The sequence below is a fragment of the Lipophrys pholis genome (assembly GCF_963383615.2).
Source record: "Lipophrys pholis genome assembly, chromosome: 1".
NCBI lineage: Eukaryota > Metazoa > Chordata > Actinopteri > Blenniiformes > Blenniidae > Lipophrys > Lipophrys pholis.
Window position 1 is genome coordinate 47058612 of NC_137635.1, and position 210493 is coordinate 47269104.

At 43.5% G+C, this 210493-nt stretch overlaps 23 protein-coding genes across 50 annotated transcripts; 10 read left to right on the forward strand and 13 right to left on the reverse strand.

The window, feature by feature from the left end:
• Positions 1 to 3910: 3910 nt before the first annotated feature.
• Positions 3911 to 7394, forward strand: mplkip (M-phase specific PLK1 interacting protein). The gene is made up of 2 exons (XM_080492950.1): positions 3911 to 4441; positions 5327 to 7394. Exons 1-2 carry the CDS (start codon positions 4010 to 4012, stop codon positions 5441 to 5443), a joined length of 549 nt encoding a protein of 182 aa, XP_080349076.1. The 5' UTR covers positions 3911 to 4009; the 3' UTR covers positions 5444 to 7394.
• A 12370-nt stretch (positions 7395 to 19764) lies between these two features.
• Positions 19765 to 32870, forward strand: LOC308125954 (cadherin-7-like). Its single transcript, XM_080490002.1, has 12 exons — positions 19765 to 19919; positions 20471 to 21246; positions 24616 to 24910; positions 25528 to 25647; positions 26936 to 27103; positions 27548 to 27735; positions 29128 to 29381; positions 29472 to 29608; positions 29688 to 29809; positions 30914 to 31031; positions 31116 to 31367; positions 31592 to 32870. Exons 2-12 carry the CDS (start codon positions 21004 to 21006, stop codon positions 32170 to 32172), a joined length of 2478 nt encoding a protein of 825 aa, XP_080346128.1. The 5' UTR covers positions 19765 to 19919; positions 20471 to 21003; the 3' UTR covers positions 32173 to 32870.
• Positions 32871 to 35396: 2526 nt separating this feature from the next.
• Positions 35397 to 40169, forward strand: dnajc1 (DnaJ (Hsp40) homolog, subfamily C, member 1). Its single transcript, XM_080491187.1, has 12 exons — positions 35397 to 35691; positions 36351 to 36452; positions 36531 to 36577; positions 36647 to 36812; positions 36900 to 36997; positions 37096 to 37189; positions 37497 to 37581; positions 37667 to 37836; positions 37918 to 38037; positions 38204 to 38252; positions 39114 to 39505; positions 39586 to 40169. The coding sequence occupies exons 1-12, from the start codon at positions 35533 to 35535 to the stop codon at positions 39652 to 39654; spliced, it is 1551 nt and encodes a 516-aa protein (XP_080347313.1). The 5' UTR covers positions 35397 to 35532; the 3' UTR covers positions 39655 to 40169.
• On the forward strand, positions 39586 to 43570 carry cUnh7orf25 (chromosome Un C7orf25 homolog; the record flags this gene model as incomplete). 5 transcript variants are annotated; one of them, XM_080491435.1, is made up of 3 exons in its annotated part: positions 39586 to 39709; positions 40278 to 40357; positions 42174 to 43563. In XM_080491435.1, the coding sequence occupies 2 exons, from the start codon at positions 40287 to 40289 to the stop codon at positions 43477 to 43479; spliced, it is 1377 nt and encodes a 458-aa protein (XP_080347561.1). In that variant the 3' UTR covers positions 43480 to 43563. The 5 variants fall into 5 exon arrangements, with proteins under 5 accessions (XP_080347561.1, XP_080347563.1, XP_080347560.1 ...); XM_080491437.1 differs by lacking the exons at positions 39586 to 39709; positions 40278 to 40357 and adding exons at positions 40715 to 41124; positions 41217 to 41326 and having other exon boundaries at positions 42174 to 43569; XM_080491434.1 differs by lacking the exons at positions 39586 to 39709; positions 40278 to 40357 and adding an exon at positions 40721 to 40836 and having other exon boundaries at positions 42174 to 43570.
• An 888-nt stretch (positions 43571 to 44458) lies between these two features.
• On the forward strand, positions 44459 to 53591 carry LOC308126035 (E3 ubiquitin-protein ligase RNF31). 7 transcript variants are annotated; one of them, XM_080490128.1, is made up of 19 exons: positions 44459 to 44599; positions 44787 to 44877; positions 45179 to 45244; positions 45723 to 45889; positions 46358 to 46551; positions 46635 to 46729; positions 46812 to 46967; positions 47381 to 47574; positions 48549 to 48731; positions 48827 to 49009; positions 49085 to 49183; positions 49835 to 49924; positions 49996 to 50098; positions 51029 to 51147; positions 51487 to 51600; positions 51670 to 51736; positions 51817 to 51910; positions 52858 to 53026; positions 53111 to 53591. In XM_080490128.1, exons 1-19 carry the CDS (start codon positions 44555 to 44557, stop codon positions 53237 to 53239), a joined length of 2358 nt encoding a protein of 785 aa, XP_080346254.1. In that variant the 5' UTR covers positions 44459 to 44554; the 3' UTR covers positions 53240 to 53591. The 7 variants fall into 7 exon arrangements, 6 of the variants coding, with proteins under 6 accessions (XP_080346254.1, XP_080346253.1, XP_080346257.1 ...); XM_080490127.1 differs by having other exon boundaries at positions 44463 to 44599; positions 47378 to 47574; XR_013936413.1 differs by having other exon boundaries at positions 44481 to 44599; positions 51817 to 51928; positions 53111 to 53282.
• Positions 53592 to 53809: 218 nt separating this feature from the next.
• On the reverse strand, positions 53810 to 58551 carry LOC308127599 (inositol monophosphatase 1-like). 2 transcript variants are annotated; one of them, XM_080492731.1, is made up of 9 exons: positions 58442 to 58551; positions 57129 to 57253; positions 55915 to 56048; positions 55725 to 55829; positions 55513 to 55558; positions 54557 to 54665; positions 54372 to 54480; positions 54147 to 54298; positions 53810 to 53999 (listed from the first exon to the last, which is right to left on the reverse strand). In XM_080492731.1, the coding sequence occupies exons 2-9, from the start codon at positions 57189 to 57191 to the stop codon at positions 53875 to 53877; spliced, it is 843 nt and encodes a 280-aa protein (XP_080348857.1). In that variant the 5' UTR covers positions 57192 to 57253; positions 58442 to 58551; the 3' UTR covers positions 53810 to 53874. The 2 variants fall into 2 exon arrangements, with proteins under 2 accessions (XP_080348857.1, XP_080348858.1); XM_080492732.1 differs by having other exon boundaries at positions 57129 to 57250; positions 58442 to 58539.
• Positions 58552 to 59762: 1211 nt separating this feature from the next.
• Positions 59763 to 66203, reverse strand: LOC308127355 (inositol monophosphatase 1-like). 4 transcript variants are annotated; one of them, XM_080492362.1, is made up of 9 exons: positions 66086 to 66203; positions 65195 to 65264; positions 64645 to 64778; positions 63202 to 63306; positions 62541 to 62586; positions 62360 to 62468; positions 62148 to 62256; positions 60030 to 60181; positions 59763 to 59934 (listed from the first exon to the last, which is right to left on the reverse strand). In XM_080492362.1, exons 2-9 carry the CDS (start codon positions 65252 to 65254, stop codon positions 59795 to 59797), a joined length of 855 nt encoding a protein of 284 aa, XP_080348488.1. In that variant the 5' UTR covers positions 65255 to 65264; positions 66086 to 66203; the 3' UTR covers positions 59763 to 59794. The 4 variants fall into 4 exon arrangements, with proteins under 4 accessions (XP_080348488.1, XP_080348487.1, XP_080348486.1 ...); XM_080492361.1 differs by having other exon boundaries at positions 59763 to 59940; positions 66006 to 66179; XM_080492360.1 differs by having other exon boundaries at positions 59764 to 59940; positions 66086 to 66173.
• A 1703-nt stretch (positions 66204 to 67906) lies between these two features.
• Positions 67907 to 74826, reverse strand: riok1 (RIO kinase 1 (yeast)). Its single transcript, XM_080490850.1, has 17 exons — positions 74653 to 74826; positions 73570 to 73750; positions 72660 to 72750; positions 71796 to 71865; positions 71678 to 71720; positions 71517 to 71609; positions 71137 to 71249; positions 70974 to 71054; positions 70531 to 70617; positions 70305 to 70442; positions 70130 to 70233; positions 69946 to 70052; positions 69054 to 69119; positions 68859 to 68975; positions 68345 to 68398; positions 68137 to 68271; positions 67907 to 68057 (listed from the first exon to the last, which is right to left on the reverse strand). Exons 1-17 carry the CDS (start codon positions 74703 to 74705, stop codon positions 67947 to 67949), a joined length of 1644 nt encoding a protein of 547 aa, XP_080346976.1. The 5' UTR covers positions 74706 to 74826; the 3' UTR covers positions 67907 to 67946.
• Positions 74581 to 78887, forward strand: rpp40 (ribonuclease P/MRP 40 subunit). Of its 2 annotated transcripts, none has more exons than XM_080492148.1 (8): positions 74581 to 75220; positions 75462 to 75606; positions 75694 to 75762; positions 76191 to 76286; positions 76594 to 76716; positions 76803 to 76968; positions 77050 to 77184; positions 78294 to 78887. In XM_080492148.1, exons 1-8 carry the CDS (start codon positions 75104 to 75106, stop codon positions 78490 to 78492), a joined length of 1050 nt encoding a protein of 349 aa, XP_080348274.1. In that variant the 5' UTR covers positions 74581 to 75103; the 3' UTR covers positions 78493 to 78887. The 2 variants fall into 2 exon arrangements, with proteins under 2 accessions (XP_080348274.1, XP_080348273.1); XM_080492147.1 differs by having other exon boundaries at positions 74820 to 75220; positions 76800 to 76968; positions 78294 to 78877.
• A 1049-nt stretch (positions 78888 to 79936) lies between these two features.
• On the reverse strand, positions 79937 to 86628 carry cdyl (chromodomain protein, Y-like). Its single transcript, XM_080490725.1, has 7 exons — positions 86434 to 86628; positions 85012 to 85738; positions 84338 to 84591; positions 84039 to 84211; positions 83076 to 83286; positions 82855 to 82998; positions 79937 to 81552 (listed from the first exon to the last, which is right to left on the reverse strand). Exons 1-7 carry the CDS (start codon positions 86455 to 86457, stop codon positions 81394 to 81396), a joined length of 1692 nt encoding a protein of 563 aa, XP_080346851.1. The 5' UTR covers positions 86458 to 86628; the 3' UTR covers positions 79937 to 81393.
• A 1193-nt stretch (positions 86629 to 87821) lies between these two features.
• Positions 87822 to 95280, reverse strand: LOC308127104 (protein disulfide-isomerase TMX3-like). Its single transcript, XM_080491887.1, has 16 exons — positions 92701 to 95280; positions 91984 to 92041; positions 91854 to 91896; positions 91507 to 91630; positions 91345 to 91390; positions 90173 to 90253; positions 89962 to 90061; positions 89678 to 89755; positions 89325 to 89391; positions 89146 to 89244; positions 88929 to 88983; positions 88778 to 88831; positions 88649 to 88705; positions 88436 to 88565; positions 88296 to 88364; positions 87822 to 88212 (listed from the first exon to the last, which is right to left on the reverse strand). Exons 1-16 carry the CDS (start codon positions 92732 to 92734, stop codon positions 88048 to 88050), a joined length of 1260 nt encoding a protein of 419 aa, XP_080348013.1. The 5' UTR covers positions 92735 to 95280; the 3' UTR covers positions 87822 to 88047.
• Positions 92832 to 95272, reverse strand: opn4.1 (opsin 4.1). Its single transcript, XM_080491310.1, has one exon. It carries the CDS (start codon positions 94950 to 94952, stop codon positions 93528 to 93530), a length of 1425 nt encoding a protein of 474 aa, XP_080347436.1. The 5' UTR covers positions 94953 to 95272; the 3' UTR covers positions 92832 to 93527.
• Positions 95281 to 95654: 374 nt separating the features above from the next.
• Positions 95655 to 99766, reverse strand: LOC308123337 (PX domain-containing protein 1-like). 2 transcript variants are annotated; one of them, XM_080485767.1, is made up of 5 exons: positions 99416 to 99766; positions 98070 to 98170; positions 97178 to 97457; positions 96859 to 96967; positions 95655 to 96744 (listed from the first exon to the last, which is right to left on the reverse strand). In XM_080485767.1, the coding sequence occupies exons 1-5, from the start codon at positions 99612 to 99614 to the stop codon at positions 96606 to 96608; spliced, it is 828 nt and encodes a 275-aa protein (XP_080341893.1). In that variant the 5' UTR covers positions 99615 to 99766; the 3' UTR covers positions 95655 to 96605. The 2 variants fall into 2 exon arrangements, with proteins under 2 accessions (XP_080341893.1, XP_080341894.1); XM_080485768.1 differs by having other exon boundaries at positions 95656 to 96667; positions 99416 to 99705.
• A 1739-nt stretch (positions 99767 to 101505) lies between these two features.
• Positions 101506 to 106635, reverse strand: LOC308115261 (uncharacterized protein). The gene is made up of 9 exons (XM_080472686.1): positions 106508 to 106635; positions 105483 to 105567; positions 104562 to 105109; positions 103892 to 104468; positions 102977 to 103037; positions 102582 to 102722; positions 102369 to 102502; positions 101896 to 102019; positions 101506 to 101759 (listed from the first exon to the last, which is right to left on the reverse strand). The coding sequence occupies exons 3-9, from the start codon at positions 105012 to 105014 to the stop codon at positions 101606 to 101608; spliced, it is 1644 nt and encodes a 547-aa protein (XP_080328812.1). The 5' UTR covers positions 105015 to 105109; positions 105483 to 105567; positions 106508 to 106635; the 3' UTR covers positions 101506 to 101605.
• A 4389-nt stretch (positions 106636 to 111024) lies between these two features.
• Positions 111025 to 114140, forward strand: ccr9a (chemokine (C-C motif) receptor 9a). Its single transcript, XM_080472699.1, has 3 exons — positions 111025 to 111087; positions 112068 to 112139; positions 112302 to 114140. The coding sequence occupies exons 2-3, from the start codon at positions 112089 to 112091 to the stop codon at positions 113364 to 113366; spliced, it is 1116 nt and encodes a 371-aa protein (XP_080328825.1). The 5' UTR covers positions 111025 to 111087; positions 112068 to 112088; the 3' UTR covers positions 113367 to 114140.
• Positions 114141 to 117370: 3230 nt separating this feature from the next.
• On the forward strand, positions 117371 to 124975 carry bfsp2 (beaded filament structural protein 2, phakinin). The gene is made up of 7 exons (XM_080481609.1): positions 117371 to 117927; positions 118729 to 118811; positions 120941 to 121097; positions 121195 to 121356; positions 121432 to 121560; positions 121632 to 121873; positions 124697 to 124975. Exons 1-7 carry the CDS (start codon positions 117484 to 117486, stop codon positions 124791 to 124793), a joined length of 1314 nt encoding a protein of 437 aa, XP_080337735.1. The 5' UTR covers positions 117371 to 117483; the 3' UTR covers positions 124794 to 124975.
• Positions 124976 to 125679: 704 nt separating this feature from the next.
• Positions 125680 to 133183, reverse strand: klhl18 (kelch-like family member 18). The gene is made up of 10 exons (XM_080479891.1): positions 133043 to 133183; positions 132444 to 132574; positions 132130 to 132270; positions 130976 to 131174; positions 130506 to 130666; positions 130285 to 130421; positions 129986 to 130208; positions 129432 to 129536; positions 128621 to 128732; positions 125680 to 128540 (listed from the first exon to the last, which is right to left on the reverse strand). The coding sequence occupies exons 1-10, from the start codon at positions 133169 to 133171 to the stop codon at positions 128154 to 128156; spliced, it is 1725 nt and encodes a 574-aa protein (XP_080336017.1). The 5' UTR covers positions 133172 to 133183; the 3' UTR covers positions 125680 to 128153.
• Positions 133184 to 134083: 900 nt separating this feature from the next.
• On the reverse strand, positions 134084 to 140930 carry puf60a (poly-U binding splicing factor a). 2 transcript variants are annotated; one of them, XM_080478335.1, is made up of 12 exons: positions 140759 to 140915; positions 140181 to 140276; positions 139893 to 140007; positions 138573 to 138674; positions 138444 to 138494; positions 138206 to 138367; positions 137863 to 137955; positions 137571 to 137784; positions 137285 to 137475; positions 137056 to 137170; positions 136173 to 136411; positions 134085 to 135252 (listed from the first exon to the last, which is right to left on the reverse strand). In XM_080478335.1, exons 4-12 carry the CDS (start codon positions 138657 to 138659, stop codon positions 134953 to 134955), a joined length of 1452 nt encoding a protein of 483 aa, XP_080334461.1. In that variant the 5' UTR covers positions 138660 to 138674; positions 139893 to 140007; positions 140181 to 140276; positions 140759 to 140915; the 3' UTR covers positions 134085 to 134952. The 2 variants fall into 2 exon arrangements, with proteins under 2 accessions (XP_080334460.1, XP_080334461.1); XM_080478334.1 differs by lacking the exon at positions 139893 to 140007 and having other exon boundaries at positions 134084 to 135252; positions 140759 to 140930.
• Positions 140931 to 141958: 1028 nt separating this feature from the next.
• LOC308122609 (mitochondrial inner membrane m-AAA protease component AFG3L2-like) lies at positions 141959 to 153310 on the reverse strand. The gene is made up of 17 exons (XM_080484541.1): positions 153099 to 153310; positions 150307 to 150406; positions 150153 to 150221; positions 149778 to 149944; positions 149513 to 149665; positions 149257 to 149331; positions 149051 to 149175; positions 148705 to 148978; positions 147387 to 147524; positions 147144 to 147297; positions 146956 to 147063; positions 146760 to 146885; positions 146472 to 146582; positions 145630 to 145745; positions 144712 to 144912; positions 144420 to 144614; positions 141959 to 143314 (listed from the first exon to the last, which is right to left on the reverse strand). The coding sequence occupies exons 1-17, from the start codon at positions 153180 to 153182 to the stop codon at positions 143075 to 143077; spliced, it is 2436 nt and encodes an 811-aa protein (XP_080340667.1). The 5' UTR covers positions 153183 to 153310; the 3' UTR covers positions 141959 to 143074.
• Positions 153311 to 154377: 1067 nt separating this feature from the next.
• fastk (Fas-activated serine/threonine kinase) lies at positions 154378 to 163645 on the forward strand. Its single transcript, XM_080469259.1, has 11 exons — positions 154378 to 154490; positions 158943 to 159822; positions 159895 to 160240; positions 160325 to 160512; positions 160596 to 160744; positions 160820 to 161036; positions 161114 to 161273; positions 161392 to 161483; positions 161555 to 162257; positions 162335 to 162449; positions 163286 to 163645. The coding sequence occupies exons 2-11, from the start codon at positions 158985 to 158987 to the stop codon at positions 163370 to 163372; spliced, it is 2895 nt and encodes a 964-aa protein (XP_080325385.1). The 5' UTR covers positions 154378 to 154490; positions 158943 to 158984; the 3' UTR covers positions 163373 to 163645.
• A 2470-nt stretch (positions 163646 to 166115) lies between these two features.
• Positions 166116 to 175100, reverse strand: ubtfl (upstream binding transcription factor, like). Of its 4 annotated transcripts, XM_080469271.1 has the most exons (21): positions 174945 to 175100; positions 172771 to 172867; positions 172506 to 172681; positions 172303 to 172386; positions 172073 to 172228; positions 171872 to 171936; positions 171667 to 171787; positions 170980 to 171090; positions 170733 to 170860; positions 170255 to 170396; positions 170140 to 170181; positions 169941 to 170054; positions 169448 to 169606; positions 169264 to 169374; positions 169048 to 169127; positions 168777 to 168966; positions 168135 to 168182; positions 167873 to 168007; positions 167595 to 167693; positions 167020 to 167099; positions 166256 to 166719 (listed from the first exon to the last, which is right to left on the reverse strand). In XM_080469271.1, the coding sequence occupies exons 2-21, from the start codon at positions 172826 to 172828 to the stop codon at positions 166692 to 166694; spliced, it is 2127 nt and encodes a 708-aa protein (XP_080325397.1). In that variant the 5' UTR covers positions 172829 to 172867; positions 174945 to 175100; the 3' UTR covers positions 166256 to 166691. The 4 variants fall into 4 exon arrangements, with proteins under 4 accessions (XP_080325400.1, XP_080325397.1, XP_080325399.1 ...); XM_080469274.1 differs by lacking the exon at positions 167020 to 167099 and having other exon boundaries at positions 166116 to 166728; positions 167590 to 167693; positions 174945 to 175095; XM_080469273.1 differs by lacking the exon at positions 166256 to 166719 and having other exon boundaries at positions 166881 to 167099; positions 167595 to 167690; positions 174945 to 175095.
• A 5299-nt stretch (positions 175101 to 180399) lies between these two features.
• Positions 180400 to 195479, reverse strand: LOC308114590 (arf-GAP with SH3 domain, ANK repeat and PH domain-containing protein 1-like; the record flags this gene model as incomplete). The annotated part of the gene is made up of 28 exons (XM_080471610.1): positions 180400 to 180913; positions 181006 to 181128; positions 181213 to 181694; positions 182616 to 182680; positions 183220 to 183295; positions 183375 to 183515; positions 185698 to 185935; positions 186024 to 186131; positions 186304 to 186371; positions 187389 to 187504; positions 188230 to 188315; positions 188395 to 188581; positions 188666 to 188757; positions 189111 to 189244; positions 189391 to 189557; positions 190547 to 190595; positions 190852 to 190939; positions 191403 to 191472; positions 191559 to 191659; positions 192261 to 192347; positions 192449 to 192524; positions 192599 to 192684; positions 192762 to 192891; positions 192994 to 193043; positions 193567 to 193641; positions 193776 to 193906; positions 194014 to 194086; positions 195354 to 195479. The coding sequence occupies 28 exons, from the start codon at positions 195477 to 195479 to the stop codon at positions 180839 to 180841; spliced, it is 3300 nt and encodes a 1099-aa protein (XP_080327736.1). The 3' UTR covers positions 180400 to 180838.
• A 3803-nt stretch (positions 195480 to 199282) lies between these two features.
• On the forward strand, positions 199283 to 205479 carry tmub1 (transmembrane and ubiquitin-like domain containing 1). Of its 8 annotated transcripts, none has more exons than XM_080459143.1 (4): positions 199303 to 199403; positions 199932 to 200455; positions 201144 to 201655; positions 203136 to 204781. In XM_080459143.1, the coding sequence occupies exons 3-4, from the start codon at positions 201186 to 201188 to the stop codon at positions 203485 to 203487; spliced, it is 822 nt and encodes a 273-aa protein (XP_080315269.1). In that variant the 5' UTR covers positions 199303 to 199403; positions 199932 to 200455; positions 201144 to 201185; the 3' UTR covers positions 203488 to 204781. The 8 variants fall into 8 exon arrangements, with proteins under 8 accessions (XP_080315267.1, XP_080315269.1, XP_080315268.1 ...); XM_080459142.1 differs by having other exon boundaries at positions 199932 to 200036; XM_080459145.1 differs by having other exon boundaries at positions 199932 to 199975.
• The last annotated feature ends 5014 nt before the right edge of the window (positions 205480 to 210493 follow it).

A 210493-nucleotide genomic window follows, 5' to 3' on the forward strand; every position in this document is an offset into this window, starting at 1 on the left:
ACTCACGATCGTCAGGAGGAGAAGGAGCACTTCGCCACGTGGACGTCTTCAGACGGTACAGAACGCTCCTTTAATCAACCGTCGGCTGGGGCGGAGCACGACGTCCGGTTAAACGCACAGAGAGGGTCACGAAAACATGGAGAGAAACACAGTGAAGAAGCAGAGCAGCTGACAGGCCGTCTGCACGTGTGCCGGAGATTCAGGTCGCTGAGTTCTGTTGGAAAAGAAAAAAAAAAAAAACTGCTCAATGTTCTCAACATTGTCACTGTGATCACATTTAATTAGAGAGAGAGAGAGAGAGAGAGAGAGAGAGAGAGAGAGAGAGAGAGAGAGAGAGAGAGAGAGAGAGAGAGAGAGAGAGAGAGAACAATGTGTCTGGTCACTTTCTCACAGTCCCTCAAGCTATTTGAGGGTTCAAAGGTACAAATACACAAAACTAATTGCTCCCAATATTGAGAGTCATTGACATTTCTCTGCCTGCTCTGAATATCACTAATAGATTAATTAAGCTCAGTTTTTGTTTAAAAAAACAAAAAAAAAAAACATCATTTTGCAAAAACAAGTCATCTCGGGACACTAGGCACACCAGGTCAAAATATTTGCAAAACTTCCCAACAGCTCCACATTTCCCACGTGAGAAGAGGTTCACAGTGGGGGTTGTTGAGCAGCAGAAAGAGGAGAGAACAGGCCCGAGAGCCACAAACAGTAAACAACATTACAGGAAGCGGCGGACAGGCCTGGAATGCCACTGACACAGATCAAAGAAATCAAAGGATTTTGTTGCACGTTGGGAGGATGGGTGAGTTAAGAAGTTTGCACAACTTTTTTCTGTTTGCTTTAAACCCACAGTGTTTCCATGGCCACAAATAATAAGCCTCTTTTACTTGTAAAAGATTCCCCATACGACCCGGCGAGTATTACGAGACGTCATCCGTCAGCAGCTTCAGCAGCATGTAGACGAGGCGGGACGAGCGATTGGACTTAGGAGATTCTTTGATATTAATTAGAACGATAAACGTAAGGCAAACTGTAAATGATCTTCTGCCAAAATATCAAGATACATAAGAATAAACATAAGCAACTTAATCAGCAGAGACCTTTGGACCAGCAGAGGTAGCCCCATATCACTCATTGGTTTACTTGTTCACTGGATCAGGAAGATTTTGCCGTGCTACATGCCACATGCTTCACATGATTAAGGGCTGACTGATACACTCATTAACAGCGAGCTGCAGCATGTGTGTGTGGTATTCAGCAAGCATGGTTGTAGGTAGACATCCCACACTGCCCTATGTGAACCGTAGACACATGGGTGTATTGATGAGGTGCGCGTAGCATCAACGCTGAGGGGATAGTTCACGGCAACACATCGCCCTTTGTATCGTTTGTGTATGGCGTGCGTATTAGGCTTCATGGCATTTAATAAGTACTCGTAGCTGTACTCGGTATCAGCAAGTAGCTAAAGGTTAGTATTCGTTCATAAAAAAAAGTGGTACACGCTAAGTACGCAATCATTTTGATCATTCTCCATATTTGTGTTCATAACATGTGTAACATGTGAAGCTTCAAGCCTTTTCCAGATAAACGACGGTGGCAAAGCAGAACCGGTCGAGAGATGCACTCGTCTTTTTCCTGAACAAGGAGAACGTGTCTTTGTTTCAAAAGAAACTCAACTAGACCGAGTAGTCAAGCTGAAAAATATCATTTTTCTATATTTCTGTGTGAAACTGGATGTGGGATCATGTGTGTAAATCACAATCCACCAACAAGAGACAAAGCCTTCAAAGATTCTGAATCTGATTCGAGTGATCTGCACGGTAATCTGATTACTTTATTTAGTCTTTACATAGACGTGAAAATGTGAAAGAATTCACTCAGATTGACAAAAGATGGAGGGTGTAGACACAGAGTGAGAAGGATATTATTTATTGTTAATGCATCACAAAGGATTCTTTTTCAATTATGTAATTTTAAACTACAGTGCCTACTTTATAACAGTGTGTGTGTGTGTGTGTGTGTGTGTGTGTGTGTGTGTGTGTGTGTGTGTGTGTGTGTGTGTGTGTGTGTGTGTGTGTGTGTGTGTGTGTGTGTGTGTGTGTGTGTGTGTGTGTGTGTGTGTGTGTGTACCTGGTAATCGATCAGGTCCTTGGCACCTTCAGTCCTCTAATCTCTTGTAGCAGCGCCACCTACAGGACAAACACCCTCATTACAAGCGGAAATTAAAACCTGCAGTCAGTTCACCAACACTCTTTATTTATCTATCTATCGATCTTTTTTTCTTTTCATTTCTCTTTATCTCATTCCCTCTTGAAATAATGGCTGTATGTACAATGGATACAGGGACAGTAGATAAATGGACAATGGATAAATGGATAATGGACACATGGTTAATGATGGAAGATCAAAGTCCATGGGCAGACCCTTAACATTTATACATGTATGCCTGTTCAACTGTAAATGTCTGAAATGTTGATTAAGCTCTCCCACTGCACTTGATAAATGGAAATAAAATAAGATTAAAAAAAAAATGAATTGCAAAAAAAAACATGACTGTGCAAGAGGGGAAAGATATATTTGAAATACTCCTGATCAATAAACAATATTGTAATGACGATATTAAAAAAAGAAAAGATATGGAACAACAAGCAGAGAAAACTAACAAAAGAGTTAATAAAAACAGTCACAACCTATCAACTCAGAATCAGCGAGATATCACTTGGACGGAAGATAGTTAGATAAACTAGCTTTGAAAGGGGCCAAAAATGAAAGTCAAACGATTTGTCCGTAGGGTTCCAGAGTTTGTCGTTTCTTTCGTGTTCTCCGTTGAGTCGGACTGAATGGCCGAAGTTCAGATTAAAGCTTATCAGACCAGAAATCAGACAGCTGTACTATAATGAAACAAGCTGCTCTTACCTGTCTGAGAACGCTGTGTGCTCACCAGGAAGTACTCACGGGGTGATTGTGGTGGTAATTCTAACCGACTGAGAGAAAAACAACCACTTTTAAAATGTTCAGCGAGTTAGATAGTTGCAGGGCAGACGTATAAACAACGACGCTGGCCACATACTGTGTTCGGTCCGATTAGTGACCTTTGACCTGCTGTCACACCACACCAGAGTGTATGTCCACATGTTGCCGCACTAGTTTTTGACAGCAGTCACACCACTTTCTTCTCAACAAGCCACAGAAAAATCATTCCACCTTCAGATTATGTTGATTCTTATATTTGATTGGTCCTTCTTTGTGATTGTATTTTATTCATGTGAATGACTAACTTAGAAATTAGTAATAATAAAAGAAGATTTTAGATTTCGAGCAAGTTTGGACTTCTGGTGCAATTTACATCAAAAAGAAAATGTACAATATGCTGCAGATTTGAAATAATATTTAAGTTTCCATGCACTGTGCATTCAATCAATGTACACAAACACATTTGGCCAATTAAATAGAGCCTTATCAGACTTGATTGACTTTGGGTTGCTTTAATAGAACTTCATGCTTTTGACTTCACAGGCCGGGACTCAAAAGCATAAAAATTAAGAAAAACTGCAGCTCTTCTTCTTCTTCACTTGGCATCTGTGAATGTTGCACTACTGCCATCTGCTGGTTCCAGCTCGTCCATACCATTCCCACCGTTCAGTAAAATAACAAAAACAAAGAGATTTCAACTGATGGAGCACGTGATGTGATTCTAACCCCAAAAAACAAAAATCTAGTCAGCAGCAAGAGGCAGGCACAGAAAATTTCCCCTGGAATTTCCTATTTTATAATCCAGTTTCTTACAAGAAGCAGCGTGTCTGGTGAAAGGAGGAGCAGTGTTCCTGTTGACCGCAAGGGTCAGGTTAAATTAATTGCAATGCTCCTGGCGGCCGCTGAGGGCGCTGTATCAGCATGCAGGACCGGATGTGGCGCTCCTGATCCGGTCTGTACACGGTGGTAACTCTTCGCGTTCAGCTGTTATTGTTTAACAGATTTTCGAGCAGCTGCGTCCTGTTTCTTCTCTCCAGACATGTTCCGATCTCCACACAGACCTCAGCGGAGTCCCGAAGCCCCGCAGCCGGCAGGAAGGCACCCTTCCCCGAACGCGGGTTGGGGTTTCCCCGGCGCTCGCCCTCCGTATAGCGGACACCACGAGCGGTCCCCGCGGGGAGCCTCCGCGTACTCCCCCCGCGCTCAGTCTTTCCCTCCGGGCTCAGGTCGAGGATACAGAAACGGTTCTCCGGGCGCGTTCGGCAGTGGGTCCCGGGGCTTCAGGGAGTCGCCCGCCGGGTTCCGAGGTCGTCCCCGAAGCTTCGGGGATTCTCCGGCCGGGTTCAGAGGCGGACACCGTAGTTTCGGGGACTCCCCGGGGGGCTCGCAGGGATTCGGAGGTCACAAGCGCGGCAGGGGGGACGGACACTGGCGGCCACACTCTTTCAGCCCCTCAACTCCCAACTACAAGGTAAATAACTACTAAGTGGTAAAATCATCGGCTATTAAGCGTCTGAAATGTTGCAATAACCTATAAAGTGGCAGAGAAAACGCAGTGCAGAGGTAACCGGTATTGTTGACTAGACCACTTAACGAGACCAAGACCACAAAACTGAGGGTATCATCCCAGATAGACGTTATATATGTGTATATATATATATATATATATATATATATATATATATATATATGTGTGTGTGTGTATATATATATAAAGTTATTTTATCTCCTGTACTTTTTGTGTGTTTTATCGTTGACCCTGCATCGAAATGTTGTTCTGCAGTGCATCTCTGATGTAATTGTCACAATGACAATAAAGTTATCTATATTGGACGAACAACTGACAGTTGGCCATAATCAGACTGACCATTTGATTTAGTAGTGTGCAACCAGGTGCTGGACAGTGGCTAGGAGTTCATCTGCTGATGTGTGTACTGAGTACCTAGTCTATCCAGACACTGGTCCATGTGGAGGTCACAGTGGCGACGTGGAGGTGAAGCAGCACCAAGCCTGTTTGAGTCACTTTATTCAGAAGGAAGGTGTCTTCTGATGTGTACTTAGGTTTTTAAACTAGTGAGTTACTTTTTTCAAAGGAACTGTGTCTCCTTGTGTGAAAATAGATTATTTATCCTAAGGCGCTGAAATTTTACAAATAATTAACCTATTATAATAAGGCGTCTGTCTGGGATGAAACCAGACTGAGATGGCGTCAAGACCGAGACTTCAAGGTGCCAAGACCACGTTAAAACCAAGACCTTAAAATGTGGCCTGGGGAGCAGTCTTGGTGTCGTACAACAACACTAGCGATGACCTGTTTTTCTACATCGTTTCTCATCTTGCATGTTTGTGTTTTCAGGCTGGATGTTCAGACGTGTCGGTGGAAAGGTTCTTCAGCCAGTCCATGCTGCAGGATCCCTGGAGAAACCTGCAGCCTGTCACACATGCAGAGGCCACCGCCAGGAGAGCCAACTGACCAAGCAGACATAATCAGAGCAGCTAGAAAAACTGGACGCTGATAACAAACAGGAAACACCCCCCCCCTCGTCCGAGCCGGGGCACCAGCAGCAGTGTGTGTTTCTCTATGGACTCAGGGATCAATCACTCTGATCGGACTGCGACACAGATGTGTCGTGCTTTTAATGAAAAGTTTTATTATCTTTTAAGTTCTTTCGATATTTTATGATATTGTTTGTATAAAAAAAGTTAAAGACTACGTTTGTATTTATTTTTTTAAATAAAAAGCAAACTCCTTTTTGTTGTGAAATGTTTTTCCTCTTTAATCAATCAGGACGTGTGATTTCATTTTTAAGTTTAGTCCTCATTCAAACACGATGGTGTGTGTGAAATATGATTAAAACAGGATGTGGTGATTTATACATCCCAAAGTAATATTCACAGACCAACAAGTGAGATGCTTCAAGCAAAGCAGGGAATTAAAGTTATCAAACAATGATGATCAGGAGAATTCTGAGCTGAAGCTCAGTGCTGGATGGTCGGGATATTTGTGCGCAGACAGAACTCCGTACTGGATGTGACTGGAAGTCTCAGAAACACTTCCTAAAAGAAGAAGAATGACAAAGACTGCTGAGTTCTCTGAACTAAAGCGCACTAACTGAACCCAAACTAAAGGGTGTATCCTCCCCCGGCTCCACACGCTTGAGTTTTTATTTGAATTCTCAGATTTTCTCTCAAAGCTAAAATCTGGATAAAATATCAAAATTGTACCCAGGACACTTCATGAATGCAACCTTAGTTTTCTTTCCTAATTTCAGTTACTTAGCATGTTTTGTGGCGCCAGACAAATTTTATTTGGTGGAAAAACCCTGAAAGCAGCTCTTTGTGAAGTTTTTGTTGGGTTGCAAATTCAAAGAACTGGATATTATCATAACCCAGTGCACCTTTGGTCTGTTCAATTATTTAAAACAGGTCAGAACAGTTCTAAGTTAATTAACTGTAGTTTCATAGGTGTTAAACTGTTTAGTTGTTCACATTCAGGAGAGGTTGTATGTTAATGTTGAGGGCCGAAGGAGCGGTCTTCATTGTAAAAGCAGTATCAGTACGATTCATATGCAGAATCAGCAGTTTCTCTGGCCCAGTTATGTTGATGCTTGTGAAACCTTTCAAGGGCGACTCTATTGTTCGAATGAGAGGTGAAGCTGCCCCCACTGCCTCAGTTTCGAGATACCTTATCCTGTTAGATGGGTTTACCCCCCCCCTCTTTTTTTTTTTTTTTGAAACGCTGTAAAGTGAATCTTCAAAGATTTTAAACATAAAAGACCATGGATCGAAAGACATTTACAAACAATAATATTGCTCACAGTGACTATCGTGAAGTGTGAAGAACAGATCATGGAAAAAATTGATTCTTAGATCATAAAGCATGATGTCAATAAATTGTACAAAGATTGATGTAGTACCACATGTGTGCTCTGGGTGGCAGCAGTGAGTCGCTGTTCTTCAGCAATGTTCCTATTAGCCTCTTCTTAATGTTCAACTCTTAGACTGAATGTATAACGGGATAAAGAACGACTCACATTTTTCACGTTATGGAGGTTCATAAATGCAAACGAAGATGTATATATGCTTTATGAGCCTCATTTTAAAGGTGAAGTTTTTTTACAATGCCAGTCAATTTGTTTTGGGTGTAAATTAACAAAACTGCTCTTTCGGCCATAAAGTTGCAGACCTTTTATCTAAGATCACAAACCCTTATACGTGACCTCCTGCCACGTCCTTTGTGGACAAAATCTGTATAATTTCATGCTGAGGAACAGTTTGCTGAAGGAGTGACCTAGTTTTTCTGAATATGAGTTTATCTCTGCCAATGTTAACCTCTGAGAGACTTGCCCTGCATAAAATGTAACTGAACTTTTGCCACTCAATCAAACTGGCTTAAAGAAATAAATAAATTGGTTACTGCAGTTCATTTTTAATTCCATCTCTTTTTTTAATTGCTTCCCCTTGGTAATTCACTATCCACTCTCCTCTCAGTAGAAGGAGACGTCGTCACAACAGCATTTGATGTTACCACCAAGTTTCTGTTGTGTGTCACGATCTGTTCAGAAATATGTTGGGGGTTTTTAAATTCTACATAAATAGACACATGATAATAAACATGTCATCTCTGCAAAAGTTTTCACCATGATGATATGTCAATGTTAATGCGTCACTTTAGAAATTAAGATTTAAAATCTTATTTTAAGACAAGCTAGATAATTTCACTTGTTTTTAAAGTTATTTAGCTATTTTTAATCCCTGATCTTACAGTATAATCTTAAATCTAGACGTATATAGCTTATTTCAAGATTTCCTTGCTGCGTTGACAGATGACTTCACTAGTTTTAAGTAATGTTCTTCTCAAAAATAGTGTTTATATTTTATGTGGGCCTCTCTTTTCGCAGTGCGTTTACACGGAAGTGGAAGAAATGCTGGAAATGATGTAGTTAGCATACCAGGCCATGGGTTGGCGCTGTTGGTCGTTTTTGTAATGAAACCGCACAAACATGGGCGCAGAGAACAGTACGCCATAAACATTAACAATGGGAGTACACAGACGTTCGCAAGGAAGTCATGACAAGGCCGCCATTGTTGTTCAGAATCAGAATCACTTTATTAATCCCTGGGGGAAATCCATCATTGTCCACCTACGCACGCATGTGCAGAAGGGCCAAATTACGACTGTGGTGCGCATGTGCAGAAGCAGCGTGTTCAAAAAGTTGTGTTTTCAGAGGCCCGGAGCACCGTTCACTCAATACACGGTGAAAGTTTTGTGTTTTAACTTGAATACACCCTCGTTGTAATCAGGGCCAATTAAGTCACAAACCTGAGAAAGAAAGAAACATACACATGTAAGAAACGAGGCACAGCTGAATACAATCAAGGGTAATCAGGGGAGAGATGAGCCGGAGCAAAAAGGAACTGATGGCATTCACTTAAAACCTGAACACAATGATATCATCAGGAAACACGGGAGGATGAAACACACGAGAACAAGACAAAGCTCCAAACACAAAACTGCTCCATGACAATATTTTCACGATTTTCTACCAAATGAAATTTTTGTCTGGAGTTGCAAAACATGTTGACTATCTGAAATGAAGAAAAAGCAAAAAGAAAGAAGAAGAAGAAAGTTTTCTTTCTTCACTACGTTTCTCTTTTCAGTGTTTTTCCGTGTTTTCTTTCTTTTCCTGTTTCTCTTTTCTTTATTTTTTATTTTCTCCATTATTTTTTGCTTTCCATTGTTTTCCTTTCTCTTAAATTTTTTCTTTATACATTTTTTCCACTTTATTTTTTTCCTGAAAAAACTATACTAAAAAATTGTATCCTTTATATAGTTTAACCTTTTTTGTTTTAGCAAATTTCTCTTTTTTTTTAATCACTTAAATCTCTCCTGGCACTTTCAGCTATTTTACTGTATTTTGCTGGTTTTATCCTGGAGATTAGACTGTGTTTGAAAATCAGTGTGAAATCCAAATAAAAATAAAAATGGTTCTAGGCCAGGTTTCACAGCTTATTTTGAATTTAATTTGGGGACAGAACAGTATAATGACAACATAATGATCCGCATTTCAACGTATTTCTCATTTTTGGTGCAAAAAAGTCCAAGTAGAGCTTGTAAATGTTCACAGTAATGCTGAACTACATGTGAACAAACAACAATGCAATCGACTCATATTCAAAACTAAATCCCCACTGTACATTTTTGATGCTAATGCTCGTCCGCTTGCAACGAGGCTCTCTCGCCCTCTCCTACTCACTTCTGAAAGGCAATTTTTTTTACGAAAACGAGGTGCAGGTTAGGTGGACCAATTAAGAAGATCTGTTTAAAGTCTAACTAGTAATTTTTACACATAGGACCAGATTGAACCCTCTCGCCGGCCGGTCTCGGCCCACGGGCTTCAGGTTTGAAAACGCTGGCCGAGACTGTTTATTAATACACATCTGATGTTGTGTTGTTCAAAAACTTGATGAGAGCAAAACATCAGATGATTCACTTCAGTCTGCAGCTGTGAAATAGAGCAGAAACAACTGGCTTACACACACACACACACACACACACACACACACGCACACACACACACACACACACACACACACACACACACACACACACACATACACACATACACACGCACACACTATAACAAACATAGGCGTGAACCACTTCCACATAAATCACAATAAAGTCCATTTAACCCTGAAAACATATTTTAATTCCTGACAACACATCTGTGTTTATGTCCGCCTGCAGCAGAGTGTGTGTTACTGTGTGTGGGCATTTGTGTGTGTGTGTGTGTGTGTGCGTGTGTTTGTGTGTGTGTGTGTGTGTGTGTGTGTCTCATGGGAATGCACCTGAGTGTGTTCCTGAAGACACAAAAATCACATGTTGTCGAGCAGGAAACACACATGCGTGTTGTTGAAGAGGTTTCCCACTCAATCTGGGATTAACGCTGAAGTCTGGAGGAGCCCACATTGAGCTGATCCCAGTCAGGACACACACACACACACACACACACACACACACACACACACAGATCAATATGTACTTATTGGCCGCATCAGAGCACAACACCGCAGCCTGTCTTAAGAATCAGACTAAGCCCAAATGTGGAGTGACTCATGAAAGCAGATTAATGCTTCATCTTCACCCCGTCACCCCCTGTCAGCGGGTGGCACGGTGATGTGTACGTGTGTGTGTGAGAGAGTGTGTATGAGACACCCCCCCCCCCCCCCCCCCCCCCCATACACACCTTCAGGCTCAACCAGGAGACTTTTAAAATGCCAAACCTCTATAGCTGTCACCTTACATTAGACAGACTGCGGTAGTTGGTGTGTGTGTGTGTGTGTGTGTGTGTGTGTGTGTGTGTGTGTGTGTGTGTGTGTGTGTGTGTGTGTGTGTCACACACATCGGCGTTGACTTGTTGTTTCATCCAAAAAGGCTTCAGCCTCTCCTCGATGAGACACACGGCCATACTCTCTGATCTGCTGCACATATTCTGAACAAGCTGGACGTTGGTGTGAAGCAGGAGCTCTCAAAGTGTTCTCTCATAATTAAGAAATATTTGAGAGAATAAATGGCCAGTCAGATCACGAGGCAATGCAAAGTTGCCATGATGGTTGAATGTGAAATACCTGGACTATAAGTCACACTTCTTTTTTAAATAGTTTGGTCGGTCATGTCGCTTACATTAAGAATCAATATTTATATAGACGTATAGCAGTAGCTACCATCTGGGACAAGAGAAAGCTGCTACAGTACCACAGAAAAAAACAAAAGTATTTGACCAATATAAAGCACAACGGTGCCATAAGGTAAAAGTTGCACAGCAGATTTTAATCTTGCGTATCGGAAAGAGTTCAGAGTGACTGAGAAACTACTAAAGGACTGGAAAAAAAGCAGGGAATCCGCTACCGTAATGACAATAAAGAATCATGGGCTAAGAGCAACGCAGCGAGCGCAAAGGAACAAATGTGTTTCTCTCATACAGGCAAAGAGCACTTTTTCTATCACACATGAAATCAGGATCGAAATATACAAGATACTTTATCTGCGCCTGGGGACCTGGATACTTATTGTTACTCGTTAAACTCAGGTGGACGGTTCCTCGGATCTTTAGCTTTAAAAAAAAAAACAAAGTTTCCATAATTCCTTGAAGTAATTTCAGATTTTGCTTCATCAGACCACTTTAGCACTTTTACCTCAAGGCTTTAAATAGTAGCAAACAGCAGCATTTCTTGTTTATACCTATTTTTCAGTTTTGCATGTGTTTATGGAAGCAGTGTGAAACGTGTTCACTGACAACGGTTTTCAGTCTGTGCAATGATTTCCCACGCAGTCACGTCATCTGTGTTTATGCTGCCCGAGGAGGAGGGCGCGTTCACACTTTTATAATTCTGCTTTTTAGTTTTAACTAAGATGTAAACATTTTATGAATTTTATCGAAAACTATTTAAATACTTGATCTTTTGTGCATGCAGATGAATGATCATACATTACTGAACCTCCCCTGGCTTCTGCCATAGACACGGTTTCAGATGTTGTTTTCATACCCGATAAAGTTCCATTAAGTGTTTTTGTTTTTTGAACTCTTATGAAACATACAGCTCCGATCACGGTTTTTGCCTTCAAGCTTTCGACTCAGACCTTGTATGAAGGACACGCCTTCCTCCCTTCAGGACAGGGTAGGATAAGTCATACCTAATTTGATTTGATTATGCACTGGGAGTTATAATATGCACTGATGGCCCTGTTTGGAGCCGACTTATTCTAGTTTATTTTACCATTCGATTGAGTCGCTGCTGCTGCTGTTGTTTCAGAACACTGCATCATGTCTCCATCTTGGATTTTTAAATGTTTTTGTATGTGTGTATACATCTCAAATTCATTGTATATACTATTTCTGATAGAGATAACATTCCATGTAGCATTTTCATCTTGATTATACTAGTTTCAGGCTTCAGAAGTTTTGTATTTGCATTATGTGTTTTCATTTTATTCAAGAAACAAAGATTACACAGCAGTGGAGGCGATTAGCACTTTACAGCAATGAGATGTGCACAAATTTAATTCCGGGGTGGGATTGTTCTTTGTGGAGTTTGAATGTTTGAGCTCTCTAACAGTGCCATAATTCAAATAGTGAAGTCATATTGCCCATCGGCGTGAATGTGTCTGTACACGGCGTTCTTCATCTAAAAATAGACCAGAAAGAGGCATGTAAATTAATAGAGCCTAATAATGAGCCTTGTGGTGCTCCACAGGTGAGGTTGTAGAACCAGCGCTAAGGGGCTGATCTGCCTCTGGTCATGACGTGGTTTCTCGAGTCGCAGTAAATAAAACATGTATATTGCTTCACTGTAATAAACTAGAAATGAAAATCACGCAGGAGTCTCCAAACTCCCTTGAAAAATTCATAGGATTTCACTTCATCATTTTTGTGAATCGCAGGACCTGTCAAACAAAGTATTGAAAGTATATAACAATTGTACATGAATTTTCCTCATCGGTGACTCAGATGTCTCAAACCCGGCGTGATTCTGACTCAATTTGCATTCTGCAAATTAGAAAATGCAAGAAGAGAAAGAAGCTTTCAACTTGTCAGTCTGGTCTCCATCCAGCAAGATTCTGCACTTCTTTTATGAAACTCTGTTCTTCATCAAGTCTGATGACAAAATGGTTGCTGGATTGGAGAGAGACTCTACATCACTGGTGTCAAACATAAGGCCTTTGCAAGAGGCTCCAATCCAAAACCACCAAGCAAGCTGTAAAAAATTCAAAGAAAACATTTGATTTTTGAAACTAATTTATTACTAAAAGCAGAGACAACACAACACTGACACCCAAGCTGAGAAATGGGTGATGCTGCCAGGAAATCTAACAAACGAGCATCCGCCTAATGCCTTGCTGCCAGGGTGGGTTTGTAATAACATTAAAAATGCAACAGCTATAGAAGTTTTTTGGATATTTTTTTTACATTTCTCTATATTTTACACCAGAAGGTTTCGCTAAAATAGGCTTTATGTTGAGATTGTAGTCATTTTCGATAGTAGTTGTTTGGATTTTGTGAAAAGATAGACATTTTAATCACATATACTCTGCACCACAACAAAGAAAAAGCTGAAAGTTTAAATTCAAAGGTTATTATGGCACTATTTTACCGGTCCGGTCCAATAGAGATGAAATTGGGCTGTATGTGGCCCCTGAAATAAATTGTGTTTGATACCCCTGGTCTGTAGTGTTATTAGTTCCCCCTGATGGGAATCTGGTGTGCTGCCTCACCTCTCTGCCCATAAAAGAGGAACCGCCCGGACACACAGTGACAGGCGGGAGACACAGAGTGAAAAGTCTGTGTCTGTGAGTTTTGGTTTCGTTTTAATTTAATAAAGTATGGTGAACTGCAAGTCTGACTCCGTGCCTCTGTGGGTGAACCCGACGGTGGCGTGCATAACTGCCACAGATACGTTTTTACTACTCGGGATAAATCTCAAGTGAGAGTCATTTAACATGCAAACTCCAGGTGAATTCTGTCATGAGTTTGTGCGACACTGTTGCGGCACTCTTATGAAATATGAATTTAACATGATTCCAAGAGAATGTTGTTAGAAATGTGATATTTTTCTCGCATTGTTGTGTCTCTAAGCCCTCCGGGGTTGTTACGGGCCGGTGAGTTAGGACTCGGGGTTGCTGAGAGTGATGGTTTGTGTGTCTGCTTCACTGCTCCCCGAAGCCTGCTGGTTCAGCTCTGGAGTGTCCACATGCTGAAGCAGCTGCAGGTCAGAAAAGCAGCAGTCTCACAGGTCGGACCCTATTTTCTCTGTTTCACTGCAGGACTCCGGTGTGAGCATCTTCATCCATCTCTGTTGGGAATTTTTGGGTCGGCACAGAAACAATCAGCCAGTTGTCTGCTCCACTACACACACACACACACACACACACACACACACACACACACACACACAGACACACACACACACACACACACACAGACACCTTTAACACTAATATAAGCAACCTCTCCCACCATCCATGCTTTCTGTACAGATACATGATTTTTCTCTTCTGTGTGTTTCTATATTGTACTTGGTTTATGTACAACCCAGTTTCATGAGATGAGATGAGATGCGATATCCCTTTATTGGTTCAACGATGTGGAAAATTTGCATTGTTACAACAGCAAGTGGATAGTAAATGGAAAAAAACAGGAATACAAACAACTAATAATTATGCAAAAACAATAATAGTAAAAATATATATTCAAGACATTGAGATAATAAAACAAACCCAACATAAACGAACAAGAAAATCACCCAAGTCCTACATTCAAATAGAGTACACAGTTCGAAAAAATCAGTTATATGTTGTTGACTGTCATACATTTTTATACATTAGAAAAATAAATAATAACAATGCTGTGTGTGTGTGTGTGTGTGTGTGTGTGTGTGTGTGTGTGTGTGTGTGTGTGTGTGTGTGTGTGTGTGTGTGTGTGTGTGTGTGTGTGTGTGTGTGTGTGCGTCTCGCCCTGCAGGGGGACTTGATTCCCTTCCTTTGCACACCTGAGCTCAGAGGGGCTGCAGGCAGTCACAGATGAGAACACCTGAGACCTTCAGTCTGAAGCTCCGCCCCCTCCAACCACCTGCATGCCCTCCGTGGAGAGACCGTGGTGCAACGGATGGAAAGAAATTATCATCTCACACACACACTTCATCTGAGCTATGAAAATTGCTGTTTCTCTCACAAAATTAAACCCGCTCATGATGAAAAGTTATTTTGAGATAATGACCAAATAGAATCTTTAATGGCCAGCTGACATTACAATTCACCATGGCAACAAAATCACGGATGGATGGATGGATGGATGGATGGATGGATGGATGGATGGATGGATGGATGGATGGATGGATGGATCTTTCCAGGTTGTTGGTGTCCCTCTGGGACATTAATTGTGTCTCCGGATTACTCTGGATTACTCTTTCCACTCTGAATTATCAGTCATCTAATTTAAATATTTGTTGTCCCTCTAAATGGTCTCTCACCTCTCTGGATTTCTACCTCATCTCTGTTGTCTTCCCATGGTTTTGTCAACCTTCTTTCTGTTCTCAACTAGTTTGTTCCTCTCTGTCTCTTTCATGTCTTTTTCTCTCTCATTTTTCTCTCATGTCCCAACCCCAACTAATCATTGCTAAAATCCTATATGTCCTATGTGTTGGTTTCTTACATTTCTCTCTGGATTATTTGATGCTTCTGTGAACTTTCTGACATCTCTCCATGCTGTTGGTTTTAGTCTGGATTGACTGCCGCAACCCGTCATTGTCATCTGTCTCAATTGTCTCTTGTTTCTCTGGACTGTCTGTTGCCTCTTTCAATCTTTAACCTTCTGGATCACAGATTATGTGATGTACTATACATTGTCTTGCCTCTGTCAGGATAATCTGTTGTTGGATTGGTTCATTAAGCCATTATTGACTCTCTAGATCATCTGATGTCTTCAAATTATATTAAAAATTGTCTTTTGTCTGTCTGTCTTGTCTGTTTCCTCTCTGATGTGTTGTCTTTAGTATGGTCGGCTCAGATTGTGTTTAATTTCTCCGGATTGCCTGTTGTTGAATTCCTGCATTAACTCTATAGAGAATTGTTCTCTCTCTAGATCGTTGACTCTCTAAAGTCGAGACCATCCAACGCCTCTTTAAATTGTTTTTAATCTGTCAATATCATCCGCTGTCTTGCTGGATTGTGTGTCATTTCTAAGGATTGTCTGTTGTTGGATTCTATTTTTAAGTTATGTATCTAGATTAATGTATTTTTCTCTTTCGATAATGTCTATCATCTCTTTGAATTGTCTGTTTTTTGCCCTGGATTATCCGTCCTCTCTAGATGCTCTGCCACCTCTTTGGTGTATCTGTGGAAGAACAAACACTTTTGCATCTGCAGTTTGCATTCTCTAATCAATGCGGCCACTCTTCAGGTGGAGTTCATTAAATAATGGAAGAAAACGAAGTTTTGGAGCCTGCGGCCTCTTTGATCCGCGCGTCTCTAACAAACAGCATGAAATGAAGTGTTGTCTCTGAGGCAGGCTGATCGATGCAAACCTGATTAAAGTGAGGGTCGTTGAAACTCTGCTGGTTCACCTGAAGCTGCAAAAGTTTAAAGACTTTCAACAGTTCATACTCTCCCATTAGAAACCAAAAATAGTCAACATGTCAAAGTCAATAATGTGATGTTTGTTTCTTTTCATTCTCAACCTTTTCCCTGTCAACAATTTGCTGAATATCTAAAACAGTTTAGGAGTGTAGATGTTAGCATTACAACTGTATTTAAATCATGCATCATATCAAAATGAATACTTACATCAGCTACTGCAGCCAATCAGAATCCCAGTTTTAACTTTTCTACCTGTTTCTGTCTAATGTGTTGGATTGATGACACACCAACACATCCCTTTTTGTTCTAAGCTCCAACACAAATAACAATTGATAACGGAGCTTGATGATGATGACAGAGAAAACAAGATGAACATTTTTCAAAGAGCGTATGCATTCCACGACCCCCCCCAGCAATGAGGATAAAAGTAAACTCTGGAGGTTTTCCCTCCTGGAGCTCATTTGGTATTTGTTCATCTTTCCTGCTGTCTGATGTAAAGGTCAAGACTCTGCTTCACATGGGGCTCTTCAGGAGCCCATCATCTATTACTAAAGATCTGAGGCTACAGAGCTGAGGGTTTGAGACTGCAGACCCGAGTCTGAAGGAGTTAGGGTGGAGGCGGACAGTAAGGCCCCGTTTAAACGGCAATGATTCCAAGAGAAACCACAACACTTTCATTGCATTTTGGATGTCCATTTAGACAATGAAGCTCGGAGCCCATGAAAACACAACTACTACCAAGGTGGAACTCGTCGAAATGGCTGTCATTCCGTCTCCTTGTAAACAGCGGAAGCACTGCTATGTACTGGGCATGTGAATCATGGCTGTAGTAAATAGTTTTTCCTGCACATGAACAAATAGATGGACCATAAGAACAATGTTTCTTCCAGAGTGTCACGACTCTCAGTCCATATTCTCCTGGGACTGGTGGTTTTATAGTTAACAGTCAATGGAATAGCAATCCAACTTTGTTGCCTGTCTGTGTATTCGCCATTGTAAATGTTTATAGCGTATGTTTATGCTCTGTGGGCATGTGTGTGTAATTTCCACCTGGAAGTCTTAACATGCAGTTGTGAAAGGTGTCTTGTAGATACAAATCCATATATTGTGTGCAGTTCTGGTAAGGCAGCACTCCCGACTGTGAGCTCATTCAACGCCAATGCATCAGACTGCCGACTGACATGAATACATGATTTGAGGATGTTGTTTCCTCCTCTGTCACTCTTTGTCATTTTGGCTCCTTCTCTTCCCCGTGAAACATTTTTGATGAGTTTTTTCTTGATGAGCTGCCTTGATGAATGACGGGGTGAATTGCAATGAACAGATAACATGTTCAGACGTGGCTTTCTTTCGAACCACACAACCTCATCCCTCTGATATCCGCCACACTCTGATTAATGAAGTTCCAATGTGAAATCAATAATGCCTCCTGATGCTGCACAGTTCTTAAATTACTCTGTAAAGATTTCTGATCTACAATGAATACAGCAACCTGCAGGCTATGAAATGTGAGCTCAGTTTTTTAATGTCGATCACTGAGCAGTGATGCTTTTTATCCTTTACACGTCTGACCTCTGAGTTTTACCTTTACTTTGATCACATTCTAGTTCTGGCATTTATTTTTAGAGTTCGAGTTCGCCCAAGTCCCATGAATCCATTTTTGTTCTGCACGTCCTTCGCGGGCTTCATTCTGGAAGGGAATACAATACAATACAATACAACCTACCAGGAAAGCAGGGGGGCTCAGAGTTTTCCTCACTTAGATTAAAAGCAGGAGGATACAGGAACTCCTGCAGGGAACCAAGTGCATGACACCAGCACCTGGAAAAGGTCAGTGACATGTGCATCAGACCTTTTGTCACTTGATCACTGCACAGCAGGATTATCACACCACATGGGACTTTAACGACTGATTTCACAGGATTTATGATGCTAAAAGAAAAGCACCTCAAGCAAAACAGAGATTGATCATATTGTGGACTGTGGACTGTGTACAGCCGGGACAAATAAAAAGATTACCTGTAAAAATCCTGTGAAGGTATCCCTCTTCCTGCAGACAAGAACGAGTGATGTCTAGTTTGTTGTAACAGTGATGGCAGTGGATGTTCCTGGAAATGTGTGATTGATTACAGATTCACATAATCGAACGCACTCTCGCATTATAGTTACGAGTCACTTATTTAAAAAGTAACTATTGTATTAGCATTCTCCAGTTAACGTGTCTTAATATTGTGTGCATTGTTGTATTATTGATATTACACATCAGCTGAACTGTCAGCAATGCATTGGGCAATCTAAATAGAAGGAGGAAGATGCTCTTTAATCTGGATCAAGGGTGTCAAACACATATATAACAATATAGAGAGATGAAACAATATTGACAAGAGACAATAGAAACAGATGAATGACAATTTAAAGATGCTCAAGACCAGGGGTGTCGAACACATTTTAATTAAGGGGCCACAAGCAGTTAATTTTCATCTCGAGTGAACTGGTTCGGTAAAACACTGCCATAATAACCTTTGAGTTTAAACTTTCTACTTCTTTTATTGTGTGACGTAGAGTATACATGTAGTAAAAAGTCTATATTTTTTCAAAAACAAACAATTCTATTCTCTCAAATGACTACAATCTCAACATGAAGCCAATTTTAATGAAACCATCCGATGTAAAATACAGTGAAATGACCAGAAAACTTCTCCTATTGCTGTTGCATTATGGGTGTTTTTACAAACTCACCTCGAGGCTAATGCTAGTTTGCTGGCTTTCATGGCAACATCACCGATATCTCAGTTCAGGTCTCAGTGTTATGTTGTGTTTGCCACTCTTGACTAACATGTTTTTCAAAAAAAATCAATGTTCTCTGTGAATATTTTTATAATTTGCCTGGTGGTTTGATGGGCCAGATTGGAGATGCGTGCTGGTTTTGGCCCACGATCCTTATGTTTGACAACCCTGACCTGGGAGTGAATGCTTCTTGAACAAAATAGATTTATAAAATAGTTACATGAGGTGAGATAGCAACATTGATCCTCTTCACTTGACATGGCGAATGCCAGTGAAAACCCTCCCATCTTCAACAATCTAATCCAGAGAAAATATTTGGACCAAATCTTTACGTGTGAGCGAGAAAGGCATGTTTTTTGTGGTTTTCCGTCATCGCCGTGGCTCTGACTGGATGATCTTACTGCTCCTGCCTGGGTCAGATAACAACAGTTGACTGTACTAAGACCTGTGAAGTGAAAACATGAAAACCTAAGCAGACTAGCCCATATCGTTGAGGTAATGTAATTATTGAGGTCATCAAAGGAAGAAGACTTGTTGAAGGCTATACAAAAGTAACAAAGTTCAACTTCAGCATCACATTAGCTGATTCCTTCAGCCATTTCCATTCAGGATTCAAACAACTGACATGCTCTTTATTGAAGGTTACTGAACAGAAGCTGTGGGCGTCGTACGCATTACCCCAGGCTGATTTTCTGAGGGTGTGAATGCTAAGGTGAAATTACTTTTGATCATGTCTGATTTGATCCAGTCCTCACCTGAGCAAAATGAGGAGTTGCTGAGAAAAGAAAAAAAAAAAGCCTCCCCCCCTCCTTGTTTAGAGTGAGGGGAGGAGCTGAACTGCCCCCTCCTCACCATGCACTGAATGGGGATTCAGTGACAGCAGGATGCTGAGCGAGATCGAGTCATTCTGCTGGGGTGCAGCTGTTGATTTCATCCTTTCATCACTTATCTGTCTTATCACTGGGTAACCAACAGGAAACCCTCAGATCAGCAAAACGACTCACTCGTCAAAGGAAGACTCTGGACGGTAGGACTGTCTCTTTCTGTCTTCTGTCAAAGTCCATGAGGAAAAGGTTCCCATTGGAGTCGAACTAAAGAGCAGAGTTATAGAAACAGCTTAGTGTTTCTGTGGTCACATCCAACCTCCACTTCCCGCAGTGATTCACACGTTTCAGCAGTTTACTGGGGCAGATTTAACAGGATAAACAGCTTCATAATCTGATTAACACCAACGCAAACTAAAAATCCTTTAAATGTTGAATATGAAACACATTAACATACATGACACATAAGGTATCTGTGAATATGTATCAGTGTATCAACTCCTGGATCTGCTGGACATCCTGAATGAAACTCTTTGTTTGCACAGACTTCAGGTGACTTGAAGACTTTTGTTTGTTCCATGAAAAACAATTTTCTCCATGAATATATGTAGGTTCCTATGGCTGAGGTTTCTAAAAGTACACAGGTCTTTAATGTATTGATTTTTATTGTACTGATGTTGGCTAAGTCTCTGTGCTCAGTCTGACTGAACTGTGGACATACAACTAATGATAAAATCTTTCTTTTGTCTCAAAGGATCGGACTGAACACCTCATCTGCCTGGAAGTTTTTACCTCCTCCTCACCGGACAGACCTTAGTATTTTAAAATAACGGACTTCTTTTCAATGGACCTTTTGTTGTCTGTTTATTGAGTGGTTTAGGCAGTTCACCACTGACAAATATCCATTAAGACTTTTTTACTGAGCGGTTCAGTGTGTTTTGGACAATTTGACATCTTTTCCTGGAATGCATAAATTGGACAGTTGAGGACATTTCATCAGACATTTCACTTCTTTACATTTGAAGTTTTGACATATTGCGCAGTTCAACATCTTTTTTTGTACAGTCTCACACCCTTTCGTTGGGAAGTTCAACATTGTGGTTGCACAGTAGAGCATCTTCTTATTGGACAGTTTAAAGTCTTTTCATTGGACAGTTTGACATTATGTCATTAGACTTTGGTCCATCTTGTCATTGACCAGTCTGACATTGCGTCATTAGACTTTGAGACCATCTTCCATTGGTCAGTTTGACGTCTCTTTGCTGGACAGTGTCTGTCTGCTCAGAGATGAATTGCCTGGGTGCAGTGAGCATGCTCAGCGTGCTAATATTGTCCCTGTGGGAAGAGTTCGGCTGTGGAGCGATGACACTGAACTCTGTCGTCCTTCGTCAAGTGTCTGCAAAGGGAGGAGGGGGAGAAAAGAAAGGGGCGGCGGTCCACTATCCACTGAGAAGGAGAAGGAGCTGGGTGTGGAACCAGTTCTTCGTCTTGGAGGAGTACACCGGAGATGAACCACTCTATGTAGGGAAGGTAAAAGCAGTGGATTTTCTTTCTTACTGATGAATATTTATTGAGTTAAGAATAAATGAGTAATGTAGCCCAGAACCAGGTCCAGGTCTTGGTTCAACTTCTATCGGTTGGTTTTCATGTCTAATTAGTTGGTGAACAGCTGGCCGAATAAACCCACTGAGGACCCTCTTCCAACTCGTCCAGCTGGGGACCATTACATGCTTCCCATGCTTATGAGATATTGAGCTTCCTCTTAATTAACCTCAGTTGACTCCTCTCGGGCCGGAGTGTGTTCGTCTGCAGCTGCTGAGCCTAGAGGTGACCCTATTAAACCCTCCTGGTTTAAAGGGGACGGTCCAGGTAGTCATGGGGATCCTCTGTGGTAAAGAAACAGTACAGTTTAGATAGGGGACGCTCAGAAACCTGAAACGTCGTCAAACACACTGCAAGTGTCTTTATTGAAATGTACTTGTGAGAGTTTTGACCCCATTCAATAATCATATTTGGTAACTTTCTAATTTCTTCTAAACCAATGATACAAAGTTAATAACAATCATTAAACACATTATTAAACAGCTTTGCTATAGATTGAGATTCATTCAACTTGGAAATGATTTCGCAAATTTATTAAAAATTATGACAATTTGTGTTTCAAAAGAGTTTAGCCACGTTGCTGAGACTGAAATGTCTCCTATTGACGACAAAATATGGGAAAATGTTATATAAGGTCGTTGTACACAACTATGGTCAGATGAACTGTGATACTATAAATGTAGGAAGTCATAAAACAGATAATGCATGTTTGACTTAAGTACTCAATAACTTTTCACAAAAATCCAACAATAACTTTTATTTCTTAAAAAGAAATTCAGAGCCTGTTACTTTTTTTGTTTTCGTAAGCATTTTTGGTGCATTACTAAACTGTATTGTAGATTTATAAATAGGTTGAAACTACTAAGATGAGGTTTGAATTCATTGCATCTGCATTTTAAGGGCTTAGATTATAGTTTTGCTGCATTGACTGATGGCATCTTGTGTATATATATTTCAAGCAAAATGTTGTCAGCACTCAAATAATTTTGTTTGGTTTCTTTTGACATTCTCCCCTAATCATTCATCTTCTATGCCACTTCACCCCAGCTATGGGCAAGAGCAAGATATGCCTGGACAAGTCTCCAGTCCATCACAGGACAACCACACACACTCACATGCAGGGGCAATTTAGGGTCACAAATTAACCTCACATGCAATTTTGGGGGAATGTGGGAGGAACCAAAGTACTCAAAGGAAACCCACGCACACATTTGGAGAACATGCAAACTCCACACAGACAGGACCAGCCAGTATTCACAAGATAACTTATAGTCTCAATTGACTCCAACAGGACAAGTGACAGTTTGAGTATTGTTCGTCCAAGACAACAATCATGAGAATAATCTCTTAATAGCTTAAAACCTGTGCTCTTACGTCAGTAAGATCTCGTTAAAGATAGCAATAGTTACAGCCATATGACCATAGATAGCATGAGGTAATCATCTGGCAGTGCCATAGCTTTCATGGCCGGTGTCTCATAGAAATATGACACAACAAAAGCCACAGAATGCCATGAAGGACAACACTGCAGCACTTCCACATCTTCATTTACTTCCATACCAAACTTTATCTTTGTACATGAACGCTGCTATAACTGTGCTTGTTGTTTAGCTTCATTCATTTCCTGATTGTACCGGTGGCATACGGACTGTAGATGACAACGCTGTGAGTCTTACAGCCTCAGATTCAATAAGGTTGAAGAACTCCATTTGTCACACATTGTAAGAATTCAAAAGATTACTCAGTTTTTAGGAGCTTTAAGATGTGTCAGAGTAACAGGAAGTCAAGGAAGTGGATAAGTCAAAAGAAATAAAGCTATTCACACTGATGAGATCCGTGTCATGACCCATGAGGGGAATTTCCCGGAGGCTGGTTTGATGTGCTGATCTGCAGCAGGTGTCTGTCAGAAAGGGATTTTGACAAACAAGGCTCTTGTTTGAAGGAACTGTGTCTTTCCCACGATGAACAGCTTTAAAATGGCACAAGTGGATAGAAACATTCAAATAGTGTTGCTACAGTTCCATTCAAATTGGAATTACAGTCTGTCGTGTGTAGGCGCAAGCTTGCATCCGTGTGTGTTGTTTTGACCTCCTCAAACCTCAGATCACTCGTCTGATTGGACCATGCAGCCGTCTGAGAGATGGTGCTGTTGTTGAGATGAAAGCTCAGAGCGCCCTGTGGCATTCTGGGAGATGACAAGCATGCTGTATCTTTGAGACAACGGCTGCACAGATTGAAGCTGACAGATCAGACTGATCCACTCTGTTTTGTGTGTGTGTGTGTGTGTGTGTGTGTGTGTGTGTGTGTGTGTGTGTGTGTGTGTGTGTGTGTGTGTGTGTGTGTGTGTGTGTGTGTGTGTGTGTGTGTGTGTGTGTGTGTGTGTGTGTGTGTTCGCGCACACATGCACATTGTTTATCCCTGAGTGGTCTGATCAAGTTAATATTCTGACATTCTGTCTGAACATGTTTACGTGATAATTGCTACTGCTGCCAATTAACATATGTTGAAAATGATGTTGAAAGGATTTCTCTCAATTTCTTTCTACGCTTTACACTCACACCATAACAGCCCAGGTGGCATATTTACCTGCAAATGTGCTTATATGCAGCTATATTTACATGTGAAAGTCTTCACCAGCAGTTATTCTTACCCGGTTACCTGCAGCCATGTTTTTGTAGCCACATTGAATGTTTTAAAAATGTTATATGTGATCAGGTCTACAATGTTGTGGCTTACCTGCAACCGTTCATGTTAATGAACAGCTGACTTCATATGCAATTGAGTTTGCAATTTTGTTTGCAGGTGTGTTTCTATGCAGACAGGCATACATGTGGTTGAGTTTGTATGTTCACAGAGAGCTATTTTCACACATCGTGAGAGAGCGGGGAGGGATGTGGTATTGAGGGGCAGAAATGATAGAAGCTTGAGGTTCCCCCCAAAAGAGCTAAAACATGTTGCAGGGGACAGAGATGTTTGGGCTTCTTTAGGCTATACTGTATCCCAATTATTGGATGGATGGATGGATGGATGGATGGATGGATGGATGGATGGATGGATGGATGGATGGATGGATGGATGGATGGAAGGAACAAGCTATGTTTACATACAGTTGAGTTTGAATGTAATTGAGTTTATGTGCAGCTGTGGTTACATTCAGTTTTACATTATTTACATGTTTGCCTGTCCACAGACAGCTTTGATCACAAGCATGCCACGTTTACTTGCAGGCACATGCGCATCAGTTAGATCTCGATCTGAAACGTGTAAAACTGTTGTACGGTTCTCGTTGACCTGCAGCTCCACTCCGACATGGATAAAGGTGACGGTCAGGTGAAGTACGTACTGAGCGGCGAGGGAGCGATATCCATCTTCTCCATTGATGAAGACACAGGAGATATCCACGCCACGAAGAGGCTGGACCGGGAACAGCAGGCGTACTACACCCTCAGAGCTCAGGCTCGAGACCGAAAGACCAACCTGCCAGTTGAACCCGAATCCCAGTTTGTCATCAAAGTCCAGGACATCAACGACAATGAGCCCAAATTCCTTGATGGACCATACATTGCCCGAGTGGCTGAGAGGTCTCCTGTTGGTGAGCAAGAAGCTGACTGAGTGAAAGAACTTCAAATATCTGTCTAATATGGGAGTTACGTATGTCAAATTGTGGTAAACTTTATTATAATGGAAATATTTAAAACCAGAGATACAAGGAAAGAAACATACCAGTTGTGTTAGTGTATACAGCCTAAACACACATGGGTCATTTTGTCATAGCTGGTCTGCAGACTGCTCCATTTGGTCAGTAGTGAACTAATACACACATACTACAATATTATTGGCTGTATTTATTTATTTATTTTAATTGTTATACTACATTTCACTAAAAGACACTTTCCATGTGAGGCTGAGGAAGCAACTGGTCGATGACGCCTGTCCTGCTTTCAACTCTTCATCCAACCTCATACTCTCATCAATGTTTCTCAACTTCTTATAGACTTATCATCTCCAGATCAAACAAAAGAACCACGCTGATTGATTCTAAATTTGATTTTGATTACACGCACAGTGAAATCTCATGTTTTACAAATGGAAGTATCCTAACAAACAATGTACCGACAGTTGACTATATTGTTGCAATACCATGAGTTGTCAATGGGCCTATTTATCTTTCTTGAAGTTGTCCATTTATGAATGACAGTTTCTTCACAGGTACATCAGTGGTGACAGTGGTGGCAACCGATGCTGATGATCCAACTTATGGACACTCAGCCAGAGTGGTTTACAGCATCCTGCAGGGTCAGCCATACTTCTCTGTGGAAGCAAAGACAGGTAACGATACATTGACACCTGGACATCAGCAAAGCTACAATCGATATTATGTGACCACATCTGAATAATTTTGAATGAACCAAATCAGGCCTAAGCATAACTGAAGGCTCTACTTAAAGACACTTGCTAACACACCACTTCTATGTGCACCTAAACAAAAACAATCATTGTCCAGTGCAAACTAAATTCCCATAGAATTCCGTTTATTACAATCATACATCTGAAAGCACCTGAGCACACCTTGGATCATGTTAGCGCTTTTAAATACCCGAACACCTCTGAATGCATGTAAACAAACAACAACATGACTTGACAATTTCTCAAAGCACATGAATACACCCAGAAACGCACAGGCACTTCTGAATGTACCCAAACTTTTAAGAAAACTCTAGAAAGTAGCTACAATGATCATGTGTATATGTTTTATGCACCCAGACAAAACTACAAATGCCTCGTGAAATAATGTAAATACTTATAAATACACCTGAATACACCCGAAAACCTGTGAATGCCTTCAAATGTAATTGAATTCCCAAAATCACCTCAACACAGTAAAATAATTCAAACACATAGCATCTCTGCTCTTTAAATATCAGACTGTGATCGGTCCTGAAACATTTTCATGGTGACAGAAAGTAGGTGAGCCAACTTCAGCCCCTCTCACACAGATCAAATGAAAGCTGATTAAAACCCTCTCTGTACTCACTTTAGCCAGTGTCTGTAAAAACGGATGTCACATGACTTTATCCTCTCACTTCAGCTTCATGGGGCTTTAAATGAGTGCATGACTTGGGTTTCATTTTTCATTTCCACAAAAAGTGAGCATCACCCCCCAAAAAATGTCATAAAATATTCATATGACGATGAGTACGAACACTTACCTGAGGCCAGGGTTAAGAATATAATGAGTAAGTTACCTGCATTGTGTTGGATTGAAGAATCTTAAACAGTAACCTCTACTTGACTTAACCCTTAAACAAACTTTTACTAATCATTGACTTCTACTAACAAGATGTATCCTTTGATAAACTAGTATCCAGTCTTTATATATCTGATGTAACAGTAACCCAACCTTGATAGGGGTTTGACATAGTTCTGATCTATTTTTGACCTGTCATGACATAACCTTCACAAAAAGTTAATTCAATGGGATCATACCCTGACCTGACTCTAGTATAAACATGACCTTATATTGATCTAACAATACCTCAACTGGAATTTTACCAAACCCCAACATGACCACGGGTTCACCTATACCTAATACCCCTAACCCCAACCTGTGCTGCAGGTGTGGTGCGGACAGCTCTGCCGGACATGGACCGGGAGGTCCGTGATCGCTATCTGCTGGTCCTTCAGGCCAAGGATATGATTGGTCAGATGGGGGGCTTGTCAGGAACCACAACCGTCACCGTGACGCTGACCGATGTCAATGACAATCCACCTCGCTTTCCTCGTAGTAAGTCTAACCTCTGAACGCTCGTTATGATATCATAGACACTCAGAGGGGAATTGCATGATAACATGAAAAACATTGAGTTTTTATCTTTGTGTTTGCAAACTGAGAGCTTGATCCTTATGCACTAAATTAGGTTCGCTGTAAGTCATTTGATTTGTTACTTTTACTGATGTTGCTTTCTAACTTTGTTGGAAAACAACGAATAAATGTCATCATGACAATTAAAATGACAGAATCTGATCTGAAGTGAAGGCCCAGAAAGCCATAGCATCAGAGACTCATTACCATCCACATGGTTTACCTGTGTGAATCTCTGCATACCCATTTGTATGTTTGTTCACTTGAATGAATTTCTATCTCATTGTATTTGAGTTAAACAAACACTACTTATGTTTAACTGCGCATGTACTCATCATTTCCTGTGTTTACCTTTGAAACCTCCAGAGAGTTACCAGTTCAGTGTTCCAGAGTCGGTCCTGCCTTCATCTGTAGTTGCTAAGATTAGAGCCGTGGATTTGGATATTGGTCAGAATGCTGAGATGGATTACAGAATCCTGGATGGAGACGGACTGGGAACTTTCAGAATCCTCACAAATCCTGCCACACAGGAAGGACTGGTGAAATTGTACAAGGTGCAGCTTTGTTTGTTTGTTTGTTTGTTTTGTTTTGTTTGTTTGTTTGTTTGTTTGTTTGTTTGTTTGTTTGTTTGTTTGTTTGTTTGTTTGTTTGTTTGTTTGTTTGTTTGTTTGTTTGGATTATGGATGGATGGGTGGATGGATAACTTAGATGTCTAAATGCTGGTTCTACAAACTTTTATATAGTTGTTAAATAGTTGCAATAGTTGTTGAAGTCTGATGAGCAGTGATGTGTCGGCAAGTTGTACTAATTTGACAAATTGTAATAACCAAGGAACAAGTGGAGTCGAGCGTAGTAAGATAATTATTCCAGATTTTCAAGAACCAGTTGAATAGGTATTAAAACCGACAATCTCAATTATAGATTAAAAGACTGAAGGTTCGTTTCCCTCAACTCCCTGAAATAGTGGAAAGTCTGAGGAATACTTAGAGGTAAAATTGACAACTTGGCAATTTGATGTGACTTGTTGTAAACCTCTAGAAACCAGTGGGACTTTTCGCTGTGTAGGTCTGAAGACAAACTATGAGTTCCTGGGGGATAATGCCAGAGAAGAGAGTTAATCACCAGTTAGAATTTTGAGAACTATTCCAAGTTCCAAGAACTTGTTATGAATATCCTAGGTTTAATGTTTTTATAAATAAATAAATGAGTCATTATTGTGATTAAAGAACTGGCTAGAAAGCTCTGAGGGTTAATTATAGGGATAATTATATCAGAATAGGTGCTAAAAGCATATTTCCTTGGCTGTCTGATGGTTGAACTATAAGGATAGATTGACGATGTCTGAAGACACATTGCCAACATCTAATAAGTAGCTGCAGCCTACAAGTGTGAGAACAAGGATGCTGAAGGACAAATTTAACCTGCTTGTCACAAAAAGATGAGTGTTCTCACTCTGGGTGAAGACACAGTGTTCTTCTCTAAGCTTGAACTGATTGAGAGGGTTCAAACAGTCCCCCCCACAGATCCCACCTCTTGGGCCATGTGGTGCTTTGAATTCTCTGCTGTGTGATCATTGCATTAGTCTGCAGAGCGCTGCATCATGTCAGTGTTTCTGTAGTATCCCAGAGGAGAGGCTCTGCTGCCCAGCAGCTGTTGGCAGCACTTTAAATTTAGGTTCATGTCGGTGATGCGTGTAAAGTGAAAAGAAGCTATGACTGTTTCCCAGGGAGAATCCCGTGTGTCTGATTTCATCACTTCAAATCGTGAATCAGTTTCAGAGATTTGTCCTGTCTGTCTTGTTGCATCATGAATCTGAAGCTAACTGTGTTTGATCTTCATGGGACCAGATGATGTGAAGACAATGAGACTGAAAAAAAGTCACTCAGCTTCTTGTTTGTTTGTTACTTGAAAGATATTTTTGTTGATATTTCTTTTTTTCTTTCTAGATGCTGGATTATGAAATGAAGTCCAGCTACACTTTACGTATCGAGGCATCCAATCGGTATGTGGACACTCGTTTTCTTTCTTCGGGTCCATTCAGCGACGTGACAACAGTTCGGCTGCTCGTGGAGAATGTGAATGAGCCTCCAGTTTTCTCCACCTCTGTCAGTCAAATGGTAGTTTCTGAGGCTGTTAAGGTGGGAACTGACGTGGGGTCAGTTTCAGCTCATGACCCCGATGCTACCAAAAGTCCTATCAGGTGAGGTGACCGACCTAGAGCTGCAACCAAAAAGAGCTAAATAGCATTAATCATGACATTGTAAAAATGAATCCATCTGTCTCTCCACAGGTACTCTATCGACAGGGAGACCGACATAGAGCGTTACTTTGACATCGACAGCAGTTCGGGTGTGATCAGGACAAACAAGCATCTGGACAGGGAGACCAGTGCTCTACACAACATCACTGTTGTTGCCACAGAGAGCTGTAAGGGACACTTTATCAAAATGAGTCATTAATTACCTGTTTACCGTTGGTATGAACTGTCCATGTCTCTGTGTATCAGTGGATCCCTCTCAGATGGGGAAAGCTGTGGTTGTGGTCTCTGTGACGGACATCAATGACAACGCTCCCAAATTCGCCATTGAGTACCAGACGTTCGTCTGTGAGAAAGCCCAACCTGGACAGGTAGACTTCTTTGTTAGTAATGTCAGGTTAAATGATAAGGACACTCAATACATCTGTGCTGGCAGGTTAACATCAATTGACATTTTAGCTCAGCCCTGCCCCCTAACGCAAACAAACCAATAGCATTCAACTGTCAACTGCCCAGACTCAGACAAATATTCTCAGCTCCATAGTAAATCATAAGAACTGGTGACATTTTTGCTGTTTTCTGGGCTATTTAAATCATTTAAGATGCAAGCGTGCTCAAAAGATGTGCCTGGGGCACATGCAAAAGCGATACGAGGTATCCCAGAAGGATAAACAACGGGGTTTACGTCATCCCATTTTCCAAAATACAAATAAAACATGTACAAATGTCTCCTGTGGATTAAGCTGTGTAATAGACCACACAAACGCAACACGACTACTATAAACAAGGACATCTACATTTGTTCCAAAGCAAGGCAATGTCTTATATAATCTTTGCAATCTAGTTTTATAATATCGATCACATAATGCGAGCTGCGACGAGCTTCCTCGAGCCGATTTAATCAACGTTGCTTGCTAATCAAGTAAGCTAGGTGGCTAAGCTGTCTATCGCCAGCTGACGGCTTGTCCGAGTTAGTAACAGTAAGCAATGGGGGCGGGGCTTATCTAAAAGTCACTAGAAGTAAAAAAAGATCATCTCAGATAGTTGACCTTATGGGTAATCATCTATGCAGATGATCATCCAAACAGTGAACAAGTGAGCATCTGTACAAACAAGTACATATCTGCAGAGGAAGGTCAACATCTGTTGGGTTGGGCAAACATCTGTCCTGAATATGTAAACATTTGTACTGAGCTGGTAAACGTGTGGGATGAACATATGGATTCGACATATAAGCCTCTGTGCGCCAGATGTTGAGCTGACATAAATCGTCTGAGTTATTTACACTGAACAAGTCACACTATCTCTGAAATCTGCTTTAATCTGTTTCTGATCTTCATCCAAATGTCCCATGGGGCACATTAATCTGATGTCACATGGCCAGGATCATGGTGCTCATCAGGATGTACAGACTAAATGTTATACATTTTTGAGGAGTTCTTAATCAGCTGCCCCGGTCTGTCCATGTTTGACAGATCATTGAGACTCTGAGCGCTGTGGATCTGGATGAACCTGAGAAGGGACATCACTTCCTGTTTTCAGTGACCACAGAGGCCGCTAGGAACCAAAGCTTCCTCTTAAGAGACAACAATGGTGGGTCCATCTCAACTCTTAACATAAAACGTCTTCAGCTGCCATCTCTGTCTTTCTCCAAATCACCTGTCCTTCTGTCTTCAGACAACACAGCATCTGTCCTGACGAGGCGAGGTGGGTTCCTGCAGAGGGATCAGCCTCTTCATTTCCTACCAGTGGTGATTTCCGACAGCGGCAGTCCCCCTCTCAGCAGTACCAACACACTGACCATCTCCGTCTGCACCTGCGACCTACATGGAGGCCAACGCCAGTGCAGCCAGGGGGCATTGCAATTGCTTCCAGATGGCTTCAGCACCACTCTGGCCATTCTTCTGACCAGTGTCCTCACACTGCTTGGTATGATTTGACTCATGATGATATCTGATTTAAAGCCCTTCTTACTAAAGTTGAATTAAATATACTCTTCAAAGTAGTCCTAAAAGGAGACTGAGACCAAAAATTATTTTCGGTTTTAATTGTGTGGCTGGATGGATGAGTTGCCGGACACACTTTGGGAGTTTCATAGTTAATTGAAGGTGAAAACGTCTGATGACCAACCATCCCATCTCCTATCTCCTCAGGTGTCGTCATGGTAATAGTTGCTGTCAAACGTAGAAGGCAGGAGCCTCTGCTGATGGATGATGAACGAGACATTCGTGAAAACATTGTTCGCTACGACGACGAGGGAGGAGGAGAGGAGGACACGGAAGCTTTTGACATGGTTGCCCTGAGACACCCACATCAAACCCAACTGGCCAGCAGAGACACTTCAGCCGAGCTGCCACCAATGCCGCTGCCGCTGCCGCTGCCACTGCCACTGCCACTGCCGCTACCCCATCCACCTCCATTCCTTTCAGAAACACCAGCGTCCATGGCGGACAAAAACAAGCTCTTCCAGGAGTTCATCAGGGACAGGCTCCAGGAAGCAGATGTGGACTTAACGGCACCCCCCTATGACTCACTGCAGACTTACGCCTTTGAGGGTAATGGGTCGGCCGCTCAGTCGCTCAGCTCCTTAGACTCATTAAACTCATTAGAATCTCAACAGAGCTATGACTTCCTGAGAGAATGGGGGCCAAGGTTCAGAAAGCTTGCAGACCTCTATGAGCACCAAGAGGGAGGGGGCATTACCTCCTTGTCTTCAGCCAGCACGGGGCTCTGATGTAAGTTTGTAGACATGGCCAGGACAGTCCATGTAGGGAGTAGAAGCAATCCATCGGAATGAGATAAAGATACATCATGATGTCAGGACTGTTTCTGATACCCAGCATGCAATTCTCTGATGACCACAAATGAGGACGCCCCTTGTGTTATTCAGTGACTCTGAGAACACAATCAGGAAAAACAGCTGTTGACCATTGTGTGAAAGCAAGTTAGTCTGGTACTTCTGGAGATTTCCAGGCAAGAAACTGTGGATCGATATGAAAGTCAAGTCAAATCTGACAGCAGAACTAAAGAGACCAATACCTGGACCTACGTGAATGACTGACAAAGCCAAACATGTTTTGTGTTTGCCTTTTGTAAAAACCCAAATAGTCCAACAAATGGTCAAAGTACCTATATAGACAGTAGAGAAAACATACGATCGATTTTTTTCTTGTCAAATATTTCAACTTAATCCTAAGGATCCTGAGCCCATCCCAGCTAAATCTGAGGGTAGAATCTTCCCACAGGGTCTCTTGCTGATTGTAGTCTTCATTGTCAGTTGCCCTTGATCAGTAAACTGCCACCTGAGCACCAGCAGGAGGATTTGTAATCAGGAATCCAAAGTTCAGCTGATTCCTGTCCTTAAAGCAGAATGGAGGCTCACCCCGGATTTCTGAATGAACAGCTGTGAAATAAAAGTTTTGAAAAACTTTCTTTTCTTGTCAATTGTAAAACTTAATGATGATAAATATTTTTGATAAATTCGAATAATATTAGAAATCCAATCACAGTATTCATTGCACTTTATCCATCCATCCATCCATCCATCCATTGATTTAAGCTATGAGTCAAAGCAGGATATTACACCCTGAATAGGCCACCAGCCCATTGCCAGGGTGAAAACAATGAGCCAGACATAAAAACACACACTCACATTCACACCTGTGGCAATTTAGGGACTCAAATTAACTTCATATGCATGTTTTTGGACTGAAGGAGCAAATTGGAGCACCTAGAAAAAAAAAGGAGAACAAGCAAACATCCACAAAGAAATAATAATATAAACAAACAAACAACATAATCAAAGACATACACACAAGGTGGACCATTCTGATCTTTTAGCTCCTATCTGTGTAGACATTGTCTCTAAGACACAAGGTGTAAATTTCAAGTATTTCACAATAAATCTAGAGTAAAACCCTGCTTATAAAGTGTTCTCTGGTAAACTGTCAGTCAGGTAGCTATTTGAATTTTAAACCACACAATGGTTTATCATCTTTGAAGACCAAGGAGCTGGTGGGTAACCCGAGGAAGAACAAGGTTTCCCTGTCCCCCTTTTCCATCCATGGGTTAATGAGGTCAATCTGGAGGGGTGTAATTATCTGGGGGGCGTTACATAGACAATAAACTGGACTGGGTTAAGAACACCAAGGTACTTTACAAGACGTCCAAAAGCAGTCTCTATTTTTTGAGGAGGCTGAGGTCTTTCAACATTTGCCATACTATCCTGAAGGTGTTCAATGAGTCTTTTTTTGCTTCGAATGTTATTTGTGCTGTCTGTAATTCTTGCCCTTCTTTGCATTAGAGTACATAGAAGATTGTATTGAATACCGAAAGTTTCTGTACATCATAGACAAAACATTAATTATTTCATACAACACTGCAAACAAAACACTGGACACAACACACAACAAATGTCTTCATATATTTATTTCTTATTGGTGATCAGCACCTCCATTGCCGACACAATGCGCCACAATGCGAATCAGTCCCAATTAGTATCTGTGTGAGTGTCCATGCTTTGCATTCCCTGTACCAAATTATTGGCGAGGATTTTGTCGCTGTGGTCTTGCTCAAACAGCCTCTCCTCTGACCAATCCACATACAGCATCATTTCGCAGGAACCCCGCTTCCTCTTGCCTGCAGAAAAGCAGACAAAAAGTATGTTACTATTTTTTATCTTCAGAAACACTGTTCCTTTACAGTAAATGCGTTTTGGATGGGCTAAAAAACAACATTCATCACAACGCTTGCAATGTCTGAACAAATCTCATTTGATCTGCTGGAGGACGAGCATGAGCTGCAGGACGGGAGTCGCTGTTGATCACTTCTGTATTTAGAAATAAAACACCCAAAGAATCTGTGTAAAAGAAATTAATGTGTTGAAATCCAACATCTGCAAAGTTGAAACCCTGAGAACGATCAGCACCTTACCTTGAATTAAACAGTCCATTTGTACTTGGATCAGTGTTGGTGTGCGCAGCAGACTCCTCCAGTAGCCCGGAGTCCACCATGGCTGTGGCTGAGTTCAGTGCCCTGGTAATCCGGTATGCCAGTCTGTCCCCGATCACAGAGTCCAACACATCAAAATGTGGCCTCCTCTTCGGCCATCCACTGCCGCTGCGCACCAGATCCCATTTCTGATCGATGTACTCTTCCTTTAGTTTTTCCAGTTCTGATCTAGACTCCTCTCATACCTGGTACCAGCCATGTCCCGCTGTATTGACTGATGAATGCGTTATGTCCTTGATGTTCTCTCCAGTTTGGCCTGAACCTCCAATGTAGACCACACAACAAAGAAGCACTGGGTTTCTTCCTCAGTCCATTGCTGCTTCTTGGACTGCATTATTGTTGGTAGGCTGTTGCCTGTTGGTCGCCTGTTCATTTATAAATTCCGATTCCGTGTTTGTATTGCTCTAGTAGGTCTCGATAACCCCATCCCCAGTCAATGACATGCCAGGACTTCCTATGGCCCAGTAAGGATTTGGAGCTGGCTAAGTCCCTGTTTACACAACAACAAAAACGAGCAACACTTTCTTTACTTTTTGTCAGTCCGTTGACATCAGACACACACATGAATTAAATTCCATACTTAATGACACTTTTTTTGTATTTAATTCAATTTGTTTTTATATGTAAGTAATTATGTAATGGTATTGTTTATTTATTTGATTATGCCATGGTAATTCCTCTATATGTACATATTAATATTTATTTATTGAATCGTTATTCTGACACATTTGATCTTGCTTTGATTATATTCTGTGCTGTGCAATGCTGTAAACAATTTCACTCTGGGATTAATAAAGTATTCTCTTGTATTCTACAGTATTGTATTCTATTCTGTTTGATGCGTATTTTCCATCTGTTCTGCCTCTTCCTCAGCCTACAGTTCTTCGAACGCCCTTTTGATGTCGCTGTGGTCCCCTTTGAGCAGACTCTTATTCTGATAGCGCCGCTGCTCCGGCAGCAACAGAGGCTTCCGGTTCAGTGTCTCTGAACTGTAGGAGTGAGAGGCTGGGGCCACCGGGAGTCCTCACGGTGTACGGACTCTTTTCTCCGGCTTTCTCCGGTTCACAGGAGCAGTTTGTCGGTGATGTGGGACCCCGCGGCCCCGTGTGGCTCCTGGCTGCTCTGCCTGACGCTGCTGGTCTCTGCCGCCCCCACTCTGGCCGCCTGGGACGCGGATCTGGAGCTGCTGGACCTGGTGGAGGAGTTCCCGCAGAATTTCTACCAGTTCCTCAACGTGGAGCAGGTTCGTTTCACGGCTGTAGGCTCCCTGATAACCTGTCTCCATGGCAACTTCAGAACTGTCGCAACAGTAGATAACCTGGAGCTGGTCTCCATGGCAACCTTTGGAGCCGCGGCTAGCGCAGTTAGCGGATGCTAACACCTGAGTGCCACGTTAACATGTCGCACAGTGAGGTTAATTTGCATTGGGGGCTGAAATAAAGAACAAATGTGAATAACCAGATGAGCGGTTCATCCAGCACACTGCCACCATCAATCAGACTACTTCTAGACTGACGAGATGAGAGCTGCCGACATGCTAACAGCGAGCGGACACTAACAGCTGTTTTAAAGGTTGTAGTGTGATCAAAGTGTAAAAGACCACATCTGTATGTCAAACACTTGTCTTTCTGTCTGTCCACCATCTGACTTTCTGTCTCTTAAACGTCTGTCTTTCTGCCTGTCCTTCAAACATCTTAACTATTTACCATTTGGTGTCTCTCACAGGGGTTTCTGATTGTGGGAAGATCATTTTAGATGAGTTGTAATACAGTATGTCATAGTTTTACTCTCCACAGTCTTTTGATAAGTATTTTCATTTCCTCTGAAATGAAAGAGCAGGAAAAAATGGTGCTGGTAAACGAATCTGTCATTAACACGTCTGACCTGCGTCTTTGTCTTTAGGACGCATCAGCAGTGGAGATCAAGAAAGCGTACCGTCGTCTTTCTCTTTTGCTGCATCCCGACAAGAATAAAGACGAAAACGCTGAAACTCAATTCAGACAGGTGGGAAACCAGAACATATCAATCAAACAAACAAAGGGATGTTGGTGTCAAATGACTTTTTTTTTTATTTGTTTTCAGCTGGTGGCTATTTATGAAGTGCTGAAGGACGACGAGAGACGGCTCAAGTGAGTGTCACCTGTTTACCTCGGCTTGTCAGCCGTTCAGGGTCTAATGAAGTGTGTTTTTCGTCACAGGTATGATGACATCTTGGTGAACGGGCTGCCAGATTGGCGGCAGCCGGTCTTCTACTACAGGCGAGTGAGGAAGTTGAGCAACACGGAGCTGGGCCTCCTGCTCTTCCTCATCCTCACTGTGGGACACTACGCCGTCATTTGGTCCATCTACCTGGAGAAACAACTGGTGAGGCAGCCAACAGGAAGAGACCATATTTAAACACCACAGGGTGTGTGTTGTGTGAGCTGATGAGCGGATCCTTCTTCTCTCCAGGATGAGCTGCTGAGTAAGAAGAAGAAAGAGAAGAAAAAGAAGCTGAGCTCCAAACCTGCAGAGGAGCTCAGGTGTATCGGTCAGGACCGGACGGACAGGTAATACTGTCGGTATTAGTTTGGATTAGATTTAGATTTCAGTGTCATTGCGTGAACAAGGTGAGATGGGGGGAATTATTGTTCGTTTGTTGTTTCAGAGTCCAGGACCGTCCACACTGGCATGACATCCTCCCTCTGAAACTCAGCATCTGGATCTACCTGTCTGCCAAAAACTTGCCTCAGACCATCCAGGTAGTAAAATAATCATCCAGTCTGGTGATGGCTTCAATTCTGTGTCTACTCAGTCCAGGTCTAGGTGACAGTACTCTACATGATGTCAATCTTGGCTCTGGTTTTAGATCTGGTATTAGTCTTTGATCTTGTCCTGGATTTCATCCTATTTCTTGTCTAGGTCACGGTCCCATTCTGAAAACTTGACCTACTCTCATTGTCTTAGTTTTAGTAGTGAATCGACTCTTTGCTTCATCCCTGGCGCCCCTGTCCTCATCCCAACCCTGGTTTTATGATCTCAGTCTTCACCCTGATCTCTGTCTTGCAGGAGATGAAGCAGTACTATGAGGATTACCAGCAGATGAAGCAGCAGGAGAGAGAAGAAGCTGAAGCGGAACAGGAAGCTGCCACAAGTAAACACTTTCCTGTAAATGTGAATGTGCTGCTAAATCCATCAGAGTTGACGTGAAATAAATTCTGCTGGTTCTGTTTTTGCAGAGGAGAAGAGGCCCAAAGTCAAAAAGCCAAAGGTGGAGTTCCCGGTTTACGAGTCCACATCGTTGTCTGAGAACCTGAGCTACCAGAGTTATGACACAGCGACGTGCATCGAGGACATCGAGGACCAGATGGACGACTGGCTGCAGGACCGCAAAGCTGCCAAGAAAAAGGTCCCCTCTCCGTGCTCCTCCTGCTCAACCTGTCGTTAAATAGCTGATAGAACTGTCCTCCAACTGTCTTTGTGTCCTCAGGCCACCGGCTGGACAGAGGACGACCTCAGCCTCCTCAGCAGGTTGATGGTTAAATTCCCAGGAGGCACTCCGGGTCGATGGGAGAAAATCGCTCATGAACTGAGCCGATCCGTGGCTGATGTGAGTTTGACCCAGTGTTTACCTGGATGAGGGGGTTGGGGTTGGTGGGGGGGGGGGGGGGGGGGGGGGGCTTGTTTACTTGACAGTGAGATGGTCCTCCTCCTCCTTCAGACTGCAGATGCTTCACCTCAACGTTCCCCTCTTGTCTCGTTGTTTCTTCCAACAGGTCACGACAAAAGTCAAGCAGATGAAAGACAACGTGACCCACAGCGCAGGTAAATCCTCCAGTCTGCTCTCAATCCTCTGTTCTCCTGTACTCTTCTCATTCCTCTTCTCAGATCCGAGTATTCTCCGATAGTGTTCTTCACAATCTACTTTGGATCTATTGAACTGTTCTGATCAGTCATCTATGCCACCATTCTCCTAAACTGTTCTCATCAATTTTACTGTTCTCCTATACTGTCCACGGTTCTACTTTATTGTTCTTTACAATCTACTTATGATCTATCAAATTGTTCTCATCAATCTACTAAGATTCTACTATATGATCAATGTATCTAAGAATTATTGTTCTACTATACTGTTCTCATTTGTCTATGTTGGTTCTGCTGTTCTATTGTACTGTTCTTCAACACTCGAAGGTTCTACGGTTCTTTTCTCTCCAATCTACATAAAATCAACATAACATTTTACATCCATTTATTGAGCTTCTACTTTTGTGTTTTTCTTCGGAACCGTCTAAGGTTCTTTTGTTCTTCTGTACTATTTTCTCTAAACTACATAAGTTCTGCTGGTCTATTATTATGTTCTTCAAAGTCTAGTAAGGTTCTTCATTTCCAGTCAATCTACATAGAACCTATTATTGGTATTAAGTAGGGTTGTGGTGAATTTATTTTAGCTTTTCAGTTTTATGGTATCTGATGCGTTTCTACTATAAGCCATTACTCGTTTTTTTTACTGTCAGAATGTGATCTCTTTACTGAGATTCCATTGTCAGACACGGCGTCTTGCTGAGGTTTCTACTTTCAGAATGTCGTACTGACTTTCATGTGATGGATTAAGTCAGAAATGTACTAGACTGAAGAGAAGTTCAGCTGAGATGCCGACAAATCATAATGTCTCTTTTTGAATTTCAGGTCTGGTTAAGTTATCGGAGCTCAAGGCTCCGCCTCTCTCTGGTAAGTCTGTTGCTGTGAACGACAGCCTGATGACTCAGCGGGTGGCTGAGGAAGACAGCAAGGACGAAGAAGCAGCTTCCGCAGTCCGGAGGAGGAACAAGAAAAGCTCATTAGCAGCAGCAGCGGATGACAGCGAGGCGAAGGTCAGAGGTCGTCGGCAAAAAGACTTCGACCCCACTGCAGTGGAAGAAGAGGAGGAGTCAGAGCATCAGGAAAGCAAAGAGAAGGCGGACGCCGCTGTGTGGACTCAGAACCAGCAGAAGCTGCTGGAAATGGCTCTGCAGCAGTTTCCCCGAGGGACCGCAGAACGCTGGGACCGGATCGCCAAGGTCGTGCCCGGAAAGAGCAAGGTGAGGAACCTGACTGACTCCTGGTACGGAGCGCGTCATAAACGGATCAATAACTGATCAATCATTTGTATCGTTTGCAGGAGGAGTGTATGATCCGTTATAAGATGTTGGCCGAGCTGGTCCAAAAGAGGAAACAGGCCAAAAGCTGAGGACTCCGCCCCCCCGCTGCTGTGACATCAGTCCTCCTGACAGGTTTAAGTTCAGGTGAACCGTCACATTCTGCTGGATTGGACTGAATCACAGTGTATGTTTTTATATGTACTGCGGAGCGTCTCACCTGCTCAGGTGTCTTTTACAAACTGTGGACAGCCATGTGACCAAATGACGTCTCGGGACTTTACATGGCAAGAACATACAGAGTCTTGTTGTGTTTATACATGTTAGAGATGTAGAAAACCTGCTCAGCTTTGTTTTGTGTCACCGCAGCGCAAACAGTGAAACCTTGTTTCCTCACATGGCTGTCGATAATAACATGTGTCAAAGGAAGCATGTCACGTGACCTACGACCTCTCAGTTTCATGTGCCTTAGCTCCGATCAGCATGCTGCCAATCAACGTGTTCAGTGATCAATAAACAGTATTTATTATCTCCTGCTGTTGGTTTTCTTTTTTGTTTAAATCTAAAAAAATCAACCAAGAAAATTAAAATGAATGTTTGGAATACCACCTGCCTGTCACACCACTACTTTGGGTTGTAATGCGTCTACGCTTATGTACTTAAGGACGTTTTGTGGGTGTGTTGATAGTCACAATCACTGTCTCTCCTCCTCAAGTTGTCCTTGATGCCTCCCTGCCCCAAGATTCCTCGGGTGAAACATGCAGGGGAGTGGAACTTGAGGAACAGGATTCAGAGGTGATGCCCTCCGTAGGTATTTACTTGGGCAGTCATTTATTTTGTTTTCAAAGTAAATTTAATGTGGTGAGATGACTGGGACAGATTTTTTTCTTGTTTCTTGAGATTTATTTGGAAACGGTTTGCCGTTAACGTCCCAAAATGACAAATCTTCCCTGAAAATTTCCTACAATTCGGGTGATACGTTTTTGTGTAAAATACATACATAAATGCATACAAACAAACCAATAAATAAATACACACAGACGAAAACATAACCTTGTCGCCCAACTTTCGTTGGCGAAGGTTAAAATAAAATAAATTTTAAAAAAAAATCCTCCGCACTGTAACGTCCCTTTACGGATTTTATGCTCTTGCGGCGTAATGGTGACGTCACCTACCGGAAGCCTTCCTTTATTGCCAGCTGAGCGGAGAAGCAGAAGAACTTTAGCTTTAACTTCAAGTTTAGCTGCGACAGCGGGCCAAGCATCACTGCTGCCGTGAGTAAGGTCTGCTTCTATACGACCAAACGTTCTGTCATTACCCGAAAATACACACGGACTGAACTTTAAGCAGACTGACTTTGACCGGCAGGCTAACGACACGTTAGCATCGGAGCTAATGGAGGGGGTCTAAAAAAAGGTGTTATTAATTTCATGTCATCACTCAACTCTGTGGGGCTGTCAGTGAACGACGTGTAACCTCGGTCAGAAGCTCTGCTGTTTGTCAGAGAACCTGGTATTTAAAGAAAAGGGCGATTTATTTCATGTCAGTCTGTGAGTCAGCAGGTGAGTGTTCACGTGGACTGCTCTTCATCGCCTTGATTCAGTTCCTTCATGCTGCATGCATAGCATCACATCTGACGTCAAATTTGATCAAGGACACAGAGACAATGGAGTGAAGCACCTCAATTAACAGGCCCCACATTTGACCAAGGACACAGGAACTGTCGGAAGAATCGCATCAAAGTAACAGACCCAGGATTAAGAGGTATTCTACCACCGTGTTCAGGTGGGGTTAATTATCAAGCCTGTGGATTTTTATCTTCTAGATAAGGGGCGTCAAACATAAGGCCCGTGGGAGAAAATCGGCCCTCAAGAGGGTCCAATCTGGCTGCCAAACCATCCAGCAAAATGTCATTTATTTATTCTTTTTTTTTTTTTTTTAACAAATATCTCAAGAGTAGCCAACACAACACGACACCCGAGCTGATATATCATTGATGGTGACATGAAAGATAGCGACCTCATTGCTGGCAAACTAACCTCAATGCCATGCTATCAGCGCGAGTTTGTTAAAACACTCATAATGCAATAGCTATAGGAGACGGGCTTTTTTAGATTTCACCATATTTTGCACCAGAAGGTTTCATTGAAATTGACTTCATTGAGATTGTAGTCACTTTCTGTAGTAATAGTTTATTAATTGGCTAATTATTGGCTGTTTGCTTCTTCTCCTGCTTTGCAGCAACGGGTGGCTCATTACTGCCACTGTGATAGCTGCGAGAACAGCTTGGTTGGAAAATTTAAAGAAAATGGGCCGCTTCCGGTAAAAAAAAAAATGTATATATTAACCAACTAATCATTACTAAATTAGCTGGCAACTATTTTAATCATCAATTTTAATCATTTAGATGTTTCAGCCCTAAATAATACCCAAAGACATTCAACTGACTGTCAGTGTAAATTAAAACATTTGTACTGACCTGGAATACACTTTGTAGAGTAAAAAAGAATATTCAGTGATCTGAATTTGCACTTTTGTGGATGAAGACTTTGGAGGAGTGGCAGGGAGGACCATTGGATTGAGAAACACCCTCTTGTGTTTTTGTCTCCAGGTGGGATGCAGAAGACATGTCCCTGCAGGTGATGCTGCAGCAGAGGATCAGCTCCGCCCAGGAGCTGCTGCAGCGGGCGGAGCAGCTATGTCCGGGCGTGGAGGGTCACCAGAAGCTCTGCGGGAAGCTCCGTGCCGAGCTGCGCTTCCTCCAGCGGGTTAAGACCGGGGAGCTGCAGGTCAAAGAGTCCCACCTGCACAGCACCAACCTCACCCACCTGACCGCCATCGTGGAGTCAGCGCAGAGTCTGGAAGACGTGGTGGCGCTGCTGCACGTTTTCACGTACCAGGACGCCACCGGGCAGCGGCAGACGCTGGTGGTGGATGTGGTGGCAAATGGCGGCCACACCTGGGTGAAGGCGGTGGGCAGGAAGGCGGAGGCCCTGCACAACATCTGGCAGGGCCGCGGCCAATATGGAGACAAGAGCATCATCAGTCAGGCGGAGGACTTCCTGCAGGCCAGCCGCCAGCAGCCCGTCCACTACCGACACCCTCATGTCGTTTTCGCCTTCTACAACGGCGTCTCCAGCCCCATGGCAGACCGGCTCCGGGACATGGGCGTGTCCGTTCGAGGAGACATTGTGGCCGTCAATGCTGTGGTAACAGAGGAGGATGATGAGGATGAGGAGGAGGATGAGGATGAGGAGGAGTTGGCTGAAGATGACGAGGATGAAGAAGACGAATCGGAGGCAGCAGAGGCGACCCGGGTGGATCGCAGCACTGTTGTTGCCAGCTTGGCATTCCCGACGCAGGTGCAGGTGGAGGAGTGTCGGCGGGTCAACCTGGACATCACCACGCTCATCACGTACGTGTCGTCACTGAGTCACGGCCGCTGCCACTTCACCTTCAGGGAGCACGTGCTGACCGAGCAGGCGGCTCAGGAGCGCCGCCATCAGGTGCTGCCGGAGCTCAACGCCTTCATGGAGGGGAAGGAGCTGTTTGCCTGCCGCGCCGCCGTCAACGACTTTCAGCTCATCCTGGACACGCTGGGGGGGCCGGGCGAGAAGGAACGCGCCGAGAAGCTGCTGGCGCGCCTCCACCTGGTGGACGACCAGCCGTCGGAGCGCACGCTGCACCTCACGCATAGCGCCAAGATCAACCGCCGCTCGCTCATGATCTTCGGTACAGGAGACTCACTCAGAGCCGTCACCATGACCGCAAACAGCCGGTTCGTCAGGGCGGCGGCCAATCAGGGCGTCCGGTTCAGCGTATTCATACACCAACCACGAGCACTGACGGAGGGTAAGGAGTGGAGGGCCACGCCCACCGGCACAGAGACTTCATGTTTAGGGGCTGATGGAAGCTGAAAGTTGTGTTGTAAATGTTTGCTGATCAGCTGAAAGCTGCTTTTGTGTTCATGATCTGGAATGCAAGATCAATAAAGCTCTCCAGGCACTTCCTGCTCACCTGTCTTTTCTCACAGGAAGTCACCTGATCCTCATATGTAGATATTAAAAGTAAGACTCATTTCAGAACCTTTCACCATAGAAATCCATTTCAACCTCAGACATGGCTAAGACAACCTTAGATAACCTCCAGTCTTCATGTCAGCGTAAGCTGTGATTTGAAGAAGCTGAATACCACCCACTTTATCTTGAAAAGCACACTTGCCACTACTGGTGTAATTTGGTTATTCTAATTTCAACTACGAAAGGTATGTTAGCTTTTTCCTGGCAGCAGGAAGTACTAAAATTGGAATCATTACTATATTGAAAATGTACTTTAGTTGTTTTCAGCCATCTCTTGATTTGCTTTTTCCAACTTAAAGGGTATTGGAAACTGTCCCAGCTGGGGAGGACCATGGACAGAATGAACAGATCACCAGTCTGTCAGTCTATAAGAAAGAACCTCATTCCCTAATATGTTTTGATGAACTGTTACTGTGTAACTAATAGCTCCGCAACTACAAACACATAAACTCCCCGCCTTGCAGTGGTTGTGGGGGCTTGTGTGTTTCAGTGACCCCTGTGCTGGTGGGAGGTTTGACTCCCGGCAAAATCACTCATGGAGAGATGTCAGAGGAAAGAGGCCTGACGAAGAGTGATCAATTGGCTCTGTAGATTGGGGGTTGGACACAGAACTAACAATCCTGTAAAATCAGTAAAAAATAAAAAATACTGTTATGGAAATATTAACAGAGAAAGAATGCTTTGTTACTGCCCTATCTGCAGAGATATTCTCATACATTCATACATGTTCAACTCTGAGCAGTTTTAAGCCATACAAATTAATGACGAATGCCAAAGATCGCACAGCTCTTATTGTGAAACCCCCGAGACCGGAAGTGGGTGTGCCGGGTTTAAATGAATGCCTCCAAACGCAGCCTGTTAGCATGTTAGCATGTCGTCACGGGACAGCTGAGGTTTAACACTTAAGGAGAAAATGCCGAGTGTCGGAGCAGAGGCAGAACTTCGGACCTTAGCTGAGGTGAGGACACAACTTTAAACGTGTGGCTTGGTGTTAAAGTCAAACTTTTTGTTGGTGCGTAAACAAGTTGTGGATGCTAACAGGAAGTTTGTTTTGGTTGGGGTCAAGTGTTAGCTCAGTGCTAAAAACAACAGGTTTCCTTCTCTGTAATGAGTCCTTGTGTCCCTTGTGTCCTTCCTACTCTCAGTGTCACTACAGTTATCCGTTAGAAACACAGTCAGACCTCCACAAGGTTCGGTCTCTCTTCCCTGATCTTCGTCTTCACGTCGACTTTTACTGTGAGTTCACTCTGTGAAGCTTTCTGCTCCTTCTCTTGAAAGTCTAATTAAAATGTTTTCATGCTATATTTATTGTGTGCATCTACTGCTGCTGTTGCCTCTGCTATTTATATTATCTCTTCTGTGTCACCCATGTTCAACCCTTCTTCAGTTTGTTAGTCCAGTCAAACTCTGGCATTTCCTGCTTGTATCTTAAAGCTGAAGTATGCAAGGTCCCTGCTATGAACGTCACATAAGACTCACGTTGTATGCGATTCTAATCTGGGTGGACGGTTCGTTCAAGCTGTACTCCTTCTGACAGGTTTCCCAAACAAGGAGAAGAAAAAGTTGGTCTACCTCGCCGGGACGGTTCGGGTTCCTTACGAAGGTCAGACTTTCAAACTCTTTGTCTCATTTACCCGTTTGGGCAAATCACAATCCCTGTCATTCTAGACTGTCTCTGGAATCATCTTAGATGAATTATTGTATATGGATTCCACTTGTTTAGCACGTTCCGATCGCTCAATCCATCCATTGGGATGGGGTTCAGTGCCTTGCTCAAGAACACTTTGACATGGAATCGAACCTTATACCTTCCTATTGAGAAAAGAACACAACCAACCAAGCACACAGTCGCCCATTTTCATGAGGATTCATCAGCATCAGGCTCTTCTGGCCCCGACTGATTTTGATTGCTCTGGTCTTTAATAGGCAGGTGTTGATCATTTGAATCACTGAATTTGTCTCTTTCAATCGAGGTTAGTTTGGATTAATCTTCTTCTAATGGTTGTGTCTTCTAACTCAGTTTCACCAGGAGCAGTCTGGTCAGTCTGATCTTGAGTCATCCCCACTGTGTCTGTCTGCAGGAAGTGAATATAATATCCCAGTGTGCATCTGGCTCCATGAGACACACCCAGTGTCTCATCCTCGCTGTTACATTTGCCCATCTGTCTCCATGGTGATCAACCCCACCTGTCCCTGTGTGGATGCTGTTGGTAACATCCGTCTGGATGGGCTCAGCAATTGGACTCGTGTAAGTACCCTCAGATTGGTTTACACAAGGACATTTATTTTCTTGATCAAAATCTATTGGATAATTTTAGTATATTTATTTAACTGTCGTCGATGAATCCCTAGAAACGTGGACTGAGTAAGCGTAGACCTTCATGGTAAGAGAAAAGGAAAAACAACACATTAGTTTTAAAATGTACAATACCTTTCCTGTGCCATTATTGAAAAACTAGTCTGGAGAGGATGGTGTCAGTGGATGGTTTTGTATAATGGTGCTTAGAAGATAAAAAGCTGTGAAAAACAAAATATTTCCTGAATTGGGCCCATAACTTCAAAGAGTGGTTGACCACTGGGTTCTTGATGGATTTAATTTCAGGGTGGTAACACAATTTAATTTCTGTTTATAGTAGGTATTGATGTGAAAATGTCTCATTTATAACCATAAAATCATGAGCGATGGCGCCATAAGTTGTCTCTCATTTCTTTCTAGGGTGTGTCCAACCTGTCGCTGCTCGTGTCAGAGATGAGGCAGGCCTTCCAGAAGGACACGCCCCTTTATTCCAGGCATCCCCTTCAAACTCCGCCCCCGGCAGACACGCAGATGTCCCCGGCACAGGTTCAGCTCCATTCAAGTGCACCGGTGTCGACACCAGCCAGACAAGCTCCTCCCACTGCAGGCGGAAGGTGAGCTCCTCTCTCATCTCCAGTCACTGAGGGTTTCCAGCCTTCAGAGAGACTTCAAGACATTCTGCTGTTTCCTCCAACAGCGTGCACCATGAAATCCACTCCTCCTCCATCACCACCTCCTCCCCACAGATCCGTGATGTCTCCTCCACCCCCTCTCACATATCTGGACACAAAGGTAAACTTCCTCCTGGAAGTTTGTGTCGTGGTGTTTCACCTTCCTCCTTAGACCGCACTCAGCCCCTCCTACTTTGTTGCAGCGAGCCAATGGGAGCAGAGCAGGGGGGTGCGGGTGGGGAAGTCGTACACAGAGGATCTCCTCGGGATTGACTTCAGTGCTCCATCTTTTCCTCCTCCTCTTCCTCTTTCCTCCAGAAATCATTACAACCCCTTCCTGAGCTCGACCTCCCCCTCAGGTGAGATGTGAGCACTGACTGCTGTAGCCTCGTACACACAGAGAAATCATTAAACCTTGATCAGGACTTAATGACCAAATGTTGATAGAAGGTGGATGCTTGCATCAGAAGCTCCAAGAAAGTCTTGCAACATGGCTACAACTTTGTCAATAATTTTAACTACCACACATTGTGTGGGCAGAAAAAAATCCACAATACCTTGTCATCTATGTAGAAGAATGCACTTTATCCAGAAAGTGTGGCCAGCGTGGAGCCCATTCCAACTGCAAACCCCACAGAGGAAGACACAGGGCCAGAATTGTATCTTAGGTACTTCTTCAGGAATACAGCACACTACAGGAATACAAGTTTCTTTTTGAAAGAATTTGTATCTGTATTTCTGACTCTTTTGAGGTCTCTCCATGTCCCAGTAGGTACCTCCTCTTCAGACCCTCTCAGCATTATGATGGGGACTCTGAGGCTGAATGAGTCCAGTAGCAACCATGGGGGTAGGTCACCGGTACAGATCATCCAGCCACCAGTAGACAAACGCACAGCAAGTTCCAGTCCAGACCTCCATGTTGACAGACGACCGAAACAACGTGCAATTTCAGCAGATCTCCTTCGGGTGAGGAAGATGGTAGATTCTGTAGTCTTGGCTAGAACTGAATCGGTGGTCGTAAACATATAGTCACTGATGGACACTCTCGATAGTTTTAGCAGTTACAGCCAGCCAAAATTGTGCAACAACTTTAAAATCAACTTATGTGCCACACCCATATTTACAAGACAACCCCTTCTTTTACAAGGCTCATATTTGAGGTATAACGTTTCCCTGAACCAATCCTGTTATTTTTAAGAGTTTTATTTTCTGTAATAAAGAAATGCAACAATGACTAAAAAGCTGTTAGCATTTTAAATGCAGATAAGACTACCCAACTACAGTCTCAACGTGCACCATTGCGAAACTTCCTCAGAAGGTTCCTCATTACATTCAGTTCACATGGTTCTCAACATTTCCCCCGCACAGATCTCCAGCCTGCGAGCAACTTATAGTAACTGTGCATGGTATGACCACCCGGCCACCATTCAGTGCACAAAGCTTCAGTTTGACTGATTCAGTCAGATGTCTGTGGATTGCATCCATCATCTTCCTCTTGTTTCTGAGGCTCCTAAAGTTTGCTTTTATGAAAATAGACATTTCCATCATGTGTACTCTGAATCACAACCAATAGCTTTAAAATTTGAATTGAAAAGTTATTTAGACTATGTATATATGAATAGATAATTAGATAAATATACATGTGTGTATATATATATATATACACACACACGGACATATGGGGGGAAAGTACTCATAGTAGTATTAATAACTACAAAGTGTTTGAGCAATGTTGAGCTGCTCTGGTGACTGAATTTTTCCATATGGGATTCATAAAGTCGGATCTTATTACCTTATTATGGCACCATTTTACCGGCCAGGCCCACTCAAGAAGAAATTGGGCTGAATGTGTCCCCGGAACTAAAATATGTTCGACACCCCTGCTCTAGTGATTTGTTATTCTCGGACTCACTTGTTCTGGTCTTCAATCGGCCCCTCAGATGGCGTCGCGGCTCCCTCCAGCCCAGGCATCAGTCTTCCTGTCTCTCATGACACTTGAGGGGCGGAACTTCAGCCCTGCAGATGTCTTGGAGGCAGTCCAGCTCAGCAGAGATTACCCTTCAGCCCTCAGGTTTTTGACTCACAACTGTCCCATCTGTCAGGACCAGGTGTCTTTCAGCAAGGTCAGGCGTCTCCGCTCCGCCAGCCAATCAGAAACCAGCTCCTGTCTCTTCTTCTCATCCCGAATGTCTTCATCTTTCTTCTTCTTTGCATGCAGATCATCACAATGACTCACTGCTCCTGCTTCCTATGTCAGACCTGCTTCACAACGTTTTTCTCAGCAGCCATTAAGGAGCGCAGCGTCGAGCAGCTGGTGTGTCCTCAGTGTGGGCAGCCAGAGGTCCGAGGTCAGGGCGGGCTGGAGGAGTCCATGGACTACTTCAACCTGTTAGATACGCAGGTGAGAACCGACCTACACCTCTTTCTTTTGGCATGCATGCTGGTTCTGATCTTTGTTTTTTTCTTTTGGTGTCAGATCCGTCACTTCCTGCCTTCTCATATCCACGAACTCTTCCAGAGGAAGCTCAGAGACCGAGCCCTGCAGGAGATGCCCAACTTCTGCTGGTGTGCACATGTAAGACTCCTCAGGGCCAAGTCTGAGGCCTTGTTTATGCTACCACATTTTCAAGTGGAAACACAAATATTTCACTGCGTTTTGGGTGCCCGTTTACACGACAACAGTGTTTAGAGTCACTGAAAATATAAATTTTTGATAACTGCTCCCATGGTGGAACTTTTTGAAAATTCTCCATCTCCATGGAAATGGGGAAAATGCAACTTTTCCGAAACGTTACTGTTGCACTTGCGCACCGCGGCCACAGTAAATTGTTCTGCTGCTCATGCGTGAGTAGATGGACAATAACAAAAATGGTGGCCTCCAGAGTGTCATGTCTCCCAGTCCATATTCTCCTGGGACTTGGTAGCTTTATAGTTGACGGTCACCGTAATAACAGTCCAACTTCATTGTCTGTCCATACGAATCTCTGTGTACTCTGTGTGTGGTTTTATTACAAAAACAAACAACAGCACCCACTAGTGTCTCTGCAGGAAAACTACATTGTTTTCAGCCTTCCTGTTGTTGCCATGTAAACGGACATCGTTTTCAAAACGTTCTAAGATGAAAGCGCACAAATGAATTGTTTTCACTTGAAACGGACCTTACCCGGTCTGCTAATAGCTCAGTTGTTGCCTGCCCTGCTGTTAATGCGCGGCTGTATTGTTTCAGTGTTCTTTCGGGATGCTCCATGAAGCTGACGTGTTGAGGATGGATTGTCCTAGCTGTAAGAAGAGTACCTGCTCCAAGTGCAGATCACGTGTAAGACACACACACACACACACACACACACACACACACCAGGATCTGATCAGTACTTGTATGTTCCGCAGTGGTCCCCTCAGCATCAAGGACTCTCTTGTGACCAGTTCAGAGTCTGGCTGCAACAGAACCAGCTGGACCACCACAGCAGCCCTCTGCTCTCCAACAGCATTGGTAAAAACACACATTCACAATGACCACAACTGAAAACCAGGTCTCAGATTGACTTCTGGACTTCTGTCCCATTTCACCAGAGGAACAGGAACCAGATTATCTGGTTGGGTTTTCTTTCTGTTTCAATGATTTTATGTATGGTCATTTTGATTTAAATGAACTTCTCTACGGTGATCTCAACTAAAATCAAACATAGATGTAAGCTGGTCTAACTGAACCTTATAAAAACTCATAGATACATTTAGTATGAGTCTTCTAATACAGTCTGGCCATGTCTCGAACATGGTCTAACGTGGTCTCTGATGTTTCTGAATCTGTTTCACCTGATTCCTAATATAATTCAATCTGTTTTTTGTCTACTCTTGTCCAATATAACCCGACCTGATTTAACTTGATTCAACCTGGTCTCACATTTTTTCGCCTTGTATATTTTAATCTAAATTTTGTCACGATTAAGCCCAGGCTTGTCTGATTTAACTTGTCGAAAGCAAACATCTAAAATAATCCAATTTTGTTTAGTGTGTGCTTGTCTAATGTGGTTATATCTTCTTAGTTGTTGCTGCTCTGTAATGTGTTCAAGCTGGCTTTGAGGCTGTCATCTTGTTTCCCACATTCTACTTCAACATAGTCTAATTTAGTCTGTTTTGACCTAAAATGTGTTTTAACCTGGTTTAACATTGTTGAGTCTGGTCTTTTGTGGTCTTGTCTCCTCTGACAGGCTAAACCACAGGTCTTTTTTATAGTCTTGATACCCTGGTCTAACCTTGTGAAGCCAGATCTGATGGTTATTCAACATTTAACCTTCTCTGATGAGCATCTAATATACTCGCTCTAGGTCTCATGTACTCTGTGGCATTATATAACTCAGTTAAACCAGTTGTGACCGAATCAAACTCGGTCCGTCATGCGTTTCAACTTTTCCTCCCTCAGAGTGTCCAAACTGCCACTTGGTGTTCAGCCTGTCCAAAGGAGGATGTCTTCACTTCACCTGCAGTCAGTGTCAACACCAGTTCTGTGGCGGCTGCAGTCAACGCTTCACTCTGGGATCTGTGAGTTCATCAGTCTGTACCAGCACTCGGCTCCGATGCGACGCAGCCGCAGGGTTTTGTTTGAACCAAAAGGCTGTCGCACTTTTTAAAAACAACCGGATAAAGATTGGTGCGTTGCATTCTAGGTCGTGTGTGGGGTTTTGTCAGCCTGCTGTTGGTTTTAGTTCCCGAAACTTGTGTTTTTAAAGAGAACGTCCGAGGCCGTCAAGTTTCTGAAGAATTCATTATTGAATCCAGTTTCCAAACATTGAGTTTCCTGCACTTTGACACCCAGATTCATTCACATCCTTCTGATGACAGCAATTGTTTTACTGAAACGTGTTGTTTTACCACCTGCAGACCTGTGGCTTCTCGGCTGACTGTGCAAACAAAGGTCTTCACGCCCACCACCCCAGAGACTGCCTGTACCACCTGAGGGACTGGAGCGTGAGCCGCCTGCAGATGCTGCTACAGGTGAGACACTCACCAGGTAGAGGTCAGGTCAACCAGCCAGCAGGACTGATGGGCTGTCGGGTTCTTCAGTGTTACAGGGTGTCGCCCATGTGGTTCGAACCTGCCAATGTCGGCTCGCCTGATGCCAGTCTGGCAGGTGAGTCCTCTTCCTGTTGGCCGACTGACTGGAGTTCCTTCTCTCTCCCAGTTTGACTGACTGGTGTGTTCGTCTTCCAGCAGTGTGCCTGGTTTTGGAGCTGAGAGACGACGGCAGTAAACGAGAGGAGCCCTGCAGCCGACCCGCTCTACCTGAATACCGGGGATACTGCCAGTAAGACCAGAGATCTTGGTAAATTCTACCGGTACTGACAATTAACATGTATGAACTACTGCAAGACAAACTACCAGTCTGTTCCCAGTATGAACTACTGCAGTATAAATTACCAGCCAAGTCCCAGTTTTAACTACCACGGCATAAACTACTACCCTGTTCCTGGTATTAACTACCAAAGTATAAACTTGTAAAATGTAAGGATGAGATGATGCGAGTTAAAAAAAATTATTTAATGTAGGTTCCTAAAAAGGATCAGGCAGTGAGAACCATAATAAATTCAAAGAGCCAGGATGATTCATTTAAAAGTGAAATGGGTTCATTAAAAAATGCTCTAAAAAAGAACATTTAAAAACTAGAGTCCTTGGACATCCTTAGAAAAAATCACTTCAAAATAAAAGCACGATTAAAAACCGGATAAAACCAAACCATAAAACATGCAGAAATACTGAAATCGTGTATAAAATGGTACTTCCACCGGGCGACACACTACCAGCCAACTACTTGTTAGCTCCCAGTATTACCTCCTGTAGTACAAACTGCAGTTTTAACCATCACAACATCTAATAGTGCTTTGCTCTGAACATTACGAATAATGGTATATTGTGCTGGATGCAGAAAAATTATCATTACAACACAGACTTCCTCTCTGCTCTCATTATTTTATTGCTAAATAGCGGAACACTGAGCACTTGTCTTGTTTCACTCGACCAATTCTTATCTGCTTGTTTGGTTCAACGTGTGTCTTTGTTTGTTATGACGTGCCAAGTAATCACAAAATCTGTAAAACAAGTCTTTCTACGGGTACCAATAAAGTAGCTGGTTCAGGTAGCTGTCACTGCTAAACTGCACGAGCATCTACACAACTCCCAGAGCTGACCTCCAGTTTACCTGCTCACTTGTGTGTACGTCGTTCTCAGATTGTCTCCACCCGTCTGTTTTGTCAGGTTACACTATAAGGAGCGCTTGGTGGAGCTGATCAACCGTTGCCGTGCCGACCCGGCAGTCCTGTTCAGTCCGGCTGAGATCTCTGCAGAGCTACAACGTTGGCAGTTCACCGTACCGACCAGGAGACCAGACGAACCAGAGCCGTCGTACACGCACCGCCTCCGCCTGGTCAGTGACATCTTCACAGACGTGTTGACAGGAAGAGCTTTTCCTCCAGCCAATCACAGCGCAGGATTCTGTCTTTCTGTGCAGATGCTGACCAACAGTGTTCCCCTCAGAAAGCATCACCGCTCTTCATTCAAACTCAGCGACAACCTCTGCCCTCTCACTTCCACCTTGGCTACAGGAGCCCCGCCCCCTCACCTGCTTCTTACCGAATGACTCCACCCCTCTCTATGGCAGTTTCTTTGTGATTGCTAACTTTAAAAAAAAAAAATTATTCCTAGCTGTTACAAGTTGTGGCCTCTCCGATCAATGACATCCATCAGTAGCTTGAGAATAATAATGAAAATGGACCAAAGATTGAGTGACCAGCTCAGAGCTGAATGTAGAAAAAAAACCCGTAACGATGCTAACAAGCCTCATGTCAGTATTCCAGGATGCAGCTGTGTGTCTTGTCAGTGTTGGCGGCAGTGAGCATGTGCATGCAGTGTCGAGTACTTCTCCTCAACTTTAACTTCTCTGCACTTTAACTATTTGGATAGGTTGAACAAATAAATTATTAATAATCTTATAAGACTTGGTCTTTTTTTCTGAGTAAAATTGTGGAGAGAAAAAACGCCCCGCCCCCCCCCCCCCTTGGCCACATCTGTTGTCTTCATGTTTTATCTGCAGGAGCACCGGCCATGGAAATAATCTGAGGTATCTTATCTTCCACACTTTGAGATCCTCTGGTCTCACCCCTGCAGTCTCAAACAAACCCATCAGTGTTTTTTTTTTTTGTTTGTTTTTTTTATGATAAAATTTTATTTACGACAAACTATCAAAACGAAACGTCAGCTTGAGCGTCACATGTTCTATTTCAGTGGCGGAGCGTCGTCTCTGTGTGGACTGAAGGCTGCGATCTCTTTGACAATCTTCTCGGCGATCGTCTTGTTGTTGGCAGCAACGACTCTCCGGGACATCAGGTCAATCTCTCCTCCTGCAGAATAAAACATCCGACCGAACAGCCGTGTCACTGTGGGCTGCGATGTTTGGATCAGGGGTGTCGAACACAATTTATTTCGGGGGCAACATACAGTCCAAGCCACGGACCTTACGTTTGACGCCTCTGGTTTAGAGTCCTTACCTTCCACGTCCATTAGCACTCCTCCAGCTTCAGAGACGATCAGTGACCCGGCAGCGACGTCCCAAACGTGGATCCCGATCTCGTAGTACGCCTCCACGCTGCCGCAGGCCACCAGACACATGTTGACCGCCGCGGTGCCGGCTCCTCGCACCCTGACGCAAAGATGAAGATTCAATATGTCGCACCAACAATCCAGGAACGGCGCAACAGCCGTTGCAGTCTTACCCGTGTACCGGGATGCACAGGATCTTCCTCAGGCTGCAGAAAATGTTCTCAACGACTTCAGGATCTCTGCTGGATCCGAACTCCGTGGCAATGATGGACTGTTTGATGTCTGCGGAGAGCAGCAGGTCAGTTTTCATTCAACCAAACATTTTTATCGTCTCACCTTTTGCTTAAAAGTCACTCACCTTTCTGATTGGAAACCTGCAGCGGCTCACCGTTACAGAACGCCCCCTTGCCCCTCCTCGCCGTGTACATCTTGTCCTCCAGACAGCTGTACACCACGCCGAACTCCACCTCAACAAGTCCAGAAAGGTCGTAAATGATTCATTCTGATTATTTTTATTTGAACTATTACGATTTCAATTTTTACTGGTGAAATGGCGACAACCAATGTTTCATGACGGTAAAAGTGACACAAAAAACGGTTCAATGTTCGAACTCCATCTACAAGTGTTTTGCACCTTTCTGCTACTGTGATGTGTTTCAGCTTGTTTCACTGCACAGGAGTTTTTCAGATTTCAACCCCCTCCAAAGGTTTGGTCACAACTCATCACTTCAACTTGAAAACGGTACATTTTTTTTAAGCTGTTGCACATAAAGCTTCTGCTTCACCTCAAAACCAGTTTCTAACACATTTCTCTTGGAAATGTCCGGTAATGATGAGGAAAATTTCCATTTTTGTTCCATTTGATTCTATTAATGCATGTAGTGCCAGACAGCAGCCACACAACATGATGATGCCGCCACAATGTTTTACATTATATGGGCTGGATTTTCATTTTGGGCTGCTTCTATTAACAAACAGACGCTCGAGAACATTATGGATCACAGAAGATCACATGGTAGTGTAAGTCCTCATGGAACAGTCACTAGTAGACTAGTTGTACTTTGAGCCTCAAAGGCTCCTCTGCTGAGCCCAGGGAGGCCTCCTCCGACGCTGCCTCTGGCTCAGTAGAGCTCTACAATTAATGTGGGACGTGGGAGTCCATTTCCGAGACATAACTGTCTCCTTCTGAAGCTCCTCCAGCATCTTGAACAGACTTTGTGGGTCACAGAATAGCAGCTTATGCTATCATCTGTGAAATCATACTTTCATGGGGCTAACATTCCTTTTATATTGGTGCACATACATCGAACTGACCTGTTTCTTGACAGAGAATCCGATGGACACAGCCACAAAGGGAAACCTGTTGAAATGAACTCTGTGTTATTCAGCTCTGACAATGAAGCTGCAAGTCAGATTGTGTCAAAACGAGAAGAGCTGTGACAAACTTTCCTCCGCCACCTGACAGGAGTGACACAGCAAAGTCCACCCGATCTGTACTGAAGCACTAATGACGATCGGAAACTCACGCATGAACAAAGTTGGTGGTTCCATCGATGGGGTCGATGATCCAGGTGGGACATTCGGTCATGACGCAGGACTCGCCTGCAGCCACAGACTCTTCCCCTATGAACCTGAGGCAGAAAAAGTGAAGTTTTTGTTGTTCATGTTGGGTTGACAAGAATAAACGCATTCGCACGTCACTCCAATGGTTCGTACTTGTGGTCAGGAAACTTCTCCTTCACTGACTGGATGATCATCTTCTCCACCTTCTGGTCCGTCTGCGTCACCAAGTCAACGGAGGAACTCTTCGTCGTCACCTTCCTGTCCTCCTGCAGAGCCTCCCGAACCGTCTGATCAACACAAACCCCAACAAGCTCTTTAAGTACAATCGGAAACACATGTTGGGTACACTGATGCAGCTTGATAAAGAGAAATAAACCACTGTCAAGACTCCACACTACTTAGTCTGACCTCTGGTCTACACCGTCAGCTCTGTCACCTTGAATATCACACGAAAGACGGTTTGCTTCACTTCGAATCAGACAGTCTGAAGGTCGTCAACTCTAACCCGAAAGAGAAGTCATCATGCGCCCGAGACAAAACATCCACACACAGTCCGTACTGTGCACATCCTTATCTGAACTCCACCTGTGGTCCCTGAAGTAAAATGTGGAACTGTTTGACACCCTGCTCTAAGATATATCCTAACTTTGTTTTAGTAAACTCTGCATCAGAAAATGTACCAAGATGCACATGGATTAAACCAGGAGTATTGACTCCTGTCCCATACATACAATCAGGCCCATTTTCAGCAATAACTTATTTTGAAACGAAATCTTAGTTTGAAATGAGATTAAAGTGCAGATTTCAGCACTAATCTGAGTGTAATAATGACTGTAATGATAATTTCTTCAGTGTGTCTGTCACACAGTTTGATATGAGGATATTTAAAATGAATTGACATATGTGCCATTTATTCATAATACAAATATGATGACCTGAATGAAACTGCCCTAAGTCAGCCATGCTTCATCTTCTCACACACACGTCTTGAAATTTGTCACACCTCTTCTTGAAATGCTGTAAAACATTGCCTGGTCCCGCTTTTCCCTCATAAAATGTATAATTTGCACTGGAGCAGGGTGTGTATGGTGAGCAGAGTTTATAACTATTGGTCTGGAGGACACAGGAAAGAAAGCAGGAGTTTCTAGATGTGGTCAGTTGTCCAATGAAGGGTTAAAGCATGTCTTTGGTCAAACAGAGACATGTTTTATGATAAACACACACTGTTGCAGCTCCTAATTAGGAGACGGTGTGAAGAGTTGGATCGCAGTCTGAGCTGGTGAACCGGTCTGAGGACGAAGGGTTTTAATAATCTGACAGCTGGTTATTACAGCAGCTCTGTTCCTACTGGGTCGTGGTTCACTCACCTCTCCAGCTTTTCGAGCGATGGCCACAGCGTGATCCATGGCGCTCTGCCAGCGGTCGGCCATGTTGGAGGAAACTCTGGGACGCAGCGGTCGACTGCAGGAGCTCCAACGTGACGCTTCACCTGCTTTAAAGTCAGTCTGAGCATTAATGAGTTGGAAAAGCGTCCAAACAGGCGTGTAGACGATGGATGGAGGTGATTTGGAGCATGGCTTTAGTGTCGACTGGTCCAAGTACTTTGTAATTGGCTGAATGTTGGACTAAAGACATTTTGTTTCCCCCAATCCGTCCATCAATACAAACAGATGGGGAACATGCAAACTCACTGTGAGGCGACTGAATTGACCACTACACCAAGACTTTCAAACATAAGGCATGTGGGCCAAAAGGGGATTGTAGGCTCCAATCCAACCCGCCTCACCCCCAAGCTTGTAAAAAGTTCAACGAAAGCATAGATTTTTTTAGGGTTCGGGTTAGACAGAGACCCGAGCTCAGATATCGGTAATGCTGCCATGAAATATGGCAAATTTGCATTCGCCTTAAAGCCATGCTATCAAGGTGAGTTTGTAAACAAACCCATAATGCATCAAGTTGTTTTGTTTTTTTTAAGACATTTCACTGTATTTCAAACCAAACGAAGGTTGTAGTCATTTTTGGTCATAATGCTTTGGGGTTTTTTTTAACAAAGAAAAGTTTACATTTCAAGGTTGTTATGGCAATCTTTTACAGGTCCGGCCCACTCAAGATGAAATTGGGCTGTTTGTGGCTAATCAAAATGAAATGTGTTGCATAGTATTGATGAAGGATGGGGGGAGTAAAAGGGCCAAGCAAAGATTGGATGCAGTAGAGATGGAGGTAATGGGGAGGAGGAATGCAGAGCAGACATTTATATACAGTATAACACCATATATTTAGACTGTGATCATCACAATTCTTTTTTCTGCTCTTCATTCATTCATTACTGATTAATCCAGTAATAATGATCAGCTGGTGCTGTCAGCGGCCGCAAGGGGGCGGAGCTGAGCGCTGTCATTAAAATAGTTCTTAATCAGCGCTGGGCTTGAAGCGATTTCATTAATTTTATTATGCCGCAGAGGTCGAATGGACTAAAAAGACGTTTATAGATGGTCGGTTGATGTTGAGGATAAAGAAGTTTTAAATCGGTTTTCTGGTTCGTAAACCGGAGTGAGCCGAGAGGAGCGCAGATTACAGGCGCTGGAGGACTGAGCAGTACGAGGGAAAAACAACAATAAACTACAGATCATAGGAGCATAAAGACACGGGTTAGAGGAATATAAAGACACGGATCTATTACCTGTCAGTCTGAGAGGATCCCGGCTGATGGATCAGAGGACACACACACACACACGCACACACACACACACACACTTCCGTCTCTCCCGGCTAAGTCCCCCGCTGAGCGCTGGCTCCCCCTGCTGATGACCAAGGAGAACTGCACTGCAACATATTCATGTCCATACACGGACAGACTGATCACTCATGGATTCATGTGTTTCTTATTTATTCATTTCACTCAAGACAATGCAAGAAACATGCTCACAAAAGGAACAGGAAGATTCTCGGAAATTACTTCGGAACTCCAGACACAACGTTTGGAAAACTAAATGAAGACAAAAATATCAGAATACCTGAACCTTAGTCAACAAACCTAAGAACGTAAAAAACGTTTAAAGTACCAAATACTGAAAACCCCTCCATATTGTTTGTCTACATAGAAATGTTAAAGTCAACTTTTGGTTTCAGCCTCACAAAAAAGAATCCTAAAAGAACGAGACTCAGAGGTGGAGACTTTCTGCTGTTCCACGAGTGAGTGAGTGAGTGAGTGAGTGAGTGAGTGAGTGAGTGAGTGAGTGAGTGAGCCCGGTTCTTCAGGGCTTTTTAACAAAAAAATGGTTCACTTCTTCACTAATCTTTTTGGAATCTACTCATCAAGACCCACTATTCTAATGTTTTAGATGTTTCCCTGCCCCACCAAAATGAAATTAAAGGCTCATTATCAGGCTTCTGCATAACCAACGAAAGAATCAGGTGTTTTCAAGTTTGGAGAAGTAGAAACCAGGCAGGACAGTGTTTCATGAGGACCAGGTTTAAAAACAACACTGCTCTTTACCAACCACCCTTCTTCTATTCGGTTTAATCCATTTCAGGGTTGTGGATTGTTGGTCCCAGCTGAGTCTACAGGTAAGACAGTCACACACAATCATATTCATAGTCAATTTCAGGTGACCAATTCATCCCAAATATATGTGAAATGTACTGAGAAAGAAAACTGCAAACAATGAAACATCCATGCACTTAAAGGAAAAGCATGAAAGATTCTATAGAGACATGTTTGCTATTACATGAACATGCAGACCGTGTTTTCACTGCTTTTGCATTTTGCTTTTGCTAACACCATTATTCCGTCATTTTTACATCTGATCAGATTGAAACATTATGCCTGGAATTATTTTCTTCAAACTTGACAAAAGACAAAGTTTTCTTATCTGCTCAGTTTAAATAGATAATCCAATTTAGGGGCATTTCTTTTGGTGAACTAATAATGATCCATCCAGTAAAAAGTCAACTATACATTTAGAGGAAAACTCAAATAAAGAAACAAGTGACAAAGATTTCGTTGTGACGCTTTATTCTAATTTTACAATCATCACAATTCAGCTCCTCCGTTTGCACCAGGAGCCACCCCGCAGTCACGACGGCAGGGAAATGCCCGGACCACCTGAGAGATGCGATTGGCCACTGAGGACGAGCTGGCGGCGATGACTCTCCTGGACATCATGTCGAAGTCTGAACCTGACGACCACAAGCACCATTAAGAATAATAATAATCCCGCCCCCCAGGTAGGCAGGCTGCATGATAATCGACCACACCAGCTACAGACCGTCTGTATCCATGACAACGCCCCCAGCCTCCTTCACAATGATGGCGGAGGCAGCGATGTCCCAGCAGTGCATCCCGATGTGATAGTAAGCATCAGCTCCGCCTGTCGCCACCTGGCACATGTCCACCGCCGCTGTGCCCAACGCACGGACTCTAAAGCACGGCAACAACACACAAACAAGACAAATGTACACAAACACCGTGTCAACAGTAACTCAACGACAATGTAATGTAATGTAATGATGGCTCAAGGAGCAACCTTCAGAAAAGTCTGTGAAGGCAAAGAGTCGAAAGGATTTGAATGGGTTGGAAAAAAAAAAAGAATCTACACTATTGGTTATTTGCCAATGGAGCATTGGCTGGAATGTGGTGAAGGCAATAAAAGTCACGACTACGTGTAGTATGACAGCTGAAATTAGATAATAAAGAATGGAGCAAGAGGGTTGGTGCACAAAACCTTTAGAATCTTGGATGAAGGCCTGGAGGTCATTAGAGGAGGGGTTTGGTCCATTATCAGCTCAATGTGGCATTACAATGCTGTTGAGGATGCTTTAGGCTGGTGTGGCAATCTATGCACTGATCAAGGGTGGGGCCAGGGGCATGTACAGCTGTCTCTGTGGACGGGTTCGGAAGAAACAGGAAGAGGACAAACCCCTCCTCCAGCGGGGAGAGAGCAGAATATAACAAGCTTGTGCTGGAGACGTAAAGCCAGTTGCAGTTCCAGCTCTTGAAGAGGCAGCAGCTATTCACAACGCCACGAGAACTGACAAGAAAGGAAGAGCTGAGGCCACATCGATTTCATCATGGCATACAGCTCTACAAAGCCGCAACCCAAAACAATCCACCACGTGAGTACAGTGCAGTTTGTCATTTTTACGGTGACCCGGTTCGTCTATTGCAGCGTCCAGTTCAGCCCTGAAGAGTCTTGGTGCTACTGCGTGCTGCCTGCTTCCCAAGAAGAAGGATTTCAACTGCTGAAGCAAAACAACCAAGACTTCGACTCAGATTACCCGGTCTGGCCAAGCAAGAAGGGCGCACTCTTTGAGTAGGGGAGTGACGGATAAGAAAAGATAAACATTTCTCCTTTTTCTTCGCAGTTGCCAGCTTAAATGATGTAACCACTGATTCTGTTTTCCAGGATGCATTCGGCTGACTTCATCTGCAGAGTTGAGTTGCCTCAGAGTGGGTACCTGTGGCAATCAGGTTCTGTAACGTGGTGTGACCGTTGCCTCAGTACCAACCAAGTGAAGGTCGCTGAGGCTCTCGTCGGTGTTGACGGAGCAAAGCTGTTGCTCGTTCCCTTACAGCAAGATAAAATGGAGCAGTACCTCAAGATGGAGGACGAAGCTCGTGTGGTGTGGATCTCCAAGAAGCTGGATGGACTAACCTTTGGCCGGTATACAAAGATTTGGGAGTACCCTGATGGCAGGAGATTCATTACCACACATATGGTATTGGATGGCCGGTGTTTAGCTTTGAGTCCATTACCGGGGAAACCTGTGGCTGGGCAAGATGAGGCCACTAGTGCCACTTGCCTTTGTCCTTGCCAAAGCATTAATAAAGTTTATCGCCATGCAAATGAAGTACTAAATTGTGGACATTCCTTTTTTTTAACGCTCTCAAAAGGATTTCAAGGAACAGACGTGTGCTCCAAATCAGAAGATTCTAGCAGAGTGCCAGGTCACTAAACAGTTTCTCTGAAATCTAACAAGTGCTCGTCGAGCACAGAGTTGAGCAGTAGTGTGTGATATGTTCAGCCTGAATACACACTACATTAAATACACACTGAGATGATTGTCCTCTGTCTGTTGAACTACACTGGGAGCTCGGTGTGCGTACCCTCAAACCGGACCTTTTATTTTAGGTTGGACAACACAGAAACATGTCATCGACATACAAAGAATTTAAACCATTTAGTTAATATATATATTTATTAACTAAACATTTAGTTCATATATATATATATAGTTAATATATATATATATATATATCCCCATATATCCCCATATATATCTCTTCTGGTTCTATTTTAGATCATGTAGTTGTAAATATTAGCAGAATCTTTCCTGTTTTAATCGAAGTGATGAAACTAGAAGGTAATGTTCAGATGCACACTTACCCATGAACAGGAAGCTTCAGCAGTCTGAAGATGTTGGAGGTCAGCGTGGACAAAGCGAGGTCGTCCCGCTCCGCCCCGATCTCCGTCACCACCACACATCTGCTGATGTCTGATTGGACAAGATGGCGTGGGCCGAATAAAGTGCAGTCTACATGAAACAGGCACCTCAACTCACAGGACATGAAAACTGAGTCGCTGGTGTTTGCGGTCACCTTCCTGTCCAGACACGTGCAGTGGCTCTCCGTTCAGGAACGCCCCCCTTCCTCTCTGAGCATGGAACAGTTTGTCCTCCACGCAGCTGTACACAATCCCGAACTCCGTCTGGCGATGACACCAATGACCGTTGACCTTTTGACTTTTGAAAAGTACCTGTAAATGCCAGGTGGAGTTTACCTGCTTGTTGACAGTGAAGGCGATGGAGATGGCCACGAATGGAAACCTGTCAGCAAAGCAACAGTGATTCATGACATCAGTTGTATGTAAGCTACAAAGATTTGTAGATGTTATATAATTTCTGAGTCATAAATCCAGTTCTAATAACTGTGGTTTTGTGAGTACCAGTGATGAGTCTATAAGTTCCTTGAGTTGAAGATCTGGACTCCATTCATAGATTAAGATTCAGAAACATGTTTCACGGAGTTGCAACCAGATTACACTGACATGTAATCATAGTTGTGTAGTTTCCAATACCTGTTGTGTGTGTTGATCTCTGCACTGTTATTATAGTTCTTTGAGTTGTAATTACATTTTTCTTAACTGGCCTATAACTGAGTTGCAAACAAAATTTTAGGAGCTACAATCAGGGTTCCATGAGTAAATAGGATTTGTGGCATTGAAAGGAAGTGCTTGCGTATTCCCCAAAGCTTGGACAAGACGATTAAGTTGACCCTAAGTCTAATGACTGTGATCGTCCATCAGCCCAAATTACGAGGTGAAACAACACCTGCTGGATCGCAGTACAGGTAGAACCTTTAAAATGCTGTGAGCGTGTCATGTTGCGTTAATCTATCAGAGTACCTGCACCTGACGTCGTGGTGTGGGCGGAGCCTCTTACCTATGGACAAAGTTAACAGTCCCATCAATGGGGTCGATGATCCAGGTGGGGTGGTCAGTTAGCTCCAGAGGCTCCCCCGCAGCCACAGACTCCTCCCCGATGAACCTGAGCTTACAGGACCCGAGCAACACGTCAATAACCTGGTCAGCTCGGAACAGCAGCTCACACATCAAAACAGAGCAGAACTTACGAGGACACGAGGTAAAAGTGGAGTACAGTAAATTAATACACCATGCTTAGAACCCTTGCTCCCATGAAGAACACAGGAGAACCTGTGTGGCGGTTACCTGGCCACACAGTGGAAGAAAGCACAGTCTTTGTTCAAGTGTTTCTGGTGTGACAAATTGCCACACCAGGTAAAAAAATAAATAAAAAAACACTAGAAAACCCATTTGCACAATAAAAATCCCAAAAGCAGCTTTTCTGTGCCGAGGATTAACTTACTACTCTGAAATAGAGCAGCTGAGGATAAATGTCCCTGCAGTAGAACCCAACAGAACCTGTGCTGAAGTATGGAAGAAAAGATGAAAGAAAGTAGAAATGGTGCTGAGGATAATGGTTCCAATTGAATAGTGGGAATTAAACAGAGTACAATCTGTGACAAGGATATTGTTCCTGATTAAAAAAACATTCTACTACATCGACTTAAAAAAAAAAAGGCGATTTATTTGCATATTTTATTTATGTTTATCAAGAATAGTTTTTCTTTGTTTAAACAACTTATTTTGTTTTACATGAACAATAAAATCCAAGTAAAGTGAACTTAGTCTCAGGATCCTTAGATTATATGCATAAACTAGAGTGTTCGTCCACTAAAACATCAGTATCCCCTGCCTCTTTGTATAACATCATTCTATCCATCTGTTTTGCTTGGGAACGCTGATGGCTGACGGGTATTGTAGTATTTGGTGTTTTGAAATACAAGATAAAACCCAGTAAAGATAACAAGATCGATTTTAATTTTTTTGTTGTTGTTGGGTGGATGAATTTAAAAATATTGGCTCGCATTACTTAAACTCATGTTCCAAAAAAATAAATAATCACAGTGTCTTTTATTTTGAACAAATATTTTTTGCCTTAATAATACATATATTTGTGGAAAGACACTAACTTGAATTTTCATTGTCGATTTCACAGATTCAGTTAAGTTGAAATTACTCCTCACGTTTGTTTTTCTCAGTGTATCATGGGCCACAGTAGAAAATCATAGTTTCCACTGTGCTCTTACAGTGGAACTGGTGTTTAGTATGTTGCTGATTCATGAAAATGAAACAACTTAAAATGTGTTGAAAATATTGTTCATGTCATGGACCACAGTAGAAACTGTCCTGAAGATATTGGTTCCTACACTTCAGTTAAAGATGTTGTTCCTAAAGTAGAACACAGTAGAGAATCTCCTGAGGACATTGGCTACTCATGTGGAAGTGGAACGTATCGCAGAACCTGTGTTGAGGATATCGCTTCCTGATGGAAGAGATTAGCATCTTCTCTACTCTCTGATCAGTTTCTGTCACCAAATCAGCCGGAGAGCTCTTCAGCTTCACTTCCTTTTGCCGATTAAACGCCGTCAGGACAACCTGATGGAGAACACAAATACAGACAAATACAAACAAGCTTTAAAGCATGTGCAGCGTTACACTGTAGGAAATGTTCACGCCACAAAAACACTCAAACATCACGGCGTCACTCTCAGACAATACAGTCTCCTTCGTGACATTCCTGAGACGTTTTATCAACGCTGACCCCCCTTTGAACCAGTGTGACATCACCAGCCCCTCCTCCCACTGATTGGCCACACAGAGCCACTGCTGGACTCCCATTGGTCGATGCTTCTGACAGTGAACCTGCAGCTTCTTGGCTGTCAGTCACACCTGGAGCATCTGGATTATCCAGACACTCCACACCTCCTCTGATTGGTTGTGACCAATCTGAAAACCTCAGACATCCTCAGCCTGCCCCTCTGTGCGTTCTGATTGGCCGCCGGTTCTCTCACCTCACTGGCCTGTTTAGCGATGGAGATCCCAAAGTTCAAACAGTCGGTCCAGTCCGCCATGACGCCAGAACTGTGACAGAGTGAGACCTCTCGTCAGCATGGTGGTACCAAGTAGAAAGCAAGAAAATTATGCTGACATTATAGGGAATAAATAAAAATAGGAAAAGTGGGAAGCAGAAGCAAAGAGATCAAGAGAAATGCTTCAAAAATATACGACAGAGTACAAAATGAAAAAAAGAGATGAGAGCAATGGGAGAGCAAACCGAGAAGAAAATAGAACTCTAAAGACGGACAGGAGAGGCAGAACAAGAGGCACCAGCAGCAGAGTTCCCAGTAGAAGCACCTAAACCTGTAGAACCAGTGAAATCCGGAGAAATAGAACCAGCAGAAGTAAAACCTAAAGCAGTAGAACTCAGAGTAAAAGTAATGCAACCATCATCAAAGGAACCGGCAACAGTAGAATTAGCAGTAGTAGTAGAACCTGTGGGTTCTATTGATTCTGCTACTGAACGTTCTGTTAATGGTAGTAGTAATCTACTGTGGTAGAACCTGTGGAACCAGAAACAGAAGAACACACAAAAGTAGGACTTGTAGTTCTAGTAGAAGAACCTTTGGATTCTACTCGTTCTACCGCTGTCAGTTCTATTACTAGTCAAAGACAATAGATTCCACAGTAGTAAAACAGTGGAACCACCAATCGAAGATTCTAGAATAATACAAGTAGCAGCACCAGTGGTAGGAACTAGATAACCAATAGAACCGACAGTAGAGCGAGTGGATCCAGCAGAATGAACAGTACCAATAGACGAACCTGGGGGTTCTACTAGTTCTGCTGCTTCAAGTATAATCTAAAGAAGATAAAACCGTGGAACCAGAAGCAGTAGAACCCACGGTGGTGAAATGAGTAGAGTCCAGTAGAATCCACAGCGATACCAGCCGTGTGCAGTAGTGTTTAATACATGAGGATCCAAAAGTCTGAAGAAGAAAAGTTTCCAGAACTTGTCCTTCTTTTTATGGAACTAAAACAGCCAATCAGAGCTCACCTCCGGCCTCCAGACACACAACGAGCCAATGAGGGCGCTTCGGGAACCAGAAGGAGCAACGCCGCCCTCCTTCAGGTCCTCGTCCCATTCAGAACTTCTGTAATGTCATTTCCCTCTTCAAGCTGCGGCGTGAGCAGGGCGAGGGCGGCACATGTGCAGTCAGCTGACATTAATCAAACACCCTTTTCACAAACTCGTCCCAATTCCTTTCGGAACAACTTGTGAAAGTTTGCCTTTTCTCTTTTTGTGTGGCCCAGAATATTATCAGGGAAATCACTATAATGTGTACAAAGATATGAAGACACAGCAGAGAGCGTGCTTGTATTATGAAAACCCTCTCACCGGAGGTTAATTTAATAATTATATAAACCTGACTGCCGTCATGTGAGATATTGACATCGTTGCACTATTAATGAACAGAAGTCGAAACTGGAGGACTCATGTGAACACACATTTAAAGGTGATTATAAAAGAGCGCCCCCAAACGTTTTTCACAAATTAACACCACTTGGAATGCAGTTCTTTATATACGGTCAATATCAGGGGTGAAATACGTTTTAGTTCAGGGGTCCAGTTTTATCTCGAGTGGGCCGAACCTGTGAAATAATACTATAGTAACATTTAAACTTAAAGTGTTTCCTTGTTGTGGTTAAGAGTATACGTGATGAAATCAAACAATTACTATGGAAAATTACTCATTCACACTTACTAATGAAAACTCTGATGTCCCAAAAAGAACTTCTATGGCTGTTGCATTATGGGTGTTTTCACCAATTCACCCTGACAGCATGGCTTTAAGGCCACTTTGCTATCTTTCATGGCAGCGTCACAATAACCCTGAAACCTTTACAATTCGCACATAAATTGGAGGGAGTATGTCAAACCTACAAAGTCTGATTTTTGTTCATTTGAATTTAAAAAATGCTTAAATATTGATTGATCTGCAAAATCAGTCTTGCTTTTTATTTTTCTTTGTTTAAAATCATTGTTCTTAATTTGCCAGTGAGCTTCCCAGTTCTCCTGCACATCGTCCACCTCGTTTTTGAGTGTGAACCAAAAAAAGAAAGGGGAATGAAAATGAACTGAAGAACTAACTCATCTGACAATGTTTTTTTCTTGATTTATTTTTATATTATTATTACTGTTATTCATTTGAGAGGAAAGCTTTGTTAATTTTCTTTTTGTTCTTATTGTTTTTGTACCTTGTTCAAAATAAACATTTCAATCAATCAATCAAATTAACTCAGGGCAGAGTACTGCAAGTCAGATCTCCACAGATGAAACACTGTATTTTAAATTTGCTTTCCCTACATTAAAAACATCCATGAAATTGTTAGTTTTCTTGGTGGCTTGGCCAGATTTCACTCCATCACAATGATTCTTCTTATACTTTATACTCAACATTTTAAATCAAGCTAGTAAAAGACATTCCAGTTTTTCTGCTGCTCTGCCAACCCAAAGGGAAGGTTTGTACCTTGAAAGCTACAGATTTAAACTGCACAAATTGTCAAAGATATCTATATTTAATCTGATCTGAGAGCACGTTTGAATAAAGACGAAGACTTCTTGAAAAGAAACAAACTCCGTCTTATTAGAGCGTAAATTTTACATTAATATTAGTGCTACTGCATATTGGCAGACGGATCAAACACACAAAGGGACTCGTGGTAAAACTGATGTAGATTTTTATTATGTCGTTTGTCCCACTATCATTTGCCCTTCTTCGTCTTGGACACCTTCTCCTTCCTCTTCTTCACGTGTTTGGGTACTTTGATTTTCCGTTTCTCTCGCTGAGCTTCTTTCACCATCTTCTTCCGCTCCTGCAAACAACGCACACTTTTACTTCACCGTTCAGCCTCACACTTCAGGACCGATCCAGCCTCAGGCTCAGGTCGTCACCTTTTTGTCCAACGGGTTCTCTTCACTCTGATCCTCTTCGTCTTTCTCTCCTTCATCATCCTCCTCCTCCTCCTTGCCGTCGTCTTCCTCATCGTCCTCTGATGAAGAGTAGTCATCCTCGAGGAGCGCGGGAACCTGAGGGGGAAAGGAGTCTGAATTCAGCTCAGGAAGTAGAACCACATGCATGAGGAGGATTTAATGATCGAACCTTTTGAACTCCTGAGAGGTCTTTCTTCAGTCCCGTCAGCGTCTGATACAGAACCTGCAGTCAGAATAGAAATAAATAAAAACAAAATAAATACATCATATTTAAAACAATAGATAAATAAAATGCAATCTGGTGTATTTCAATATAATAAAGCTAAAATAAATAAAAGAAATGTTGATAAAGCTTCAGGGAGCCAAATGTGGCTGTTCTGGACTTGACTCATCTTTATTGTCCTGTTTTGCGTTGGACTCGGCCCCATATTGTCTCCTCTGGTCCATATTAATCTAACTTGAACTTTCCCAGATTCCAGTGGATGAGGTCGATGTTTGCCGGACTCTAATCTACATCCAAGACTGGGCTGATGCCCTCTTTGGAAAAGTCTGTGCTGGACTATTTTTAGATCCACGGCAGTCTAGCAGAATCTCCTGAATCAAACTGGATTATTTCAGTCTCAAGTAGACCAAACTACACTTTGACGAACAGCACCAAACAGGACTCGTCTCCAGGTTCTCACATTGTCATCGTGCCCATGGATGGCCGATTCTTCCTCCTTCGTCCTCATCAGGTCAACGTCCCGTTCATAGTGATTCACCTCGGTGAGCGTGCGGGGGATGTAGGCCTTTTTAAAGACCTGTGGACACAGTTAAAAGACACTCGTGAGGAGTCCGGGATCACAATCAGACTCTACGTCTTGTGGGTTTGTTCTCACCTCCTCGTCCACTCTGTCCTGGTCAGTTCGCTCCTCTGACGTCCGGTCGGCTGCAATCACCATCGCCTGGAGAGCACAATCAGCTTAACGTTTCGTTTTGAATGGTTTTAGCATATTAGTGTTGTACGGATAAAACTGTGTGTTAAGGCTGCACAATATCGTTAAATATGCGATAAATACAAAGGTTTTTGAGGTTTCTTTCTTGCCCTTTGTCCAAACCAGCTGTGTCTGAGTTGTACGATTTGTTCTTTGGTGAGTGTTTTCCAGCACGTGTGTCTTCAGATGCCATCAGAAGCATTTGAGGAGCGTAACACTTTTTTGGGGTTAGTTTTCCCTTCATTTCTGTGCCGGTATGAAATCATCAAGACTGTCAATTTAATCTGAAATAGATAATCACAGTTTTTGTGAATTGATAACACTGATTTTTATCATATTTAAAATTGTGTCATTTTGAATTTCCATTAGAAAGCACGTCGGTACACAATAAATCTGTACGGATGCAGAGCAGCGGTGGATCAGTCCCGATTTTAAATCAGCCCAGAAACACTTGTTTGTTTTTACAAACAGTGAAATGTAAGACGACTATTTAGTGAAAATCCATCTAAAGTATTGGTTCATTGTCACATAATTTCAGAATAATTTATCAGTTAGTAATATTTGCCTCCTAATAACTCGCCTTACTCGGCCTCTGATTGGCTCATCAGCTGCTCATGCTGCACAGTAAACAGACAACCAATCAGATCAGTGAATGCAGTGAGTACTGGCCAATTAGAGGCAGAGTAGGGCAGGTAATGGCTTCGTCATCCTCGGGGGAGAAAATGGTCAATCTGGCACGTAGATACTGCTCAGAGGTGCATCATGGGAGATTTAGAGCAATGCTGACTGCTCAGACCTTCTCCAGGTATTGGTCGATGTTGTGGCAGGTTATCGACGGGTCAGTGATGTAGTCGAACAGCTCTCGCACCGTCATCACAGCGACTCCGCGCTTCACAAAGAATTCTGATTAAAGACAAAGAAACCTTTGATCAGCAATCAGCTGCAGTAAAACACGTCTGTTATCCTCGCCGCCGTCTCACCATTGACGTTGCTGCAGTCCTTCCTGAGGAACTCCAGAGCGTGAGGATGGTCGTGCTCCACCGACTGGGACACGTCGATGATGTAAGCGTCTCCGTCGTGATACCTGTACAATTAGAAACGTCAGAAGCCACAGCAGTGTCGCACAGCTAGTGTGTGTTTAAGTTCCCCTCTTACAGCATGTTGAACTCGCTGAGATCTGCATGGACGAGTCGAGCGTCCTGAAACATCTTCCTCATGTTCTGCAGAACCTGCAAGTACAGCTCTCGGGCCTTGGACTCCGACAACGCTGCGTTCTTCAGGAGAGGGGCCGGCCTGGTCGGGCAGGAAAGGAGAGCGTGTGATCAAAAACAAGATGAAAGAGATAAATAAACAACAATCAACACCTGCGGTCGGCTCTTACATGTTGTCTTTACCGATGTAGCTCATCAGGAGAACGTGACTTCTGAGCAGCAAAGGTTCTGGACTCTGAATTCCTGCCGTCTGTAACCTGAAACACGCCAACTCTCAGTTGCAGCTTTTCCCGTACTGATCCATTGAGTTCTATTATATCCGTTTCCCATGTCAGATCTGGATCTATTTGGAACTTTCAACCCATTTTGATCGTTTCTCCTCATATGATCAGGGTCTTCTATCTATTTTTAATCCGATCAGTTCTACTGTGTCTCACTTGAGCCTAGTTCTCCTCGGTTATTTCAACGGAGTTCTACCAGTCACTTGAAAACACATTATACAATTTAATTCAGGCTTTATCCATCAGATCTGGTTAACCTCTAAGTTTAGGTGTTACTTGGTTCTGCTGGGGTTCAATATGTCACTCTGACACATCAGTAGACAAGTTCTGACCTGATGAGGTTCCTCATCTCCTTCTCTGCCCACGTTCTCACCATCTTCCTGGGGTTCCCTTTACAATAGCCATGACGGAATCTGCACATCGACACAGAAACTCACAGTCAGACGTTGCAGCTGTTATGTAGCTGGAGGTCTTATGAGCCGACAGGTGACTGACCTGAACTCTCCGCTGACATATTTGTCTCGATCTTTGAAAAGCAGGATGGACGTCTTGTAGATCTTAATCGCTCTGCTTTCTCCTGATGACGTGCTGGCGTGATAAACATTAGCCTGAAAATGGTACATAGACATAGATGTGTACATATTACACTCTACGTGTAATGTCACATGACTCTGCACATCATTTTCATGTCACTAAACTCTTGAATCATTATTGACCCCATGTTACAGTCATCTTTTTTCAGTCCACACCAATGAGTTAAGACTTTGATTTTGTTCCATTATTGATCAGAACTATCATTCGTCTAGAGTTGGAGTCCATTCAGACAATGGTCACTGTGATGTCAGACGTTAATCCAGGAGATTATCGGACGATACCTCCTTCCCGGTGCTGATGCAGCCATTGATTTCGCTGATGAGTCCTCGACTGAGCATCTTGAAGAGAATCATTCGTGTGCGAGGATCTAAAACCTACAGAAGTAGAAATGATTAGTGGGTGATCAGCGGTTTATTGAAACAAGCCTGTTTATGATGCTCACCTGTTCCACTGTGGCTCGGTCTGACTTGTCCTTCACTCGGTACCTGTGGAGAGCGGCCAATCAGAACCTGAGTCACTGCAGTCACATGACCTGCGATGTAAATTGAATGAGGACGTACGTGTCGGCTTCTTTCTGCCTCTGCATCGCCGTAACTTTATTGATCACTGAATCAGCATAATTCAATTTATCTAGGAGAAAGAAAGAAAGGAGAAAGATTCATTTATCAATGGAATGTTGGATTATTCAGTTTCAAAAACTTCTGAATGCTTTTCTTCAGACTCAAACACAACTTCACAAGAAGTAGTATAATCAATTCTAAAAACCCAAGTTTCAGTACCGACACACTAAACATATCAGACACAAGCAAATATAGTCACACATGGCTCAATTAGGACATAAATCTGATCTCCAGAAAAAAATAAAAACTCACTAAGACATAAAGAAATACTCAAACACAATAATAAAACTATTCTGCTACTATGGTGGCTCTGTAGCGTTAATGTGACCATATCAGTTGGCTTGTGGGCAAGCTAAGACTGCTGACAATGAAATGTGTTTTTGTTGATCAGAGTGTGTTTGACACTTCATTCGAGAATTCATTCCAGTTGAAGCAGCTTCTGCAGGCAGACAGGGAGGAGGACTGGAAGGAGGACAAGGAAGCCCGAGACCACAGTAGACAGACGAAAAAGCTTGATGTTGGAAATCCAAGTAAAACAGAAGCCTTTGTTTGTGTATAATTGACTTTGAGGAGCTCAACAACTTCTTGTGGAACCTAGCATACCCCCATTATGAGGCTTCTATAAAGTTTCATGTAGAGATAAAATATTGTTTTAGGAATAAAGTCACAATTAGATTTGTTTTAGAGTAAAACACTTGATAAAGAAGGTTAAGGTAAGGGGCCAGAAAATGATGCGTGTGTGTGTGTGTGTGTGTGTGTGTGTGTGTGTGTGTGTGTGTGTGTGTGTGTGTGTGTTGTTGTTACCCAGGTTGATCTTGTGTTCATATTTCCTCAGAGCTTTATCAGAAGGAGTTGATGATGTGAATGCTTTATTCGACGGATTCTGTCTGTTTGACTGAAAACAAAGAAACAGTGTGTGTCAGTGACTGAAGAGATTATATGATTTACTAATTCACACGTAACTATGAACCTAATTTACTAAGAACAATCAGTAAACATATTGATCATTCACAGACACGCGTCCACATGTAGGCTGGCTTCTTTCGAGTTCACTTGTGTTTTTAATCCACATCCTGCTTGAGTCACACTGCTTTTGAATCATAAAGTATGTAAGAAAAAAACGAAACAAAGAGAGCAGTTTGCCCCAGTTCACTTTTCACTCATGTTGGAATTTTTTATCTCAAAAGATGTAAACAAAGCCCACGCTGGACAGCTGCCATGTAGCGTCCATAGCAATGCTGTATTCTGCAGTGATCATTCCTTTAATGTGCACATCTGTTAGGATCAGTTATAAATACACCATCATATTCAGTTTTAGGGTAATTGAAGCCATCATCATTTTCATGGTGTAGTGGTTAACACTCTGGCCTCACTGTGTGAATATCCCAGATTCAATTCCAGACTTGGCCTCCTAACCCTGTTGGCATGAACACAAGCGTGTGTGTCTGATTGTCCATCTCTCCATTTACTCTGTGAAGATGAACTGGTAAAGTGTCCCATGTGTACCCCGACTCCGCCCATTTTCAGACGTAGCTGCCTCAAGCTGTCCTGATTGAAGAGCTGTAATTACGATAACCGGCCAAAGAAAAATGAGACAACATCACAATCCCACCTATCCCAGACCTGAAAGACACACATGACTTCTCTCAAACCCCTCAAGAGGACTAATGGAAAACTAAAGAAAACATGTTGTGTACCAGTCAGACGATCTCACCTGACTGTTGAGAGACGTCCGGTTGTATCTTTTAGTCAGATCTCCCGATGAAGCCCAGTCCCACTCTTCATCCTCCTCATCGTCGTCATCCTCCTCCTCCTCATCTTCCTCCTCCTGATACTCTGATGAAGGCTGTGTAGTGACGCCACTGGTGTGATTCTCTGGAGCCTCTAACTGCTCACTACAGAACAACAACATCAAGAGCTTCACACAGTAGACAATGCAAATTTATCTCTCTATTCAGACACAAGACAATTCACAGTGCTTTAAATGAAATAAAGGATATATATTAAAAGAAGGCAATTGACAACAGCAAAAATAAAAAGTAGTAAATAAAGTAAAAATTTTATTAAAATAAAAGGTAATAAAATAAGTAAAACATATTGTTTCATGGAAAAACTCGGGAAAATAATAGTGTTTTGTGTCCTGATTTAAAAGGAGTGAGCAGGAAGTTTGTTCCACAGGTGAGGAGCGAAGGAACTAAAAGCTGCTTCACCTTGTTTCTTCTGACTCTGGGAACATTTAGTAAACCGCTTCCCGAGGACCGAGGAGGTCTGGATGTTTCATATTCTACAAGTAAATCTGAGATAAATTTAGGCCCGAGACCATTCAAAGCTTCATAGACCAGAAGTAAGATTTTGAAGTGGATCCTATGACAAACAGCAGCAGCGATTGAAGTTCAGGACACTGAATGAGCTGCAGCTATCTCATAGATGTTTTGGTGTTGTTTTTTACTGAGACATGTAAACGCACATGATCACAAAAATCCAGCCCAATGAAAATAAACATTTTCTGTGAATCTTGTTTGGTCAGAAATCATGTAATTCTTGTAACATTTGCCAGATGGCAGTCAGCTGATTTTGTTATTGTCAATGTGGTTGTTACATTTCAGGTCTGAGTCCATAATTACACCCCGGTGATGTCTTGAGTGACATGATAGTGTCAAGATGAGTGCTGACCTTTAACCTTTACTCTTTGGTTATAAAAACAACTACCTACCTAAGTTCAGACACATCCAGTCGTAAGTAGAAGAGGAATTTAAAAGGTAGCTAACATACACAAAAACAAAGAGCACGTCCTCACCTGTCCTCCTCTGCGTCATCAAACTGTCCAGGTACGCACGCATCCACCGACATGACGAATAATAAAAGTCAACGCACAGCAGATAAAATTATGAAATATCCCAAAAATGTAGCTGAAGTTCGGTTTTAATCCACACGGCAGCGTGTTCGCCACACCATCTACTTCCGCACACGTGACTACGGAAGCCGCAGAATCTCAGAAAGCTGGCGCTCCATGTGATAGTCAGTCACTGCTGTCAGAAGTTTTGGGCTTCTCTGTACTTTGTAAACGAACCTTTCTGACATTCCTCTTAATAAAACGCACGCGTTTCCACGTATCATTGCTAGTTGAAATACAACACTGAGCATTCGTCTCATGTCAGAAGTTTAACGGTGAAAACGCGCAACACCCAGTGTGCGGCACATGTTAGCTTTTAGCTCTGGCGCGAGAGCTGTGAAGTTTTGAAAAAAAGATGTCCGTGGATCTGAGTCCAACTCCCCGGACTCTGCTCGTGTGTGACCGGTCCAGTTTCCTGGATGAGAAGAACCGGGTCAGCACTCAGGTGGAGCAGCTGCGGTTCAACTACAAGGTGAGACGTGTTAGCAGTTAGCTCCATTCAGACAGGCTTGTTAGCAGATAGCATGCTACTAAACAAACAGGCCAGGACGCACGTGGTAGACTCTCTTCAGGATGACAACCACCAAGTTTCTTTGTTTGTTTTCTGTTTTTTTTTTTTTATCTTTCTTTATTTGTAATTGCTTTACATATTTCAAGCACACAGTTATAAAAATTGTCTCGTATGTGATGTGCCCTGTTTATTACATGTATAGGTGTCCCTGCTGCTGCCTGAATGTGACTCCCTCCCCTCCCACCTGGACTCTATTCTAAACAGCTTCACCAGCTTCTACTTGATAAAGAAGCTGCCAGTGTATGAACTGCTGGACAGAAACTTTCTGGAGTCTGCTGTGTACCAGGGTAACATTCCACACAGTTGGACTGTAGTTGTATATATCGATATATATCACTCATATACACTTATTCTGTCTTTTTTTTTTTTCTAAGGTAATGTTTACGGTCTCTCACACGGGACTCGGATTGATGAAGACAATTGTGTTGCTCTGATGCCAAATGGTAAGAATCACAGCACCGGTGACATGTGCTTTATCAGTTCTTGTTCACAGTCATTTCAATGCAGTTTTACAGAGGAAAAGCCAACACTTCGACATAGAGAAGACCGTGGAATGGACAAACTCCTTTTTTTTTTTTTTTTTTAAAAGGAAGAAACCTGCAGAATTGGACCCAGAGGTAGAATTAGACTGCTGTTCCAGTTTGGGTTAGTTGATAAGAAAAAAGAGGATAGAACAGAGAAAACAAGCACATGAGAAAGGAAAGAAGCTCGGTGTAAGTCTCCCAGCAGTCTAAACCTATAGCAGCTTTACTCGAAAATGGTCCAGGGAGGCCTGAACCAACCCTAACTGTAAGGTTTATTGAATAGAAAAGCTTTAAGCCTCATCTTAAAAGTAGAGGGATGAAGATGTTCTGTGTTTGTGTGTTTGCAGGACGCCTCTGTCTCTCTCTGGACAAAGACTCCTTTGAGATGTTGGGCTTTGAAGGGAAGCCGTCCAAATTCAACCACCGAACCAGGAGCAGATTTGGTCTGAATTTACTTCCCTTCTTCCTCTTGTCTGAAGTCATCTCCTCTCCGCTAGCACAGATTTACTTCCCAATGCCAGCCATCATTCTGATAATAGCCTGATTTACCTACTGGTCTCTCTACAATTGGCAGTTGTAATCTGATTACAGTCCGTAAACTATTTCTGCCCTAATTTCAGTCTTCTTGCTGATTTTGAGCTGAAGAGTCCAGTCTATTATTTTCACATACTTTTTATGATGCTGTGCAGATTGTTGCACCTGGTCAACAGCATGTGACACACCTGTACTGTGTATCTGTGTGTGCTACAGTCGTGTCGGTCGACCTGACTGATGAGAGCATGGCTCCTGGTGGGCGGGGCCACCAGAGGCTCCTGACAGGACTGAAGTCCCGGCTTCAGCTGCAGACCAACTTCCTGCTCTCGCATCATCCAGGTGTGTGACATCATCATCATCATCGAAGTGAGGTGGGCATGTGTGTTACCCATGATTATCTGCTTCACATCGCTCTTCTCCAGCAGGGGGCGGGGCCTCTCTGCAGTCGCTGCTGTCTCGTTGCGATTGGTCGGAGCACCAGCCTCAGATCAGCCGGCGCAGTCTGACCGAGCTGTCCTGCCCCGCCGTGCGCTCCTGTGACCCTCACGGCCTCCTGGAGTGGCTCGGAGCCGTCGACGCCGACGTCAGCTGGTGAGTCACCGTGGCAACCTGTGATGGCCGTTGTCACATGGTCATCTGTCGTCCTGTGAAACTCTTCTTCTGTGTTTTCAGCGAGAACTCGTCCAGCAACTTCCTGTCCACGCAGGTGTGTCCAGAACCGACGACGACACTCAGCAGAGCTTTGAGCGTCGGGGTCTGTGGCTTCCTGCTGCCGCAGGACGTCCAGCGGCTCATCAACCAGCTCAGGTCAGTGACTTCTGACCTGTGAACCACTTACAGCTGTGTCCTGCGTTTTTAGGATGCAAATGGAAAAGTCACCTGAAGCAGTTTAAGCTTGTGAATTAATTTAAATAATAATTAACCACTTGACCAAACTATAATGATTAAAAAAAAATCAATGAGTGTACAGATTTAAGTTATAAACTCCTTAGAGTCTCATTGGACATTCTCGTTGAAGACTAAGACCCTTTTACACTACAAGTGAATATGTTAAATTGTCATTGCGTTTGGGGGTCCATTTATGTGACAACAGTGTTCGGAGAAACTGAAAAAAACAATTCTTAAACAGATGGACTCCATGGAAATGGGAAATTGCAACTTTTCTGAAAGAATTTGCACCACAGCCGTAGTAAATACTTCTTTAGCGCATGTGTGAGTAGAGGGACAATAACAAATGTGGACTTGGTAGTTTTATAGTTGATTCACCCATTTTAGTGATCTCACTTCGTCGTCTGTCCATACAAATGTCCTTGTACTCGCCATTGTTAAAGGGTTCATCCCCTACAGCTTTTCAACACTTTTACATGGACCTCGCTGCTCCAAAAACATTGTATTCTTTTTTGCCCCAAATTCAGTTTTTCCTTGAGTTTCAGCAATTTCAATATTGGATCATTTGAGCTGCATTCACTGAATAATTGTGGGAGGGTCAAAGTGACCGCCTACCTTGATTAGGATTGGCTAAATCCCCGATGAGACGATATAGGGTTTGATTTCTGATTGGCTCGTTGGAGCAACACACTTTTTAGAATTTAAACAATCCAGGGAGAGAGAGGACATACCTTCTTTACTTCTTGAGCATCATTCCAAGGTATGGGAACGCATATTACTGTTGGAAAACAATCAGAAAGTGAATTTTGCATAATATCCTTTTAAAGGTTACTGTGTATTGTTCTCTACATACATGTCTGTGGTTTCAAAACAAAAACAAACGGTGCCATCTACATGTTTTAAAACATTCCTTTGTAAAAGTGTTTACTTCGCTGAAACTAAAAGTGTTCAGCAGCTAACTCACAGCACCCTCTTGTGGTACAAAGTGCTTTTGCGACTGTAACCGCCTGGCCTGGCCTGTCCTGCAGGTGCTACCTGCAGCAGCCCCGGTTGGAGTCCTGGGTGTCGCTGACGGTCCACGGTTTTGTCGACAGTCCGGTGTCGTGGGGGGAAAATGAACACGGCTTCCTGAAAGGAGGCGAGAACTTCTACACACTGCTGATGTTCCACGATCACACGTATCACCTCCACCTGGCCACAGGAGCTCACGACGCCTGTCCGCCCTGACGTCTGCTCTCCACAACATTTATACCACGAAAACATTTGGGGATTTTTCTCCTGGAAAGAGTTCGACTTTTGAAGATTTTATGAACTTGAGATAAGTTCAGAGACTTGGTGATCGGTAACCCTTCTTTGCGACTGATCACAAACTGCGACCGTAAGATCTTCTCTGGAGTTGAGCATTATTTTGAAAGCCACAGATCTGACTGTGTCAACAAGCTAAAGTGAATAATGCTGAAAGTATTTTTTTATTTAGTCATATTGACTGTAATGTTTCCTATCTTCACACCATCAATCACACTAAATTCTTGACACCGTCTGAAGTTCTTAGTGAAGCCACTCCCACAAATGTACTAAATAAACTGAATGGAAAGATTTCCAGATCTATTCTACATTAGTGTTATTGGGCAAGTTTGTCTCCATTTTTGAGACACTCATCAGAGAAGTCTGTTAAATTGTTCATGTATTCCTGGGCCCACTGCTGCCGTTTCTGCTTGTGAACTTTGGAAGAAGTTTTACGCATAACTGCAAGCCTCTGGAGGAGCCACCTTGATGATCACGGGACTCCAGAGGCACCAGCAGCTTCAAATCACTGTTTGCTGCTTTGTAATAATATTTTAGCAGCTGCTCTCTTAAGCTGATGGATTTGTCTGGCAAAAAACCTTCCTCGTACCTTTATCTCCACAAACCCATGCAATTTGCTTGATTTGGAAAGTCTATACCTTTGGTTGCAAATGAAGAGCCAAAGCCAGGTTTCCCATTTTTGTTTAAGCAGCTCGTGATTAGTCAGCAACATGATCTTACATGTTTCATTATAATATGTTCCGCTAACATTCTGTCTCTCCTGACATGTTTTCTCTCTCTGACAGTGGAACTGGAAGTTTGTGGTCAGAAAGGCTCCACCCAAATCCGATTCTACAGGTTGCTTCTGTCCAAAGTTTTTCTTTCCTCCGTCTCCTCCGCTTGCTCATGTGGAATTGTTGGGTTTTTTTGCTGTAAAAGTGCCTTGAGATGACTAGTGGAGGTCTGGAAATAAAATCGAAGTGTCGACCTGTGCAGGGGGCATCCTGCCCTTGTCTAGAGTGAGCTGGGATTGGCTCCTGCACAGCATGGAGATGGATGATTTGTGCATCTGCAAGTACATGCTTTTGCAAACTTATAAGTGGACTAACTTATAGAGCGCCTTTTTGCTGACAACAACCCCAAAGCGCCTTACATAGCTCAACACATTCACACACCATTGGAGGCTACAGCCATGCAAGGCGCTGTCACTCCAATGGGGGCAGTTTGGGGTTCAGTGTCTTGCCCAAGGACACTTCGGCATGTAGGCAGGCAGAGATGGGAATCGAACCTGCAACCGTCCGATTGGGAGACGACCATACTATAAGTGGAGTAAAACAAGACAATTAGTTAAGAACTTGCAAATAAAGTTTTTTTATTTTTTTTATTTAATATTTAGAGCACTTTGTTCGATTTCAACTATATTAAATGAAATAATTAGCTAAAACCTGTTCCATCATAAGTCTCATCTAGTCGTTAAAAAGGTAGTGAAAAACTGTAGTATTAATCTCATCTTTAGCTCACTCTCCTGTAAACGTGATACTGATTTACTGGAATGACTTTCCACCTCCCTAAAGAAGCCAAACAAAGGAGAAAAGGCAGAGTACTGGTATGTGGGCTTTAATGTATTATGAACCTATCACTGTCTGATATTGTGAAACATTTTTAAAATACTGTTGCTTTTATAATGAGCTGTAATCTGGAAATGGTAAAACAGAAAATTCAACAATTGTAATAAAAGCTAAAATATGCAGGTTCGGTGTCGAAGTTATAAAAATATAGCATGCCTATCGTTCTAGTTTCTGAGCTGTATTGATAATTCTACTTTACTTTCATTAACACGAGTGTTACATTTCAAGTGATATACACAACTCCAACCCACCAAAGTATGCCTTACACAAACATAACATGGTCGCTGTGTAACTAAGGATAGACTTCTTCAGAAAATAAATATTTCTACAGGTATCAAACACTTTCAAGCAGTTAGCATTAACAGTTCATAAATAATGGAACTTTATTTTTTTTTCATTGTGCAGGTCACTGCGCCTCTCAAAGCCTGCAAACTGAAGAAGACACTGCGGAGGTTTTGCATATGACTTGCTGAGATAATGACGTCTGTACAAACCATAATCATGATTTCATCAGCGGCACAGAAACCAGTGAGCCGGGTCCAAGTGACGCCAGTTTAATGTCACCACAAAGTCGAGCCTCCTGCCGGGAGGCAGTAGTCACGCATAGTTCAGCACTGCATAATCAAAAGGGACCGCCACAAGGCAGGGGGCCGGGGGGGGCACCACAAGGCGAAGGGTGTGGGGAAGGGGGGTACCGAGCGCTCCCCCTGCAGGCTGGACAGGAGCTGGTCCAGACAGAGCAGAGGGACACCAATCTTTCACATCAGCCAATCCTGAGGCTGCTTTATTTAAAGGAACAGACAATTATTGAATCTACTTTTTTCTCACAGTCCATCCGTTAGCTTAGCACAGAATATTTCACTTTGTTCGGCTTTAACAACCCTGTACAGATTCCTTTCTGAGTAAACCCTCAGAGGGCCTCACGTGTGAACGGTCCAGTGTTTCCTGGTCCGGCCGCTCCCACCCGCTGGACTCTGCTCGGGAACCGGCTGCGGATCCGTGGTGCTGACCTACCGGCTAGCTCAGCTGGAGCTAGGCTAACACGTCCCGCATGCGTCTTCGGTGAAGCTGGTGTCAAACGCAGACAACAGTTGAGTCCTTGGGTCCTCGGCATGTTCACAACGAGAGGAGCAAAGATTCAGCTTCCCAGTGTTCAGCTCAGTCTGCTGAGTCACTGCTTTGGGCAGAGAGGTCCAAGAAGTGGCACGGCCCAGTTCTAGCAGAGCTCAGTCCTCCTCTGCAGGTACTGCAGGATGGAGTCCGTCCCCTGCGACGAGCCCCACACTCTCTTCAGGGCTTCACACTCGCGCTCGTTGGCTTGCTCCAGAGCACTGCGGCTGGTGCTCCTCATCAGGGCTTTGGACTCGCGCAGGACCTGCGGGAGAGAGGACGGCACGGTTAATATACCAGGAACAGATCGATGTGTCACTCCAAAAGAAGAACCAAATAAATACTTGCTACAATAAATTATTTCTTTCGTTTTGTGATTTTTCACCAAATCAAAATTCACGTGGAGCCATAAAACAGGTTTAACCTTTAAAATGAGCCTAAAAAAGCTTCTCTAGTTTCATATATCCTTTACTTTTGCAACATGAAAAAAAACTATCTTATACATTTATGAAGTTTCAACAACAATGTAGGATGGTAAACATTTCATTACATTTTCAGGCATTTTTGTACCAGATTTTAACAGTTTTATCCTTTTTTCAGACACTTTTGACATTTTAGAACATAATAGAATCAAATCAAAATACTTTATTAATCCCAGAGGGATATTCCTTTCAGTATTGCGCCAAACAGAATAAATATCAAGTTGACTACCAAATCTACTCGTGGCCCACAAGGCAGAGTCTAGATAATAAGAGGATTTTCCTTCAACCGCAACATTTTTGTACAAGACGGCGACATGGACGTCATCGCCATTCTAACAACTGATTGGAGAAACGCGGCACCCGGAGGCCGTCTGCATCTGGAGTTCAAACCAAACCAACGCAGCAGCTCAGTCGCAAACATTCTCTTATTACTGAAAACATTTGAAGTGAGAAATAAGCTGAATCTGTCTTCGTTTTGTTTCCACTACAGCTACTTCAGATGTCGAACCTCCGCTTCCTGTGCTTCATTTGCATAAAGTTAACAGGATCCTGTCTTATGCAAATGAGCTCCCAGCACCATACAGTGCGTTTCACATTGAATTAGTAATCAAGATACATCAATGCCAAGACTTCCTGTTTTTCTTTTGAATATAAAAGTCCTTACAAAAAAAAATAATATATATATATATATATATATATATATATATATACACACACACACATATATTTTTTTTTTACATAAAAAAATCCCAAATCTTTGTTTTTATATCAAGTTATAACACATTTTAGGAAATTCATGGAAATATGTTTCCATTTCAAAACGCGAATAAATCAATCAATCAATCAGGCAATATCAATAATTCTGATGTGATTGGTTTAATGAGACGATCCATCATTCCCAAAACAAGCCTTCAAAATGCCTTAAAAAAAAAAAAATGAATGTACTTGAATACATTTAGACTTTAACTTAACTCAACAAGTTAAATTGGACTTTTACCATTTAAAAAAAAAAAAAAAAAAATCTACATTCCACCTGTGGATTTTAATTTCACATTGTACCAACTCTACATGAACACAGAACTGACCTGCAGGTCAACGGTCACCAGCTCTTTGATCCGCAGCATCACTTCCTGGTTGAAGGTTCCAGGCCAAAGAACCTGAGACACCAAGCCTTTGGCGCACGCCTCCTGAGCCGTCAGCTTCCTGCCGCTCAGCAGCAGCTCGTTGGCCTGCGGCAGGAAACAGGAAGGTGTGAGCTACGTGAAGCGGTGAGGTGGATTAGACGGTGTTTGAGTCGAGGACTGACCGAGGCGATGCCCATGACGCGAGGGAAGGTGAAGGATGAGCAGGCGTCGGGCGTCTGGCCGTACGACATGTACGGCGTCTGGAACCAGGCCTTCTCATTGGCCCACACCACGTCGCACAGCGGCAGGATGGCGGCGCCCAGACCGAGCGCTGGCCCGTTCACGGCCACAACGATGGGCTTCTTGAACTGAATGAAAGTGTTGATGAAGGTCCTGAGGACGCAGAGGTCAATATGACACGGGCTCGTTATACTTCAGGGATGGCAACGGGAAAGAAATAATTCAGCTGAAAGCCCTGGGGGTCTGAAGCTTAAGGTTTTTAAACCATTTCTACCAATTGTAGCTATATTCTGCACAAGAACAACATAAAAAGACCTGGAATAAATCTTACATTTCTAATGAAAATCAAAAGTCTTTCTGACATCTGCTGAACAGTCAGATTAAGAAGGTACATCTCATTTATTGACAAACTGTTCAGGTGTTTTGCTGACCTCAATCGTTTCCCCAATTTTAACACTGACATTTCGCTGTCACCATCCACTGCGAAATTTGTTTTTGACATCTTTGTCAATATCCGACACCGATGCTTCTTGGTCTCTCGTTAAAAACTTGATATTTCTGCGTAAAATATCACCAACAATCCAACAAGCCACGCGCATTATGTCTGAATAAGAGTGAAATGAAACGGGAATTCTCCTTGATTAAAATTGTTCTTTCTCAGCCAATCACTGATCTGTTTTCTAATTCTTTGTATAAGATACAATTCATTCTTGTCGTTAGCGGAACAGTAGCGAACAGTTGGTTTTGATAACATTCAACGATAATCTAAAGAAAATGTAGATACTTCATCCCAACAATAAGTTTTTCAATAGGTTTAGACGTTTGACAAAAATGACCAATTTCAAACCAGCGAACTCTGTGGATCGGCAGAAGATTCCCATCCCTGCTTTATCCTGAAGCCTTACCTGATGGTTTCGGCCATCTTGATGCTTTCCTTCTTCCTGTCATCCGTCAGCCGCCTGATGAAATATAAGTAGTCGAGGCCGCAGCAGAAGACGCTGCCGACGGCGCCAAGCAACACCAGCTTACTGTCGTCTGATGCTGCCGTGGCCATGGCGCTCTGGATCTCCTTCATCACCTAAGAGGGAGGGGTTAAGTATGTTAACACTCATTACCTCGAGAGAAACTGTAGAGACGAGTTTGGGGCTGACGAGAGAGGACCCGCTTTATGGTATGGGGCTGTTTTATGGGGGCGTGGCCTTACCTCAGGATTGAGCGTGTTGTTCTCCGAGCTCTTGGTGGACAGGAGGATGTGAGTGAAGCCGTCCTGTTTCTTCACCACGATGTCACGGTAACGGTAGGCGCTCTCCGTCTGCCGCACGCTGAACCTCAGACGCTTGTCAAACGCCGAACGCTCCTCCAACCGACGCTTCCCTGTCGCGCTGGTCGCCCCGGTGACGGCACTCTGTACGCCCGAATTCCCACTCGCTGCAATGGCTTCCATCAGAGCAGAGTTTCCTAGAGACAGAACGCACAAAACGGTGGAAACTAAACCGACCTGTGTGCCGTCAGCTGCTTACTGATTTATGTATGTTCATTGTTAAACTCTCCAGCATATAATTAGACTTACAAGCGCTTCTTTTTGCCTATTTTAGGTTTAAATAGTTCTACTGATTACCTTTTTAAGGTGCATTCTCAAATACATTTGCTACAATGAAACGATCACAAAAAATATTGATTATAATCGATGACCAAATAGACTCAGTTCTCTGAGTTCAGCAGAAGTTCTCTGAACTGATAAAACATATGAGAAAATGCAATGTGTGGCTGTTTTGTTGATCATTTATGTGAATGTTGTTAAACTATATTGCAGGAAATAAAAATATGCACAATTACATACATTCGTCCCCTTCCACATGCGATCTGGGAAACACTCACTTGTTCCGCTGAGGGAGCGCATGGCGGCTGGTGTGATGGGGGTTTGAGGCGGGGCCGGTGGGTTTTGGCTGCGGGGTCTGGTCCCCATGCGGGCCCTCTCTTCTCCGGGCCCCAGCTGGACTACAGCAGGTTTCTCCAGCAGAGCCACCTCAGGTGGGACTAGGTGGGCCTCCTGAGCTCCCGCCTCCAGGCTCTGAGCTGCCTCACTGGGAGACTCCTCGGAGTCTGGCCGGATGTTCATCGGACTCTTTGGGACAAGGATTTTGATGCCAGTCTTTGACAGATCCACACTGCGGCGGGCAGATCCGGGTGGAGAAGCTGACATCAGGCCACCACTTAACCGGTCTGCAGGTGGTGGCTGCTGGGAGCTTACGGAGGTCGGGCGAGTTGGTAATGAGTGAGGCGGTGGAGCGGAGCTAAGGGGCGGCTTTATCTGATTGCGTTCCAACCCCCCACTCATGTCACCGCGAGGGGCAGCGGAGGGCCTGCTGGGCAGTTTGTGGGCGGGGTTACAGTGGCGGCTGGGGGAGCTTCGGGTGGAGCGTAGCAGCGTGCTGTCCCTCTGCCGCTCAGCGAGCTGACGGTTAAAGTCATGGACGTAGATCATGCAGGTGGAGAGGTTCGTCTCCGGCTCCCAGGTGTCATTCTCTGAGCTATAACCTCTCCACCGAACAAGGTACTCCACCTTCCCCTTCTTGTTCTTCCTCCTGTCCACGATCCTCTCCACCTGCCGGACACAGCTGTTAGAACCAACATCCTCATGTTCATCTCTGTAATAATCTTCATCATAAATACACTTGACATAATTGAGTTTGAATCAAGACATCCATGTCATCAATATTACTATCATTTGACAGGGGAAGACAACCAAACCAGCCACTCAGTACCTTAAAACCCTTAAAAGTAAGGGCACGTGATAATCGGCTGATCAATTTAAACAAACAATTTGAGACTAATATTAACTCCATAAATAAATCAAAAACACATCAAACCTGGGTTCAAATGAAGGCACCAAAGCTGTATAGATCATAAACAGCTGAGAATTTAGAATTGGTGTAGTATTAATTATAAAGTAGGACCTGCTCAAACTTTGAACAAAGTTTCCAAAACTACCCTTTATACAGTTTATAGTGAATTATCTTGTGAGCGATCACAGTATTTTTGACACATTTCGTCATCCAGCACGAAGCTAACGGTAAGGTAATGCCGGGCTAGCTTCCAGCTAACTCAGCTGACTAGTTTCTATCTGGGTTGACTGCTGCTTCCGGGCCGTGAGTCGAACCGGCCGGGTCCCCGAGCAGCTAACCAGTCGCTTTGTGTGACTTTTCCCCGGTTCTCCGGGCCCTGAAGGTGAAGTTCACAAACTTAACCAACTCTCAGCCCTTCATCCCCTGTTAGCATGTTAGCATGAGCTCGCGTCACCTCGTAGTACTCTTCGGTCGCCATGGAGACTGTGCACCCTCACGAGCAGCTTCCAGAAGCTTCTTCAGTCGAGCAGCACCATGGGAGAAAGTTTCCACGGCGATCCGGCTTCGGTAGGAGGCTCCGCTCACCGACGGGACGGTCCGGTGTCACACTCGCACAGAAGCTAGCTGTTAGCCTCAGCGGAGCGGAAACGGACGTCCAAAATAAAAGTGATGAACGGAAACACTGACCTCCAAAATAAAAGCAGTGAGCGGAAGTTTAGCATTACAAATAAATTCTGCCCAAAGACAAGAAAAAAAAGTCTCATGTGTTGTTGGTTTTTTTGTGTGTGTGTGTGTGTGTGGGGGGGGGGGGGGGTTACCAAATTGACCTGGCTCCATGCAGAAAGTTTATTTTATTCCTGTTCAGTTCAGGAAAATATCCATCCCTCATCCCTCATCCATCCATCCATCCATCCATCCATCCATCCATCCATCCATCCATCCATCCATCCATCCATTCATCCATCCACCCATCCATCCGTCCGTTCGTCCGTCCGTCCACACGGCGGCACCCCCCAAATGCCAAGCGGTGTGGCTGTTCTTCTTCTTCGTCTTTCAATCCAATCCATCATCCATCCATCTATCCATCCATCCAGCAATCAATCCATCCATCCAGAAGATATTAATGGCAATCGCAGACATGCAATGACACATGAGACCTGGTTACCTTATCCCATGCAGCATTTTTCCTTTTGTTGGTTATCCTAAAATAATAGAAAATAATAAAATAAATAAAAATGTTATCCCATCATTCAATGTAAACTGTATTTTCTGGATTGCTGATAAGTACCTCAAAATCTGTTTCAGAGAAGTTGCTCTTTTTTGTCCTCTTTGCCATGATGATGAAAAAATTAATATTTCATATATATTGATGCTATATTTGATTAATTGGAAGTGCAACTGAATACAAATCATCCCAAAGTGCACAAGCATGGTGACTAAGAACAAGTGGGATTTATCAACACCGGTGACTTACTGCTGTGCGTATGACCCATGTACGCGTGTTTGATAAATATGGATTGTTTTTATACTTAAGCAGTTTTATTTTTAAGACAGAATTTAGAACCTTTTCTACACACTGATGATAATGAGGTGCCTGTCGTCCATGTAATTGCATGCAATTGCACCACATCTCTATGACTGAAGTCCTACACATAGGACATATTCCACGGTTGTGAATAAACATTTGTGCATTGGCAGTTTTCTGAAAAAGTTTGCCCTCGTGCTCTGAACTTTGTCACCAGACTCTGTACAATGCACAGCCCTGCCATTGGTGATTGGTATGTTGACTTGTCTGCTTCCCTGTCAGAAGTTGAAGTTGATGTAAAAACTCACAAATTCACTCACAAAGAAAGTGTATTTATTTATTCAAATTATTTGCTGAGAATCTGTTCCATTGTTAAAATGAACACGACCAACTGACAGACAAGTTTCAAGTTTCACAGACAACTCTGTGACTTCTTTCACTCTTGCAACCACTGGTTCCGGACTGAATTCTTCATCTCAGGTGTCCTCGCAGGTCTGAGATTGCCATTTTCATCCTCTTGCTCCCCATCATCAGTCCAACTTCTTATTGGTTTTTGCGGCGCTGTAATGCCCCGTCATCGTCATCGTCATCATCATCCACATTAGCATTTTTTCTGGCTAGACAGCAGAGGTATATTAAGAAGAGGACAATGCAGGCCGGGAAGGAAAACAAAATGCAGCCCATCAGAGGTGCTTCTGTGAAGAGCGGCTAGAGTGGACGATAGCAGAGGACAGAGTAAGTCAACTGTGAGTCACAGATGAAAAAAAACTGAAGTATGACTTAAGACTTACTATTAGTGTGGACTTTGCATCGTAAATTAAACGTTTGACACGCTGAACCACATCGTTTCCTCCATGACTCTGAGACAAAGACAAAACCTTCAGAAACAAGGATGTGTTGATTGACTTCAGACAAACCAGACAAGACTCACCTCCACGCTTCCATCCAGCACACCGTTCAGGAAGTCCAGCAGTTGGTGCTCCGTCTCGATGGCCGCCTCAGGCAGGAAGTAGCCGTCATTTGTCAGATTCAACACGATAAAGGAGGGCACGGTGGCTTCACTGTTGACGACAACTACATTGACACTAATGTCTTATAGGTGTTGTGCTCTGAGAGATAAGCACAAGAGTAAAAGCAAACTCACGCCATCAAGAGACCCGAGACGAAATCAGTGTCCTCTATGAAGCCGAAGCAGAAATCCCTGAAAGATAATGGGAAGTAAAATAGACTGATGGTTCCACGCAAGATCACGTCTGACTCTCAGAATCCTTACCTGCTGTAGGTGTGTTTATGCTCTGCAGCCACTTTCTCAACTAGATTCTTGAACCTGAGATATATGTTGATGGACACATAGCTGGATGATCAGACAGATGACAACAGGATGAATGACAAAATGTTTGACACGAACGATGGATGACTGTTACCTCAGACTTTCATCACATGGGTATCTCTCCACCACTGCCAACAACACCAGCTTATCTGTATCAGAGAAGCAGCATCCCATAAAATCATTTAATGAGCAATGTCAAATACTTTGATGAAGCACAGCTTGCCAAAGATGCCTTATTTCAGCAGTTTTCTTCATCTTGACAACAAAAAGTAGTGTTGTGCTCGTCTGCCTGTAGTAGCGGCTGTTTTTACCCGACTCTCCCATGGCGTACAGAGTGTAGCTGTCCATATGAAGGAAGTTTGGGAAACGTTCTCTGTTGATCCACGACTTAAGGTCACCATCCTGTTCCTCTGAAATGCAATGGAAGCTTGGATTCTAACGAGACTGATGAGAGTTTATCATATTACATCAGTTCTACTTATTGTCTCACCATTGTAGGTAAAGAAGGTTCCTTCTTTAAAGATGACAACAGCTGGTAGAAAAGGCAGAGACACCGCCTGCAACACAAACGGATGTTAATCCAACACAAACAGACTGAGAATAATACCTACAGACTCTAAAACATACCAAGATACGTGCCACAGAACATAAGATACGAAACATGGAACATGAGCCATGACTAAATGTAGACACTGAAACAGACTGATGGTAACTACAGACACCGCACCAGACCGACAATGAAAAATACTGACAGGAACTACAGAAATAACCACACTGACTTTATTGAGAGACACTGAAAGAGACAGACACTGACTACAGACACTTCCGTCACAAGTTTCAAACCTTGGGCAGGACATCTCTTGTGGTAGAAAAGAAGTTGGCGTGAATGATCAGCTCTTCCGCTACTGACGTGAAATTTCCCTGAAAGTAAATACACGCATTTCAGAAGTGTGCGTGTGTGTGGGGTTAGGGTTAGTGCGTGTGGGTGTGGGTGTGGGTGTGTGTGTGTGTGTGTGTGTGTGTGTGTGTGTGTGTGTGTGTGTGTGTGTGTGTGTGTGTGTGTGTGTGTGTGTGTGTGTGTGTGTGTGTGTGTGTGTGTGTGTGTGTGTGTGTGTGTGTCTGTACACCTTCAGTTCTGAAGTGGCTCCCACATAAACAATCATGACATCATGACGGCTCATCGCATGCAGGAAAAGCTGAGGAGTGCTCAGGGATCGAACCAGCGGCCTGCATGACACAGACTAAATGTCACTGTGATGCTGCTTTCATCAGAAGCTCCAGTGCCACTTCACATCTCATCAACATTGCTGCTTTATGTCGGTCTCTGTTTGAACTTACCCTGCAATTCTGTTTGCAAAGTCCATGATTCCGTCTTTGGTTCTCGGTCCAGGATAGTTATACTTCACTTCTTTCTTTAACCTGAGAAAAGAAACAGGGCTTACAAACAACCCATCTAAGTTCTCGTTACACTCTAAATACGAGCTCAGCTAGTGAAATATATTGAAGGTTACCAAAATCTAACACATCACTGGAATATAACACTCTAACAGGTCATTGACAATCATACAGTCTGTAACACAATGTAACATGACCCACACACACACATCTCTGTAAAACATCCCTGCACGGCAACACACAAACAGAGCTTATACAGAGCTCTGTATAATATCAATGTGACAAAACAATGTATGACGTCACTGTAACACAGCTCTCTGTATCACATCAGCACATGACGAACATATCAGAGTAACACTTCGCTGTAATACAAAACTGTGTGGCACATCACTGTAGTACAGGAATCTATAGTACGTCAGTGGAACACAATAGCTTGACACATCATTAACTCATCACTATAACCTGACCCTGTGGAACACATCACTGTATCTCATTCTAACCTAACCCTCTATGTGAAATCTATGTATCCCATATCCCTTTGACGCATAACTTTGTAATAACTGTAGCACAAAACTGACGGATCATTATAACATTTAAATAACTTATAACTCAGTAACTCACTGTACCATGATCCTATGTAATGTGACACATCAACTCAATACTCAGTTGTACAGAACTATGTATAGGCCACATTTCAATGTCACATTCTAGCTACGTTATTAAAACATGAAAGAATAATATCAACATTTGACTAAAACACAACACACAGTAACACATCAGTGGAAAACAGCCCACAATAATACAACATATTGGAAATTGATTCATTAAACATGACTGTGGCACAACTATAAAACATTGCAACTAATATACAACTAAACACAATTGAAGAACACTATAACACTTCACTGTAACATGCCCAACATGAACATGTGAAGTTGCCACTGTCACACAAACCACTGTAAAACATCACTGTAAAGATTCTGATTGACAATATCATGTAACTTTCCCAATGCAATATTGCATGCTGTAATATGGTACAATAACACATGTGAAGGCTGACAGAGGACTGTCTTCTGTGATTGGCTAATGTGTGGTGATGTCACAGTCAGAATTACATGAGAATAGCTGGATAACTTCTGACCCGGAACTCTTTGGACAAACCTGCATGGAAAAAAACAAACAAAACAAGAATCACCAGTGAGCATACTTTTAATTAGATAGCCAGTATTCAGTGCTTGTATTTGTTTAAAAATACTGATATTAGGTCAGTCACTTACTCTTACTAACAGTGGCGTCTGATTTGCCCACACGGACGGGAGAACCAAGACTTCGGAGATCTGATCCAATCTCGTGCCAAACAGGATCCAGCTGTTTACAGAACGCACACCAGGGGGCGTAAAACTGCACGAGATAGTAGAGTTAGTACACATATTAATTGAAATAAACAATAGTAATGAACAGTAGGTTTCCAAATCATGAATGGACGGAATGCCCTCGAAAGTACTTTAAAAGAAAAATGTAATTCTGGGGAAAGGTATTATCCTAAACCCCAGATAATTTTCCAGCCCAAAAGACACCCTCCAGGGTAAGTTGAAAACCACTAGTCTAGTGTAAATGAACGTACTTTGATGAGCCAGATGTCATCAGGTTGTTTTGTCTCCAGGAAGCTGAGGATCAGTCAGATTTGTTAGTGATAAAGTATTCAGTTAAATCCAGTCAAGTGAAGTCAAATCAGATTTCTCAACAGTACTCACGTATCATCGAGCTCCTCCACAAAGGCCGACACAGTCAGCACTGACAAAAGCAACAGTGCTGAGAACAAACACACAAAACTGTTTTGAAAATGAAGATCAAGATCCACTGACTGAATCTTTAGACACACCCAAGTAAAATGTTTAAACACTTACAATTAGAGCTGAAATTGATTATGACAACCATGTGACACAATGTAAAGTTCTGGACGAGGAGTCAGTAAACCTCAACTTTTTGGAGCCGTTTGGCAAGCTCTCTTCTTGATGGTTTTTAAACTACAGCACAGTGATGCTAAAAGAACAATGGGAGCCATAATTGGGTTAAGGATTTCTAATTAGTTTGATCAAATCAACAGGAAGACTGAAAGATATACTGTATCTGCTCCTAATCCTGGACGGATTAAGCTGCCGGAGGTGTGGTATCCAAAAACCAACAATAAACTATAAAAAAGTACTTCAATTATTTTCTGAGCCGCAGCGAAATCCATCAAGCTGTTCCAAGGTTTTCAAGCCTGTTTGATTTCAATTGACACACTGAAACTCAGAGAAGAGCTACTGTATGATGTTTTAACAGACCACATGTTTGCAAGTCAGAACAATAGACCCACATATGTCTCTTCCTAATCCCTACTAATCCAGGATATGTTGAATTGTACTTTAATCTGGCTCAGAGGGCCCTTAATCAAACAACATTCGAGTTGAGTTTGATGTGAGACATACCTGAGAGCAGAAACGTGTTTCTCCTGTCCGGCATGTTGACTGAAGATGGATTAGTAGCACAGTTAATCTGCTAACTGCTAACAAACTGAACACACCACTAATCTCACAGATTAACAGGCTCTGTTCAATTCAGCAAAACTTTATTCACAGCAAGCAGCTTCTCTTGAACAATGTCAGCACAGAAGACAAGGCTGAGATTAAAAGTTCAGGAGGAGGGACGTAGCCAGCAGGAGACAGCAAAAGACAAAAGTGGTGGACAGCTGAGAAGGTGGAAATAGTTACAGAAGATAATGCTTTTGAGTTTGTTTGGGGTGCAGCTGCCACACCACAGAATGGAGATGTCCATTGAAAATATGCCAAGCAATCAGTTGCTGGTGTCAGTTCAGTCTTGCAGTTTCAGGTCTTTGCGGTGCAACATACAAGAAGCTCACTACAAATTGATCTTGTAAAATGATGAATCATCATGAGTTCCCCATCAGATTTAAATCTAATCAAAGTCATTTCTGAAGCAGAAAACCTCTGACAGATAAAAATCCATGTCTGAACAGAACTGACTCACAAAAACAAGCAAACAATCTTCTTGGTTTCAAATTATCCCCTTCTATCAAGTCTAACTCGTGTTAATAATAATGAAAGATTTTATCCAAAGCTTCACATTCACAATCAGAAGCACAACCATAAGGGCTCTATGCAAAACAGCAATGTCTTTATAGCTAAAGCCCAACTTTGCCTCCATCTGATGAAGTAAGAAAGTAAACATATCAGCTATTCCTCTACTGTGTTATGAGAGTTGTTGTTGGAGGCAGATCCAGTTGTGCAACAAGGGGTCACAGAGGAAGCAGCAGTGGTTTCGTCTCAATCGCAGCATCTTTGTCAGGTGAGTCATTGTCAACCAGGCCTTTCTGCTGACTCGGCGGGGTGAAGTACTGTGTCTCAGCCGTGACCTGTGTGGACACTTGCCGGTTTAAGGCAGTCGATCCAGCGCTTGATCCATCTGCTTCACTCTCTGTCCAGCAGGACTCACTGTCAGATGCAGAGGACAGCCGGCTCTTACCCCATCGACCGTTTGTCCGGGCGCTGGTACTGACTCGGACAGCTGGTGATCCAGTCAGAGTCGTACGACGAGACGATGCCACACTCGAGCTGTAAGATGAACGTAGATCCTTTTCCTTTAGTCGCAACACACTGCGCAGAAGTGGGATATAGCGACCAATGGCAGCCCGGTATTTTGGGTGTGTGATGGCGTAGATGATGGGGTTGTGGATGGCCGAGGCCTTGGCAATGAGGGCAGGAACTGAGTTCATATATGGAGTGAGCAGATGGGCATAGCCCGCCGTGGCAGTCAGGGCAACCACAGAATATGGCGCCCAGGAAATAATAAACAACAGGATCACACCCAAAGCAACTTTAGCCAAATGCCACTCAGTCCGCAGACGTTCATAAGCCTTATTCGTCTCTCCACCACTCAACTGCTGAACCTCCAGACCAGCTTGCCGCACTGCCCTGAAGATGGTAAAGTAGCAGCCAGCAATGAGAGCAAGTGGGACAAAGAAAACACAGACAAAAAGCAAGATGGTGTAGGTGCGAACTGAAGCTGTGAAAGTCATGTAGTCCCAGCTGCAGGATGTCTGAAGTCCTTCAGGGACATAAGCACTCCACCCAAAGAACGGTGGCAAACTCCAACCCAGGGAGTACAGCCACACCCCAACCATTACCACCAAGACTCGCTGGCGACTCATCCCGCCCATCAGTACCAGTGGCTGTGTGATGGCCAAGCAGCGGTCCACCGCAATGGCAGTCAATGTCATCATGGAGGTGATGCCAAACAGAGCCCCACAGAAAGCGTACAGCTCACACGCCCGTTCACCAAACACCCAGCGACGGTGCAGGCTGGCCACAAAGAAGACTGGAGACTGTGTCAGAGACATCAGGAAGTCAGCAGCTGCAAGGTTGACCACCAGTAGGTTGCTGGGTGAACGCAGCGTCCGACTGCGACAGAACACATAAATAACCATAGCATTACCAAGCATGCCTGTCACTCCCACCAAAAGGATGATAGAGCCGATAATGTAGTGGGCATGGTCAGGGACGTCCACAGTCGGGAAAAGGTTGGGCTGCAGGTAAGTGCTGTGTGTGGGAGCAAGGCCAGATGTGTGCAGCAGCTTCGAGGTCCTGAAGTGATGATGGTGACTTGTGCAGTTTTCTCCTACAGAGCAAGGAGGTGATGTCCTGCTGGGATGGAGGCGACTCATCACGGTTGGTTGGATGCTGGCTTGATGGATGACACTTGGATGCTGGCTGAGGTTTGACTAGATATTCACCAAATGCTGACTGGATTTTAGCTTTGTCTCATCCGCGTGTCAGTGATGAGTGATCACAGCCTCTCTCTGGGCTGGATTCTAGTTGAATCCCGCTTGGATGTCAGGGTCTTGGATGATTGTTGCCCGGTTTTTCACTCCTTGCCCGAAGATTGTCTGCTAAATGGCTGGATGGCAGTTGGCTTGTGGCTGGATATTGGCTGATTATAAAGCGTCTGTTGGCTGATTTAAGCAGTTCAAGCTGTATCTGCTGTCTCTCTGAACCGGCTTCAACCTGCTGCTGCTCTTTATGTTGCTCTGATCAATAGATGACGCAGGATTATTGAGTCAACACCATACTGATCCATTAGTTCTCAGCACTCAACGAACAAATCAACATATGGGCCAGATGTGGCCTGATTGATGTCGGTTAATGTGATTGTTTCAGAGGTTAATGAGCTTAAAAAACACTTTTAAAAAAAGCATGACAGGTGATTTCATGGGTCCTAGAAATGAACTGAAGAACCAAGATCACATAAATAAAGAGCATGTTTACTTCAGCTCTCAGTTTCATGATTACACGCTTCTTTGTGATTATAGTGACATTAAGTTACATTAAAATGAAGAAGATAAATAGTCAAATAAACAATGAAAAATAATGGGCATGCTTTCTTTATTAAATTCCACATATGTTTGATAGGTACTGGACCAATGCTGCTCAGATGTATGTTACAGTTTGAGTTGAACTGGTAAAAAAGTTCAACGGGTATTAAAATACTGTTAATAGCAGTTGAGCAGGCATTAGATAAATTACGAAAGTAGTCATCAGTTGTTTGACAGATTGAACAAGCTTTGGTCTGGTATTGTACAGCTGAGAATCAAATATGGTAAAAGTGATGTTCAGGTGTGATAAAATGTAGGACAACAACTGATTTGCCATTGGAGGTTCTGATAAAGTAGGATGTTCTGGGGAGATGTGAGACAGGCCTTGAGCATGAGTAAGACAGGTGAGACAACTGCTGATCAGAAAAGTGCTAATGATTTGATGAGTGCTGATCAGTTGTTGGGTAGGTCCTGATGGTGTTGGTCAGCTGATCTAACTGCTGATCTAACATTAGAGGTACTGATCAGGTGTTGGACAGGCACTAATCCAGGGTGAGGCAGGTTTAACAGGTGCTGGTCCATTTTTGAGGTTATTGAGGAGGCACTAGGTTTTGGCTATGTTGGAAAGGTTGGGTGGGTGTAGTTCAGGAAGATTGCACAGGTACTGAAGACATTGTGGGATTACAGAACAGTTACTCGTCAGGTGTGGGAGAGTTTGGTAAGCTGTTTTCAGCTCTGTAGCTGAGCTGGCCAAAATGTGGGGCAGCAGGCATTGACTTGTTCACAAAGGAAGCTGCTTTTCCTCCCATAATTGACCAGGAGTCTACAGCCTGAAGAGCTTTCCACCCAATTGATCCATCCATTAATTGATCAGTGAACAGAAAGGTGGGAGAAGTGTCTCCGTAATGATGGTCCTCCAGAGTCTCTCTCGACCCCCCTGAAACAAGGATTTCATTCAGTCTAGGATGGCTGTCTCTTGTGCCAAAGTCAGCAGGAAGTCAGACATCAGGGAGGTGGTGCTGCTGTCCGTCTGAAGGTCCTCCCCTTTGCCAGTTTGCCCATCATCCCTGTGAAACCACGAAGAAGTTGAGGAGATGCGGACGGGTGACAGAACTGCAGACAGACGGCTGCTTCGACGCTCGCTCTAAGACCCAAAACACAACAAACACACATGAAATTAAATAGTACCAAGGGCTCGGACAATGTGACGGCCAGGATTTATAATCATTATCAGCATGTAATGAAAGGGACAGCTCACCGTCTTCCCATGGGGTCATCTTGTTGGGTCACTGTCTGCACAGACGGAGTCAGGTCATACATGATGGTTTCAGTGTTTGCCAAACAGAAACCATTTGACATCATGACCTCTGCATAGAAACACAGTGTTCCTATTAATATGGGTCTCTACAAACACAGAATCAAAACCAGCACAATAAAGAAAAGCCAACATAAGAAGGTCCTGCTGTGTGACCTCTATTCAAGACATGTCTTTCTGCTAACGTCCAGATCATAGAGCATCTTCATCCAACTATTTGATCCAATGTGCAGGACAGCGATCAATCATTGGCTGAACTGACCTGACAATGCAACTGGATTCTGAGGGACATCCAGCTCTTGTTTATCCTGAGTGATACTTTGGACCTCCTCCTGTATTTCTCTTTGTGCCTCTGCTTGTATGATTGTCTGAACCTCTTCCTCCGCTATGGTTTTGAGCTCCTCCTGTATGACTGTCTGAACCTCTTCCTGCGCTATGGTTTCAACCTCTTCCTGTATGATTGTTTGGTCCTGCTCCTTTTGTGCTATCTGATGAACAACACATGGTTGAAAGAAGTCCAGCACGGGTTCAGACTGTGAAAACTGCAACACAGAGCAGAGGAAAGTCTTGTTCAGTCGATACAGTAAAAATAAGCATTTTAATCTATAGCATAGTATAGATGAGTTGAACAGATTATGGTAAATTAACTAAAATCTAGTTTAGTAGAGTGGGATACAGTGTACTGCATTACAGCGGAGTATACTACAGTGAATATCAAAATATCTGCTGGCTGTGGCTCGCTTGTCTCTCAATTGGAAAGTTGCAGGTTCAATTCCCCGATCTGTTTATATGTCAAAGTGTCTCTGAGCAAGACACTGAACCCCAAATTGCCCGTTAGACTGATTGATCACCTTGCATGGCAGCTCCCTCCATTGGTGTGTGACTGTAACTGACAGTGTTTACTGCTGGAGGAGTTATAAAGCATGATATGAGTGAAATCGATTTACCAACATGGATCAACAGACAGAGGTAATCAAAACTGGAATTGCCTGTGTTCTAGAAATTGATAATAATCAGACATTACCTGCTTTTGAATGATTGCACATGTTAGATATTTTAACTTCACAATGGTCTACTAAATTCCGAAGATAAACGCTCCTCGGTATCACAGGTTGGGAACTACCATGACACGATACTGTACCGTAAATAAATACCTTTTGTGGGAGGTTGATGATGGTCTTTAAGAGTCTGTTGAGTTCCAAAACTTTGATTTCAGGATCTAAAATCTGCTCTGCAGCTTTGACTGCCAACAGGCCTGTAAAAAAAAAACCCAACAGTATTACAACTCACTAACACTTCTACAACCACGGCTTATAACAGAGGTCTGCAACCTGTTGCTCTGGAGCCTCATGTGGCTCTTCGGCACTCCTCTAGTGGCTCCCTGACATTTTCAGAAAATTATTTGTAAATAAACATTTTGCTTCCATTTTTATTTTATTTTCAGACCACAGTGAATTTCAAAATTTGTCCAATCGAGGATAAAAACAGCTAATGAGCCACAATACCTTGAAGTGCCCCCAAAACTTAAAAAATAGCTAAAGCCACTCAAAATGTAGTAGTAATAATAATAATAATAATAATAATAATAATAATAATAATAATAATAATAATAATAATAATAATAATAAATGAACAAAATGAAAAGAAAAGAAAAAAGGAAAGGGGAAAATAAGAAAAGAAAAAAGAAGGAAAAAAAGGGAGGGAAAAAAGAAAAACCATGAGGAAATGCACAACCGGTATACAATTAAATGGCTGAAGCAGTAAAAATAAAGCTTACTGCACTTAAGTTTCTTGTATTTGAAACAATTGATGTAATGAGTTATTTCAAAGGTTTTAAGTTCTGGGTCATGTAATTTTGAGTTTACTCAATTAATGCACTTGATTCACATTTAATTAAAAAGGGAAAGAAATCATTTGTTTTTGCACTTGTGTACTATTCATTCAAAATAATCAAGCTTTTTAGTTCTCCTACCTTGTAGAGGTTTACAGTGTATTCAGAACCAACTCTGCTCAGAGCTACAACCACTGGTAATATTGGTTTGACAGTAAAATTACTACTTTTATACTGTGGGGGTAGTACTACTGAAACTACAGACATTTGACTTACTCCTGATTCTGATATCCAGCCTATCAACCAATCTAGCTTCAAATATTACAGTACAATAGTGAAACATTATAACTGACTGATTTATACTTTAAACTATAATGACTGATTACTACTTCTTTTCAGAGGATTAAGGGTCTCTCTGATACTGTTGACTTTTTAATTCAGCACCTTTGTGATTACTGGCACTGCTGCTGGTATTAGTGATATCAATGCTTTTCAAAGTCCTACTTAAAGCAATGATACTTCTGCTGTTCAAAGTCCCACTGGGCTGCTGAAGCCACCTCTGAAGCACCTGATGGTGTAAATAATAGCAGCTCAGCGGTGATCATCACACTTGTGAGTGGCGATCGCCTGTAATCGGCTTGCCAGCAGTGCCACAGGGGGCAAACCAACCTGGGAGCAATCTGTAGGACAGCGTCTCTCTGTCGTCAGGGAAACTGTCCACCAGCCTCTTCATCATCCGGGCCAAGTCCGCGTCGCCTCTGATGAGCTGCAGCATGTTGCCATCCGACAGCTCCACCCTCACCTGCATCTGTCCGCCTGTCCAGAGCTCTGCCCCCACCTCCACCACACACATCATCCCGTCTGACATCCTCCGCCTCTTCTGGACATTTAAAGTGAAGTGGCACGCAGGTGGAAGGAGCAGTGGAAGAGGAAACCAGAGAAGAGGAAGAGCATCAGAAGAAACTGAACGGAGGAAGAGGCGGCGTGCAGCAGGTGATGGAGTGGCGCAGTGAAACAGTGTCGTCTGATCGGCTCTGCCTCAGTTTGAGTGTCAGGATTGAAAAGTTAAAGCAGCTTTGAACGTCAGCTGTCGTCCAGAGAGAAGAGGATCAATCAGCAGTCTGCACTTCATCAATAACCACCTTCAGAGCACCGGGATTATTTCTGAAGCTCAAAACATACCTTCAGGTGACCTCCATCCTGAAAACCCAAGGTGTTTCACGCAACTCATTTTCTAAGGGCTTCAATGAACACAATCCGATTGTGGGGAAAAAACATATTAAAAATTATGTCAATAAAAACAGATGGGATATAAACAAACAAAAGTACTTGAAGAAGCCGTGAATTCCTCGGATCTGCTGATTGGTTGACCTATTAAAGCCCACCACCAACGCCCACCCCACAGACCCCTTCCCCTCACGTCAGGGTAATGAGGTTAATCAGCTTGAAGGGAGGAGGGGGAGTTAATCCATTTCCTGTTATACCACTAAACCAGTTCAATGAGAAAACGTGTGCATTGCAGCAGTGTGTCTCTTTAACAGAGGTTTGGGTCTTCAGTCCCCTGTTGTGGCTCCCTGACATTTTCAAAAAATTATTTGTAAATCAACATTTGTTGACTTTTTTTATTTGCAGACCAGACTGATGTTCAAAAACAGTCGAATCTCCAGAAGACAAATAGCTTAAACAACAACAACAAGTTAGAATAGTAAGAATTGCTAAACTAAAATGATTTAAATTGCTTGTACAGACTTGTTTTTTTGTTGTTTTTTCAGGAAAGGGGAAAAGGAAAAAAGAGAAAATGAAAAAGAAGTTGGTGGGGAAAGGAAAGGAAAAAAGAAGAGAAAAGGAAATTAAAGCTGCAAGCAGCGTTGAACGGCGATTAGGAAGCATGTCCCCCAGGTGGCGCTGCGAATAACAGTGTATTTAGGCCAATGGATGTGATGAGGGCTGACTGTGATCATACATGTAAAACGTTTCAGGGTGACTGGGGTATGTGCAGGCTAGTTATGGAGCACCTCCTGTCCATCCACGAGGTGGCGCTCTCACTGTGACTGTATATTGTTCTTTGGAATTCATCAGGGCAGCACTGTGATGATGACGCATGTAAAGCTTCAGGCAGATTGCAGCATGTGGAGCAGTTACACATCACTGCTTGTTTCATGGTGACCCATAAGATTTTTGTTAATGAGTGTATTATTCATAGTTCAATTATGTTGACCATGTAGGATTGCTGGTGTGTGAGCTCTGAACCTCTTTAGCAAGTCGCATGAAGCATGTAGTGTGTTGCACAGCTCAGAGTAAAAAATCCTCCTGAATCCACGGAGCAGGTAAACTAGTGAGCGACAACAGGCTAACACTGGTGATTAAGTCGCTGGTGTTGTATGAACTATCGTTCACGTCCTCTTGATATTTTGGCAGAACCTAATTTACAGTCGGTCTGACTTACTTTCGTCATTCCTATTAGTATTAATGAACTGCAGACTGCTAAGTTAAAAATAACCTTGATTGGACAGGACTAAAGAAAGAGTCAATTCAAACCATGAAAAGCTCAACAGGAAGGCAAAGGCAAGATACTCCAAAAGGAATATTCTTCTCCCGACATACACTTCAAGAGTTAGCAACCTGTCATGTTGTCCCCTTCATGTGTTCATTTTGAAGTTATATGTGTTGAAGGTTAAAGATTTTCAGTCATTTATATTCAGCAGCTTCCTCAAGTCAATAAAACAAGTAAACGTCTCAGTTTTTCTATTTTACTTTTTAATAAAAAAAAATAACTCCAATAAGCATTAAAAAATAAATTCAGTATAAATTCAGTTGTAAACATGTGACATCTGAAGCAGATCTGATGAGCTTGTCCAATCATAGAGCTGCATGCTTGGGGGGCTCATGGCGTCTGCGGATGTGCCGCAGCAGCAGCTGGCGGTCAGGGCTGGAGTACTCGCACTGTTGGCATGGAAACGCCTCGCCGGTGTGGTGTCGACGAGCGTGGAGATCCAAACTCTTCTTCTGGATACTGAAAGGCGAAACAACTTCTGTTACTATGGTAACGATCACTCATAGCCATTAAAATGGTAACCAAACACAGGCAGTCACTTCTCTAGTTTATGTGTGTGTGTGTGTGTGTGTGTGTGTGTGTGTGTGTGTTTTACCTGCTGTAGTCACAGTGCTGACACCTGTACGGTTTCTCCTGGCTGTGGGTTCGAGTGTGTCGCAGCAGTGAGCTGCGATCTATAGAGGCATACGCACACTGAGCACACCTGAATGGCTTCTCACCTGCATGCGGGCACACACACACACACACACACACACACACACACACACACACACACACACACACACACACACACACACACACACACACACACACACACACACACACACACACACACACACACACACACACACACACACACACACACACACACACACACACACACACACACACACACACACACACACACACACGTAAAAGTTTGCTACAAGTTTTGAACTTTTGGTGAGTTCACGATTGTATTTTTTTCAACTGAACTTTTTTTTTTTTTTTACATGTTACTGTTATTTGTGTCATCGTGTGTGTGTGTGTGTGTGTGTGTGTGTGTGTGTGTGTGTGTGTGTGTGTCACCTGTGTGTGTCCTGAGGTGCTGCAGCAGTGAGGCCTTCAGTCTGCTGCTGTACGAGCAGTGAGTACAGCTGTGCGGCTTCTCTCCGCCGTGGACGCCTCGATGACGCTTCAGAGTCAACTTGGAGGAAAACTTCCTGCAGATGATAAAGTTCTGACCTAATTGACCAATCACACAGCGGCAGCGGGTTTGAGTGAGTGTTAGGCTGTGTTTACCTGTCACACAGTGAGCAGGAGAAGCCTGCCTGGCCTGTGCTATCAGCAGACATCTTTTCATCCTCTTCATCTTCTTCACTTTTGATTTTCTTCTTGGTTTCTGTGACGTTTTCCAGTATCACAGCCTGAGATCTGTCCAGCCTACACACACACACACACACACACACACACACACACACACACACACACACACACACACACACACACACACACACACACACACACACACACACACACACACACACACACACACACACACACACACACACACACACACCTTAATTTAGGATTTCAGTGTTTTTTGATATTTATTATTCAGCATTCTGACAATAATTCTGAGACATTTATGGAATGTTACCATAATTTTCTCCTTTAAACAAATGAATCACATCTACCTGTTATGTCTGTTTGCCTTCTTTGCGTTTGCTCGTCCCATCAGCTGCTCCCTCCATCTGTCTAAAAGAAAACCAATCACAGTGTTGGTTGCATTGCAAGGCCCGTGAGCCAAAGCTGGCCTGCAAGAGGCTGCAATCTGGCCAAACCACCAAGCAAATTGTACAAATTTAAAAAGAAAACAATGATTTTATGAACAAAGTTGAACAAAGAGTGATGAACACAACACAACACTGAGACCTGAGCTGCGATATCAGTGATACTGTCATGAAAGCTAGCAAACTAGCATTAAACTACCCTTAACTTTCAAAGCAACACTGTCAGGGTAAGTTTGTAAAAATATGGTAAATGGACTTCACTTATATAGCGCCTTTCAACTGCATGAGCATCATCACATTCACCCATTCACACAGACACACACACACCAGTGGAGGCTGCAGCCATGCAAGGCACTGTCACTCCAATGGGAGTAGTTCAGAGTTCAGTGTCTTGCCCAAAGACAACCTTCTGATTGGGAGACGCCGCTGTACCAACCAAGCCATGCCACTCCGAAATAAGTAGAACGCAACGGCTATAGAAGTTTTTTTTTGACATTTCACTGTTTTTTGAACCAGAAGGTTTCATTCAAATTGGCTTCATGTAAAGATTATAGTCCCTTTCCATAGTAATTGTTTGGTTTTTGTGGGGGAAAAAAACAACAAAAAAACATTTTCATCACATCTTCTCTACGTCATAACAAAATAAAACTTTAAAGTTTAAATTCAAAGGTTATTACGGCACTAGTTTACTGGTTCGGCCCACTCAAGATGAGACAGGGCTGCAATGTGGCCCCTGAACTGAAACGTGTTTGACAGCCCTGATCTGTTGAATCGACGGACGCTGAAGTCGATGCTGAGCAGTGTGTTTGCTGCATTCACCCGTTTGCTGATGAGTGTTTTGTGACGTGGCGTTCCCGAGTGTGCTCCAGTTGGCCGATGCCATCTTCCTTTTCCTCCTCTTCTTCTTCTCCTCCGCTTGTTCCTGTCCCAGCCTCTTCCTTCTCTTCTTCTTCTTGCCCCTCCTACTGCAGTGGCTCCTCCAATGAGGCTCCAGCTCCTGCCAGCTGTCGGCAGTCCAGCTGCACCGCACGCAACCGAAATCACCGGTGTTTCGGTGCGACCTGATGTGGACGTCCAGCAGTCGCTGGGACGAGAGCATGAGAGGACAGAGGAGACACGACAGCCTGCGCCGATCGGAGGGAGGAGTTCTTGCCTGACTGCCGTCCAGCTGAGGCTGGCAAGTGCTAAGAGGAGCTGGAGGCTGACATGGAGCAGCAGGTTTCACAGTGGAGATTCGACATAGTCCTAAAGTCATGAGGTGAGCAGACTGCGCCATCTCCTCCTGGGTGGCAGGAGGGTCAATATTGCAGGACAGATCCACTGAGCTCCCTTTCAGAGGAAAGATAGGGGAGTCCTGCTGTTCCTCCTCGTCCTCTTCTTCAAACAGAGTGCTGACCTGCGGGAAGGAGAAGATGAGAATTCAGCAAAGTTTAAAGATCCTGAACACATGATGGTGGACAGGTAGATGAAGTGTTTTCAGGTGTGTCACCTCACAGGTGTGCGCGACCTGCAGCCCTCCTTCACTGCTGATGTCACAGGTTGGCGGACTCATGCTCTCCAGCATGTTGTACAGCAGGAAGTCCTCATCTTCATCACTCTGCTTCGACTCTCCATTCAGATCTAACTGATAGGGCGACCTCTCCCCCTGGAGCTCCTCCCCCTCTCCATCCTCCTCACCTCCCCTCCCGTCATCCTCCCCCAGGTAGGCAAGGTCGGAGGGCCGGTGCCTGTGCAGCAGGTGGCTGCTGATGGAGGTCTTCAGACCGCAGGTGAACTGGCAGAGTTTGCAGCGATACAGCTCAACTAGAAAGGACTCGACCAGCCCCGCTGGCAGCCCCTCGACCTCGCCACAATACAGGCTGGAGCTTGCCGTCCCGCCCGTCACTTGCAGGCTCACCTGGCTGATGTCATGGTACCGCTGGGCCACCCACGCTGTGGCCATCACATCGTCAGGCGACGCCCAGTCAGTTTGCCGTCCTCTGATTGGACAGCCTGGGCCTTGAGCTGGGTTCCTTGACCTTTGACCCCTTGCAGACTCTAACTCGGTAGAACCAGAAATACGTAATATTTATTTAAAAACAACCCAAAACAAAACACAATGACTCAAAACTTCACCTTGATTTGAAAATTTCCATTTTTATAAACTATATATACCATGATGAACGCGATACGGGAAAAAAAATGTTTTCCCCTGATTATGGATTTAATGCTAATAGGCAGCTAACAGGCGTATAGGCAGCTAACCCTCCGCGTGCACATGTGTGAAGCTTACAGTGATTTATCAAACAATCAGGACCTAAAGTCACAGTTCGTATCGTCTTTAGCTCAAAAGAAAACCGTCTGTCACGTCAGAACAGTATCAGTAAAGCTTTTAACGGTGAAACTTGAAGATGTTTTCGCTGAAACTCACCGGCAGTTCTTTGTTTACATCCGCCTCCTCTTCTTCTTCTGTGTTTTTTTCAGTAGAGTATCCTGCAAGATATCACTTCCCCCTGCTGACAAGAGAGGAGCACAGCACCGAAAAACTCCTTATCATGTGGGATAAAATGCACAAGATGTCCTAAAAGTCAGGAATGAAGAGAGGAAAAGCAAACTTAATTGTCCCCGAGGAGAAATTTGTCTCTGGCATGGTGGTGCATTTTATTGAAGAACAAAAAAAAGAACATCGTCACTGGATTAAAAACAAAACAAAAAACACTACAACAAAAAGCAACATCATCATCAGTTAAATAAAACACCCCTACAGAGTACAACGACACTGCAAAACATTTTTAAAGCACTAGAACAGGCAATAAACCAATCCTAGGGAAATATAGGAAAAATGAAAAACACCATCATCATCAGTGGACAGGACAAAAATGCTTAACAAAAATATAATTATAGGACTAAATAAACACAGAATAGTAATTTAAAAAAAAAAACATGTATGTATGTATGTATGTATGTATGTACTTTTCTTTTTGTTTGTTTTTTTGTTTGTTTATCTTAATTTATGCCTATTTTATTTACTTTTCCACTCAACAGCTGAGATGAACTGAGACATAATGTTGAAGTTGCAGTTCTTTTATTCAGATTTCAGGTTTTTTATTTGTTTGTAAAAGGATGGTTCATTGAATATGAACTTATCAATGACACATTAATACTTTAGTGTACTAAAGCAAATACAGAGATTTTGATTTGTAGTTATATATTTATACATTATTATGCTATTATTTACTGGTCCAGCCCACTGTTGAATCTGAAGTAAAACGATTTTGGAACCTCAGCCTCATGCCATTTTGTTTTTATTGATGTTTTGGGATTGTGTGTACTGGACAGCAATGTAAACAGACAAGAGAGGACGTGTGTTAAGGGAGAACCCCCAGCAGAAATCTATCGGACTCTTTAGGGTATGAGTCAACAATCTGCCAACAGAAAACAAATGATGTCACTCACAGTCAGCCTGATATAGTGCTGCCAATTAGTCACGACAAGCACCACATGAGGTTGTTTTCACTGCTGATCTTTCACCAAACTCTGGTCAGTAGGAGGTGGTTGGCACGGAAACCTGCATGTGACAGTGGCTGACAAGTGAAGAAGAAGAAGAAGAAGAAGCACACCACATGATGAGGCTGTTTATTCTTTATCTAACAGGAAGGGTGTGTGTGTGTGTGTGTGTGTGTGTGTGTGTGTGTGTGTGTGTGTGTGTGTGTGTGTGCGTGCGTGCGTGCGTGCGTGCGTGCGTGCGTGCATGTGTGTGTGTGTCTCTCTGTTGGACGTCATCGAAACAGGAAGCAGCCGCATTGCGTGCCAGCGTGTTTGCACAGAGTGGCCTTGCATGACACACTCTGACCGCAAGCACGCACCTGCTTCTAAGTCTTGGGGAACCCTAGTTGTTTATAGAGACCTTCGATCTGATTATAACCACAATCAACGTTACAGCCATGATCAAGAAGTCAGATAGACTCCTGAGCATGGTGCAGCTGCAGGAATGGGTGAGGGGGTCCTCAACTTCCATAACAAGAACTACAGATCTTTCACATGCATGCACAAATACAACTAAATAATAATAAAAAATAGAACACTTCAGGACTGTGCTTATTTCAGGACTTCACTTGATAAAATCAAGTCAATGATTTGACAATTCCCAAAATTAAGTTTTGAAGAGGTTTCCCACATATCAACTACTTCTGAAATGTTCCCCCAACCTGGTAAAACTGTTCCCAGAAAGACTTAATATCAATCAGACTGTTCCCAAAATGTTCATCTAGAAACCAGGGTGTGTGTGTGTGTGTGTGTGTGTGTGTGTGTGTGTGTGTGTGTGTGTGTGTGTGTGTGTGTGTGTGTGTGTGTGTGTGTGTGTGTGTGTGTGTGTGCGCGCGCGCGCACAAAAGCCCGTGCATGTGCCTGTGTGGTGTTTGTGTTTTACTTTCAATAGGAAACAGAGGTAAACAGAAGAACACAATGTTCTTCAGGTCCTACCACAAACACCTCACCACCACTAATTTCACTACTACAGCTCCCTGTAGTACTGCGTAGTTTCACTGGTCCTCCTCAGCGAAGTCATTCAGTAACCAGTTGGTTACGGCTGGTTTGGTTCAGGGAATCAGAGATTTACAGTTTGAGTTACAAGAAAAAGAAAAAAAGTGAACTCAGCGAACCGATGAAAAGAATTTTCAGTACAGGCAAAACTACAAACAGAGACAGCACATCAGACGGTGTAAGTAAAGCAATTTAATTTTAAAACACTGATTGATGTCAACAACACATCACCAAAAGGGAAGACAACAAATTGAAAAGGACAAGATGCATGAAAAAACATGGTTTTGCAATGAGTGAAGTTTAAGTCAGAAACAGAAGTAGGCATGAGAAGAGATTCAAACTGTCTCAGGAGTAACTATCGACGGTTTATTTGTTGATCTTCAACATAGAATTGGAAATACCAATATTTACAGTACATAATATCATGGAGACAAGGTCAAAGGTCAGTGTCATGATACTGCAAACCACTGCATGGTCTCAGGAGCACTTTCAGAAACCATTGCCAGTTAACTCAGCTGTTATCCCCCAAAAAACTAATCAATAAAGCTATATCGCTGTCAGGAATCTACGATGCTGTTCTCAGTATGCAGTCTTGTTATGTTTCCTGAAACCATGACTGGACCCAGGTCCATTTCCACATTCTTGTTTATCCTGAGGTTTGATTTTTATCTGTGATGACTGTGAGTGTCTAAACTCTTCTAATGTTTCAGATGATTGTTTGAAACCTGTCCTTGTGTCATATACCACTGAAGCTCACTCGATTCTGTCATAGTGTGGCCTGATTGCTCCCAGTCTCCTTTGTTCCTATGGTCATATGTCTATTTGTTTCTCCCAGCCTTTCATAACCAAATCACCTTGTATATAAGTGCTATATTTGACATTGCCTTTCTGAGTTCTTCCCACTGTTGCCTGAGCTTTAGATTACTCTAAACCGAACTTCTTCCTACCCACTTTGTGAATCATCCGTGGATACAATTCGTTTGAAATTGACTGAAGCACCATGGAAACCATGGTTACGGTTGTCTTTTGTGTGACATAACTTCTATAATTTTGAAAGGTTAGAAAAAAAATCATGTCTCGTCAAGTGCTGGTTCTGTAAAACCTTGTCGATACCTGCCCAATAACCAGCTTCCTTTATGAGTTGATTTGGTTTGGGGCGTCTGTTTCAGGATAAGGGTCGTCTGCTAATGAAGCGAACTTGACCTTTAAGGCTATAACATAGCTGGTGCACGTGCTAGAGCGTTGGCTCTCCCTCTTACACCTCACTCACCACACTTGCCGACTTGTGGTTGTGCCCTGATCTGCTTGTTGCATGTCTGGATGTTCAGACACATTCTTGGACGGAGTCCCTCATTGCCTCAGACTTCGAAGGTGCAGTAGTCAGCTCTCTGGCTTCTCAGCAACCCCTCCTGAATATTGTTAGTTTGAATTCAGGCGGAGGTCAAAAAGGTGAGCTGAGCTTCAAAAACATAAAGTTGAGACACAAGGAAGGAACGAGGAACACAGGTCATTTTGACATGGAGTATAACAACAATCTGACCCAGATACACGGGAAGAGAGAGTTAATATACACTGGCAGTTAACGAGACAGAGGTGAGTCACACTATCTTGGTGTGAGGACACACAGGAAGGACAAGTGAGACGAGACAGAGACCACAGACAAGTACAAAATAAAACAGGACGAACGAAAACTCACAGACAAGACTAGGACACACCTGGAGTATTGACACATACAGACGATTCAGAGATTTTCCCTTTAGGATGTAATGCGGAGAAATAATCACTCTCTCCGTCAGTGGCTGCTCACTTTGACCCTCCCACAGGTAGACGAGATCCGCACTCTAAAAGTACTAGAGGGCGCCATTTTGACTCCTCACAAACGCTACTGGGAAAAAGACATTAGACGTGGACAGAAAGAACTCATTAGCATTTAAAGATACAGATACAGACACAGAAACATGGATGGATGGATGGATGGATGGATGGATGGATGGATGGATGGATGGATGGATGGATGGATGGATGGATGGATGGATGCATGGATGGATGGATGGATGGATGGATGGATGGATGGATGGATGGATGGATGGATGGAGAGGGACTTTCTTTTAGACTGGCTGAAATTCAGGGCCAGGGCTGGATTTGAGGAAATACACTTTGAATACAATATACTTGGACCTCTGACAGCTAAGTGATATTACTGAAAAACTGTATAATAATGTAACTTTAATAATGGTGAGTACACGGACATTCGTATGGACAGATGATGAAGTTGGCTTGCTATTACGGGTGATGTTCAACTATAAAACTATAAAGTCCCAGGAGAACATGGACTGGCAATCATGACACTCTAGTAATCCAACATTGTTATTGTCTATCTGCTGAGCATGTGCAGAACTATTTATATAACTATTTCATACCAATGTGGTGCACAGTAGCAGCGTTTCAGCCATCTACATGAAAGCAGAGGCCAGAAAGTTGCGTTTCTGCACATTTCCACAGAGACGGAGATGGAGCGAGGTCAAAAAGTTCCGCCTTAAAAGCATTCTCAAAAAGTTGTATAGCTCCAAGCATCGTTGTTTTGTAAAAGTGGCCTAAAACACTGCATGCATCCCAACCGCATGGCTTCACAGCAGAAGAGTTCATGTGGTGAACTGACCTGCAAACAGAAAACATTTAGAGCATCAAAAATAATTGAAGGTGCAAAATGCAGAAAACTAATGCGCTGAACCAGCTGTTCTCCTCATGTCTCAGACATCTATAGATGGTTAAAAGAAGAGGTAATACTTCCCACTGATTGATATGGACCTGTACCAGCTTTTATGAGGTGTGTTGCTGCCATTTGCAAAATGGGAATATATTGTTTAATATCTGGTAGGTTATATGTCTTCAAATAAAAGAAGACTTAATTAAACCTAACCTGATACGTCACCAGGGTCGAACCACAGTAAATAGATATAACCCTGCAAAAATGTCTTATAAAAGTGCTTTGATCACACTAACTTTCATTTACATTATATATTTATTCTTACAGTAGACTTGTTCAAATTTCTTTGAATCCGATGGAAACTTTCTATTAACGTTTCAAATGTAAGAAAATCAAAACAATCCCATATTAATCCAAGTGAACTTATTTGAATCTATATTAAGATCATTAAAACTGCTTTGACACAACAGTAATGGCCTTTAATGTCATAGTGAACTAATTAAAAATGTATTTAACCCAACAGTAAATGTTTTTTATTGCTCTGTCATTGTAAAGTGGAGTAAATCAATTAAACTATCAAAGAAACTAAACCATTGTGTTGATGCCAACCCTGTAATCTGCTGTAAGGTCCCTCCTGCTGCACAGTTGAGCGTATTCTTCCTTTAGCTTTTTTTTTCTGACAGTTTCTGTGACTTCTGCTTTTACGCGTCAGCTTGTGGTTTAACGGACACCAAGAAGAGAAAGCGTCAGAGTGAGAGAAGCTGCAGAGACAAGAAGACGTCTGACGGTGAGTCCACACCTGTCTGTCTTATTCCACAGTTTACAAACTTTACAGACTTAAACAGCTTGAAAAACTGTGTTCTTACAGATTCATATCTCTTTATCAGTGTTTGAGGTTTAGTTATATGTTTAAAACCTCACTGAGACATTTTATCGGATTTAATGAGTTATTTGGATTTATTTGCTCTCATATCTGTCTTTATGCACATACCAGTACAGTAACTAAAGTCCTCCCCCACATACATACAAAGGAAGAGCTGCCTTTAGAATAAACTCGCTGCACTGATTTAATCAGAGAAAACATTATTTCATGCTTCTTGGTTTTCATTTGAGGCCCTGAAACATTTATTCTGATGAAAGTGTGTAACTGATCAAGTGTTGGGCAAAAACCACAAAGAAATCGATGCAACATGAAACCAAAGTCATACACAAATTACGCCAAGCGATCAACTTTTCACTTTAAAAACGTAAGAGTATGTACATAATTTGAAGCAATACATTTCACTTTCACCTGATAAAATTTTGTCTTTTCATCTATTTTTTTTTTTTGACAAGCAAAATTAAATAGTGTAACGGAGTAATTTTACAGTCCTATTTGCTCTCACATGAGTATTTTCCATCAGCTGTGGTTGTACCTGTGTTTGTATTAACAGCTGGACTTTCAGTACTTTTTCAACTTCTGCTGTTAAAGAGCCATCAATGCCTCTAAATCAACATCTGGATGTTTCCCAGTAAACAGAAAGATGCGTATTAATGAATATGAAGAGTTTATTTTGACCTTTTAAAAACCGTGGCTGCCATTTTTGATACAGCCCAAAACAAGCAAACAGAAATTGCGGGAAAGTGATGCAACCCACTTGGGTACATAAGTGACAACACGCTGCACGACACGTGAGGGGAGGAGGAAGAGGAGGAGGCGTTCCTTAATGTCTTTACAACTAGTGTACTCAGCATGTTTATGTTTATGTTTATGTTTATGTCCGAAAGGTCAATACTCATCTCATCAATATGAACTTGAGCACCATGGAAGAACAGATGACAGCGACGACCACCACAGAGGTAACTATTTATAAATCATTCAAAATATTACTACAATTCATTATTTGTTCATTAATGACTACAGAAGTAGTGCCCAGCTGCATAGACGTGTGTTCAGATGTTTTGAGATGTGCTCGTGTGTTTCTGTGAGTGTTCAACATCTCCGTTGTCTCTTTGTTTCAGGATCTATCCTCCTTCACCACTGACTATGACTACGACATCCCTGACCTGATGTGCGACCGCTCAGCTGTGCGTGAGTTCAGGAGTCTCTACGAGCCGCCGCTCTTCTGGCTGATCGCCCTGGTGGGCGGGGTGGGGAACCTGGCTGTGGTGTGGATCTACCTGCACGTCCGCCGCCGGCTGAAGACCATGACGGACGTGTACCTGCTGAACCTGGCGGTGGCGGACCTGCTGTTCCTGGTCACGCTGCCGCTGTGGGCGGCCGAGGCGTCCTTCAGCTGGACGTTTGGCCCCGTCCTCTGCAAGATAAACTCCGCCCTCTACAAGGTGAACCTGTTCAGCAGCATGCTGCTGCTCACCTGCATCAGCGTCGACCGCTACATCGTCATCGTGCAGACCACCAAAGCGCACAACTCGCGGTGGGAGCGTCTGCGTTACAGCCGCTTCGTGTGCGGGGTGGTGTGGCTTTTCTCCATGGCGCTGGCCATACCCGAGTTTGTGTACGCTACACCTACCAAGGTGCAGTCCCAGCAATACTGCAGGATGGTGTTCCCGTCTCACATGGGGAACGTCACCAAGATCACCGTGCTGTCGCTGCAGGTGAGCATGGGCTTCTGCCTGCCTTTCATCGTCATGGCCTACTGCTACACCGTCATCGTCACCAAGCTGCTCAAGACTCGCAGCTTCGAGAAGCACAAAGCCATGCGCGTGATCCTGGCGGTGGTCGTGGCGTTTGTGGTGTCGCAGCTGCCCTACAACAGCGTGCTCATCATGGAGGCAATGCAAGCCACCAACATGACCATAACGGACTGCAACAGCGTGAAGGCCTTCGACAAGGCGGGGCAAGTGCTGAAGAGTCTGGCTTACCTGCACGCCTGCCTGAACCCCTTCTTGTACGTGTTTGTCGGTGTTCGATTCCGCCGCGACCTGCTGCAGCTCTTAAGCTGCTGCCGCTGCCAACAGAAAGCCAACAAGAGTCAGACGTCCAAACTCAGCAAGATGCCCCTGAGCTCAACCCGGCTGACAGTGATGTCTGACAGCGACACCTCCCAAGCGCTGTCGCTGTAGACACACACACACAGACACACTGAAGGGACTTCCTGTTTGGGGTGTGGCAGTTTGAGTCACAGCTGCTGAGTTTCATCCAGTCTGTCTTTAGGAGGAAAATGTTGCTGCTTCTTTTGAGGTCCTGAAGATCCTCAACAGCATTCAACAGGACAGCAAGAACAAAATTAAGACAGATTGAAAATGGAAGTCTGCCTCGAAAATACTGCAAACGTTTCATGACAACATTCAGAGATCTGTCAAGATTAAGAGATTAAAATCCTCAGCAAGACTTATAGAGCCTTCTTACTGAGAATGTATCATATCGCACATCCTTGTTTTCCAGAATCATTTCCAGAGTTCTTTCAGGATTTTCACTCAGGAGTTTTCTGGAACCTTCTCAGGTCATCCCGGTACTTTTGAAGATGATAACGATTTTACTTGAATGTTTTCCTGTACAGTGAATGTACAGCTTTTTCCACACCACAGTTGTGTGGCGTTAGCTGCTGTTATTCGGGCCCGTCGGTCACTTGACTGCTTATTGCCTCATCGTCTGAAACTGAGCCAGAAACATGATGAATGTTTGCTGCTTATTGTTGTTACTGTCAGACTACAAGGCCCTCACTCCTGCTAAAGAAGGCTGCGTCTATTGACACAACCCGATGGTGTACATAGAGCTCTTGAGTGTAAATACGGACATGTCTTTATGTGCGCCTCACAACCTGAATGTAATGTCTTTTTTTTATATATATATATATATATATGTGTGTCTTCTGTCATAAACAATAAAGTGTGAGCAAAAACATGTTCACTTTTTATTTTGATTGCGTGAAAAACAGGAGGAAGTTGATGGAGCCTTGTCACACTCCTTTCTTCACATCCTTCCTCCTCACGTCCTGTTTACTGCTGAAGAGCATCAGATGATCTGAAACAGATCGAATCTCCTTTTGTTGTGTTTACAGCAGGTCCGACGGGTCGCGCCTCCACATGAGAGACTCACGATTCACTGGAGAGCATGAATTAAATGAACAAAAGTTCATTTACAGTATTCAGTCTCATCAGAGAGAACAAACTTTTCCACAAAGGGGTTCAGAAGGCGTGCACATTGAGGGAAATAAAGTATACAGCTTCTCGCAGTCGCATTTTTTAGAGGGAATACTATAATTATTGGTGCTAAGAACAGTGTGTGTGGCTTCTTCTAGGTTCAAAAGACTCCTACTGATCATCCTTTCTTTCTGTTCCCATTCATTCTCATACTGAATGTCCAACTCAAAACTTCTTTTCCTACTTCACTAGTTTCAGACAAACTCATACAAAAATGAAGAAGAATATTTTTAACTCTCAAGGTTACTTTTGGTCAGACGGGTATTTTCACATGTCTGGAATGTCTGTGTTTACTCTCTGATGTCTCTTGTGATGCCAATCAGCACAGAAAGCAGAAGTTGACCTCAGATCTATGGTTTGATATTTTCTGCAGGTCAAAAACAAAATGTGTCATAAAGAGAAGTGAAAATCAGGAAGGATTGACCGGGGTGTCAGGCTGAGAAACTGACATATATGAAGGGCAGTGAAGTCTGGGCAGGTCACCCTCTGGTCAGAACACCACAACCAGGAGGTCGAGACATGGGAGGACCAATTCGGTAGAAGGCAGGGAGTCTTCTGAATAAAGGACAATTGAATTTGAACTGAATTGAAAAGTTTATTTTAACCCAAACCTTTATAATACTGTGAAATAATGAAATAATTATTGAAAATGTATCTTTTAAAAAATCACCTTGACATCAGTCTTCACAAGTTCTACTTTCTGGATCAATTATAATCTCACACCCTGAAGCTCCACCTCCTCTCCCGTCTCTTCCCTGGATGGATTACACCTCTTCTCATCATAAAATTGTTTATGTTTGAAAAGTATTTAGGGACTATTCCATATTTCACTAATCAATTTAAGACCTGAACTGAGCTGCTTCAGTTTCTCCACCTTGCATTGCTTCAACTGTCTCACTCATGTTCTATCCTTCTCCTGACAAGATAATTTGCACATAATATCTAATATAAAATCTTACATGTTGATAAATGGTGGAATGATTATTTGTTCTCCTTATGTAGTGTAACAACTAGGGTTAGAGGGTTAGGGTTAAAAGATTTTGTTCCTGAATATGACTGTAAACTAACACCATGACGTTATAAACGAGACATATTCGTTGCAGCTAAACTCTTGAGTGTAAGCCAGAACCCTCAAGACTGCCGAAGTCCTTTAGAAACCCTTTAAATTATGAGAACCATTCATACTGTCAGAAAACCTGAAAGAAGTCTTCAACCTGACATCACATTTTTCCATGTTAAAAATGATATATTGGTTTTGGACTTCAGTTGAAACTGGCTTGAAAATCTGGAGTTGGAAAGTGACAGAGTTTTTTTGTTTGGGCTCTTTGTTCAAACCAGAATCGTCCACAAAGATGTGAAAAAACAACAATAGTTGGACAAACTTAACTGAATTGCTTCAATTAGTAACATCTCAGTGAATCAAATTCTTCAAACTTAATCTAATTAATTAACTTAGATTAAGTTAGTTAGGTTGATAAAGAATAAGTCAGTACCGTTCAAGTCTTTTTGAAACTCTTCACATTCTCGGAAACCTTCAAAAGCCTTACAAAAACTGTATGTCATCAAAAACCTTAACAAAACTTTACACCACTAGAAAACTCAATAAAATTGTCAGAGTCCTTGAGAAAACTGTGTTGAACTCATCCAGCGACATTACACTGTAACAGAAATCTTCAGACATTGAAAAACCTCATGAGGCCATTACTCATGTCAGAAATGCTGAGGTTGCATGAGGATTTAAAAACTGAAACAGAAAACTTCAGACCAAAAATAAAAATCTGCCGATGGTTAAAAAAATAACAACATTTTTTTTTTACAGACTTTACAGACAGACTGGAAACTTTTGACAACTTCCAGCCACTGCAGAGGTTTTAAACCACTTCCTGTCCCACCGTGTCCCAGCATTTCCTGCTGAGATTCAACGTTCAGACGATAAATCTCAAGATTTTCACCTGAAAAGACGCTAAAGGGACTTTCAGCTCATGAGTCTGTTGCTGTTGTCATGGGGACATCAAAGCACCAGTCAAATCAACGCGACAACAGACTTTGGCCGAGCGTATCTCCCTTTGTGTGGTTGAGGAGTTTGTGGTACGACATACTTTGACAGTTAGATTAGTTTCATCTTTCAGGTTAGTCGACGAGCAGTGTTTGTGCGATGACACATCTCTAAACTTTCTAATGACTGTTGCTTCTTGCTTGTGTTACGAAAACCAAAGTTTGAATCCAACCCTACAGTCTGTCTCTCCGTTTTGTCCTTTTTTGTCCTTCTCTTCATTAACCCCAACCGGAGCAGCAGAAAAGATTGGCTTTAAATGAAACCTGCAATAACCCTGAACATATAAAAAGTATTTGTTGAAAACCACCTTCAGCATATGGAACAATAAGAGAGCAGTGATTGGTGATGTGGGGGGGGGCAGGGGAGGGGGGGCTGGGCACAGAAGGTGACCCCTGTTAAAGGTCTTGATTTGTTCCAGTGCAACTGAAAGGAAGCCGTCAATAAGGGTTTCTACCCAAATCTTCACCTTTGGAAGTTGATTTAACCCCCCAGACTTGGCAGTTCTGCGTCATTTTACGATTCAGAAAATTTCTGATGCTAAAAAAAGAAAACTTGTTTAAAAAAGAAAAAAACCCAAAGGTTGTTTCTAGTTATGAGTTGTAACTGGATTTTTTTCTAAATTGTACTTTTGGCAGCTCCCTTCAGAAGTGACGTGAAAGATAAATCCTTGGTAATAACATAAAGATCAGGGTTTGTACGAGAGCAGCCGGCTGCGTGTGATCACTGGAGTGCGTGTGTTCTGTGTATTTAACGTGTGTGTGTGTGTGTGTGTGCAGGTCACCTGCTTCACGACTCTTCCTGACCGCTCTCCCTGCTGTCTCTGCTGATGCAGCTCAATAACACTCTGTTTCCAGCAGGACAAAGACTTGGGACACAAACGGCGCCTGAACAAAGGCGGCCATGTTTCCAGAACTCTGCCCTCCCATAAAGCCCGGCTCTGAGCAGTTCTGAGCGGTTTGACACTGGGACCTGCTGAGCGTCATGCCTCTGCCCCGACGCCGTTCATCCTTCCTGGGACAGACGTCCGCGGAGCGCCCACCACCCACCTCATGTGGGAGGATGGGCGCAGCCAGCACCGCTGCCCCCCGTGGGGTTTTTGTAGGCCCTGCCCCCCCGGTGGGTGTTGCATCTGGACTGGGCACACGGGTGTCCCGCAGGGCTCTGGGCATCAGCAGTGTGTTCCTGCAGGGTATGAGGAGCACTGCGGCTCCGGTGCTGCCCCGGGCCGGAGAGCGGGCGGCGGCTCACGGGACGACGGCGGCCGGCCTCAACACTTGTCTGATGGAGTACCGAGACAAAGTGAGAGCGCTGGAACAGCTGAACCAGCAGCTGGAGGAGCAGATTCGACTGTGCCTGGACCGCAAGGCCTCCAGTGCTGGAGCCTGGGGGCCTCTCAGGAAGGAGTGGGAGGAGGTGTACAGACAGGTGAGGAGGTTGGAGGAGGAGTAAGTGGTGGTGCCATCCGTTCCCCAGCAGGGGGCGAGGGCAGGTAATAATTGACGGGGAAAACACAAAGGCCCCATTTACATGACGTTTCAAATGAAAAAGCATCGATTTTGCGTTTTTGTTTCAAAAACGTTTCACATTTACACAAAAACGTTTTGATAATGATGTCGGTTTCCATGGACACTGCAGAAACACTAAAAAAAATGTTGTTTTCATGTTGGGCCACTAGTGGGTGCTGTTGCTTGTTTTTGTAATGAAACTAGACACACATGTACACAGAAAACAATACTGTATAAAAACGAATGATGGCAAGTACACGGGCATTCATATTGACGATTGATGAAGTTGGATTGTTATTCCAGTGACTCTCAATATAAAAGTACCGAGTCCCAGGAGAACATGGACTGGGAGTCATGACACTCTGGAGACAAACGTTGTTATTGTCCATCTACTCATGCATGTGAAGAAGAACTATTTACTATAGCTGTGATGCGAATGTGCAGAGTTCCCGCTGTCTCCATGGAGATGGAGTCAGACCGTTTTCAAAAAGTTGTGTTTTCAGTGACCCCGACCACCTTTGTCGTGTAAACAGACACCCAAAACTCAGCAGTTGTTTCGAGTTTTCACTTGAAAACATTGTCGTGTAAATGGGGCCAGAGATAAACAATCACAGTCACATTCACATTCACACTCATTCTCAATCGATTGTCCTCGACCAGATTCACACACTTGATCAGAGCCATCTGCTTTGAGCTCTGTGTTTTCCTGGGCTTTCTGCAGGTCAGTGAAGCCATCCTGGATAATGCTCGACTGATGCTGCAGACTGAAAACGTTCAGGCCAACGCGGAAGACTTCAAAGACAGGTAGCGGTCAAACACCTCCAGGCTCATCATCTATCCGGAAACTTGAGAAGATCAAACTTCTATAATTTCATTTAGCAGATGCTTTTATCTGAACCCAGGGTGTCTGGAACTAAAAATGTCTCTTTAGACCATCTGAAATGGCTCTCTTTAACTTTCACAAAATCTCAATCTTTTGTTATTTTTTTGAATATATTTTACCTAAGATATGCATCACATTTTTGCAGTTCGCCAGCAGGTGGTGAATTTAGAGTTTCTAAATGGACCTGTCAGTAAGCTATGGATGAATCCAAATAAAGAAACATATTGTAGGATAATAGATAATTTGTAGTAGATAATCTGCTCTGCTTGATATGCTCAAATCACATCCTGCAGCACTGGAGCCACACGTGGCTCCTCAGCCCTCTTGGAGTGACTTCCTGATCCTTTCACAAAATGATATGTAAATAAAAAGCTAAATTTATATGTTCTTATATTATTTGCAGACCACATTAACTTTCAAAAATAGTCTGATCCGGGCTAAAAACATTTAAATAAAGTAAAACAGCTATAACAGCCAGAATAATAGCACTTGCAAATAATAATAATAATAATAATAATAATAATAATAATAATAATAATAATAATAATAATAATAATAATAAAACTGATTGGAATTATTAAAAATGCTTGTACCTAATTGTTGTTTTTTCATGAAAAGAAAAAAAAGGAAAATAGGTAAATTAAGCATGAAAAGGGAAAAGAAAGGAAAAAAGATAAAGATAAAAGAAGAAATAAGGAAAAAAAGAAGAAAATTAAGTAACAAAAGAAGAAAAGAAAAAAGAAAGTAGAAAAATGAAGAAGAAAAAAGCTACTACAGCAGAAACTGCTCCAACCACTAAGAAAGGCACACCGGCTATGAATAGTTAAATCGCTAAAGCGGCTAAAGTAGCCAAGATGCATGAAAGAGCTAAAGCAGGAAAATGAAAAAAAAAAATCAAAAGAATGGCCACAACAGCTAAATATGTAATAAGATATATCTGAGTTGTAACTATGAATCTTTATGAATGCAACCTAATTATTTTTGTTTGTATAGCAACTCTCCAAAGACCCTTTTCTTTATTTTAGAGAATTAACATACTTTGCATCTCCAGAAAAACTATATTAGGTGGGAAATTGTACAAAAGACTGTTTTGGTCATATGGGTTGCAGACCATATGATGAAGTAATGTTATGTTCTTACTGCAGGAGAAAGGTCCTTGTGATGTGTGGTTCTTTTTTCAGCAAGATGAGGTGGTGTAGCAACATGTGGTTGACCCTAATGGAGGAGAACTGCGGTTCCTCCAGCATAACACTGAAGTGTAGAAGTATGTGGCTCCCCCTGCAGGAGGAGGAAGTGTAGTGACGCATGATCCCCCTTGGAGGATTAGGACTGTAGTTATATGGGGTTCCGCCTGCATGAGGAGGAGAGATAAGCCTTGTTTCCACTGCACAGTACTGTACTCAACTGTTACCTTTTTTTGTCACCCCTTCGTTGGGGCACGTAGCACTTCGGTACGGGTTCCATAAGGAGGTGCTGATCGATAGTGACGATCGTCACTGTAGACAAGCTGCAATATTTAAATAGCTCTTCGGCCGTATAAACCCTTCCGTTATTGTTCGCATATGTTGCTTTGTGCAGACTGATTGTTTTACCTTGTTTTTTATGATATCGGCGCACTGCACTGCGCTCTGGTAAAAGTTTTCCAAGTTGTGTCACAGAATATGGAGGCTCACGGCTGTGCTGGGATGCCTGAGCAATGCTGCACCAATTGTGTTCCGTGTTGGTCCTGCTTAATGACGTCACATACCTGTGTTGTTACGTGGCCGATCACAACCCCACCTACATTTTGATTATACTCTCTGTGGTGGAACCACACAACAGATTTAGGTCTGGGTACACTTTGCCAAACCATACCGTGCTGTGCCACACTGTGCAGTGGAAACAAGGCTACAGTTACAGCTATTTCCCACTGAAGGAGGCTCCCACTGCGTGAGGAGAAGGTGCAGTACTGTACGTTTATCATTGCCGGAGAAGACGTTCCCCATTGTGAACATGTAGGAAGTGGCCGCCGCAGAAGAGACGGGGTAGTAAAGAGTACGTCTCCCTGCAGGTATGAGAATGAGCAGCCCTTCAGGAGGGCGGTGGAGGAGGAGATCAGCTCTCTATACAAAGTGATCGATGAGGCCAACCTGACGAAGGCGGAGCTTGAGGAGCAGATGGAGAACATGAGGGCTGAGCTGCGCAGCCTGGAACAAAACCACGAGCAGGTCTCATCAGAATGCATTGTTTGACATCCACAGGTCACCTGTCTTCTGTGCAATGTAATGTCCTCCTAAAGAGCTGAAAGACCTTTTTTTCCCCCAGGACGTGCGCGTCCTTTACAATCAGATGGCGGGACGTGAGGTGGACGAACCTGACGCCCCCATAGAGACAAGCCTGGACCAGATCCTGGCCTACATCCGGAGCCACTGGGAGAAAGTGATGGAAAGGAGCCGAGCTGAGACCGACAGCTACCTGGAGTGTAAGGTGAGGTGTCCCTCCTGCTCCTGTGTCCTCACAGTTGTTTCTGTTGGCGTATCTGAACCGTGACTGTGTCTGTAGGAGGCGCAGTCTGTGAGCAGAAGGCTGAGTCCTGAGGAGGAGCAGGTGGAGACGCTGAAGTCGGAGTGTAGCGACACAGGCTGTAAGATCCAGAGGCTGCAGGCCGACACAGAGTCCATCAGAGCCCTGGTGAGATGCACGCCCAATGTTTGGCGAGCTGCTTGGTTTCCGTCGGCCTCTAACTCAAAGTGGTCCCGTAGAAACGCGGTCTGGAGAACTCGCTGGGCGACGCTCGCCACTGGCATGACATGGAGCTGCAGAACCTGGGCTCAGTGGTGGCCAAGCTGGAGGCGGAGCTGTCTGACGTCCGCGGCGAGATCGAGCAGCAGCGGCGTGACTACGACACTCTGCTGAGCAACAAGCAGCGCCTGGAGCAGGAGATCAGCATGTACCACGGCATCCTGGACGGAGAGGAGAGCCGCTTCCAGCCAGCCGAGACACCGTGAGTCACCCGCAAAGCCAACAACACTGACATTTAGAACGGTGGTCATCAACCCGAGCTTTGTCTGCTCTGAGGTGCTCAGAATTAGATTTGTACTTGCCAAAGAAACCAGATATGGAAAACTGCCTTTTGCTTTTATCTTTATTCGCATTACCAGCTTTACTAGAATGTTTGGGGAAATTACAAATCACAGTCCAGTAATCTTTAGGGCGGTCCAGGGGAAGTGTCGTATGATTCCAGTCAGCAGTCCCAAGATTATGAAATAACAGTTACCAAATACATTGATCATGTGACAAAAGATGAAAAATATGACAAATTGAAATATAATACAATTTGCGGTTTCATCTGTGAAAAAGAAATACAGTGCACCAACCACAACCAGATATCAGATCTGATATCATGACTGCATGTTTTTATCTAAAGTAGCTGTAGAAACAACAGTTTCTAAAGCTACTTCAGATGTTCGGACTGGTCCAACTTTAGTAAATGGCAGGGCGAAGTCAGTTGCAACATGCAATACACCACAGGAGAGGACAAAGAACGGCTGCTGACAGAAAAGCTGCATATTCTACTGCCGCCGTGACAACCGCTACTCCTTTATCAGGTAAGCTAAGTGGCTAGCTTAAGTAAGCGCATGGCTGCTAAGCGTTTTGCGATTGATATCTTATGACGAGATTGCTAAGATTCTACAAGCCATTGCCTTACTTTGGAACAAATGTAGACACCCTTACTTATAGACGTTTTGTTGAGTTTGTGTGGTCTGCCACACGGCTTAAGCCACAGGAGACATTTATGTTTTCTTTGGGAAATGGGTTAAAATAAACCCTCTTGTTTGTTCTTTCAGGATACCTCTGTTGCATGAGCCCCAGGCACGTCGTTTGTGTCTTCAATGACTCATATAGCCTAGAAAACAGTGTGGCCACCTCTAATCCTTCTCTCCAGAGTTTTACACTGAGGCCACGTTTACACGTACTCTGGTATTTGAAAAAACTGTGATATTTCTCTGCGTTTGGGCCGCGCATTTACAAATAAACGCAGCTACGACTCTGATTCATTATCATGGCTTCATGCTGCTTGCCACACTGCCCCCTACAGGTTTGGCATGCTCATAGCAGCTCTGAACCAGGTGCATATGCGGGTCCGTGTAAATAAAGATTTTTATTTTTTAAAGTAGAGGGGAAAATGTCAGTTTTTGTAAAAACCCAGGTACGTGTAAATATGACCTGAGAATGTCCTAGTTCCAGGCTGTTGGCAGTTGAATGCTATTGGGTCGTTCGTGTCCGGGGGCGGGGCTTAGCCTAAGATATACTAGTTACTACTTACTATAAGGACAGTGATGGTGGTACATAGGAGACAAAGAATTAAGAGGTTGTAAAGGTGATGAACGGGCTGTGTCAAATGGTCAGTTCCAGTTCTTCAGAGTGAACAACCTCAATTTGTGGGTAAAACTACGTTATTGCCTTCAGTTGATCACAAGTAAGAAAAATGTTGCCCTTCATGAGCATGGACAAACTTCAAACCTATGATTCATTAACAAGAATACTTTCATATATTTTTGTACCTGCAAGTGGTTGAAAAAACCTTCTAAATGCTATTAATAAAATAGAAATAAAGGTCACGGTGCATACTGCCATGAGTGCACCTCGAAGCAGCTCTGAGTTCAGCTTTGAAATGCTGACCACCAAAACAGCTCTTTTCAGTTCCCCAATGCTGGAAACAGCTCAGATTTCTGAGGAAACTATAATATAGCGCAAGACTTGTTTAAAACCTGAGTGAAAACAAGAACCAACACAGTTATTATGTTACATGACCTACAACCTAACAAAGCAGTGTTGATGTCTGAGCTAACACAAAAGGTTTTTTATCACGTGTTCAAGTACCATCAGTAATGTTTTCGGAACCTAATCAGAGGGTTTAGTGTTTTCCAAAGTGTGGCCTTAAGGTGCTGACGTTTGGACGTGTGAGGTAAATTACAATAATATTACAATATTTGATATTGTAATAGAGTTTAGACAATCACAGAAAAAACATATATAATTAAAATCATATAAATAGGATAATATTCATTTAAATCACACTCATATTAATCCTTTTTCTTTGAAGTTGGCTTCCCATTGGAAGGCGTTCCACCCATTGAACTTAAACTATAGCTTGTGTAAGACTTAGAAACAGACTCTTCAACAAAATTGAACTGAAAAGTTGGGATTTTAATGTCCAGCATATACATAGGGGATTTGTTGTGGAGTGGTTTGGGCCGGAATAATTAAATAAAAGTAAATATAAAGACACTTACATACATTTAACGTTTACATTTACACATATTCTCATAGAACCACAAGAGATAATATAAATGACAACAAGAGACATAAAAATTGCAAAAAGTAATGTAGACATATTTACATGAACATGATATACACTTTTTTGTGTTTCAAATATTTACATCAATGATTACAGAATAATGATTTTTGTTGGAAAAATATACAAGTTAAACTTTTGTGTATCTATGCATATGCACATTACTGCAATTTTGCCATGACATTATTGAATGGAACAGATGTTTCAGGGAAATTCATCTAAGTCACATATTTTGATGGGATTGTGGGTATATATTGTGAAGTTTTTTGGATTTATAAGCAGGCGGTGGAGTTCTGTAAAAAGGGAATGAGCTCCCATGCCCAGTACTTACCAAAGTTCCTATCAGGAGACAACAGAGGTGGAGATGGAGCCTCTACCCATCACTGTGGGACTGATAGGAACACTCCTGTATGTCAAGAATTGGATTAAATGCCACGTTAGAGTTGATTGATCGTCCTCCCTGTGCAGGTGTTCAGCTGTGTACTCGCAGCCTGACGTAGGTGCTGCTGCAACTCCAGAGCCCCGGACTGAAGCTCCAGGCCCCTCCAACCCCCCGGGACTGTGACCTCTAGCAGAGACTGTGAGGTGTAGCTTTTCTCCCTGGTGGGGTGCACAGGTGTGAACCAAGCTGAGAGAATGCAGACAGACGGGTTCTGTTCTCCCACCAGACTTCACAAACCAAGGCAACTTTACAGCAATGTGACACGTGATGTTTTGGGACGGTATGAATAAAACTGAATGAAAGTGAATCTGTTGGTGCTTTTTAATTTGGATGCTTGTGGAACCAGATCGTCTGAAGTGTTGAAGAGTAGCGAGGCTCAACACCAGAAATGTTGACGCATACAACACATTGTCGGATCCTGATCTGACTACACACACTTGTTTAATCACAAACATTAATAATTTGAGAATTCTTGCATGTTTTTAATGTTTGCTGTAAAAAAAAAAAAAAAAAAAAGAATCAAACCTGTCATATAGACAACATGGAGGAGGAGAGACCTTAAGGACCAGGTGAGGCATCATGAAGTCAGACTTACTGTGCTTTCTGTTTTGATATGGTTTTTTTTTTACATTTTTAAATTGTACAAACAGATTTCCAGTTTCAGGTCTCTCCCTTACACAACACATCTCATTTGGCTTTCTTAGGAGCAGTGAGACGTTAAAATCGCAGTTTGTAGCAGGTTCACAACATCAAAAGTTTCTCAAAAGATTTTTCTTTTGAGAATTTGCCTCAGGAGTTTCAGGAAATGTCATATCAACAAAACGAGAATATGCAGAATTAAAAAAAAACAACTCTAATCCTGATCTTTGACCGTAACAGTGAACTCTGGGTTAGAAAATTCCCACTTCCCGGAGTTTAAATATTATTTTCCCAACTTGGCTGTTCATGAAATTCTACGTCATTTTCTTGAAAAGGTCAGTTTGAAAAAAGACGAGACAGAGCTTAGAAACTTCCTCTTTATTGTTCCACAAAGAAGAAAATCAAATAAATCATAAATTAATCCATAAAAATAACAATCACAGATGACGATCTGTGACATCATCCAACGTAAACACACACATTTAATTTTTTTTCCTTTAATTTTTAAAGTCTCTTTTTGGAGCTTTCAACCAGCTCTCATGGACCTGCAGTGGAAGACCGCGTGACCTGGCCGAAAGCTCTGGAAACGTTTCTCATCAGGTTTCTGAGGCGATCTGAAGAAAGAGCAGCAAACTGGAGCCGGACGTCACCAACAAACAAACTTCGAGAAACTGGACAACACAGCCCCAAGTGTTTACTGGAATACCTCCATCGGGCAGCACTTTAACGGCACAAAACGACGGGGAAACAACATCTCTCTCACTTGTGACCGCTTAACTGGGATTAACTCTAACATACAGCCACAACTTTAACTGGGAGGAGGCTGATGGTCTCAGACCGCAGCAGGACTTTTCCCACAAAATCTTGAGTTTGGGCGTGAATTATTTTGACGGAGGAGCGGCTCAGACAACTATAGTACTATTCTGCCTGTTTTACACATATATATGTATGGAATTTGGACTGTTTTCTCACAGAATTGTGGACACTTTCTACATTTTATGATTTCACATTGTGTCCAAACACTAAGCAGCAGACGTAAACAGCTTGAATGAGACTGGAAAGTTCAAATCTTCAGGTTTTATGCAGAGGTGGACCAAAGCGAAAAACCTCACACAACAGCGCTTTCTGTCCTCAAATGACACTGAAACTGGATATGCTTTATTTCCATTTCTAAGAAAAACTTTAACTGCAGCGACGAAAAAATAACTCATCACCGGACTTTGGACAGAACAATACTACATATCGCAGAAAATAATAATCACAATGTCTGATATTTGGACAGGAATAGAAGAAATCGACGTGCTGAACTCCATAATGGAAAGTTTTGTTATTTCATTGCCAAATTATCTTAAAAAACGAATTAAACATGATTACGATGTAAGATGATGGGAGTCGCTGTGAAGTTGAGAGAAACTGTGGTTGTTTTAAATGAAACTATTATTCTTATTCGCTTACTGTTTTCTGAGTTGTGTGTTGCAGTAGTCAGAACGATGATTTACTGTTTGCCAGACAGCGAACACACAATGACTGAAGTATGGAAGGAGCAACACAGGATTACATCTGTTTGAAAACGTGCAGCTGATTCCTCTCATCCAGGAAACCGTTTCCACTTGAAGGAGGACCGAGTCACAATACCAGCAAGTTCAAGTGTACTTCGGTTGAGTTTCTAATCCAAATGAATTATTATGCTCAACATAGGCATGATTTGAGACGAGCTTGTAGTCTGATTATTAATATAAGTATATTCCCATGAATAAGCCCAATCGGGCCAACTTTGTATGACCGGCCTTAAAAATACACATTTTGAGAACAGAAGTATTGTTTCTTTTGAGTTTAAACAGTTTCTGAAACAAAAAACAATGTGTGATAACTTGAATGCACCAATAAATGAGGGGTTTATTTTTCTTGAGAATACGGAGCAGTGAGATTTTGCAATGTGCAAAGTGACAGAAATGTCTTCCAGCAGTTGTGAACAAGTTTTATCAACGTGTTCAGAAGCTGAATGAATCTCAATGAGTGCGAGCAATGTGCTGTAACAGAACAAGCAGGACTCTTAAGAAAAAGGCACGAAAAGGCAAGTGGATGAGATGCACCATCGCCTGGATAAATTCAACGTCTAGAGTCGCTGAGGCGCTGTGAGGTGAAGTAGGAAACCTTTAGCAAGAGCCTTAATCTGCCACCTCAGCCAGAAACTTCACTTTTTCACTGATTCAACAAGTTATATAATCGATTGATCGGCCTTTCGGTGGGAGGATGTATGTAAAAAACAATCTGAGCAGACCGCTACATTCTTCCCTATGTCGAGTCAGATCTCCCATAACCAAGCAGGGAAAAGAAAAGTGAACACTTGGGGCTGTGGGCGTGTCGAGGACTCAGCCGCGGCCCTGCAGGGTTTATTCTGCCTTTCAATCTGGGTTTTCTCATGTTTCAGTGGTTTGAATTCATTTTGTCGTTTCCAGTTTCTCTCTTCTTCTTCTTCACGTGTCCGTGGCGCCGCCGGTCGATCCCAGAGGATCAGAAACACAGTGAACCGGGTCCCAGGAGGCGGATCAGAGCGGTCGTCCTGTTTCAAGTCAGCAGCTTTGTTTGGGAGAAAGTGACTTCCTGTTGGTCGTTTCAATCAAGTAGAAAATCAAAAATAACAGTCCGCACGCGCACTAGCAGCGCGATGCTAGCAGCCAGCCTCTACGGCGCAGCTCTACAATGTACCCAGAAACCCGCGGACCCCGAGGAGGTCTGAGCGAGTCCGCCGTACCGATAAAGCTCAGAGGACGGCGCCGGCGAGCGCCGATGCCCGCCCGCAGCCGTCAGAAAGGTGTGGATCCTCGGCCTGGATCGGACGGTTTAGGCTGGCTGTAACGGGATACAGCCGACGCCCACGCCGCCCTCGTGACTCACCATCGGCGCCATGAACGTCCAGCGGTTCGTGTCTGGGTTGTACATCTCCAACGAGCTGAGGTTGGACTGTCCGTCGTACCCGCCGACCGCGTACAGGCGGCCCGACGTGGACACGAGCGACACCCGGCTGCGTCGCGTGTTCATGGCCACCAGGAGGGTCCACTGGTTAGACGCCGAGCTGAACACCTCGGCGCCGCTCAGGAAGCCCGAGCCGTCGTATCCGCCCGCCACGTACATGTGGCTGCCCAGAGCCGCCGCGCCGTGGCGGCACCGTTTGTTGAGCATGGCCGCCGCCGGGTGCCAGCGGTTGGTGTGGTGGTTGTAGTACTCCACCTGCAGGAAACACAACGCCCAGGTGAGTTTCATCAAGAACAACCGGACAAACACTTTCCGAGCCGCTCCGTCGCTCCCACCGTGTTGAAGATCTGCAGGCCGTCGTGGCCGCCCGACACGAAGATCCGTCCGTCGAACACCGTCACTCCTGCAGCGCTGCGGCTCGCGCTCATCTCCGTCACCACGGTCCACCTGCGGAGCGGCGCCGGCCAGCATAACAGACCAGAACAAACAGGAGTTTACGTTAACCTTCAGGGATCTGTGGCCATTTTGATCTGGTTAGCGTTTTGAGAAAAAGGCAAACGTTGTTGTTATTGCCCATCTACTCGCACATGTGCAGAAGAACTACTTACTATGACCGTGGCGCACACGCACAATAGCAGCATTTCAGAAAATGCAAAAAAACATGAACCCCCGCCGTTTCTAAAAAGTTCTCCCTCGGGGCTTTCAGAAACCCCGAGGGAGAACTAAAGTTTGAATTTAAAGCTTCAATTTAGTTTAAGGTTAAAATCCCCAAAATCAATAATAAATACTTTGTAGTTTGTGCTGAAGACAAAATTCAAAAGATTCATGAAGAAAATTTCGGGAAAGAAATTATAAAAATATAGAATTTTTTTAGCTTTTCATTATATGATCATTATTATACCATTACATATTATTGAAAATGCTTGTTGATGTATAATTGTACACATTTCTTATTAAGATCATTAATTTTCACGGTGGGCTGGAAACAGATGTCTGAGTTTCTGACCTGAATTTTGGTGTTTATGTGTAAAAAATAAAATAAAAAGCAGTAAAGATGGCATTTTTTAAAAAAGAGGGCAATAAAATAAGGTGTCAGCCGAGGGTGAGACGATCCGTAAGCGAGTTGAGGTGCATCAGGTGGCTCACCGGTCCGTCTCGGGGGAGTAACACTCCACTGAGTTCAGTGACGACTTCCCGTCGTAGCCGCCGCAGACGTAGATGTGTCCGTCGATCACCACAGTGCCCATGGCGCTGAAAACAGCAACACAATTCACCCAGTCACTCCCCCTGATATCACCAGATAATAATCTCTATATAAACTAGTGCAGCTGTGCCGTAGAGGCTAGTGCAGCTATCATTTCTAGCTCAGTAGTCTAGAAATGATGGTAATACAAGTTACTTGTATTACCATCATTTCTAGACTACTGAGCTCGCCTGGATATAAGCTGCAGCCAATAAATTTAAAAAGAAGAAAAAGAAGCTTGGAGTTACATGATACACTTGAATGCATCACCCATGTATTATCGGCATGAAGCACGTTAACCCGTAAAAACCCAGAAATTTGTTGTGTAATTTTTTAAGCCGCAGGGTTCAAAGTGTGTGAAAAAAGTAGCGGCTTAAGGTGCGGAAATTCCAGCACGTGAAGATTCTGTATTTTACACATTGATCAGTGTATTTATTGGATTGTTTGGCGTATCGACCTGCGCTGACTGTTCATGCTCGACACTCGCGTCCAGTTGTCCGTCTCCGGGTTGTAAACCTCCACCGTGCTGAGCCGTGATTGGCCGTCATATCCGCCGATGGCATAGAGGAGTCCGTTCACGACGGCCACGCCGACCCGGCTGCGAGCCGTCCTCATGGGCTGGCAGCGCTCCCAGAAGTTCCCGATGGGATCGAACACCTCCACCAGGTTCAAAGAGTCTCCTGCAGGAGGAAAAAGGCAAAACTTCATCAGCTGCGTCCTCAGTTGAAGCTCAAGTTAGCAGGCGAGCGCCGTTACCCGAGCTGTTGAGGCCTCCCACGGCGTAGATGAGGCCTGTGATGGACGTGCAGCACCTCTGTCGGGTTTTGAAGGCAGCCAGGTGAGGGCGGCGGTCCGGCATCAGGTGGAAGTCTTTGGCTTCGTCCACCAGGTCTCTGACAGGAAGCAGAGGTCACGCTGACGTGAGCGGACGCAGGAATGTTTGAGTTACGCTGCAGGCGACTCCATTATTCCCTCACCTGCACTTGTGGCAGCAGCGCACCAGCTCGTCCTGCTGGACGCGGTCCGACAGAAACTGAGGTCGACACAGAGGCAGGCGGATCTTGGACAGCAGCTCCGGGAGCAGCGTCTCTCTCCGGTCTCGGTCGTGGTAAACCCAGGCCAGCACCGCCTCAAACACCTGCGTGGGTGAAGCAGTCAACACGGGACCAAAATCAACACGGAACAAACGCACCTTAAAGGTAGCATTTGTTAGGTTAATGTAATACTGCTTTTATGCACCGGGTGGCAGCAGTGAGTCAATGATCCTAACTCAATAAACAATAACGTTTTGGGAATTTCTCTTTAAACACATAAAGGCCACAAGGTCGAGGGCTCCCTTAATGTTTCGCAAATTTTTTGTGGTTTACACGCATTACAAGTGACACAAACGCACACTTCCACGGTGTGACAGTGACTCTGATGAGAGACCCTCTCTCCAGCGCCTCACCTGCTCCTCCGCCTTCACGTTGAGCTCGTCGCAGCCGACCAGCTCCAGCACCTCCTCCGTCCTCAGGCCCAGGAACTCGTCGGACATGGAGACCTCCACGAAGTGCTGGTGGAGGAAGCTGTTGGCCGAGTCGTACAGCGTCGTGCACATCATCGTCTCCGCGAACTGTCGCACGCCCAGACAGTTCTTGGGGTGTAACCTGAACAGGGGAATCCACACACGAGTCGGATGAGACTGTGCCCACGTAGAGAATATGTTGCACCTCCCGGGTGTGCACGGTGCACGGTGCACGGACAACTAGTCCACAAAACTGCAACCCTGGACAGTTCCTCCATGTGGTTCCGGTAGTGATGGCCAAATGAAGCCTCATGAAGCTTCATGAACCACTTTGTTTATCTTATCACTCCACCAGATGGCACTGTTGGTTTGAAGATAGAGGCTGAAAGACATGTGCTTTCAAACATTTGTTGAACAGACAGCGCCATCGAGTGGCTTCAGAAAATTAGGACAGTGGTTCATGAAGCTTCATTTGGCCATCGCTAGGTTACAGACTTCTCGTCCACGACTAATTTTGTCGGCATTATTGATTTGAAGGCTTTCAAAGTATATTTGACACATTTGGACGGATTATTAAGTATATTTCACACAAAAACAAAATATAGATATTTTATTATGAAGCAGTCTTTATGCATGTCACAGTCGATATATATACAAAAGTACAAGTCTACAATAATCGGAGTAAATGTATCAGTCATACACAGTATGCCCAGATGTTGGGCTGGCTATCCGAAGGTTGCGGCTGACGCCACAAAGAAAATCGGGGAGTGTTTTCCTGCAAGCCTGGTAGTCGCCCACCAAGTTGTAAAGATGCGCCTGGAGCTCTGAAAAGCTCTTTTTGAGTGATTCTCAAGAGAAACAAAGACATATGATACTATGCTAAATATATATGGACGTTTACTAGATATATGAAAAATGAATAAAATGTCAATTTGAAATGACAATATGTAAAAGTACATTGTCCAGGATTTATTTTCTCAAAGAAATTCTGAAATCTCATCCATGGACGAGTTGTTCACTGACGGTGCTCTCCGTGGGCGAATTGTCCAGGGTTGCAGTTTTGTGGACGAGTTGTCCTACAATCGGTGCGTACTCACCTCTCCTGCAGGAAGGAGCAGCAGGCGTCTTTAACGTTCTGCAGCTGCAGGAAGCTGGAGCCGATAAGGAGAGACTGCACGTTCTGCTGGTCGATGGCCACGTGGCCGCTGTACGCAAAGTTAATCAAAGCCTCCAGAGCACTGCAGAAGACAGACACACACACACACACACTGGTTACACTGGAAACACCGGGTCAATCACACTGTTTGTTTCACTGTGACTGACTGGTTGTACTGCTTCAGCCACACCGGTCTTAACCGGTTTTTAATTCATGGTGGTTAATGTGTCTGTGTGGCGTGCCGGTCGGGGTTACCTGGGGTCCATGCCCTGCATCAGGATCTCGTCCTGTTTACACTCCACCATGTCGTTGGTGAACATGGCGTGAAAGTATGGGATGGAGGCCGCCAGCACGATCCGATGGGCACTGAACTTGTGATCCCCCACCTGCAGACAGGACGCATCATGTATCACCTCCATCACGTTCTCTGCTGCCACATTTAATATGTGCTGCAGACTCAGCAAACTGAATCCTGAGACATTAAGAGGATTAAATCTGATTTAAACCTGCTGCGACTCTGCACAGAGGACAGGTGAGCGCTCAGACCCTCCACCGGGTGATGGAGGTGAACAGCCCACACACTGACATTTCCATCTGACGTCAGGAACTTTAAACAACACGTGACCCTCTGACAGTCAGTCTGGTCAATGACCGTCAGCTCCTCTGCGGGTCAAAGGTCCGCCAGTAACCGGACCGAACCTGTCACCTCCCGCCGGGGTTCGTGATGTCAATAACCGGTGAACTCCCGTCATAATCCGCGGTTCGCCTGTTAGCACGTCTGCTAGCGCGGTTAGCAGCTAGCTGTCAGCTAGCGGGCTAACCAACCTAACCCCCTCGCGCGCCGCCGCTCTTACCTTGAGAGTGACGTCGCACAGCTTCCCCTGACGTCGGATTTCCTCCATGACGACATAACCTCGTGACGGCAGGTCGTGCACCGAGAAGTGAACCAGATCCTCGAGCTCTTCGCAGAGAACGTCTCCCATCGTCAGCACGAGCGGCGGCGCAGTGCGGACTGTGCCCCGCGAGCCACCGTACACCGACCGCGAAGTGGGCTGAGCCCCGCGAGCCACCGTACACTGACCACACGTCATGACCCAACGTCATAAGTGTAATTTGGATAATCAATTTTTTTTACATACGTTTTTAGATTTTAGGGTAATCTTTTTCAGCTCCAGACACTCTTTATCTATTTAGCTGTTCATACTGCTATGAGTTTCCTAACAGAAAAATTAAGAACAATTTTAAAAGGGATAATTGCTAGTACTGTATATCTAAAAAAGTTTTTTTCTCCTTTTTCCTGTTTTTTCAGTTTTCCCCGAAAAAGCTATATAAGCATTTTTCCCCCTTTTAAGTTAGTTTCTCATTTTCTGTGCTTTGCTTTCCCTTCTTTTTCCAGTTTTTATTTTCCAATTTTTTTTCCCCATTTTCCTTGTTTTTCCCTTCTAATTTGTTTTTATCCTTTTTCCATTTTTTTTCTTAATTTTTCTACCCCCCCCCCCCTAACAAATGTTATCCTTTCTATATTTTTCCCCTTTTCCTTTTCCTCAAAAAAGCTGCACTTGCAATTTTACTCAATTTAGTTTGATCCGTTTTTCCTTTATCTTTGGAGATTTAGCTATCATTTTTTAATAATTCCAGCTGTCATGGCTGCTTTAACTTTTTCAACTGCTTTCAGCCAGGAGATTCGACTGTTTTTTTAATCAGCAAGAAATGTAAATAAAACAAAACCTTCATTTACTTTACATTAAAGATCCAGAAATGTTCATGGAGCCACTACAGAGGAAGTCACGTGTGGCTCCAGATCTGCCGTTTTAACAACTCTAGTCTAAACCATTCACCTGAAATTAAAACGTTCATGTTCTTCTCCACACAAACATTAGATCAAAGTTTATGTTTGAACAAGTGGATCTTTTAATATAGAAATATACACTGGCATTACACTTTAGCCAGACACAAACTGATAACCTATCAATTTTTAAAATTTTTAACTACTACTGTCATAACTTCATGCTTTTTGTAGGTTTTTTAAAGGATAGATATGATAATTGTCATTAAAATTAAATTAAGATGACTTCCTTATTTCAACAGAAGTATGGTTTCATATTCAAATTTCTGTTATTCCATAGATAAAACAACTTAAAGTGTAACTTTTGATAAAATATAAACATTAACAAATAAAATAAAACATCAGTAGTAGTTCTTCATTCAGTTCATGAATGACACCTCAATGACATCTCATCGCAACCTCTGTGGTTGTCTTTCATTGTGAAATTGACTCATCAACCAACCAAACTGCAGAAAAATGACACAAAAGTTATAAAAAAAAGTGAGTTTTATTTACACGTTTTTAGCGTTTTAACCTTCAAAACCCCGAAGGACACCTGAATGCAGAAACACCAGCAGAAACCTGGAGAAAAGCCGCGACGGTGTTCAGAGAGCAAGAGTGGTGCTTTCAGGAACATCAGTTCATAACATCCAAATGTTTCTACTGAACATTATTCTGGACCGTGCACATTGTCCCGTGTCCCGGAACGCACCACACAGCGGCATGTCTCTTTATCACCTGCTGGTTTCGGTCTCCACTGAATCCAAAGCAGCTGAGCACAGCTTTCGTTCAACTGCGATCCGGCGGACTGGAGCAGGAGGAACAACTGTGGACTGCTCCTTTAATCCTGCACTGAAAGTTAAAAGAGTAGACATTCCTCTGAAAACTAAAAAGTTTTAAAAACGCAAAAATGGTGGATAGGGAAGCGAGTCTGGGAGTTCACGCCGACAGGTCGCTGCCGTTGAACCGGGCCTGGTCGTAAACCTCGGCCGATACCTTCCGTCCTCCGAACCAGCGATGGTTCAGCGCCTGGATGGCTCGATTCATCTCCACCGCCTCCGAAAACTCCACAAAGATCTTGACGATGACGTCGGCGTCGACCTCCTCGCCCTGCCGCTCCTGGTAGATGATGACCCGCTTCACCCGGCCGAACTTCCCGCATTCCTCCGTCACCTCGCCCTCCAGGTCGTCGTCGATGTCGTCCGGGCCGACCATGTTCCTCAGGACCATGACGGTGGACTGATGAGACACGAGGAGATGGGTACGTTATCAAGTATGTCCTGCTGAAATGTCCCTTGACAATAAATCCACCAAGGTGGACCCTCCTCATGTCAATAAAGAGAAAAAACCCTTTGCCTTCATTTGGTTGGGTTTGCTTTCACACTGGAATTTTGAGAGCGGACAAACCGCATGGACAACGTCACGCAATTACAAGAGCTCCTCGTCTGGGGGCGCTATCACCCGAAACAAACACTGACCAGAGAGGAAGAAAAGCATGAAACTCGGCTCATTGACTGGTCTGGACCGAAAATGGAAATCCCGCCCCTTTTGCCGACCAGTGGCTAATGGGTATCCACAGGCAACCGCGATATATATTCTTCAGGCAAGATATCAATGAGTGCCTTCCTCACTGCTCCAATTCGGCCCATGAGATATTTTCTCTTACTTATTTACCTAACCCACGTTGTCTGGCAGACCAGAGAAAACCTCTTTGGTCCGGAGCAGAGTCCGGGTGAGCTTTCACATCCGCCCAAATACAGCAGACTTTTCCTGAAATGAATTCTGGTCTAGACCGAAAAGTTCCACCTTGGGAGGTGTTTTCAAAAAGCAACATTTTCAGTGACTCCGAGTAGCATTGCCGTGTAAACGGACACCCAAAATGCATACAGGAACATAGACCTACTCAGAGTGTATATAGAAGTATATGCGCAGGAGTCAACCTCTATATTTCTATGTTCTCCGTGTCTTCATCTGCAGTTTGGTGAGCCACAGTGCCCCTGGGATATGTACTACATGCCCTTATGTCTCGTGTTGAGCCGTGTTCATAGTGACATGTGGACGGAATGTTTTTTTGAAAACGCCGGGGAGAAAAAAGATTGTTTTGGCTCGAGTAGACAGGGTCAGAGTCTCACCTACCTCCTACTGGGAGTCCCACTCACCTCCTGCTTGCGCAGCAGCTTCCTCATCACCATCTGCCGGGCGCTGCTGCCGCTGATGCTCACGTGCTCCTGCTGGCTGAGCGGCTCGGTGGTCCCGTCCTTCTGCACCTCCTGTCGAAGCCCCTCCTCCTCTTTCCTCCTCATCTCAGAGCCGAAGGAGAGCGCCTGCTGCAGGGGCGTGGACAGCACAGGGTTGACCAGCCCCACCTGGGGCACCCCGCCGCGACCTGGGGTGACACCTACAATACATGAGAGCACAACCGGAAGGAGAGGTGGGTGAGCCGGGCCGGAGGCGGTCCCGCTGACTCCCCCTCCCTCCCCCCCTCTGAGGTGTGTGCAAGTGTACCACATGAGTGAAACTCCACGAATCACACAGCAGCCGAGACTCACTGGCCAATAGGAATGAGGGGCTATGATAAGGGGGAGGGGCAAAAGACAAGTCCTCTTCACTGGGTTGGTCAGTGTGCAGCAAAAGGGGAGGGGCTAAGAGGTCACTGTCGGTGCAAATGTCAGGGATGGAGAAGGGGGAGGAGGGGGGGAGGAAGAGAGAAAAACAAAGAGAGAAACAAAGGATAAAAGAGAAAAAACTATTAGTGGAGATGCAAACTACTTCCTGTACGCAGCTGAGCTGATGTCTGAGAGATGGCGGCGGCGACGCAACACATTTCCCTCAAACTCATCGCACGCAGTCCGAGAGATTCAGACTTTATGTTCTACAGTTCCCCGATCGATTAGCATGAGATCTCCAATACTGATGTTCAAAACAGAGCAAATCAATGAACAAAACCAGGAAAAATGATGAGAAATCGTCGAGGTGACAGCAGGGTGTCCTTGGTGTTGTGGGGCAGGGCTTTGGTGTGTTGAAGCTGGACAGTGATCCTACCTGTGATGACACCCGGGGCCTGGGCGGCCATGACGGCCTGAGGAAGTCCACCCAGCTGCTGGGACAAGAGCGCCGGTCCAGCCAGAGCTCCCAGCACCGACGCTCCCACCGCTTCCTGAACAGCCGCCAGACAATTTTCTTTTAATGCTTTAAATAACGGGCAGTGGAAAAAGTGAACTACGTTGAGTCACAAGGGTTCACAATGGGCAGGCGGAGCTTTCAGACCCACCTGAGCGGTGATCTTTGCGGTGGCAGCTGCCGCAGCCACGGCAGCGGCAGTGGGAAGCCCTCCAGGCGTGGTCGGTGTCAGCAGGGGCATGGGGGGCGTCACGGCCTTCCCCACTCGCAGGTACTGACCCCCGAGGTCAAACAGATTCATGGAGGCCACGGCGTCCTGGGAGGACTGAGGCTTATCGTATTCTTGAGACACAAAACCAACAAAGCTAGTTTTCACTCCACTCGCTGGACGGGTGGCGTCTGGTTTCGTTCCGACTCCACAAATCAAGCGGGCTCACCGATGAAGCCGTAGCTTTTGTGCCGCCCTGTGGTCGGCTCTCGGGCCAACATGCAGGACTTGATCCTCCCAAAGGCCTCGAACACACTCTTGATGTCGTCGTCAGACAGGTCCGGGTGCACCGACGCCACGTAGATCCTGTTGAAGGCCCGAGCTTCCTCCGCCAGCTGGTCAATGATCGGCTGAGCCTGGCCGATGTTACTGGGCCTCCCAACCTGCAAGAGGACGAGGACGGACAAGATGAGGAAGGAGTGTCAACAAAATGCACTGTCTGTGTGTGAGGGTGGACTCACTTTGATGTTTCTTCCGCCGAGGACAACCGAGTTCATCTGTTCCAGAGCGAGCTGAGCGGCTTCTGGCATCTCATATTCCACGAAGGCAAAACCCTGCAGGGACCAACGGCAGGAATCAAACCCAGAAAACTGGAAGCAGGTGGAAGAGACGCCTAATGTCTTGTAGTTACACTCTGGTGCACTGGGTGGCAGTATTTAGTCGACGTTACTGAGTCTTCAGTCCTGCAGCATTTAAAGTGTGTGTGTGTGTGTGTGTGTGTGTGTGTGTGTGTGTGTGTGTGTGTGTGTGTGTGTGTGTGTGTGTGTGTGTGTGTGTGTGTGTGTGTGTGTGTGTGTGAGTGACCTTGTGCTTCATTGTGACAGAGTCCCAGGACATGTCGATGCTCTTGATCGGTCCAAAGGGGGCAAAGGCCTGTCGGATGGTGTCCTCGCCCAGCTCGTAGTAGATGGAGCCCACGTAGACCCGGCACATGATGGCCAGAGCTCTCTGCCGCTGAGCCGCCACCTGAACACCACAAAACCGTGTCAGCCTTCGCACCGCCAGCGAGTCAACTCGGCGAAGCGTCGGGTGGCGTACTCACTGACTGCAGAGGAGACAGAGCATCTCCCAGACCCATCGTCAGAGACGCCATCTGACACACACACAGAGCGGAACCGGGAAGTCAAGCAGGAGTCGAATGCTTCAGTGTGGAGCGTGAGGCGAGTGTTACCTGTAAGCTGTTGAACTGCTGCTGCTGCTGCTGTTGCTGCTGAGCCATCGTCTGTTTGACCAGGACGCTCCTGATGCTCTGCTCCATCGCGTACTTCTTCGCCTGCACAAAGAAAATGTCCAATCACAGCTCAGCAGCGGTCTCAGACCAGAGTTAGGATTTCTGAATGGGGGGAAAGAAGGTCACAACGTTGTCGAAGCGAGGACGAATACATTCATCACAGCAGCATCACTGAATCCACGCGCAATAATATGTTTTAGATGTGCTACTTAAAAACAAAATAGCTGGCAAAAGATGAGCCCAGTGAAAAACTGTTGAATTTACATGTGTGGAAGGGAAATCCATCAATTATACTGACTTTAGAAGTTTTATTTCCTCATTGTCAGCTTAAACGGGTGATGGCAGATTACTATGAACCTGATGCCTTTCTGACTTCAATGATACTTATTTATTACTTACTTGTTGATTTTCTATTCATCACACAGTTTGCTTCTCATCGAACGGTTAATTCAACGCTGTCAAACATAAGGCTTATGAGCTAAAACCGGCCCGCAAGAGGCTCCAATGCGGCCCAGGAAACGCCCTTGCAAATCATTTCACGGAAAACATTGACTTTTTTTTATACAAAATTCTTAACACTGAGACCCCAGCTGGCATATCTGTGATGCTGCCAATGAAAGCTATCAACCGAGCCTCAATGTCCTGCTGTCAGGGTGAGTTTGTAAAAATATGCATAATGCAACAGCGATAGGTGGAATTTTTTGGAACATTTATCTGGATTTTTCACCAGAAGTTTACATGAAAATTGGCTTTAAGTTGAGATTGTAGTCATTTTTTTCTAATAACTGTTGGTTTTGTGAAAATATAGACAACCCTTTAAAGTTTTTAATTTAAAGGTTTGATTTGACTATTTTACAGGTCCAGCCCAGTCAAGATGAAATTGGGCTGTGTGTGACCCCTGAACTAAAATGTGTTTGACACCTCTGGGTTAAACGATTCAGAAGTCTTTGAAATAAATCAGTTTGAAGCTTTGACCCTGTGGATTAAATATATTTCCTCAGGTTTAAGACTTAATCAGTGGCTTACAGGTTCATAAGCTATTGATCTGTGTCAAAACAGATAACGAAATTCGTTGATATTCCACAAAATTTCATGATTCTGTTTCGACTCACATCCAGCAGCTTGAACGCATTGACTTTTACAGTAGTTCCAGCACTTTTTCGCTAATTGATGTACACCACTTTCGCTCATTTCCTTCCTGAAACATAAGTTGAAGTTTGCCTCACACATGAAAAGACAGGCAGCTTTGTCCTTTATCACCTTGTGAGACTTTCGATCCGATAGGTCTCACAGTTTGTCCAAAAACCCCCACAGCATGCAGACCACCCGTATCTGAACTGCAACTGGCTGCCACCGTGTCTGAGGTGGAGAAAAGCTGCTGAGAAACACAAATTGGGGAGACTCTAACCTGCATCGTGAAATGAAATTACATCAGTGTCGTCAGCACATGCTTGTTGTCTCCCACAGTTGTACCCGAACTTGAATCAACACATTGGAATACAATTGCACCTATACTTGTTGATGATGCTATGTGAAAAAATGTGAGACCTTCTGTAGCGCCTCCTGCTGGTTGGCGGTGAGCGGCGGCAGACCCAGCTTGTTGGTGATGCTTGGTCCATTCTCCATGATGGGAGCTGGCCCTCCCTGTGAGCAAAACAAACACACCCTCTGCTTTCTGATGGAAACATGAAAAAATATTTACTATGGCTCAACATGATTCAAAACATTGTGATGAATTCATTTACTATCAGGGAGAATCAATAATTACTAAGATATGGATCAGAGATCTATAAATATTCTACATACACACGTCTGTTCGGTGTTTCGGAATAACCGGTTCCCATGTTGACCGGTGACCGAACAACTTTAGCCTCGCTTGTTGCTGCTCGGAACAGGCGTTAACAACTCGGCAGGATTTCGTTTGAACCTTAATGTAAATGCGGATAAACGGCGTTCGCCAGAAAAGCTCCGAATTCCTCCCAAGTTTTTAACACCTTCTGTTACTCCCGGCAACAAGAGATGCTAAAGGAAGTCGGTCACCAGTTACCAGGGTATCAGGTTCATCCGAAACACCAGTGACTTCTCCTTGCTCCGTTAGCTTAGCATGTTTCTTTCGAGGGTCGTACCGCAGTGACGGCCGCCGCCATACAGCTCAGCTCCCCGAGTCTCCGGCTGGGCTCTGCGGGTCGCTATGAAAGATAAATAAGCTTTTTTTAAATTCTGATATTTGTATCGGAGATGTCGGTTCTCAGTCCCAGCATCAAGAACACCACCGACGTCACTTCCTTCCACAGGAATGTCAAAACAAAAGAAATGTAAACATTTCGTTTATTCTCTATGGAGCAGTTTATTAATGTCGATTCTCAATTATGTTCGTGTCTATTTTATCTACAGTCTACATTTTATGATTAAAATCTAACACTCCTCGTCCCTTTTGCCTTAAAATAATTAGAATCACTTTATTATCCTCTGGGGGAAATTCTTGACATAGCTCCACACAGAATGAAACGTAAAGTTAAATAAGTAATATTAATCTGACTGTTCATATATACAAAGTTAAGCTCAGCAGTGATGGTGTAGAAGAGCAGAGCGAGCTTAACAAGCAACACAACACACACTATTCGCTTAACACCATCTCTACTGCAATTGCCTGAATGTCTTGTTGCTTTACTGCTAAAAATGTTTTTCACTTATTTTTAAATGATTTTGTAACATGTGTTTTGTAAGTTAGTGAGAAATATAATGTGTTATTACTATTTACAAGGTTACAGTCTTATTGCCACAGGAATGAAGGATCTCCTGTGGCCCTCTGTTGTGCACTTTGGTGGAATGAGTCTGTTGCTGAAGGGGTTTTCTGCTGCTGAGCAGGAAATCACGGAGGCGGTGAGACTCACCACGTCACCAGACGTTCTAATGAGTTTGTTGAGCCTGTTGGTGTTAGCCACTCTCAACCTGGTGCCCCAGCATACAACAGCCTAAGGATAGCGCTCGCCACCAGACTCGTGGAAGACCTTCAGCATAGTGCAGCAGGTGTTGAAGGACCTCAGCCTCTTAAAAAAAAAAAAAGGCCACTTTGGCCCTTCTTGTGAAGACCCTCAGTGTTCTTCACCAAGTCCAGTTTATTATCTGTGTGGACCCAAAAATATTTTTAGTCCTCCATAATGTCCACACTGTCATGGGGCCTTTCTGTGTGGGGTTTGCATGTTCTCCATGTGTGTGCACGGGTTTCCGTCCACAGTCTGAAGACATGCATGTGAGGTTAACTAGTGACCCTAATGGATGATGTCTATCTTGGTCGTGATGAGAAAATTATCCCGACATAACTTCAATTAAACAGACAGCTTCTTTTGACTTTATTAAAACACCTGAATCATTAAACAGAACACACATTTACATGTTTTTTTGATATTATTTCACAGCATATTACATGTTTACAACGAGAGCGGAGGCCCAGCTGCACATTATACAGCATGCTAGTCATGACTGATCAATAAATAATCCATGTCTGATCAGAAAATTCTTTGTATCATGTTAGAGCCGCTTCAGGTGCTGACACTTTATAGCACAGTTGTCATGGGTACCGCAGATGATTTCATGAGGCACCAGAAGTGAGCAATACCTGTACTTAACACAAAAAGCTGATTGATTATTTGCAGAAGGTTTCAAATGTTGGAATAAACTCTGCGCTGCTGAACGCGCTACGTTCAGCTGGAAACAACCAGCTGCACCATAGACACAACCTCCAAGCACTTCTGCATCCACAGAAACAGTCTTCTCATTCTCCGGATCACGCTTGAAGAACCCTGTAAAAAGATGAAGTAGCAGACATAGGGAAGTTCTCCACTGTTTCAGTCTGACACCGAGAACATTCCTGCAGCGGACGGTGGAATCGTTGACGAGAGGCAGACCACTGGGTGAAGAAGGCTTTTGAGGAAGTATCAACAGAACAATCACTTCTAAAAATAGAATCCTAGAAAGCAGTCGTAGGGTTCTTACAGCTTCCACTGCGTCAGAAACCTGCAGCAGAACCAGACACCAACAGTTCTGTAGGAACTTTATAATCCAGAAGTTTGCGATTTGTTCTTGAGGTATTGAATGAACGAATCGGATGAAGTTTATGGTGAAAATGCTGCGATAGGAGAGAGAATGGCTCCTAAGTAGACCCACAAATGTTCTACAACTGCTTTTCTTCTGCATCTGCAGTTCAGAACATGGAAGCCATGCAGAGCTCTCAGGTTTTTGACCTTGTAAATACGAGAAGGACGTTTGTAGAACTTGATGAGAACAATGTCCTCGGCATGAGGCAGCTGTTCTAACTGACACTGAGGGCAGAACTCAGCATCCAAACGGACACGTAGGACATTGTGGTGAAAGCTGGTTGCCTTGTGCAGAATTCAATTCAAAGGTGGTGCACGGCGTGGTTACTTCAGAGTGACTGAGATCTAAAAGGGCATTCCTCCAGAGATCTGCCGGGCCACCTGCTCGTCGGGACTCTCCTCCTTCTCCCTCCTCTCCTGGTTCCAGTCCTTCAGGCCCTCCGGCAGCGTCGTGTCCTCGTCCATGCCTCCGGTTCCCTCCACAAACTCCTCGTATGTCGACTTCTCGGCAAACGGGCGTTTGCCCAGCAGCTCCACCATGTCGTTCTTATCCAGAACCTCCTTATCCAGCAGGCGCTCCGCCACCTAAGTGACACCAGAGGAGCAATACAGGAAAAATGGGCAAACTGAAATGATTGAATTGGCTTGTGAAGTTTTTTTTTTTTGTGCTTAATCAGCTAAAACTGTTTTAACTGAGGAAATGCAGAGCCACTTAAATAGCTAAAATAGCTAAAGCTTCTAAAATAGCAAAGGTATATAAAATGCCTAAAGTAGTGTCTCATAGTTGTATTTGTTTTTTATTACTGTTATTGGTGTGCTTGAAAAGGCAAACTCCGTCTGGGTCGGCCCAATCTGGGCCTCTGGCTCTAATTGTTATCTACCTGAAAATAGAATTAAGGACATCATTTTTACATGTCCTTAATTCTATAGGCAGTCTTGATGAGCGTGCCAAATGTGGTGCGTTTTTGAGCGTGTTTAGTGGGTCAAATTTGGGCAAATAGCCGAATATTCAGGAGTGAAAGAAAAAATAAGAAGAAACGCACGAAATACAACAGGGTCCTGGCCTCGACCCTATTGTATGTACTCCTTTGGAAGCCTCGGTCTTTCTGCTGGGTCCCTAATAAAACATAACCAAATTGAACCTGTGATACTTTATGAATACAACCTCAGTTTTTGTATCTATTGCTATTTCTTTGTTTTTAGTTCTCACATAATTAGCACGTCCTGCAGCTCAAGACAAATTTTTGTTTTCCGGCTGCAACAAGGAATCGATAAAATTTGATTATTAAAATTGTTGGCAACATGTATGTATATATATATATATATATATATATATATATATATATATATATATATATATATATATATATATATATATGTTTACTTATGTTCTTTTAAATAACCATAACATATTTGGTGTTTGGTTCGTTCAATATAAACTGGTCCTACAATACGAGATGATTTTAGTTTTTTTAATCAGATTCATCGATTAATCAAAAAAATAATAGACCGATTAATCGATTATCAATATAATCGTTAGTTGCAGCCCCATTCGGTGAAAAACGTTATAAACGGCTCTTTTGATGAAAAAGGTTGCAGACCTGTGATGTAATCTAAAATGATTTGTTATGACCCAGAATCGTCTCCTCTATATCTGTGGGTTTGTGAGCACAGCCCAGGGGCACTATACCTTCTCCACCTCGGCCTTTTTCTGGTTCAGCAGCTGCAGTGTTCTCTGGTACGCCTCGCCGATCAGAACCCTGACCTCGGTATCGATCAGACGAGCCGTGGCCTCGCTGTACGGTTTCTCCAGAACCATCTCACCCTGCCGCGGCAGGTCGAAGGACACCTGGCCGACCTTCGCGTTCATCCCAAACTGAACGATCTGTGGGAGCGCACAGAGACCGCAATCAAGACAAACCAGTCTTTATTCCTCATGTGGGACCCACCGAAACACTCAGAGCCATGGTATGACCTCTGACCTGTGCATAAGCGCTCTGAGTGACCTTTCGGAGGTCATCCTGAGCTCCTGTTGTGATCCGTCCAAAGAAGATCTCTTCGGAGACGCGGCCTCCCAGAGTCATGCACATCCGGTCCAGCAGCTGCTCTTTGGTGTAAAGGTACTGCTCTTTGGGGAGGTACTGGGCGTAACCCAGACCTTTCCCGCGGGGGATGATGGACACCTGCACAGGAAACACCGTCACACATCAACATCACAGGTGTGTTGTCGAGGGATGCATGATATCGGCACAACATGGTTAAAAACACCCCCCCCCCCCAAATTTAGTTTTTTAAAAATGGGCCTGAAACGCAGACGGTCATATGCCGAGCTCGCCGTCTGCGGCTCACACACACTCCAGCTCACTGCGACTGAGTGTATCAGTTCTACTTTAAACATGCGTTGCTGGTGTGTGAGACCCAAAACTCTTTAGCATGTAGCACAGCTCGGAGTTACGGGCTGCACCTGCCGTCTGTTCCTAGAATTCAAACCAAACCAACATGGCAGCTCGGTCACAAACGTCCTTTATTTCATTTTTACTTAAACAATTCAGCGAAAGGTATTTCTGAAAACATTTGACGAGAGATATAAGCTGTGAAGCTGAATCAGTCCTCGTTTTGGTTCCACTACGGCAAGTTTACACGTTTTACGGAGGTTTCGCGACGCGTCGGGACCCCCGCTCCCTGCACCTCATTTGCATAACGTTGGCCTGTGGAGCCGCGCCGCAACAGCTCGAAACACACCGCAACCAACATGCAATGGATGTTGTGGACACGCAAGTTTGACGCGTCTGTCAACTCCGGATTATATCGGCGACATTTTGTATTGAACATATTGGCACATTTTCAATACCGTGCGTCTCTCGCGTTATCATGCGTTTCACTGTAACAAGACACCAAACCTTTAGCAGAGGGTCGGCGTGTTCCAAGAACCATCCAGCAACAGCGTGACCGGCCTCATGAAACGCCACCGTCTTCTTCTCATCAGGCTGCAGGACCTGAGTCTTCTTCTCCAAACCTTCAACACAGTCCAGACAAACATGTCACGGGCCTTCACAAGGTTCGATGGAAAACTTCAGCCTCTGGCTGCAAGTGTTCTTGGTTATCATGGTGGAGAAGAATACTTGCAATCAATCTCTTCCAGTGTATCGGCAGCATGCTATTAACACCATTTTTTATTTAAGATCTACAACGTCTTCATTCATTTGACCTGTCACATGGTTAAAGTTTCTATACAATACTCATTGACTCGAGTTTTATTCGACTTCCTTTAGTGTTTTTTTTCAAGGTGCCATATGTGTGCGTAATGTTTCCATTACAGGAACATACGAAAACCTGCTGAACTCATTTCCATATTCAGAGTAAAAAATACTAAACGACCTGATTCTGGTAACACTTTATAATGTCTGTTGGCATCCATAGAAAATATAAAGTAAATCTTTTCATGAGAAATATTTCAGGAAATCTAAAATGAGTGATATCTTACAGTTGACAGCTTGAGTTTATTTCTTGCTACATGAGAATTAGCGGGCCTGATTTACCACAAATTGAAATTAGTTATTTTGTCACGTTTGTTCGTGAAGTTTGAATCGCCGGAGTTATTAAAATATAATGATGAGACTGATGGACTGAGGAAACAGCAGAGACGTTATGTCTTCCTCAGTGTATAACAAGAGAGCGACATTATTTAATGCTCAGCTGTTGAAATGGCAGCCGGGTCTTGCTCCTTGTTTGTGTTTCTAACCTCCGATGACTCTCTCGATGGCCTGCTCAAAGTGTTTGTGGTTGATGGCGTCTGACAGGTGGCGAGCGGCGATCAGAGCGGCCTCGTTACAGACGTTGGCGATGTCGGCACCTGACGGGCATAGAGCAGAACAAACGCTCAGTCTCAGAGATCCCGGTCATCACTGATGGGGGAACAATGTTGTTTTTCGTGTGTGTACCATAAAAACCATAAAAAAGTTCCAAGAGTAGATGCAGGTTCTGGTGCAACTGGAGCCTGGAAATATCAATCACATTAACAACATTTTACCTGAGAAACCAGGTGTCAGTGCAGCCATCTTCCTGGCCAGAGCATCTTTGTCCAAGTCCGTCTGGAGCTTCAGAGGACGCAGATGGACTTTAAAGATGGATGCTCGTCCTTTGATATCTGGAGGACCTGAAAGGAGGAACGTTTGTGTTTGAGTTGAACTTTCGTTAAGGAAAAACTAAACAAAAACCAAAGTTACCGATGTAAATCTGCCTGTCGAAGCGTCCGGGTCTCATCAGCGCAGGGTCCAGGATGTCTGGTCTGTTGGTTCCTGCCAGAACCACGACATTGGTGGCGGTGTTGAAGCCTGAAGGACAAAGAAGAGTGAGGATTTCCCTCCTCTGTGTTCGAACCCCCAGTATGACCTCCAGGGTGTCGTGAACCCACCGTCCATCTCCACCAGCAGCTGGTTCAGCGTGTTCTCCTGCTCGCTCTGCCCTCCAAAGTTCCCACGCCCTCGCTTTCGCCCGACGGCATCAATCTCGTCAATGAAGAGAATGCAGGGTGCGTTCTTCCTCGCCATCACGAACAGATCTCTCACCTGCACAGGAAAATGATGTCAGCATCACTGACGACTGTGACCGTGTTCTTCAACGTGCCAACCGAATCAAGTCATTTATCTTTCCCCACCCTGGCAGGACCGACGCCCACAAACATCTCCAGAAACTCGGAGCCGTTGACGGTGATGAAAGGTACGTTGGCCTCGCCCGCCGTCGCTTTGGCCAGAAGAGTTTTCCCGGTTCCAGGAGGGCCCGTCAAGATGGCTCCCTACACATGAAACAAACACCCATCAACATAAAATACACACCAAATACATAAAGGACATAAAAACACAGAACTGCAACCTCATAACGCGAGGCAATCTCGGTCCTTTAAGGAAGCAACGCCGTACCTTCAAGGTTATTGTTGAAGCACCCTCAGCAGAGGAATTCTGGCTGTAATTTACCTTGACGATAATCCTACCTACTTCTTTTTGGGAGTCTTTTCCCTCAGTGAGGTTCCTGGCACCCACCCATCTGTGGAGACTTGGCCCTTGGATCCACTAAGGTCAGGGCTCTCAAAATGTATTTTCTTCAGGGGCCACATGCAGCGCAATTTCATCTCAAGTGGCCCGGACTAGTAAATGATAGCATAATAATAGTATAATGATTTGTAAATAACTTGAACTCTAAATCTCTGTCTTCGTTTTAGTGCAGAAAAGTATTAATATATTATTACAAAGTTCACATTTATTAAACTATCCTTGTACAACACATGAGAAACGTGAAATTGAAATAAGAGAACTGCAATTTCAACAATGTTCTGCCTCAGTTCACCATGTGCTTTATAGCTTACGGATCACAGTGGATTTTTATCAAACTATTTACATCTTTAAAGGCAGAAAACATTTGGCCAGATGTTGCTCAAACTCAAAAAACTATAGTTGACTAGTTCATATTATGATCCGAATAACTGGTCAAGGTCTAGAAATAAATGTCGTGATGTCAACACATTTCTACGTCTGTGTAGTAATCCTGATTACCTGAACTGATAAAACACATAAAACAAACTAAAGTGTGCCCCTGGTGGTCAAATGAATACATTGCAGTTAATGCCAGGATTTCTCATAGTTGGAAAATTTGATTTCGCCGGCCGGTTCTAGCCTGCAGGCCATACGTTTGACACTCCTGACTTAGTGGGACTATGGACCAAGGTCCTGGTATTGTTTAGGTTCATGAAGAAGTTGACAAAGTTTGTGATTTCCAGCTTAAGCAAAGATAAGACTCACCTGAGGGATTTTACCTTGAATTTACCTCTAAACTGACCTCGGGAGTATTTTTCCTCATATTGAGGGGAATTGTGGGATCTTTTTGTGTTTGTAGGGGAATTCTTGGGTTTATCCTTACTTTAGGGATTTTAGTACCAGATTAACTGGGAAATCCCATCTCTCACTCTTCCCGATGCTCACCTTTGGTATTTTGGCCCCCAGGTCTTGGTATTGCTTGGGGTTCTTCAAAAAGTTGACAAACTCCATGATCTCCAGCTTGGCCTCCTCGCAGCCTGCCACGTCTTTAAACTTCACATCAATCTCGTCTTTGAGAATCTTGGCTGTGGTCTCGCTGACGCTGAAGAGCCCCCCAATGCCCCTCCCGGGACGCCCAGTCCCCGTTGTTCCCCGCCGCAGCATGAACAGCAGGAAGCCAATGATGAGCACCGTCGGGAGCATGCTCAGTAGGAATGTGCTGGAAAAAAACAAAACGCCAGATTACCAATCAAGTTTTGGTGAATCAGTGTTGTTGATTGGCGATCCTCACCCGTCGCTCTCAGTGGAATAAACCACCGGCAGCCGGTTCTCTCCTTCGATGCCCAGCTCATATTGAGCCGTCTCCAGATTCCTCTCAAACGTGTCCACGCTGCCAATGTTGAACCACACGTATTGCTGCGAGACAGACACAAAAACGATCCATCAGGATTTACCGGGAACTGAAAGCAAGTGGTTATCAAGAACGGTGCAACTCACCCTGTCTACTGGCGTCACTCCGTGGGAGAATACCACCTTTACATAACGCTTGTTGACCACTTCCAACCTCTCCACCTGATGGACAAACACACCACAACAGTGGGACCTAAACTTATCGATCACGTTCTATTAGTTCATTATTTTTACTTAATGTCAGAAGAAAACAAAACTATCCTGCTTCTGTCTTTTGAAATGTGATAATTGACTCTCTTTATTGTCAAAAGACATTTTCACAGATTGCAGGTGTTGTCCTCACCACTCCTTTGGACAGGTAGTTGTTGACAAAATCCTTCCAGGTAACCTCTCGTCCTCCATCTCTGAGGAAGTAATAGTAGGTGACAGCGGTCCAGAGCGCAACGGCACCGATCAAGCTCATTTTAAACTCCTTATCGTCCCAGGGAATCTCCCCCTGGAAATATAAAAAAAATATATATATATATATATATGCTGACATCGAATACACCACAAAGTGCCAGATTCACAAATAACAGAGAACTACTGAGCTTTTCACCAGCACCGACCTTCTGCAAACGGCTGGACCAATGTGATTCATTCTTCCGACCTCCTCGTTTCCCTCCTCCTCCTCCTCCTCCTCCTCCTCCTCCTGACCCCCCTCCCCCTGCTCCTCCACCTCCTCCTTCACCTGCAGGCCTCCCAGATGCTCTCTGGGCATTAGCAGGTTTGGGTTCTGACAGAAGAACAGAAAATTAATCAGAAACTCTGTTTGGATCCAATTAGCAAATAGTATAAGCTTTGTGTTTGTGATGACCTCTTTGAGTATCTTTAAGTTATCAAATGTAATATGAAGTGACAAGCAAAGTGCAAAACTAGACATCAGAGTATGTCAGTCTTTGGAAATCTGTAGATATGAGTACATCAATTAAACAGATTTTCACCTTTGGCTGCAGGTTCAGCGTCTGTGTTTTGGGGAGTTTTCTCACTGTCTGGAAAATATTTCTCAAAGCCTGAAGGAAGGAAAAAAAACATGTCTTTAAGCAAAACACACAAGCAAGAACATCATATTTATCTTAACTATCACAAGCACAGTACCTTTCGGTGGTCTGGAGCTCAGGGTCCTGTAGGCTCCCAACAGGTCACTCAGCAGACTCCGCCCACACTCCACCTGCGTCATGGAGGCTGAAGACACCATCTGAGCAGAACACAAGATTTCATCTCATTATTAGATCAGTCTCAGTGTTGACTCATGATTTAAAAGCAAAACGTATACTCCAGGTATGTGACCATATTGGTGTGGAAATTATTTAAGTTGATGAACGCACAAAGATATGACACAGATCAGATCTGTAAGTTTGAAAAGTGTGATGCACACAAACAGGAAAGGTGTCAGTCTCCACCAGGGGCCTATACTGCAACGCTGGATTTTCTCTTATTGAGATAACTTTCTGTACTATGACTTCTCATCTCACCGAGACAAATCACCCCGGCAACTTGCTCTGAATGTCTAACCTGCTCCCGAGCAGGATACGTTCTGGATACGATCACAGTCAGCGTAACAGTTCCACCTCCTGGCCAATCTGATCTTTAGGAAAATGACCCATTCTTAAATTATCGGGATTGGGGCAGCGGAGATGAGATGAGAAAGAGTATTTAGAAGAATCCTTTCAACACAATAACATAAATCCCTTTCACTGAGGCTTTGAAGGATGTTTATGTTCTTTTTCTTTACTTGTTCCAAGTGTGTTTAGCTATGCAGCTGTGTTTAAATTCTTCATTTTCTCAGAGAATAATTGCTCCTTCAGTGATCTGTAATGACCTTCTAATTTTGAACTTTAAAGTTTGTCTTTGTTGTGGTGCAGATTACATTATATGTGAGAAAAATGTCTTCATTTACACCCAACCAAACAATTACTGTAAAAAATTACTACAATGTCAATTCTAATGCAACCTTCTGGTGTAAAATACAGTGACACATATATATATATATATATATATATATATACACACCAGTGGCGGCTGGTGGAGTTTTCTCCAGGGGGGGCTATAACTTCAAAATAGACATTTATCAAAAAGCAAGCAAACACATATCGAGAAATCCCACCAGTGTATTTACATAAATTAAAACAACAAAAGCAACATTTTAATGTCATGTACTGTTCTATTTTTGGTACATACATTTTATACAACAACAACAACAATAATAACTATTAGTCCATGCTGGGTCAGATTATAGTGTTCTATTTTTTGTACATACATTTTAGGATTGTGCTTTCGGATCCCTATTCTGTAGCTTTCATCAAGCTGACGTGAAATGTTTATTTTTCCAAACATGGCAAGTTGGAGTGCGTTTTGCATGTGGATTGCAGTTTGTTCATGCTTCCTTGCCTTTTCTGGCGGAGGCTCGGTGAGAAACCGGGGGTGCTTCAGCAAGGCTGGAATTGGGCAGATTCGTCTTTGCGAAGGACGCATGAATCAAGCCACATAGAAAGTTATCTTGGAAGAAAACTTGCTTCATTCTGCTCTGACAATGTTCCCCAACTCTGAGGATTGGTTTTTCCAGCAGCACAATGCTCCATGCCACACAGCTAGCTCAATCAAGGTGTGGATGAAGGACCACCAGATCAAGACCCTGTCATGGCCAGCCCAATCTCCAGACCTGGACCCCATTGAAAATCTCTGGAATGTGATCAAGAGGAAGATAGATGTTCACAAGCCATCAAACAAAGCTGAGGTACTCTAATTCTTGCGCCAGGAGTGGAATAAAGTCACCCAAGAACAATGTGAAAGACTGGTGGAGAGCATGCCAAGATGCATGACAGCTGTGATTAAAAAGCAGGGTTATTCCACCAAATATTGATTTCTGAACTCTTCCTAAGTTAAAACATTAGTATTGTGTTGTTTTAAAATGAATATGATATTGTTTTCTTTGCATTATTTGAGGTCTGAAAACATTGCATCTTTTTTGTTATTTTGACCATTTGTCATTTTCTGCAAATAAAGGCTCTAAATTTTTAAAGGGAATTTTGGAGAAATGTTGTCAGTAGTTCATAGAATGAAACAAAAATGTTTATTTTACTCAAACACATACCTATAAGTAGTAAAATCAGAAAAACTGAAAATTTTGCAGTTGTCTATTGATGTTTTCCAGAGCTGTATACACACACGCACACACTGTTGCATTGTGCCGGTTTTTACAAATTGACCTTGACAACATGACTTTGAGGATAATGCAAATTCACTATCTTTCATGGCAGCATCAATGATACGTCAGCTCAGGTCTGAGTACTGCATTATCAGCCAATCTTTAGAATTGTGTTTAAAAAATGAAATTTTTGCAATTTGCTTGATGGTTTGGTGGCTGTGGAATGGAGCCTCACATATGTATTATGTTTGAAACCCCTGAATTAAAACAATGTTTACAAAAACCAGGGGCAGATTTCTCATATGATGATGTAAACATCAGCGTGACTGTCTTCCTGGAGAGTCACAGGTCAGTTTCTGCAGTGACAAGATTTGCGCTTTGTTTTGATAACAGCTCTGAAAAGCCACCTTGAATCCCGATGTCCCTCAAGAGTTCATTTTCTCTCTCTCCCCCTGACGATGACGGTTTACATCACCGCTAGATTCTTGATGCAAGTGTCACATAAGACACGGACACGGTCTGTGTCGTAACAACAGACCTGTTGACCACGCGTCCTGCTCTGGTTTGTTTACCGGTTACATTATATATAGGATGATAAAGCATAGATAAGCAGATGGCACAAGGCCTCTGCTCAGCCTTCGGGGCAGCGTTGTCCAGCCTGCGGGGCAGTGAGGTAACCTCACCTCGCAGTACCTGTGCGGGCAGTCAAGGTTAGCATGTTAGCACGCCGTCCTCCACTCACCAGCCTGCTGGGAGCTCCGGAGGGCAGCAGCAACCGGAACAGGCTCCGGCAGCCCGCGGACAGCCGCAGATATTTGTGAGCCATCCTCCCCCCGTAGATACAGTCCGACACGGAGCGACGAGTAGCGGCGTGGACGAAACTACACGCGACTACAGAAAGCTGCTGGTATTCCGTAACCGTACCGAGCCGCCATCTCTGCTGGCTTCTTCGTCTGGACTAACCGAGATCTGTTTGTGCTGAGAGCGCCCCCGACTGGGGACAAGTGGGCCGCTACAGGGGCTCCAAGCTATAATAATAATAATAATAATAATAATAATAATAATAATAATAATAATAATAATAATAATAATAATAATAATAATAATAATAATAATAATAATAATAATAATAAATGACGAATAAAATTGCAGTGAAGCTCTGCTTTTATGTGTTAGAAGGATATTGTGGCCTGACAGTGTGCAACAGTGCCACCTTGTGGTCAGTTATGCTTCTGTTCTGAGGAGCGACTGTTAGGTAAAAACATTTTACAAACCCTGATTATTTATTTGTTTATCTACGGAAGAGTATTAGAGTACGGAAGAGTTTTAGGGCCACTGAAGAAAAAAGAAAAAATCGGAGGCTAAAAAAACCAAAACCTTCATGCACTTCAGAAAACGTCGAAAATCAAAGTCGAGATTATATTTTCAAAGTCTGTCCATCCACATGCCAGCACGTGTGACTGCTTCTACAAAATGTATAGCAGGCAGTTTAATGAAGTGGTGAAAAGATGCTTCAGGATAGAATTTAGCTTAACTTAGCTCCTTAATTATCGCAAGTGGTCCAAACCAGAGTTATATATGTTGAAAGCATACACCCGTTAGACTTGCGCCCTTTTGTAATGCATTTAAGAATATAATCATTTCGTTTATGAGTACAACTGACCATGTTATAGGGATAAAAAGGCAATATATATTCATTCCAAAGGACATATTTTATTCCATTTAAAGAAAACATCTGAGAGACTTGTCGTGATAGTTTCATTGTTATTAGTTGGTTGATGAACATGGTTTGTGTGTATTGATTGTGGACCTACGGAAAAGCATTTTGTTTTTCTTCTGTTCTATTCTGTAGTTTTCACAGTGTTCGGTGTCACTGAGAGGGAAATAAATCGACACTCGGTTTGAAATTCTCTGCGTCTTCGAGGGACCACTACATTTTTGTGACTGCACAGTGGGAATGTGTCGCTGTCCTCCTCTCCTCCAGGGGGCGCTGTCTCGCTTCCTCCAGGTGCATGCCGGTTGCAGCAGGATGGCGGCTGCGGGCTGTGTAGAGGAATGAAGCTGCTGACCGCTGTCTGTTTTCCAGCTGAACCCGTTTCACAGAGCGGAGCAGCCGGTGTCACAGAACTATGAGGTGAGTCCCCTCCCCCGGTACCGTCCGGCTCTCAACCTGCCGGTCAGCGCGGCTGTGCCCCGGCTTGTGACCCGGGGAACCACCCGGCGATCTGCCGGGAGAAGGGCAGGCTGAAGCTAACATGCTAGCGGATAAGCTGTGGAAAGATCGGCTCGCTCGGCGTGCTGTCCATCTCCCTTCTGGCGTTGGTTCTCCGTCACGTCGTGTGGTCAGGGGGTTGTCATCCGGCGGTTTGCACACCTAGCCGGCTGACATCGACTGTCAGGTCAGCAGGCTGGGGGCCAACCGGGCTAACGACAGCATTTTAGCTCCACCGAGACCCACTAAAATACCATCCGGGAGGTCCTGGACCCCTGACAGCATGTCACGGTTATTTAGTGAAAAGAGAGGTGTGTGTCACCGCGATGACACCCGAGCAGGGTGGCTCTTTGGTGAGGCAGCGAGCTACGTGCTAACTTTAGCATGCGGGCCTGACAGGTGAGAGGAGGAGGAGTAGAAAGAGCAAGAAGAAGAGGGTGCTGGCTGGCTGTGTTGGCAGCTGACAGGTGCTGGTGGTGTCCCTCCTCTGAGACGCTGATTGATTGACCCTTGCACAGTTCCTCTCTGACAGGACGAGACATTTTTATCTCTTTAAACTTGACTGAGTGTTTGTGGAGCTCTCATCCAGGAGACACATGTGACAGTTATGTGTTTGGGGGACGGTGGAGGGTTCTGACCCCTCAGTAGATGGTGATAAAAAACCTTTTCTCCACCACAAACAGTGATGTCCAATCCTAATCCTTAGTGTCTTGGACATCTAACTGAACTCTACACGTATCTGATCATGACGTCGTCACCCAGCTGCTGTAGGCTTGGCAATGAAGCTTCATTGCGTTCAAGTGTATTTACAGTGGCCCAGAAGGTTCAACACAACCTCAAAAGCCACAACACAAATGCAAAAGCTGCAACTCAGCAGCAAAAGCCAGAACGGAAGTTTTATTTATTTGGCTGACTATTTTAATTACAGGAGAGTTTAATGAAACGTAAGTAGAACGCTGCTGCTCCATGATTAATATTGTGTGTTTTTAGAAATCAGCAATATTGGTCACCATGTTGAAATTGTTATAATGTTATGTATGTGCTCTGCTGTTCATCGCTTGGTTAATGCGTCTGTCAGAAAATATTGGCCCCCGGAAATGAAGCATGTTCTGTTGTTTAGATCACTGTGCACTTCTGTTGTGGGATAACTTCCGTTGTGGCCTTTGCAGCTGCTTTGACCCCTCTGGGCCACCGTATGTATTGGAGCAGACGATGTGACATCCTCCTGATGTGATTGGTCATAGTGACCTCCCTTACACTTCCGCTGGGAATCAGCAACCAAACTTAAGTCATGATACATCATTTTATCGGTATGCTGAGCACTGCAACAAACATGTTCCCTTCTTGTTTTCATCCGTGTCTTAAACATACCTGAGGAATGCAGCTCAGATGTTTAGTCGTTTTCTAACATTTTCAGTTTAGCCGACAGAACAGGAATATAAAAACATCTGTTGCACGTGCGTTAACATTTGTTATTTTTGTTTTTTTGTGTTCTCGAGAGAGCAAGAGTCACTTGACCATCAGCATCAATTGAATCAACATACACCCAAAGCTGTTTCACAAGAAAGTTGGAAATGGACAGCAGAAGTTCCTTCTTTAGAAATTATTCAAGTAATGCAAACAGTATTAGCTGAAACACTTCAATAGGTGAGCTTTGCACATGGCCGCAGGTCAGTCATCCAGTTACTTTATTATCAAAAAAGTAGTGTTTTAGATCTGATTATGTCGTTGCTACAAAATTCAGAGTGAAAAGCGAGCATTTCACATGGAGGCGTTGCAGAACATTTGTTAAAATTTATATGAAGTTTGTTTCTTAAATGTAGACATTTCTTTCAGACTGTAGTTGGTTTTCTTTGCTTTGAAACAGGGGTGTCAAACGTGGCCCATGAGGGGCTCCATTTGGGCCAAACTACAAAGCAAATTGTCACAAGTTGGAAGAAATCATTGACTTTTTAAACAGATTTTCTTAAGAGTAGCAGACGCAACACTACAATGAGACCCAATCTGAAATCTTGTGACACTGTCATGAAAGCTCGCAAACTAGCATGAGCCTCAAAAGCACACCATTGGGTTAAATTACATTTTGTTACATTAAGTTTTTCAAAACATGCATACAAATTGTCACAGTTATGGGGGAAGTTTTTTTTCAAGGCACATTTCACTTCGTTTCGCACCTGAAGGTTTCGGTAAACTTGGCTTCTAGTTGAGATTTTAATACTTTTTGGAAATGAATGTGTGGTTTTGTGACATTTGCAGTTCCACAGTGTACCCGAGCAAAGCCGACTCTCATTCCTTCTTTCTTTTTTCTGTTTCTCCCCTGTTCAAGGCTGTGTCACCTTCTGTATTTACTTTGTCGCCCTGGTATAGTTACATAATTCAGACTATGTTGCTTCATTTGAATTTAGTCATTTGTGGCCTCTGAATGAAACAGTTTGGACAACTACACTGTACCACACAGACAAAAAAAAAGTTACGAGTAACGGAGCGTTTTTCTATGTGTGTTTAGTTGATTTAGAAGTCAAAGATTGTTATCTGCCAGTTTGTCAATTAAACTTCTGGTGTTTGTGTTGCTGTTTCGTCCTCCCTGCAAATTATGGAGTCGTTTTGAAAAGTGCAATAAGGTTTGGTCTAAGGACTCGCATGTATGTTTGATGGAAATTATATAATTTTTAATGCTTTTCATCAAATTTCCTCACTGAAGTTTACAGCAAACTATTAAAAGTAACCCGCCACAGAACTGGGAAGTATTTCACATCTGAAAACATTTAGTTTGGTCATGGATTACCTGGACTCTTTTCAGCCCAGTCTGATTTGGTCAAACTACACTTTCTTATTAAAATTAAAGTAACGTCATCCATCCATCCATTTTCTCCCGCTGATCCGTTTCCGGGTCGCGGGGGTGGCAGTCTGAACACTGTCACCCAGATAACATTGCACCGATTAAGAACCTTTCCTGCAGGTGGTGAGCCCACGGGAAAAAGTAACTTCAACTGGACATAATTAGAGCCCGTTAAATGATTTAAGATATCTACTTACACACTTGCACAATTTTTGAATTAATCTTTTAAAATCCTGTTATTTAGAATTTGAGTGACTGTGGATTGAAACAGTTCACCACAGTTCAGGCTTTTACAATATGTATATTGCACATATTGTTATCAAGATATATTTGAGCTGTATTGGGCATTTTTCCTCAGTTTTACTTCATAACACAGCCTCATAAAGCTGCAGTCCAGGAAGCAGACTGCTCTCTGACCGCTCTGTAGCATCGACCAGTGGCATGAATCAAACAGTAATTGGTTTGACTGATGAATGTTTCTGCTGCCAATTAACGAGGGGGCGGATGTTCAATCCTGTAGCTGACTGATCCCACAGAAAACACTGTTGATCAAACGCATGAGATTGAGGGAATTTGCTGTCTTGACTCTCGTGTTGATGACTGATTGTTTAGTAACATCTTTCAGTGAAGTGAATAGAATAGAATAGAAATACTTTATTAATCCTAGAGAGAAATTCTTTAAGGTGATGTCTTGAGAATAATTAAACATCTGGACTGAATGACTATAAAACTAGATAATTGTTTCTCAATGCATGCTTTTGATTATTTTCACTAAAATTAATTTCTATAATTCATTTAGTTTTTCAATATTTTCAGAAAGATTGCACTTGATTCAAATTGCCTGCATGTTAAGTGTTGTTCAGCATTGCCATAATGATAAGTAGAGGATGTTACTGTCTTTTTTTCTTGATTCATCAGTTGTTTTTTTGTGAATTAATCACAAATATTTTCATATCTAATCCCGTAGGATTCCTTAGAAACATAATTCATCACACTTCCATACATTTTTCCCAAAATGTACATTGAGCATTATATTAAGAAATTTTAGATTTATTGTGCAGCTCTAATTCAAATGTGATCCTTTAACAATCTCCTTGACACAAAGAAGGAATATGAGACCTGTATGTCGAATCAGTTGTTACTCAAAACCACGAAAAGCAAACGATTACAGCTGAAAATGACTACAATCTTAACATAAAGCCTATTCTATTGAAACCTTCTGGTGCAAAATACAGTGAAATGCCCACAAGACTTCTCCTATAGCTGTCGCGTTATGGGAGTTTTTTACAGCATGGCTTTGAGGCTAATCGCAACGAGGTAGCGAGCTTTAATAGCAGCAGCATCAATATCTCAGCCCGGGTCTCAGTGTTGTTTCCACTAATCTTAAGAAATGTGTTTTAAAAAAAAATCTGTTTTCTTTGTAATTTTTCACAATTTGTTTGTTTTGGTGGGTAAAATGGAGCCTCTTGCTTTTGGCCCACGTGCCTTATTTCTGACACACCTGCTGTAACTCTTCTCCTCCTCCCTCCCTACAGGACTGCTGTGCTGTTGCCTCCCGGCAGTCTGACTGTTGGACTATGCAGTGTTTATCCACTGGGTGGCGCCTCCTGAGCCGAGCTTGCCGCCTCCCTCCTTGCCCCCCCGGCCCAGCTGCTCGATCCGTCGCCATGTACGCCACCCGCCTCTACAGCACCACGGGGGGAGGGGGAGGAGGAGGAGGAGGAGGTAGCGGTGGTGGAGGAGGTGGGGTTAAACAGGGCCGGAGGGCGGGGCTGGCAGTGCTGGAGGCACCCCACCATCCTCACCCTCACCTCGCACACCATCCACACCCTGCCCCACCTCCCCCTGCCTACCCACTGTACCAGGGCCGTCCCGACACCCACCGAGGAGCACACTTTCACCACCACTACCACCCCCACCCCCACACGCAGCCCCCTCACATGGGCCCGCACCCTTTGCCACCGCACTACCAGCACCACACCCCGTTCCACACGTATGGAGGGGGCGCACAAGCCGCAGGGGCCACAGCCGCGGGCAGCAAGAAGAAAACCTGGAACTTCATCCATGAGAAGATGAGTTACGACACATTCTTCACCATGAAGCGTCTGATCGAGCGCTCGCGGCGGCCGGACGAGGTGCTGCGTTGGGTCACTCAAAATCCCGCCAAGATCTCCCACAACCACTACCCCGTGGCCCTTCAGAAAATCGGACAGCTGCTGCAGGCCTCGCCAGCTCCCCGAACTGTCGGGGACGCCGCCGACGCAGAGGCCTCTGGAGGCGGAGCAACAGAGGGGGACGGGCGACAGATACTGGAACATCAGGATTTTCAAACCCTCTGCAGTGCGATCGTCAGCGACTGTGCAAAGTTCGACAACTTCAGCATCGTCAACTGTCTGTACGCCGTGGCGGCGCTTGGTGAGTTGTCACTTTCCGAATTACAGCTGTTCCCTGAGATGCCGCTAACCTTCACCTGATCTGTACACGCAGGTCTACCCAGTGACTCTCAGGTGGTCAAGGTCTTGGAGGCAGAGTCTCAGTCCAGATTGAGCCAGTTCAACCAGAAGGACGTGTCCATGGTGTTCAGCTCCAGCATGAAGCTCCACCCAGGCAGCCAGCATCCTCTGACTGAGGCCTGCCTGGCCGGACTGGAGAAGAACCTGGAGCGGGAGCGCCACCCGCAGACGCTCTTCCTGCTGCTCTCCTACTACAGACTCAAGTGGCGCTCGCTGCAGCCACAGGAACCTGCTGCAGCAACCGTAGGAACTGCTGTCACGACTATCACTAACAGTAGCACCAGCACGCCTCCAAATCCAGAACAGCTGCTGGCCAACAGGTTAGAAACCGATGTCCAATGCCGTGGTCGCATGATGTGTCTCTCGACTGTCCGCTGACACGTCTGCGTGCACCTCGTCCTCAGGAAGATCCTGCGTTTGGTCAAACACACACTAGCCAACGTCAGCGGGGTCCGTGACCAGGAGATGGCACTGCTGGACGAGATGCTGGCAGCGTGCGCTCGCGAGACGAGCAACAAGAGCCTGGAGCTCATTTTCAGTTCTCACCTTTTTTACCAAAATCGACAGGAGAGATTCATCAGCAGCTTGGCAGGTGGGTGATGTTTGAATTTGGGTGGGTGGGGGCAAAGAAAACAAATCAAAATTTGGAACCTGTCCTTCTTTGCACACCAACAGAGGAGTTGCCCAAAAAGGTGGACAGCATCACCCCGTACACGATGGCTCTTATCGCTAAATACATAGCCCGGCACAGGCTGAGAGAGACCCGACTGCTCGACACCATTGCAGACTTCCTAGTGAAGAAGGCGGAGTACCTGGATAGTAAGGTGAGTCCTGGTGGAGCGGTGGTCTCATCCCGTTCTTCACTGGAAGTCTTAAGACTTGTCTGTGTTTGCCTGCAGGTGATCCAGAAGCTGGTGTTCCCATTCAGCAGGATGAGTTACCGTCCGTCCAACGAGCAGCAGTTCTTCTCCCGTCTTGAGGAAGTGGTGGAACTGAAGGCGCTCAGCTCACCACTCGCCACCGTCAACATCCTCATGTCGCTGTTCCAGCTCGGACATTTCCCTGGCCTCGTGCTGCACCGAGTCTTCTCCTCCGCCTTCATTAGCAACGTGACCAGTAAGTACAACCGTCCTAACCAGTTCGGCACCAGAACCAGTTCGGCAACTAACTCTGTGCTCCTTGTTTCTCCACAGACAGTCCGTATGCTCTGATAGTCCGTAGGTACCTCTCGATGCTGGATGCTGCTGTGGAATTGGAGTACCCTGATTACACAGGCCCACGACTGCAGGACGCCCACAAGGTGCTGATGTTTGACCACGCCCTCACCGCTGACGAGGTCAACCGCAAGTACAGGTACCTGGCGTTTTCAAAAGGCTTATTCACGTCGGAGTCGGTCTGATTTTCCAGCATCTCCTCGCAGATTTCTGGTTGGGTCAGTCTGATTGTATGTGGTTGGTTTGTTTTGCGTCAGTTATAAGGGTCTGGTGGCTGAAGCTCTGCGACAGCTCGTTGGAGAGCAGAACTACAAACAAGACGAAGTGCTAGCTCCCGGGTACTACACAGGTACATGTACTCACTGGGCTCTGCACACTGGACTCTGCACAGTTCTTGTGTAACCTTTTAACTTTTTGCAGATTTCCTGCTGTGGATGGACAGTTCTGGTCGGGTTCTGCCTATCCAGACCGGCACCGGCCTCGCTATGAGCATTGTTCCTCCGTCATGCGCCGCCATGGCGACCAAGACTTCTGAAGGAGCGGTCGAAGTGGTGACCGCCGAGTTCCAGAAGTTCTCTCCGTTCGTGGTGCTTGAGGAGGGCGCAGAGCAGACGTGTCAGGTGGGGGAGGGGGTGGGCGGGGCCATAGAGGCAAGGCCCTTCCTGCCTCACCATAGCCGCAGCACACCAGGGGCAGCGACCCCCTCTGCGCCCCCGCGGCCTGGAAGTAATGGTGGGCCCTTGGACTATGGCCCCTACTACGTCCCAGCAGCAGAATACTACTCCAGCTTGGCCAAGGAGCACTCGCTGGAGAGCCAGGACAGCTCCACGCTCAGCAGCCCGCCCTCTGACGGACTGGCCCCCACCGGGGCCACGGGGTCCTCCGGGACCGCTGCCCCAGAATCACTTTTCCAGTTTTCTATTGGAAAGATCCTAGAGGACGAGGGAGGGGTGGGGGCTACGGGGGTCCAGAGTACAGACTGTAATCTGCCTGTGTTTTACGAAGGAGTATCGTACACAGAGGGAACAGGGGCTGAAAAACAGTCCTCATCACCACCCCAGCTTCACCCCCCCGAGCACCTGGAGCCCGACAGCCTGCCCACGGAGCAGAGACAGATCAGGAGGTCGGTCCAAGGATGAACTGAACTTCTCCTCCCGGTCATTGTTTAGTCAGTAACAACAGCTGTGTGTTTCTGTCCAGGGTTATCATGTCCGTCAACGACAAGTGGCACTACTGCCACAACTCCGAGGTCCTGGTGGGCTCCCGCGCCATGAGAGATCGACACCTGAGGCTGCTGGGATATATTATTCTGCAGGTCAGTTACACTGCAGGTTACTGAAAATACTGATTACAGTTACCAGATACTTCTTTATGAAGTGGTGCTTTGTATCCCTGAAAACGAGGAATAGTTTCTTTTCTACTTCGTCAGCTCAGGGTTAATGAGGAACTCCTACTTTGGGAAACGGGAGTTTATTATAATGGTAACAGTAAAGAACATTGAGTAGGACTGAGCGAGACGGCAGCACAGTAACTTCTCTCACATTTCACCAAAGTAACTCCCCAAAACTCCGGTCATCCAAACTGCAATAATCCTTTTAAATCATCAATTTAGCTTGATTGCCAAGAAAAACTGGTAAAGATTTTCACTACAACTTCCTCATATTCACACACCAATGGAGGCGGCTGCCATGCGATGCGGTCAGTCCATCTGACGAGAGCAGTTTTGGGGTTTCAGCAGTGTTTTGCTCAAGGACACTTTGACATGGGGAATTGAACCTGCAACCCTCCAAGCTACAGCCAACGTAGCATTACGAACTTGAATGTGAAGAATGGAGTAATGGTTACAAGGCAGTTTTTTGACCAGAGTCTTTTCTATTAAAAATGTCTCTGGATGTGCTGCTGTCAGGTTCTTTTATAAAAACCATCTGATTCTGGTATTTGGTCTTGAACTGAGGCCTACAACTTTTTCAAGAAAATGGGAGGGTTTTTTACACAAATAAAATTTGTTTGGAGCCGTGAAACATTGAAAATGAAAATTACACAGCTCATAAAGTTGTCAGTGTAGCAAAAATATATTTCCAATCACTACCAACGTTATCATGCGAAAATGTAAAATATTGTCACTGTTACTATCTTTTTTTTTTTTCTCAGCTGCCGTACCACGAGCTGGAGAAGCTGAACGGCATCGAAGAGGTGAAGCAGTACCTGCACAAGAAGCTGCTGGACGTCCCGCTATGACGCTCTTTGTGCGTGTGTGTATGAGTGGGTGTGTGTGTGTGTGTGTGTGAGCGAGCGAGCGAGCGTGTGTGTTCTGGTCTGTAATTTGAATCCTGCTTTGGGGTCCGGGGTCGGCGGCCTGTCAGCATGGTGACGGCCCGACAGGCAGATATTAGAAGAAGCAGCAGACTCTGTTTCACGTGACACAGCGTTTAGGACTCGTTCCGTTGTTTGGTTCAGCCGCGTCTGTAGTTCTGTTCAAGGAACTCTCAGATATGATTTCAGTATAATTTGAAAGAAAGAAAGAAAAAAGAAAAAAAAAAAAGATTGTTTTTGTCATGATTGATGTATTGATTATTCCCTCCATTCATCGGTTTGTCTTTAAAAGAAGAAAATCTTGTCGTGTCATGACGAGGACGGCGGATCGTTCAGACGTTCATTACCTGAAATTGAAAGATTTAAACTCATAATGCGGCATCAACATCAGTAGGAGGGTTTTTACAACGTTCTGCTTTTTAAAATTTTATACAACAAAGCAATGCTAACATAGAGGTCACCTCACGTCAGGCGTCTTCGTTCTGCCGTTTCTTGACTATCTTCCAATCTTCCTGCTTTAAACAAAGCATCATGTTACGGGGGCTGCTCCAAAGGTAATATAGTGAATTCCCAAGTGTATTGATGATTAAGACAATGAGTATAGAACTGGGACCTTAAACCAAGAAAACCCACCCGATAAAAGACTCGGTTCTACAGGACTGTAAGAGGAGCTCAGAGAGCCGTTTACAGCAGAAAAAAATATCAGCTCTAAAAGAAATAATGGTTTAAAATGTCTCCCAATTTCTCAGCAGCTCCAGGAACAACCTAGTTGAGGTTTCTGCTGTTAAAGACGGTCTTCAGCCATTTATTCGATCCAGAGTTCACTTCCTTTAGTCAAGCAATACTGTGAATGTTTAATGTCTTCAATACAGACTTATGTGCCGATGACCCCGGGACAAAAGAGGTTTGATGAGATGGATCACGAGGTAATGTGACTAATTTCTGTGTTTAAAGCAGTTTTCCAGCTGGTGATCGGTCTGAATTCATCTATAGTCTTCTATAATCACATTTCCACACGTTTTGTACGATTGAAACTGAAATCACTTAGAAAACGTTGAAGGGGCGTAACCACAAAAACATGAGACGTGTGTGAAATCTTCAGTCTTGAACCAGGTTTCCACTGGTTTTTAGTTTATGCAGATTACAGCCGTGCTGATATTCAATACCACAGCAGTATTCCTCACGTTTCTGTGGTTATTCCTGGGCAAATTATTTGTATTATCAGGCGTATGAAATCCCACGTGGCCTTGCAGGAGACATAAAACTAACCTGAACACGTTTTATTTGATCCGTTGGCCGCATTCATCCCTGCAAAACCACACGCCACTTTAAATTGAGCTGTTTAAATCAGGGGTCTGCAACCTTCATGACCAAAAGAGCCATTTTCATGATTACCCACCAAATAAAATTTGTCTGGACCCACAAAACCTGTAAATTATCTGAAATGAAGAAAAAAAACTTTTAAAGAGAATTGCTATGCATGCAAATACTGAGATTGACTTCATGAAGGTACAATTTAAATATACTTTTAAGTTTTTTTCTTTTTTAGCGATTCCCCCATTTCTTTTCATAGATATTTGGCTATTTCAGCTCTCTTGCTTTTTATGTCGCTCTGTTTCTCCTAATTATTAGCATTTCTTTTTCTAGCATTGATCTCCTTTTTCCTGATTTTATTCATTTTTATTTATCTTTTCCCTCGCTCCTCTTTCCATTTTTCTTTTTCTGAAAAAATCGGCACTGGCGATTTTAATTTGACTGTTTTTTTCTGTTACTTTATTCAGTTGTTTCAGCGATTTCATCTTTTTTTTCAGCAGTTCCAGCTATTCTGGGTGTTTGTTTTTTTTTTGCTTTTTTTTTTTAAACTTTCTTTAGCCTGGAGATTTGACCATTTTTGAAAATCAGTGTGGTCTGCAAAGAAAATCCCAAAAATGTTTCTTGACGTTACACATTGTGAAAGCTTCATGGAGCCGCTACACAACAGCTGAAGAGCCACGTGGCCAGAGCCGCAGATCGCAGACTCCTGGTTTAGCTCAATTTGACTTGATATGTGTCAGTGATGTTCAACTCAATCTCATGTGATTGTTCCTCATCTGTAAAGATCATACAGGACTTACATGTATTTGTTTTTTTCTTGCATTAGTTTCTCTCTGTGGTGCCTTCAAGAACAGCCTGGTAAAAAACGAACAAGTGTGTGTGTGTGGAGGAAATGTTCCTTCTGTGGAGTCCTTGAAGGCATCACCACGATTTGTTTAACGTGTCACCAGATAAAGAGCAGCATAACCAGTCTTGACAGTCATCCGCAGCCGGGTTCTGACTGTGTGGATGTTATTATTGGTGGGTTTTTGTCTCCGGGGGGGGTTATAAAGTAATATTGATGCATGTTGGAACTGTATCTGGGCATCCTTATTTTTATTTTTTTTAAAGTTGCAGATCGGGGGCTGATGGGGCCTGTGAATCAGGAGCGAGGGGGAACGTGTTGCCAGGGTGATGTGTGTGTGTGTGTGTGTATGCGTGTGCCAAAGGTCTGAAGGAAGTGGCTTCAATGGGTGACTATCGGGGGGTCAAAGGTCAGATTATTTATTTGTGTATCAGGTGACGGAAAGTTTGTTTATATTCTATAAAATCTATTAATTAAAATGTCTATAAAACCTGAAACCAACTGAACCCGGCTGTTTTGTCTCTTTATTCCCTGAAACACGTTTATTGCTTCTTATTTAACCCCCCCCCCCCCCAAAAAAAGATATTTAAGCACATTGTACCAATTCCTCCTTTTCCACATATCATTTACAGCTGCTGGGATCATCAATTAAGCATAACACTTTAACATTTATTACCTGGTAAACCCTTATAAATCTGCAACTGCCATAACTGTTGCACTCAGATCTCATTACACTTAAAATACATTTAGAAATGAAGACGTGTATCTTACTAGATACAAGAATATTAGATACACAGACAAGTCAACTTTCTCCTTTGGTACATTTCATTTTTATACAGTGCTTACAAGATGGCCATTAATGCGCAGATGAAACAGGATAAATTAATGATGGATGTCTGTGGGTTTGAAGCTTCCTGGTACTGCTGCTGTTGATGGAGTTCAGGTCCTGTTTTGGGACCCATCTGTTTTGTCGTCGTGTTGAGTTATATGATCACATAAGACGAATGAAATGAGAAAAAAGTGCATTTATTTGTAATATTTTTTTTTTTATCAGGCAGGCAGCTGAGTGGGGAAGGGTGGGTGCCATCAACACTGACACCTAACAACCAACAAGCTCCGCCCCCTGCCCGTCGAACTCTGTACAAACCCCGCCCCTGGCCCCACCGATAAAAAGACAAGAAAGCCTGCCTCGGTGCTTCTGAAACATCTGTCTGATAAAAACCAACAAACACTCGATAAAAAACGGGAAAACAAACACACAGGTAACAAAACGCTCCTTCAACCTGAAGATGGGAGGAGGGACCGGCGGTGGGACGTCACCGCCGCTCACAGGCCTGCCAGGATGATTGGCAAGTGAGGAGGCGTGGCCCGCACAGCCTGTCCTCTCCAATGAGGGGGTGGGTGGGGGCGGAGCTAGTCCGAGTCCGAGTCACTAGACTCCTCTGAGGAGCTCTGATCTTCGTCATCCTCGTCTTCGTCATCCTCCTCGTCATTCTGAAGAAAACACAGTAGGAGGGCGGGACGGAATGAGACTTGGTTTTTAAAAACTGAATCAATCAGATCGGGGAATAAGAAATTAATCCCGGCAGCCTCATCTCTTCTGGTTGAAAATTTGTAAATAGAAGAGTAATGAAAATAGTACTGTTCATTTTATTTAGTGACAAACTTGTGAATCTTGAAACAATCATACTGCAGAGGTCTTGTATAATTGATGCAAAGGTCAACATATTTGCTTTCTGGAAGTTTAGTCAATCTAGAAATTTCAAAGAGTCTATGAGTTGTGGCTATGAGCAGTATGCAAACCTCATTGTGTCACCGGTACAGGATAGGAATATAATGAGAATCTTAATCGAAAAAAAAAAACTAAGGTAGATAAGATTTGGTTTATTTAATTTTTTTTTACGGATCAGGTGTTGTCACAATAAACGTTGTGTAAACGAGGCCTGAGGTCGCGAAAACGATTTTGCTTGAACTCTGGCATCACGTTACCTCATCGTCTTCACTGTCACTGCTTCCCGACGACTCGTCGTCTTCGTCTGAGTCCGATGAGTCGCTTTTCTCCTCCTCATCCGAGTCCGACATGTCCTGCTGGAAGACGGAAAGATAGACAGACGTCACTTTACAAGCAACCAAGCAAAAAGATCACAGACTCCTCGAACTAAACAATCAACCGAAACTCATTGCAAACAAATATGTTGCTATTACCCTGATAGAAGATTATATTGCCCCTTTGTTTCTGTGTTTTGTGCCGTTCTGAGTGTGTTTACCTTGGCTCTGTATGCCATCGCCCTCTTGCCCACCTGGATGGACGGTGTTGTGATTCTTGAGCTTCCTGCTTTTGCTTTCGCCGTCACGCGGACTTTTGCTACGGGGCTACGAACTTTAGTGGTAGTGCGTCGTTTCTGACCAACAAATAATTAAACAAACAAAAGTGTTGGCGAACTGAAGCTCAGTTAGAATACACTCGCGCATTGTGACTACTTTGGCATGCTCAGCTACTGCCCCCTACAGGTGACTGGATGAACTCACTGAGGTGGAGAACTCTTTGTAGACGGCTCGGTCCTGAGGGGACAGCGACTGAAACAGAGAAGAGAGACTTAGGCCCTGTATACACAACATTTCAAGTCAAAACGCATAATTTTTGCAATGTCGCTTTCATGTTGGACCACTAGTGGGTGCTGTTGTCTGATTTTGTAATGAAGCCACAGAACAATCCGCTATAAACATTAACAATGGGAGTACACAGACATTCATATGGACCAAGTTGGATTGTTGTTATTGTCCATCTACTTGCATCTGTGTAGTAGGATTATTTACTACGGCCGTGGTGCGCTTTCCCAGGTTTCTATGGAGATGGAGCTTTTTCAAAAATATTCCACCTTGTGAGCCGCTTTCAAAAAGTTGTGTATTTAGTGACTTTGACCACCATTGTCATGTAAACAGACACCAAAAACGCAACGAAAGTTTTCCGTTTTCACTTGAAAATGTTGTTGTGTAAACAGGGCCTTGGACATAATCAGCTGTTTGAAAGAGGCGACTGAGGTCAACTGTCTGTGTCTGGATGAAGCCTTTTCTGAAGTGATGAAGAAAAAGAAAATTGACTTGTTTTCCTTCCTCCATTTTCCCAAACGTTTTGTACACATGTCTTGCAATAATGATAATCCAGCTCACCTTGACCCAGGCCTCCAGCTCGGCCTTGTACTCCACCTGCTGCTCCTCCACCAGCTTCTTGTACTTGTCTTTCTGGCTCTGGCTCAGTTTCTGCCAGCGCTTGCCGATCTCCACCATCCGCTCCTTCAGACTGAAGTGGTTCAGCTCACCATTGGTCAGCAGCTCCTGGGAGAACATCTGGTAGCCGCTCCTGTTAGACAGAATGACCATTACATCTACAGAGCGGGAACCTGATTCAGACTGGAAGAAAGACTGAAACAGTTTGGCTCACACTGGAGGCTTCTTTGGTTCTCCGTCAAACTTCGGCTTCCTCTGACCCGTCGTGGGAGTCCTCATCTCCAACAGCTCCCTCTGCAGGACAACACAGAATAACTTACAACTTACAAACACTTTATGAACTGAGACTTCACTCGACGCACCATCAGGGTTTTATATTTACTTTCACCACTGCTGCCGAGTGTAGTTACTCTGGGAGGGTGTGGCTTACCTCGTAGCGTTTCTGGTCCTCTGCTGCCTTCTTAATCCAAGGAATCTTCTCCTTCTTCTCCATCGACTTCCAAGCTGCCTCCATTGCTGCCTGGGCCTTCCGGCGGTCGCTCTGGGAGTCACACGGCCAGAAACCGTCAGAACAGAACAGAATTTCCGTCGCCCACACTTTGAATTCAGCTCACTCTGTATTTAGCCAGGTAGTCTCCAATCACGCTGTGCTGCCACATCTCTTCTGCCGTTTTCGGAGTCTCCGGAAGCTTTCCCGACTTCTTTCCGTCCCGTCTTTCTTTTGGCAGGGCGGCAGTTACCCACGACTCTGGCTCCACCTCACGACTCCGCTCCTGAAATTCAGACAAGTGAGGGGTCGCACAATGTGGCAATGGAGGAAGAAAAGGAAGAGAAAGAGGAAAAAGAAAAAGAAAGAAGAACAAGAACAGGAAGAACTCAAAAAGGAAGATGAAGAAGAAAGAGCAAAGACAAAGAAGAACGACATAGAAGCAAGAAAAAGAAAGAACGAAGAAGACCACAGCAAAGGACGCAATAGTATAAATGAAGAAGAAAGACAACGATGATGCAGATAAAGATATACCATAGCATCAGTTATGATGCAAAACACAAGATGAACAAGACAAAGAAGAACAAGACGAAGAAGGACATGAAGAAGATGAGTCAGACCTTCACTGATGGAGACTTGGCTCTGTGTGGACTGGAGGCTACGCCTACTCCCAGTTTGGCTCCACCCAGCTTTTCCTCTATCATGACTCGATCTCGTTCCTCATCTGGAAGACTCTTGAAAACAAGCAGAGGAGATTTCATGTTTTCATTCCTCTTCCTGGTCCTGTAAAGCACCAATCAAGCTAGTTAGTGTTCTCACCTCTAAAAATCTCTGCAGGTCGACATCGTACTGCTTCTTTTTCTGAGGGAGACACAGAAGTTAGGAAGCGAGCTTGAAGAGCAGCCTGCAGAGGAGCTGGGTTGTTGACACCAACCTGCTCGCAGCGTTTCTGGAACATGTCCTTGTCCTTCTGCGTCATCATCTTCCACTGCTTGCTGCAGAGCACCATCCGCTCCGTGCTGGGGACGTCCTTCATGTTCACCATCAGCTCGGCGCAGTACAGAGAGTACCCGTTACTGCAGACACACACACACACTTCAGTTACTATAGACACACAGTTCAGTTATTGCACACACACACACACACTTGAGATACAGCAGACACAGACACCCACACACTATTTCAAACACATGCTCCTGTGACTACAAATACACACTTCAGTCATTTGGAGATACTGTAATATAAATGTCATTTACAGGTACGAACAGTTTCAGGTTCAGTCTTCGTCTGATTGAGAGGTTTCACTTCCGTATTCTGTGCTTTATCACTTTCATATTTTTTATCAAAACCCCGCCTGTAAGTATTTGACTAAAATGTTGCCTGTGCTCCTCGTCCGACCGGCTCAGACTCACGGCGGAGGTTTGGTGGGCCGCCCGTCGAACTTGTCCTTCAGCTGTCGCTCAGCTTTGGTGAGGACGGAGCGAACGTGATCGTCTGAGTTTGCTTCGGGATGGGCCTCGTGGTACGCTTTCATGCTGTCCTGAAACACACACATTCCAGCTGTCAAACGTTTGGACTGCAGGCTGTTTTCAGCCCTCGGGTTTGTCCCGGATGATTCTGGTCTGGTTCATTTGGGTTTACTCCTCTTCGATTGCTCACCCCGTAGTCTTTCTGTAGCTCCAGGGCCTTGCTGATCCACTTGAGCCTCCTCTTGTCTGACAGTTGGGACCACTGCCTCCTCAGAGCCTCCTTCAACTCCTTCTGACTCACCTGAAACACACAGGCAGCCGTCAGTGTCTTCTGACGTGCAGGAGGAAGAGTTTTTACACTCCAACTCCAACGAGCGAATCAGAAATTAAACCATATATAGTGTCATCGGGGGTTTAGCCAATCCCAATCAAGGTAGGCCCTCCCTTTGACCCTCCCACAATTAGGCAGCTCTGCTCTGGCACCACTTATGTACAATATTGTTTAATCTGTGTTATGAGTTAGTCTATAGAGATGTGTTCTGTGTATAAGCATATACAGCATGTATTTGGTGTAGCTGCATATAGATCATGTGAAGTCTGTATATTAATTTGTTATCAAGCACGAGCTGTGCGTTTACTGTATGTAAATGAAGACAGTAAGGTAGATACATGCATCACCATGTATAATGTATTTGCAGCACATATTGTGCAGGTACCTTGTGTATTAACCTGTGGTGTATATTACATGCATTCAATACGAAATTTAGCATAATGTGTGTAATTTATGCACATGATCCAATACGGCATACATTACATGTGGTGGCTATTCAACCAGCATTGACGTTTTTCCATTCGCGCGCATCTGTCCTGTACCTACCTCCGGATGTAGCTTCATATATGTCTTTTTCTCATGGTTGTACCACAGTTGTTGGGGGGTTTTAGGCTTCTCTGGCAAATCCGACTTCTTCCTCTCCTCGATGAGCTCCGGATGGTCCTCCCTGCAGGTCACGTTATGTTAATCATGCCAACTTAACAACGCCGCTTCTGCTCACATCCGACAGTAGCGCGACCAGTTCACTCACTTGAACCGAGCCATGTTCTTCTCAAAGTCTTCTTTCTCCCGCTGGAACTCTGTGATGTACTTTTGCTGTAGTAGAACAAGCCACACATGAGATCTGCTCAGAGCAGAAGTATTTACATGCGCGTTACATCTGACCGTGTACCCTGTTGGGTTAGTGAAATCTTGGTGCAGTCGGGACTTCAGTCCTGCCAGTGATTCTCACCTTTTTCTTCTCAGGAAGCTCCTTGTACTTCTTGGACAGTATCTTGGTCAGGTCCAGGTTGCTCATCTCTGGATGGATTTTAGCGTACTTGGCTCGTTTCTCCATGAAGAAGCGAAAGTAGGGAGTCAGGGGCTTCTTGGGGAAATCGGGGTGAGTCTAAAGAAGGCAAACATATTTGTAAGACACTTCTGCACGTTTCCGCACGTTCACACGCAGGTCAGGAGCCTCACCTTTAGCTTCTTGCCTTTGTACGGGTTTTTCACAAACTCAATGGCATCAACAATGAGCTCCGTCATTGTTCGATACTTTCGAACCTGAAACAGAAGGTGACGCAAAGACATATTCCTTAAAACAGCTACGAAATTCCTCGTGACCCCAAAACTTTTTCATAACCATGAGAAAGTGTGACCCAAACAGGACCTCCAGCCAGTACCTCAGTTGAGACTTTCTGCCACTTCTGCCGGCACATGTCTCCGGTGAAGCCGCCGAAACAGACTTTCTCCCAGTCAAAGTGCGACTCGGTGGTTTTGTACTTCATAGCGTCTCCGTCCGGCAGCAGACCGCGAATCCTCTCCAGCAGAGTCAAACAGTCCTCCTTGGTCCAGTCATCTAACAGAGAGACGGCGGTGGCACGTTGTCAGTATGGACAAACTCAAGACAGAATTGCTAAAGACGACAATAAAGACCCGGGAGGTTACCTGCTTCGGCCTTGATCCTGGCGCTCTGAGCAACGGAGACGCTACTGCTGCCGTTCATCGTGCAGCCACTGACGGAGAGGACTCCGTCGGCTTCCTCCTGTCAGCACACACAACAAACACGTCTTACACTGTCCTACAGGGGCAGAGTTTCTGTTGGGGCATTGGAATGGGGGGGGGGGGGGGGGGGGGGGGGGGTGTAACCCATCTCGTCGTTAGTAACATGGTCATGTTTGAAATTTTAGATTACCGGTATGTCATCTAATTTTGATTGCAAAAAGAACCCAAAACAATTTGCTATACTATGGGATAAATTACAGTTAAAGGAAAACATAACAGCCCAATTTTATCTTGAGTGGGCCGGACTGGTAAATCAATGCCACAATACCCTTTAAATTTAAACTTTAAAGGTTTTTCTTTGCTGTGGTGCAGAGTATGCATGATAAAAATATCTTTATTTTCACGAAATGAAACAATTATTACAGAAAATGACAATCTAAACGTGAAGCCAATTTTAATGAAACCTTCTGGTGCAAAACACAGTGAGAAATTTGAGTTTAAAAAAAAAAAAAAATCTGTTTTCCATAAAATATTTTAAGTTTTTGTTTGGTTTGGCTGGATTGGAGCTTCTCGTGGGACAGCTTTAGCCCACCGGCCTTGTGACTGATACCTGCCTGGAGAGAGAATTACATTTGCTAATAAAAGTCAGATTAAAAAATAACCACATTCAATGAACAAATAAAAGGTTTATTTCCACTAAGATGTCTAATTATTAATGACATCAATGACAGCCTTCAAGTTAATCATGTCTACACTTGGCACCGCTCATGCTTATTAGGAACGAACATCAAAACTAATTATATATATATATATATATATACACTCCACCTGTACCCCATCATACAGGTGGAGACGTGACCGACAGAATCATTGTAAACATTGACAACTTAAACCATTCAAACTGAAGGTCTTTTCACTCAACCGTGCAGCAGATTCTCATTCTAATGCTTCATTACCTGATCAGTGGCAGGAGAAAACAGTTATCACAGATAAAAGTTATGGTAAGGGGTGATGGAGGTGACACGCTCTGAAACAGTCAATGGATGTTGAGTGTTTCTGGTGTAGGACTCCCAACAGACCCCTCTGTCTCGGCAGGGCTGGAGGTCACCTTCCGCAGGCCGTTGATATTCTTTGTGTCAGGCCGACAAGGTCAACAGTTTGTGTTCATCAGGAGACATACAACCTAGTCAGACCTCTGGGTTACAGGTCAGATCAACCAAACTACAACGAGAAAACCTGACAGTCTGTCTGTTTCTGTGGAAACTCAGAACTTCTAGGAGATTTATCTGCTTGCTTTCACCGTCTCCTCTTCAATCCAACAGGTTGTGGGACCACTAACCTAGATGTAACTTTACTTGGAGGATCTTGGGTTTCCTTCCCACAGTACGACGCGGAGGGCGGCAGAGAGCAGCAACCGAACCACAATCCCGATTCTCGCTTCAGACACAAACTGAATTTTAATCTTTTTTTTTTTTTTTTTTTTTCGCACATTTGATCGGTGTCTACATTACAGGCCAGCAGTCTAGGCCCTTGAATCACGATTGCTGGATGTCTCCGTGTGTGCGGCAACGGGAATGTCACCGAGGTCGAGGCTGACTGACGCCAGCGGGCCGTCAGGCTCCAGCTGCCCCGGTAATGGCGCCCGTCCTCCGGCAGGAGTCAGCACGTAGCTTCCGCTGGCACGCAGAGCGACCCGAGGCAGCGGCGAGAACCTTGTTTGGTTAAAACGTGAAAAACTGCGAGATGGCCCGCAAAAACACGGGGCTTATCTGCAAATGTTCCATCAGCAAGCAGCCGCTCGGTTTTTACACGTGGAGCGAGGGGGGGAAAAAATCGCATTATTACAAGAAAAATCTGCTTAAATGGTTAAAAAAACACTGTATATATATGTCTCTATTTTTAATGCAATGTCATTAAAATGGAAAATTATGAGTGCGTAGCGAACATTGTAGCGGAAAAACGGTTAAAATGGATGATTTCGGAGCTGAGCGGGCGGGATGAGTTGCTGCTGCCCCAGAAGCCTTCACTGCAAAGCCGCCATGAATGTTCAGGAGACTCGGGGACAAACGTTCAGAAAAACTCAGAAATATGCTTTAAAATCACAACGTAATGCTTACCTGCTGCTTTAGACAGAACCCCGGGTTCTTATTGCACACCACTTAGGTCGTTTGGCTGATTTCGGGACTTTCAAAGTGTGTTTTTTTCAGCCGCAAACCCCGGGGAGTCAGGTCGAAACGAATCCGACAAAAGGAGCGTCTAGTCCGGTATGAAACTCCGCCCAGCGCCGCAGGGGGAGGAACTCCGGGGGAAAACATGAGCACAAAGGCGGAGGATGAAACCAGAGACAGCGGCAAGCACGGCAACCAAAGCCGGTAGACCTACTTCATTTGCACAGGTATGATAAATACAAGCCGTATTTAGGATATTTTCATATATCCCCCAAAAATAAACTCCGCGGCTTCCGTCTCTGTGAGTCCCTGTCACTCCAACATGGTCCGGGTCCAGATGCTGAACCGGCGGAGAGACAGCCGGCTGGGGCCCGGGGACCCGGCGCCCAGGCGTGCGGATGAGCGGCTCGCCGGCCGCTCGGGGCTCCTGGAGGATGGGCCGGAGTGCGGGGAAAGGCATCGGGTCTGCCGGCTGCTCGGGGCTCCTTGCCCGGCCTGGCGCGGTGCTAATCAGCGGCTCGGAGGCGGCGGCGGCAACCTGCATCCTACCGGACTCAGCCCGCATCCACATGGCATCCTGCCCGCTGAGGACGCGCTGTCTGCCGCGTCCGGGCTCACGGGTCACCGCCCCCCTGCAGCCGACAACCGGAAAGTTTAGTCCGGTTATCGATACATCTGGAATTTGATCCGTGTGGACCGATACAGATACAGATGTGTATAGAAGCCACATAAGGGACTTTAATTGATTTGACAACATAATTTCCCACTTTTTAATAAAATGTATTTACCACAGAAATACGTAGTTTAAATGAGTCTCATTGTAAAAAAATGATAAAATTTAGAATATTTTGCCTGTAAAGTTTCCTGGAGACCTTTTTTGCACAGATAACTTGCATTTCTACAAGTTTTGGTGTTTGGAGATAGTTTGTTCAGTTTGGGTGACAGAGCTTCAGAAAATAAAACTTTTTTTTTTAATTATTATTTTTTTAAATTTAAGTTTCCATAAAGAGTGAGGGGTCTGCCATGGGTCACGTCACAAGAGGGTCCTTAAACACAAGAGAAAGCACTGTGGCCCTTTCCTCAGTGCTGCCTCCTGCTGATCTGGATGTTTATGCACTGAAGGCACAGAGGAGAGGAGATGTCCATCGAATTTGGTGTTTTCTATTTATACTTTCACTAGTACACATATGAATCAGCCCCAGAGTCCAATCTCTGAAGCCCACAACATCTTAAGATCATCTTACTTTATCAGATCTTTCTGCCTTTGTTTCGGAACTGAGTGTTATTCAGGCACTTATGGAATTAAAGGATTAAATCACAGCAGCAAATTGTGATTGGACTGTGATTCAGGATTGATTGTTACACGGTGTTTGTATTGAAAGAAGATATTCAACATGTCTTTTTTCCATTAATTCCCAACAATCTGTTTACAGTGATAAAAACAAATGCTCCCACTTTCATCTCTCTTCAATAATCTAAATACACATTTTAATTATCTACTTATTTCTGTCATCAGTATACTATTTTAGCATTTATCTCTTATTTTCAGTTTTCATTTTTTTCAGTGTGCTTGAATATTTGAGTGAAATTATGAGACCGATGAGGCTGTCAGTCAGTTTTAACTTATTTTACTGAGTTCAGTCAGTTCTTCTAACTACTTTTTATTACCTGTAATCTTTCAGCTGTGATCTGCAGTGACTCTCAGTTGGAATGGTATGTGTGACACATTTGATCACATTAATATATTCCTCCATTAAAATGCTGTGAATTAGAAGACATTACTAAGCTACCTTCATCACAACAACCACTGTGTGACAAATGAAAGATTTTATTATCTTGCACAGTTTGACACTTATCAAAGCTCATTGTTTAAGGTTAGTGCTCCTTAAATATCTCGCCATATTTTGTGTAAATATACTCTCATGAAGTTACAAAGACTGAAAATTTATAATACTTCTCATTTTGGGAAGTGTCTACATTTCTATTTCCCTAAAATAAAACTCAAAATTTCTGCACGGAATCCATCTATTCATCTTCCATCCTGCTTCCCACTGAGCAAGCAACGTCCATCAAGCCAAGTTGAAATCACATCCGTCCGTCCGTCCATAATCTGGACGTCTATTTGACAGCCAGAATTAGTTGATAAATGACACTAAGAAAACATGTTCAGGTTCAGTCTGGCAGTCTATAGACAGCCAGAACTAGTTGAAAATAGACATTTTAACAGGGCTGTAATCCGGACGTCTATTTGACAGCCAGAACTAATCGACAAATGCCACATAAAAATTATGGACATCTAAGATACCCTGAATCAGTTCAAGGAGAAAGGTCACAGTGAGTTTAGGCTTGTGTGGAGCTGGATCTGATGCCAATATACTATGGGTAAATGCTGGGTACACCTGGGACAGCTGTAAACACAGAGAGATATAACCAGGAACTCTCATTTACGCCGACACACAATGTAGTCAATAATAATGCATGTTTCTGGACTCTGTAGAGGAAAGCATAGCGTTTGTCGGAAAAGGTCCCTCGAACCAAGAACATCACTAAAAAAAAAGTCCAGCGAAAACACTTAAATAACAGTTTATTCTGTTATTGGTCAAGATACAAACTCTTGATCAGTTCACATTTGTTTTCAGATTGCACATTAAACCGTCCAGCATTCAACCGATCTAAGGTCCAGAAGATTCATTGCAGCATGAAACTCACAACGTTCGGCAGGAAATGAGAGACAGACAGACGTGGGAATTTGATGAGGAATGCGGTTCTGATCCGAGGTCTCAGCAGTTTTGTAAATATCTGGGAGAGATTTAATCGCTTCCAACACGTCCTCGTCGCTCTGTCCTCTGTAGACGCGGCACTCAGCTCCAGGGATCATTCTGGTCATCGCTGTACGTGACCATCCAGATGTTTGTGCTCGACGGAGCCAAAAGCCAGATGGCTGGAGATGAATCTGACTTCTGGAGATGTTCCTTTAAACTCACGTGAATGATTGTCTGTTTGTGCCGCTCTGTGAGTTTTCAGGTTTCTTGGCATGAATACAGCTTTTAAGGATTTTACAGATTTTTCAGTTAAAAACATAAAACAAACAAAAACTCATCAAAGCTGAAATCAAATTCGATTAGCTACACAAAGTCAACTAGCACACAGACCGGACGATATTGACTTGGATTGATTCGCCTTCTAAGGCATTTCTTTCGTAAGCAAGTTAGCGAGGTTACAATACGTAGGGCACCTCAGTTATATTGAAATGCATTGAAGACTCGATAAGCAACATTTATAACATTATTATTCCTTACTGAAAAGACCTCGGCCTGTTTAATAACCAGGCTGGCGAGCGAGTTTAGTGGCCGTCTGTGAAGCAGCTGATGGAACAGACTGGTGACATTGTTAGCCTTCTACGTTATCACTGCATATGGAAAACTTTGCCACCAGTCTGCGAGTTTCTTAAAGACATATGGGAACATACACAGTCATCAATATGTTTTTTTTTTGTTTTTTTAAAGGCAATCCTGAAATTAAAACACCAAGATCCTTAGTACCTACTGTAGCTAATCTAATATATTGACATTATTTTCTGTTACATCTGACTGGATCAAATATATGGTGTTGTTTTTGTTAGATATTCATCTGTATAAAATGCTGAATAAATATTGTGGCGGCACATATGCGGGAGAGAACATTTTGGGAAGTGATACAAAAACTATATCGCTTTGATTCTGCTGAAACAGTTTAAACCCTTTTATGTTTCCTGTCTCAATGTCACATCGAACAGAGCTTACAGTTCCACCTGCTCCTATTCTTCACCTCTTTTTACAGTCATGCTTTTTCCCTATTTCAACTATACAGATGAGTGAGCGGTTGAGTTGGACTAAAGAAAAGTTCAATTTAACGTTATGTTCAAAATAAACTACAGCTTTTTCAAGAAGAAAAAAAAACAACTCATTAAATATGACGAGCAGGAGACCATTTTAGTTTTTTCGCCAATTAAATTAACAACTAAATGTATTAGTCCCACTGGGGAAATTCCTTTTTTTCCACATTGACCCAAACCTATTTCTAGGATGCAGAGGTGATGGGGGTCAGGGGTCTTGCTCAGGGACCCATAGTGGTAAAGTATCAGCTGTGGGACTCCAACCAGTGACAGCCGGATCCCAAGTCCACTTCTCCAACCTCTACCGCCACCACTGCTCACACAAGCAAACACAAGCACTTTGATTTCATCATAAATCCACCAATTCACATGACTTTCCCACTTACTGACAAGGTTACAAGACACATTTCAGTCCCTTAACTAACTCTGGATGAAGAATTGTTTTGGATTATTTGGAGAGAAAGGAATTTAGAGTATATATACATTTACAGACTCTCCAGATTTAATCATTTTGAACATCTTAATTATACATTTTATGGCGCAACGCCTCCTAAATGAATGACTCAAACCTTCCTGAAGAAAAGATTACTATTTGCCTTTCATTTTATTCAAGGTATTTTAGGCTTAGCATGCTGGTAAACAGCATCCATGAAACATTCTAACCATTCATCTATTATTAATGCCTTTGAACATTTTTGATTAAATATTAGTCATTATAAATTTTGTAGATATGTTCATGTTGGCATGCTACATGTTTTTGAGCAAATTCTTTAAATATATATTAACGTTTCCAACAACCAATCAACTATCTGTCTGACGGGTTTCTCTTTCTTCTCTCTGGTCTTCCACAAGGATCCCTTCTTGGTCCTCCTTTGTTTGGTAATCATACTTTTCAGGTTCAAACTCTCCCTTTGAATATTTCTAAAGCTCATTGTTGACTTCTCCTTTAAGGTGAATAAAACTCCTTTATGAATTGAATAGAACTTCAGGGGAAACCGTGTGACTTTGCTGAGATAAATCCAGATGAGACAGGACGGTACCAGCAACAGGTGTGTATCTACAGACAAGAACAGACAGTAACTACGAAGGTCGGAGGAATCTAAAGAGAAGGAAACGTCACACTGACGGACAGAAGCTACTGTGAACATAGGAAACAGAAACTGGCATCAGAAGAGACACACAGAGAACTGTTTTCCTGCTTCTCCTTCTGGAGTCAGACGCAGCAGGTTTCGGATTTTTACAGTGTTCCCCGTTTTGCATCACTAAAGGTTTTTGCAGACAAGTTGCTTCTCCCTGAAGAGGAAACGTGAGGGACCCTGGAGTCCTGCAGTGAAAACCCAAAGTTAAAATCACTAATCTGGCCTAATTCGATTCACTAATTACTCAATAGGTGCCGGCTAAACTAGAGCAGGACTCTTGTGGACCCTAATAAAACAGCAGAGCAGCGATTTGATCCGGCAGCCACAGAAGAAGACGTTGTAGAAAGGTCATTGGGATTCTGAGAGTTCATTAGTTTTTTTTGTGCTTTTTGTGTCAGCAGTGTTGTCAGACGGACAATACGAAGCAGAAGCGTTTCTGTTGTGCTTTGTCTTGTGCTTCAGTGTGATGAGCTGCCTGCAGGGGGCACCGGTGGTCACAAGGTAAAGGCTACATTTACGTCTCACCCGTCTTCTCAACCTCCCCAAGGGCCTCCTTTCCTCTGGTCCTCGAGCCTGTCCTGTCACCTGGATCTTTTCCTTCTCTGGAGACGCCATTGCTACGGCCCGCCTGGGTCTGCATGCTGGGTTGCTAAGGTAACACTGTTGGTAGCATAGTCGGGTCTATTTACAGCAAGGGTTTAGTATCTGCAACTGGCTTTGTTAGTGTTTTCCCATTGGTCTGCAGACTAACTCTGTCCACTGTCACTCGCCTGGACTTTGCAAGTGGGCGGGGCTTGCGGAGGTGGGCGTCAGCTGCATGCTCGACCCTGTCAGTCAGAAAGGATGTGAACAAAGGACATGGGGAAGACACCTTTCCTCTCTGGCTCCCCTTCTATGTGTCCAATCTGTAGAAACAGCAGAGGCATCACAGAGTTAGGAGTTTTCTATCGAACTGCGGTTTGTTATCGGGTTGATGACGAAGCTCATTGATACCTACCCACCACTCCTGGTCCTCCTCTCCAGTGACGATGATGACCTCTCCCTCAGCGAAGGTCAGCTCGTCGTCATTGTCAGCCTGACAGTCGTAGATGGTTTTCACTCTCCGGACTTTGCTTTTCATCTGAAACAAATGACGACCAAAGACATGAGGTGACCCTGCTGTCCTCATGAAGCTGCACATATATCTGATGACGAAGGGTCTTACAGAGTTGATTTTGCGAGGCAGAGGTACGGGCATCTCTACGGCCCCCGGCGGTGACTCATCAATGACCGGTTGAGTTGACGGCTCCCCCGAATGGACCGGTGCCTGGCTCTCTGCTTCCAGCATCACCTGAGCATCAGCAGTGGCGGGGGCAGGCCCGGGTCTGTCACTGGGCGTGGGTTTAGGGGGGAGCTCTGTGATCTGGGGCTTCGGCGGGAGGTCTCTGAGAAGAGGCTTTGGCGGAAGGTCAGACAGGTGAGGCTTGGGAGGAAGATCGGAGAGCGGGGGCTTCTCAGTCGATGGGGCTCTTTGGGAGGAGTCTACTGGAGTGAGGGGGGCTTTGGGTGAGGCATCAATGAAGGGGGGTGACTTCTGGGGGTCCGACTGGGAGGAGGGGGAAGGCGGGGGTTTGTGTGGGGAGTCTCCAGGCTGACCAGGTTTGTCCACAGATGGGAGGTGAATGGTGTCGATCTTTCTGAGAGCCACTGTGGAGAAACATAGAACAATGTCAGAGTGCGGGTTTAAGACACAAACGGCTCCAACGGGTGAACAAAATAAATAATCCTACCGACAGGGGTGGCAATTATCTGCGGAGCCGCGGATTTCCGCCGATTCAAAATTCAAACTGGTCAGTGTTGTAAAATGTCTAAATCCGTCATCAAGGATAAAGGTTAGATTAATCGTATCGAAACCAAATGTTCTGCTACTGTCTCGCTAACAACAGGAATTGAATCATGTCTTATATAAAGAATTAGTTAGTGGATCAGTGATTGCCTGAGAATGAACGACTTCCACCAGAAAAAGGCCCGTTTCATTTCATTCTCAGTCAGCCATATTGTGTGAGGCTTGATAGATTCGAGTGATGTTGGAATATGAAAAATATTTAATAACAAAAAAAACCCCATCATTTGGAGCTAATGAATGAAAGAGATTTACAGTACATATGTTACGTTGAATTGTTCATTTATGCACTTGTCTTTATCAACTCTGCACTTTACTTCTGTAACTTGAACCAAAATCAGTTGAATAAACAAATTCATTGTTAGTATATATTTTGAAAGTTAAGAAAATAAACATCTTATTGTTTACCAGTACGATTTTCACGTGAAGAAGTGTGGACTCAATGAAAAAAGATAGTTATTTATGTTAATCCTTCATACTCTGGCTGTCCAGCAGATACCAGAAAGACTGTGTAAGTTGTTTTTCATTAAACATGTAAGATTGATTCCAGGTGTTCTTATGATGTTGTTGTTCAAAATATAGTTAAAATGGCTTTAAAATGGATAGAAATTGCTTAAAACCTTAACATTCAGGAGGGCGAATGGCCCCAAAAGACCCCCAACCTTCAGCTGAAATTCTTTTTACCTGTGGCCATCCCTGTAAAGAGTGAGAACGTTGTGTCTCACCTTTTTGAGGTAGTTTTGGTAAAACTCGGGGTCCAAGAGTGGACTTGGTGTTGCCGGAGGTCGTACTGGAAAAGTTCGGAAGAGATCCATGGTCAACCTTATGACTGGTCAGCAGCTTTGTATTGTCATTTATTTTAGACACAACAAATTCTAGACGGTAAATTTTGCCCGTCTAAGACGGCAGAGGAGCAATCACTATGATATCTTTAATAATGACTTTAAATACAGTATGTGATGTTATGTCTGCACCAAGATGACAGTTTGATGGATTCTAAGAATTCTCCTTATTCTTCATTTTACTTCCATAGCAACATTTTTCCATGTACATCAATATTACTATAACTACAGCTCAAATCATGGTTTGTTTATCTATTTTCCTGGTGGCGTACATAGATGACATACAGGATAAGGTTAATTTTGCAAAACTGAAGTAAATCTTAGTTCTCATCATATCTCATCCAGCAATGAGAAACATCAAGCTGTCAAAGCTTTTACCCAAATTTATGGAATCCAGTTCATGATCTTATAATCCTATGGAGCCTTCAGCAGATACACTGGTAGGAAAAAAATCTTTCCAGAATGTGTCAGCGCCTCTTAAATGTACCTCTGCTGCTGCTGCAGTCCTTCAAACTTGGCAGCAGATGAGACTCTATTTCCAGGTGGGGGCGTCATCTCACTTCCTGTATGGAAAACAAGCAGATCTTAATACAAGCGACGGCTGAAAGTTTTTTCCAGTGGGTGACGCAACTGAGACGTTACCTTTCCCAGTAGGGACGGGGCTCGGTGGGTCGGACGAGGTGCGCTTGTGCCCCGGCGGAGGGGGAGGGGGTCTCTTCTTCAGGGTTCCTCCACTGCTCTGGGAGGTTAGAGGGAGGGAGACGGGGGGATTCGAGGTGGAGCCTGGAGAAACAACCACAACATTTGATGCATGTTTCACCAAACACGTGATAATAGCGAGGAGCAGAGCTGCAACAGTTTCTAAATCAAACCAACAAAGATTTGTTGTGTCTGAACTCGTGTGGCAAAATACATTATTTACTCAACCCTCCAAATTGAATTCAAGTGTTCCAATCAATAAAACCGAGCAACTCTGCATGTAGTCTATTTCTACAAACATTAGTAAAAGAGCTCGGTGAATTCCAGCCTGCTACAAAGATGGGATGCCAACTGTGCAATAAGACCAGCTGCGAAATTTTTCTCACAATCAACTGTTAGTACTATAGCAAAGTGGAAGCGATTGGGAACAACGGCAACTCAGCCATGAAAAATCACAGAGCTGGGCCAGCAGATATTGAGGCGCACAGAGGTCAGAGGTCAACTTTCTGTACAGTCAACCACTACAGACCTCCAAACTTCCTGTGATCTTCAGGTTAGCTCCAGAACTTAGTTTTGATACGGAGTGTGCCAAAGGTAAAGGTATATAATGCGGTCGTTTATAATATGATTGATGTCAAACCAACACCAAAATGTTCAGTTATCAATTCCATATCCTCTGATATTCCACATGATGCAGTGACCTCATTACCTTGGTTGACGGTTGGGGGTCAAAGTTTGGGGGGGTCACACGGAAATTGTAAAATGTGTGTACATCCGTGTCAAACAGTGATGACATGAAGCAATCCAAACGACCATGACGGAATGAGTGGTGTGGTGAATCATATAACCTTGTGATCTATTGGTTTCCACGATGATAAATGTGGCGTTGGCGAAGGTATGTACTCTATCGAGTGCCCGTTCTAGTTTAACAATGGCAGTCAAGTTCATATGTGACGGCAGGCGAGCAAGTACTTGTGGTGATATAGTGTCATTTATTTCTGAGGCACCAGACGCTGCAGCAGCTTTAGAGTTGGTGCGATAACTTTTGGTGTGATTTCCATCGAGTGATGAAGCTGCTCTGAGGCTTATGGTTCTAAAGCCTCTATTTCACTGTGCAGCAGCTCCCTGCGAGTCTCAACAAATTCACAGGAGTTCAAAATTCATTTCGGTGATTTGCAATGTATCACAAATATCTTGTTTGATGTTTTTAACATGAATAACAAAAACCTACCTAATGAGAAATACCATTGTATGCATACTGTCTGCAGTTTTAAAAAACTTGAAAACGTGTTAACCACAAAAACATTATCAACCATATCCCACCCAGGCAATCGGGAATCTAAGTGAACTGGCTGCCTCCTTAATTACACCCAGAGGCCTGCAAAGAGCTGAATAATAATCCAGAGTGATTAATCTACCAATGAAATCTTATGACCACAGGGCATAAAAACCCACAGAGACTTCTGGAATGACCCAGTGAAACCCTGAAATTCTTTCAGAAAATATCGATCCTGAAAATTTCATCACGCATGTCTCGATAGCAATTCTCCAACAATCGTCAAGTCCATCAACTCACAAATAAAAACGAAACAGTCCCCATGGGTAGAAGTGCAACACTAAGTGGACACTACTAAAAAGCAGAACGATTTAACTGGATCCAGCCAGAAAGAGTGGACGCATCGTCAAAGAATTCAAACTTCTTGTGACTCCCTTAAGCTCAATCTGTGAGACATGCAGTCATCTCAGCTCGCTTCAGACTTGGGGGCCACTACAAAGCAGCAGACCTCTGGATGCCGTCTGTCCTACTTCCCTGAACTCCTACCTCTCTGGAAGTCCTTCCAATAGAACCATCTGGACCTCTAAAAACTGTCCCTTATTGCACAAACAATAAAGTTCTCAAACAGAAATCACGAAACACCAACAAATGCTAAGAGAGAGTGAATCAATCATTTCAAACACCTCAAGGTCAGAACCCCGATCGTACCTTCAAGATCCCTTCACCCACCTTTGTACCTACTTTCAAAACTTATGCGAACTTGGGAATTTGAGAATCCCCTAAATCTGTTATGAAAAGCCCTGTGACAGGTTTCACTTTAAGGAATCCTACCCTGAAAACTGACTTTCCACAAGAAAATCAAATCTATTTACAAACCCACACTCTGCTCTATAAGTTACAGTATCTGTAAGCCACCTTTGAAAACTCCGATTCAAACCAGCTTCAAGAGCACTTGAACCCCTCAGCGTCTTGAGAAGCAGTGATGTGTACCTTTGCTCTGGCCCCGAGCCGTCGGCGACGGTCCTGACGTGTCAGGTCCGGGGGACGGAGGAGTGTCGGAGGAGGTGCTATACACAGGGTTTGCAAAAGCCCCATAGGAGAGCCGCTGCTTGTCCCTATGGGGGGGGACAAAAGAGCTTGGCAGGGAGAGCTTCTCCTGAGAGGACAGACTTGATGACGGACAGAAGCTCTGAGGACGAAGGGAGCGCTCCTTCTTCACTGGACTGGGCTGTGGGAGGAGGAGGAAGAGGGTCAGAAGACAGGACAGAGAGGATCTGTTCAGCCAAATCTCTGTTGTTCGGTTTGCTTTGCGTCACCTTGTCATCCAGCTCGTCGTCGCTCTCATCCAGTTCATCGAGTCGGAGGTTCCACTCATATTCGACATGAACGTGAGGGTTGAATCTGCCGGAAACGGCCTCTATTAACTGGAGACAGACATTATGTTATAAACACAATGTTCAACTCAGAGTCATACAGCATCGCTGAGCCAAGAATCCCTCAAAAACACAACAGCTCCTGCAATAGCTGCTGCTTTCAACTCGTCTGTTCCCTGTCCTGAATCACTGGATGTTTAAAAGGGACCCGAGAAGTTCTCACCAGTTCTTCACATTGAGAGTTCTTGAGTCGGCGGGCCAAGTCCAGAGCTGCCTCTCCATCCTGATTGGCTGAGAAAACACAGACAACATGATGTGAGATATCACAAAATCTGAGTTATATTACTTGTATCTGTGTTTGCGATAAGCTGGCCTCAAAACAACTGATTCTACACTCTCTACCGGGATGAAACTGACGACATTAAAACCAGAGGATTTAAAGTCCAGACCTGAGTTATTGACATTTGCTGCGTGGAAAAAAAAATTCTTACAAACAAGACTTTCTGTGGAATGAGGGGTCCTAAACCAGCCCACCCGTGTAAAGATTACAATGAAAAAAACTGACAGGAATTTTTCAATAAAAGTAACTTCTGTTGCTAATCAATGTACTTTGGAATTAGTGTTTTTGTGAGAGTAACAAACTTGTGCTGAGAGATCAGTAATGTAACAGTGAAAGCTATCTTGTTGCTTGTAATCGCTGCAAAAATGGTGTAAATAGAAAACTTGGTTTTGTTCCATTTCGTGGTATTTTGTTCCAGGAGGCATAATGTGGAAATTTACTTATTTTTCTTTGCAAATTTCAACTTCTTCATGTTGTGTAAAAATATATGAAATGTGGATCAGGAAAGCCCGTCCACTGTGCATTTCTACAACTAATCCTAAGATCCGTTTTTATTCATCGGCTTTTAGCCCATTTTGAGATGCCATTTTATTGTATTTATCAATTTCTTTTACTGCGCGCACCTCTATTTTTATTTTATGTACAGCACTTTGGTTCAGCTGGGGTTGTTTTTAAGTTGAGTTGAGCAATGTATTGTTTTTATAATGAAGTCATGCTTCATAGCGCTACATTATGTAATAACTATTGCAATGCAGCATTATTACACAATGAAGTGAAAATTGATTACATTGATTCATTATAACATAATGTGCCGCTACGTGCACTAAAACAAATTAAAACATTCCCTATGAATGTATTCGAAGGTTGTTATGATGTCTTGTTACTCATCCGGACCCCTGGACAGAGAGTGAACGTGGCCCCCTGTGAGGAGTATATGTTTATCTCAGGACCGCAGGTTTTGTCCTTACCGATGTGGATGTCGGGTTTTCCTCTCAGCAGCAGCTTCACACACTGAGGCTTGTTGTACAGACAGCAGTAATGCAAAGCCGTGTTTCCTGCGTCCGTCTGTCCATCCAGATTGCCACTGTGGACACATCCATAATATCAACACATCAGTGATGTCGACCAACACGATAGAAACGAGGGGGCGATCCCCTTCTGTGTCTATTGGTGCCTTTTCTGTGAGCCAGATGTAAAAAGATGAAAGAGGAGTCTCCTCCAGACTGTCATGCCAGTAAGAAGAAGTTTGAGCCACTCAGGTGTAAGATAATAATAATAATAATATTGAGCTGCTAACAATATCTTTAAAAGAGTTCAGTACTTTGACGATATATCACAGCCTTCAAATTTTGATTTAAGTAAAGAATTGGAAACAATTAAACTACAATTATCACTTCACTTCAACATGTGACCACTAGTTCCTTGTCAAAATGTTTTGGATATTTCGCGTCACTATTTATTTGGAGACAAAAATCGTTCAAAACGGTGCAAGCGAATTATCCGCAGAAAAGTCACATTTATCGTTATTCCGTAAATTTTTACGACATTTGATAAGATAATTACTTCAGCAAGGCTTATCTTGCACGTGGCTGTATTACTGTGCATAACTGTAGGAGTGATAATTTATCAAATCATTGCAGAATTGATTTAACAAAAGTGACACCTGCTGGTGAAAGTAGGCATTACGCAACTACCGTTTCGGAAATCCGCTAATTTTCAGTTCATCTATCAAGGATTATGCGAGTACAAATTAATCCCCATCAGCGTCTCGGAGCCATTCAACAAGAATATATACACTGAGGTCCTCACCTGTTCTGTACCAGGAAGTCCACCAGGTGGAGGGAGGAGTTATCAGCTGTCCGAACGTAGTAGTGAAGAGCCGTCTCTCCCGCTTCCTGAAGAGAAGAGGAAAACTTCAAGGATACAAATCTCACCTCAAAGACAATGAATACTGAACAAATGTGTCGCGCGCACCTTTCCTGCGTCAGGGAGGGGCTGCAGAAGCTCCACCCCCTCAGCAAACAGCTGGACGATTGACAGCAGGTCCCGGGAACGCACGGCTTCGTTCAGCTCGTCCAGCCCGCTGGTTCCTGTGGAGATGGTGCGCCTGGCGAATCTGTGGTCCATGTACTTGGCGTTGATGAACTCCTTCCTCGCAGTCCTGCAGACTGAGGTGATGAGCATGTGTGCGACTGGAGGAGGAGGAGGAGGAGGGAGGAAACCAAGAGACCGGACAAACACTCACATGTCGCTGGAGGGAGTCGGCTTCAGAGACAAGGTCTGCAGGCTGGACTCCAGGATCTCATTGAAACTACAGTTCCCCACATTCTTGACCAGCTGAGAGAGAGAGAGCGAGCGAGAGAGCGAGAGACGGTCAATAGGTGTGAATAAATAAGATGGGAAAAAATAAATTGGGGAAATTAGGGGAGAGAGTAGAGACAGAAAGATTGATGAAAGAAAGAAAAAAGATGAAAAGAGAGAAAAATATACTTAAGAAAGATAGTGTAAACAAATATTGAAGAAAACAAATAAGATGGGAAAGAATAAATCAGGAAAATTGGGGCAGAAAGAAAGAAAGAAAGAAAGAAAGAAAGAAAGAAAGAAAGAAAGAAAGGAAGAGGTCAAAGTAATGGTGAAAAGACGGTCAGGTCAAGGGTAGACGGAACACACAAACACACACAAACACACACCAGCAGTTCAGAGGTGCCCAGCTTGTCCAGCTCCAGACTCTGGATCCGGGACACGTGGACTCCCATCTCTCTGTGGATCCCCGAGCACTCGATGCAGGTCAGGACGCCCAGGTTGGTGGAGAGCCAGCGAGGATCTGAACACAGCCGAGAGGCCACACAGTCACCTCAGCACACACACACACACACACACACACACACACACACACACACACACACACACACACACACACACACACACACACACACACACACACACACACACACACACACACACACACACCTGCAGCTCCACAGTCACAGCAGGAGTCGTTGCCAGATGACCGCAGCACCTCGTCGATGATGCTCTTAGTGAGCTCCTCCTCTTCCTCCACAACTGAACTCTGAGCTCCGCCCTGAAACGCCACGTTCAGGGCCTCCTCTTTACTGTTGGTCAGCACAGACACCCAGCTGCAACACACACACACACACACACACACACACACACACACACGCACACACACACACACACACACACACACACACACACACACACACGGTCATTCAAAGGAGGTGAAATGAAATTTGCTTGAATGTTCAGAGAGAAGTACAGAGAGATTACAGTACTACAGTAGTTTAGGAAAATTAGAGTCTAAAAATACAAAAACATTATCAATCTAATAGATCCGGAGGAAAAAAAAGCACATGATTTAAACATGTATTCAATATTTCCCCTATGGCTGATTATTTAGACTCTTATCAACTATTTCAATGTCTCATTCCTGCAAATGACTTTTATCAATATTTTTTATTTCTATTCTATTGAAAAGCATAGAAAGTAAAACAAACATCCACATTAACAAACCTTACCAGTCAATGTTCAGAACAAATTTACGAAAAGAGAAGGTAAAGATTACTTAAGGAGGCAAACACACTCACTCTCGAGATTAAAAAAGTGATTAAAATCAGCATATTGTTTAAAAAACAAAGAAGTGAAGTAGGAGTTTCATAGTGTTGTCATGATAAATAACTCTAATAACTCTCACACTTGAAAGTCATTTTTGTTTGTTTTTCATGCCTATTGTAATTTCATTGTTTGACACAAAAGGGCAGTATATACATTTTTTCTTCTTTCTGCTCCATTTTCATTCATATGTTTGGAAGCTTTTGCTATTTATTGTATTGTTTAGTTTTCTTTCTTGTTAATGGAGAAAATAAAAGACTTTCACCAGTTCGCCTTCTAAAAGCTTTCAGGTGATATAGTTTTTGTCATTATGATGTAAAGCAATTTTTTAAAATTGTACAAACAAATGAAGTGAGGGATTTCAATAGGAAGGGAGCAATCAGATGATGTATAGATAAAAGTGGTAACTGACGGAGAAAAGCAGGTGCAAGATGGAGACCAAAACCTCTGAAAACTTCCAAGAATTGAAGTAAAACGTAGTGATGGGGAATCTCACCTGACAAACTCCTGCTCATCCTCGGCCTGGAAGTGGTACGTCCGATTGTCTGCAGCACAATGAAAGAGTCAGAGCAATTCCAAACATCTCGCTGTGGCAAAGGAATTATTAGAAACGTACATAATCTGAATTAGCAGTAGAAATCAGCGAACAAACTTTACTTGACAAGCCGTATAGTTCTACATAGAGTGTTAGTATAATGTTTTGAAGGTATCTTTGCATTCAGATAAATGTATTAGGTAGTCGAAGTGACTCAGCATTAAATCTGTGACGTCAGGTGGATGCAGGAAGGAACCGAGACTCACGAGAGATCAGGTCGAAGCACTTCTTGTCCTCGGCGCTGGGTTTCACCTGACAGGTAAGCAGGTTCAATCTGACCGGCTGTCTGTTGGACTGCACACATAAACTCACTGTAAGACTCAGTTTGTTATCACTGCCAAGCGGCGGCGCCGACCTCTGATGGTTATCATCAGCGTGTGCTGTAATCTGACATCAGAGCGACTCATCAATATTTCATCATGTGACTGAAAGCATGCGATCCATTAAAGCTGGGATAAGAGCTTCCCGTCTACCTGCTGAAGTCTGATTGGTTCTCTGAAAGCTTTTATCAGAAATGACGCCGCCTCAACCTGTTTGGCTAATATCTGAAACCTTAAAAATAACTGTTGGCTGATAACAAAACAAACAACTGTTCAAGTCAGCGACGACAGACCATAAAGTCTGCAGACAGACAAATAAACTCATCTGAAGACTTCATTTTTTTTGTTTTTTTGATGCAGTTTAGTGAGACATCAAAAGGGCAAAGGCCCGAGGACAATGCCGTGCGGTACTCCTCTCACACCGAAGATGAACTCACCGTCGCATGAGAAATCGTGAGAACGCCACTCTTGACCGAACACTTCCTCCTCTGCCACACCTTCCTGAGCCTGTACACGCAGACACAGCCAATATGAATTTATGTGAAATCAAACTCTTGACTGCACGTCCATATCTGCAGTCACGCGTTTCATACCCGTCGCTCTTCTTCATCAGGTATCCCCGCTTCTCGCTGCCAAACTCCTTATTCCCCTGCAGCTGGTGCATGCTGTAGCCGCTCTGCTTACTCTGAGAGTCCTGACGGCACAGAGGAGATGTTGGCACGGACGCGGCCACCACACATGTTCGTAATACTGCACAAGTGTGTAGACACACATGCAAAAGCACCACACAACTCAAATTAAACAGCTCAAGATGTGTGAAGGAAGAGATGAAGACTCACTCTTCTGGACTTCAGTCACAGAAAGAAGGAAAGAGACAAGAGAGAGGTCAAAGGTCACTACATGAGCGAAGCAGGGTTCAGTTTTCCATTTGAATCACTGACAAAGCTAAAACTCCATTATTTTCAACTATACATGTAATATTAGACTCTTTCTGACCTCTGCCCTGGTTGACCCTACCCCCTTTTTGTCTCATCTAACCCCCTGCAGTCAGTCCCATGTCCCTGATTCTTGTCATTCTACCCACTGCTGGTCACTCTCCTGTCCTCTTAAGACCTTTCTTGTCTCCACCTCCACCCCCATTGTGCTAAAGCCTCCTTGCTCCCGTCATGTCCTAAGTGACAAGTTACTCTATTCTGTTAGGACTTCACCCCATTCTTGATATTCTCCTCCCCTATCCTGTCGTATAACAGTCCACCCTTCTCTGCCAAGGACTGGACTGGATAGACCCGCTCTACCTCTCTCTGGTCCAGCTGCATCGAGCTTCTGATCAGATCTCTGAGAGTCGTGAGCTGCTTCTTCTCTTCATCCTGACTCTGTTTGATCTGCGCAGACAAGGACAGAGGTGTCAGCTCACCTGTCAGAGGTAAACAACACTTCCCGAATGGATTTATTGATTCACACAGGAGATATCAAGTGATCCTACGTTGTAAAGGTCGGCGGCCAGCCTTTCGATGTACTGCTTGAGCTTGTCGGCTGTTTTCAACCCGTCCTGGAAAAAACTGGAAAGACGACAGGAAGCTCAGAGCCACCGCAAACTGAAAGCCAGGATTGAAGGTGAAGCTGCAGGGCTTACTTGCACTGAGCGTGGTAATACTTGATAAGGTTCTGCAGCAGGTCAACGCCCTTCTTCGTCTTTATCTCGTTCACTTTAATGAGGTACTGTTGGAGAAAGACGTCCATCAGTCCCGACACGGTCATCACGCTCCGAGACAACGCAGACAGAAGCGTCATGTTACCTCACACATTTGCAGTTGGAATACCCTCCTTTCCTTCTCCATCTCCTCTGCGATCTCAGCCCCGGTGATCTCAGTGCGGATCATCCCATGCTGTTTGGCGTGCTCACGCTTCTCCTTCTCAATCTTGGTGCTGAAAACCGGACAAGGAGATCAATCTGATCTGAGTGACAGATCCAAATAGCTACATCAGCTATGAGCTCTGCCGGAAGGTTCACAATATTAAAAGACTCACAACTTGGTCTCGTAATCCTTCCAGGCTTTATCAAAAGGTTTCTTCAGATCCTGATGGGAGAAACAAAGCAATGACATTTAGGGAATGAAGAGGTTCAACACTTCAACTGAGCTGGGGGATGCTTCCTGCGTGCAGCTATTTAATTGTTCAATGATTCCGGTGTTTGTTGGTTCACACGTTGGTTCAGATTTTTAGTAGTTGAGGTGCTTGTTTATTGTTTTTTGTTGGTCAAAGTGATTCCTGATTCAGGTAATTGATGGTTCAGGTGTTTGGTGGTAAAACCGTTTGATGGTACACATTTCTCATGATTCACATTTTCATTGGTTAATTTGAACAACAATTTAAGTGACGGGTGGTTCTGGTTTAAGTTGGATGGTTCTGATGTTTCATGGATATTTGGTGATTAAGATTTCAGATTTCTTTGGTGTTGAAGATGCTTCCCCAAGGTGCCTGTTGGTTAAGATATTCTATGTTTCAAGTGATTGATGGTTCATGTGTTTGTTGGTTAAGGAGTTTGAGGATGTGTAGGACTGACGGTTCAGTTGTGTGACGGTTCAGGTATTTAGGACTCACCCCTTTTACTCCTTTCAGGTCTCCTTTCAGCAGAGAGTCCAAGGTGAACACGACGTTATGACTCAGGCTCTGCAGCTGAACCACATAAAAAACAACAACAAACAAATCAGCCACACCATCACACCGCCGACTGTTTGTACCTGTCATTAATTTGTGGCGATTGACTATTGATCCATGATACTTGAACAATAAGTGATTAACTGACTGACCAAGTTCTTGAGCAGAGCGGCGAGTTCTTTAACGAGGCAGGAGAACTTAACGAAAGCAGCTCCGAGCTCCGAGTTGTTTCCACCGAGTCGATCCAGAGCCTGACTGAAGCTCTCCTGATTCCCAGCATGCTCTGCTCCAACACAATCACAAATCAATTTACAGAAAATGCAAAGTTTCTAATCACTAAGAAAAACTAATAACTGATTGAACTGTCGTCATGGAACTCATGAACCATACCTTGTCCTGAGTTGAAGATGGATTTAACTGACTTCTTCACCTTTTGGAGGGATGAGCGGTCCTGATCCAGAGCCTGAGGAAAGACGAGAGAGACATTTGTTGAAAATCCATTTTCAGGTTCTGTTTATTTGTTCAGCTCAGGCTGAAGATCCAGTGCTGGTTTAGTTCTATTTCCTTCTGTGATCCATGCATCTTTTATAAAAAACATTATTTAACCAAGGACAATCCCAGACATCACAGTCGGATCTTGTTGCTCTCTGAATCCGATTCAGGCTCCTCTTCTGACTGGCCACAGTTAAAGTTCAGGATCAATTCTGATTGAAGTGGCGGCCCAAGTTTAGTTTCCCAGTTAATGACACTTTAATTCACCCGAGAGGCTCGACTTTCAGCTTTTAAACTGAACGAGGTGGATCAGTTCTGGTTTTTGTTCTGGTCAGGTTTAGGCGCTTGTGAACGCATCGCGTGACCGTAGGTCTTCGCATCAGCAGACAGAATTAGCATGTGTGAGTGTGTTTTGGATGATGCCTTGTTGCTATGGCAACCTGGCTGGAGGATGTAGGTCGTCAAGGCGATCCTGTGGCGCGACTCCAATCACCATGGCCATCATCATCACCTTCATCGTATCCGTCTCCAGTTGGTGAAAGTAGCGTGGCTGAGTCCACAGTGTGGCTTTAACGTAAATATGAACGAATAAATAAAAACACATTGAGATCTTCGCCATTCTCAGTTTCTGTCTGACTGAACTGCACCAGCCTTGATTGTATTTGATGCGGAGACGTATATTGTGAATGTCCCTCACTGAAAGCAATGAAAGAATGTGTTCATGTTGATTGTCAGTTTGGGAAACTATACCCCCTCTACAATCTGTAGATTGCCATCTGGAGTGCCTTCATTGTATAATTAGACCTTAAAATAACAGGCTGGGCAGCAGCTGCGGTCAGGTCTCATGGAGCCTTCAAGGTGAAGCTGTCTCCTCCGGACAAGCCCTTCAAACCGAGCATCTCTCAGCTCCAGACCCCAAACCACCGGCTGTGTTCCGAGTCGGGATGGGATCACACCTCCTCGGGCTGCGTGTCTCCCACCAATCAGCGCTCTGCTCGGGGTAATTTAACTTTGAGCATCAGCTGGTTGTTTTTTTTTTTTTTTCTTTTTTCCCGCAGTCTCACTCTGCATAAACAGACCGCGGAGGGCGGCAGAGAGTCTCTGCACCCCTCAACAGAATCCACGCACACGGAATGACACTACATCTGCAGAGGAGAAGGGTTTGGCTGACACATGCACGCACATGCACGCGGACAGGACAGGCAGGCAGGCAGGCAGACAGACAGGTCGGTGCGCACCTCCTCCAGGATGCTGACGGTGTTCCTGCAGCTCTGCAGCCGGGTGGTGAAGCTGGACGTGGTGGGGGAGTTGTAGTCCTCGGTGGTCTCGGATAGGAACTCGCTCACTGAGATATGGTCCGGCATCCTTCACGCGCACACGCACGCACACACAGGGTGCGTTCAGGGACCTGCACCTGCGTTGGACTGCGGAGGCTCCCTGCAGCTGGTCTCGGATCAGATGTCTTCTGAGCGTCTCATCGGTCCTCAGTCTGTCTCCTCCTGATGATTCATTCCTCCACATGTCAAGACAACAATCACAGGCCGCGACTGACCCGGTGCAGCTTCCACAATAAAACCACAGCGGCGGCATCCTCTGATACGCTGCCTCTGCAGGATCTTGTACACACCTTCAGCATTACTTTCCCAAAACACCACATTTTGGTTCAACATCTGCAAGAAGTTCACAGATTCTAAAGTGAAATAAGTATAAGGGCCGACAGAAAATGTCTCTTTTCAAAGACTTCAATCATTATTCAAGTATTCTTTATTTGTAATGTTATCTATTTTCTTGGATTTGTGCTGCTGGGTTTACTGACGCCGGACTTTGTTAGGCAAACATGAAATTTATAATACTATGGTTCAGTAATGTAAAAATAATGTGGTTTGCAAAAACACTCATGTTGGATTTCAGTGTTATAAAGAAAGATCAGTTGAACTTTTCTCTCATGTTTAAGATTGTCAATTTAGATTTCCAGTATCTGAATGCAAAGTGCATTGAAACTGTTCATCTCAGTTCAGCAAGTTTTTCATAATGTGTACAGATTTTTGCTCATGTCGATATCATGACAACAATAAATCCCCAATATATTGTGTATCCTTGGGATGTATTTAAGGTCAGATCACAATCGGAAACAGATTTATTGCAACGTATAGTTCACACAATATAAGGAATTTGTTCTGGTGGGTTGGTGCAAACACTAAATACAGAGAAAAAACATGAGACTAGAAGAAATTACAAAAGGAAATATTTACAAGTTAATTAAGAAGATGTCAAAGAAACAATAGCAAAGGAACAATAGATTTTTGGGAGGAGAGGATGAAATGACATGATTTGCACCTTTTCAATATTCCATATTTACCAATGTTGATAATATTTAGAAATTTGTAAACATGAAATTTGAATTCTGTCACGTTAGGAGAATAAAACTTTTGACTACAAGAATACCAATTAAACTATTCATGGTTGTTCTTTATAATAAAGCAAAATGTGTAAATTATACTAGAGTATGGGAGATATCAGTTTTAAACATTTTAATAATAAATCTAAAAAATTACACTCATTTGAAGTAATTGACATAATCTATTACTATCAATTTAGCCAGAGTTTTATTTTCTGAAACATTTTAAGAACAAATAAGCAGACAAAGAAAAAGCAAAAGCTAAAACAAAACAAAGGACAGAAAGTTGTTCGTTTAGATGGATTTTATTTCTAAGGACAGAGTCCCTCCCAACATCCGGCAACTTCCGGGCCCTTGACGCGCAGTGCGATGGAGACGGAGTGCGCATGCGCAACACCACAGGCAAATCACTGTGCATCTGGAAATTTAACAAACATCTTCATTGTTCTATTAAGGCGGTTTACAGTCGTCATTGTTCCAAAATACCATAAAATCTAGTGTTTTACACAAATATCCGGAGACTAAATATTAGCAAATACAAACATAAAGTGAAGCAGCGTCTGATTCAGAAGAATGAAAACATCAAAACCCATTTAAATGCAGGTCTCTTCAGATTGGTGCTTTATGCTTTCAGAGATGAAACCTAACCGGACAGAAAATCCAAATCATCTGCACAAAGGCCTTTAATTCAGTTGTAATTCATGTTAATGTCCAATAAAGTTCAAATGAAATAGTTTATTAATAAATAGGTTTTTGAAAAAAATGTAATAAAATACGGATGCAGCCTATGGTGAAGGTGGAACAACCCTTATAATTCAAATTTGTTATGACCATTATCTCATAGTACAAAGTTTTATACATAGAAATCAAGTTGAGATGATGTGATATCTGCTGTTGTTTTTTACGTTCCATGTATTTAATATAATCCAGGCTTTGCTGTGTTGAACATTTATCAGCGTAAGCACCATTACTAAATCTATTAAACAAGACATAACAGTAGCTCTTTTCTTATTTATTTAAAACCCTGTTACTTGACAAATATGCAATGAACAGTTAATAACAAAACAACCAATTATAAAAACATTTTTATACAATGTGCAAAAACAATGAAGACTGAAATGCAAAACATGCAAAACAAACGTTTGTGCTTTTCCTTTTGAATAAAAATCTTTTGAAAATATAAACCTACACATTTTACATGTACTGTTTTCATGTAATACACATGGATATAAACTGATTATTGAATTTTAACATTTTTATTTTGTTGTTCTCGAGAGTTACATTGATTTACAATTCTAATTTCTACTTTCATTAGGAATCAAGCTTGGATTTCTGTTTATAATAGCAGACATTCATTTTAGCATCGCATAAGCCTGAAATCCAAACTTGTTTATTCTACCTGAAATGATTGTCAAACTCTGCTTTACAGTGTTTCTATGATCATCCATTTCTTGAGCCAAAATTTAGTGGCGTTTTAATTTTGCTTTATCTTTTGTATTGTGTCAGAAAACTTTATACAAAGGCTCACTGCATTTTAGGTTATGTTGATAAGAATGCTAAAACCATGATGAGGTTGTGGTGTTTTGTCTCACAAGGAGAGTATTTGCCGGTTTAGACTGGATTTCATGTGTGTATGTGTTTGTGTATAATTTTAGACTGTGAGTGAGTGTTTGTTGGTCTGTCTCAAACGTTTTGTGACATGAAATGGTGGCTGTATCCATGAAGAAACAATTTCTTCTAATCCAGAATAAAGAGACATCTATTTATGAGATTATATGCCGGTACCGTTACTCCCAAGGTATTTTATACCCCTGAATGGGGCTTATTTCCTACAAAGTTACTTTATTACAAAATTAAAAATGTTTAAGTTTGTGCATATATACTCACCAGTTTAAAGTGATTGGCCGTTTAAACTGAAATAGTGATCATCATGGAGTCGGTCAAATGTGATCATAGTGTAAAGCAGCTGTGAGAGAAAGATCCAGTGAATGGTTAATAATTTCATGGAATTGTTAATGAAGAGTAGAAAGTAGGAAACCCCGTCCAGAAGTTCTCTGGTAACTCATTAAATACCCCAACTACCCCACCAACTCTCACTCCAGGCGACAGTCCAGTAGTTGAATTTTATGAGTATTACAGTAGTATTGTTAATGTGAGATAAACTAAAAAAAAAGCACGACTCATTTCATGTTAATTAGAAGGTTTTGGCGTTAAATCTACTAGGCCTTTATATGAAATGTAAAAATATTGTCACATAAAAGGTTTTAAATAATCTTTTATTCATTTTACTTATCTTCATTACACCTTCAACTGAGGTAGCCATACAAAACAAATGTTTTCATCATTTATTTAAGACTTTTACGTTCCATGTAAGTATTTATACATCAGGATTTCTTACCAGAAATAGGAAAAAATTAGGGGAAAAGCCATACTGCTGGTTTCTTTTGAGGCATCCCCTGACTCTGAGAAATCCTGGATTAAAGGCCTTGCTTTATTTTTCTTTGTGGAGTTTCAATGTTCTCCCTGGGTTTCTCAGCTTTCTATTTTCTTTCCAAAAAACAAGCACCTTGAGGCTAATCTGTGACCCCTAATTGCCTCAAGGTTTGAGTCTGTATCACAGTGATGGATGGACTGACGACCTGTCCAGGCAGTGACACTAAATAATTGAATAATATTTTCAGCTGCTTTTGGAATACTGCGATTAAACACACAGAGCCACAGAAATAGAAGACACTTCCACATATCACCGGGTCGTGGCGGCAGTGCTCCACTTAGCCATGCTTGTAAATAGAACGAAGAAGAAGAAGAGCGGAAGCGGCAGCAGGAAGCCACAATAGCCCGTTTAGCCTGCAGGCTAACGCGGACTGAAATGAGGTTTCTAAGTTGAGCTGTGAGTTTATTTTCATCTTGTCTCTTTTCTTAGTCCCTCTGACTTTCTGGTGCCTCTTTCCGAGTCTCTCTGTCAGCCCCCCGACCCCCCCCCCCTTTCTGTTAGCACTTAGCGTAGCGTCATCTGTTTTGAAGCGCGATCAGTTGTCTTTGACTCTTTGGATAAGAAATTAGAGTTTCGGGTTAAAATGGGGTCCGTTTTTTGTATGCTGGCTTCCATCGACACCGGCTCGCTGTGCTAACCAGGCCCAAGGTGTCCCACAGGACAGAGAACAGGTGAGGCTCCCTCTCAACCTGCAGGTCCGGGCAGAAAACACTAATATGTTTTACAACTTCAGCTGTCTCTTTTATTTTAATATCTATGACACTGGGGATTCTGTAAAGCTCCATGATGTAGTATTTAAGACAGGCCTTGGTCTCGAGACCTCATGGTTTAAGGTTTTGGTCTTGTCTTGGGATGCTCTGGTCTTGGTCTTGGCTACAACACTAGCTCCTTGTGAAGCTGCTCCGGCTTCTTTGTCTTCTCCAGGCTCTGCTGATTGTGTCCTTTTTGGAGGGAACACGAGAGAAAAGGTTTGTCTACGTAGGAGAAAGTGATGCAGAGGATGGAGTCGTCTCTACATCCTAACCAGACGTCAGTCACTCATTTACATGTGACAACATTTTGCATACATGTTGAATCTTCAGTCTGTGCCACCATTTAGGTGGAAGCCAATATTACAGAATGAAAAGTAGCGTTGGTTTTCACAGCATCCTGTCCTTTCAATAACTTTACTTTACATTACAGTTATGATCTTTTATTCTCGTCAAACACCGGCATGGTAAGGCACAATAAAATTCACTGTTGTGTTGAGATCCTGTTGAAGTTCTGGAGAGGAGCCGGAAGGAATTCACTGGACCTGACAATGAGCAAGGAAGTTTATTACAGATGAAGTTAAGATGTATCTGAGTGAAATGAGAGAGAGCAACACTACACAGAGGACTCGCTATCCCAATTCTGAAGAGACAACTTCTGGAGAATGTTTTCATGAAGAGCCCGAACAGCTCTACCAAGTGCGTCTACATGCAAATGGAAAGACAGTTTTTCCAAACCTCCACTTTAGCCTGAGGTTTTAGATTTTCAGTGACTTGAAGCTTCATTTATGAGTAAACCGACGGCCCAAACGCATTGATGTGTCACAGTTTTTGCTACATGTAAACGGGCCCTTACGGTTCCAGTCCTTTTTTAACAGTAACTGTAAAAAACATGAGAAAGAACTTGTTGCACCAGTGTGTGAAAAATACATATGGTATTCTCAAGAAAGCTGTCTGAGAGCACTTTATATATAAACCCGGGACTGGGTTTCTAAATTTTTGAACATTGCATCTAAACTTTATTTACGTTACGTACATCTTTACCTACATCTTTACGTACATCTTTACGTAAGTCGTACTCTTGACAAAATAGGACTGAAGTGGTTTTTCATAGTAACAAAAGCTTTAATCAACTAGAAATATGTCACCTCAGCTGTAATTTCTATACGAGAACTGTGTCCTGTGATCACAGTTCCTGATTACCCACAATGCAGTGCAAGATTAACCCTCTCTGGCTTCAGAGAACACAAGCTTGTCAGACTGTTGTACAGAGCTGCACACGTTTTTTTCCTGCACTGATAAATGTTTGAAACTTTCACCACATGATGGCGCCAAAGCGTGAGAGAAGTGTATGATGACGAGTCTATTTGTTTTTGTTTTTCCTCAGGTGTGTGACCCGTGCTGACCTGCGCGGGCGTTGCCGTGGGCGATGGCTCTGATCGAAGGCGTGGGCGATGAGGTGACGCTGCTCTTCGCCTCCCTGATGCTGCTCATGGTGCTGCTGCTTGCCTGGCTCTCCACCCGCACCACGGAGCCCCCGGAGCACCTGTTCACCGCCTCTGTGAGCGTCGGCCAACAACACAGGACTGGCCCCGCCCACCAGGACACGCCCCTCGCCTCCACTAGCATCCCATCCTCCTCTTCCTCTTCCTCCCCGTTGTCGTCATCCACCTCCAGCTCTGTAAGTGACAGCTGCCTGACCGAGGCGCCGCCCCCCACCACCACCAACCAGGAGGAGGGGGAGGACGGCGGGACGAGGGAGAGTGTGGGAGGAGATGGGGTGAGGCACAGAGGAGAAAGTGTGTCTCAGAGGAACATGGTGGTCAGACTGAAGTTTCTGAATGACACAGAAAGAACAGCTCAGGTCAAACCGCAGGACACCATCGGATACATCAAACGGTAACGTCACACTGCCAACACTACTCAGTAGCTCCATCCCACAACCAATCAGAATGCAATGCAGATTAAATAGAATATTCCTAATCCAAGGAGAACATCAGATGAATGTTCTTCCACTAACATCAGATGGTTTCACGTCTTCAAGAGCCGTCTATTTAGAATAAATGCTGAATGTCAGCAGGTGTTTGTCCAAAACCTGCAATTGTTCTTCAGAATCAATGAGTTCTATGCCTTCGGAAACATTTCCCAAAATTGTTTCAAATTAGATTCATCACGCCACAAGACACGTTTACCTTTGGCGAAAACATGGCTTAAAAAGCTTCATGTATAGTTTTGATATATGTACAAAAATGTGCTTTCATGAAGTTTCAATTGCAATTTAGAATGGGAAGCATTTGATGACATTTTCAGCTCTTTTGATCACTGATTTTAAAGGTTTGACCCTTAATCTTTTGTGTAGTTTTTTTTGTTGCATTTTTTTAAGACAATTTTGACTGACCTTATTAACCATTTTGGCTCTTTCTAAAGCAGTTGCGCTTGTTTTCCCCTAATTTTTAAGTAATTGTAATCATTTTCTGAGTTTTTGTTTTTTTTCCAAAGCTGCTCTACAGAGTCCCTTTGAAAATGACTGGTGTGTCAATAAGCTAAAATGTTTGTTTCGATAGAATTTTCTGATGCCCTGATTTGCCAAAACATTAGACTAAGTGAATCAAACACTGGTGAACACACCAACTCAAGAGCCTTCGAAGGAAAAGCATTAGGATGGAGTTTTGATAGCTCCACAAGGGGGCGCTCAGACCGCAGGTTGAGAAGCATCAGAAAGTTTGGCAGACAACTTTTTTTTTTTTTGCAAGTTTATAGACACTGTTCTTTTTTTTTTTAATGAGTTGATTTGTCAGTTGACAGTCAACAGATTCTTTTATTGTTCACATAGCCTTTTATATATGCTGTCTCTTTCTAACATGTGCTGTTGCCATACATCTCACCTGTCCTTTCCTTCTAAATCTCCTCTCTTCAGCTTGAAGTCAGAAAAAAGAGACCTTTTAGCTGGAGCCATTTATGCTAATTTAATTTATTTTGATATTTCTTTGTTGCTGTATTGCATCATTTGGACTCTTGGTAGTGGTAGTTGGACAAAGTTTGTATATGTAGAGGGCATAGGTGACAGGAAGAAGAAGGCAAGGGTGGGGGGAGGGCACACAGTTCAGGGCAACCAGGTCAAAGATGTACAACTCTATAGGAAAACCTTGTTACGTTAAACTTTTCTTTCTTAAATTTAACCAACGAAACTGCAAATGGATGAACTGGAACTTCTGTATTTGGGTCTGTGTCGGTTCACTCCTGCGCCACCTCCTGTAGTAATACAATAACCAGACAACAGGACATTGAAAAATTGACCTTTAAGGTCCAGGGGCAGGTCACAGCTCAGGATCTCGTGGTGCCTGTACTGACGTGCCGTGTCCTGTCTTTGACCTTTCAGGACCTACTTCGCGGGTCAGGAGCAGCAGGTTCGTCTCATCTACCAGGGCCAGCTGCTACAGGATGACGCTCAGACTCTGGCCTCCCTCAACCTGGCCCATAACTGCGTCCTGCACTGCCACATCTCGCAGCACGCGGGCCGTGGGGCGGCGGGGGGGCCGCGGCCTGCTGACCAGGTGCAGGTGGCGCTGAACGTGGGCAGCCTCATGGTGCCGCTGCTGGTGTTCATGCTGTCGGTGCTGTGGTACTGTCAGATCCAGTACCGGCAGTTCTTCACCGCCCCGGCCACCGCCTCACTGGTCGGAGTCACCATCTTTCTCAGCCTGGTGGCCTTTGGAGTCTACCGCCGCTAGCTGCTCCCTGATTGGCTGCTGCTGCTGCTGGTGCTGGTGCCGGTGCCTCTGAGTTGTGGGAGTAAATGGATGCTGATCATAGTTAATGTTTGTTTCTGTTGCCATGGAGATGCTGAGCCTAAGCAAGGACTTTGATTTTTTTAACGTTTTTAGTTTTTTTTTAGTTTTTTTTTTTTTGTAGCGTTCTCTTCATTGGCTCTTACAGATCCATGTCCCCTGGTGTGCACGCACACGATTAATCAATCAGACATTCAAATTCAGTGTTTTTGCAGCTTTGATTATGTTTTGCAAGTCTCCATTCTTTAGAGGTGGATGTAAAGATCCACGGCAGAGTGTGAGAAAGCGACCAGTTGTGGTTCGGCAGCTACACACTCTCATTTCAGCACTTCGTCGCTCGACACGCTGCCACGTGGATTTTTATAAACGACACATTTCACTGCGCGATGTGCAGGAGGAGACTTCCATGTCTCAATTGGAAGGACAGTATTGTCCAACATCTGGATGATACATTGGGCCTGATTTACTAAGATCCTGTATGAAGCATGCTAATTTGCATGCTTGCGCAAATAGATGTTTCTGCATGTTGCAGGTGATCAAATAAGAATAAAGCCACTAGTCGGGCAGGTTTTATCCACCATTTATAAAACCAACTGACGGAGCTGAAATGTCAGTGTGTAGCCGCCATTAGACCGCGTCAACTTTTTGTCGCGTGTAGTTAGAATTAACATTTCAAATAAAAAATGGTTAGATTAAGAGTAAATGAAATTTTTTTTTTTTTTAATGTAGTTCAGCCAGATTTGAGATTGACTTGCGTTTCTTAACTAAACCAAAAACAACTCTGCTTGCGGTGCGATCCAAACACTGAGTTTTTGGATCCGTCGCCGTCCTTTGTTCTCATCATCGTGCCTCATCGAGCTTAGTTTGAGTCGACCGCAGTAGACTTGTCCGTGTCTCCCAAAACTGGATGGAAGTGGTTTCTGTGAATTTCAGCTTTTGACAAAAGAGAAAATCTATTAAATCGTTTATTTATGTTGTTGTGTTTCTTTTTGCTGCTGGAGAATCCAGGTGTCATTTTTTTTTTAATACACCCGTCGCAAACATTTTTTTCTTGAAAAAACTTTCAAGCGTGTGACAGTCTACATTGTGTTTAACCTCGCGCCACACCAACAATCCATCATCTTTAATGTCTGAAATTGAAAATGTTCTCACATTTTGATGGAAACATTCATGAATATTTGTAAAGTGAAGCACCTTTTATCAACTTTTCATTGAAGTAAAGTGCATTTTAACACTTCTTCTCGACAGGGTTTTAATGGGATCTGCTTCATTCGAAGTTCTCACACACTGAAATCTCTGAATTTGTCGCATTCAAACAAATTACAAATACAGGTCAGTGGAGCATTGTAGTCTAGTTATAGTATCTAAAAGTTTCCATTTTAAGTATAATTGGGCAGCAAATGCCTTTTACAATTACCTCAGAATTGTATGTGTTTGACCTAAATTGGACTTTAAGATTAATCCTACAACAACTTGGAATGGAGTGTACAGAATATATGTAGACAGATGAATGGATCTATTTGTGTGTGTGGTTGTTTGGCTCTGTGTGTTTGCTCTTTGATGGACTGGAGACCAGTCCAGGGTGAATCCTGCCCTCACACTGTGATCCTCAACAGGATAAAGCAGTATAGATGTCCTCAGTTTTAGAAAACATAATGTGGTCACCCCACGTTGAATTGAGAGTTTAACACCCTGGTTTAATGCCAGAGGTCGGTTCATACTTGGACACACCTGACGATAGAAATAACTGATCCATTGAATCAAATTTGAGATAAAGGGGCAGAATATATAAGTTCATCTTTCTGCTCCCCATTCAGGGATTTGAAAACTTTAGTTCTGTTTTGTATTGAATTAATTTTTTGTCTTCAATGAATGAAATAAACAAAACTAAACAATTCAGGTAAACTGAGGCAGAAAGACATCTAAAGCATGCAGAACAAAGGGTTTCCACTGTCTTTATTTTCTGAAGCCACTGGCTAGCGCTGTCCAATGCACGCACACACACACACACACACACATACATATATATATATATATATATATATATATATATAGTGCTTTCTTGACTCCATATTAAGATGCATTTCCAGTGACCCAATTCATATTTATTCATGTAGAAACATATGGAAAGCGGAATGTTGATAACATTCATTAATTCATTGTCAAAAAGAAGAACATACAACAAGGAGGAGGAATAATATTAATGTGGATTCAGCTAAGTTGTGTGTGAGCACCTTGCATGTCAGTCATCCCCATCGGTGGATGAATCTATGAATTATTGTGAGAGAAAATGTTACTGATTCTGTAGTCAAATGAAAACAAATATGGATACGTGATCGCCTGTGTGACAGCAGGGATACGTTAGACGTTTAAGCAGATTTTATAATATCCACAGACAGTTTGTTATTCTTGCTATGCTGAGTTATAATGAGAGGACCAGAGATGACAAGTAAACGTAGAATAATTCATCACTTTATGTACTTTGGTAAATTTGAATATGTTTTTAACCCCCACAAAGGCCAACAGATGGTTTACAGGACAAACAAGTTATTTAGAGCTCAACTTTGTAAATGCAATTTGTGGAGAAAGTGGAATTATTTTTTTTTTAGGTCAGAATGTTAAATACTAAAGTGTGTTTGAACTCGTGGATATTTTGGGTCGGCAGTTTAATTGGGGGCGTGTTTGGAGGAGGGAGTGGAGAAAGGTTACCGCAGTATGTTCAGAGTGGGCAAAGAAAAAAAGATGAAAGACTTAAGTTTTATACAGAAAGAAAAAAATACATATATTAACGATGGCGTGCGTGCAACTCAACTGTGACCTATGTGAGGGAATGACTGGCAGCTGGAAGATTCACATGTTCAAGAAAAAGGGACAACGTCTCCCATAGTGTGAACAAAGCAACTCAACGGTGACATCTCTGAACTCACATTCAGCATGCAATCAGAGTCCATTCATGCTACTCGCCCTGTAGATGACAGCACTATATTTATAAATATACCGGTATATATAAAGCCCTATAAGTGCTGAGCAGAACAAGGATCTGCACGTGGAGACTGCTGCCGTGAAAAAAAGTTCAAAATGATGTGACAATCAAAAGCAGTAATTATATTCTTCAAGCTTAGAATTATTGAAAGTTTGTTCACTAAGATCTGCATTAGTTCCTCATTCTGCATTTGTTCCTTTGAGTAAGTGGTGCTTCACATTTGGGATTTTTGTTCCACTACATTTTTTATTATTTGCTTTAGCCTGCTGGGAGAGCTTCTCATTCTCCATACACTCACAATCCATCGTTCCTATCCTGTCGTCTTGGTCTTGTCTGTTTTCTCTCTATTACAGGATTTCTGACAGTGGAATTTGGAGTTTCTGATTTGTACCTCATGTCTCCATCAGGATTGACCTTTTCCTTCTGCATATTTGAGTTGGAACAAGAGGTTATTTGGGTTACTGTCGGTTTTCTGTTCATTGTCCTCTGACCTCTGGCATCAACAAGCTTTGTCATTTAAATCCCCTTTCTTCCCAATTTTCATGCTCCCTTTGAACTTCTGCAAGTCTTCTTGACCATGTCTACATTAATGAGTTAATGACACACTTGGCTGGAAATACTAAAATTGGCTGACCATTACTGATTATACCATGGGTGTCAAAATATAAGGCCCATGGACCAAAAGTGGCCAATAAGAGGCTCCAATCTGACCAGACCACCAAGAAAACTGTTAGAATTTCAGGGAAAACATTTTTTTTTTCTTTAAACACATTTCCTCTGAGTAGTGGACACAACACAATACTGAGACCCGAGCTGAGATATCAGTGACGCCGCCATGAAAGACACAGTAGCTGCCTCTTTGCTTAAAGTCATGCTGTCACAGTGAGTTGGTAAACACATGAATAATGCAACAACTATAGGACAAGCTTTAATGACATTTCACCGTATTTTGCACGAGAAAGTTTCATTAAATTTGGCTTTATGTTGAGATAGGAGTCATTTTCAGTCGTAATTGTTTGTGGAAAATATCAGTATTTTCGTCGCGTATATTCTGCACCATGACAAAGAAAAACGTCAAAGTTAAAATTTAAAGGTCATTATGCAACTTTACTGGCGCGGCCCACTCACGATGAAATTGTGCAGTATGTGGCCTCTGAGCTAAAATCACATTCCCACCCCTGTCTCATATAGACGAACTACATCATGTCCTGAATGACAGCAATCTCTTGTTTTGTCTCACAAACTGTGAGCACAGTAATGAAAATAAAGTTCCTTGACACACATTTTGACGATGATGATCCTCACTAAACGTATCGATCAGGCGGGTCTTCACAGTAAGCCGTCCGCACTTCCAGGTCCACTGTTGTAGAAATTGGACTATGTGGGGACAAACACTTTCATCAATAAAGTGTGCACTGAGCAACAGCTCAGCTGTTTTCCAAATTAGCCTAATCATGCTGTTTTCCCTGAGAAGGCAGGAATCATCAGGCATTTGTTAGTGATCGATCAGTTACTGTACTCACTGAGACAAAGCTGTGGATGGAGATGGAGAAAGCGTCCAGTAGTTTGGAAGATGAGCTGGACTCAACCAAAAGAGGGCTGAAGGTTTTTGAAAATACTCTGCCAATGTTTAATATCAACAAAGTAAACGATCTCTGCTGAGGTTTGTCTCCGTTATTGACTCTCTTCTGTGCCCCCGAGCGTTCAGTCTGTGTCTTTTGAAGTCGGACAGATGTGTGAGCTCATAGAAGGAATCGCTGATTAAGTGTGCTTTTAAAGTGCATCACAGCCGTGCAAAAAGTCTCCTCCGTCTCCGCGTGTGCGTTCGTGACTCCACAGAAGTTGGGGGAGCCGCTCCTGAGAGATATTGAAGAAATCATTCTCCCCGCCGACTCACGCCCACACGTGTCATTATTCATGGCACATGAAATATATTTGAGAATCTCCTAAAACATACAAATGAAATATGCTCCTGGCTCGGAGTTCGCTGGTTGGCGCTTCAGCCCACCCACCCGGGTGCCTCCCCTTGATAATTTGCGATAAATGAATCATGAAAACAGCCACGTGAAATATTATTTTGTTAGCTAATTACTTTTTCCTCAAACGGTTTGAATGTATTTCTTGTGGGCTTTTTGGGATTTTTCATCTTTGGCTGTGATCTGTACTCACAGGAACCCAAGACACTTGGTCATTTGCATTTAGAGTGCATGCTGTAGATAAAAAAAAAATATATATATATATAGTCCCCAAATGAAGTCACCTGGGACTAATGGAAGAAGATGAAGTTGTGCTGATGGATTAGATTTGCAAGGCAAAAAAAGTCACAGTAAAAAAAAAAAAAAAGAAGTTTCTGGAGTTGATATCTGCAAAGACATCCCATCATAACTTTGGAGTGAGCTCATACTGCTGCTCTGGGTGTGTGGGCTTGAGTGAGCCTCAGGGACTGAAAGAAGCCGGCTCCAATCAATGGCGGAGTTGACTCATCATTACTTTGCCATTTTCACACTGCTGCTGATGTGAATGCCAATTTCCAAACCGTGCGTGTTTAGGCTATCATTTACTTGCGTCACCCTGTCACCCGGTTCACACGTTTGGCTGCGGAAAAATTTCAGCGCCGTCGAGTTTGACGCCCCCCCCCCCCCCCAAAGTGTCTCGTCGGCCCGGCAACTCAAAAACCCAACGAGCGAGTGGCTTCGCTTTTCTGTACTCAAGATTACCATAAATCTACACCAAAGGTGCCGTGGTGATATAGTGAGCCATTAGAGATATGACAAATACATTCATTAGCGTCTTCACAGCACAGGAGCGCCATGCTGTTCCTCCTCCCCTGAGGGGAAGCGCAAATAACTTTGTTGTTGTCTGTAAAGGCAGTGGTAGCGACCCCCGGGGGTAATAGAGGCGAAGATGACTGGAAAAGACGGAGCAACGTAGCTCACCTTTAAGTGTTATTCCTGGCATGTTGATTATGGTTTTGAAAAAAAAATGTCTGAAAAGGTTGGAGTTGTTCTGTCTCTCACCTGCAGGTCATGGAAATGAAGACGCAACAGCTCTGAAGACTTCCCTCATGGAAACCTCAAAACCTCTCTGTGTGCGGTACAACAGTGTTCAAACTTAATAGGTGAATATGAATTTCAAGACTTATAATTCAACTTTACTGCCTGTTTGAAAAGTTTCCTCGGTTGTGTAACTGTTCCCTGCAATGATTCGCCTGAGTGTTAGTCACAAATATCTTTTTTTGTCGAAAGTTACTGGAGATGTATTTCATGTAGAGGATATTTTTTGGTCAGATCTTGTAGAAAACACCAAAGAGCTTCATTTATATGAAACATATTTGACAGTTTGTCCGATAATTTCCAATTTTCCTCATCTACTGTACTTTTCCATTGCTGGCCTCTTGACAAATGCAAATGCATGTTTTGCCTTTTTTTTTTTTTTTTTTTAATTCTAAATGTATTTATTACCTTGATATGTATACAAACCTCCTTCCACTGATTAATAATATTGTTTCTGTTTTTTTTTTCCTCTTTTTATTTTAGATAAGAACAGTGAGAGGTGCAAGAAATAAATTAAATGAGCCATAAAAAAAACAATAGTGGAAATCGAAGTAGTAGTTTCCTTTCAAAGGTCAGTCATGCCTCATTTACAGAACATAATTAAATCACTTGCCTGGGGAATACATGTGAATGCCCCTGTGGATGCCTAACAGATTTATTTTAGGAAGACAGTGAAAACAGTGTATTTAAATGAAGTGTTACCTCCACACACACACATCTGCGGATTTGCATAGTTTGTTTTTAGGAGTTTTTTTTCAGGTGAAGCAGCATTTATCCTTCAGCCGCTGAATGACAGACTTCACAGATAGGTTATGCAAACATCCACAGTCCGCTTCGATCCGTCCTAATGCATCTCGAGGCTGACAACACATTCGTCCCACATAACCTGCTGCAGTCGCTGAGCATAATGAAG

Coding starts and splice junctions, on each gene's coding strand:
- cdyl (XM_080490725.1), bottom strand. CDS start 86,457: ATGGCGACCGAAGAGTACTACGAG. Junction 83,287..84,038: donor AAGATGGCCGAAACCATCAG/GTAAGGCTTCAG, acceptor CTGCGTCCTCAG/GACCTTCATCAACACTTTCA. Junction 81,553..82,854: donor TGGTGACCGTTGACCTGCAG/GTCAGTTCTGTG, acceptor TCTCTCCCGCAG/GTCCTGCGCGAGTCCAAAGC.
- LOC308126035 (XM_080490127.1), top strand. CDS start 44,555: ATGCCGAGTGTCGGAGCAGAGGCAGAACTTCGGACCTTAGCTGAG. Junction 44,600..44,786: donor AACTTCGGACCTTAGCTGAG/GTGAGGACACAA, acceptor TCCTACTCTCAG/TGTCACTACAGTTATCCGTT. Junction 51,148..51,486: donor AACGCTTCACTCTGGGATCT/GTGAGTTCATCA, acceptor TACCACCTGCAG/ACCTGTGGCTTCTCGGCTGA.
- LOC308115261 (XM_080472686.1), bottom strand. CDS start 105,014: ATGGCCACAGCGTGGGTGGCCCAGCGGTACCATGACATCAGCCAGGTG. Junction 104,469..104,561: donor AGGTCGCGCACACCTGTGAG/GTGACACACCTG, acceptor TCCTTCCCGCAG/GTCAGCACTCTGTTTGAAGA. Junction 102,723..102,976: donor AAGGCAAACAGACATAACAG/GTAGATGTGATT, acceptor GTGTGTGTGTAG/GCTGGACAGATCTCAGGCTG.
- LOC308127355 (XM_080492361.1), bottom strand. CDS start 65,254: ATGGCGGACTGGACCGACTGTTTGAACTTTGGGATCTCCATCGCTAAA. Junction 64,779..65,194: donor TCGCTAAACAGGCCAGTGAG/GTGAGAGAACCG, acceptor GTTCTCCATCAG/GTTGTCCTGACGGCGTTTAA. Junction 62,257..62,359: donor GCACGTGTCTGGACAGGAAG/GTGACCGCAAAC, acceptor TTGTCCAATCAG/ACATCAGCAGATGTGTGGTG.
- LOC308127599 (XM_080492731.1), bottom strand. CDS start 57,191: ATGGCCGACCGCTGGCAGAGCGCCATGGATCACGCTGTGGCCATCGCT. Junction 55,559..55,724: donor ACCACCAACTTTGTTCATGC/GTGAGTTTCCGA, acceptor TCATTTCAACAG/GTTTCCCTTTGTGGCTGTGT. Junction 54,000..54,146: donor AGTGCTAATGGACGTGGAAG/GTAAGGACTCTA, acceptor TTTATTCTGCAG/GAGGAGAGATTGACCTGATG.
- fastk (XM_080469259.1), top strand. CDS start 158,985: ATGCAGTGTTTATCCACTGGGTGGCGCCTCCTGAGCCGAGCTTGCCGC. Junction 161,484..161,554: donor AGCTCCCGGGTACTACACAG/GTACATGTACTC, acceptor AACTTTTTGCAG/ATTTCCTGCTGTGGATGGAC. Junction 162,450..163,285: donor TGGGATATATTATTCTGCAG/GTCAGTTACACT, acceptor TTTTTTTCTCAG/CTGCCGTACCACGAGCTGGA.
- puf60a (XM_080478334.1), bottom strand. CDS start 140,779: ATGGCGGCGGCCGTCACTGCG. Junction 138,495..138,572: donor AGCAGTTCAACAGCTTACAG/GTAACACTCGCC, acceptor TGTGTGTGTCAG/ATGGCGTCTCTGACGATGGG. Junction 137,785..137,862: donor TCGGCGGAAGAAACATCAAA/GTGAGTCCACCC, acceptor GTCCTCTTGCAG/GTTGGGAGGCCCAGTAACAT.
- LOC308122609 (XM_080484541.1), bottom strand. CDS start 153,182: ATGGCTCACAAATATCTGCGGCTGTCCGCGGGCTGCCGGAGCCTGTTC. Junction 149,332..149,512: donor ACTACCTGTCCAAAGGAGTG/GTGAGGACAACA, acceptor TTTGTCCATCAG/GTGGAGAGGTTGGAAGTGGT. Junction 147,298..147,386: donor TGGGCGTCGGTCCTGCCAGG/GTGGGGAAAGAT, acceptor TTTCCTGTGCAG/GTGAGAGATCTGTTCGTGAT.
- rpp40 (XM_080492147.1), top strand. CDS start 75,104: ATGTCCGTGGATCTGAGTCCAACTCCCCGGACTCTGCTCGTGTGTGAC. Junction 75,607..75,693: donor GGAGTCTGCTGTGTACCAGG/GTAACATTCCAC, acceptor TTTTTTTCTAAG/GTAATGTTTACGGTCTCTCA. Junction 76,287..76,593: donor CCGAACCAGGAGCAGATTTG/GTCTGAATTTAC, acceptor TGTGTGCTACAG/TCGTGTCGGTCGACCTGACT.
- opn4.1 (XM_080491310.1), bottom strand. CDS start 94,952: ATGAGTCGCCTCCATCCCAGCAGGACATCACCTCCTTGCTCTGTAGGA.
- bfsp2 (XM_080481609.1), top strand. CDS start 117,484: ATGCCTCTGCCCCGACGCCGTTCATCCTTCCTGGGACAGACGTCCGCG. Junction 121,561..121,631: donor CAGAGTCCATCAGAGCCCTG/GTGAGATGCACG, acceptor GTGGTCCCGTAG/AAACGCGGTCTGGAGAACTC. Junction 121,874..124,696: donor TTCCAGCCAGCCGAGACACC/GTGAGTCACCCG, acceptor CTCCCTGTGCAG/GTGTTCAGCTGTGTACTCGC.
- ubtfl (XM_080469271.1), bottom strand. CDS start 172,828: ATGAACGGCAGCAGTAGCGTCTCCGTTGCTCAGAGCGCCAGGATCAAG. Junction 172,387..172,505: donor GGCAGAAAGTCTCAACTGAG/GTACTGGCTGGA, acceptor CTTCTGTTTCAG/GTTCGAAAGTATCGAACAAT. Junction 168,183..168,776: donor AGCTGGAGGCCTGGGTCAAG/GTGAGCTGGATT, acceptor TCTCTGTTTCAG/TCGCTGTCCCCTCAGGACCG.
- ccr9a (XM_080472699.1), top strand. CDS start 112,089: ATGAACTTGAGCACCATGGAAGAACAGATGACAGCGACGACCACCACA. Junction 112,140..112,301: donor CAGCGACGACCACCACAGAG/GTAACTATTTAT, acceptor TCTTTGTTTCAG/GATCTATCCTCCTTCACCAC.
- riok1 (XM_080490850.1), bottom strand. CDS start 74,705: ATGTCGGTGGATGCGTGCGTACCTGGACAGTTTGATGACGCAGAGGAG. Junction 70,234..70,304: donor CTCAGCGAGTTCAACATGCT/GTAAGAGGGGAA, acceptor CTAATTGTACAG/GTATCACGACGGAGACGCTT. Junction 70,053..70,129: donor GGACTGCAGCAACGTCAATG/GTGAGACGGCGG, acceptor GTCTTTAATCAG/AATTCTTTGTGAAGCGCGGA.
- klhl18 (XM_080479891.1), bottom strand. CDS start 133,171: ATGGGAGACGTTCTCTGCGAAGAGCTCGAGGATCTGGTTCACTTCTCG. Junction 131,175..132,129: donor TGCTCCTTCCTGCAGGAGAG/GTGAGTACGCAC, acceptor TCCCCTGTTCAG/GTTACACCCCAAGAACTGTC. Junction 130,209..130,284: donor GGGAGGCCTCAACAGCTCGG/GTAACGGCGCTC, acceptor TTCCTCCTGCAG/GAGACTCTTTGAACCTGGTG.
- LOC308123337 (XM_080485767.1), bottom strand. CDS start 99,614: ATGTCAGACGGGATGATGTGTGTGGTGGAGGTGGGGGCAGAGCTCTGG. Junction 97,458..98,069: donor TCATCAACCTCCCACAAAAG/GTATTTATTTAC, acceptor TCTGTGTTGCAG/TTTTCACAGTCTGAACCCGT. Junction 96,968..97,177: donor GAATCCAGTTGCATTGTCAG/GTCAGTTCAGCC, acceptor GTTTCTATGCAG/AGGTCATGATGTCAAATGGT.
- LOC308125954 (XM_080490002.1), top strand. CDS start 21,004: ATGAATTGCCTGGGTGCAGTGAGCATGCTCAGCGTGCTAATATTGTCC. Junction 25,648..26,935: donor CTCTGTGGAAGCAAAGACAG/GTAACGATACAT, acceptor CCTGTGCTGCAG/GTGTGGTGCGGACAGCTCTG. Junction 27,736..29,127: donor GACTGGTGAAATTGTACAAG/GTGCAGCTTTGT, acceptor TTTTCTTTCTAG/ATGCTGGATTATGAAATGAA.
- tmub1 (XM_080459141.1), top strand. CDS start 201,186: ATGGCTCTGATCGAAGGCGTGGGCGATGAGGTGACGCTGCTCTTCGCC. Junction 201,656..203,135: donor ACCATCGGATACATCAAACG/GTAACGTCACAC, acceptor TTGACCTTTCAG/GACCTACTTCGCGGGTCAGG.
- dnajc1 (XM_080491187.1), top strand. CDS start 35,533: ATGTGGGACCCCGCGGCCCCGTGTGGCTCCTGGCTGCTCTGCCTGACG. Junction 36,453..36,530: donor CTGAAACTCAATTCAGACAG/GTGGGAAACCAG, acceptor ATTTGTTTTCAG/CTGGTGGCTATTTATGAAGT. Junction 38,038..38,203: donor TGAGCCGATCCGTGGCTGAT/GTGAGTTTGACC, acceptor TTCTTCCAACAG/GTCACGACAAAAGTCAAGCA.
- mplkip (XM_080492950.1), top strand. CDS start 4,010: ATGTTCCGATCTCCACACAGACCTCAGCGGAGTCCCGAAGCCCCGCAG. Junction 4,442..5,326: donor CCTCAACTCCCAACTACAAG/GTAAATAACTAC, acceptor TTGTGTTTTCAG/GCTGGATGTTCAGACGTGTC.
- LOC308127104 (XM_080491887.1), bottom strand. CDS start 92,734: ATGCCGGACAGGAGAAACACGTTTCTGCTCTCAG. Junction 91,631..91,853: donor ATGACATCTGGCTCATCAAA/GTACGTTCATTT, acceptor TATCTCGTGCAG/TTTTACGCCCCCTGGTGTGC. Junction 89,392..89,677: donor CAAGAGATGTCCTGCCCAAG/GTTTGAAACTTG, acceptor TTTGTGTTGCAG/GCGGTGTCTCTGCCTTTTCT.